The sequence below is a fragment of the Chiloscyllium plagiosum genome, unplaced genomic scaffold, assembly GCF_037043375.1.
Source record: "Chiloscyllium plagiosum isolate Xiang-an unplaced genomic scaffold, Cpla_swu_hap1 HiC_scaffold_5, whole genome shotgun sequence".
Classification (NCBI taxonomy): domain Eukaryota; kingdom Metazoa; phylum Chordata; class Chondrichthyes; order Orectolobiformes; family Hemiscylliidae; genus Chiloscyllium; species Chiloscyllium plagiosum.
Window position 1 is genome coordinate 35,296,859 of NW_028270143.1, and position 288,358 is coordinate 35,585,216.

The 288,358-nt window shown below is 40.3% G+C and overlaps 1 protein-coding gene across 6 annotated transcripts; it reads left to right on the top strand.

Moving 5' to 3' along the window:
* The first annotated feature begins 590 nt into the window (after positions 1-590).
* Positions 591-235,009, top strand: snx13 (sorting nexin 13). Of its 6 annotated transcripts, XM_087987099.1 has the most exons (28): positions 591-691; positions 39,586-39,698; positions 65,387-65,489; positions 66,324-66,413; positions 80,126-80,247; positions 86,492-86,610; positions 94,434-94,535; positions 96,380-96,468; positions 99,396-99,479; positions 100,086-100,224; positions 104,461-104,549; positions 127,624-127,723; positions 136,141-136,334; positions 141,378-141,482; positions 144,713-144,845; positions 162,921-162,958; positions 166,075-166,144; positions 167,847-168,022; positions 172,364-172,471; positions 172,958-173,068; positions 179,377-179,526; positions 183,515-183,580; positions 184,126-184,271; positions 185,387-185,455; positions 185,541-185,653; positions 186,882-186,972; positions 212,256-212,300; positions 234,791-235,009. In XM_087987099.1, the coding sequence occupies exons 1-27, from the start codon at positions 632-634 to the stop codon at positions 212,293-212,295; spliced, it is 2,820 nt and encodes a 939-aa protein (XP_087843225.1). In that variant the 5' UTR covers positions 591-631; the 3' UTR covers positions 212,296-212,300; positions 234,791-235,009. The 6 variants fall into 6 exon arrangements, with proteins under 6 accessions (XP_087843225.1, XP_087843226.1, XP_087843227.1 ...); XM_087987100.1 differs by lacking the exon at positions 212,256-212,300; XM_087987101.1 differs by lacking the exons at positions 212,256-212,300; positions 234,791-235,009 and adding an exon at positions 200,556-203,481.
* Positions 235,010-288,358: the final 53,349 nt, after the last annotated feature.

Sequence of the window (288,358 nt, forward strand, 5' to 3'; positions counted from 1 at the left end):
TGTGATGAGAGAGTTGGGATACTTGGACTATTTCTCTTGGAGTAAGAAAGGTTTAGACTGGATTTAAAAGAAGATTATAAAATTGTTGTGAGTCATAACAAAGTAAACAGAAGTCTGTTTCATTTGTTTGGGTCTTTATCAATTTATAATGAACAATAAAGGAGAGAAAGAAGAGGGCAAGTTTGTTTACATCATTTTTGGAGTTATGAGTGGAGGAAAGGTTGAGACAGCGCATTATGTTTTTTAGGAGCCACAGAATAAATATTTACAGTAGAGGAAAATATAGGGCTACGGAAGGAGAAAAGTGAGGTGTGATCAGTTTTGGATTGTTATAATGGCCATAGAGAGTATCTGTTAGAATTTATTTTAACCGAGAATAATTTTTGTCGTAATTCCTTCATAATAAATGCTTGTGTTTTTTTAAAATTTACTCTGCTGGGTAATGTTTAGCACATATGGGACATTGGTCAGTAACGTCATAATCACAAGTACTGTTAATCTGTCACATCATTGGATTGTAAAGTAAACCCAGCACTATATTAATAATCTCTTCTAATCATGTTATTTTTAAAAAAACTATAGCCTGAAAACTAGTTTGGATTCAACTGTTGTTTGGAGTTACTGAGCAGAGATGTTTGGACTAGTATCCATTTTCTATCATTTATTGGATCCTATCAAAGCACTGTTCAGGGTAAGTAGCCTCCATGTGCCACAGTGCTAAGTATCATGTATTATGGTACATTGGTTTAAAATATTGCTATGAACCTATTAGGTCTTTAAAGGAAACGCATGTTATAATCAAGCCAAATAAGTCTCACACTCACTGAGATCCTAAACCAGATTTTAATTTAGTGTTGTAGTAGAGGCAGCTTGCTATTTGCCAGTGGTCTTGCTGATTTATCATTAGAGATGGATGTCAGAACTCATAAGCAATTACCAGCTGATCAAAGCAGTACATAATATTTCTGAAGGGTAGGTCATGTTTGATTAATTTCTTTGAAATTTGAAGGTCATTCACCTGCTGAATAGATGGTGTTTAGGTGAGCTACTAGAAGGCAATTGATAAGTTTTCACCAAAACGAAAGCACACAGAAAGAGATCATCCCTTATTATTAATTTGATTGGAGGCAAAAGACTGAAAGTACAAGTAATGAAATGTTCTCTGATTAGTGAGGTATGTAGAATAGACCAAATGATGTTCTCACAATTCATCCTTGGACCTAAGTTTTTCAACATATATATTAATGGCTTCGTTAAAGGATTAGACAGTTATATATCCAAGTATGCTGATAACACTGAGTTGGGAAGAACAGTAAATTGTGTAGTTGGAAGCAGAAGATTATGATGGGATATAAACAGATTATGTGAGGATGTGCAACTATGGTAGATGGTGTACAATGTGATCTTATCAACTTCGGGATGAAAACGAATGTGAATATTTTCTTATTAGATGCAAGCTAGGAGTTTGCAGAACCAAAGAGATTTAGGTCTCCATGCGTCCCAATCAATAAAACCTAGATCAGAGGAACAAAAAGTAATGAAAATGGTTAATGGAATGTTAGTTCTGATCATGAGCTTAGAATACAAAACAAAGGAGCTGCAGCTTCTGTTCACAGAACATTGTTGATATACCATTCTAGAGTATTGTACAAGGTTTTGGGAACAAATTTCCTGAAAATAAAAAAAACAAGAAATATAAATTGGCCTTGAAATGTCTATTGTGCAGATTCACCAGAATGATTGCAGTGTTTAGAGGTTAACTTATGAATTCGTATAAATTTGCCTTCTCTTATGTGGGGGGGGGGGGGGGGGGGTGGAGGATTTGAAGGATGATCTAATCAATGCTTTCAAAAATAATGAAATGATTCAATAGAGTAACTGCAGATAAATGGTTTCATCAGATATTCTAACTGACAATGGGGTGGGGCGCATAAGGTTAAACTTCCTGCTTGGCTATTGAAGGAAGGACTACTGTAAGTCTCAGTATCAAAAGTATATGGTGAAAAAGTAAACGAATAGAATTGAGACTTGATCAACCACGAATTATTTGAATAGAGGGATAGGTTTTATTGGATTGAATGTCCTGCCTCTAATCTTAACAACGCACTTCACTTCTGAGATGTCAGGTTAATATTCGCCTTGGGTGTTGATTTTGTGTCAGTTGCACAGAGTCACTTTGTTATTTTTCCATATGAAATCATAAGATCCTGAATCATTCTGATGGTCGAATATCATTATCCTATCGATGGTAAACTGTCCATGATGTCTCTGGCGTTATTTGGGTTCAGTGCCATAAGACAGTATGTCTTAAAATGAAAGAGCACAAAGTAAGATCATAAATGACCCAAGGAAATTTCTCAAAGAAAGACCCTGCAGTTCTTCATTGCAAGGAAGAAAACCTGATACTATTTCAAGGAATGACAGGAGAGATTTCCCTGGTGTCCTGGCTGATCTTTATCTGCCAATCTCACTGAAGCATTATTTGATCATTATCCGACTGATGTTTGTAGGATCTTGCTCTATCCAGTTAAATTGCCACACTTTCTGTGTTACAATAGTGATTTCACTTTGTAAGTACTCCATTGAGTGTATAACATTGTGCAATATCCTGAAATCATTAAAGACCCTATATAAATTCAAGTTTTCATTTTCGTAGATATAGGGGCTTACTGAATACTGTAAAATATAAAGACATTTCCTTGTTTAAAGGCCCTTTCAGAATTGGCATTGCTGAAACAACATGCTATAACATTTATCAGCCTCAGTTGGAGGCTTATTTTCAGCTGTGTATTTTAGAAAGGATGTAAAGTCTGTAAAGACAGGACAAATTTATTAGCATAGTACTAGGGTTGAAAAATGTGATGCTGGAAAAACACAGCAGTCCAGGCAGCATCTGAGGAGCAGGAGAATCGACGTTTCGGGCATAAGCCCTTCTTCAGGAATGAGGCTGGTGTGCCAGGTGGGCTGAGATAAAAGGTGGTGGGGGAGGGGATTTGGGGGAGTGGCGCTGGGAATACGATAGGTGGAAGGAGGTGAGGGGGAGGGTGATAGGCTGGAGAGGGGGTGCGGGCGGAGAGGTCGAGCAGAAGATTGCAGGTCAAGAGGGCGGTACTGAATCCGGGGGTTGGGACTGAGATAAGGTGGGGGGAAGGGAAATGAGCAAGCTGGAGAAATCTACATTCATCCCGTGTGGTTGGAGAGTTCCTAGGCGGAAGATGAGGCGCTCTTCCTCCAGGCGCCGTGTGGTCAGGGTCTGGCAATGGAGGAGGCCAAGGACCTGTATGTTCTTGGCGGATTGGGAGGGGGAGTTAAAGTGTTCAGCCACGGGACGGTTGGGTTGGTTGGTGTAGGTGTCCCAGAGGTGTTCCCTGAAATGTTCCGCAAGTAGGCGGCCTGTCTCCCCAATGTAGAGACCACATCGGGTGCAACGGATACAGTAAATGATGTGTGTGGAGGTGCAGGTGAATTTGCGACGGGTATGGAAGGATCCATTGGGGCCTTGGAGAGAGATGAGGGGGGAGGTGTGGGTGCATATTTTGCACTTCTTGTGGTTGCAGGGCAAGGTGCCAGGCGTGGAGGTTGGGTTGATGGGGGGTGGGAGTGTTTTGCATCAGCCCCACCTCCTGCGGCTCCACACAAAGACCACCTTGCTGATCTTTGAGGGGCCCTATTCTCTCCCTAGTTACCCTTTTGTCCTTAATGTATTTGTAAAAACCCTTTGGATTCTCCTTTTCTATATTTGACAAAGCTATCTCACATATGCTGATTTTGATGCAGGTAGTGCTTCGGATTTGTGTTGCTTGTTAATTGGCATGGTCACAGTCTGCAGCCAGGGCTAAGTACCTTGTTGAGCTGCATGTCTCATCAGGAGTCCCAAAGCTGCCAGAGTAAGAACCAAATAAAGCTATCCTGCAATCCTTAAAGGGGAAGTGCATTCTGGCTGAAATAGGGGCCATTGGAATTCATTTACCATTTTAATCTGGGAAACATTTAAAACTCACTTGAATTGGAAACTGCAGGCCCTTACACTGCATTGGAAGCCTTGGCCAAGGGGAAGCAGAGGACGAGACATGTTGATCACCCATGGGACCAGAAAGACGCTCCAGAGAATTAATTAAAAGGCAATAAAAAGTAGTCACAGAGTTCAATAATGAGTGTCAAGCTGCATGCAGTACAACAGAGCATTCAATGACCACGAATGAATTATGGTCACTGAATGTGTCTTCAAATGTCATGTTCAACTAACTGCACCAACAGCTTCAGATAATGTTCAATACACCACATCATCATCATTCATCCTCTACAGTTAAGATTCATACCGATGTTCACCCTCGCAGACTGAGTCCTGCTGGAAGCCTCACCCACATCTTCAAGCTACTCAACCATGTCAGGCAGCATTACCTAAACAAAACTCACTCACACTAGCTGACACATTTCCATCTCTGTTGAAGCACGAGGCACTGCACAGTTAGAGGCAGCAGGAGGACAATCACAGCTGCATCCTCTACAACCACAGAGAAGGCCAGTGCTTGCCATCATTGATGCAAACATTGCTAAGGGTGTGATTAACTGTAGGGCTGAAATTTCGGAGAATTATAGTGTTCCCATCTGCAGCCCTTTTTCTGACATCCCACCTGATCTCATTGTACAAAAACTGTAGATGGTGCAAGAAAGAACATCTTAATTTACCCTCTACATAATGCCAAACTACTTCAAACTGGTGGTTCAACAGGAAGCCTGTGATGATGAAGGAACATCTTCTCTTAAGCTTTCACCTGTAGGCACCAGCTCAAACACCAGATAACGGAAATACTTTAGAGGACAGTTCTGAGATGGAATGGGCATGTGGTAAGATATCCGGCATATGTGTTATGAAACCAGGGCACAGAGTAAGGGTCAGGGGCCAGCTCCCAAAAAAAAAGTCACACGTACTGCTGCTGCTGCAGAAGACAATTATGAAGTGTGCACTTTGATGAGATAGCTTATAGAAGAATGATTATTGGTGTGCACAAGAAAATGCTTGGTGATTAGGAGAAGCCTTCAGAAAGTCTGTGAAGTAAATAAACAAGAAATTCACAAGTGGATATGGATAGGTCAGGTCAATAAGCCAAAATTTGACAATTTAATATGGATGAGTGTGACATTGTTCATTTTGGTCAGAAGAATGAACTTATTATTTAAATAGAGAAAAAAAAACCTTTAAAATGCTTCAATGTGTGCCTTTGTGCATGAATTGCAAATTGGTGGTATGCAGGTACAACAGGTAATGAGGAAAGTTAATAGAATTTTTGACATTTATTGCTGATGGAATAGAATATATAAGTAGGGAACAGTAGCTGCAACTTTACAAGGCACTGCTGAGATCACATCTGGAGTACTGCAAAGTTTTGGTCCTCCTACTTGAGGATGTAAAAGTGTTGGAGGGAGCTCAGAGATGGTTCACTTAGATGAATTTTAGAGATAAAAGACTTGAAGGGAGACTGAGCACTTTATGTCTGTACTCACTATACTTTATAGGAACGAGAGGAGATCTCATTGAGATACATAAGATGCCAGAAAGGATTGCCCAAAGCAGGTTTGAGCAGATTTTTCTCTTTGTGGCACAATCAAGAATGAGAGTTGATAATTGTAAGTTTAGGGATAGCAGATTTAAAAGGATGAGGAAGAATTACTTCTCTCAATGAATCTGGAATTCACTAGCTCAGAATACAGTGGAAGCCGGGAGACTGAATAAATTTGATAGGGATAGACAGATTTTTAATTAGTAATGGATTAAAGGGTAATGGAGAGCAAATAGAAAAGTAGAATGGAGGCAGAGATGAGATCAGCCATGATTGTATTAAATAGCAGAGCAGGTTTAAGGGGCTGGATTGCCTAATCTTGCTCCTGGTTCTTATGTTCAATGTCAAAATGCTTTGAGAAGTCTAGCAAAAACTCTATGCTGATGAAAACCTTTGAGCTCTGCGTTTCCAATATGGAGTAGGTAAACAGTTTTATTGGCACACTTGTGAACTGACCCCTATTGCAGGGTTTGATGGCCAACGTCTCAACTTCCATTACAGCACAAGCAGAAATCATTCCAAAATCTGGTTGCTGCAGGACCATAGCTGTTTGTGGGCAATCTATATGTCCATCTGCTGTCTTCCCCGCTTGGTGATGATGACCTTATGCTGAGTGCACTTTCATCCACCTCAGTACTACTTCTCCGTTTCCTACATTTCACTACATGCTATGGCTTCTGCTCATTCTGTCCGTCAAAGCTAAGACCTATAACTGCATTCATGCCCCAATTGCTTTATGCAGATGGTTTGAAGTCAACAGATTTTCACCACCTGCCCTACTAGTCCCTGTAAACTACTTTAAAGAACTCAAGAAAACACTAAAGAGTTGTACAATCATAGCAACAATCAGTATTGATTGATCAAATAACCTGAAAATTGACAATAATTTTAAAAAAATTAATAGTTAATAAAGATTGGTGAAGGATTCCTTCTTGCTAAATACATTTTTAACCATGCATGGTTAACTGAAACCTGATGCAGTGTTTGATGGCCAATATCTCAACTTCTATTACAGCACAAGCAGAAATCATTTCAAAATCTGGATGCTGCAGTGGAAGCTCAGACCTTAATCATGCAGGGTCAGCCTCTTACCATCAGATTCATAGATGAAAAGGTGGTATAAACAGGACTGCTAAGCTCCCAAATGCCATTGTTGGATCAAATCAGTTTTAGAAACCAATTGCAGTATTGATTGCTGGAAAAGCGCAGCAGGTCAGGCAGCATTCAAGGAGCAGGAGAATCGACGTTTCGGACATAAGCCTTTCTTCGGGCTTATGCCCGAAACGTCGATTCTCCTGTTTCTTGGATGCTGCCTGACCTGCTGCGCTTTTCCAGCAACACATTTTTCAGCTCTGATCTCCAGCATCTGCAGTCCTCACTTTCTCCTGTAGTATTGATTTACTGACTGAGTTTGCTTGCTGAGTTTGTGTTAATTACTTCACCAATATGGCATCCAGTGTAATGTGCATGAGAACAGCAAACATGCTGAAGGTGCTATTTTACAAGGCCCCTTGAATGTCCAATAAATGGCATCCATTTTGAGCATGTATTCTAACTGACTGAAAATAGTAAAATTATTGTTAACTGCTTAAAAGGATTAATTAATGTCATAAGACCATAACATATAGGAGCAGAAATTAGGCCATTCAGCCCATTGAGTCTTCTCCACCATTCAATCATGGCTGATAAGTTTCTCAACCCCATTCTCCTGCTTTCTTCTGTAACTTTTGATACCCTTGACAATAAGAATGTATCTATCCCAGTCTCAAATACACTCAATGACCTGGCATCCACAGCCTTCTGTGGCAATGAATTCCATAGATTCACCACTCTCTTATCCTTACTCCGTTGTAAAAGGGTCTTTACTTTACTCTAAGGATGTGCCCTTGGGTCCTAGTCTCTCCTACCAATGGAAACATTTTCCCAACATCCACTCTGTCCTAGGCCATTCAGTATTCTGTAAGTTTCAATTAAAATCCCCCTCATCCCTCTAAACTCATCGAGTCCTCAAACATTCCTCATATGGTGAGTTTTTTGTTCCTGGGACCATTATTGTGAACCTCCTTTGAACACGCTCCAGGGCCAGCACATCCTTCCTGAGATATGGGGCCCAAAACTGTGCACAATACTGCAAGTATCATGCTCGGTTTACTTTTGACTGGTGTACAATAATGATTTATTGGCTTGTATGTTGTTTTCTGAAGGTGCTGAATAAAATTTTATCGGTTTAGTAATTGTATGTTATGCTCCTGAGAGTGTAATCTGCTTAGTCAATACAGGAACAGATTAAAACAGCATGAAGGATTTGTATAATGAAACATGACATTACATTTTCAAGATTAATATCACAAACATTAGAACATGTTGCTCCATTTTTAACACTTCAACCTTGGTACATTCCTTACAAACAAGAGGTTGCAGACGTAAGGTCATTGTGAAGAAAAAGAGAAAGACATTTTAAAAATTCTGCATTACTCACCATTAACACTTTCAGGCATTCTTTTATTTTAGCAAATTAATTGTTTATTTAAAATATGGAATTTATACACTAACTTTTATCCAAATGAAAGAAATCTTACTTTAATAAATGAAATTTGTATAAGTTTTATTGGAAAAGTTACACAACAAATTACTTTGAATCGTTGCTAGGGTTTTAGCTTGTTTATACTACTATTTAAAGCTTATTCACAGGTTAGCAGATTCATTTAGATGCCTTAATGATAATGGCTGATATGGGAGATACAAAATTTCTGCTGAAGTTTGTTGAGGTTGAAGGTAGGCTGGATTTTCTGATGGTCAGTTAATCATTACTCCAGCATAAATCAGAGTTGCATACAATCTCCATCATAGCAAACCCCAAAGGGATTGCCTGGTAAACTGAAGATTCCATAGCACAGTTTCTCCATGCCTGAAACTCTGAAGGCTCCATTTGTATCAGAGAATTTAGTTTCAAGGAAATCAAGTAAAATAATTACTCAGGAAAAGTTAGTCTCTTTAATAATCCTGAGTAACTATTTAACTGACCCCATACTTTATCTCACATAGTTCTGCCTACATCTCCCCCAGATCTCTCCCAATTCCTAACCCAACACATTTGCCCACTTTGGGCTCAACATTCTCCTTGCCCCACTGCCCAACCCAACAACCTGTTCTCACATTCATGTGTTAAGGGCACCATCGCTTTCTACCACTCTGGACATGAACCTTCTTCATCCCCTGGGAGTTGAACCCCTTACTGTACTCTTTCCTTGTTTCGGACCTGAGCCTCCTTCACCTGCTCAACTGCCCTTCAACCCTGAACTCTGGGTCAACTGACTCCCCATGCCTCGTTTTGGACCTGATACACCTTCACATACACCAGCTTTGACCATCCCCTTCAACCCCAGGAGCCGAAAAACCCCTTCCCCTGCTCAGGGCCCAAGTTACCTCCACCTCCACCACCCTTGGAACCAGAACCCCCCAACCCTTTTGAGATCTTACCCCATGGCCAGACCTGACCTCCACCCCAGAACTCACGCAATAATGCCCCCCTCTGCCTGACTCAATTTCTCCCACCCACCCCAGCCTACCCAAAACTACGTCATTTATCTGGTCCTCTTGACACCTGCACTCTGGTATCCTACTCACCTTGCATCCTAATCCTGACACATTTGACATCCTACCTACCTGCCACACAGGCAAGAATAGTTTCCACTGGAGTTTAGATGAGTGAGGGGTGATTTTATTGAAGTGTATAAATCCTGAATAGTCTCAATAAAGTGTACGCTTTCTCTTGGGTGAATCCAGAACTGAGGACATTGTTTTAAAATCAGGAGTTTCCCTTTCAGGACAGAACTTTGGAACTTTCTGCATCAGAAGGTGGTGGAGGCCGTGTCTCACTGAATTATAACAGATTTGGATAAATTCTTTTTGAGCATAGAATCTTAAGGTTATCGGGGTAGATGAGAATGTGGAATTCAAAACACAAACAGACCAACGGTGATCTTACTGAATGGAGGAGCATAAAATATGCAAAATTGTTTGACTTCATTGATAACATGATAGACAACCACCTGATGAAGGAACAGCACTCCGAAAGCTTGTGCTTCCAAATAAACCTGGTGTTGTGTGATTTTTTAACTTTGTCCACCCAGCCCAACACCGTCATCTCCAAATCATAATATTTTGCTATTACTCTTAGGATTAATAAGCAGTGACATTCTACTTTCTTTCACTCAAAGAAAGTGCAATTGGCTCGTTCATTTTTGAATTGGCTGTAAGGATTGTGTATTTTTATTTGTATTTTTAATTGTGGACAGAAATGATAAAGGTGCAGTTCGAAAACCAAGGATTACTTCATGTTGTGAAAGCAAGTGACCTGACATCACGAACTCAGCTGCTTGCTTAAACACTAGTTAATGCATGGTTGTAGATGAACTGGAACTGAGAGTGGTAGACAGATGGAACTTCAGTTGGTGGAAGTAGCTGATTAACTGGTCCCTAATCCATAGCCATTGATCACATAGACCTTTTGTTTGCCAACAGTGGTTCTCAGGTAGCTGAACAGTCAGGGATGTGAACCAGGTACAGAGAAGCCATTAAACCACCATCAGCTCAGAAGCTCTCCCTGTTCTCTTTTCTGTGCCCGAAGTAAACCATTTTATTTGTCCTTAGCAGTTGCTGAGTTGCAACTTTTAACTGTTAAGTCACAGATCTTTTATAAGTGAAGCAGCAACCCTTACTCTCTGGTGAATTAGCTAACAATATTTCACACTGGTATTTCAAAAAAAAAATCAAAACAATAATTTTTACTCGAAAGAACTCCAAATGCAATCAGAAAACACTAGAAAATTTCAAACAATTCAGTTTCCAACAAAACAATATACACAATGCATACCACAAATACAATTATTTTACTCTGATCTTAAGTCGTCTTTGTCAGCCTTTTGTCTCAGATGATAATGGATTGTGCCTTGGTGGTCAACTCTATTATAGTCATAGAGATGTACAGCACAGAAACAGACCCTTTGGTCCACCTTGACCATGCCAATAAGCTTGGTTTGATTCAGACGTTTCACTCTGGCAAGGCAGTTTACTGCACAGAAGGGGTGGGAGTGTGGGGCACGCATTTTGGCAGTAAGAGCAGAAGTACGTCTCGATGGCTCTGCCTTCCTGAAGACTGTGCGATCAGGCGCTGAATGCTTTTGAGCAAGAATCCCTGCCTGCCCCACCCTTCATTCCCTAACACCATCCATCCCATTCCCCTCTGATGAAATTGCCTTCCCACCCCAGCTGTTGCAAGTATAGGCAGTTGTGAAGCAAATAAAGTTGAGGTTCAACTTGTGGATACGGATAGCACTAGATTCTAGTGAAGACATTATAGCTAAATTTCAGATGTTCCCTACTGGTCTGCAATCTCCTCCTTGAACACGCTTAGCAGATGTAACCTTCTGCCATGACTGCTTCTCTCCTCCTCCCACTTCTAGCAGCTAGTCCAGCTCATATGTCCTTTGCTCATCCTCCAAGCCATGCTCTATTCCAAGGGGAAGGCCTACCTGTGCACCCATGTTTGTGAGCAACTGGTTTGTGCAGAAGCCTTGAAGTCAACAAAAAGTGCTTCAGTACTTATCAATTGACTTTGTACAGGTGTGTGAAACTTGAAACAATCATGCAAAACATCAAAACACTTGTAGAATCAGAGCAACAACCAGTAAAATAAAAACAGCAATTAATTTATAAGTATCTGTTTAAAAGCAAACTTGTTCTCATTGCAGAATATGTATTCAGTTTTACAATACAGTGAGAGAATAATACAACCATAATACTGGCCTCCACCTATAACTGGAAAATTGCTTGAGGGCGAGAATTCACAGGGCGGGGAGTAAATGAGATGTCTGTTTGAGAGGGTGGGGAGAAAGTGAGATGCCCCTGAGGTGAGTGTTTGGGGTGGTAGGAAAATGAATTCAACAACAACAACAGTAAAGCTGTTAATCTACAGGTCTTTAAATAGAAAGCCCTATCTTCCTCTTAATGTAATTGTGAAAAGATTCAGGTCTTGTCTACTCTTAAACTGTGATTTAAATGGGCCTCAAAACTCCATGAGGAATTTGCTGGAGGGCTCTTGTGGCACAGCAGTAATGTTTGAGCCAAGAAGCCTGACTTCAAGTCCCACATGCACAGACATGTATAGTAATACCTCTGAACAATTTTTAAAAAATGAAGACAATTACTTTGTCACAGGTGATTTGATGATCGGAAAAGCAGTTCAATTGTCTTATCGATATTTAAATAAATGAGGACGATAGCTGGATCAGTGCTTGCAACCTCAAAGATTGGGCTGGCAACCACATTGGAGGTCGAACCCACATTTTAGGAAGCTCGGCAAATCTTCCAGCCTTGTTTTAAAATCCGCATGAATTTAATCTTTTCAATCTGAGTATGAGGCCCCTCTGCAATTCTTTGTAGTGAACCAGAGTTCCGATGCTTATAGTTTCTCTCCTCTGAGTCCTGGTAGTCACAATTTGACTGAGAAGTTTTGCAGATATCTTTAAAATATTTCCCCAAGGTAGAGCAACATAATTTAGATGACTTATAAAAGGTTAAATATGAGTTGGCACACCTTACATTAATTCCTAAAAGAAGCATAAGTGATTGGAAATGCTTATCACACAATGAGTGGTTACAGTTCAGAATGTTCCCCCAGAAAGTATAGTGGAGGCAGGTTAATTTGAGACATTCAAAAGCGAATTGGATGGTTGTTTATAAAGGAAGAATGTGCAGAGTTAATGAGGAGAGCCAGGAGAATGGCACTACGTGAGATAATTATTTTGTGAGTTGGCACAGACACGGTAGTTAGAATTGACCCCTTTCTGGACTGGAACAGTTCTGTGATTCCACACCAATCTTATTTCTCTGGAAGGAACATTCTGGGAAATTGTCAGTTGTTGTCTTCTGTGAACTATAAATGCTGATTTTTGCCTCCAAATGCAAACAAATTGCACATTCTTGCCAATACATTAATTTGACCCCCTCCCCCACCTTTAATCTCTAGCAATCAAACTACTTGGTAGGGGGCAGGGGGTCTCATGTAGCACAGTGTCACTGCCTGTGCGCCAGAATTCCTGGGTGTTGAGTCCTATATCTCAGAAGTCCCACATGCTCCAGAGATGTGTCATAACATCTCAGACTAGGTTGACTGCAAAATATCTCAAACTATCTCGCCTTACTGTCAGACAAACCAGTCACATGATGCCTTTCAAATTTTCCTTAATTTAACATGGTGTCCCAATACATAACTATCTTACTGACTTTAACAATTATCAAACGTCTTTCATGATTAGACACCTCTATTAAATCTGCTCCTAAATATCTTAGCTTTAAAAATAATCTCTGATCCTCTTATCTCTACATGTAACAGAAGTGAAAAATTAATTGACCATAATAAATCTTTGCATCAGGCAACAACTCAATTTCCTAGAATGTCCCTTCCAGTGCAATAAGAATAATGTGGAATTCACAGTACTATTTTGGGCGGCACGGTGGCACAGTGGTTAGCACTGCTGCCTCACAGCGCTGGAGATCCGGGTTCAATTCCCGCCTCAGGCGACTGACTGTGTGGAGTTTGCACGTTCTCCCTGTGTCTGCGTGGGTTTCCTCCGGGTGCTCCGGTTTCCTACCACAGTCCAAAGATATGCAGGTCAGGTGAATTGGCCATGCTAAATTGCCCGTAATGTTAGGTAAGGGGTAAATGTAGGGGTATGGGTGGGTTGCGCTTCGGCGGGTCGGTGTGGACTTGTTGGGCTGAAGGGCCTGTTTCCACACTGTAATGTAATCTAAAAATCTAATCTAATCTACAATGCAGAGGGGAGGGGAGTCAAACTATTGTGTCTGTGCCAGTTTAGATAAACATCTCACATAGTGGTATTCTCCTGGCTGTTCTCATTAACTCTGCACATTCTTCATTTGTAAACAATCATCAAATTTGCTTTTGAAAGTCCCAATTTAACCTGCCTCCACCACATTTTCCAGGAGAACATTCCAGACCGTAATCATTCAGTGTGAAAAATATTTCCAATCACCTTTGCTTCTTTTACCAATTACTTTAAGGAGTGATATCTCATGTTTCATCCCTTAAGAGTGGAAGCATTTTCTTCCTATTTACTCTGTTCAGATCTTCCATGAATTGAAATCTTTCTGTTTAATCTCCCCTCAGGCTTCTGTTCAAGTAAATCTGGCTCAATTTCTCCAATCAATCTTAACAACTGGAATTCCTCATCCTTTGAATCATTCTTTCACTTCTTCCATATTCTATCCAAGGTTCTCACTTTCTTCTTAATGTGCAGCATCCAGAACTAAACACAATTCTCTAACGGAAGTCAAACTAGGTTAACAAGTCTTAAATAAGGAGAAAGTGAGGACTGCAGACGCTGGACATCAGGATCAAGAAGTGTGGTGTTGGAAAAGCACAGCAGGTCAGGCAGCAGCAGGAGCGTTGATGTTTCGAGCCTAAGCTCTTCATCAGGTATGGTGGGGGTAGGGGATTGAGGGATGAATGGGAGATGGGTGGGGCTGGAGCAAAGGTAGCTAGGAATGTGATAGGTACATGAAGGTGGGGGCGTAATGGTAATGGTGATAGGTTGGAGCGGAGGGTGAAGCGGATAGGTGGGATGAAAGATGGGCAAGTAGGATAATTCAAGAGGGCAGTGCTGAGTTGGAGGGATGGATCTGGGATGTGAGGGGAGGGGAAGGGGAGAGGAGGAAACTGGTGAAATTGACATTGATTCAATGTGGCTGGAGGTTCCCAAGGTGGAAGGTGAGGTGTTCAACCTGACCATTCCCCCCGCAACTCCCTCGTTAGGTCCACGCCCCTCACCAACCCAGCCTCCACTCCTGGCATCTTCCCTTGCCATTGCAAGGGGTGTAAAACCTGCACCCACATCTTCCCCCTCATCTTCATCCAAGGCCCCAAAGGATCCTTCCACATCCAGCAGAGATTTTCCTGCACAGCCAAACAGCTCATCTACTGTGTCTGTTGCTCTTGATGTGGTCTCCTCTACATTGGAGAGACAGGACGCCAACTTGTGGAACATCTCAGAGAACATCACTGTGACACACGCACTAAACAACCTTACTGCCCTGTGGCCAACTACTTCAATTTCCCGTTTCACTCCACCAAGGACATGCAAGTCCTGGGCCTCCTCTACCGCCAAATACTAGCCACCTGACGACTGGAGGAAAAACACTTCATCTTCTGCCTTAGAACCCTCTCACCACATGGAATCAATGTCGATTTCACCAATTTCCTCATCGTCCCTCCCCCTACATTACCCAAGATCTAACCTTCCAACTTGGCATCGCCCTCTTGAACTGTCCATCTTCCTTCCCACCTATCTGCTCTGACCTATTACCATCACTCCTCACCTTCATCTAACGATCGCATTCCTAGCTACCTTATCCTCAACCTTATCCCCCTCCCATTTACCTGTCAGCCCCCATGCCACCCCCCCCCCCCCCCCCCCCCATATTCCTGATGAAGAGCTTATGCTCGAAACGTCAACTCTCCTGCTCCTTGGATGCTGCCTGACTGGCTGTGCTTTTCCAGTGCCACACTTTTTAAGTCTTAAATAAGTTCAACATTACCCCTTTGCTCTCAAGCTCTATACCCCCCAATTAAAAAAAACGTAATTTAAATGTTAACTGTTCTCTCATCATTTCTGCCCTTTAAATGATTAATCCATGTATACAGCTAAGCCCCTCTGATCTTGCACCTCCCTCAGAGTTGCACCCTTCATTGTACGTTGTCTCTTCATGTTCTTTCTACCAAAATGTACCTCCAAATTAAATCTTAACTATCACTAATGTTCCCAATCCACCAACTTTTGAAGTTCAACACTATCCTCCTTACAAGTTACAATGGTTCCAAGATTTAAATAATTCATAAACTTTGAAATTGTAACCTGTACATCAAGATCTAGATCATCGATATATATCAAGAATAAAAAGGTCTCAGTACTGACCCTTGGGGAACTTCACTGTTAACCTTCCCTGGTCATACAGTATGGAGACAGACCCTTCGGTTCAACTTGTCTCTGCCAACTAAGTTTCCCAAACTAGAATAATGCCTGTGTTTGGCCTATATCATCTAAGTCTTCCCTTTTCATGTGCTTACCTAAATGACATTACATGTTCTAACTGTACCTACATCTATCACTTCCTCTGGCAGTTCACTCCACATATGAACCATCCTCTTCACCCCTCAACTTCCCATGCTTCAGTGAAAAAGTCCCAGCCTAATCTTATAATTCAAACCCTCCAATCCCAGCAACATCCTTGTAAATCCTTTCTGAAGCCTTTCCAACATATTAATAGGCTTCTGATAGCAAGACAATCAGAACTGTACTCAGTATTCCAAAAGTGGCCTCGCCAATGTCCTGTACAACCGCAACATGACATCCCAACTCTTATACTCAATGATCTCAGCAATGAAGGCAAACGTGCTAAACACCTTCTTAACCATCTTCCAAAGAACATCCATTAACTGCTACTTTGTTTCATGTCACTCAGCCAATTTGGTATCATTTCCATGCTTTTAGCTATAACTTCACTCAAGTCTGTTTTGTGGCACTGAATCAAACATAATGTCAATTTTATCAACAGCATAGCCCTCATCAACTCTCTATTACCTTTTCAAAAAATTCAGTGAATTAATTAAACCTGATTTTCCCTTAATAACCAAATGATGACTCATTTTAATTGACCCCACTTCTACCACCCTTTAACTATTTGTATACCTGTAGAAGACTTTGGGATTTCTGTTTTTAAAATGTTAACTATCATGCTTTTCTCAAACTCCTGCTTTTTCACAATCCTTCTGAATCTTATGTATTCTGCAGGGTACTCATTGGTATTTTCTGCCTGAGATCTGTCAATGGAACACTTTTAATTTCAATTTCTTTGTCATTCGGGGAGCTCTGGATTTGTTAGCCCTCCCTTTCTCTTTTGAAGGAATGTACCTTGATTGTGCCCAAACATCCCTCCTTTGAAAATGTTCAGCTAATGTTTCTCCTTACATTTAACTCCAATTTATTTGTTGAAGATCCACTCATATCCCACAGTAGGTGGCTTTGCCCCGATTATTATTCCTACTCTGGAGTGTTCATCTTTCAATTTAGGAACGTACTTGTTATACGCTGTTAACCATGATATAATCATATTTTAAACCATAAAGCCAACAGCTCATCTGACAAGCTTTATGGTAGAAATTCATGTTGCAGCAAAGTCTAACCAATTATGTGATAATCGGTTGTTGACAGCTTTTGCAGCCTTCTACGTGAAGGCTGATTGGTTGATGCTACTAATCTTCATTCCAATCAGAAAAATAACATTTTTCTCTTGCTAAACACGAGCAAGCTGAGACATACAGTTGGAATAGCTGTGGGTTGGCAAATACATACGCGTTCTTTTGGGGCGCTTGTGGTGCAGTGCTAGCATCCCTCCCTCTGAACCAGAAGGCTCGACGAGAAAACCCACCTAATCCAGTGGAATCATAACCCATTTGAAAACAGGTGGATTAAGCATATCTGGGAACACTTCTTATCATGTCATTAGATCCCAATTACTTCAAAGGATTGAACTTTTAACGGAGGGAGAAAATGCAACTCTTTTTATCCAGGAACCCACGCAGATCTCCCAAAAGTACAATCGACCCTACCGTTACACCATTTCGCTCGCGCAACTCCGACTCTCCAGGCAGCGCGCACGCGCTTTCCGCAGCGCAGGTGGGCGGCCCTCAGCTGACGTCGCGTCCGCCACGAGGCGTCGGTCTTGGCCAATCAGCAACGGCGTCGCCGTGACAACAGTTTTTTTTAAATCTAACGTCAGCAGCGTTAAGATGGCGGTGGTGCGGCTGTTCCGGAAAGAGTAACGGTCAACGAGCAAGCAGAGCGAGATCGGCCCTGACAGTTCTAACTTCAGCATTACCTCTCCACAGTCACGACAGCCAGGCGCGAGGATGTGCTGTGCCGGCTGACAGCAGCTCGATGTGGGAAGGATGAGCCAAGAGGTGAGCGCCGTCTTTGCGGGGAGGGTGTTCTCGTGGGGTGGGGGGGAAACAGGGATCGGACGTTCGTGTCGGGCCCCTTGGGAGGATCGGGGTGGGTGGGGTGCTGGTAGTCGTCTGTTTCCGTCTTTCCCCCGCCCTCCCCGGGAGCTGGCCTGGGTGTTAATGCCCCCTTCCAAGCTCAGGCTTGGTGCATCTGTGGCCGGTGTGAGCGCGCGCCGCTGCCGCCGGCTGTTCCATTGTCTGCAGTCGCGCGCCACGCCCATTCTCCCCTCGGATTGGGGGGGTGTGGGGGCAAGATCGTCTAGTCCTGGGCATCTCTGATTTCCCCTTCCCTCTGCTGCATCCTATACGTGCTACCTCTGGGCCACTCCAACATCCCAACCCCCTCCCCACTGTCCTCTTATACTGTCAAAATCCCCAGTTGCATTAGAGCTGGGAGCAGCAAATCTGCCGTTTGCAGCCCACTGGAGTAAGCTTTTCTTCTGTACGTCCTAAAACACTTAAGTTGACAGGCGTTCGACGTCTTCTGTCTCTGCTCCTTCCCATGGTTTCGTGTCATTTTCATGTCTCGGTACAAAATCCCGAGTTTCTTTCCATTTTATCCTTTATCTGATGGATTTTGGGTTTATTTTGAAGGTCAGTTGAATGAAAGCTTGCCTGTATTTGTAGAGGAACCTATTGTTTCGATTTTTGAAATCAATGTTGACATTTGACATCTGACAGGGAACCTTGGTTTGGAAGTTGATCTTTGTGGTAAGAGTGGTAAACCTGTCTGCTGTTGATAGGCAATGGCGAAAGGGTAGAAAGGTATGCATGTGTGCCTATAACGTGCTTTTTAATGTTGTAATACACACCAAAGGAAAGAAGGTATGAGAGGAAATGTTAAAAAAAAACCTGATCAAAGAAGTAGGTTTCAAGGAGTATCTTAATGAAATACTGAGAGGTCTTGTGGTTTGGAGAAAGAACTTCTCGGTTTGAAGGCACTGCCACTACTTCAGATGAAGTGGTACGTGAACTGGTGGATGGAGTGAGAGGAGCAGGGTGTTTTCAGGACTGGAGGTACTTCAGGGTTCAAGTAAGACCATTGAGACCAAGGGTCAAAATTTTTTTTTTTTTGTTTTGTTGATTTAGAGTCAATGGACCTTGGTGAGCATAGGGGGCGAGGAAGCTGGACATTGTGCATGTTAGAAAATAAGCAAGTGTTGAGCTCAGGTTTTGATGATAGAAGGTGATGGGTCAAGGAATGTTGGATTGGTCAAGGAGCAAAACCAGGGATGAATTTTTTGCAACACATGGGTTGAAGGAGCGATGGAGATCTCTGTGCAACTGAGTTGAATGTAAACTCTTTATGGTGGAGTAAATGTGATTGGAAACCCAGCCCATCCATATTTGCTGTTGAATAGTTTTCACTTTTCGGTTTGTGTATTCTTTGTTCAACCGTATGTTGATGTGTGTGAAAGCTTGAAGTAACTGTACATGCTCAAATTTTTCTATTCCTGATGCTGTGAACCCCCCCTCCCCCAATACAATTAGGATAATTTCTAAATGATTGTGGCATTGTTGCAATTCTCAAGTTTGCTATTTATTTTCTAGTTGAAGGTCTTTCCAAACAGATCAAAAAATTATAATCGGACTCTATTATTTTTATACTCAACAGTGTGTTTGCTTTTATTCCCCATATTTGGCAATTTGTAAAGGATGATGTGCTATTTTTAAAAAAGAGTTGAAAAGAAAATTTGAAGAAACCACTGCCCTGTTTTTAAAAAAAAATGAGATGTAGGATAAGTTTGGCATCTATCAGAATTTTCTTTGAGATAATCCAGAAGCGGCTGATTGGCCTACACATATGATCTTATGGCAATTTTATATAATTACAAATGTTTTACTTCACTCTCTTTGGTGCCTTTTAATGTTGCACTGTAACTTTGGTTATGCTGCATCAATACAATCCAAATTTAAATGTTAAATTTAACATGGAGTTTTATTCCATTGTACTTTTATTTGCTGAAAGAATATTTTCTACTGTTGTTGTTTGAATGACCTTATGCTGATTTGCATTTTTTTTTGAAGAAAAGCTTAATTTTAGCTGAACTGAGAAAATAGTTGCAAAATGTTGTTGTGACGTATTTGTTTTGGTACACTGTGCTGTCAGCATTCTGTTGAGCAAATTTAACTCTATGTACTTCATTATGTGCATAATAGTTGAAGCATATAGGTAAACTTGTATTGTGCTTTTAATGAAGTTGTCCCAAGGCAATTAATAGGAGTGTTATCAAACAAAACTTGGCACTGTGCAGTATGAACTATTAGGGCAGGTGACCAAAAGCTTGCTCAACAAGGATGTTTTAAGCATTTCTTTAAAACAAGAAGAGATTAAGAGAGCTAATTCTAGAGTTTATCAAGGCTGACATTCTAACAATACAGGGTATGTCATTTAGGGCTGAGATGAGAACCTCTTTTTTTTTTCCACCCACAGAGTGGTGATCCTGTGAAATTTTATGCCCCAAAAAGTGGTTGAGGCCAACACATTGAATATTTTCAAGAAGAACTTTGATCCCTTTAGCCCTAATATCTAAGGGAATGGGAGAAACCTGATGAAATGTTTGATATACCACATTCCTATTGAATGATGGAGCAATCTTGAAGGAGTGAATGGCCCACTCGAGCATGATTTTAAAAAAAAGCATGCTCCTGTTTTCTATGTTTCTGTGTTTATCTTTGGCAGCTGAAGGCTAGAAAGAATACATAACAAGTTGCTGCACTTTAAATCTGGTCTCCTATGAAACAATTGTATTTTCTAATCAACTTGTTCTTCAATGTTATTATGCATCTCTGGAGCTGGGGGACTTGAACCCAGGCATTCTGGCATAAAGGCAGAGACTGTACCTCTGTGCCATAAGAACCCTCCAAGTTAAACATTTGGTCTGAGTCTGGGTGATTACATACAATTTAGGGATCAAAGATTAATGGTGCAGTTTAGCTGTGTTGTGAGCTGACCACTTTGGTTGTGACTTGGTTAAAAATCACACAACATCAGGTTATAGTCCAACAGGTTTAATTGGAAGCACACTAACTTTTGGAGTGCTGCTCCTTCATCAGGTGATCTCCAAATCTTGGTTGTGACTCTTCGTCAATGTTTATCATTGCCATTTTCAGTCCCATTCATCCGAATGTTTAACTTTGCTTTGATCAAAAGCTTTTTCAATTTGCTTTCTGTTATTGCCTCACTTCTACTTCTTGGGTAATGTCCTCCATACTAGTGATACCCTCAGCTCCCCACTGCTCTAACTCCATCATGACTCAGTTCTGAATTGCATGTTTTGTGTTCAAGACTTATTTCAGGGCTTTCAAGTTGTGTCCACTGGTTCTAAACTCCTAACCAGGGAGAACCTCTCAACTGCATTTATTCTATATACCTCTTAAGTATTTTGTATGCTTTAATGAGTTCACTACTCATTGTTCAAAAATTTAGATAATAATAGCTCAGTTTCCCATATGGGCCAGGAGCATGCAGGTGAGACTAGTTTAGTTTGCACGTGCAGGTTAGACCAAAGGGTCGTCTTCTGTGCTGTATAACTCTAACAACCCGCTATCCCATGAACAAATCTAATACACCTACAATGCACACTCTCCAATAACTTCCCTGCTGTAGTGGAACCAAAGCTATACACAGTGCTCCAGGTGTGGTCCAACCAAGTTCCTGTACAATTTGAAGCAAGCCTTCACTACTTATGTATTCTGATCCTGTTTTGATTTAAAGGTAACAGTCCATTAATCTTCCGAATAGATTGCTGCACTCTCACTTTTACATGTATTTTCTTGTTAGTTCCTTTAATATCTTCTTTGCTTTGCATCTATTTTTGCCTTGTTCTACATTTAAAACAGCTTGGGGTGCTTCACTGTATTACCAGATTGGAAATAAAGAATATTTTGTGTTGACATACAATTTCAAAATGTTAGTAGTTAAATGTTATTTTTGTATTTTGCTTGCAAACACACAGCCATTTTAATGTGTTATTTTGGACATTATTCCATAAGATGTGAACAATTTAAATAATATCTAGAGATAATGTCCTTAGCTTATACTAGTCAGTGTGTAGGGAGAATGGTAGTGTCTTTCAAACTTCACTTGAAAATCAAAACCTAGGAAAGCATGAGATATTAGGAGAACTGATGCTGACAAAAATGCCAGCCTCTTGGAGTTCATGATTTTTTTTATATATAAAAGAATTGACAGGACCAGAGTTCCATGTTTTGTGACCTCACTTGCTTAATATTCAGATAAATGATATTAATGTAACAATTTGCTTTCTCTTTTAAATGTGGAATCACTTGGGAGTTGTAATATCAGTTAAGGGAAATTGAGACATTGCAAGGGGTCAATGGTTTTAGTAAGCATCAAATTCATTGGCCTGAATTTTAAGGAAAGCAGGTGAGTGAATCTGTGAATTAGGGCACCATGCTATTAGCTATGTATCCATTGCTATCTACCCTTGCCCAACTGTGATTTTTACAGGAGTCTGGGAGGCATCCAGTGGATCATGTGCTTGTGGCCCATGTGAAGCTCTTAAGTGTGTAAGTATTTTCAATTAAGATCCCACCATTGCTTTTAATTAACAGGCAGTGGAAGAGGCCTATGCTCTTTGGGGCTGTTGGCCAATCGAATGAGTGGGATGAGGAAGGCATGCATCGTACCAAGCTCCTGGCACCAGTTGGAGACTCCTCCCTGTAATTTGATCATTCACCACTATGTCTGAAAAACTAGGATGCTGCAGACTATATTTAGGAGAAAGTGAGGACTGCAGATGCTGGAGATCAGAGCTGAAAAATGTGTTGCTGGAAAAGCGCAGCAGGTCAGGTAGCAGCCAAGGAGCAGGAGAATTAACGTTTCGGGCATGAGCAGTTGGGCAAGGATAGATAGCAGTGGATACATAGCTAATGGCATGGTGCCCTAATTCACAGATTCACTCATCTGCTTTCCTGAAGAAGGGTTTATGCCCGAAACATCGATTCTCCTGCTCCTTGGATGCTGCCTGACCTACTGCGCTTTTCCAGCAACACATTTTTCAGCTGCAGACTATACTTCCCTACCCACAGATTTATATTTGTGTGCAGGATGCCACCCTTCAGTGAATAAACCAGCCCATGCTATAAGGAAATGATGTTTTAAGATTTGAATAACTGGAGCTTTAGATTATGAACTTTTACTTGGATCAGTTGTTTGAAAATATCAAACAGGTTGCAGCATGTTGTGTGTATGGTGAGCTCAGTCCATAGGGTGTCATACTTTTAATCTGAGGATCCAGGTTCAGGTCCTTGTAAGGACAATGCTTTTGCGGGTTCTTTGGGTGCATGGTGGTGTCCTATCTCTGAGAGGAGACCTGCTTCAAAAGTATGGCATCTCTGAAAAGGTTGCTAAGAAAATATAAAAACAAACTTCTCTGCACTACACGATCTCCTTCATACCTAGTACTATTTGATGTTGTGACTTTAATAGTGTATACACACATTTAGTTTTCAGCTATGATTTGAGAGTCCTAGAGATGTACAGCATGGAAACAGACCCTTCGGTCCAACTTGTCCAAGCCGACCAGATATCCCAACCCAATCTAGTCCCACCTGCCAGCACCCAGCCCATATCCCTCCAAACCCTTCCTATTCATATACCCATCCAGATGCCTTTTAAATGCTGTAATTCTACCAGCCTCCACCACTTCCTCAGGCAGCTCATTCCATATACGTACCACCCTCTGTGTGAAAAAGTTGCCCCTTAGGTCCCTTTTATTATCATTCCCCTCTCACCCTAAATCTATGCCCTCTACTTCTCGACTCCCCCACCCCAGGAAAAGGCTTTGTCTATTTATTCTATCCATACCCCTCATGATTTTATAAACCTCTAAGGTCAGCCTCCAGCACTCCAGGGAAAACAGCCCCAGCCTATTCAGCCTCTCCCTATAGCTCAAATCCTCCAACCCTGGCAACATCCTTGTAAATCATTTCTGCACCTTTTCAGGTTTCACAACATCCTTCTGATAGGAAGGAGACCAGAATTGCTCACAATATTCCAACAGTGGCTAACCAATGTCCAGTACAGCTGCAACATGACCTCCCAACTTCTGTACTCAATACTCTGATCAATAAAGGAAAGCATACAAAACATCATCTTAAAGAGTTTGCTACTTGTTGTTTTGTAGAAGCTGTTTGTTTGCTGGCAATTTTCAGAAGTTCAGAATGGATGATGGTTAAATTAATTAAACAATTTCACTATAGAATCTCACAACACAGAAGAGGCCCTTCAGCCTATCAGGTTTGTGCCATGAAAAGAACTGACTACCTATACTAGTCCCACATTTCTGCACTAGGGCCATGGCCTTGAATGCTGTGACATTTCAAGTGCTCATCCAAGTACTTTTTCAAAGATTATGAGCTTGCCTGCCACAACCACGCTCCTAGGCAATGCATTCCAGACCCCTATTACTTGGCTGAAAAAGGTTTTCCGTTATTTCTCCTATTAAAGCTCCTGCTATTCTCTTTAAAATTGTGACCCCTTGTTATTGATCCTTCAGCTAAGGGGGAACAGCTGCTTTTCATTCACCCTCTCAAAGTCTCTCAAAATCGTATACACCACTACCAACATTCTTTGCTCCAAAGCTAATCCAGCCTCTATTCATAACTGAAATGGTCCATCCTAGGCAACATCCTGGTGGATCTCTCTTTTGTGTAACTTCTAATGCAATCGCATCCTTTCTGCAGTGCAGTGACCAGAACACAGTCCCAACATGATCATTAAATGCACAGGAGATATTTCAAGCTTTGTTTGGTGAATGAGGGATTTTACATGGGTTCCAACCCTTCAGTATGCTATCATGAGTGTAAAAGCCAGGGCTTTTACACTGAAACACATCATTTATCACTGATGGAAAAGGAGAATATTTATCCTTTCCAATAGTACCCAATGTTGACGGCTAAACTTATTTGGCAGAAACACCTCATCACCATATCTTACAAATGAATACTGAATTGCAACTTAGTTGATAGGGAGAATGGCAGTCTGCTCAAACATTAGTGCATTTTCAACGCTTGATCTTGGACCTTGATGTGTCAGTCTGCAATACTGTCGTTGACAACTGTTTCTTTGGAAGATCAGCAAACTTTAGGAAGACTAACAAGAATTTTTTGAGTATATGATCCTATTGCAATACTTGCACTTTCTTTGTGTGTCCTTGGGGTCTGCCAAAAGAATAGGGAGCTGCGTAATATGTGGTTGGGCTGAACCTTGATGAAAATTTAAACATTTGATTTGAGAACTGCTTTGCAAGAACACATTTCAGAAGCGGGATGATAGTGTCTTCCACTCCACAGTAAATACCATGTATTTCAAAATCTTTAAAGGCATATATAAAACAGTTTGATCTATTCTATTTTACCATCCTTTCTTTGGCTTAATCTTTAATTTCATTGTTAATCCAACTTTGCAACATTGTGTGGTCATGGTTCAGTGAGATACCATGTTAAAACAAAAGCAAAACAAAAATATGACCTATGAAGTCAGGTTTCAGGTCTGGGATAAAATTAGTAATAACATCAGCTGGAGTCACACATTGGTTTTCTTTGCAGTTTCTGGAATGTCAATGGTAAAAATTTCAACTGATCCCTCCAAAAAATTCACTAAAACAAGCACACAATGTTGCAAAGTTGGATTCGTGAAAGACTACGTCATTCCTCATTTTTCTCCCTCCTTTTGAATGTTACTTACTGTGATCCAGTATGTAACCATTTCTTCTGCATTAGATTATGGAAGGCCATGCTTTTTTGACAACCTAGCCTTTATCCCATGTAACAATTTTTATTCTTAAAGTTGTACATGCGTATTGAGCAATTTGCAAACTATGCAGCAAACAATAGAACCCATAAATGCCATTAAACATGTTAAGTTTCGAAAGATCAATTCACCCTTCCAGTTATATTACTAATCTTTGCATTGGCTCTGTTTTAGTGCTGCAAATTCTTCGGTCTTGAATTGGACCCTGGTGATCACATTAAAGAACAGCACTTTGAAGGATATAATTTCTTATCCGAACATCAATTTGTATGTGGCTAAGATTAACATAAGATTAGAAGTAAATGTAGTGGAAAGAGTATTGTGGGAACAAGGGTTGCGTTCCATGGGGTGCTGACATAAGCAGTGGAACTCAAAAAAATTATTTCAAGATTCTGCTAAGGTTCAGTTGGCAGTTATGAAAGCAAATACAATGTTAGTATTCATTTCGAGAGGGCTGGGACATGAGAGCAGTGATGTACTGCTGATGCTATATAAAACTCTGGTCAGATCGCATTTGGAACATTGTAAGCACTTTTGGGTCCTGTATCTAAGGAAGGATGTGCTGGTATGGAGGGGGTTCAGAGGAGACTTAGAAGAATGATCCTAGGGATCAAGGGCTTGTCATATGAGCTGTTGAGGACTCTGGATCTCTACTCAATGAAATTTAGCAGGATGAGGGAGTATCTGATTTAAACTTACAAAATACTGAGAGCCTATTGTAGATGTGGAGATGTTTCCACTAGCAACTTGGACTCTGAGTGAAGAGATGATCTTCTAGAACAGAGGTGAGGAATTTCTTCAACTAGAGATTGGCCATTCAGTGTATTTAAGACAGAGATTCTTGATTAGTAAGGGGCTCAAAGGTTATAGAGCATATGCAGGCGAATGGGTTGTGAAACATATCAGCCATGATTAAAAGGCAGAGCAGATTTGATAAGTTGAATTACTGAATTCTGCTCCTGTGTCTTATGGCCTTAACAATATTCTTTGGTAGCTCCATCTAAACCAGGAGCTTTGTGGAAAGATTAAATGGCATTGTCACAAGGAGTGGGAGGTACTAGGGCTTGGAAGGAAAAATGAAGAATCAGATATAGTCAGAGTGCAGTTATAACTTGTGCTACAGATAAGTAGGAAACTTTAAGTTTTAATGCAATTAAACCAGGAGGAAGGAATTTTTTTCATTGAGTCAGACATTACAATGGAAGGGTAAGTTAGAATTGCAAAAAGAAGCATTATTTGAGTAGGTGCTTGGATTATAAGGGGCACAATTCTTGTAATTTATTTTAGGTTGGAAGTTAGGACATGCCTACAAAATGGTTAGAATGGGGTATTGAATACACAAGTTTAAGTATACAGGAAACTTTGGTAACGTAGGAGGAAAACTCTGGATGCTTAAGGATGACACCACATAAATGAAGAGAAGGGACGTAATGTGAAGTAAGCTGGTAGTGGAGACTTTATAGATCAAATTGAGAAAAATTAGGACTGTGTCGTACTTGTGTAGAACAGTACTGTAATAATTGTGGTACTATTGACTATAAAAAGTAGATAGTATAAATGTAGAGGTTAGGCAACATGAAGCAAAGACAATATTTTTAATGGGCACTTTGACTTCCATATAATATAGGTATACTAGCATATTAATTTGTTTGTGTCCAAGGTAGTTTTTTTACTATAGTGGTGTAGAGCCAACAATGGAGCATACTGCATTAGCTTTGGTAAGGACCCAAATTGTGGATAGATATTTTTATTAACACTTAGAATATCATCAAGTTCAAATGATGGTTTGAAAGGGAGAAATGTGAAATGTTAAGGTTTTAGATTTAAGTAAGGCAGACTTCAGTGGAAAAGTTAAAGATTGTACACATAATATTGGGCGAGCGGTTAATAGGTAAGACAACACGTTTGGCAAATGTAATTCTATGTGATATGGAGCAAGTTTATGCTCATCAAAGGCACAAGAACTTTCGACCTCCCAAAAACTCATGTTAACTGAAGAATTAGAAAGGCAATATAAATCTAAAAGGAAAAGCATAAACAAATGCAGATAGTAGCAAAGTGAAGTAGTATCCTGACAAATAAGGACTATAGGAGGAATAGCAAAACTGACAAATACTGTTACAAAAAAGACTGTGAAAATAAACTTGCAAAAATGTCAAAATTAACAAAAACATTTACAATTATATTGAGTAAAACAAAATTGAAAATGAATTGTTTTGTGTTTTTATTACTGTTGTGTGTTTTCAATGGTGGATACATTGAATAAATTTAACCTGAGAACATTTACAGTTGAGGAAGTGGCTAGTAAGAAACTAATATTGAAATTGGAATGGATACTCCATCAACAGAAGCAAAACATCAATGCAGCAACTTGTATGTTGTAAAATAAAGATAAATTGAATTGTAGGGAACCCTCCCAAAACTTAATGTGAAGCTTTGAGATACTGCGGGAGATACACTTCTGTAGCCTGATTTGCCTACACCATAACCTACCTTTTAAAACAATGACAGTTGGTAAATGGGTGTAAATGTCCTTCATTTTTCAATTTGTTCATGCCTTGCAATGCCCTTATACTGTAAAAGGGATCAAAACATTGGGAGTTCCGACTAACCCATTGTCTCGGCATTCTTCCACCCCACCAAACTCATCTAGTCCTAACTCTACTTCATCCTCTTCCCTCTTGGTTCAGGCACTTCCCACCTACATCCGTGACATCAACCACGCCTTTCATCTCTTCAGTAACTTCCAGATCCTCTGCCCCCCTAGCTTTATCTTCATTATGGGCATGCAGTCCTATACATGTCCATACCCGACAAGGATGGCCTTCAGGCCCTCCGCTTCCTCCTCTCCAACAGACCCATCCAGTCCCCCTCCTCCAGTATGCTTCTCTGCCTTGCCAAACCAGCCCTCATCCTCAACAACTTGTCCTTTAACTCCTGCCATTTCCTTGAAATCCAGGTGGTGGCCTTCGGTGCCCAGGTGGGCCCCAGCTACTCCTGCCTATTTGTCAACTGTGTTGAACAATCCCTCTTCATAACCCACACAGACACTGTGCCCCATATCTTACGCTGTTACATTGATGGCTGCATCGATGCCTGCACCCAGGCTGAACTGGAACAGTTTATCAACTTTGCCCACAACTTCCACCCTGCCCTCAAATTCACTTGGTCCATTTCAGACACTTCCCTCCCCTTTCTTGACCTCTCCATTTTAATCTTCGGTGACAGTATTCAGATGGACGTTTACTACAAACACACAGACTCCCATAACTGCCTGTACTACACCTTCTCCCACCCCGTATCTTGCAAAATTTGATTTCATTCTCTCAATTTCTCCACCTCCACCGCATCTGCTCGGATGAGATATTCCACTCCCAAGCATCCCAGATGTCCACCTATTTTGAACAATGTACTTTTCCTCCCTCTGTCATCCAGACAGCCCTCCACCACAGCACCTACATTCCCTGTTCCACTGCTGTAAACCCGCCGCCTTCATACACAAGAAAGACAGAATCTCCCTTGTCCTCACCTACTACCCCACCAGTCACCACATCCACTGTATTATCCTTTAAACACTTCTGCCAACTCTAATTAGACCCCACTACCAAGCCATCTCCCCACCCCTCTCTGCCTTCTGCAAGGACCGTTCCCTTCGACACTCCTTGGTTTGTGCCACTCTCCCCACCAAACAACCCCACCCAAACCCCCAGATAACTTCCCCTCCAATTGGAAAAGATCCAAAATCTGCTGGTAAACCACCCCCCCCTCACCTCTATCCAGGTCCCCAAACAGTCCTTCCAGGTGAGACAAAGGTTCACCTGCCTCTCTTCCAACCTAGTTTACTGCATCAGGTGCTCACGATGTGGTCTTCTCTACATCGGGGAGACCAAACATAAACTTAGGGAATGGTTTGCCGAGCGTTGCAGCTGGGCCTGCAGGGGTTGACCAGACCATCCGGTCACCACCCATTTTAATTCCCCTTCCCAGTCTTTTTTTCGACATGACCATCCTTGGTCTCCTCCATTGCCACAAAAAACCAAACTGCAAATTGGAGGAACAACACCTCAACTTCTGCCTAGGCAGCATACAGCCCGGAGGACTGAACATGGAGTTCTCCAGTTTCAATTAACCTCCATTCCCAGCCGCTCCCCTCCCCCTCCCTTCCACTCCTCCCTGCCACCAACTGGATTCGTTCCTCCCATTGACCAACCAGGTTGTACCCTCTACCTGTCTTCACCTATCCCCACCACCACTCTGCCCCCCTTTATCTGCAGCTTCCCCTACACCCACTCCCAGCCTTGAAGAAGGGTTACGCCTGAAACATCGACTTCACCACCACCTGATGCTGTCTGGCTTGCTGTGTTCCTCCAGCCTCCTACTTTTCTAGTATCTGCAGTTTTTTTTGGTCTCTAGACCTGTCTCTCAACAAGTTTTTGTTTTTGTCCCATATATTCCTGAGCTGGAACACTGATTGATCCATTATATTAATGCTAATATGAACATGTCACCATCTGTCTAGCTAATTGTTCACTTCAGTTATGAACAAAGAACAATTTGGGTATTTTTTTCCACTGGAAAGTGAAGAAATATAGGCAATCTGGTTGAAATATTCAAAGTTATGACAGATTTGCCTTCTCAAAACAATCTCCACTGCTACTTGCTGAGTCAATAAGACAGCAGGGTTATTGGGTCAAAGAATGTGTCATTAGCAAAGGCACTACAGAAAAATCTGTGGCTCTTTAAAATGGAATTGAGCACCTTAACAGCATATGTGAAAAAAGTATGCAGTTATATTGACCACAAGTTATCAAAGCTACTGTTGCTGCACAGTTCCATTGATGGAAGTGGATTAAGCTTGAGTATGAGGTTGCAGGATTAAATGCCTTGTTGCCTTTTGTGTTGTTTCTTGAGATAGACTAAAACAGAGATGTCATTGACAAATAGAGATGGGACAGTGTGGGTGGAACCAAGTTAACCGAAAGAGCACACTAACTGAGGCAATAACCATTTTGCACTGGCATTTCTCATAGCCTTATAAATATTTAGCTACCTAACAGTCTGTGCTTTTACACTTTTGGTTGTGATCAAAAAGTGCTACTGTAGCATAACTGGTTTTCTCCTCAACTATTTCTTTAGCTGTGTGCCAACTGCCTTGTCATCTAAAAGCTATTTCAGTCTTGAGCAGCTGAGTAGCCAGCTATTAATCTCCTGATAAATATCAGCAACTGAAATGAATGCTGGGAAATTTTAATAGAATAAAACTAAGTGCTAGCCAGTAAATAAAACTGCTCAAAACTGATCCAGCCTTCAAGATTTAGGTTTAAATATTTTTTGTCACATTTTGGAAGGCGATAAAACAGTAACTTTTATTTTGCGGGAAATCACTTTTTTGTTTTACTGATAAAGCTAGCATTTCTTCCCATTCACAAATGCAGAAGATATTCACTAATCAATCATACTATCGAGGGTCTGAAATTGCATGTATGCAAGTTTAGGCCAGGAGGGACAATGGGCTTCTATGAGTGTTTTTCAGGATATCGCTGTCACTGACTTTAAGCCTATTAACTTACTCATTGAAATTAAATTCCATCATGATACAATTATAACCTGTTTTCAGAGCTTTAACCTTGGCCTCTGGATTGTAAGTCCAGTGATGTTACCACTACGTTATGATCTTCTTACTGTGAACCTTCTATGTTATCAGATTTATTTGAAAATAATTTGTTCTCATACATTTCAACATATCATTTATTTTGAATACATTATATACATTACAGAAAACCTGTTAAAATTATATGTTCTAGGAGTGCTTGGAGAAAAGCTGAATAAGAAACTAGCATAATGTAGCCTGTTGTTAAATAACTTAAGCAGGAATCATTTAACATGTTAGACTTTAAAATATTTTTCAGCATGTCGACTATTATTTAAACATAGATTCAGTTTTACAAAATGAGTAGCTGATGATTGGACAGAAGGTAAAAAAACAGAGAATGATTCAAGGTTAATCAGTAGGTGGACGTCAGAGTGTAAGACAATCAGCAAGTGTTATTACATATATTTAAAAAGGCTGTATTTGTTGACAACAGTGCATTCATGCCATGTGCCATTTTTAAATTGCGCTTGTGCAGAATCGTTAAGATAAAGTGTAAGCTCACAGTTGCGCATCATCAGGAGATTTTTGAGATCATCAATGGATCGTGATTGGGCATTGGACTCAACTGCTATTAGTGACTCTTCATGTTGGCTTTGGCCTAATGATAGTTCGGTTTATAGCCAACCAGAGCTATGACTGCTACAAGCACCTGCACCCTAGGCCAGGATGTCTGGAACCGTTCTGAGGAACAGTCATTAGACCCGAACTATTAACTCTGATTTATTTTCACAGATGCTGCCAGCCCTGCTGCTGAGCTTTTCCAGCAACTTCTGTTTTTGTGTCTGCAACACAGTTGGGGTGGCTGTGTAGAGAGTTAAAGAAGGAATGCGGGTTGATTGGACTTTTCTTCGTGAAGAAGATCCTCCTCAATTTCTGCGGGTTCCAAAATCTACTGACTTCAGGATTTCCCCAGCGGGGGTTATTTTGATGTGACCTTCTGGAGCATGAAACCATGCAAGCTCCTCCTGAAGTACTTGAAGAAAAAGATGGTGAGGGTCCCCTGTTCATCTTGTCAGCAGCACTGCTGTTTATCCTACCTGTGCAAAAGTGCTGGCTAGTTACCATCCACATGTATGATCCCAGTATCCTGCAGCAAATGTTCTGACCTTCCTGAAAAGGTACATGCAGTTGGAAGGCAACAGCGCTGGTATGATGCACTTGTTTGGGATCTGGACAAGTAAGTGTAGGACAAGGTGAGGGTGAAATAAAGGTGATTCAGAGGGCGGGAAAGGTTGGCGAGGAGAGAACGGAAGCCAGTGCAACAGCACAACCTCCACCGAGAAGTCACAGGCAATTGAGAAGAAAACAAACTAGTTCGGGGAGTGAACAAGGGTGGAGAACAACAGATAAAGGAAAATCCATCGGACCTGGCAAGCCCTCAGCAAGAGACAGCTGCATGAAGGACATACCTCCCACGATGAAGATATCCGGAGCGATGGCCACCAACAAAAAAAAAGACATTAGGAGCCCATCACAAAACTTTGAAATGGTGGACTTTGTGAGTGGCCCAGTGAAACATAATCCCTGTTCCTCGGGAGCCACATCACTGCTCTGGGCAACATGGAGGAGAACATGATGGCAGCTCTGTCCAATTCAGAACTGATATTCTTGGCTTAGTACTTGCTCCAATGACACTGGATCGGCGCAAAAACCCTAGAGAGGAACAGGACAGTTGACTCAGCCCTGAGGGTGCAACAGTTCACCATGGAGATGGAGGAGCTTGCACAGTGACAATACCATGGGTGAATGCGTATTGGACGCTTGATAATGTAAAACCATCTGAAATAGGTTTGAAAATTGCCAACATTAACGTGTGTAGCTTTAAAACCACTACATGATGTGTTTCCACACTGGCTCCTCACAAAGGGTGACACACACATCCAACAGGACAAATGTTAATTTACGAGATACCCTCCAAGAACTGTGAAAACACTTTTCATAGGACAAACAGGAAGAAAACTGACCATATGAATGTATGAAAATCAAATTGCCACTGCCAGATATGATCAGTACACACTCACTTTTGATAAAGAATAACATTAGAGCTGTACTCAGGTATGATATTCCTGGAAATGCATCCATGCAAGTTATTTGGATGGGACTGAAAAATATGAAATGGCTGATCACCTTTATTGGAATTGTACTATAGACCCCCTAATAGTCATAGAAAAATTTGAGAAACAAATTTGTAAGGAGATCTTTGTTATCTGTAAGACTAATAGTGAGGTTATAGTTGGGGATTTTAACTTTCCAAACACAGACTGGGACTGCCATAATGTTAAGATGGAGAGGAATTTGTTAAGCATGTACAAGAAAATTTTCTGATTTCAATATGTGGATGTACCTACTAGAGAAGGTGCAAAACTTGACCTACGCTTGGGAAATAAGGCCGGGCAGGTGATTGAGGTGTCAGTGGGGGAGCACTTTGGGGCCAGCGACCATAATTCTATTTGTTTTAAAATAGTTATGTAAAAGGATAGACCAGATCTAACAGTTGAAGTTCTAAATTGGAGAAAGGCCAATTTTGATGGTATTAGGCAAGAACTTTCAAAAGTTGATTGGGGGCAGATGTTCGCAGGTAAAGGGACAGCTGGAAAATGGGAAGCCTTCAGAAATGTGATAACGAGATTGCAGAGACAGTATATTCCTGTTAGGGTGAAAGGAAGGGTTGGTAGGTGTAGGGAATGTTGGATGACTAAAGAAATTGAGGGTTTGGTTAAGAAAAAGAAGGAAGCATATGTCAGGTATAGACAGGATAGATCGAGTGAATCCTGAGAGTATAAAATCAATAGGAGTATACCTGAGAGGGAAATCAGTGGGCATGAGATACCTTTGGCAAATAGCGTTAAGGAGAATCCAAGAGGTTTTTACAAATACAATAAGGACTAAAGGGTAACTCGGGAGAGAATAGGGCTCCTCAAAGATCAGCAAGGTGGCCTTTGTTTGGAGCCGTAGGAGATGGGGGAGATACTAAACCAGTATTTTGCATCAGTGTTAACTGTGGAAAAGGACATGGAAGATATAGAATATAGGGAAATAGATGGTGACATCTTGAAAAATGTCCATGTTACATTTGTGTTGGATTGTGCTTGAGGAAGTGCTGGATATCTTGAAATGCTTAAAGGTGGATAAATCTCCAGGACCCAATCAGGTATACCCTAGAACTCATGTGAAGCTTGGGAACTGATTGCTGGGCCCCTTGCTGAGATATTTGTATCATCGATAGTCATAGGTGAGGTGCCCCAAGACTGAAGGTTGGCTAACATGGTGCCACTATTTAAGAAAGGTGGTCAGGACAAATCAGGGAACTATAGATCAGTGAGCCTGACATCGGTGGTGGGCACATTGTTGGAGGGAATCCTGAGGGACAGGATGTACATGTATTTGGTAATGGAAGGACTGATTCGGTATAAAAGGAGTTCCTGATGAAGGGCTTTTGCCCAAAATGTTGATTTTCCTGCTCCTCAGATGCTGCCTGACCTGCTGTATTTTTCTAGTCACACCTTCTCCATTGATTAGGGATAGTCAACATGGCTTTGTGCATGGGAAATCATGTCTCACAAACCTGACTTTTTTTGAAGTAATAAAGAGGATTGATGAGGGCAGAGAGGTAGCTATGATCTATATGGACTTCAGTAAGGTGTTCGACGAGGTTCCCCATGGGAGACTGGTTAGCAAGGTTCAATCTCATGGAATACAGGGAGAACTCGCCATTGGGATACAGTACTGGCTTAAAAGTAGAAGACAGGGTGGTGGTGGAGGGTTGTTTTTTAGATTGGAGGCCTGTGACCAGTGGTGTGCCACAAGGATCGGTGCTGGGTTCGCTACTTTTGGTAATTTATTTAAATGATTTGGATGTGAGCTTAAGAGCTATAGTTAGTAAGTTTGCAGATGACACCAAAATTGGAGGTGTAGTGGACAGCGAGGAGGGTTACCTCAGAATACAATGAGATCTTGATCAGATGGGCCAATGCGCTGAGGAGTGGCAGATGGAGTTTAATTCAGATAAATGTGAGGTGCTGTATTTTGGAAGGCAAATCTTAGCAGGACTTTATACACTTAATGGTAAAGACCTAGGGAGTGTTGCTGAACAAAGAGACCTTGGAGTGCAGGTTCATAGCTCCTTGAAAGTAGAGCTGCAAGTAGAAAGGCATTTGTTATGCTTACCTTTATTGGTCAGTGTATTGAGTACAAGAGTTAGGAGGTCATGTTACAGCTGTACAGAACATTGGTTAGGCCACTTTTGCAATATTGCTTATAATTCTGGTCTCCTTCCTATCAGAAAGATGTTGTGAAACGTGAAAGGGTTCAGAAAAGATTTACAAGGATGTTGCCAGGGTTGGAGGATTTGAGCTTTTGGGAGAGGTTCAGTAGGCTGGGGCTGTTTTCCCTGGAGCGTTGGAGGCTGAGAGGTGACCTTTATAGGGGTTTATAAAATCATGATTTGATTAGATTAGATTCCCTACAGTGTGGAAACAGACCCTTCGGCCCAACAAGTCCACACCGACACTCCGAAGAGTGACCCACCCAAACCCTCTGACTAATGCACCTAACACTATGGGCAATTTAGCACAGCCAATTCACCTGACCTGCGCATTTTTGGACTGTGGGTGGAAACCAAAGCACATGGAGGAAACCCACGAGAATGTGCAAACTCCATACGGACAATTGCCCGAGGCTGAAATCGAACCTGGGACCCTGATGCTGTGAGGCACCAGTGCTAACCACTGAGCCACCGTGCCGCACATGAGGGGCATGGATAGGATAAATAGACAAAATCTTTTTTTCTGGGGTGTGAGAGTCCAGAACTAGAGGGTATAGGTTTAGGGTGAGAGGGAAAAGATATAAAAGGGAACTAAGGGGCACCTTTTTAATGCAGTGGGTGGTGTGTGTATGGAATGGACTGCGAGAGGAAGTGGTGGAGGCTGGTACAATTGAACATTTAAAAGGCATCTGGGTGGTTATATAAATAGGAAGGGTTTGAAGGGATATGGGCCAGGTGCTGGCAGGTGGGACTAGATTGGGTTGGGATATCTGGTCCGCATGGATGAGTTGAACTGAAAGGTCTTTTTCCTTGCTCTACATCTCTATGACTTTATTTCCAACTACACAGACAACAAATTCACCTGGGACAATGTAACCATCCTAGCACAGGCAAAACTGAGACCCGCGAGAGAATTCATGAAAACCTGGTACTCTAACCGGAACTCAATCAACAAACACATTGAACAGGACACCATATACAAACCACTCAGATACAGAACTGGAAGTACCAAAAAACAGAGATACACAAATAACAGGTGGGTCAGACTGCCAATACCATATTGAAGATGCACTGATGATGTCACCTAGTGAGGCGACAAAACATTTGCCGAAAACCAAACCAGCTCTGCGAATGAATCTACGACTTCTGAACCTATTCCTGCTGCAAGTGATGTCAAGGAGGACGTCACGTGGTGAAGTGCCAGCAACCCACACACTTCGCCTGAGGCCTCCAAGATAATATTTGATCCAGGGTTTGGTCCATGCAGTAGGATGAGACGTGTTCGCATTTATTCTTCCAGAAGGTGCACCTGGAGAGTTCTGTGATCAGCAGCCTGAAGGAAGAAGATGGGTCAGTAATGTCATATCAGCCTGACATCCTGAGGCTCAGCCAATCCTTTTATTCTGGACTATATGACACAAAACCCACAGGCAGCACGGTCTCTCAATCATTCCTGTCCTCTATCACTGTCGTCTTAAACAACAACATTCAGGAAAGACTGGACCAGCTGTTATCTCCAGGTGAGCTGATCAAAGCCCTTGAGTCCTTTGGAAAAGAATAAATCTTCCCTAAGTGATGGCTTATCAGCTGTGTTCTATTTGGCTCTGTGCAACTTGGTAGGTCAGGACCTGCTGGGGGTGTACGACAGTATGCTTCTGGTAGATAGCTTGTGTGAATCCATGAGGAAAGAAATCGTCACCCTCATGTACAAGAGGAAGGAACTTGGAACTTAGCGACCAATTCACTTTTGAATGTGGATTATAAAATCCTGTGTACAGTCATGCCAATTAGGTCAGGTCTTCTCTGGGATCAGTGATTCACCCCAACCACTCCTGTGCTGCACTGGGCAGGAAGATCCCTGAAAGCTTTGTGCTCTTCAGGGATACGATCGCCTACATGCAGGACAGGGAAATGGACATCTTCCTCATCAGCACTGGTATGTAACGCCACCCTCATTCTGATAGCCTCTTTGACCATCAGCTAAAACAGGCTGTGTAGAGACCCTTGGTATGCAAAAGCTAAGTGTCACTGTATACTAATGTTCTGTCTATCCCTGGTGTTACAAAGGATTGGCCTGGCCTTGTTGCTGCGGAACGCAAATAGTTTGATCATTCTGTATCATCTGTCTCTTGTGTAAAAATTTGTAAAGGAAAACACTTGACTACAAGTCCATCAGGCAATGGTCGGCACATAGCATCCTCTAATCTTGCGGGAGAAAGAGAGAGTTGAACATGTTGGGTGGTTCCCTGAGCAGACTGTCAAAGTAATTTGGCAGTATGCCTCATTGCCAGAACGTCCCAATTAGCACCATGATATTGCTTGGCTGATCCTGAGAAGGGCTCTGTATACCCGATCCCAGGACACTGCATGCTGCCATTGAAGCAATGCTGGGGTTTGAGAGAAGGAACTGTCACTCGTCTTCTGGAATGTGCCTTTGCAAAGAAGGTCTGAAGAACGATACTTTGGTTTTTGAAAAGGTTCTTCTTGAGCAGCTCTGTGATGCAGGGCTCGACTTTATGGTCTGTTCCCCTAGATTGAGGAATTTAGTGTAATTTCAATAATCAGCAAAGTACTGAGTGACTGATGGATCTGCAGGCTGACAAGTCCCTAGTTTCAAATGGATTTCATCCTAGAGTTTTAAAAGTGGTGGCTTCTGAGAGCATTGGTGGTGGTTTTCCAGAATCCAGCAAATTTTAGAAACATTCCAGCAGATTGGAAAGAAGCAAGCATCAATCCTTTCTTGAATAAAAGAGGGCACAACACAGGAAGCTATAGGCTAGTGAGCTTGACGCATGTCTGTCATAGGGACAATATTAAAGTTGATCTTGAAGGAGGCTTTTAAGGAACAGTACGTTTAACAAATGTATTGGAGTTTTTTGAGGAAGTGTCATTTGGTGATAATTAAGGGGACTCTGTAGATGTACTGTAATTGGATTTCCACAAATCATTTATCGAGGTACCATGTAAAATATTAATGCACAAAGAAGGACCTCATGGTGTAAGAGGTACCATAATGAGAATTTTGTTTTCTTACCGTTTGGAACTCTGTACCACTGGTGGTGGAATCAAAGGCAGTTTCTTGATAAGTAATGAGGTGGAAGATGAGATGGGGAAGTGGGACTATCGAGTAATCAATTCGTTCATAATTTTATTGACTGGCAGAGCAGGCTCTATGAGCTTTCCCCTACTGCTTAGCAACCTAACTTCATAAGATCAACTCATTTTATATTTATAAAAGGTGGGATTTCTTCATCATTATATCATGGCAAATATAAAGATTTAAGTTATGATAATTTAAATTTTGCCTTAATCATGTGTATATCCCAATCTTTTTACTTGGTGGTTTTTGTCTGAAAACTTTTCAGTGTTGGCTATTTATGCTGCTTGCTGAGATCTGTTCAGATGAAATTAGAATTCAATTAATCACAGAAAATGTGAAATCCACACCACTGGATTTTTGTAGGTGACGTTTCTCAAGGGCTGTGGTGAGCAACTTCGCTGCTAACTGCAGAATCCAAGTCAATGTTTGTGCAGCTTATTGTCAAAACAAATCTTGGAAAAGAATTTTCAAAATCCTTTTTCAACTTTTTTTTTCAGTCTGAGGTCTTTTATATGTAATGGTGCTGATAGGATCTGACTCTTTTTATTTGTGTGCTTTCTAATACCAAAGAAGGAGTCCAACACAGTTTGGCTTTAATTAGACAGTTGGGTATAATTCTGCTTATGGGAGCGATGTATGGTGGGCAATTAATATAAACCAGCACAGTGTCTTGGTTTAAGAGTAATTGCAAATCTTCTGTGCTATTTGAGGCAGAAAAAAGTTTATGGGTCGTGTAAACTACTTGTGGAAATTCATTTACAGTGTACCTAAATCTTGAACTTGAATTGAATTATACAGTGCTTTGACATATTGCATGATAATATCAAGGAATTTATTGAATTCCCCCACCCCACCCACCCGAGAGCCCATATTGTCAACATGTCTTTTACGTGCCTTCCGTAATGGCCCAGAGCATGTAACCAGAGGTGGTGCAAATTATTAAGAAAATATTGCTCTCTATTTTTAGTGTCTACATTTGTGCCTGATTTTAAACATTTGAGTGCATTGGTTTTACTTCCCACGGTTGGATTGTAATTTACTATTAAATTATATATGCTATAAATTACTCCAGTTTTTATCAAATATTGTTGGACATGCCTTTATGTTCTCTTTCCTCACACATGCTTTATTTGTTCTTGTTTCAGGCTGGTGTTTCCATATGGGGATGGGGAGGCCTTGGCGTCGTTCTTTTTGTAGTCACTTTTGGACCTTTTGCTATATTTTACTTTGCGTTCTATATCCTGTGCTTTCTTGGTGGGTAAGTATAATGTTTTATTACAACATTGTATCCTCTATTATCTCCGTAGATAAAAACGATGTTACTTGTGGATATCTGCTGTATTAACTATTTGAGTCTTTGGCTGTTCATCGAAAATGATGCATGGAAGTATTTAATTCTTGACTCATTTATGTCTGTGCTGCACAATCTTCTTTCAAATTGAGTATCTTGCTAGAAATTGTAATTGACTTTATTTTTGAATTTTAACAATGATTTAAAATCCAGCTGCGGTAGTAAAAATGTTTCTTCAGTTCAATGTTATAAAAATACTAGAGTAGCTGCTCACAAAAAGGAGTGGCAGTGGTGCAGTGATAATGTCACTGGACTAGTAATGCAAGAGTGCAGGCTTGAATCCCACCACAGTAGATATTGAAATTTAAATCCAGTGATATCTGGAATTGAAACCTAGTCGAATGACAATTGTGTAACCATTGTTAATTCGTTTGAAAAATAAATCTGGCTTTCTAACTTTTTTAGTGAGGGAAATCTGCTGTCTTGTTTGGTCTAGCTTGCATTTGACTCCAAATCCACCAAAATGTGACTGACTGACTGACTGACTAACTCTTCTCATATGGTCCTGATAGCCACACAGTTGTATCAAACCGCTATACCTTCTGAAGTAGTGCAGACTACTCTGTATTGACCTAAGCACTGGAAATGAAAATGGAAAATTTAACCCTGTTGCCGTAATGATTTCCTGTTGTGCAGTAGCTTTTATGCCAAAATTAGGAAACCTGTCAAAAGGAGAACTTTTGGAATGTACCTGTGGCAGGTTGTAAAGGAAACAACAAAAATGAGAAAGGCCAGTCTGCGATTCACAGAAATATCCATATGTCGCAGCAGTAGAAGTACATAAAAATAAGGTGTCAGTGTGGTGAAGCTGCCACATTGCACTCCTTACATATCAAACAGTGGAAGTCACTTGCACTGAACAGAACTGAGCAATCCCACAATCAGTACATCAAATTTATGCTCTCCAGTTCTGTCCATCTGGTTATAAATGATGGTGGATATTTCAACAGATAACAGAAGTCTTCACAAGTAACCCCATCCTTATTGATGACGGAGTCTAGCACATTAGTTCAAAAGAGAACACTGATCCAATTGCATCTCTCTTCTTCCTGAACTCCCCAGAATTACATGGCAGTCTTCAACCAATTTGATTCGTCAGAGTGACATCTAGAAATTTTGTTTTTTATTGTTTCATTACAATGATAACAAAAGTCAGCATTTGTTAGCCATTCATGATTGCCTTTAAACTGAATGGCTTGGTCAACAATTTCAGAGGGTAGTTAAAAACCTGTGTGGAGTCATATGCATGCCAAACCAACTAATTATGATAAATTTTCTTCTTTAAATTTAGTAGATTTGTGAATCAAATGTATGTTATCACAGTCAATTATAGTTTAGTGGTTGACCTTACTTAGACTAGCTTTATATTTCAGATTTGTTTGAATTTTAATTCAACGAGCTGCCACGGTGGGATTTAATCACTGTAATCACTAAACCAATGATTTAGTCACTGTATCTGGGTTTTTGGATTATTAGACCAGCGACATTAACACTATATCATCATCTTCTCTAGAAATGGCTGAAGGCACTGGACATTCTAAAGATTGAGTTCTGACAACATTCTAGCAATAGCATTGAAGACTCGTGTCCCAGAACGAGCTGTACCCATAGCCAAACGTTTGCAGTACAGCTACAACACTGGCATCTTCCTGACAATATAGAATATTAGCCAGGTTTGTCCTGCACACAGAAAGCAAGACAAATCCAACCTGGCTAGTTACCACCTTTACTAGTCCTCTTCATCAGCACAATGATGGAAAGCACCATTGTCACTTGCTGAGCAATAACCTATTCATTACTTATTTTGGATTCAGGCCAAACTAAGAAACAGTCATTTGGCCCAACAAGTCCATACTGACCCTCCAAAGAATATCCCACCCAGACCCTTTCCCCTAACCAACACACCTAGCCTACACATCCCTGAACACTGGACAATTTAGCCCATGTGGGTTCTACTTGGACCATTTGGTTCCTGACCTTGTTACAGCCTTTAGTTGAAAAATAAGCCAAGGCACTGAACAGCAGAGGTGAAATGATAGTGACTGCCTTTGCTCTTGTAGCAGTGTTCAATTGAGTCTGGCATCTGGGAATTCTCCTGAGATAGAAATTGACTCTCCCTACTGTTTGGATTCACAGCCATTACATTGGACAATGGATATGTTTGTTGAAGATTACTCATCTCAGTCCCAGACATCACTGCAGGAGTTTGACAGGGTATTGGCCTTGGTCTAACCTCTGTATGCTTCATCAGTGACTCTCCTTCCATCATAATAACAACAGGGAGACTTGCTGATGATTACACAAGTTTCAATGCTATTTGTGATTCAGCAGCTCAGCTCCATGCACAGTAACATCTAGACAGCATCCAGGCTTTGATTGGTGGTGTTGCTGTTACTTGCCTCTAACTGTCATGTTATGGCTATGCTAAACTAGAGGCAAAACTAAATGTTTTCTCTTGACTTTCAATGGCATTACCACTGCTGAATTGCTAAACATTTGTAATCTATCTGTTCAGAGATGTTCTTACATGCCTCTGGAACAGAAGGGACTTCAACCCAGGCCTCCTGACGCAGGGGTAGGGAGACTACCACTATATCATAAGAGGGCTCGAAACACTGGTACAGGCCAAATGGACCTGTTCAGAGATATTATGACACAACTTTGGACCAGATGGAACCTGAACCCAGGTTTCCTGATCTAGATGTAAGAGTGTTACTGCTGCACCACTTTGGTTTCTCTTTATAAAAATGTGAAGACTGAGAATTGCTTTGTATCATAGTTGAATAATTTTGGCACAGTTATGTGCTTATTAAATCAGCTTTTATTAAGCTGGTCAGGTTTTTGTTTAATAAAAAGATCGTGTATGCTTTTGCAGTTATAGGATTTCATTTCAAAGAAGATCTCCAGCTTTTTGGGGAAAGAATCATAAGAGTTCCTCATTTTATTTTGCACTCTTTTTTATGGATTAATTTAATTACCATTGCTTTTGGATACGTTTTGTGGGATCCTTTGCAGCCTAGAAAAGTTCTCCACTTCAATCAGTACATTGTGTGTAGTAATAGATTATATTTTTATGAAATTACATTTTGTCATAATCAGAGCATCTCTACAGTGTGGTCTGTTGAGTCCACGCCGACCGTCTGAAGAGCATCCCACCCTGACCCAAACCCCTACCTTATCCTGCATTTCCCACTGCAAATCCAATTAGTCTGCACATCCCAGGACATCTTTGTAACCTGCACATCTTTGGACTATGAGAATAAACTAGGACACCCAGAGTAATCTCACGCAGACACTGGAAGAATGTGCAAACTGGAATTGAACGTGGGTCCTTGGCTCTGTCAGGTAGCAGTGCTAACCACTGAGCCACCATGCCACATAATCTGTTTCAAGGTATAAGAAATACTTACAGATTTAATTTTTTTGGCTAGGCAATCATTCTAAGTAAAATGACTTGTGTAAATAAACTTGTGACCAGGAGTGAATTTGGGTTCATAATACAACATAATTTTCTGTTGGGTTTTGTTATACTTGAAAGGCTTTAAGGACAACCCAAATCTCAATGTAGTATAGCTACTTTGTTTACTTACATCATAGTAATGTGGTTCATTGCCGATGCTTAACCCCAAAAAGTTATTCCAACACTAACAAGGGGCAGTTTAGAGTGTGCATGTGGCACAGTCCAAAGTGTAACATAGAATAAGCAAGTTTAACTTTTGAACTTTCATTTTAATTTCAGAAAACATAGCTTCTTCATGTTGATCAGCACTGAAAGTTTGTGGTTTCTCAGTTTGCAATAATTCTCAACTTATTCAACTATTTTTATTGGCAGTCTTCTAAAGTTGTCCTTTACCTTAATCTTGGAAAATTTTTCAAAAGCTTGTTAAGCCTCCACCCCTGTTCTGGTTTACACTGAATGGCAATGTGTTTATTGTCTAACCAACCTGTTCAGACATGTTATGACACGCCTCTGGGGCAGGTGGGACTACCTGGTAGTTCAAGAACCCACTCTTGAACTACCATGTATTCCTTAGAAAATTGTATGCCAAATTTGTACCTCATTGTGTGTTAATGCAGCGAATAGGCAGTTTGTACAGGATCTTGGATCGCTGTTAATTTTATGAAAGCACATCTAACTCCACTCTATAGTTTTAACCCCCTCTCACACTAGGACCATGATAGAAATTAAGGGATTGCTGTTCTTGCTTTTGTTTAATTAGCTACCTTAATAGACAATTACTTAGTTTATATTTGAACAGTATTTATGATCATAAATTGCTTGTCAATTTTGTTTTAATCCTAAAAACAATAATATTGGTAAATGTTTCTTAGAAAAGATCTATTTCTAGATGTTAGAATTGAAAAGTTGCTATGTCATAGTAAACTACTACAAAACTTTGATTAGACTAAACTCTGAATGTTGTGAGAAGTCTTGGTGTTCAGGTGATGAACTCCTAGTCTTTGCATTCCACTCTTTTCATAAGCTATTGTTGAAAATTTGAAAGAAAATTTCCAATGATGTGTGTGGATAAGACCAGTGCTCTTTTTAACTTGGACTTGGACTTGGAAATGCAGGGCATAATATCAAAGTTTGCAACTAAAACCAAGTATAATTACAGCAGACTTCAGGAGCACAGAGACTGAAAAGTATCTTTCAGAAGAGGATTGGATAAATATTTGAAATGAAATTACAGGGCAATGGAAAAGAGCAGGAGCATAAGTCTAAATTATGAATGGCTCTTAAAAGCTGATACAGTCTAAATGGCATCCATTTATATAATGTATCAATTTATGATTCCATCTCAATGCAAGGATATGGAGACCTTGGCAAAGGTGCAAATAAATAGTTACAAGATAATACCAGAACTGACAGGTCGCAACATATTGGGAAAGATATAAGAGTCAGGATAAAGATAAAGCTGAAGAGTGATCTAATGGAGGCTGTAAAAACAAAAAGATGAATGTTGGTTGCAATTAAATTCATGCTATTGTACAGATAAATGTTTAGCCTTTCTTCCGAATTAAACTTAGAAGAAAGCCAACTGCTGTATCTATTTTTAAAAGTCACAGCACTTGAGGGGTTTAAAACACTACATGGTCAAAAAATACATCTTATTGCAGTCACCTGAAGGATGAGAAAAGGGGAAAATTACCCCACATCCTTCTCCTGTTTTTAGTGTGTCTGGTTGAAGGGAGCAGCTTCTGATGGAGCTAACCATCAGCATAGACCATTGGGAGAGAAGTCTACCTCTGTACTGTCGACTCAACGTAATTCAATATTTGTTGATTTCAGCTGCTGGAAATTAAGCTACAGTAATTTAATTTTGCTTTCATTAGTGTAAATGTCTGCATAATATGATCCGTTCATGCTGACAAAGGATCATGTGAAATGATTTACAATGTTTGCATGTATTGTATTCATTTTTATTAAGTCACAAGGTTTTATTATGGATTGTCCTCCAGGGTGGAGTTGATAACTTTACGTACAGTTGTAAAATTTGAAGGAAAAGTGAGAACCCATTCAACTGTTTAGAGATGGAAATTAAATTTGTTAATTCAATTTTTGAATGTTTCTTTCGCGAGGATGGCCAATGTTTATATTAATTGGTAATTGCTGTTGAGACATTAGTGATGGACTGTTACTTTGAAATATTGAGCAAGCTGCTATAGTATCAAAGTACTTCAAAAAATGAACTGTTCAGAGTTGGCCACTATATAGGTCAAGAGACATGTTTAGGATAGATTGGATAAAGCCAACTGATGTCAACCATTTTATACTTTTTGAAATGATAATCCAGCAATTTCAAGATTACTTCTGGTCTTTAATTTACTGTCAGATTTCAGATGATGTGGAGGTGCCGGTGTTGGAAGGGGGTGGACAGAGTTAAAAAATCACACAACAGATGATAGTCCAAGAGGTTTATTTGGAAGTACAAGCTTTGAGTGCTGCTTTTTTTTGTCAGGTAGCTACTGTCCACATAGCTTTGACCACCTCAGTCCATCACTGGCACCTCCACATCATGGCTATCATCGACACTACCAACTGCCAGCTCAAAGTGGAGAGTATCTCCAAGAAGATCGCACATATTTACACATACATCAAGTTTTTGCAGAAATGCAAGAAAGTAGAAAGGATCCCAAATGGACTACGGATCACGGACCTACTCCAGTTGACCTACAGCATAGACAATACTATTACACCTCTTGCAAACTCTTCAGTTATCTCATATACCAACTCTACCAGAGCGGCACGGTGGCTCAGTGGTTAGCACTGCAGCCTCACAGCGTCAGGGACCCAGGTTTGATTCCAGCCTTGGGCGACTGTCTGTGTGGAGATTGCACATTCTCCCCAAGTCTGCGTGGGTTTCCTCCGAGTGCTCCAGTTTCCTCCCACAGTCCAAAGATGTGCAGGTCAGGTGATTTGGTCATTCTAAATTGCCCATAGTGTTAGGTGCATTAGTCGGAGGGAAATAGGTCTGGGTGGGTTACTCTTTGGAGAGTTGGCGTGGACTTGTTGGGCTGAAGGGCCTGTTTCCACACTGTAGGGAATCTAATCTAATCTGAGTCTAATCTACAGCAGACTCTTGGAAATAGAACTAGTCTGACTCAAGGTTGAACAGATTCTGCATTAGTGGTTGAACAGACTCTAACCTCATACGTTCAAGGCATTGTCTAAGTTGAGATGTCACCTTTTTTAAGTTATCTCAGGAACGTGACTTGAAAAGGTTCTGGGATTTATGTATAAATGAGTCAAAACAAGCAACACATTCTAAAAGACGAAAGACTTAACAGCATTCTAGGTTTGTAAAATTTATCGCATCAGTTGTATGACACTTTGATCTTTTACTATAAATTCTGTGTCCTGTGATCTTGCCCCACTAGCTACCTGGTGAAGGAGCAGTGCTCTCAAATCTAGTACTTCCAAATAAACCTGTTGGACTGTAATCTGGTGTTGTGTGCTTTTTAAAAATGTTTTCAGATAGTAAACTGAATTCAAGTTTTCAAATTGCCTTGGTGGAATTTTAGGTTGTACTCATAGTTGTCCTTATTGAGGGAGGGGTCACATTTAATTTTTTTTTCCCATTCAAGGAGCCAATGAGTGGTCTAGAATGATCAACAATTTGGTACAACATTGAAGGTGAATTTCAAAATAAAAGTTGAGGTATGAAGAAAAAGCATAACTAACTTGAACTTAAAAAGAGTCAAAGCAATGAATTGAACTTCTGATTAAAAATAAATGATTACTTCGTAAAGATACAGCTTAAGAGGCAAATACCAGAGCTACCTAAAACCTACCTTGTCTTTTCAATTAAGTTGCAAAACTAAAGTGGAGGAAAGACGAGACTCCAGCCCTGATTACCAGGGAACACTGAGCTAGGGCAGCTAGCTCTATTTTAATGTCTACAAACCTTCCCTTCATCTCTGTTGCGCACTCTGAACTATGTTCGATGCATTCTTGTGGGTGTAGGCTTGGAAAGTAGTTTGCTTTTCAATCTAGGTTTTCTGCCTCGGAGCCTGCTTTGTGGACAGATGGATACATTTGTGGAGATGAGACAGGAGAAGGGGATTGGGATACACACTTAGTTCTTGGATAACGCGCATTCCGGCAGTGCTATTTTCTGTAATGTCACAGAAGAAATAGGAACAGTATTTTCAGATTGCTTACCTCTGTTCTCAATAGCGCAATTCCATTGTAGAACAGTTTGGCATTTAGTTTTGTGAATGCACCAATGTCTGCGCTGAAATCTGCATGCCATTCTACGCATGCACCGATGTCCGCACCAAAGTCTCCGTGCCATTCTGCACATGTGTGATGCTGGTGGTCAGCTTCATGATGCTTTGCGCATGCGCCATATCAGTGTCTTTGTGTTGCTCTGCTCATGCTCTGTCCTCAGCTGATATCGTGCAGCTTTGCCGGAGAGGTATTGCACGGAGAGAAGCTTTCTTGCATGTTTTAAATATCCTATGTTAAAGTTACTTTTGTTTCATTAATAAATATGACTTCCGTCTTTGTGCTATATTTTGTGTTAGACTTTTGGGTGATTATCGAGCGATCATGAGTGATTTTTCTTTTGCGGGTCTGCTCCTAACCGCACTTTTCCTATAAGTCCCATTATTTATATTAAGTGAGGTTTTGCTGGAATGCAGTTTTGGCGTTATAAGAGACTACTTGTGTGTGTACGCGCGCGCTGTCCGTCTGATTCACTTGGCTGCTTGCATAAGTACAAACCACCCAAATCCCTACCCTCTGGGTAAATGGAGTATCTCTGCATGGTGTCTCCCTATCCATCAGGATTCACCGTTTCTGCGAGCCACTTTACCTCCCGTGGGCTGTGTTTTGGACAAGCCAGCACTAGGTTATTGATCTAGTTTATTAGGCTAGGGACATGACAAACATTATATTATCTGTTTCAAAACAGAATTCAGGATTTCTTTCGTAGACCTGTTTTTCCTTCCAGGTTTGGATACATAGATAACAATTTCTACTTTTTAAAAAGAGAAAAGTTATATTCTACAGCTTCTCTAATTTTGAACAGGATTAAATTTCCAAGTAATAAAAAAGGACAAAATGAGTTAATTCTGTGATACATGCAAATTATTTCAACAATCTGATTTAGTCACAAGGAAAATTGATTTCATTGCAATAATCAGTTTGAATAACGAGTGTTGGGGAGAGACCAAATGACTGCAATTTGAGTATTAAATGTTTGGCTTGATTTTTCTCAAGTTACTTTGCTCAACTTTTAAAAGGGCTGCTAATCAATTTTTTTAAATCCTTCAAGTTTTCATAGAATCATAAAATTCTTACAGTGCCGAAGCAGGCCGTTCAAGTCCACACCTACCCTGAGAGCATCCCACCCAGACCGCCTCATGTAACCCTCCCCCCCCCCCCCCCCCCAATTCCTGTAACCTATGTTTGCACATCCCTGGACAATCAGCAATTTAGCATGACCAATTCACCTCGTATGCACATTTTTGGACTGAGGGAGAAAACTGGAGCACCTGCAAGAAACCCCTGCAGACTCTGGGAGAATGTGCTGAAAATGCTAATTTCTATTTTAAGGGGCATGATGTATAATCGTCTGTATTACTGCAACTGTATAACATTTTTTGTGACAACACCTAGTGCCTTGTATACAGTTTGGATTCCTTACACCTGAATGTACTCTAATTGAAGGCCGTATAGAATAGTTTCAGGATGCCAATTCCTGAGTTGAAGGAATTGTCTTATGGAAGGAAAATGAGTGAGCAACCAGGCTATCTAATGTACCGCTGGATATTACAGCCAGTTGCACCTGATGAACAAAGTAGATGCCACATTATCCCTGAACGTGTCCTTGGAATATCATATACAATGTCTATCTTATATCTTGATTTGTTGCATGCACATGTACCATGCAATGATGATTCAGTTTTGCTTATTGACTTATTTGCTTATTCTGGCATGTCTCAATCATACCTGCACTGCATGCTGTACCAATAGCATTGTATTTGTTGGGTGTAAGGTACATAAGGCTTTTAGTATTGGAGACACTTACTCTTAAACATTAGTGGCTCCCCTTTGGAGCTGGAAAGAGGCCAGAAACTAATTATCTTAACTCGTATCTGATTTGAGAATGGTGACTCAGGATGAAATAAAACCTTTTTTTGTGAAAATGTGTTGTCAGTGTATATTAGGATAAGATATGACTCTAGGAGTATTGCTGAGGTGGAGCTTGGATATGAGAATGTTCAGAGCAATTTTAGAATCATGAAAATGCCTGACATGAAGTTTGTAACTTCTGAAAACAAAGTGCTGGAAATGCTGAGCAGGTCATGCAGCATCAGTGGAGAAAGAGAGTTATTTTCAAGTCTATGATCTTTCATCAGAACCAATGCTTGGAGATAAGCAACAGAGTTTCTGTTCAAATTGTAATCTTTGTCATGACATAATAGTCAAAAGACAAAGATGATATTCAGCACATTTTAGTTTGTGAAAAACCCAGTGTCAGCACTCATTCTTTCATTACTCAGATTTACCATCTCTCTCCCCCTCTCTCCCTCTCCTCTCTATCGCATGCTCGCTGTCTGTAGTAATGCACATTCTTTCCTGATAAATGTTCACCTGATCTGCCTTGAGATGATACGATCAAACCTACTTCCACCATACTTTCAAGTGGGTTATTCCACTAGAAGTTATTATTTAAGCCTCTTTTTTAAAAAAAAACTTTTTACTTCCTCTTCCTCTTAGCCCAGTCCTTCTACTCAACTGAAGTACTGAAGTCCCTCAACCTTAATACCATTATGCAACTTCGTTCTTTCTTAAATAAGGAGATCAAAACTGCACAACTATAGCAAAAGTTGCCTGCTTTTACATTCTATTTCTCATTGGACTTGCCTTCCTAATCACTTGCTCTTCTGAATATATTAACATTTTGAGACCTTAAACACATTCAGATCATTCTGTTTTGCAGTGTTCTGCCATATTTTCACCATTGAAATAAAATGTTGTTTCCTACCCTTCCTAGAAAAAGTAGACCAGTTCACATTTTCACAAACGTACTCTCTAATTGCTAAGACTTTTGCCTTTTCACTTAACATGCTTGTGTCCCTTTGTAGGAGTGTGTCCTCTTCTTTACTTTCCTACTAATCTTTGGGGTTATCAGCACAGTTAGCTGCTATACATTCAGTCCCTTCATCCGAGTCATTCATATAGATTGTAAATAGTTCAGATGCCAGTTTATTTCCCAATGGCACTCTGCTCATTAGATCTTGAAATGCAAAGATGACCCATTTGGGCCTACTGTTTATGCACAATCCATTTTAATTTAAAATGGTTAGTTTTATATATATTTTTAAAAAACTGTTTGGATTTTCACACTCGTGACATACTAATGTTGGTCTATTTCGTTTTTGTGAATGTGTTTAATAATTAACTAGATCAGTTTTTTCTGAACTATGATTTTAAGCTAGAATGTGTCAGAGAGCAGATGACTAAAGGCTTCGTGGAAAGTTAATGAAGTTTGTTTATTTTGTGGAGTTTACTTGTTTTTGGATTTAGAATAATCAAAGATTGATTCTTAACTTAGAAAACACAGATGGAAAAGCTTTTCTCTGTTTGAAGGAGACCAGAACAAAATCATTTGGAAGATTAGTTACCCCTAGCAAAAGGAATATGTTGAGAGCAGTTAAGGGGATAAGTCAGTTCAGGATAAGGATTTCAGCTGTGAGAATCAACAAAAAAGACTTTGCAACTCATAGACTAGAACAACTAAGAAGCAGTTGAGTCAAAATACAGATGTAGCAAGGAAGGAAAATGTCTCTGAATTTTGAGTTATCCCAAAATGATAGTGTTAGGTAATGATAGGATTGTGTTTTGCTGAGGATTTGAAGTCTTTTAAACTGTTATATTAGATATAGCTTGATTCGTGTATTGCTTCTCTTATCTAATAAACTTTCATTGTTAAAACTAGATCTGCAGTCTTGTGAGTTTATGGCTTAGTAAAAGACCACCACATTAAATTAGAAAATAACAAAATATGATCTATCAAGTTGGATTGCATTTTGGTTGGATTTTTTTCAGTAGGAATCATGATACCATCCTAATATCTTAACCTAATGCCATGAGTTTTTGTGTAATAAAACCAAGAACTGTGGATAATGAAAGTTTACCAAAATAGTGGAGACAAAGGTCATGTTTAGAAAGATGTGATAAATCAAAGAATAGAGGTAAGGCCAAAGAAAATGTATTGAAATGAAAAATGTTAAACAGCCTATGACAGGAAGGAATGGAGAGTCTAAATCTAATTTAAATCTAAGGGTGAAATAACAGATAAGACAAGAATATATTTAAGAGAGTAAAAACACAAAACCTTCAGCTTCTATCTGAATGCATCATGATCCAAAACAAAATAGATGAACTGAAAGTGCAAATAGAAATTTGGTCATTGATATCAAAGATATGGCTGCAGGATGACATGGATCAGGACTTCTTTATTTTAGGATACAATACGTATCAGAATAAGCAGAAATGTAGAAAAGGTAGAGGGTGGCACTATAAATTAAAAATGGTGTAAGCATAATAAATATGGATGACCTAAATTCAGGAAACTAAGATGTTCAGAGATTGGGTAGGGATGAGAAATGATAAAAGAAAAAAGTCTGTGGAGTAGGCTACAAATTCCCAGCGTTAACTCTTTGTTAGAGTGGAGCATTTTTGAAAAAAAAAGTTATTTTAAAAGCATGGTAATAGTATGGAAGATTAAACTACATTTTGACCAGAAATATCAGATAGGCAAAGATAGCCTAGATAAAGAATTCATAGAATGTTTTCAAGATCATCTTCGAGCAGCATATTCTGGAAGTGGCTAGAGAGCAGGCTATATTAGATCTGTTGTGTGCGATAAAATCGGAGTAATAATGTAATTGTGTAGGTACTCCTAAGTAACAGTGACAATAATATAATTGAAGTTTGAGGGCGGGAGGAAAGCGTCAAAGACTGTTTTTTTAAAAAAGGGCTACCGTGCTGTCAAGAGTAGTCTGGCAGTCATTTCCGAGATGCCTTTGATGTAGGGGAGAGTAGCTAGGGTTTCTGGGTGTGTTTAGTTTGCTTGTTTGGGTTTGTTGTGAGAAATCGGCGGACTGTGTTCATTGGGTACCTGTTCTTTTTGAATACGCTATATAGGTGACATCTTGGAAAAGACTGCCAGATTACTCAGACCTCTTGGCATCATGGTAGCCCACAAACACACCAACACACTAAAACAGTAGCTAATGAACTTGGAAGACCCAATATAGACGACAAACAAAACTATAATGTCATTTACTAAATACCTTGCAAGAACTGTAACAAACATTACATGAGACAAGCAGCCACCAGGATACATGAACATCAACCAGCCACAAAAAAGACATGACCCACTCTCACTAGTATTCTTGCATGCAGATGAAGAAGGACACCACTTTGACTGGGACAACACATCCATCTTTGGACAAGCCAACAGAGAGAGACACGAGAATTCCTTGAAACGTGGCATTCCAACTAGACCTTTATCAACAAAAACACTGACTTGGATCCCATTTACCAACCTCTGAGAGAAAGAACAGGAAATTATGTCACCGACCCAAGGAAACCTAAATACATAAATTGAAAGCAGGTCACTAACAGCAGTGCTTCACTGGAGGCTCACTGATGATGTTACCTAGTATGGTGATGAAACGTCTGAAAATGAACCTTCCAGCTCAGTGAGCAAACTTACATCCAGAACTAAAACTCCTTTTTGGGCAACAGTACCCAACTATACCTTACTCAGTTAATAAACTCACCTTGTGTGGAATCTAGTGAAGAATCAATCCAAGGGCTAACTCTTCTTAAGCAAGATAGAAGATCCCTGGCGAGGAAAAGGGAACTGCTATTTTCCCCTCACCATCCATTAAACAGCTACTCCATTTCCATTTGTAGATAAGAATTCTGAAGACTGAAGCCAAAATTTCAGTTCCCTCTGCAAATATTATTCCTTCAGCTATCTCTGGCAACTGTTTTGTGTTGAACGAAAGAGTTCCGAACCTTTGGTATCGTGTTTGACCTTGAGATGAGCTCTCATCCACATCCTTGGCTATGATTAGCGCTGCCAGTTTCCACTTTATAAACTTGCTAATTTTTACCACTTGGTTGGCTCTCCTACCAATATTTTCACCTGCGCCATAGTTATCTCTTAGTAGACTTAACCATTCGAGGACATTTTTAGCTGGCTTTTCCACATTCGACCCTCTATAAAATTGATGTTATGTAAAACTCTACAAATCTTAAATCGCTAAATGCCATCGTCCATCATTGCTGTGCTCACTGACCTACATTTTGCCTACTTAAACAACGCTCAATTTAAAATTCTTGCTCTTGCTTTTAAATTCCTCTCTGTAATCTCTTTCAATATTATTGCCTTCCAAGATACCTGTGCTCACCTAATTGCTCCTGCTGAGCATTCCTTATTTATATTAGCTTCACTATTGTGGTCGTGCCTTAAGGTATTTGGTAACAAACACGAGAATTCCTGACTTTGTTGTATAGGAGGGAGAGTTAAAGTGCAATAGAGTAGGATTGATAGGGGACTGTGTAGTCAGGGCCACAGGCATTTCTGTGGCTGCAAAAGAGACTCCAGGATGGTGTGTTACCTCCCTAGTGCTAGAGTCAAGGATGTGCCTGAGTGGATGCACGTCATTCCCAAAAGGGAGGGCAAACAGCCAGTCATGGTATACGGTACTTGCAGCATCAGTAGGAGAAATGGCAAGGTCCACAGAGAGCTGAGGGTATTAGGTAGCAGGACCTTTTAGGGTTGTAATTTTGGGATTAATCCTTGTGCCATGTGCCAGGGAAGCAAAGAATAGGAAGATTAATATGCAGCTAAAAAACTGGTTTAGGAGGGAGGGCTTCAGACATGTGGATCATTGAGATGTTTTTCAGAGCTGGTGGGATGTATGCAAGAAGGACAGGTTGCACTTAAACTGAAGTGGCATCAATGTCCAGGCAGGGAGGTTTGCTTGTGTCACTTGGGAAGATTTCAACTTGTGTGGCAAGGCAGTGGGAACCAGAGCAATAGGTCAGCAAGTGAATAGCTGAGGAGGAGTTGAGACAAAGACCAGTAAGGCTAAGAGGAAGAACAGACAAGGAGAGGTTACTGAACATGGCGGGGTTAGCTGACTGAAGTGCATTTGTTTTAATGTGAGGAGTGTGACTGGTAAGGCAGATGAATGTAAAGTTTGGATTAATACTTAGTGAAGACTCTAACTGTGGAAGGTGCCGTATTAGACCTGGTATTGGGGAAGGAGCCTGGTCACGTGATTGATGTTTCAGTGGTGGAGATTTTGAGAATAGTGACCATAATTCTATAAGTTTTACATGTGGATAGGAAAGAGTAGTCCTCAGGTGAAACTACTAAATCGGGGGAAGGCTAACTATGACAATATTAGGCAGGAATTGGGGAATGCAGATTAGGGGTGGCTATTTGAGAATAAATCCATATCTGTCATGTGGGAATATCCTAAAGGCCAGTTGATGAGAGTTCAGAACCAGCATGTTCCTGTGAAAACGAATGATAAGGATGGGACTATTTGGGAATTTTGGATGACATGAGAAATTGGGAGCTTTCTCAAAGAAAAAGGAAACATACATAAGGTTTAGGAAACTGAAGACTGATAAACCAAAAGGAATATAAAGAAAGTAGAAAATGACTTTAACAAGGAGTTAGGAGGACTAAAAGGGGCCATGAAATGTCCTTGGCTCAACAGGATTAAGACAAGTCCCAAGATATATTGTATGTATATAAGGACAAAGAGGGTAGCTAGGGAAAGGGATAGGTCTGCACAAGGACAAAGGAGGGAAATAATGCATGAAGCTGGAAGAAGTGAGTGAGATCCTTTAAATAATAATTTGCCTTGGTATTCACTAAAGAGAAGGACATGGTGGATGGATCAGACCAACTGTCTGCAAATATATCAAGGGGATATCTTTAACCCTAACTTTTATCTTATTTAAAGACAAGTATAAGGTGCCGTGTTCTAGATGTAATTCAATTTGTCACACTACTCTGCTTTAGGCAAAGCACACTTTTAATCTTACCTGCAGTTAAAATGAAAACAAAAGGAATAAGAACGGTATAACTTTAAGTCCAACTCTGTTGGAAAACTTAACAGAATAATAGATTACTTAATTACTAAACAGTAACTGTTGCGAAATAGCAATACCCCTTAAACACATCCTTGGCAAATGCAAGTTCAGGAAGTAGATTGTGCTAGAGATGCCATTCTGGCAGCAGAGAGAACTCCAGCTTTTTGCTGTAATAGAGAGAGAGATACAACAGTTTCCACAGACAACTTCAAAAACCCAACAATTGCCAAAACGTAAACTATACCCTGGTTCTATGGGAGTCTGATTTCATCCATTCGTACTGCTTCTATTCTTCCAACTTAAAAAAAACTCAAGGCCTCACAAGCTGTTTACTTTATTTGCTAGAGGAGACAGGTAGAAACCTATGGCTCGCACCTTCTCTTTGGAAAGAAAAGGACAAAATATACCTCTTAAAGCCATAGTATTGTTACATGAGTCTATAGAGGAGTATGTTATGTTAGGGCATGCAAATTATATATAAAAATGAAGGTCATGTTGGGTGTTTTTGAAAACTTTGAGACTAGTCCCCAGGACCTAATGGGATCTATCCCAGAATGCTGAATTGTGTGAGGGAGGAAATTAATGGCATCTTGAATGAATCCTTTTTTCTCTTTAGTCACAGGAGACGTCCCAGAGCATTAGAGACTAACCAATGTTGTTCCTTTGTCTAAGAAAAGCAACAAGGATAATTTGGGAAATTATAGGATGGTGAACCTTACATCATTGTTAGAAATATTATTGGAGAAGATTCTTAGGGACATAATTTCCTCACATTTGGAAAAATATGGAGTTATTAATGACAACCAGCAAGGCTTTTGCGGAGGTGGTTGTGTCTCCCAAACTTGATCTGAATTTTTTGAGGAAGTCACAAAGATGATTGAGGGCAGGGCTGGTTTGTGGTCGACATGGACTTTAGCACGGCTTTTGACAAGTTCCCTTATGACGGTCTGATATGATGGGTGAGGTCACATGAGATTCGCAGTGAGCTAGTAAGATGCATACAGAACTGGCATGGAAGATTATTTTTCTGATTGGAGATCTGTGACCAGTGATGTTCTGCAGGGATCAATGCTGGGACCCCTGTTGTTTCTAGTAAATATAAATGATTTGGAGAAGAATGTAGGTGGCCTGTTTATAAAGGTTATGGATGACACAAAGATTGGAAAGAGCTACAAATAGTGAGGAGGAATGTCAGAAGAAACAGCAGGACATAGGTAGGCTAGAAACTTGGCTGGAGAAATTGCAGATGAAATGTAATCTAGACAAATGCAAACTGATGCATTTTGAAAGGTCGAATACAGGAGTGAAGTATTCTGTAAATGGCAGAACCCTTAGTATTAACATACAGTGGGATTTCAGCAAACGGGTCCACATTTCTCTGAAAGTGGCAACACAAGTGGACAAGGTGTTCAAGAAGGTCTATGCTATGCTTGCTTTCATCAGTTGGGGCAGAGAGTATAAAAGTTGGCAAGTTGCAGCTGTATAGAACTTTTAGGCCATATTTGGAATATTGTGTACAATTCTGGTTGTCATTCCACGAGAAGGATGTGGAGGCTTTGGAATGTACAGAAAAGGTTTACAAGGATGTTGCCTGGTTTGGAGGGTATTAACTATAAGCAGAGATTGGACAAACTTAGTTCATTTTCACTTGAATATCCGAGGCTGAGGGGTGACTTGGTAGAAGTTAACAAAATTATGAGGGGTGTGATTAGAATGGATAGTCCGAGTCTTTTTTTTTCCTCCCCCAAGGGAGCCATGTCAATTACTAGGGGACGTAGATTAACAGTTACAGGGGAAACGTTTAAAGAGATATGAGAGGCAGGTGTTTATACAGAGGGTGGCAAGTGCACTGCCACAAGAAGTAGTGGAAGTGGATACAATAATAACTTATAAGAGGCACCTTGACGGGTACATGAGTAGGCAGGGGATAGAGGGATGTCGACCGCAGGTTATTTGATTAGAAAGACATCATGTATTGACACAGGCTTCGTGGGCCATAGGACCAATTCCTGTTGTGACAGTGCAGTCACAACAGGAATTTTCTCTTGATGTTTCTGCTTCCTGGATTGGTGAAGTGCATGTAAGAATTGGTGTCTGAATTTGTCTTTTTGTCAAGGGGTGTGTTCGTGGGATTTACTGTATTTAGTTTAGATTTGATTCCCTACAGTACGGAAACAGGTCCTTTGGCCCAACAAGTCCACACCAACCCTCTGAAGAGTAACCCACCCAGACCCATTCCCCTACCCTACATTTACTAATGCACCTAACACTCTGGGCAATTTAGCGTGGCCAATTCACCTGACCTGCACATCTTTCGGTTGTGGGAGGAAACCAGAGCACCCGGAGGAAACCCATGCAAACACAGGGAGAATGTGCAAATTCCACACAGACAGTCGCCCGAGGTGGGAATCGAACCTGGGTCCCTGACACTGTGAGGCTGCAGTGCTAACTGCTGAGCCACGGTGTCGCCCATAATTGTATTGGAACAGTTAATATACTGTATCTATTATTTGCTTAAGTTTTTTTCCAATGGTTAAGTTATTTTAAATTCCTCTTTCTTTTGTTTATATTTTAACTATAATGTTTAAATAAATTGTGTTGCTGACTGTCAAGTAGTTTAACCAGTCACATCACATCAGCAACATGTACTTAACATCTTTTTTTTTGTTTTAAAGTTAGGGTCTAGGCTACCTTAAAATATATTGAGGGGTTCTGGTCTGGCCTATAGCAAATTGGGGGCTCTTGACAGGATCAAAATCTATGATTCCAAGTTGGGTTTTGGATTGTTGGACTCAAAAGCAGCAAGTGGTAGGTATGAGTATCTTTTGTTTCGGGTGTTGAATTCAGTTGGTTTCAACAGGATGTGCCTTGTGTAGTACCGGCTCTTTTGCTCACTAAGATTTTTCTAGAGGTAGAAGAAGTGATTTTGGGAGTTTTCCAAAAAGTGAGCAAGGTAAAGCTGTAATAATTGGCAGACAAGCAGGAGGTGGGGTTGCTGTTGTCTGAGAGAAAAGGGAAGTAGTTGCACCAATAGCGCAACATTTAAAATTGCTGGAAATGCCATCAGAATCTTTTGGAAATGGCTCGAATTCAATTGCTAATGAAACAGCTTGAACATGAAAAGAAAATGAAACAGTTTGAATTAAGATTAAAAGCAGAGGAAAAAAAAAGGAATGGAAGGCCTGAGCAGAAGGAAAGCAGAAGAAGAGTTTGAACTTCAGAAGTTGGCAGTTAAGAGAGGGAAGTCAATGTAAAAAGGGCAGAAGTGAAGGCAGAAGTTAGGCTTAATGAGAAGAATAGTCATGACAAGCAAACCGATCATAGCCAAAGGCTTGGTGGGGATCTGTTTAAGTATGTCCAAGCATTGCCTAAATTCAGTGAGAAGGGTGTAGAAACGTTTTTCATTTCATTTGAGAAACTGGCTAAACAAATGAAGTGGCTGTTGACCAATTGGATATTGTTGATCCAAACAAAGCTGGTAGGTGGAGCTAGTGAGGTATTTGCATCAAAAAAGGTATCTGTGGAGTATGAGGAGGTGAAGAAAGCCATCTTAAGTGCATATGCGCTAGTGCCAGAAGCCTACAAAGTTTTGGGTATCTAAGGAAAGACCTGGTCAAACACACATGAGTTTGAAAGCATCAAAGTAATTATGTTAGGTGGATAAGGGCATTGAAAATAGACCAAATGTATGATGCTCTTAGATGATTATTTTGGATTAGATTAAAAATTCACTTCCTGAAGTAGTGAGAACTTGCGGAAGAGCAGAGAGTTAAAATAGTAACATTAGTGGCTGAAATGGCAGATGATTATGATTTGGTTCATAAATCAAAGTTTAGCTTCCAAAATCAATTCAATCTGTGAGGGATAGAAATTGGAGAAAAGAGAAATCTTCCGGTGTTAAGGGAAAGGAGATCTCATTGAAGATAGTAAAGGTGGTGTACCATAGAGTAAAAGGGAAACCCCCGAGGGGGAAAGAGAAGTAAACAGGCTCCGGTGTTTTCACTGCCATAAAGTGGCCACATGAAGTCGCAATGTTGGTGGTTTGGTAAAAGCACTGGGAAGACCGAGATGGTAAACAGGATAAGCTAGTGAATTTTGTTGAAGTGGTAAAGAAAAATACAATGGAAGCTAAAACGCTGTAGTAGAATATATAACCAGGGTTGGTAGAGAATGAAGTGTCAGATCTTCTCACACCATTTATTTACAATGGGTAATGTTTACTTGCAAATGCCAGGAGGAGCAGGTGAAGAAAGTACAATTTTAAGAGATACGAGTGCATGTCAATCTTTGATATTGGGAGAGGAGAAGATATGTAATTCAGAAGTTGTATTGTTGGAAAAGAAATGGTCATCGAATGCATGGTGAGATGAGTAGTGCTCCATTATGTAAATTGAGTTTTGTGAAAAATGAATTGCTGGTAGGAGTTCTGGAGGATCTCTTGGCTCCAGGAATACAGTTTGTCCTTAGTAATGATCACAGGTGGGAATGCTGCCTACTGTGGTTGAAAAAGTAATGGAAAACGAGGCCACTGAGGTATTACAGGAAGTATGTCTTGGAATTTTTCCTGACTCTGATAAACCGATCACAAAGCTTCCATGTTGAAGCGGGAGGAGAAATCTAAGAGTGAAGATAAGTTGAAGTACAATTTATCACAGATCTTGTTGAGGGCTTATAGTCAAGACTATCTAAAGGACTGGGATAAAGGAATTCCATTAGTTTTACAATTAAGGATATACCAAATGAATCTACCAAATTCAGTCCATTTCAATTAGTTTTTGAGCATGAGGTGAGAGGACCACTGAAATTAATTAAGGAGAAATTGGTGAGTCGGAATTCAGAGACCGCATATTTGGACTGTGTGCCAAATTTGAGGGAAAGATTAAATAGAGCAGGTGAGTTAGTTTGACAGCATTTAAAAGTAGCAGAGCAGGTGATGAAACAGAAAGCAGACAAGAAATCAAAACTTCACAATTTTTTGCTAGTGGAGATAGTGTTACTTCCAGTGATAGGTGAACCTTTAAAAGCAAGATTTAGTGGACCTTATCAAATTGAAAGGAGATTGAGTAAGGTGAGGTATTTGATAAGATAGTCACATGACACATTCTGAGGTTTCTTTCAATCTGACAATGTTCATGGGAAGGAAATCAAAAGGAGAATGTATCACTGGTTACAATGCAGAGTGAAGAACCAAGTTCAGAGGATTCTGAATTGGGCATTCCTCAAATTAACTTTGGCAATCAGGAAGTTTTCAAAAATTGGGATAAATTATTGCGTCACCGTCCACGCAAACTCAAAATTAGCTGAAAGAGTTATTACTATCACACAGGCAGATTGGTGGAATAAGCTGGGAGGTACTAATCTAATTATACATAATGTAGGTATAGGAAATGCTGTTCCAGTTCAGCAACATTCTTATACATTTAACTCTCTAAACTTGGCACAGGTTCAAAAAGAGATTGACTGCATACTCAAAGACCACACAATCAAAGCGAGTTGCAGTGACTGGAGTTCACTCATCGTAAGATGCTGAAACCATATGATACCTGACGATCATGTTTGGACTATTGCAAAGTCAATGCAGTTACAAAGTTTGATTCATACCCTGGGACAAGCAACTTATGTTTCTAAGTTGGATTAATCAGAAGATGCTGGCAGGTACATTTATCCGAAAGAGCGAAGACAATTTCTGCTTTTGGCTTTCGTGACACCGAACTTCCACCCTTGAACCCTCCAATTGCAATTTCAAGGACCACAGTTTCCCCACCACGTGATCAACAATGCCTTCCAGCTCATCATCTTAATTTCCCACACCTCTGCTCTTGAACACAACCCCTCCAACTGCACTGGACCCTCTCAGACACCTCCTTCCCCTTCCTGGACCTCTCCGTCTTCATCTCCGCCAACCAACTCAATGCGGACATCTATTTCAACCCCACCTCCTCCTCGCACCCCTCCATGCCCGTAAAAACACAATCCCTTACTCCCAATTCCTCCACCTGTGCTGTTTCTGCTCAAGGAGGAGCAGTTCAACTGCAAGACATCTCAGATGGCATCCTACTTGAAGGACCACAATTTCCCCTCCCATGTGATTAACAATGATCTCCAGCACATCTTCTCTACTTCCCGCACCTCCACCCTTGAACCCCAGCCCTCCAACCGCAACAAAGAGAGAACCCTCACCTTGCACCCCACTAATGTCCGGAAACAGCGCATTATTCTCCGCCATTTGAGGCCTGCGACCTTTGATGAAGAAAGGCAGAAGCATTCGTTGGTGGGAGTATGTGGACTGAAATAAAATATAGTATTGAATTTTTGCAAGCTTAGAGTCAAGGTAATATTCATTTATTGTAATGTACCAGTAGGATAAAACTAAGGGTTTTAAAAATGAAGCCATCTTTGCATATTGACAAGTTTTTTTTTAAGGACGGAGGTGTAACAGTGCTGTCATTTTAAACGTTAATTTTGTCCTGGGTTTTTTTTTTGAGAGTTCTTAAGGTAGAGGTGCTGAACTAGATACTTGATGATGACTTAAGCAAACATCTCATGAGGCATTTAGAGTTTTAGCTCTGTCAGATCCAGATTTCTGGATTTTGTTTTTTTCAGGAACATTAGAAGCTGTTTCAGATCTCAAAAAGAGTTTGAAGCTTCATAGAATCCCTACAGTGTGGAAACAGCCCATTTGGCCTAACAAGCCCTCACTGGACCACCGAAGAGTATCCCATCCAGACACATTCCCCTAATCTATTACTCCTTATTTCAGCTAACTAAAACATCTAACCTACACATCCCTTACCACTATGGGTAATTTAGCATGGCTAGCCTAACCAGCACCTCTTTGTGACTGTGGGAGGAAACCGGAACACATGGAGGAAACCCACGAAGATGCTGGGAGAATGTGCAGACTCCACACAGACAGTTGTCCAAGAGTGGAATCGAACCTGGGTCTCTGGTGCTATGAGGCAGCAGTGCTTACTGCTGAGCCACCGTGCCACCCTCCAATGAACGTCTCTTGGCTGCTACACATTCTGAATTTTCTCTTGACGTTACTTCCTCCTGGATTGGAGAATTGCATATATAAATCGGTGTCTGAATTTGCCTTTTTGCAAAGGATTGTGTTTATGCAATGTTATTATATTGGAACAGTTAATTAATGATAGATACTGTATCTATTATTCAGTTAAGTTTTCCAACAGTAGTTATTTTAAATTCCTCTTTTATTTGTTTATATTTAAACTCTAACTTTTAAATAAATTGTGTTGCTTAATGGTGAGCAGTTTGACCAATTGCATTACTTCTGGAATACGCACTCCACATGTATCTTTAAAATAAAAAAAAGTTAGGATCCAGGCTGCCCTCTTAAAATATTTTGAGGGGGTCTGGTCTATCCATAACACTATGCTGTATTGTTCTTTGCTTTAGGATGCTTTATTACATTTTAAGGTGCAATATACATAGTTGCTTACAGAATAGTTGCTTACACCTTTAAGAAGTATAACTACTTAACTCATTTTCATGAGACTTGTAGACAGATGACATTGACATAACAGTATACCTCTATCTACCTTCAAATTCATATATGCCATTTATTGGAAGAAACTCAGGACACAGCACAGATCTTTTGAACACCGGGAAGTTGTTATTTGGATTTGTTGATTTTTTTTTAACAAAAGGTAGGTGCATTTAACTGTTGGGTGGGCTTGGTATCAGATTTTTTTGTTTTGAAGAAACCCTCAAATTATACCTTTCTTCTAACAATTGCACAAATTATGGATTAAGAAAATAGGCTTCTCAAACTTGGTGGTCAACTTAGGATGCTATAATAGGATCCATGGTTTGAGGTGTGTGTAGGATATTACACTCAAAAAGAATGGAACTGTGGGCATTGTCTTTCCCATATGTTGCATTGAGGATCTCTATGCTGCTGCAATGGGTGCCTTTCATGTGAAATAGATTTACCAAAAGATGCTACCAAGCCTAGTACCAGCTCTGGGATCAGACTCTCTGCCAAGGGAGCTAAGTAAAGGTTTTAGAAGCAGACGGGGATACAGGAGGACAAGACTGGACTGATGAACACACTTGCTGTCGACTTTCAAACATTTGCCAGAGTACATGTTTCTATATCACCTCTTTTTAATTGATACTTGCTGAAAAAATAACCCCAACAGACCAGGAGTGTTGGAAAAAAAGGTTGTGCCTCATTTGAGAAAGGGAGCATGACGAAATCTGGAAGAAAAAAACGTTGTTATCACACAGGGATAACAAGCAAGATCCAATCAGGTTTGCGAACTCTAAATTTGCAGGACAATAAAATTAAAACAGTCAACGATCCTCAAAATTGCTTATGTTCTTGACCAGACTTTAAGAATAACACATCAGGCACCAAGTTTTTAACTTAAACAGAAATGAACAATTTATTATTTGTACGATAAATTTAGTAGAATAAAGCTAAACAAATTAATCTAATCCAGGTCTTTGATTTGAATCCAGTCTTCTTTGACCATAACCGCTACGCTTTCTCTCAAACAGTTAAGGGATAAAGTAAAAAATTAATAAAACTTGTAACTGGCCAGTTCAATGACCATTTTAATGATATGTATCAGATCTTTATGAAATCCTTGAGCAATTCTTGTATTACATGCAAATGAGATTGTATCTGCTTGAAATTGGAAGTCACTGGTCAATGCAAACAGCTACCAGCAGGTCCTGGAGAAGGATTCACATCGAAACATTGACTTCTCCACCTCCTGATGCTGCCTGGCTTGCTATGTTCTTCCAGCCTCCTGTATGTCTACTTTGGATTCCAGCATCTGCAGTTTTCTTTGGCTCTGAGGAATATTTGCCTCTCTTATAAACTAGGATTCTTTTCTGAGAACATTCAATAATTCTTCAACAGAGTACTAAACTAGAAGGTAAACTCAACACTTTTCCCAGGCGAGAAGCTTCTGAGTACCGAGCCTTCAGCTCAAAATACCTAATCAAATCCAGTTCAATGTATGGTTTCTCTCTCTTTCTTTTCATGCATCCTCTTCATGTGTCCTCTGTAGTTAGGTAGCCATCAGTGGCATTGCCTTAATTAATCAGTGTACCTCTTAATGAGCTGCTCATCCTTGAACATAACAAATCATGGTGCTGAAATGTCTGCAGTGTTCTGAAAACAATAATTAACTTGCAGTTATCTTTCCAAGCCAATTTCCATGTGCAAACATCAGTTTTTTTTTAAGTTTGCTGTTCAAAATTCAATTCTAAACTTAAGTAATAGATCCAAACCCAAAAAATTAGAAAAAGAGAAAAGCAATGTGACTGCAGCTGTTAGTTATTTTTTTCAAAACGAATGCCCAGAATGAGCTATATTGGGCATGGTTGTCACTGGCATTTGGGTCAGAGGTAATATTTGTGGATTGTCCAGAGCTGAAAGCGTTGAAGAGAAGTGTACCACTTTCCTGAAGATAGGATCTGTGTAACTTGGTTTGAGGGGAACTTTGTTGTCGGTTGAGAATTTGTGGTTGAATTTTTGAAGAAAAGAAAATTGAATTGTATATGAAGAGGACCACATATTTTGGAAGTCTGTGACTGAAAGTGGTATCATAGAAACTCAATAAATCTGAGCAATCCATGTTTGTATCTGCAATTTAGTATGTAATTTATAATTATTGTGTGACTTGTTATTTCATGTTTAGTTTATATTGTTTTTGGCTAATAATTAAAGGCTATGAAAAGATGCAACCCTATCCACTGATTTTTCATTGCACTGTGATAAAATTGTTTCTTTTGATATCTTCATTGACTGTGATTCAACAATTCACTGATCCTTTTAACTTTATGTAAAAATTCTAAAAATGAATGGGTGCAAATGAAACTATAACTATGATTTAGATATTGTCATTTAAATTTTGTTCAAATGAAATTGGTGCTTGAGCACAACAGTTCTGAAAATGTATGTCCTATTTTTCAGGGGTCTTGCAGTTACACTGCTGTTTGGAAAAATAAATTCCGAGAAATATCTTGAAAGGTGTGAGCATTCTTTCCTTCCTGCAGCACCAACTGCTCTCCCCAGAGTAAGTGGACTGACTTAGACTAGGTTTGATGTTGCAGATGATTTAGCCTGTCGTTAGTTCACACACACTCAATCTGATGGCATGATATGCACTGAGATCTCACCTTGGAATTAAACATGAGATCAAGGCTATGAATGTTTTTCTTTAGTCCTGGACAGTTACCAGGGAAAGTTGAGAGCAGGGCTGAACAAAAGTTTGGAGTAGTGACCAAAAATGGTAGTTTTAGTCACACAAATACTTACATGAATAAATTTTCACTGAACAAGTTTTGGGTGCCTGATGAGTAGTCTGGCAATGTAAAGACAATGGAGGAAGTTGTGTGCATTGGAGGTTAGGACTGATTGTGTATCATCAATATTCATATGAAAACTGAAGAAGTTTTTGGATGATGATACTGATGGCCAACTTGTGGTTGAAAAATAGGCAGGAGCATTCTTGTATTTTAAATATAACTGTATATAAATGGAGAGATAAACCATTACAGGCAATACATTGATGAGTAAATAAAAATAGAACCAGAAACAGTGCAACCTCATTAGGTTTGATGAGAGAGGTATTAGAGGAGGAAGTGGCACTGAATTATGTCAAAGATGACAGACAGGCCAAGGAGGGATAGTTTACCTTTGTAGTCACTTGGATGTCATTTGTGACAGAGCCATTTCAGGATCACAGCTGGGAAGCCTTGAGTTGGGGAATTCAGCAGGGAGTTCTGGGAAAGGTGAGCAGTAATTTCTTGACAGAGTTTTAACCTTTACAAATGGCAGGGAAACAAATTTCTGTGATTTTTTTTGTTTAGTTGGTATTATGTTTTGATTCTCAAACTATTCTGTTCAGGCTTTAGAAGAAATGAAACGTGAAAGTAGACAAATAAAGATTGACAGGCGATTGACTGGTTCCAGTATAATTGATGAACCTCTACAGCAGGTGAGTAGCAAAGAAACAAAACATCCTTTTTGTTTATTGTTTGAGTATGACACTGCCTCATTATACTCCTTCATATACACCTCTATTGAACAATTAATTGCACTCTAAAGTGACAATTTTAACTTTAAACCTCAGGAAGCATAAAAACAAAACAAAAGTAACATTGTGCTCCTGTTGTAAAAAGTTTTTGGTTGAATGCAACAGGAGTAGCCTGTCAAATCAAAGTTTTCCTTTTCTAAATAAAAGCAAAACACCGTGGATGCTGGAAATCTGAAAGAAACACTTAATTCTGCAGAAACTCAGCAGTTCTGGCAGCATTTGTGGTGACGTTCTGTTAATGTTTTGAGTCCAGTATTTAACTGTTTCCCTCTCTCAAGTTGCTGCTTGACCTGCAAAAAAGTTCTACAGTTAGGTTTGTTTGAAGTTTTTCTTCTGCTGATTAAGGTCTATGTTTGACTACATTGAATCAATGTGCTGCACAAAGATTTCACACAATTTTAAAAATTATGTACATTTTTCTGAATGTGGACATTGCAAGCATTTATTGCCCATCCTTAGTTACCTTTATCACAAATAAAATTTTGGTGTTTCCTATTATTTGCCTGTGACCAATAAATTTATGTGAATGTATCTCTTCAATCCTTAGTGCTTGGCTGAATTTTAATAACTCAGCAGTAAGCTTTTGTGTATTTCAAGTAAAAGTTTATTTTATTTCACTCACCTTTGCTTGGAAGCTTGTCTAAATGTGATTTCTCACTCACGGACTTGACTTGCCGTCCCTACCTCTCTCTCTCAAAACTTTAGATTCTGGTGAAGATAGGCAAAAAATATAATTCTTTTTGCTATACCATTGCAGTCCTGCTGTTTCTCATTTGAGTTGCTGTTCAGCGATCGTGAAAACCTTGCAAAACCAGAGGTTTCTCAGTAACTGTGAAGATTCTAAAGTTGATTTTTCCAGAGTTGGATTTTTTTTTCAGTGAACTTAATGGTGGAGCAGGTTACAAGAAAGACTTTCTCTTCCTTTCAAGATATCACAGTTAGATCCTTTTGACTTCCAAGCTGACTGCAGTAGTTTGATGACTGGGTGAACTCTCTCGATTGCTAATATTGCTTACACCAGGGAGCAAAGATCGCTGCCTTATCATGTGACCTCATGAAGTGTCAAGTCACTGTCTAAATACTGTTGTGCTAATTCAACAAAGAATCTAGCACTGGCTCCCTCCGCCTGGCACTGCCCCACCCATTAAGGTATCAATTAACCGAAGAGGGAACAAGAAACTCTCCCTGCCCTGCTCTATTCCACCCCCACCCAACACCAACTCCTTTGTGCGCCCACACCCTCTCCCTCACTCCTCCTTACTTTACTTCCTCTCCTCTGCTCAGCCCCCCCATTCCTCATTCTCCCCCCCATTCCTCATTCTCCTCCCCCCCCATTCCTCATTCTCCACCCCCATTCTTCATTCTCCCCCCCATTCCTCATTCTCCCCCCCCATTCCTCATTCTCCCCCCCCATTCCTCATTCTCCCCCCCCCATTCCTCATTCTCCCCCCCCATTCCTCATTCTCCCCCCCCCATTCCTCATTCTCCCCCCCCATTCCTCATTCTCCCCCCCATTCCTCATTCTCCCCCCCATTCCTCATTCTCCCCCCCATTCCTCATTCTCCCCCCCATTCCTCATTCTCCCCCCCCATTCCTCATTCTCCCCCCCATTCCTCATTCTCCCCCCCATCCCTCATTCTCCCCCCCCATTCCTCATTCTCCCCCCCCATTCCTCATTCTCCCCCCATTCCTCATTCTCCCCCCCCCATTCCTCATTCTCCACCCCCATTCTTCATTCTCCACCCCCATTCTTCATTCTCCCCCCCCCCATTCCTCATTCTCCCCCCCATTCCTCATTCTCCCCCCCCATTCCTCATTCTCCCCCCCCCATTCCTCATTCTCCCCCCCCATTCCTCATTCTCCCCCCCCCCCATTCCTCATTCTCCCCCCCATTCCTCATTCTCCCCCCCATTCCTCATTCTCCCCTCCCATTCCTCATTCTCTCCCCCCCCATTCCTCATTCTCCCTGCCCCCCATTCCTCATTGTCCCCCCCCCCATTCCTCATTGTCCCCCCCCCATTCCTCATTGTCCCCCCCCATTCCTCATTGTCCCCCCCCATTCCTCATTGTCCCCCCCCCATTCCTCATTGTCCCCCCCATTCCTCATTGTCCCCCCCATTCCTCATTGTCCCCCGCATTCCTCATTGTCCCCCCCGTTCCTCATTGTCCCCCCGTTCCTCATTGTCCCCCCGTTCCTCATTGTCCCCCCGTTCCTCATTGTCCCCCCGTTCTTCATTCTCCCCCCCCATTCTTCATTCTCCCCCCCCATTCTTCATTCTCCCCCCCATTCCTCATTCTCCCCCCCCATTCCTCATTCTCCCCCCCCATTCCTCATTCTCCCCCCCCATTCCTCATTCTCCCCCCCCATTCCTCATTCTCCCCCCCCATTCCTCATTCTCCCCCCCATTCCTCATTCTCCCCCCCCATTCCTCATTCTCCCCCCCCATTCCTCATTCTCCCCCCCCCATTCCTCATTCTCCCCCCCCCATTCCTCATTCTCCCCCCCCATTCCTCATTCTCCCCCCCCCATTCCTCATTCTCTCCCCCCCATTCCTCATTCTCCCCCGCCCCCCCATTCCTCATTCTCCCCCGCCCCCCCATTCCTCATTCTCCCCCGCCCCCCCATTCCTCATTGTTCTCCCCCCCATTCCTCATTGTTCTCCCCCCCATTCCTCATTCTCCCCCCATTCCTCATTCTCCCCCCATTCCTCATTCTCCCCCCATTCCTCATTCTCCCCCCCATTCTTCATTCTCCCCCCCATTCCTCATTCTCCCCCCCATTCCTCATTCTCCCCCCCCATTCCTCATTCTCCCCCCCCATTCCTCATTCTCCCCCCCCATTCCTCATTCTCCCCCCCATTCCTCATTCTCCCCCCCATTCCTCATTCTCCCCCCCATTCCTCATTCCCCCCCCATTCCTCATTCCCCCCCCCATTCCTCATTCCCCCCCCCATTCCTCATTCTCCCCCCCCATTCCTCATTCTCCCCCCCATTCCTCATTCTCCCCCCCATTCCTCATTCTCCCCCCCCATTCCTCATTCTCCCCCCCATTCCTCATTCTCCCCCCCATTCCTCATTCTCCCCCCCCATTCCTCATTCTCCCCCCCCCATTCCTCATTCTCCCCCCCCATTCCTCATTCTCCCCCCCATTCCTCATTCTCCCCCCCATTCCTCATTCTCCCCCCCATTCCTCATTCTCCCCCCCCATTCCTCATTCTCCCCCCCCATTCCTCATTCTCCCCCCCCATTCCTCATTCTCCCCCATTCCTCATTCTCCCCCATTCCTCATTCTCCCCCCCATTCCTCATTCTCCCCCCCCATTCCTTATTCTCCCCCGCCCCCCCCATTCCTCATTCTCCCCCGCCCCCCCACATTCCTCATTCTCCCCCGCGCCCCCATTCCTCATTCTCCCCCCCCATTCCTCATTCTCCCCCACCCCCATTCCTCATTCTCCCCCCCCATTCCTCATTCTCCCCCCCCATTCCTCATTCTCCCCCCCCCATTCCTCATTCTCCCCCCCATTCCTCATTCTCCCCCCCCATTCCTCATTCTCCCCCCCCCCCCATTCCTCATTCTCCCCCCCCCATTCCTCATTCTCCCCCCCCATTCCTCATTCTCCCCCCCCATTCCTCATTCTCCCCCCCCCATTCCTCATTCTCCCCCCCCCATTCCTCATTCTCCCCCCCCATTCCTCATTCTCCCCCCCCCCATTCCTCATTCTCCCCCCCCCCCCATTCCTCATTCTCCCCCCCCCCCCATTCCTCATTCTCCCCCCCCCCATTCCTCATTCTCCCCCCCCCCCCCATTCCTCATTCTCCCCCCCCCCATTCCTCATTCTCCCCCCCCCATTCCTCATTCTCCCCCCCCCCATTCCTCATTCTCCCCCCCCCCCCATTCCTCATTTTCCCCCCCCCCCATTCCTCATTCTCCCCCCCCATTCCTCATTCTCCCCCCCCATTCCTCATTCTCCCCCCCCATTCCTCATTCTCCCCCCCCAATTCCTCATTCTCCCCCCAATTTGTCATTGCACCCACAATTCCTCGACCTCATCCCTGTCCACTCTCTGTCCCCATTCTCTCCCCTTCCCTGTTCTCCCTTCTCTTCCCTGTTTCCCACCGCACACCCCATCTCCTCCTTCATCACCCCTCCCGTGATCCCTCTTTCCTCCTCCACCCCCTCTGTATTCCTCCACCCCACTACTCTTATCCCACCACACCCCCAGACATTGTCCTTGCCTGATGTGTCTCAAAGGTACAGGTCATTCTGCTATAATGTGTGTTTCATTAACGTTAATTTGCTGTAACGTGATAGATGAATTGAGGACACTGTATCTAAAGCAAGAACTTTTTAAAAATGTGTATTGGCTGGGATGCAATTACTTTGCCAAAACTTTAAACACTGTTTCTAAAGTGCGATTTTTCTATAAAGCAGAGTTGTGTAAGAACGCAACCATCGTGTTATAGAAGAACCACCTGTATCTTTAAACCTCTAGCAATAACTTGCAAGGCTTTCAAATGGATGCCAGTATGATATAAGCTGCCTCTGGTATTGACAGTGCACCTTAAAGGAAGGTATTCTGTCCTGTGACAAACAAGTGCACTGAAGATGGAGAAATTACTGCTACAACTGGATGTACTGAAACGTTTGGCCTCCTTAACCTCATGGAAAATCAATGTTTCTGTAGGCTAAATTCATCAGGTCAGGTGATCACATAGTTGCGGTCCCTGATGGACCAGATAATGACCAATTACTTTTGTCTTCAAAATCCACTTTGCCTCTATATCTATCACAAATGCAACTGGCAATACTTTGTGGATCAATGTATTACACTCTGCAAACACCATAAGGCTGGTGACTGACGCATGTGTGCGTAAGCTGGAATTATGTTAATTGCCTGGCTTGAAGCAAGCCAGAATGAGCATTCACTCTCACCTCTGTGGCTAGTTTCCCATAAGTGCACAGTAACATCAATTACACAGATATAATAATTCAAATACTACCAGATTGACCAGAAGTTCTGTAACAGTATTTCATCAGTACTGAATGCAGTCACAAGATGACACTCCTGCAGGTCTGTGCCAGTTTAGTTCAGCCTTTGACGTTTTTAATTGTACTAGTTCAACATTTCAAAACTTTTTTGTTCCAGCAATTAGACTTAAAGGCTGACCTACAGGAGGCACTGGATACTCCATTCAAACTTTGTCTAATGATAGCAGCGAGGAGCCATATCAATAAACAACATGAGGCCATCTTAAGGTGTAATGGTAGATCCCCAACCCCTAGACTGGGAGGCCTGGGTTCAAGTCTCACCTGCTCTAGAGGTGTTTTATAGTAAGTTGATCAGAAAAATAGGTTAAATTAAAAAAAAATACAAAGAGCTATATGACCACCAGGTGATTCATTGAGCAAGCCATTGAAATGTTTAAGATGCACTTTGAGTGTCTATTTAGATTTGAAGGTGAGGGCTGTGCAGTCATAAGCGTGTGTTGCATCCTTCAACAACAACTTGTATTAAAATGCACAGTTAACATCACAAAATGCTTCATTTTGTTCCACGGGGATTTTATAACGCAAAATTTCATTCCATATTGTTTAAGGAGATTTTGGGGCTGATGGGCTACAAGGGGAAAATGGAGGAGAGACATACAGGTTTGGGAAGAAAATTCCAGAATTTAGTTCCTTGGAAGCAGAAGACTGGTGGAACAGTTCAGGTTGGCAATGCTTAAGGGACTAGAATAAAAAGTGCACATAGGCCTGGATTGTTTTGGACTGAATTATATTATTATGGAGTGCATTAGATGGAGAGATGGAGGCATGGAAAATTTTAAACTGGGATGGGCATTTTAAGTCAGAGCTTTGTTGAATATAGGTCCAACGTAGGTCAATGAGCAGGGTGATAAGGGAATAACACTTGGTGTAAGAGTGTTGGCAGTTGAATTTTGGATGACATTGAGTTCATGATGTGTAAAATGAGAGAGACCTGCCAGGAATGCATTGATTTGTTTTGGCTACATTTCATCTTGAACATAAGGTCTTAGCAAATCAGCACAGATGGGTGAAGTGAGAGGAACAAATATACTGGTCGTACTAATATGTATGTTGTAGGATATGTAATGGAGGTGTATCTTGGGGGAGACATAGGAAGTGAAAGAAGGTGTTTGGGGGTCAAATATGACAACAAAGTTGAGCAATCTCATTCAACCCCAGTTACTAGGGAAATGGAACAAAGAATATGAATTAGTCTCGCGATAACCAAAGACAATGACTTCAATTTTACCAATATCAAAATAGAGAATTTCCTTCTCATCCAGTATTACATATTAGACAGGAAGCTCGATAATTTCATGAAATTTGAAGGAGTTGAGAGAGACCATGGTGTGAGAGAGCTGAATGCATCAGTGTGCATGTTAAAAAGTGGCTGTTTTCAAATGTCTGGAGCAGCATGCAGAGGAGACATGGAAGAGCTTGGTGCAGGCAAAGATGGATGTTTGAGGACAAAGATAATGCTAGCAGGAATAGGAAATTAAGGAAATAATTCATATGATTCTCCACCAATAATTATAAAGAAACTAGGTGAGTGCAGTCCTTCCAGATTGGCAGTTCTGGAAAGGCATAAGATCACCCAGTTAGAAAGAATTGCAAATGGAGGACGACAAAGTGCTTATCACTAGTCTTCAAATAAAGAAAACAATTAATTTGGAGGAGCAAACCTGTTGCACCTGCAGACCAGCTGCATTGACTGTTGCTCAGGGTACTCCTCTCACTTGCAGGTTTAGCTAGTGGTGATGCACACAAGAACATCACAAATTATAATCCCTTGGTCTTCCCACCAGCACCAAACCTTGTTCCTCCCTTGGCAGTCCTTCAACCAATGTCTACCCGTAACCCAATTCGCAGATTGATAAGGCATGTGTGCTTAAACCCATTCATCAACAGGGTGGTATAGTGGCTCAGTAGTAAGCACTACTGCCTCACAGTGCAAGGGGTCCTGATTGAATTCCAACCTCAGGCGACTGTCTGCATGGAGTTTGCACATTCACCCCATGTCTGCATGGGTTTCCTCCAAGTTCTCTGTTTTCCTCTCACAGTGAAAAGAAAAACAGGCTAGGTGGGGGTGCATTTGGGTGGGCTGCTCTTGGGAGGATCTCTGTGGACCCCCTGGGCCAAATGACCTGTTTCCGTATGTAGGGATTCTATGAACATAGAAATGAAGCGCTGAATTCCATTTTGAATGTCATGAGCAGAAAGTGGAAGTGGTGCTGATTGATAAATTCTGAACCACCTGTGTGTGTTCTCTTGGTCTATTACAGTAGCTTTCTTTTACACTTCGACTATTTTGTATGTGGTGAAAACAGTATGTGTTTAACAGAAATAGAGACCAGGTTCTCAAATTCCTGCCAAGACTGCTGAGGCTTTTAACCTATGCCCCCTTGTTTCAGAGACCCTTGTATTCCCTGTACTGTAATTGTTCCATCTGCATCTGTACAGGCGCAGAATTCTACATTGGCAAAAGAGACAGCTTGTTTGGTATTGCCTCTGGTGGGGTATGGGACAAAAGGGTGAGAAGTGTTAGTGTTGCAAATAGAGTTCTCAGTTTTGTATTCCTCATTACCATTATTGCTCTGTTGAACCATACCATATTTCTGTTGTCACACTGCTACAGTTTGGAGTGCTGAAGATTGAGGGTAAGGAATCAACCATTTTGTTTAAGGTGACAGATCTGTGACATCTAAAGTCTGCACTGTTGTGCAAATGGGATGCATGGATTTGCATGAGAGATTTGTTTGGATTACCAGGAAGGCTTTTTGACATCAATCCATCAGTGACCAAGTTTCAAGTCTTCACTTTCAAGCCTTTCCACTGTTGTTGTGGGGGAACAGATCTGCCACTACCCCTCAAAATTCCTGATGCTCCTTTAGCATTCTAGTTCTCAACAGTGGTACTGAATGTTCATCTCTGCTTAACTGAGTACTGTGTGTGCAGGACATTATGTTCTTGAGCTTACCTGTGAAATGTGATTTACCGGGTGGAAAATCATATTTAAATTGAATTGATTCTTCCAAGATAAGTATTTTAGTGTGTGCTTGTGTGTCCTGTGATTGTGCCTCTTCTGAGGAATTAGCCTCGTACGTGACCAATATAGAACATAGAACATTACAGTGCAGTATTGGCTCTTCAATCTGCAATGATTTCACAGGTCAGCACGACAATCTGAAGCCCATCTAACCTACATTATTCCATTCCCATCCATTTAAATGCCCTTAAATTTGGCGAGTCTACTGCTGTTGCAAGTAGTGTGTTCCACGCCCCTACTACTGTCTGAGTAGAAAAAATTACCTCTGACATCTGTCCAATATCTAAAACCCTTCAATATAAAGCTTATGTTCCCTCGTGCTAGCCATTGCCATCCGAGGAAAAAGGCTCTCACTGTCCAACCTATCTAACCCTCGATTATCTTCTATGTCTCAATTAAGTCACCTCTCAACCTTCTTCTCTCTAATGAAACAGCCTCATGTCCCTCAGCCTTTCCTCGTAAGACCTTCCCTCCATACCAAGCAACGTCCTAGTAAATCACCTCTGAACCTTTTCCAAAGCTTCCACATCCGATAATGTAGTGACCAGAACTGTACGCAATACTCTAAGTGAGCCCGCACCAGAGTTTTATACAGCTGTAGCATGACCTCGTGGTTCCGAAACTCAATCATTCTACCGATAAAATTGAACACACCATATGCCACCTTAACAACCCTATCAACATGGGTGGCAACTTTCAAGGATCTGTGTACCTGGGCACCAAGATCTCTCTACTCATCTAAACTACCAAGATTCTTACCATTTACCTAATACTCTGTATCCCTCTTACTCCTTCCAAAATGAATCACCTCACACTTTTCTGCATTAAACTCCATTTGCCATCTCTCAACCCAGCTCTGCAGCTTATCTATGTCCCTCTTTAACTTGCAACATCCTTCAGCATTATCCACAACTCTACTGACCTTAGTTTCATCCGCAAATTTACTAACCTATCCTTCTATGCGCTCATCCAGGTCATTTATACAAACTGCAGTGGCCCCAAAACAGATCTTGTGGCACATCACTAGTAACTGAACTCCAGGATGAATGTTTCCCATCAACCACCACTCTCTGTCGTCGATCAGCGAGCCAATTTCCGATCCAAACCACTAAATCACCCTCAATCCCATGCCTCTGTATTTTATGCGATAGCCTACCATGGGGAACCTTATCGAACTCTATACTGAAATCCATATACGACACATCAACTGCTTTACCCTTATCCATCTGTTTGGTCACCTTCTCAAAGAACTTAATAAGGTTTGTGAGGCATGACCGACCCTTCACAAAACAGTGTTGACTATCCCTAATTGACTTATTCATTTCTGGATGACTATAAATCGTATCCCTCAAACCTTTCCAACAATTTACCCATGACTGAAGTAAGGCTCACTGGTCTATAATTGCCAGGGTTGTGTCTACTCCCCTCCTTGAACAAGGGAACAATATTTGCCATTCTCCAGTCTTCTGGCACTATTCCTGTAGACAGTGACGACATGAAGATCCAAGCCAAAGACTCAGCAATCTCCTCCCTGCCTTCCCAGAGAATCCTTGAATAAACCCTATCTGGCCCAGGGGCTTATCTATTTTCAAACTTTCCGGAACGGCTAACCTCTCGTCCTTGTGAACTTGAATCCCGTCCAGTCTAGTAGCCTGTATCTCAGTATTCTCCTTGACAACCAGTATTCATTTAGCGCTTCCCCTATCTCCTCTGACGCCAGGCACACTTTCCCACTACTATCCTTGATTGGCCCTAATCTTACTCGAGTCATTCTTTTATTCTTGATATACCTACAGAAAACCTTAGGATTTTCCTTACTCTGTTCTGCCAATTACTTCTCATGTCCCCTCCTGGCTCTTCTTAGCTCTCTCAATGGCAGTTGCTGTGACAATTAGCTTTGTTGAATTATTTTCTACAATTGAAAGCTGAATTATTTGTGTTAGCCCATTCCCAGTTCTCTAACCATGCACTTTGCACACTGTTTTATTCGACACAAAAAAAAGGCCTGGATGTGACAGGTTCCATATTCAACTGGATGCAGTTATTTGGTGATGGTTAATTGAACTTATGCATTGAATTGAGGTGAGTGACAGTGGCAGTTGAATAAATTGGGAAGATTTGAAGATAGAAAGTGAACCCTGGGGTCTATTGAAATTTGGGTCATGTTAAGGAGTACATTTGACAAGTCAAATATTAAGATTGGAACCGAGGTTGGCTTAAATCATAGGATATGGTCAGAACAACAAATTTGCACACTTCTCTTGAGCTAGTGAGGTCATTCAATTGCTTCAAGCAAGGCTGGGGCACAATACTCCAATTTGCTCAGTACTGTCTCTAGCCATCCTGATTTCAGGAGAACTGCTTCAGAGTTGGGGAAAAATATGTCCCTCTTGCACCTGACTACAGCCAAAGTAATTCCAATTTAAATTTAGTAACTGCCCTTGCTTTTTGCATCTATCATTCTTACAAGTTGATTGCATCACATGTAAAGGTGATGTCTGTCCATAATTCAGTGGTGGAAAAACCCATAAATCAAAACGTTTTGTCTCAGTAAAGTTAAATCAAATAATCTGACTCTGTAAGTGAAACCTCCAATGCTAACACTCACCCCCACAGCTTAAACATTGCCATTTTTCTTGGAAAATGTGTCTGTCGTTGTAATTGGTCTCTTTTTCATACTGCTTTTCCATTGTAAGGTGTGCAGCGTATTGCATAGTTCAATGTTTCATTATCTTGAAATGTCAATTTCAGTTCGAGGTTCCATTGATGACCTTAAACACAGGGATTGATATAAGTTAATTTAAATGATGGTTTCACAATGTGCTTTTTTTTGGAAGGGAAGTTTCAGTACAAATTAAGTTATAACTATAGAGTAAAAACCAAGATTTGGAGATACCCAGGTTTGGTATCCTCTGTGGAGAGAGAAAACGTTAGCATTTCAAGTCCAGTATAATTCTTCTTCAGACAAATATTGAAATGTTAACTCTGATTCTCCATCCACGGAAGCTACCATACCTCACTTTTTCAGCACTTTTTGTTTTGGATTTCCAGCATTCGTGGTATTTGACTTTTGTTATAACTCATTTACATGTGAAACACCATTGTCAGCACATAGTTGAGATGATGGAGATTTTACAAAGTGCTTTTGTCACTTTTGTCTTTAAAACATTAACAAGTTGGTGACAAGCTTTTTCTGGCATCAAGGAGCTGGGATTGAAGCTTTGATCGTCTAGCCATCATGGCAGTATGGTTACAGGAAATCCAAGCTGGAAGATAAATATCCAAGGGTATGTGACTATTCAAAATGGCTGGAAGGAAAGAGTGGTGAGGTAGCAATGTTGGTATGGGATGAAATAAGTATGATAGCCAGAAATTAACTTGGATTAGAACATACAGAATCCATATTGGTGAAGATAAGAAATAACCAATGGAAGAAGATGCTGTTAACAGTAATGTACAGGTACCCTAACAGTAGCTGCACAGTAGGACTGGCAGTAAATTGTGAAGTAATGAGGGCATTTGTTTAAAAAAAAACAGTAGGTGACTTTATTCATCTTAGATTGGCAGAGGTAACCATGAGGAAGAATTTATAATAATATACTTGGGATACTTTCTTAGAACAATATTTTTTGGATCTAATCAATTGTAGATCTAGTGATATGTAATGAAACAGATTTAATACATGATCTGAATAAAATACCCCCAGGGAAATAATGGCCATGATTAGGTAGAATTTCGTATTCTGTTTGAGAGAGAAAAACTTAGGTCAGAAACAAATCTCCTCGGCCTAAATAAGGGTAATTACAAAGGAACGTGGTCAGAGCTAGCTGGAGTGGTGGGAAGAGAGTTTAGCAGCAAAAGCAGTTGAGAAACACCTGACATACATTTAAGAAAATAGTGCACAGTGATATATCTCTGAGAGAATGAAAGATTATAAGGGAAGTTTAGAATGGTATCAAATTGGAGTAAAGACTACAATATGGCAAAGATTATTTGTCAAAGGATTGGGAAAACTTTTAAAAATCAATAGAAGGTTATAAGAAATTTAATAAAAAGGACGAAGAGAAACATTGAGGGTAAATTTGAAAGTAATATCAAGCTTATTTAAATTTTAAAAAAAGGAAAAGAAAGGCTCTTAAAGCACGAGGATAAGGAAAGAATCATGGGAACAGGGAAATAGCAGAAAAGTTGAATAAATACTTTGCATCAGTTTTCACAGTAAAGTACATTAATAGCAAAAATAATACAAAATTAAGAGACAAAGGGAAGGGTGGAAATAAATCCAGCAACGTTTTACAGAGAAAGTATTGGGAAAACTAATGAGAATAAAGGTTGCTAAGTCCTCAGGCCTGATGGATTGCATCTGAAGTTATTAAAGGAACTACTACCAGTGCAGCCACTATCTCTGTAGCTAATGTTCCAAGATTCCTTCGATGCTGGAAACGTTTTGGAGGATTGCAAAACTGCAGTGTGACATGCTTATTCAAAAAGAGCAGAGGAAAGCAAAATTATAACTATAGGCCAGTTAACGTTTGTTCTTGGGAAAATGTCAGCCTTTTATAAAGGATGTAATTTTGCAGCATTTAGAAATATATAAGATGACCAAGCACAGTCAGCATTGCCTCATGGAGGAGGGGGGGGGGGGGAATCATGCCTGACAAATTTATCATAATTCTTTTATCGAGGTAATGATAGAGGGATTATCCTCCAGAGGATTATGACACACTTCTGGAGCAGCTGAGACTTCAGCACAAGCCTCCTGACTCAAAGGTAGGAATACTACAACTGCACCACAGAAGAACCACTTCCTTATGGTAATGTTCTCGGCTCAACTGTCTTCAGCTGCATCATCAATGAGCTTCCTCAGTATAGTTGTTGTATGTTGGACAGGTTAGTTAGAAAATATCTTCAGTTATTTTAGACAACCTGTTAAGACATGTACGACACATTTCTGTAGCATGTGGGATTTGAGTCTAGGCCTTCTGGGCCAGAGGTAAGGACACTACCACTGAGATACAAAAGCCCTCCTTCTTCAGTCTCCTCTTGGTTCAGTTAGATATTGCCCATGAAACATAATTTGTGGCAACAAGTGCAAAGTAGAGTCTCTGATATTTCTTGAAATATTGGGCAGAATTGAAACTGTCAAAAGTGTAAGATTGTGAAAGACAATTAGGAGTACCAAATTTTTCATGAAGGTCTGAAGCACTCTTGTGAAATGATAGAAGTTTGGTTTTCCATGTCCATTTTGACGTGTACTTGCATAATAAAACTTCTGTGACATTTCTGTTATATTTTATGGATATTTTGTTATGTATAGATTTAGAAGTGTTGGTGCTAACAATGTTATTTGTTATCTGTGAAGTAGGAATGTTAATATCATTATGTATACTATTACATATAACAATGAATGAATGTGCACGGCACGCATTGTGAGAATTAGTATTAACAGTTAAATTGTTTTGCTTGAATTTGTTTCTAGCACCATCCAGTGAAGCCTTATAAGATGAATGGGCATAATCTATTTTTTTCTCATTTTCAGGTCATCCAGTTTGCACTAAGGGATTATATTCAGTACTGGTATTATACTCTAAGTGATGATGAATCGTTTTTACTCGAAGTCAGAAAAACTACACAAAATGCACTTGTTCAGTTTGCCACAAGGTAAATTGGATTTATTCTGTAGTAGAAAAGCAATTCATTTGATTTGAGGTACATGTGAAAAATAATGTTTTGCTTTGCAGAGTATTGTAGAATAGTGAACAGTTTTGTGTTTGAATTTTCAGTATTGAAGCACAGTAAATAGGCCATGAGTGACATGTTTCATTCTAAAATCGAGTACTAAGTTCATGTTCCTTCTTTTAATAAGTATCGATCCTTTCCCTGTGGCCACTTTAAATTAAAAAAAGCTTTCTGATAGAATCATTACAAAACAACAGGAGGCCATTTATCTCCATCAGATCCATACACTGTGTAGAGCAATCAAGTTAGTCCTATCCTCCCTTTCTATCCCTGGATCCTGCAAATGTATTTCCCCAAAAGCCCACTGAATTTGCTTTTGCAATCCTTGATTATCTCTGCTTCCACCATTGTTGCATCATAACAAGTTAATGTTTAGTTATTTGGTAGCACAGAACTTGAGAATTGATGATCAAGGGTCATGTTGTCAAAGTTTTTATCATGCATTCATCAGAACAAATTCACAAGAACATCAATTTAGAGAAAGACGAACAATTATACCATATGAGAAGATGGTGCTAATTGCTTGACAAATAGACTGATCAGTAGGTGATTTGCCATGGAAAATATACAAGTTAATGATTATTGGTATTTAACACCTAGGCTTTGCTTAAATTTTTCACGAGGCAGATTGATTCATATAGGTTCATAATGGCTTTCTCGTATCTTGTTGAGTTGAAGTAAGTGTCGTGCATGTCTGTGCCTTTTCTGTCTGCAAAGGATCATATCCTGTGTATTAATACAAGAAATTTCTACGACGATCCTAAATTGGTTATTGGCATCACTCTTCATACACTAAATTATACATCACATATTGTCTGATTTGCGAATTTACATCTAATATTGGATACTGTTGAGTTTTGCAAGTGTGGGCTGGTTGTGTATGATCAATATTTTATTTGTTCCAAACAGGCCATAGAATTCCTATGGTATGGAAAGAGGCCATTTGGTACATTGCGTCTCCATAGACCCTCCAAAGAGTATCCCATTCAGATCCAGCCTCTATCCCCATAACCCTGCATTTACTATGGTTAATCCACTTAGCCTGCATCTGAATTACTTGAACATGTGAACATACAAATTAGAGAGCAGGAGTAAGCATTTAACCACTTCCTGTAGTAGCAACCTTTACTGTTTTTTTTTTTGTGTAAAGTTTCTTTTCAGGTACATGTTAGATGTCCTGATAACTAATGAATTGCTCCTTTTGTCTTATTGTCCTACATTGTGTTCCAACTTGCATACAATCCACTTGCGAGCAGATTTCAGAATGGAACCCTTCACAATCCAAGGCCTGTCTTTATATTCATAGCCTCTAGCTATGCTGTTCCCACAATGCCATTTTTCCTATATCTAATTTATCAAAACCCCTTGGTCACCTGTCAGCCTTTTTGGCTCTCCCAAGAGTTGACCCAGCATGCAATCCTTTCCTAAAATGTAAACCCATGCATTTCTGGTAGCATTTCTCTGCACCTTTTAATGTTTCTCATCTCTTTTTCTCTCAGTCCTCTTTAAATCTATTTGAACAGGATTCAGCATAACTTCCCTATTTTCCAAAACTCTTTGAAATTAACATTGGTGTACTTTTTCTTTGTTGCCTTGCTAATCTGCTGTCCATCATTTAGTGATATATTTACACTCTGAAGCCTTTGTCCTTTTACCTAGACTTGCACCAAATGTGACCACCTTTTTCAACTAAAATATATCATGCATTTTTTAAAATTAAACTTTATTTGTCAATTACCCATTATGCAAGTTTATTAGTTTCCTCCTGTAATTTGTTGCAGTCTTCAGGGTTGACTGTTCTCCAAATTTAGCAATTATGTTTTTAATTCCAAAGTCAAAATTGTTAATGAACTAGACTACGGAGTAGACCATCAAGTAGAAACAAGACTAAGGAGTAGAACATCTGGCCCTTCGGGAATGCTCTACCATTCAATATGATCATAGCTGATCCAATACCTCAACATCATCCCACTTTCTTTCCACACTCCTTAATGCCTTTAATATCTCAAATGTATGCCCACACACACAATTCATCTCGACTGCCCTGAAGTTTCCTTGCATTTTCTGCACAACTCTTAATTCCACCTCATTTTGTGCCATCCGCACACTTTTGGGAATAGTGCATTTGGTTCCCTGTTTTAATTCATTTACATCTGTATAATTCATGAATCACAGGCCTAAGCAGTGACCCTTGTTATAAACCAGTAGTCACTTTCTACAACTTAAAGAAAGACTTATTTATTCCCATTCTCTCTTTCTAGTCTGTTAATCAATTCTCAATCCTTGTGAAAAATCATTTCTTTCAGCAACTTAGATTAATGTTTTGTGGACCCTGTGGCTTACCAGCTTTTATGAATGATGCTTTTATGAATGATACTTTTATTAACCTTCCCTGTTACTATTCTGTCCTTTTATTTGTTTTCCATTTTTGATTTAACTTTTACATTGTCTGCTTCCACCAACCTTTTGGGGTAGAACTTATCAGCTTAAAACAAATTTTGGAAGATAAATACTTTTCTTCACCTCTTCTCTGCCAATGATATTTAAGTCAGCATCTTCTGGTAACCAAATCAGCCGCTGGTGGTAATGAATTATTTGTAAATTTGTCAAAATTCGTCACAACCTAAAGCAACTTCATCAGAACAATTAGTTGGAACGTAGAACAGGCCCTTCCGCCCACAATGTTGTGCTAAACATGACGCCAAATTAAACTAATCCTTTCTGTCTGCCCTTGGTCCATACCTCTCTATTCTTTGCATATTCATGTGCTTATCTAAAGGTCCCTTAAATGCCCCTAACATATCTGCCTCCACCACCCCGTCTGTATGTTCCAGACTCTTATCACACTCTGTGTAAAAATAAAACTTGCCCCTCACATCTCCTTTGAACTCCCCCCTCCTCCCCACCTCTCCTCAAATGCATGTCCTTAGTATTAGACATTTCAACTGTTGGGGGAAAAAAGATTCTGACCATCAAATCCCTCTGTGCATGTCATAATTTTATAGACTTCTATCAAGTCTCCCCTCTGTCTCCACTGCTCCAGAGAAAACAACCTGAGTTTTTCTAGCCTCTTGTATAACTCATACCTTCTAATCCAGGGAGCATCCTGGTAAACCTGTTTTGCACCTCTCCAAAGCCCCCACAACCTTCCTGTAATGTGGTGACCAGAACTGAATGCAGTCTCTAAGTATGGCCTAACCAAAGTCTGAAAAAGCTGTAACATTACATCCTGACTCTTGTAGGAGAAAGTGAGGACTGCAGATGCTGGAGATCAGAGCTGAAAATGTGTTGCCGGAAAAGCGCAGCAGGTCAGGCAGCATCCAAGGAACAGGAGAATCGATGTTTCGGGCATAAGCCCTTCTTCAGGAATGAGGAAAGTGTGTCCTTGTAGAGGGAGGAAGAGAACTTCTTCAAGGAAGGCATCCTTGCAAGAGGATTCGCAGTAGGTTAAAATCTTCGAGAAGAAAGTGAAGACTGCAGATGCTGGAGATCAGAGCTAAAAATGTGTTGCTGGAAAAGCGCAGCAGGTCAGGCAGCATCCAAGGAACAGGAGAATTCCAGCAACACATTTTCAGCTCTGATCTCCAGCACTGCTGCGCTTTTCCTCACTTTCTCCTGGAAGATTTTAATCTAATGCGAATCCTCTTGCAAGGATGCCTTCCTTGAAGAAGATCTCTTCCTCCCTCTACAAGGACACACTTTCCTCATTCCTGAAGAAGGGCTTATGCCCGAAACGTCGATTCTCCTGTTCCTTGGATGCTGCCTGACCTGCTGCGCTTTTCCAGCAATAAATTTTCAGCTCATCCTGACTCTTGTACTCAGTTTCCCCTACCAATAAAAGCAAGCATGCCATTCGTCGTCTTTACCACCCTACCGACTTGTGTGGCTACTTTCAGGGAGCTATGGACCAGAACCCCAAGATCTCTCTGTACATCAGTGTTGTTCAGGGTCCTGCCATTAATTGTTTACCTTTCCTTAAATTTGATCTCCTGAAATGCAGCACCTCACAATTAGCTGCATTAAACTCCATCTGCCATTTTTCAGCCGATGTCTGCAACTGATTTATATCCTGCTATATCTTTTGACAGTTTTCGACACTATCCACAACTCCACTGATCTTTGTATTGTCTGCAAACTTTACTAAACCACCCATCCACATTTTCATTTATATCTCGAACATCAGAGGTCCCAGTATGGATCCCTGCAGGACACCAGTAGTCAAGGACCTCCAGCCGGAAAGACACTCTTCCACCACTACCCTCTGCCTTCTATGGGCAAGCCAATTCTGAATCCACGAACCAAGTCATCTTAATCTTATGGATGAGTCTACCATCTGGGACCTTATCGAAAGCCTTAATAAAAGCGATGTAGACAAAATCCACTGCTCTATCTTCATTAATAACCTTTGTTACCCCCTTGAAAAATTCAGTCAAGTTAGTAAGACATGACATGCCCCACACAAAGCCATGCTGACTATCCCTAATTAGGCCATGCTTTTCCAAATGTGTAGAAATCCTATCCTTAAGAATTTTCTCTAATAGCTTTCCAGCCAGTGATAAGAGTCTTACCATCTGTAGTTTCCTGGTTTATCCCTATTTCCCTTCTTCAGCAGAGGAACAATATTACCAACTCACCAGTCCTCTGGAACCTCTCCAGTCACTAACAAGGATACAAAAATCTACGTCAAGGCCCCAGCAGTCTCCTTTCTAGCCTCTGTCAATAACCTGTGGGCCCTGGGGACTTATTCACCCTAATGCTTTCATGAAACCTATCACCACTTCTTTCTTGATCTCAAAATGCCCTAGCATGTTAGCATGCTCCACACAAATCTCATTATCCTTCATATCCTTCTCCTGGGTGAATACTAATGCGAAGTACTAATTTAGGATCTCGCCCATGTCATCTGCTTCCAAGCGCAAGTTCCCTCCTTCATCCTTGAGTAGTGCAAACTTCATCCTAGCTGTCCACCTATTTTAATGTATGAATAGAATGTCTTGGGATTCTCTTACTTACCAAGGTTATTTCCTGACCCCTTCTTGCTCTCCTAATTCCTTGCTTGATTTCTTTCCTGCTTTGTTTACATTCCTCATAGTCCCTGTCTGATTTTAGCAAATAAACCTTACATGTACTATTTTTTTCCTTTGACTAAATTCACAACCTCCCTCGTTCTGCAAGGGACCCTTACCTTGCCATCTTTGTTCTTCCTTGTTACTGGAACATGCTGCCCTGAACTCTAATCAAGTCATTAAATAACTCCCACATGTCAAATGTGGATTTGCCTGATAACGGCTCTTCCCAATTGATACTCCTTAGCTCCTACTTAATATCCCCCAATTTAGTGTTTTCCCCCAAAGTCCTGACCTCATTCATCGCTATCTTAAAACTTAAGGAGCTGTGATCACCATTTCCAAAGTGTTCTATCACTGAAAAGTCAGTCACCTGGCTAGGTAAAAACAATGACTGCAGATGCTGGAAACCAGATTCTGGATTAGTGGTGCTGGAAGAGCACAGCAGTTCAGGCAGCATCCGAGGAGCAGTAAAAGGACATTAGTCAATAGAAGGTCCAGTACGATCCATCCTCTAGTTGGACTATCCACCTACTGTTCCAAGAAACCCTCTTGGATGCACTTAACAAATTCTGCCCAGTTTGAGCCTCTTGTTCTAAGGGAGTCCCAGTCAATATTGGGGAAGTTAAAAGTCACCCACTATGACATCTGATTTTTATTGCATCTTTCCATAATCTGCCTACATATTTGTTCCTCAGTGTCTCGGTTGTTAATGAGATTATATTATAACCCCCCCCCAATCAGAGTGATTATACCCATCTTATTTTTGAACTGTACCATATTGCCTCAGTGGATGAACCCTCCATTCCGTCCTGAGTGCAGATGTGACATTCTCCCTGGTTAATAACACAACTCTTCTGCCTCTTTACGTACCTCTCTATCTTGTTTAAAACAACAAAACTCTGGAACGTTGAGCGTCCAGTCCAGTCTCTATGTCAACCATGTTTCAGTAGAGGATTAGTCTGAGGAAAGTTAATACCATGAGAACTGGTAAATATAGGACAATAACATTTCTAGTTTCATTAAGGAAATCAGTTTTAGAAAATGTTCTTTATAATTTTATGGTTTTTGTTTCATTGTCTTTTGTTACTAATCAACAGGTCAAAGGAGGTAGACTGGCAACCATATTTTACTACACGGTTGGTAAATGATTTTGCTGCACATCTTCATGTATTCAGAAAAGCTCAACAAAGGATAGAAGACTCAAAGCAGAAGAAAGGTATGAAATAGTTATCAAGCCAACTGATTTTTGTTTTGGGGGGGCGGGATTAGTCTTTTCTATTCCTCTGTTATTTTGATATTGTGTTTCTATTTTTCCTTTTTGCAAAGATAACCTGGGTATGTGGATGTCTGGGCTCAAAAGCCATACCTACATTTCAGCTCCTTTTGAATAGGGCATGTATGATTTGCTTCTAGATTAACAGGCTAATATGTTAGCATGGATAGCGGATTGGCTAGCTGATGAGAAGGTTAGGAATAAATGTGGTGTTTTCAAATAGGCTCCAAGGATGAGATCTTGGTTATTTACAATCTGTTATAATGGCTTATGTGGAGAGACCAAGAGGAAAATTTCAAAGTTTGCTGACAATAGAAAACATGTAATGAATGGAAATTATAAAATTGGTGCTTTGGAACTGTAGCTTTAAATTTTAAGAGTAACTGATTTATTGTCACTTGTACCGGGGTACAGTGAAAAGATTTGATATTGAGCAGTACAGGCAGATCACAATAAGCAAAAATGTATGGATCAGAAGTTTTTAAAGAAAAACCTAGAGGCATATAGATTACATTACACAGGGCATGTGTTAGCATTAGTAGGATCAGCATTATTTGAGGCTAAAGAGTCCATTCATCAGTCTAATAATGGCCAGGAAGAGGCTATTCTTGAACCTCCTGGTGCTTGTGTTCAGACTTCTGCATTTTCTGCTTGATGGAAGAGGTTGGAGGAAATCATCTCTGGAATGCGATGGGTGTTTGGTATTGGCAGCCTTTCAGTGGCAGCAAGCCATGTAAATGGAGTCTGTGGATGGAAGGTTGGCTTCAGTGATGATCTGGGCTGTAAATACCATCTTCTGTAGTTTCTTATGGTACTGGGCAGAGCAGTTGCCATACCAGGCTGTTATGCACCCGGATAGTGTACCTTCAGTGGTGTATCTGTAGAAGTTGGTAAGGGTCTTTATGGACATACCTGAGGAAGAAGAGGCATTGTTATGCCTCCTTGACTGTCGCATTTACGTGGGAGGTCCAGGACAGGTTGTCGGTATTGTCACTCCGAGAAACTTGACACTGTCCACCTCTCAACACCAGTTCTGTTGATGTAGATGGGGGTGCATTCCTCTCCTCTCTTCCTGAAATCAATGATCAGTTCTTCAGTTTTGAGAGAGGTTGTTATCATTGTACCATGTCACCAAGCTCTCTACCTCCCGTCTGTATTTTGACTCATTGTTAGATATCCGTCCTGCTACGGTGGTATCATCAGCGAAGTTGCAGATGGCGCTTGTTAGGAATTTAGCAGCACAGTCACTGGTGTTCAGGGAATACAGTAGTGGGCTGAGGATGGATCCTCGGGGAGGGGCTCCAGTGTTGACTATTGTTGTGGAGGAGGTGCAGTTACCTGTCTTCATTGATTGTGATCTGTGGATCAGAAAGCTGAGAATTTGATTGCAGAGGGAGCTGAGACCAAGGTCTCAGTTTTGAGATCAGTGTGAAGGGGATAATGGTGTTGAAGGTGGAGCTGTAGTTGATGAGCAGGAGTTTGATGTAGGTATCCTTGTTTCCAGATGTTCCAAGGATGAGTACAGAGCTAGGAGTATGGCGTCTGCTGTTGACCTGTTATATTAGTAAGCAAATTGTAGGGGATCAAGACAGGCTGGGAAATTGGAGTGGATCTGGGCCATGACCAGCCTCTCGAAGCACCTCCATGATGAATGAAGTCAGAGCCACTGGGAGGTAGTCATTAAGGGACGTGCATTCTTAGGTATGGGATGATGGTGGTTGTCTTGAAGCAGGCGGGGACTTCGCTTGGAGGGAGAGGTTGAAGATGTTGGTGAATACCTTGGTGAGTTGGTCCACAGAGGATCTGAGTGCTCAGCTGGGAACACTGGCCAACTCCATCGCTTTGATTGCACTGACTCCCAGGAAGACCGATCTGACATCTGCAGTGGTGACTGAGGGAACAGGTGTGTCTGGAGCTGTTGGGGCAGACATCATGGTGCCGCTGGCATTCTGCTCAAACGGAAAGCATTGAGCACATCAGGGAGGGGTGTGTCTTGTTTGTTATCTTGTTCTGCATCATTTTGTATCCTGAAATGTTGTTCTGTTTGGTAGTTTTTGTCTGGTACTGCCTCTTGGCATCCCTGATGGCTTTGCGGAGATTATATCTGGATTTCCTGTATTGGTCTGGGACATCCAACTTGAATGCTTCCCGTTTGGTCTTCAGTAGGGAATGGATTTCCTGGTTCACCCAAGATTTTCAATTGGAGAACACTTGGATTAACTTTTTTGGTATGCAGTCCTCCATGCATTTGTGTATGAAGTCTATTTGCTAATGAGGGGGAGTCATATGACATCTTAAGTCTACCTGACACTAAGTCTCAATGTTTGATAAGAGCTCAAAGAAAGGCTTGGATTGCTTTACTGATGAAAAGAGCTTGAAATATTTATGCTCTGAGGCAGTGGCAGAATTCTGTACTTTTTCAGTGATCAATCTTTTAGTCTTGTGAAATCTTAGAAATATATTATAGATACTGGATTGTAAACAGTAGTACTCTAAGCTATACCTTCTAAGATGAAAGAAAATTTGGGATCAACAATAGCGAAGTAGTTGTTCTACCTGAATGCAATGCATTAACCTTGCATGTCTCCACGGTTAAGAAATCAAAGCAAGCTGTTTTGAAGTCAGGTGATTACTCTATCTATTCAATAAATCTCTCAGATAATTCTGCATTGTCAGCAAGTTGAAAAGACAGCTTAACTTTACAGCTACCATAGCCAGCTGTGGGAGGAAGACTATCTCATGTCGTAGAAATGCAGCCTGCAGCAATCTAGGAATGTAGGAGATTTGTCTAATTTTAGCTGTGGTCAGAACAATCAACAAAATGTAATTTACTATGATATCTGAAACTCCAATTTGTAACTTGATTTAAGTGGGGGTATGGGAGAACCCATTTTTAACTGGAAGCAACTGTAGACTGTTTGCTAAAAGGACTTTAAGTGATAGTGATAAGTAACAAAACTCCATATGCATGAGCGAGAAGTGTAAAATTTTCCCGGGAAAATTCACCCATGATGCTAAATACTTGGAGTCTGATTCAGCTAATTTTCTTCCTTAAAATTAGTATGACTTAAATTTTGATTTTTGTATCTGCCTTAAATACTCTATTTTGAGCTGATCCAGCCTGAAATCTACTCATGTACCCACAATCCCATGCTGGTTGACCATCAAGAGGGTTATGAGAGAAGATTCATTTTGGCAGTGCGCAGATTATAAATGTAAGCCAGCATTTTTAGTAGACAGTTTACATGTTAATTTGACTAATTTTTAAAATCTTGGCTCATCTTTGAATGGAGGATTTATGCGGTACAGATCCTAAAGGAGTTTCATTATCATTTGTCCAGAGACAGTGCAAGCAGATGCTGAGTATTGAGAATCAACTTCTGTTATCTTTGAAGTACATGTGGTAAGACTATTTAACTAAGCACTGACTCTGTCCTTGAACCCACTTGGATATCTTGCTACAGAAACAAATGAATACCCCCTTACTTTAGATTTTTCACCTTCAGTATTTTGGAGTTCTTTATTGATGAGACTCAACTTTCTCACTTCAAATTGCCTTCACCAACTCAAAATTCTACGTAGGAAGAGTAGGCCAGGAGAGTACAGAGTTCAGCGTAAATTTTACATCATGTGTAAGATAATTGAAGGAAATAGATGTAAAAGAAAATAAACTCAAGGTTCTTTAGCTGAATGCATGAAATACCTACAAATAGATAGATGATTTAGTATGCAAATAAAGGCAAATGGTTTAGATTTAATCACTGTTATAGAGACATAGTTGCCAGCTGACCAAAGTTGGAAAATGAATATTCTTTGTTACAGTGTTTTATAAGAACAGAATAGCAAAAAAAAGAGACACTCCTGAGAGTGAAGGATGACATGAAGACATTAGTGAGAGACGATTTGGCTTCACAAAATTCTGAAGTAGAATCTATATTGGTAGAAATTAGGAATGTTACAAAGAACAGTATTGTGTCTTTGAATTCGGAATGTTTTAGAAACCAATCAAGGGCCACCAAAAAGTTGATGAGGGAAAACTAAAAACAAAAATAGAAACTGAACAGAAATTAAATTGTAAGAACTTTAAGTATGAACAAAGGAAGAGAATAGATAACATAAACACTCTTCTTTTACATGTAGTGACTAGAGAAGTTTTCATGGGGAATGATGAAATCACAAAGGCATTGAATAAATATTTTGCCTTCTACTGAGAAGTCAGGCAGAATATGTACCTAGGAACTAAAAAGACATGAAGTTATTAAGATAATTGATTCCAGTGGAGAAAAGTTATTGGAGAAATCCAAGGGACTAAAATCTGATAAATCCAGAACATGATGGTCTACACCCTAGGATTCTAAAATCCATATTCTCTAAGATAGTGAATATGCTGACTATGACTTTCTAGAATTTAAGATTCATCAGTAATCCCTCCAATTTGGAGTTGTATGTAATACTGCCTATCATGAAAGGGGGGAGAGGAACAACTGGAAGCTACTGTTTTGTTCACTTAATATTAGTCAATTGAAAGATGCTGAAATGTATTATTAAAAAAGTTTTAACAATGCACTAAGTATGATTAGAGAAAATCAACTCTTTTTAGAAAGGGAAGCCCATTTGACTAAATTATTGGAGTCTAAGGATGTTGCAAGTGGGGACGCAGGAGAGGAAACAGGAGATGTGATACACTTGGATTTCCAAAAAGGAGCCACACAAAAGTTGATGGAGCTGGGAGGTAATATTAGCATGGATAGAAGGTTGATTAACAGACAGCAAGCAGACAATGGATATAATGGGGTGTTTCCAAGTTGGTAGATTGACCAGTGAAATGCTGTAGTGATCAGTGCTGTTACATCAGCTGTTACAATTGATGGTAATGACTTGATTGAGAGACATGGGGGCTCTTGTGATGAAATGGTAGTATTTCTACCTCTGAGTCAAGGGGATCAGGTTCAAGTACCACTTGCTCCAGAGGTGTGCAAAAACATCTCACAATAGATTGAATAGAAAATATCTAGATGAAGAGACAGATTTTATAATGGTACAAAGCTAGATGGAAAGCTACATGGAGGGAGACAACAAGCAAATACATATCCATTAAGTGGGCAGCAGGATGGCAGATGAACTAATATGCAGAATTGTGAAGCTATTGACTTTAGTTGTAAAAATAGAAATGAACATTTTTAAAGCATGCAAAACCTGTGAATTACTTTGCTTAGAGTTACAAATCATTGAAATTCTCTGGCCCAGACGGTTGTGAATGTGTCATTATTGAATATATTTGCGGCTTGGAGAGGTAGATATTTTGACCCGGAATTAAGTATGGAGAGTTGTGGAAAAGCAGTCCAGGATCAGCCATGTTCTTCTTAATCAATTGATTAAATCATGGGCTAACAGGTCTACTGCTCTTATTCCTTATGTTCTTTGATTCTTGCCCTTTCTGCCAATTGGACAGATCTCCCTACCTTCTCTAACTGAACTTCGTGACTTCAACATCTCTCTTTTATCTCCTTTCAGCGAGCAGCCTCTTCTCCAAAGAGAGCAATTATGTCATTAAAATGAATTTGCTATGGTAGATTTTCACCTGAACAATCTTAGAATGAGGGGGAAGCTGTATAATAGAATTACTGAATGTTATAGAATTGAAAGACTTATCTGATTATTGCCATCAGTTGGAGAAATAGCCTAGCTGCCACCTCTATGCATGATATCACAGGAAAATGACTGGTATGTTTCAGTTCACTTTATTTTGCTTTGTGGTTTTCTTAAATTTGTCTTTTCTATCCTTAACTAATTGTCAATTGTTTTAACTTGGCTCAAAGTAATTAAAATCTGACCATCATCATTTCTGATAGATGCTCTTCAGTTGAATGATACATTTAGAATAATCTTGTTAACAAACAATCCTCTTGATTTGTTATTGATTTCTTTGTGGGTAACCATGTTTGCCTCACTAGCATTTAATGCATAAGGCCATGCTCCCTACTTGTTGCAGTGGGAGGGGAGGAAGGAGATATGAGTTAATGTAATGCAGGAGTATAAATTCTAATGTAGCCAACCTCCCAGAGGAAAATTTTTGTAGGCATTAATGTTGGATACGCAATAGTTGTTATTGAGAGCAAACAATTGCAATTTGTTTGTCCCATGTCAGAAGACATATCAATGTTGGAGAATTCACACTTGTTACCTGAAAGAGAAAGATAATTGCTGTTTAATTGTTTGCCTATTTTGGAGCAAGAAGTGAGGAAAGGGAATGCTGCAAGTGTAGCTCGTTTATGTCTTTGCACGTATTTTGTTTTATTCACCCAAATCGTTGGCATAGGCATTTGCTATTTAGAAACATGAAAAAATACCTATATTTGTACCTAATACCTAAGTCAGTAGAAAACTGAGTGTTTTCTATTTTCCGATCTCATGTAAAAACCGGAAATGTCTAAATTTATAAACAAACAAGAAACTATCCACAGGTTGTGCAGCATCATGAAGAAGGAGATGCTTCTCTCTGTGTGTGTCTGTCTCTCTCGATCGGTCTGTCTCTTTCGATCGGTCTGTCTCTCTCGATCGGTCTGTCTCTCTCGATCGGTCTGTCTCTCTCGATGTCTCTATCTATCTATCTATCTATCGATCTGTGTCTCTCTCTGTGTCTCTCTCTGTGTCTCTCGATCTCTCTCGATCTATCTATCTCTCTATCTATCTATCGATCTCTCTTTCTCTCTATCTATCTATCGATCTCTCTCTCTCGCGATCTCTGTCTAAAACAATGCAACAGCATATAAAATAGTTATTGTTCCTCTTGAAATTCGAGAAAATCACCTCCAACTTCTAAAATATCTCAAAGGAGCAGCCTGTTACAGCCAGAAATTTTTCCTGTCCACCATCTTGCATTACCCAGAATCTGAACCATTTTCAATCAAAATTTGAAAGTTTGCAAGATGAAAACTGGGAACAGCAGAGATGCAGATATATCTGGGGATCTTTGTACACAGATCATGAAAATATAATTCCTCTGTTGCAAACCTTTCCAGTGTCCTATTGGAATTTAGCATATGTGGCCAGAGGATTTGAATAGAATGGGGAGAAATTTTGCTGCAGCTATACAAACACTAGATTAGACCATATCTGGAGTATTTTGTGCAATATGGACTCCATGTGGTATGTTGCCTTTGGAAGTGCAGCATAAATTCACCAGAATGTTAACTGGAACCCAAAGAATATATAAACTAAGTTTGTATTTCCTGAAATAGGTCATGTTAATTTAATTTTGTTTAGAATTTTGAAAGGAATTGATGCAGTATGTGGAGATTTTCTTTCTGGAATCATGGGTAGGGGATGCCACCTTAATAAAAGTTAGGAAGTAGTTCTTTGTGCAAAGGTTGATAGAAGTGAGGAAAATTCTCCCACAGAAAGCAAAAATGCTTGCTCACTGACTAACTTCCAATCTGAGATCTATAATTATTTTCTCAGACAAGGGTGTGAAAAGAGATGGAGCTTAAGCAGATAGGTAGAGTTGAAATATAGATCAATCATTATTTATCAGTGAATGGTGACCTGAATGGCAAAAGATGGTCTACTGTATATTTACAGACTTTATGATTTCGAAACTTTTATAATGCGTTAGAATATCTCTTTGTGTATTTCTTTGCAGTCATGTCTGTTACCTTTAACCAACTTTGCCAATTTAACTATCTGTTTTAAAATTAATTAAAAATAACTGCAAACATTTAATGAGTTTTAATATATCAATTGGAACAACAATCCTGTCATTTCAGATGCTTCAGAAGAATTTGTTGACACTTTTTTTGAAGTTGAAGTGGAAATGGAGAAAGAAGTCTGCCGTGACCTGATCTGTACTTCAGTTAAAGATGAAGAAGGTTTATTTTATTTTATTTTTTAACATTTCTACTATAATGGCTAAATATGGATAAAGAAGTGAGAAATTATTTCATATTTTAGCTTATTCAATTAATACAAACCTATCGTTTCTTTCTTACTTGCCTGTCTGAATCCCAGAGTCAGTCTATAACTTTCTTAAATAATTCCAAGTATTTTACCTTTAGTAAACTCTGAAAATCCATGTCATGTTATGCTCATTATTTATTTGTTAAAAAGACATTCTGATTAGAGTTTTGCCTTTTGAAATTGTGCCAGCCTGTCTTGCTGTAGCTGCTTTAAATCAAGTAGTATTAGGTTAGTTGTTCATATCTTATGCAATTTTGTGTTCTTCCATGATGTTCCTGTTGGTTACTTTTTAATGCAATTTGTTTGCAGTCTTTTTCTTGTAAATTCTCTTTTCTATTAGGGGTATCTTTTGTAGTAATCTCCGTATTTGGTACTAACTCAGGACATTGAGCTTGAGATACATTTCACCAAATCACTTTTTAACAGCTTTAGCAAACCATTCCTTGATTTATGTGATGTTAGATGTGGTTTTGATCAAACTTGGTGTGTAGAGTTTTTGTTTTACAGAATTATGAATTGTACATAGATCTTTTATAAAAGCAAATTGACTACTCCTGAAAGCAAGTAAAGCTATGCGGAGCTTTTAAACCCACTGGATTAAAATGGTGCAAGTTCCTAACAGTTTCAGCAGTGCATGACTGACCGAGGAGAAGGATAGTAGAATCCCTCCATTGTGGAAGCAGACTTTTCAGCCCCTCAGTACACACTGACCCATGCAGATTTGAGAAGAATGTGCAAACTCCAAACAGAAGTCTATGGGTAGAATTGAACCTTGGTCCCTGGTGTTGTGAGGCAGTCATGCTAACCACTGAGCCACCCCAGTGACATGAGCTATATTTAAAGTGTTCAGATCATACATTTCATATTACAAAATAGTCACTGAATTCTACAAAAATCTTTAAATTCCCCACCAGAAATCAAACCACTTCAGCATTCTATAAAATTGTAAAACTCAATGCTTAAATTTGACATTCTTTGAAGTCTTGAATTGAAAATTATTAAAATAGAGACTCATATTTTCTGACCTTTTCCAAACTGAAAGAGAGATCTTTGGCTATGTATTTTTAAACAAATCACTAAGCTAGGACTTTTACCTTTTAATTTTGAAAGGTTGCACACCACATGCTTTCATTTTATTTGAGGTAACTAGGTTACAGCTTATTTTTATGAATAATACTATTTGTGAATTCTTTTTTGACATATTTTAGTCTAAATGACCAATGCTGAGCCTTCATTTTGAACTGGAGGCATATTATATGGTTTTTGTTTGGAATCTGGTGTTATACAGCATCCATTTCTCTTGCATTTCCTTCAGCCTTGTGGGAAGCAATTTGAACTATTTTCCAGAAGGTGAAGACATACTTTTCCATTGTACTTCAGGGCAATGTTCCACATTCTTCCTTCTGTAAATTTAAGGTTGTCCCAAACACCTTGTTCTTAAGGCCAACAGATTGTAATGACTCATTGCTCTGTCTTTGTTGACCCACATTAGCTCCTTGTTAAATAACACCTTCATTTTAAAAATCTTGTCATTGTTCTCAATTCCCTCCACTGCCTTCACCCCGTCCTTGAGCCTTCACCCAGCTCTATAATGTCTTCCAGGTGCAATAAGACTCTTGGGTATTGGTGCTACCTATAGTTTTTCAATTTCATTGGATAAATAAAAAGTTATTGTTGAAGCAAGATGACCTGTTGGAGAATTTCGATATGTGTGTAAAAACAAATTGTTGATATCAAATTTTCTTCCTTTTTGTAGCATTCCTGAGGGATCTTTGTGAGATATTATTGTATTTGTTTCTACCTCCTGGAGACTTCCATAACAAAAACATGAGATACTTCCTGAGGGTGAGACTTTTAAACGTTGAGATTATTTTATACTTAATAAAAGTGATAATGAGCAGTAGTTAATCCAACAGCTACCTTTTGATATCTGATCTATCTGGAGAAAATGAAGCTGTTTATCTCAAGATATTGAATAAATAATGTAATAGTGAAGAAACAATAGTATGGTTGAGGGAATTGGTCACGAGGTAATACTGTGTGACAGTTTACATGTGGAAACTGGACCCATGTCTTCAAATCTTGCTACTTTAGGATGATATAAATTGGAAAAAGAAGGGCCTGTGACAGGCTTCCTGTGTAACTGTGGGCATTGAGAAGTAAAAGCATGGGAATATACTCTTCCAGCAATTTATTTATTCCCCACCCCTGCATACCTGATGTTGGATGAAGTGTGCATTGTGCAATTTGGAAGAGTTTATTAAAAAAAACACTGAACAGTGGTATAATAAGCTTTTTTCTTTTCAATAATCATGAGCCTCAATTGTGCTGATTTTTAAGTACAGTTCGTCCAAAATCAGCAAGACCTTGACCAATCAACATTCTATTTCAATTCAGTTTGCATTCAGTGCAACTCATGAAGATGTGGGTGTGCTGTACCTTTTTTAAGAGAGTTAAAAGTTAGCAGAGCTACCTGACAGTACCAAGTGTTCAGCACAAGTTATAATGAAATCTTTTGGTCCAGTAGCTAAGGGTAGCTGATTTCCTGGAAACAACAAAACAGATTCGAATTAGGCCAATCAGTTTAAATTATACCCCAAAACATACCAAATGACAATCAAGTTTGAATTTAGTATATTGACAATCATAAAAGCCAATGACACAATCCGATGCTTTGGGGATATAAGGCAGGGTAAAATTGAACAGTTGGGAGGAGAACTCCTAAACCATCACCATCACCATCTGCAGACTGCCTGGAGAATAGCTTTCTTCAAGGTACCTTTATTGATCAGTGACCTGTGAAACAGAAATCCCAAAGAAGAAGAAAAGAAGACCGATGAAGATGTCAAGAGAAGGTTTGACATCTGGCTGGTTTTGAAAATTTGAATTTTTGGTAAATCTTAATTAGGCGTTTTATCGGAATAGTATTATAGAAGGGAAAGTAGGTTAGAAGAAGGAGTTATAAATACTTGTTAGTTAATTGTTCTCTGTTATACTTTAAGAAATAAAGTTGTTAATTTTTACTTTAAGTAGTTCTTGGCCTCTCTACATTTTACAGATTACTGCAAAGGATAAATCTTTTCTGTTTCTGGATTGAAATTAAGCAGGGGGGTTTACCCTGTGTCATAACAGTAGTCCTTTATATTAGTTTTGAAAACATCATGAAGAAGCAGGTCCATCTGCAAAGCTGGCTCTCCCCAATTTAAATTCACTGCCATTTACAATTTCTGCTAATTATATTTATTTGCAAGCCTTCCAGAGGCATCCAAAAATTGAACTGGACCTTTTGGGTATAAAAACCTGTTAAAAGTTTTTTGAATGTTTGTTTTTTATAAACATGTGAAAAGAAGCAGCACTGTGGTTTAGTCATTAGCAATGCCTCCTAACAGTGCCAGTGACCCGGGTTCAATTCCACCCTCTGGTGACTGTCTGTCTATGTGGAGTTTGCACATTCTCCACATGTCAGTATAGGTTTCCTCCTACAGTCCAAAGATGTGCAGGTTATGTGGCTTGGCCATGTTAAATAGCCCATAGTGTGCAGGGATTGTAGGTTAATTGGATTAACCATGAGAAATTCAGGGTTACAAGGATAGGGTAGGGTGCGTCTGTGTGGGATGCTTTTTGGAGGATCGGTGAGGACGTTTTGATGGGCTGAATGACCTGCTTCCACATGGCGGTGATTCAATGAAACTGACCACTGTAACCCAAGTGGAGATTCTCGTCATTTAACATTGGACAAATTGAATGTTATTGTCCTTTTTTTCTGTTTTGAACCCATCTTCAGCTATAGTACTGAAACGTCATCAAATTCTTGCTCTTAAAAGTAACAAAGAATTTTTAAAAACAGTTTCTTCAGAAAGATATCCAATAGCATTGATTTTAATCAAGTTTGAATTTGGCAAATGCAAATGCATTTGAGATGAAACTGGATTGTGAATGGTAGCAGAATCTATGCACTTTTTGAAGTGAACACAGTCTTGGAGTCATGAATTGCACCTAAAGTGAGAACTCTATTCTGTTGTTCTTGTACACGGATAGTAGTTATTTCACAATTAATGCTATTGTGTCCAAAACATTAAAATGACTATTTTGTTTTAGATAGATGTGTACAAATAAACTTATGTTGCACATTTTCACTTTTTCATTGTGATGTTAAGTCAAATAATTATCTTAAGAGACTAAAACTGTTCAGCCTTTTTTAAATTGCTCAGTATCCTCAATTTCCTGTGTTCTTGAGTAATCTACATCTTCATATAGCAGGTGTAGTTTTTCAAGTGCAAGTCATTTATCTAAAACTGCTTCTGTGTGCTTTATCTATTGACGAGCACTCATCAATATAACAGACTGTTAAAGAGGGTATAGAATTGTGGTGATTAAAAATAAATGTGTTTATATCCAAAAATGACTGCAAGAATGTAATTCATTGTTTCAATTTAAATAAACTGAGCAAAGTTTTCAGAGTTTTTGGAATTTTGATCGAATTGATACCTGTTTTTAAGGTGCAGATGAATTTGAAGACAATTTTTAAGACAACTTCTGTATTATAATATATATAAACTTGACTCTTGAATATGTTTTCTGTTGATAGTTTGTTACTCACAGATAAATAATTTTGGTTTTATTATTGCACAGTTTGGCATAGAATTTTCAGTAGGCTAGCAAGAACTTAACTATGTGCGTATTTTATGAAGTGTATAGTTTCCAGGTGTACTGACACATTTTACTTATGACTTTTAAAATAATCCTTTTCAATAAGTTATTTTATTTTTCAGGAAACTTTGGCAAAAGGTATCCTTTTGCCGTTAATCAACCAACTCAGTGATCCTGACTACATTAATCAGTATATTATATGGTTGGTAAGTGACAAGCATGATATTAAGAATTTTGAATCTGTTGGAATCCTATTATGTTTGGTGAATTATGTACCATGAACGTATAGTTTTAATAGAGTTGCATTTGATTCAATGTGTACTTGTAATATATGAATCTATATGAGTGGAATAAATATAGGGAATGGATGGTTGTGTCTTCATTGTCATTTTTCTCCAATGATGGATAAAGTAATAATCAACTTGAAGGAGCTTAGAAGGGACATCAGGATCCAAATTTTCCTTTATGGGAGAGTAAAGCAATCAGACTTAATTAAATTCATGCAGTTACCATTTGCTTGGAGGTGCAAAACTGCTCTAATGATGACCTGGCAGCATTTTTCAATCCTTTGTTTTAGTCTTGGGGATTGATGCCTGTTTGAATAATTCCTGATGAAGGGCCAGGGAAAAAATTTTAAACAGTAAAACATATGTTTTAAAAATTTCAAAATGTATTTTTGGTAACAATTATAAATTAGGTTTGTTTGTTTTCTTCAATGACTTTTGGCTGTGCCTTCTCTTTTTGGATATTCAATACAATTAAACCTTATTTGATACAATTATTTTGTAAATGACTGAAAATCTTTATTTCAGATCCGCGATGCCAATTGTAATTATGAAGCCTTTTTGAATATTATCAAATTAAGTGACAAGGTCGTAGAACTAGAAGCAGTGAGGGATCGAGCAGCAGAAGAGCTGCAGTATCTTCGATCTTTAGATACTGCTGGTGATGGTAAATATCTGTTTCTTTGTGGTTTTGCTTGCCTCCTTGCATTCTGTTGTAGGCAATAAGTTATGCTGCCTTGATGAAAAGTAGACGAATTGTTGATGTAAGAGAGTAAATTTTCCTTTTTGGACTATGTTGAAATCGAAGTTGGACACTGCTATATAGATGAAACCAGGAGAGGTTATCACTTGAAAAAGTTAAATGGAGCACCACTTTTTGCTGTGACAGACTTGTTTGTTTTTGAATTAGTGAGGAAGATACTTTGACACAGAGGACCGAGTTCAATACAAGCCAAAGTGATGTAAACACTCATGAGATCTGTGAAAACCCTGAGAAATCTAACAAGGTCTTTGTCGACATGGAGAAAATGGATTATATTTTCCAACTGAATTCTAGGCATTGAATTGAGATGTTTTTGCCATGGAGGAGCAAGATGCCTATTAACAAGAGCTATTCCTTATTGTTATTCTCAATAATTGCAGATCTCACCTTATTAATATACAGCTTCATATCTTACTACTTGCCCTAAGGAAACTAGATGCTAAAACTTCCTGTCATGAAAGTGCATGGATGTCTGGTCACTCCAGCTCACTTCTTCCATTTCAAGACCTCTATTTTGGACACTTGACACCAGTATACCAGGGCATGCCTCATTGGCAGCAGCAGCATGTACACTATATCCATTGACCTTAACATCAGACATACCAACCACTCGGCATCATTGTGGCATATCTCTGATCCACGTGAACCACACTCCTGTATAGCAACGCTTCACCCCAAGTCAAACCAGCAACTATCATTGCAATGTTGTTGCAAGAGAACCTTGCTTACAGACTAGGCAAGATTATATCTCATGGACATTCGCTTATGCTTTTATCACTCTCTCGCTCACTCACCTTGAGCTGACCTGGTTGCTTCCAGCATTTCTACTGTGAGGAAAGCCTGCCAGATGACAGCTGTCTAGTTGAGTTTCATTTTGTTACAAAACTGTAAAAGCAGCACTGCCAGAGACACCCTGTGAACTGGAGAAATCTCGCCCCTTCTGTGTGGGTGAAAAGAGACAAAAACCAAGAGGAAAGAATTCTAAAAAGATCTAGTCCATTGTAAAAGTGAAAAACAACTATATCTTCAATGACCTGCTAACATCTGTAATACTAAAAGTAAGAATAAATGGCGAGAGCCAATTTAACCTACCCTTCTGATCTGAAGCTTTTGATCTACATAATTTTCTTCCCCTTCTACAGGCTTTCCACACATAATGTGTGTGAAATCATCTGTCTTCTGTATGGTTTAATTGCAAATGGGTATCTATGTATTTGGTGTTTTTAAACGGATGTAGTTTAAATTGTGAGAGAGTAGATTAGGAATTATTTTAATCTGTTAGTTGTTAAAATTAAGAATATTATGATAAATAATTATTCTCTGTTAATGACAAAACCTGGTATAAATTACTTTTCTCCTGAGTAGTAGTCAGTCAAATTGGTCACCATCTTTGTATTTATGACAGCTTGCTGAATACTTCCTGGTTATGTCATGACACTGAATGGATTGTGTGTTTTGTTCATGGGTAAATAAAGGGTTATCCATATGGGGCCAAAAATTGGTCAATGTGGTTACTAAAAAAAATGCTAAAAAAAATGAATTCCAGAAGACATATTACAAAAATTCAGGTATATAATAGAAGAGAAAATATAGAAAGAAAGTTGAGGATGGACAGTCAAGTAAGCTAATTTGATGTATCATTCATTGGAAAAACTTTCGAACTGAATTGTCCATGCATCAGTGCAATGGCATTTGTTAATGCCAAGGAGACACATGTTGTATGAATGTCTATGTTAGTCAAGAGAATAATGTATGATTTTCACTATCTTACTTATAGGAAGGACTTAGGTTTTGAGGCCAGAGTCATGTGCAGACATTGAGCAAAATAAATGTTGGTACAGAAGCAACACTGCAACCAGGAGGAATGGTGAACACATTCTCCTTCACCAATATGCGTTCATTTAATTTCCTGACCTTCTCATTCACAAAGAAATGGCAAAACAGTCTCTGCATCATTTTACTGTCCATATCTGCAACTAAGACCTTTTAACCTCTGTTTGTTGTGTCTGCTGCTTTTATTTTACAATTATGAGGAAATGCCTTCACCTTGATAACTGAGTTTGGACTGTTTATGCACCTTCCCCCATTGATGCTATTACTAATGCACTGTACAACTCCTGAAACCAAATCTGTGATTCTGACTGCCAAATCTATTATCTGGCTGCTAGGTTTCTGTCGAAGAAAATAGGTGTTCAAGAACTCATTACATCTCGTTGTTCATTTGTGAGTGTTGTAGGATTGATTGAATTATAATGATAGCTAAAAGGTTTAGCTGCTGATGTCCACTTCCTGACACATTATAGTAAATGTAACGTTGGGGATACTATTTTCTTGTCAACTGAAACCCATCCATGTTTGCTCAAATTACATCAGATTTATAGATCTTTCCCTCTGCAGGTTCACTCAATTGCATTAAAGAGAGTTTGAAGTCCTCTTTCAAGGATCTTTCCTTTTTGTCTTGGATTGTTGAAACCTCTTGCTGCTTCAAAGTCATTGGCTTCAATCTCAATCTGAAATTTCATTGTTTAACAACTTTGGAATTTCTACCAATAAGCAATCTGCTGCAAATGTCTCAAGTTTATATGTATCCGGCTGTAAACTGCATTATGACAGCCTTACTGTGTAATTTAGAGATAAAGATGGGCACATCAACACAGCCATCTGTATTTTGCAGGCAACAATACAATTTGCTGATGATTGTGTAGTGTTCACGCAATTGTAATTACTCAGAAACTAAAGTTTCAATACCTGGGTAACATTTAGGCTTGGACCTGTGACCACTACTATCTAGAAGAACATAGACATCAGCTGTATCATCCGCAGATGTAATCTCCAACCCCCATGTAGTTCCAACTTGTTATTATGTCATTGTTCTTTCATGTTGTTGACGCAAAATCTGACCTTCCTTCCCCACAGCTCATTGGACATGCCTACAACAAATGAACTGCAGCAAATAGCTGACCACTACCTCCTCAAGACAGTCCGGCATGGGCAATGAATGCTGGATTTTTCAGTGGTGATCATGTCCCAAAATGAATAAAGAATAGCGCAGGTTTTCTGGGACAAATCTTGCTTCTTGCACGTGCTTGATTTTAACAATCCCCAACAAGACCTGACTTTTTTTTACTTTAAAGACCAACTCTAATAAAGACTACTTTTAATGCAGCAATACTTAAGCAAAATCTACCCAGCTGGCCTTGATTAAATTGTGTTAGTCATGCTTAAAGTAATCAAGTGTTAATCTATTTTAGTGAAAATCCTATATTGATAAGATGACACACCATTTGTACACAACTTTTAAAGAAACAATGGGCAAGAGGAAGTAGCTACCGCAGGGATGATGAATAAAAACTATCAATAATTGATTGTCTTTGCTTGTGAAAACACAATTTCAAATTATTGAAAATTAAGCAATCTGCTCCTGGTCAGAAAATGTTGGAGAACAAAGTATGGCATAATGATGGATTTCTGTAGGATACTTTAAAGATTAACCATCTTGTTGAGTCATGAAATATGGTGAGGTTGGTACTAGGTCTGAACTTGGAAGAAGAAGCTTTTATTTCTTGTGCCTGTTACTACAAGTCTGGCTATGACAGCTTTCTGCTATAGTAGATCCTGTTTTTTTTCGCTGTACCAGTTGTTTCTATGGACCATGCACCAAGGCATTCTTTTCCCTCACCTTTGGCAAAATTGGTCTCAACATCGTAAACTCTGTGGTGTATCAATTAAAGTGTACAATTTCCAGAATTTTTTCCTGATCCCAAATAAAAATACCATATATTAAATAAACCTTGAGTCATTAGGTCAGCCTGTATTATCATACTTGCCTGAATACTTAATGAAGATTGTTGTTTGGACACGGGTTTGTCTCAAATAAAACTTTGCAAATCTGGGCTTTCCAGTGACAGCCACATCTGTGAAATTAAAATTAAATGAATTATTTTTGCCAATTCAGACCTTACGCAATCTGGCTTAAACTTTGCTAAGTTAGTCATTAACATTACAGTTTCTTTTGTGTATTATTTTAAACTTGTATTTCTGTATATGTTTTAGTTATTTTATGAAATATAACTTAAATGTATTAAATAAGTTTAGAATTTTGAGTTAACAGGTTTTGAATAACTGCTGCTTTAATTTCAGATATAAGCACTATAAAGAATCAGATGAACAGTTTACTGTTCGTGAAGAAAATCTGTGAAACGAGAGTTCAGAGATTAAACTCAGGAAAGGTAACTGGTTTAATTTCCATATTTATCAGTGAAATACTTTTGATTTTTTTTCTTGAAGCCAAAGTTCCTATCATTTTCAATTGAAGATTTTAAAGTATTAATTTAAAAATGAGAGAACAATATCAAATCCATTCATGTGGTTGAATTTTCTACACTTGCTTGCCCAACAATGCATGTTTGTGTAAAATTAAAATGAAAGAAAATTGTCTGTCTCAATTAAGGATTTTACAAGATTGGGTGCTTGTCCAATGCTGCCATAAAATGTACATATTGTTATTGATCCTGTATTCAAAAATGAAATAGTTAACACTCACGATGAGTATACATGTTCGTCATTTAATCATGCCAGATTATGCGCTCAAACTTCCTCCTTCCACCAACCCCTTCAAACCAAGCAATGATAGATATATTTGAAAAAGAAATAATGTTGAAAATCTTGCCAATATGGAATGTATTCAGAACGTGTTGAAAATGCATAGTCATTTAATTATGAAAAACAGGTTAGTTATAACGTTTCAGATGCAAGATGTTTCCTTAATCGAAATCGGGAGAGTTATATTTGATCATTTCAGTTAATACTTTTTAAAATGACCAAGAAATTCTCTGGGCTCTCTTCTGGTCTCCTGAAATATCTTAATTGAGTGTTTTTTTTTCCCTTTGGAACCTCCCGATACGGCATCCTTGAGGCTGAAAATAGACACTGTTGCCAATTGTCTAGCACTTGTGACGAGGCTTGAAGAGCTGTCACAGTATCATTGCTATAATTTTCTATCTTTTTCGCAAAGAGAATTGTACAAAATTCTTCAGAAGTATTAGTGTTCACAGCATGAACAGCTGAAACGTTTTCCCACATGTTCGCTAGTAGAGGCAAGGCATTCTGCTATTTTCAATCCTTTCACTCAAAACCTGTTCATTTTGAATCCAGTTCATATTTGTAACACTGAACAAGTTTTGTACCCACCTTATTATGTGCCTTTCAGTTCTTTATAATTTTGAATTGCTTCTAACAGCAACTCCACTCTCTCTTCTGAACTGACACTTTTAAAAAAAATCTTCTTTAAAACCTCAATGTTGAGTGTCTGCTTAAAGCTTTGAACACCTTTCCTGAAGTCACACTTCAATATTTTGACTTTAAATTGAACATCCTGCCACATTCTGTCTGTTCAATATTATACATCAAAATCTACATTACGTAATATCTTTTAAGGTAAGAAAACGTTATGAGGCATGCTGCTGAGATATTGCATCAAACAGATACTGAATCAAAGATATTGAGAGGGATGGTCAAAGTGTTTTTTAATCCTTAATGGATGTATCTGGAATGGAAAAAGGAATGAATGGAAGAAAGTGGGGTTTAGATGAATAAAGGCACAACTTCTGTAGGTGAAATGAAAGGAGCATGCTATATAAGAACAGATTAAATAGGGATAGGAGTAAAACGAGTGGATTATATGATCCTTGGTGTGCTCAATATGATCATGACTGATTTTCTTTGATGCATTTTCTTGAACGATTGAAATTCTAAATATCTCTGCTTTCAGTATATTCAAGGAGTTTTCATAGAATTCAAAAAAATTGCAAACCTTTACATGATTTTTTTTTCTCATCAGGCTTAACTGCTTGGCCCCTTATATTAAGACTTTGTCCATGCTAATAATTCTCCGGTGAGCTAATCTATTGATCTGATCTACGCTTATGGAGGGAGAACCAGAGTTAATTTCCAAGTTGAATATGACTTCTTTGGAACAAATGAGAGCTGGAAATTTCATGAGCTATTTGTTGTAAAGAGAGGTTTTGGGGCAAGTGGAACAAAGAAGAGTTCTGGGAAGTATAAAAACATGACAAAACTGAGAAATCAAAGGTATCTTAAAACCAAAAAGCGAAGGAAATGGTAATGGTTGAACAGAAGAGGGAAAGCATTGGTCCAGAATAGGTGTCATAGTAGAATACAGGTCAATTCTGACTCTCAGCAAAAATGTAAACTTCAGTTATCAAGGTCGATTGGGGAGGTTGTGACAGTTGCTCTTGGAGAGAAGATGACTAAGGGAAAATGTGATACTTGTCCTTAATGTCATGAGAGCCCTGTATAGAGTAAATGGGGCGAACCTGTTCCTACTTGTAAAAGGATCAAGAATAAGAGGGCACAGATGTAAAGTGATTTGTAGAATGAGCAAATGTGATGAGAGAACTTCTTTTTCACACGTCAAGTGGTTCAGGTCTGGAATGCATTACCTGGAGGCAGAGTCTATGAAGACGTTCAAGCATTGAATGGAGACTATGTGCAAAGATATGGGAAGCAGTTATGTAACTGGCACAAAGTCAGTGCTAGTTGGAGAGCCAGTGCAGATATGAGGGCTGAATGGGACCAGGAGAAATTGAGGACTCCTCAGATGCTGCCCGATCTGCTGTGCTTTTCCAGCATTACACTCTCGACTCTGAATGAGACCATCCTAGTTCTATGGTTTATGAAAACTAGGTAGAGATGCTGGAGAGATGAAGGCATCAAAATGGAGAGCAAAATTGGTGAACTGATTTTGCTGAACTCCATGTTGATTCTAGAAGGTTGTGAAAAGGAGTAGGACAAGCAATATTCCACATAATCTATAATAAGCTGGGCATTACGCCATGCAGGTACTCATAGCCATACTTCTTGTTTTGGAGGAAGTGAACAGAGTTGAAGGAGAAGCAGGCAGCAGGGATTGGTGATTATAGGGGGCTGTATGGTTTCTGTTCAAGGTTGAAGCAGAAATCATCTGAGGCATGGTAGGATGTAGAGGGATTGGATATCCTTCGTGAAGAAGAGGTGATCAGGGCCAGGAAATAGGCTAGAGTGGGTGAGGGCAACAGAGAAAGTAAGGCAGCTGACAGCATGCTAACAGTTCTTGACGTAAAAAAAAAAAGTCAGTGCAGGTAAGATGCTAAAAGAGGGATCCAGGTGGAAGGAGAGTATTGGTGAAAATGTCTGTTAATTCTTTGAGAAAGATGTCAGTATGGAGGTGAATGTGATAGCGGAATCAGTTGATGTGCTGAAAACTGATGGAGGTGGGATGGGATAGGGGAGTCCTTTGTATTGGAGAGCAGATGGTTAGACCATTTAGAGAATATATGTTGAGAGGAGGGATTAGAAAAACAATGGGGTCAGAGAAGAGAATTTGTCTAGTTTTGTGCATAAAGAGGTTTGGCATTGAACATGTGATAATAGATTACAACCTGAGGATAGGAGTTTAAATTTCAAATGTTAGGAGCTTAACTTAGTTTAGTGATGTATCAACATTTCTTGGTGAAGGATAAATTACAGATAGCAGATTTTTAAATGAGTTCAAGTTGTGGAGACAAACTAGGAGAGCATTCGAATAATTCAGCCTAGAGATCATAAAGGCATTATGATAATTACAATAACTAATAAACTAAGGTAAGGTGGAGGCAATCATCATAACAGAAAAAACATAAGAGTTTAGAAATTTGGCTTGGAGTTGAAATGGACATCAAACTTGAGGTATGGTTCATCAATGAAACTGTGTTGGGGATGTGGATAGAATCTGTGGTGAGTGTACAGTATTTGTGGTTGGATCATACATTACGTTAAATATATTTTGATGTACCATTGAGCTGCACTGTATCCGTTTATTTGATTTGTAAATATATTATATTCCCATATGCTATAATCTTCAGTATGATCAATACTTTGAACAGACATATTGAGTAACTTAGGGGGAAAAAAATTGACCTGGATCTTTCACTGGCCAATCATTATTTCAGAGTAAATAGAAAGGGAACCCTGCAGAATTCCCATCAGCACTTCAAAAGAATTGCCAGGAAATTGAGGATCCTCCTTAGCATTTCCTCTACATCTGGAACTCTCAAAGCATTCATTTAAATCTAACTGTTCTGATGAAAGAAAGTGAGTACTTTCTTGAGAACAGTTAGATCAAGTACATAGTTAGCTCCTGAGTAACTATATAGCTGATCCCATAATTAGCTAGCGACTGTCAGTGTGGAGTTTGCACATTCTCCCCGTGTCTGCGTGGGTTTCCTCTGGGTGCTCCATTTTACTCCCACATCCAAAGATATGCAGGTTAGGTGAATTGGCTATAGTGTCAAGTGCATTAGTCAGGGGTAAGTGTAGGGTGAGTTGCTCTTCGGAGGGTTGGTGTGGACTTGTTGGGCTAAAGGGCCTGTTTCCATGCTGGAAGGATTCTAATCTAATTCCAATTTAAACATCTCCCTCAGATCCTTACAACTCTCAGGATCTAACCTGACATTCTCTGAGAGCTGTCCCCTCCTCATTTTGCCTGTTTCAGGCCAGCTATCCCCACCCCATTCCCCATGAGCTGAATCCTTCCCCTCTGGTAACCAATTTACATGTACCTTCAAATTTCAGGCTATGCTGCTTACTCCTGTGAAAAGAATGTGGTTTGCACTTCTCAACAACTCTGCACTTCAAAAAATGTGTCATTGTGAAAGCTTGGCTCTGATTCTGAGGGAGCCCTGATCAAAATCTCCTGTCAGAAATGTAGAGTGACTTTTTTTTATATAGAAAAAAAGTGGCAATGTGTGTGAGGTTGCCATTCCTTGATGAATCTGGGGTTTTGCTGATTCTTTGCATTTGGCTCAACTTCCATTGCAATCTTTGTGATCTGAAGGTTATTGTTTCTTTTAATTTTTACACCAAGGCATTTTTCAGTTTTACTGTCTCCGATGTATTTTCTTGCTCCTGCTACAGAGAGTTAAAGGGAGGCTTTTGCTGCTTCCTCCAAACAATATACATTTGCAGGCCTTGACAAAATGGGAATAGTATTGAATATCTCACGATGCAGGGTGCAAAACTTTTAAAGGCTTCTGTCCCAGGGTATCTCCCTATGAAATAATATGCCTTCATTTTTATGTGGAAGTTGAAATCTGCATTAAAAGAATAAGTTAACTTATGATTGCCACCTGAAGGTCCGGTTTAATTTAAATGCAATAAGAAGCTATCAGATGTTTTCATATAAAGTATGACTTCAATACATTGCAGCTGATAGCGTACTGCTGATTGGATTGAGTATGAAAATTATTCATGACAATAAAACCTTCAACTGGGAATAACAGCCGCATTCAGGATTCCAAACTGGCTGGCCTCATGCTACCTCCCATTTGCACAGATTCTGGGCAAGGATTTTTTGCTTTGTGTAGACCACAGTATATGCTACTCTCCTATGTAGAATCATAAAATCCCTACCATGTGGAAGCATGGCTCAGTGTCCATAGAGTCCATGCTGAATGTTTGATGAGCATCCCACTCAGACCTAACCCCTACCCCTATCCCCACAACCCTACATGAGCTATGGCCAGTCCACCTAACCTATATATCCATGGGCACTAGGGGCGATTTAGCACGACCAGTCTATCTAACTTGCACATCTGTGGATTGTAGGAGGAAACCTGTGCATACGTGGGGAAAATGTGCAAACTTGACACAGACAGTCGCCCAATGCTAAAATTGAATACTAATCCCTGGCACTGTGAGTCAGCAGTGCTAACTATTGAGCCACTATCCTGCCATTGTGGGTTATGAAAATGGGATCATGAAAGTTAATATTTCTAATGAGGAAAATGGGAATAAAAAGGGAACGACAAGGCATTAGATCAAGGAAGCAATAAGGGTAATTCCAGATATTCACTACCACCTGAGAGAAGAAATTCCCTTATGTCTCAGTTTTAAATGAGTAATCCCTTATTCTGTAGCTATGTCCCCTGCTTCAAGATTCCCCCACAAGTGGAAGCATCTACTCTGTCAAATCACTTCAGATTCTTGTATATTTCTTCAAAAAATCACCCATCATTCTGCTTAACTGTAATGAATAAAGACCTAATCTGTCCAACCGTTATCAGTTAATTAAGCCTCTTCATCCCAGGAATTAGCCAGTTGAATCTCTTTTGAACTGCCTTTCATGCCAGTATATTCTTTTCAAATATGTGACCAAAACTGTACACAGTAATCCACATGCAGCCTTACCAACACCCTGCATTGTTACAAGACTTCCCTAGTTTTATATTCTAAGGCCAAAATTCCATGTGCCTTCTTAATTGCTTACTGCAGCTTAATCACTTGTCCTGTAGCACTTACTTCCTATTTGATTTCATTAATCCCCATTTTGGGATTACCTCTTCTGACATTATTCAAGCAATATTTTCATTGTTCAGTTGTGTGTAGGATACACTTACACCCACCCTATAAATTGGTTAATGTGACCAAACTATAAGTTTTTTTTCCCCAATAACTCTGTGAAAGAATCAATTTGTAGCTGCTCCTATGGCCCCATTCAATATGGTTGACACAACATGGGACCTTGACTTGTCTTCCCAGGTCAGTCCGGGCATATACCAGAATTGCTGACTGTTTTGCCATGCCTGTTCCAAATCATTGCCACCACCAGTATCTGCCTATCATTCCAAATGTGGCCTCTCTCTCATGGTATGCTCTCAACATTTTCATGAGGTTATGCTAAATGCAGTGTGGTGCTACCACCCTTTCCCCTCTTCTTCAAATGCCATTGGCAGCTTTTACCCTCCTTGTTCTTCCCATCACTTTTTCTTTCCTCTACCATATCCCTATTGTGAGATATTGTACTGTAGGTCCCCTCACTAACCCACTTACAAACGCTTTATATTTACTCATTCATAACTGCTTTACTAACTCATTCACAAGCGAACACTGAATTCCCATTTCATTCATTCATAACACTGATTCATTCATAAAAACACAGTTTTGTACTACATTTTACTATTGCAAGATAGACTAAAATTAAAACATTACTTCCAAACCCATTACTGCTTCTTCACACCTTTGATCCTTACCAGGCCTACTTCTACATCAAAAGCTACTTCTGAATAGGTGTCAGTATCATAAATTATACCATTCCCATCAAATTTCCACAAAACATTATAGTATTAATCAGCCCTTACCAACCTTCTCTCGGACCTGAAAGATTATACAACATCGAACAGTTTCCCCTTATATTTCCCAGTTAAAACCCTATGACTGGACTGCCATCCCTTTAAGAAACTAATTATTCAAACAGCACTCATATGCAATTGCATGAATAAATGAATGAATGAAACTCACACTGGCAAATAATAAACAAATCTCACAACCCAGCTGCAATAATCAGTTTAATATCCTTTATTCTTTTGTTAAATACAGGTATAATTTCTAATTTGTTTAGAGCATTTAGCCTAGTATTTTTACTAACATTTGCTAACTTAAAAGTCAAAAGGACTAACACCTCTTTAATTATGCAAGTGGACCAGATAGGTGGTCTTAATTCCATCAAAAGTAGCAACCTCGATTTAACTGATGTTTAACCCATCTCCTGTCTCTCCAGGACAGAAGTCCTTCAAACCTTTGTTTTATCTACAGTACACAATGTAACACCATAGTGATGGAATTTCAATATATGTAAGAACTGTATTTTATTGTTCCATCACTGCCTCAAGCTTGCGCTACTGTGGTTGCTGAATATAGAGGCTATTTTCACCACTCACCTATTTTGCTCATTATTTGAACACAATCCCACACTATGTAAGTGGACTATGTTCATCACTTCAAGCTCAAATGCTGTTGTTTTGGTTACCCAGTTGAACAGGATCTATTCCCTTCTGATGTGCTGTAACCTTTTATCACTACTGCCTCCAGTAGTCTAGCAGCTCCCACTAATTCCTTAATTGCTGTCTCATTCTGTATATATCTTCCTCCTGAGGTAACATCCCCTCCTCAATTCTATGTTACCATATAATGATGTAAAGCCACAACAGCTTACCTACTGTCTATGTAAGTGTTAGCCCATTGAGTGTAGTGTCACATTGTATGCTTATCTGTACACAACATTTCAATTTATTTTCAAAAGTTTTGTTTCTTCTTTCCACCACACCTGAAGACCTGGATGAGTCACTATCTGTGACGGTATTGACCACCCACATATTACCTTGATCGGTAATAATCTGTAGGAGAAATTGTCGTTAATGCTAATTCTTACAAGCAATTAGATCTAAATGTGTTAATGATCAAATAAAATGCATTTACACCTCTCTTTCCTTGCACTGCATCCAACTTTGGACAATTCCTAGAAATAAGAGGTATCCACAAGTTTCAAAACAAAGCATGTTTACTGTTTCTGTCTTTTCATGAATCTTGGAAATCATCTGCACAGTATTCTTAACCGAAATCAAACAATTCTATTTGATCCCAGGTGCCACATCTTTGAACATGCTTATCCTTTACATTTTAGGCCTTTAGATATTTCACAGCCCCAGATTTAAATAAACCAATGGGGGTTCCCTTTAAAATTGGCTTTTTTTTGTTATTTAATTAGTCCTTTGGTTGTTCTTGGTTTGGCCTCTGTCCAGGAGCATTGCCTTTGTTCTACGATTCATTTATTTCACCTCTCTGAATTACCTTTCCTGACCATAGAGCTTTTGCCTTCCTGTTCCACCAATCTCATCTTGCCAGACTCTAACATGAATAATTTATTTTGCATGCCTATAAATGAAATGTTGTTCATTGCAAGGAAAATGATTATAAAAGTAGGGTGTAACTTTTGTTTGAACCGTTGAACAGGGCATTGATTAGAGCATATCTGAAGCACTGAGTTCGGTTTAGTCATCTTACATATTTGAGAGATGGTTAACCTCATGTAAAGGTCACCTCTTTACTGACTTCGGGCCAAAATTTCCTTGTTTCTCACATGGTTAATTCATAGGTCAGTCTATACGTTTGGGAGAAAGTGAGGACTGGAGATCAGAGTTGAAAATGTGTTGCTGGAAAAGCGCAGCAGGTCAGGCAGCATACAAGGAGCAAGCGAATCGACGTTTCGGGCATGAGCCCTTCTTCAGGAATGAGGAAAGTATGTCAAGCAGGTTAAGATAAAAGGTAGGGAGGAGGGACTTGGGGGAGGGGCATTGGAAATGTGATAGGTGGAAGGAGGTTAAGGTGAGGGTGATAGGCCGGAGTGGGGGTGGGGTTAGAGAGGTCAGGAAGAAGATTTCAGGTTAGGAAGGTAGTGCTGAGTTTGAGGGTTGGGACTGAGACAAGGTGGGTGAGGGGAAATGAGGAAACTGGAGAAATCTGAGTTCATCCCTTGTGGGTGGAGGGTTCCTAGGCGGAAGATGAGGCGCTCTTCCTCCAGCCGTCGTGTTGCTATGGTCTGGCAATGGAGGAGTCCAAGGACCTGGAAGACCTTGGTGGAGTGGGAGGGGGAGTTGTAGTGTTGAGCCAAGGGGTGGAAACGTTCCGCAAGTAGGCGGCTTGTCGGCCTCCTCTATATTGGGGAGACAGGCCACCTACTTGTGGAATGTTTCAGAGAACACCTCTGGGACACCCGGACCAACCAACCCAACCATCCCGTGGCTCAACACTTCAACTCCTCCTCCCACTCCACCAAGGACATGCAGGTCCTTGGACTCCTCCATCGCCAGACCATAGCAACACGATGGCTGGAGGAAGAGCGCCTCATCTTCCGCTTAGGAACCCTGCAACCACAAGGGATGAACTCAGATTTCTCCAGGTTCCTCATTTCTCCAGTTTCCTCATTTCTCCTCCCCCCTCCTTGTCTCAGTCCCAACCCTCGAACTTAGCACCATCTTCCTAACCTGCAATCTTCTTCCTGACCTCTCCGCCCCCACCCCCACTCCGGCCTATCACCCTCACCTTAACTTCCTTCCACCTATCGCATTTCCAACGCCCCTCCCACAAGTCCCTCCTCCCTACCTTTTATCCTAGCCTGCTTGGCACACTTTCCTCATTCCTGAAGAAGGGCTCATGCCTGAAACGTCGATTCTCCTGCTCCTTGGATGCTGCCTGACCTGCTGTGCTCAGTCTATACGTTTGGCCAACACTTAGTACTTACCACCTGGTTGGAATTGAAATCGAACTCACTGTGGTATATACATGCTTAATAGAATTGTAGAATAACACATTATTTTCAACACATGTCCAGCTCTTTGTGTCTCCTTTTGTGCTAATTTTAGGAACGTGGTTGATGGGAACAGTATTCAAATTGGAAATTCAGTGATAACAGGCAGTGGGAAAGGGTGGATTTCAACTTGTTCAGAATGTTACATGTAAAAGTATGATCCCCCCTTTACTTTTGGACTAAAATTTACTTTTACACTGGAGACAGGTCATAGAGTCATAGAGATGTACAGCATGGAAACAGACCCTTCGGTCCAACCCGTCCATGCTGACCAGATATCCCAACCCAATCTAGTCCTACCCGCCAGCACCCGGCCCATATCCTTCCAAACCCTTCCTATTCATATACCCATCCAAATGCCTCTTAAATGTTGCAATTGTACCAGCCTCCACTACATCCTCTGGCAGCTTATTCCATACACTTACCACCCTCTGCGTGAAAACGTTGCACATTAGGTCTCTTTTATATCTTTCCCCTCTCACCTTAAACCTATGCCCTCTAGTTCTGGACTCCCTGACTCCAGGAAAAAGACTTTGTCTATTTATCCTATCCATGCCCCTCATGATTTTGTAAACCTCTATAAGGTCACCCCTCAGCCTCCGACGCTCCAGGGAAAACAGCCCCAACCTGATCTCCCTGTAGCTCAGATCCTCCAACCCTGGCAACATCCTTGTAAATCTTTTCTGAACCCTTTCAAGTTTCACAACATCTTTCCGATAGGAAGGAGACCAGAATTGCACGCAATATTCCAACAGTGGCCTAACCAATGTCCTGTACAGCCGCAACATGACCTCCCAACTCCTGTATTCAATACTCTGACCAATAAAGGAAAGCATACCAAACGCCGCCTTCACTATCCTATCTACCTGCAACTCCACTTTCCAGGAGCTATGAACCTGCACTCCAAGGTCTCTTTGTTCAGCAACACTCCCTAGGACCTCACCATTAAGTGTATAAGTCCTGCTAAGATTTACTTTCCCAAAATGCAGCACCTTGCATTTATCTGAATTAAACTCCATCTGCCACTTCTCAGCCCATTGATCCATCTGGTCCTGATCCTGTTGTAATCTGAGGTAACCCTCTTCGTTGTCCACTACACCTCTAATTTTGGTGTCATCTGCAAACTTACTAACTTGTACCTCTTATGCTCACATCCAAATCATTTATGTAAATGACAAAAAGTAGAGGACCCAGCACCGATCTTTGTGGCACTCCACTGGTCACGGGCCTCCAGACTGAAAAACAACCCTCCACCATCACCCTCTGTCTTCTACCTTTGAGCCAGTTCGGTATCCAAATGGCTAGTTCTCCCTGTATTCCATGAGATCTAACATTGCTAATCAGCCTCCTGTGGTGAACCTTGTCAAGTGCCTTACTGAAGTCCATATAGATCTCATCTACTGCTCTGCCCTCATCAATCTTCTTTGTTACTTCTTCAAAAAACTCAATCAAGTTTGTGAGACATGATTTCCCACGCACAAAGCCATGTTGACTATCCCTAATCAGTCCCTACCTTTCCAAATACATGTACATCCTGTCCTCAGGATTCCCTGCAATAACTTGCCCACCACCGAGGTCAGGCTCACCAGTCTATAGTTCCCTGGCTTGTCTTTACCGCCCTTCTTAAACAGTGGCACCACTGTTTAAGAGGTTTACTCGATTGTTCTATGAAATGAAGAGGTTATCTCTGACAGAAAGTTGAACTGATTCAGCTTATATCTATTAGGATTTAGAGATTTAAGTTGTGGTCTTATTCGAAGCTTATAAATTCCTGAGCGGACTTGACAAGGTAGGTGCAGAAAGCATATTCTCCTTTTGGAGGAGTTTACAACCAGGGGACTCCATTTAAAAATAACTCCTCCCATTTGACCTAGAGATGATGAGTTTTTTTCCTTGTAAGGATTCCATAAGACCATAATAAATAGGAATAGGAGTAATCCGTTCAGCCCCTCAAGCCTACTCTTCTATTCTTTAGGATCATAGCTGAGCTAATGTTCCTCACATCCATTTTCCTGCATTTTCCCCGGAACTCTTGATGCCTTTATTGATCAAAAATCTATCTATCTACCTTAGCCTTAAATACACACAAGGACTGTGCCCTGCAAGAAATTCCAATGAGTCTTAACCCTCCAAAAGAAGAAATTCCATCTCATCTCAGTGTTAAATTGGTACCCCTTTATGTTGAGACTGTGCCCTCTGATCCTTGACTCTGCCCTGAGAGAAACATTGTTTCCACATTTACCCTGTCAAGCCCAGAGTGCTAAATGCTGGAAAGAGATCACCTCACAATCTTATAAACTCCAGTGAGTCGAGTCAAAAACTGTTTCACCTTTGCTCATAAGACAATCCCGACATATCTTGGCTCATCCTAGTGAACCTTCTCTGAACTGCTTCCAATTAAATGGTATCTTTCCTTAAAGAAGACAAAAACTGATTATTGTACTCTGTGTGATTTCACCAACACCTTTATACAGTTGCAGTAATAGTTTTCTTTTGGTATATTCCAATCCCCTTGAAATAAGGACCAACATTCTGTGAGACTTAATGATTACTATTGGCATCTGAATGCTAGCTTTCCATTTCATACATAAGAACCCTTTGCGTTGCAGTTTTCTGCAGTTTTTCTCCAATTAAGTAATATTCTGTTCTTTAATTCTCCCTTCCCTAAAAGAACACATTCAGATTTTCCTACATTTTATTGAATTTGCCAACTTTTTGTCCACTCAAACTATCAATCTTTTTCTGAAAACTATTTGTATCTGTCTAGCAATTATGTTGTCTGCAAATTGGCTACAGTACAGTTGTTTCCTTCCTCTAAGTCATTAATATGCATTGTAAACACTTGCAGTCCCACATTGCTCCCTGTGGAATTCCACACATTACAGGTTGCCAACTTGAGCAAGAGTCCCTTATCCCCACTTGCTGTTTCCTTTCCCGTAGTCAATTCTCTGTAAATGCCAGTGTACTACCTCTAACACCAAGTTGAAGGCTGCGATCTTATGATTTAAACTTTTGTAACATATCTTGTCGAACACCTGCAAATCCAAATACAATGCATCTACTGTTTTCCTTCTGTCTACTATGATTTGGATTTCTTTGAACAACTCTAATAAATTTCCCTTTCATGAAACCATGCTGACTCTGCTTGATTAGATTATGATTTTTCAAATGCGTTGTTGTTATTTCTTTAATGGATTCCAACATTTTGCCAACAACAGATGTTGGGTTAATTGGACTGTAATTACCTGCTTTTTGTCTTCCTGCCTTTTTGAATAGGGGTATCACATTGGTAGTTTTCCAATCCTCTGATACCTCTCCAGAATCCAAAGAGTTTTGAAAGATTACTATCAATGCATCCACTTTCTCGGTAGCCATTACTTTTATGATCCAAAGATGCAAACCATTAGGGCATATCTGTCTTTAACCCTATTTTAATAATGGTAATGGTCCTTAATTCTTCCCTCCTATTCTTTAGGTATTAATGGGATGTTTGAACTATCTTCCACTCATTCTCTTGTCCAGAGTTCAATGGAGACAGTCATAGAAGATTTTTAAGACTGTGTTAGACCTATTATAGAGTCATAGAGATGTACAGCCTGGAAACAGACCCTTTGGTCCAACCCATCCATCTCAACCCAATCTTGTCCCACCTGCCAGCACCCGGCCTATAGCCCTCCAAACCCTTCCTATTCATAGAACATAGAACAATACAGCGCAGTACAGGCCCTTTGGCCCTCGATGTTGCGCCGATCCAAGCCCACCTAACCTATACTAACCCACTATCCTCCATATACCTATCCAATGCCCACTTAAATGCCCATAAAGAGGGAGAGTCCACCACTGCTACTGGCAGGGCATTCCATGAACTTACAACTCGCTGAGTGAAGAACCTACCCCTAACTTCAGTCCTATATCTACCCCCCCTTAATTTAAAGCTATGCCCCCTTGTAATACCCGACTCCAGACGCGGGAAAAGGTTCACACTGTCAACCCTATCTAACCCCCTAATCATCTTGTACACCTCAATCAAGTCACCCCTAAACCTTCTTTTCTCTAATGAAAACAGCCCTAAGTGTCTCAGTCTTTCCTCATACGATCTTCCTTCCATACCAGGCAACATCCTGGTAAATCTCCTCTGCACCCGTTCCAGTGCCTCCACATCCTTCCTATAGTATGGCGACCAAAACTGCACACAATATTCCAGATGCGGCCGCACCAGAGTCTTATACAACTGCATCATGACCTCAGGACTCCGGAACTCAATTCCTCTACCAATAAAAGCCAGTACGCCATATGCCTTCCTCACCGCACTATTTATCTGGGTGGCAACTTTCAGAGATCTGTGTACATGGACACCAAGATCCCTCTGCTCATCCACACTACCAAGTATCCGACCATTAGCCCAGTACCCCATCTTTTTGTTATTCTTCCCAAAGTGAATCACCTCACACTTAGCTACATTGAATTCCATTTGCCACCTTTCTGCCCAGCTCTGCAGCTTCTCTATATCCTGCTGTAACCTGCCACATCCTTCCTCACTGTCAACAACTCCTCCGACTTTCGTATCATCCGCAAACTTGCTCACCCAACCTTCTAACCCCTCTTCCAGGTCATTTATAAAAATGACAAACAGCAATGGTCCCAAAACAGATCCTTGCGGAACACCGCTAGTGACGGCACTCCGTGAAGAAACTTTGCCATCAACTACTACCCTCTGTCGTCTTCCATCCAGCCAATTCCTAATCCAAACCTCCAACTCACCCTCAATGCCATATCTCCGTATTTTCTGCAGTAGCCTACCATGGGGAACCTTATCAAACGCCTTACTAAAATCCATATATACCACATCTACCGCTTTCCCCTCATCAACCTCCTTCGTCACCTTTTCAAAGAATTCAATAAGGTTTGTGAGGCACGACCTGCCCTTCACAAAACCATGCTGACTATCCTTGATCACATTATTCCTATCCAGATGTGCATAAATCCTATCCCTTACAATTCTCTCTAAGACTTTGCCCACAACAGAAGTGAGACTCACCGGCCTATAGTTACTAGGGTTATCCCTACTCCCCTTTTTGAACAAGGGAACCACATTTGCTATCCTCCAGTCTTCTGGCACTACTCCTGTAGACAAAGAGGACATAAAAATCAAGGCCAATGGCTCTGCAATCTCCTCCCTGGCTTCCCAGAGAATCCTAGGATAAATGCCATCAGGCCCAGGGGACTTATCTATGTTCACCTTTTCCAGGATTTCCAACACCTCTTCTCTACATACCTCAAAGCCATCCATTCTACTTATTTGTGACTCAGTATTCACATCGACGACAATGCCCTGTTCCTGAGTAAATACTGAAGAAAAGTATTCATTCAGTGTCTCCCCAATCTCTTCCGCCTCCACACGCAACTTCCCACTACTATCCTTGACTGGACCTATTCCTACCCTAGTCATTCTTTTATTCCTAACATACCTATAGAAAGCCTTAGGGTTTTCCCTAATCCTACCGACTAAGGACCTTTCATGTCCCCTCCTTGCTGCTCTTAGCTCTCTCTTCAGGTCCTTCCTGGCTACCCTATACCTCTCAATCGCCACAATTGAACCTTCACGTCTCATCTTGAGATAGGCCGCCCTCTTCCATTTAACAAGGGATTCCAATTCCTTATTAAACCACGGCTCCCTCGCACGACCCTTTCCTCCCTGCCTGACAGGTACATAATTATCAAGGACACTCAATAGTTGCTCCTTGAACAAGCTCCACATATCATTTACACTCTTGCCTTGGAGTCTACTTTTCCAAGCCACACATCCTAAGTCATGCCTCACCGCATCATAATTTCCCTGACCCCAGCTATAACTCTTGCCCTGTAGTACACACTTATCCCTCTCCATCACGAGAGTAAAAATCACCGAATTATGGTCACTATCCCCAAAGTGCTCACCTACCTCTAATTCTAACACCTGGCCTGGTTCGTTACCCAGAACCAAATCCAGTATGGCCTCACCTCTTGTTGGCCTGTCTACATATTGTGTCAGGAAACTCTCCTGCACACATTGAACAAACACTGACCCATCTAACGAACTTGAGCTATAGCTTTCCCAATCAATATCAGGAAAGTTAAATATACCCATCCAAATGCCTCTTAAATGTTGCAATTGTACCAGCCTCCACCACTTCCTCTGGTAGCTCATTCCACAGGAGAAAGTGAGGTTTGCAGATGCTGGAGATCAGAGCTGAAAATGTGTTGCTGGAAAAGCGCAGCAGGTCAGGCAGCATCCAGGGAACAGGAGAATCGACGTTTCGGGCATAAGCCTTCCTGAAGAAGGGCTTATGCCCGAAACGTCGATTCTCCTGTTCCCTGGATGCTGCCTGACCTGCTGCGCTTTTCCAGCAACACATTTTCAGCTCTAGCTCATTCCACACAAATACCACCCTCTGAGTGAAGAGGTTGCCCCTTTGGTCTTTTTTATATCTTTGCCCTCTCACCCTAAACCTATGCCCTCTAGTTCTGGACTGTCCCACCCCAAGGAAAAGACTTTCTCTATTTATCCTATCCATGCCCCTTATAATTTTGTAAACCTTTATAAGGTCACCCCTCAGGCTTCGAAGCTCCAGGGAAAACAGCCCCAGCCTGTTCAGCCTCTCCCTCTAGCTCAAATCCTCCAACCCTGGCAACATCCTTGTAAATCTTTTCTGAACCCTTTCAAGTTTCACAACATCTTTCCGATAGGAAGGAGACTAGAATTGCATGCTATATTCCAACTGTGGCCTAACCAATGTCCTGTACAGCCGCAACATGACCTTCCAACTCCTGTACTCAATACTCTGACCAATAAAGGAAAGCATACCAAGTGCCTTCTTTACTACCCTATCTACCTGCGACTCCACTTTCAAGGAGCTATGAACCTGCACTCCAAGGTCTCTTTGTTCAGCAACACTCCCTAGGACCTTACCATTAAGTGTACAGGTCCTGCTAAGATTTACTTTCCCAAAATGCAGCACTTTGCATTTATCTAAATTAAACTCCAATGCTTAATGTAAATAGTGTGGATAGAAAAGTAGAGCTGAGGCCACAATCAGATCAGCTGTAATCTCCTTCAATTGTGAAGAAGATTCAAGGGACCAAATTCTGGTTCATGACTTGTAATGTCATTAGAATCAAGTGGTTTCAGTGTCTCATAAGGTTGCGTAACATCCAAATATTAAACAGTTACCTTGTAAACTTAACCGCATGAGTACAGGTAAACAGAGCTGCGATCTTGTCCACTTGTAACATTTCTTTGAATGTTAACTAATGTTAACTAACACAGTGGTGAAATCAGAAGTTGTTTCTCAACTGTCGTAATAATATGCACATTTACCTGTGTTGATAAGGTAGTTCATCAACTTAGCTTTTTGACAGACAGAACATACAATTGATATTAGGAAGTGAAGGAGATCTGTAATCCTGTTGAAGTACTGTATGACATGAGGGGATAAAGGGAAAGTAATTTCTGGCAATGGCAGATATCTTTGAAAATCACAATCAACTTGATGAAATGTTTGAATGCCAAAGTTTGAGAAGCTTAATGTGTAACATAATACCAAATTAATGTAAGAGACTGGGATTGCCATAGTGTTAAGGGTTTAGATGGAGAGGAACTTGTTAAGTGTGTACAAGAAAATTTTCTGATTCAATATGTGGATGTACCTACTAGAGAAGGTGCAAAACTTGACATACTCTTGGAAAATAAGGCAGGGCAGGTGACAGTGAGGAGTACTTTGGGGCCATCGACTATACTTAGTTTTATATTAGTTTTAAAATAATGATGGAAAAGGATAGACCAGATCTAAAAGTTGATGTTGTAAATTGGAGAAAGGCCAAGTTTGACGGTATTAGGCAAGAACTTTCAAAAGCTGACTGGGGGCAGAGGTTCGCAGGTAAAGGAATGGCTGGAAAATGCGAAGCCTTCAGAAATGAGGTAATGAGAGTCCAGAGAAAGTATATTCCTGTTAGGGTGAAAGGAAAGACTGGTAGGTATAGAGAATGCTGGATGACTTAAGAAATTGAGGGTTTGGTTAAGAAAAAGAAGGAAGCATATGTCAGGTATAGACAAGATGGATCGAGTGAATCCTTAAAAGAATATAAAGGCAGTAGGAGTATACTTAAGAGGGAAATCAGGAGGGCAAAAAGGGGACATAGCTTTGGCAAATAGAATTAAGGAGAATCCAAAAGGTTTTTACCAATACATTAAAGACGAAAGAGTAACTAGGGAGAGAATAGGGCCCTTCAAAGATCAGCAAGGTGGCCTTTGTGTGGGGCCGCAGGAGGTGGGGCAGATATTAAACAAGTATTTTGCATCAGTATTTACTGTGGAGAAGGACATGGAAGATATAGACTGTAGGGAAATAGATGGTGACATCTTGAAAAAGTGTCCATAATACAGGGGAGGAAGTGCTTGACATGGTCAGGTGTACCCTAGAACTCTGTGGGAAGGTAGGGAAGTGATTGCTGGGCCTCTTGCTGAGATATTTTTGTATCATTGATAGTCACTGGTGAGGTGGCAGAAGACTGGAGGTTGCCTAACGTGGTGCCACTGTTAAAGAAAGGAGGTAAGGACAAGCCAGGGAACTATAGACCAGTAAGCCTGACATGGTGGTGGGCAAGTTGTTGGAGGGGATCCTGAGGGACAGGATGTACATATATTTGGAAAGGCAAGGACTGATTAGGGATGGGTCAGCATGGCTTTAGGTGTGGGAAATCATGGCTCACAAACTTGATTGAGTTTTTTGAAGAAGTAACAAAGAGGATTGATGAGGGCAGAATGGTGGACGTGATCTATATGGACTTCAGTAAGGCATTCGACAAGGTTCCTCGTGGGAGACTGGTGAGCAATGTTAGCTCTCCTGGAATACAGGGAGAACTAGCCATTTGGCTACAGAACTGGCTCAAAGGTAGAAGACAGAGGGTGGTGGTGGAGGGCTGTTTTCAGACTGGAGGCCCGTGACCAGTGGAGTGCCACAAGGATCAGTGCTGGATCCACAACTTTTCGTCATTTATATATATGATTTGGATGTGAGCAAAAGAGATATAGTTAGTAAGTTTGGAGATGACACCAAAATTGGAGGTGTAGTGGACAGCGAAGAAGGTTACCTCTGAGTACAACGGGATCTTGATCAGATGGGCCAATGGGATGAGAAGTGATCGATGGAGTTTAATTGAGATAAATGTGAGGTGCGGAATTTGGGAAAGCTAATCTTATCAGGACTATTCCACTTAATGGTGAGGTCCTAGGGAGTGTTGCTGAACAAAGAGACCTTGGAATGCAGGTTCATAGCTCCTTGAAAGTGGAGTTGTAGGTAGATACAATAGTGAAGAAGGCGTTTGGTATGCTTTCCTTTATTGGTCAGAGTATTGAGTACAGGAGTTGGAAGGTCATGTTGCGGCTGTACAGGACATTGGTTAGGTACAGGACATTGGTTATTCCAACGCAATAACTGTTGGAATATTGCGTGCAATTCTGGTCTCCTTCCTGTCGGAAAGATGTTGTGAAACTTGAAAGGGTTCAGAAAGGATTTACAAGGATGTTGCCAGGGTTGGAGGATTTGAGCTACAGGGAGAGGCTGAACAGGTTGGGGCTGTTTTCCCCGGAGCGTCGGAGGCTGAGGGGTGACCTTATAGAGGCTTATAAAATCATGAGGGGCATGGATAGGATAAATAGAGAAAGTCTTTTCCTTGGGATGGGAGAGTCCAGAACTAGAGGACATAGGTTTAGGGTGAGAGGGCAAAGATATATAAAAGACCAAAGGGGCAACCTCTTCACTCAGAGGGTGGTATGTGTGTGGAATGAGCTGCCAGAGGAAGTGGTGGAGGCTGGTACAACAGCAGCATTTTAAGAGGCATCTGGATGGGTATATGAATAGGAAGGGTTTGGAGGGATATGGACCAGGTCCTGGCAGGTGGGCCTAAATTGGATTGGGATATCCAGTCGGCATGGATGAGTTGGACCGAAGGGTCACTTTCTGTGCTGTATATCTCTATGACTCTAAGTACTTTGTTAATTCAATTTATGTCCTATTGGTACATTTATATTATATATATATATTGAAAACAGCATTTTATTTTCAAATTTTTATGAAATATTCATTTTTTTCTGTCATCTATAAAACCTACCATCTGTGATGTAAGAGCCCTTTAGAATTGTTGTGGAATGTTGAATCTATGTAACAATATTACATATTGCTCTTGAGGCACTATTCATTGTTACACTGAAGCCATCTTACAGCAAACTGACTTTTATGTATCTGAAATGAAATAATTGATTCTGAACATGCGTAAAGCATCTGTGAATTATGTTATAAAAATAGAAAATGCTCTAAATAGAGATCAGACAGTGTCTGAAACTGAGGAGACAGTGAACATTTCAGGTCATTTTCAACAAAAATATAGGAGACAGGGATTTAGCAATTTGTCAAAACCAGAAACAAGGGAAAAGAGGTGAAGGGTAGGAAATAATAAAAGCAAGTGTGTATCCTCAGGTGGAAGGTGTGGTCAATTAAAGGACAAAAAGGGATACTATTGTGATATAAAAGTGGATGTTTCTTTACCTCTCTCATTGTCAGCTTGGAGCCTACTCTTCAAGCTTGTGAATTTCCCCTGCAGATTGTAATAATAAGAAAAATGATTTTGGAGCTAACGTAATTTTATTAAATCAATCTCTTATTCATTATTATTTAATGAGGCAATTTCCAAGACACTTTGTGTTAAACAAGACTACACGAGGAGTCTGTGCATCGTAGTCATCAGTTATGCCTTAATTATGGCTCCTGCACTCGGAATGTGCCTGAATTGGCATACAGTGTATTTGGTGGTCACAAGACAGAATTGTTAACACTTTTCAGAAAGAAATCATCCCATTATTTATAGTAGTGACAAACCAAAGGCAAGTGTTCACAAGGAGAGCTATTGAAACCATTTCCATTCTTCTTTCACTACCCACTTTCAAATAAGGACAAGTCAGATTCTACCCAGGTGATGAATGAATTTTGATAATTTACGGGCCAAAAAAATAAAAGCAAGAGTAAGTCAAAAACTCCTTGAACCCACAATATCATTCAATCAAGTTTGTGGTTGATATTTAACCTCACCTCATCTTCACACACTATCTCATAGAATATAGAACAATACAGCACAGAACAGCCCCTTCGGCCCACGATGTTGTGCCGAACATTTGTCCAACTTAAGCACCTATCCATGTACCTATCCAATTGCCGCTTAAAGGTCACCAATGATGCTGACTCTGCCACTCCCACAGGCAGCGCATTCCATTCCCCCACCACACTCTGGGTAAAGAACCTACCCCAGACATTCCCCCCTATACCTTCCACCCTTCATCTTAAATTTATGTCCCCTTGTAACATTCTGTTGTACCCGGGGAAAAAGTCTCTGACTGTCTACTCTATCTATTCCCCTGATCATCTTATAAACCTCTATCAAGTCACCCCTCATCCTTCACTGTTCCAATGAGAAAAGGCCTAGCACTCTCAACCTTTCCTCATACAACCTATTCTCCATTCCAGGCAACATCCTGGTAAATCTCCTCTGCACCCTCTCCAAAGCTTCCACATCTTTCCTAATGTGAGGCGACCAGAACTGCACACAGTACTCCAAATGTGGCCTTACCAAGGTCCTGTACAACTGCAACATCACCTCACGACTCTTGAATTCAATCCCTCTGCTAATGAATGCTAATACACCTTAGGCCTTCTTACAAGCTCTATCCATCTGAGTGGCAACTTTCAAAGAGCAATGAACATAGACCCCAAGATCCCTCTGCTCCTCCACCTTACTGAGAACCCTACCGTTAACCCTGTATTCCGCATTCTATTTGTCCTTCCAAAATGGACAACCTCACACTTGACAGGGTTGAACTCCATCTGCCACTCCTCAGCCCAGCTCTGCTTCATATCTAAGTCCCTTTGCAGCCAACAACAGCCCTCCTCACTATCCACAACTCCACCAATCTTCGTATCGTCTGCAAATTTACTGACCCACCCTTCAACTCCTTCTTCCAAGTCATTAATAAAAATTACAAATAGCAGAGGACCCAGAACTGATCCCTGCGGAACTCCACTTGTAACTGGGCTCCAGTCTGAATATTTACCATCTACCACCACTCTCTGACTTCGACCGGTTAGCCAGTTCTCTACCCAACTGGCCAAATTTCCCACTATCCCATGCCTCCTGACTTTCTGCATAAGCCTACCATGGGGAACCTCATCAAATGCCTTACTAAAATCCATATACACTACACTGCTCTACCGTCATCCCTGCTCTACCCTCATCCACATTTTTTATCTCAATATCACCTGATTCCTTTCGAGTCCAATAATCTATGGTTTTCATCTTTAATTAAACTCAACAGCAGAGTATGAAGAGCTTGTTCGAGTAGAGAATTTGAAAGGTTCCTAACCTTCCAAGTAAAAATAAAAATTCTGCTCATTTCAATTCAATGTTCCACCCCCAATCTTGAGACCATATGCCCCATCTCTCAACCCCTAAGTTTAAGACATACTAGCCCAAAAAAAGTTTTGAACCTTTCCAGAATGATGATATGTTTTGATGAGTTGATCTTTTATTCACAGAATATAATCAATCTTACTCCGTCTGTCATAGGAAAACGCTCTCATTTCAAGAATCAATATAGTGCGCCTTCATTGTTTTCTCTTTTTGAGAGCAGAGATACAGTATTTCACAGATTTACTCATATAATTATTTGATTTATTTTTCAACATGCAAATGTATTTGTACGTAGGCAGAAGTTTTACTTAAATAACAGCAATATAAAAATAAAAATATTTTTGTCTTTGAAACACTCTGGAATGTCTTGAGTACATGAAAGATACGATTTAAAAATTTAAGCTGTCACCTCAGCTCACACCAAACATTCCCCTGTTTTCTATCAGTGGTCTTTTTGGGTCACCTTACTTTACATGTAACATACTATGGGACTTTTGAGTTTATTGTTTTTCTAATCTAGTTTGTGCAACTGTTGCAAGATTTTGAGTGTGTGGCTGAGTCAACATTTCTCAAATGTTGCTGTGCGGCAAATTTTCAACTGTTAATTCACATCTTATTTTAATCTGCAGGAAGTAGATAGGCTCAAGCTTGCTGCGAACTTTGGAAAACTTTGCACGATACCCCTAGACAGTATTCTTATGAACAATGTTGCATTACAGTTTTTCATGGGTAAGTGCTTTCTTAAACACCTGCATTCAGCAATAATTAGGGGTATAAATATTAGATGTTTTTTTCTACATGATATCTTGGTTAAATAGTGTTTTGATTCTGAAGAATTTCTACAGTGGGAGTAGCATGAGGGTCACAGAGGTGTACAGCACAGAAACAGACCCTTCAGTCCAACTCATCCATGCTGACCAGATATAAGTACCTAATCTAGTCCCATTTGCCAGTATTTGGCCCATATCCTTCTAAACCCTTCCTATTCATAAGCCTATCCAGATGCATTTTAAATGCTGCGATTGTACCAGCTTCCACCACTTCCTCTGGCAGCTCATTCCATTCACACACCACCCTCTGCGTGAAAAAGTTGCCTCTTTAAGTACCGTTTAAAATGTCCGCTCTCACCCTAAACCTATGCCTTCTAGTTCTGGACTCCCCCACCCAGGGAAAAGACTTTGTCCATTTATACTCTCCATGCCCCTCATGATTTTATAAACCTCAGGTCACTCCTCAGTCTCCCTGCTCCGGGGAAAACAGCCCCAGCCTATGCGGCCTCTCCCTATAGCTCAAATCCTCCAACTCTGGCAACATCCTTGTAAAACCTTTCTGAACCCTTTCAAGTTTTACAACATCCTTCCCTTAGGAAGGAGACCAGAATTGCATGCAATATTCCAAAAGTGGTCTAACCAATGTCCTGTACAGCCGCAACCTGACCTCCCAACTCCTATACTTAATGCTCTGACCAATAAAGGAAAGCATACCAAACGTCGTCTTCACTATCCTATCTACCTGCGACTCCATTTTCATGGAACTATGAACCTACACTCCAAGGTCTCTTTGTTCAGGAACACTCCCTAAATTTTAAGTTTTCATGAAATTTATTAGGGATTATAATTTTTTTTCTTCATTACAAATATTATGATCCAAAATTGCATCATCATCTTAGAAAACAAAAATGTCCCCACAATCCAAAGATTGCTGAACTGCTCATGCTAAATAAAGAGAGAGACTGACTGACTGACTGACTGACAGACAGACGTGCTCTTTGAAGGGCTATTGCCTCGCCAGTGGACTGAATGCTTTCTTTCGACCTAGTAGGGATTCTATGGTGCTATACAATGTTAGTTGCCATCATGCACCATATGTCAGCTGCATTTAACAAAGTTACCCCAGCTCTGTGAAGTGACTGTCCACTATGTCCTTCAAGGCTGTATGCTTGTCTCATGCTTCTTTTAATTTTTGTGATAGCTGTGCTTGAGATTCAGCAAGAAGCCTCTGCGCATGTTTGCCCGTGCTTCAACACGTCTAGGAAGTTCCATTTTTGAATAGACCAAGATCACCGAAAATGTCACTTGAAAGTTTTTGTTTGCAGTTCACATGCTATAGCAGTACATAGTGTGAGGGATCTGTGCCCCATTGCAAATTGTTTAACCTTTTTGTAAGCAAAAAAATGTCCTTATCAAATACTTAATACACAGCATTCCTAGTGCTGATGGTTGGTTTGAACTAGACTTCAACATCTTGCAATAATATAGTGCCTTTAACTTAAGATGGATTGTGTGATGTGTTACTTATTTTAAAATTCCCAGCCTATATTTATTTGGCTGGTTTAGTTAAGCCTCTGCCTACATCCTGCTGTGTATAGTTACAGGCTGCTTCAATATTTGAGTTGCAGATGCTTTTGAGCACTGCAATCATCAGCAAGTATCCTGATCCTGACATTATTGTGGTGGAAGGAGCAGTTAAACCTGGTTATGCCTAGGACACAACCCTTTGGAGCACCTGCAATGATACCCTGAGACTGTGATGACTAGGCCCCAACATCCCAGCAATCTCTCTTTGTTAGGTATGATACTGCCCAAATGTGAGTTTTTCCTTCGATTCTGAGGTACTTGGAATACCTTTGAAAATGTTACTTGAAGCCTAAACAGTGAAGAACCAGTGGAAGTGATGGATTAGGATATTCAAAAAGCTTTTGATAATGTCCATAGAGAAAGTTTGTAAATAAAAGTATGGTGTATCGGATCAAAGGAAATATTTTCGCATGGATTGAAAATTGGTTCATGAGTAGAACACAAAATAGAAATAAACAAATGGTTCTCCGGATGGAAGGCTGCGACTAGCAGAATACTACAATGGTCAGGGTGAACTCCACAATTATTGACAATCTATGTGAAGGATTTGAATGTTGAAAACAATTGTAATATCTCAAAATTTGCTGGTGACTCCAAACTGAATGGGAACACAAATTGAGGTAGATATAAGCAGGCTTCAAGTGAACTTGGACAAGTTAAGAGATCTAGAACATGTCTGATGGAATATAATGCGACTAGATGTAAATTTTTCCTTTTAAAAGGATTTTTAAAAATATTTGGTAGAAAAAACTGAAACTTAGAATATTTTGAAAATAATCAGCAATTGTGAAGTGCTGGTGTCCAAAGGAGCTTCGAAGACCTTGTCAATGCACAACTAAATGTTAGCATGCAGAGGCAGCAAGCCATTAGGACAGCAAATGGTCTGTTGGTATTTGTTTTATGGGGGTATGAGTGTACAGGTCATTCAGCTATAACGTGTATTTCATTAACACGATTGATAAATAGGGAATGATGTTTCTAGAACGTGAACTTTTAAAACATGTCGCCTGTAGTGCAATTGCATCACCAACACTTCAAGTGCTATTTTTATTGCGTGAATTTTATATAGCGTGGGGTTGCATAAGAACGCAACCGTTGCATTATAGAAGAAATGACTGTATATGGAAGTAAAGGTGGCTTGCTGCAGTTGTATAGTGCCGTGATTAGACATAGCATAAGTATTGTGTCCTGTTTTAGTCGTCTCAGCCAAGGAAGGACACATTTGCCACTGAAGGAATTCAAGGGATGGTCATCAAATAATCTCTGGAATAGTGAAATTGTATTATGAGAATAGATTTGTATTCAGTGTAGTTTTTAAAATGAGAGGTGATCACATTGAAATTTGTACACTTTCATAAGGTTTGACAGGATTATAATCAATAGATTATGTCCCTGGCTGTTGACTCTAGAACCAAGGGATGTAATCTCAGAATAAGGGACAGGCCATTTAAGACTGAGGTGAGGGAGAATTTCTTACTTGCAAGATAGTGGATCTTTGGAATTGGCTGCTCCAGAGGGCTGTAGAATCTCCATCCCGCAGATTCGGGACAGAAGTCAATAGATTTCTCAAGTTGAATGATATCAAGGTATATCAAGGTAATGAGAGAAAACAGCTTTGAGTACACAATTAGCTCTGATCCAGAATGGTTGGGCAGACTGGATGGGCTGACGAGTTTACAGCCATTCATTTCCATAGGTGCAGTAAAACCTGATTCTTATTCTGAACTAACAAATCCTCCAATACTTTTGCTCTTCTACTCTGATTATTCCCCTCCTGTGCACCTGAGCCCCCTGTAATGTCATGGCCTTGGCTGGAGAATCAACACCTTTGCCAATATCCAAAAATGAAAATGGTTTGCGAGTGAGCTTCCTTTGAGACTCCTGCAATACTTGCCTGGTTTTCCTAGACTGCATGTATGCTCCTCTACTGATGTGGCCACTTTTTAAAAAAAATGTCATTCAGATAGTTCACTGCCTTGTGAGTGTACCACAATAACTTCAGCTATTGCTGAGTTCCAACATCTGGAGCTTGGGCTTCTGCAATTGTTCATGTTTCCCTGTGAGGCCATTTGTTTAGATCAAATGGTGCATCCATAATTTCTCAAATTTCACTTGGCCAAGCTGCCATGTTGTAGCATAACATAAATTATTTATTATGATTTAGAGGTGCCGGTGTTGGACTGGGGTGTACAAAGTTAAAAATCTCTCAACACCAGGTTATAGTCCGAACAGGTTTATTTGGAAGCACTAGCTTTTGAGGCACTGCCTCTTTATTGGGTGGTTGTGGAGGAGGACCAGAAGACACAGAATTTATAGCAAAAGGGTTACAGTGTCACGGAGTTGTAATGATACAATAAACAAACATCGATTAAGTCTTGCATTTTTTTTGGATGGGATATGCTGGTTTGGGCTCTTTAATATGTAAATTCAAAAGCTCCTTTTAAGTTACATTTTCAAAGTGGCATCGGTTTATCTAACAAAAGATGTTATCTTAGCTCAGACAATGTATTCAATATGTGAACTTAAAGTCTGTCCCAATGTTGAGTCAGTTTTATTTTAAAACTGGTGCTTTCAGAATCTGACGTGGATTTATGCAGTTTTTGAGCTAAAGAAAATGTAATTCTGCAACTACAGATCCACCCCATAAATTTATATGTGTGCATGTGCAGGGGAGAGACCGAATGGGTTGTATATGGGTGTGAGTGCATGTGAAAGAGTATGTGTAAGCTTGGTCAAGTATGTGTGTGTGTGTAATGGGGGAGAACCTGTGAGAGGGTGTATGCATGAGAGAGAGCTTGTTTATGAGAGAGGGTCTGAGTGAGGCAGTGAGATGGATGGGTGTGTGTGTGTGGCGCAGTGGAGTCACCTGTAGTGTGACATGAATCAAAGGTCCTGGTTGAGGCCATCCCCATCGGTATCAGACTTGGCTATCAGCCTCTGCTCAGCCACTTTCCGTTGTTGCTTGTCTCAAAGTCTGCTTTGGAGGATGGTCACCCGAAGGCCCGAGGCTGAATGTCTCAGACTGCTGAAGTGTTCTCCAACTAAGAGGGAACACTCCTGTCTGGTGATCATTGTACGGAGTCCATTCATTAGTTGTCAGTGTCTGCTCGGTCTTGCGAATGTACCAATTTCAGAACATTATTTTACCCAAAAACTGCATAAATCCATGTCAGATTCTGAAAATCTCACTTTAGGAATAAAACTGATTCAGCATTGACACAGATTTCAGTTCACACCTTTAATACATAAAGCATCACACCTCCTTCCGCCTCCAACCCCCTGCCTTCATCAAGCTCCTTCATTTACTAAATTTTCAGCTTCTCATTCAGCCCAAACTAAACTGAATCTGACTTACACTTTGTATTGAACTGTCAGGAACTCTAGAGCCAGCTATGCTGTTGCAGAAACCAAATGAATGTAGCTAATGTATTTCCTGCTGAAGGTTGGAGAAAACTTTGTCTAATGTTTGCTGTTAATACTTCATGGCAAATGCAGAACTACCAAATTTTTAGAAAGAGATTGACCCCTAAGATTCTCCTGCTCACCTCATTCCAAGCCATATTGCGTTGTAAAAAAATATTAAGCTGTGGAAATGCAAAGATGTTTGTGTTACCATGAATTAGTGTGCACAAGTACAGAAAGCAGTTGAACTTGTGAAATGTTCTTTAATACAAGGGGTTTCAAATAACAGAGTGATACTTAAGTTATGCAGAATTTGTTGAGACTTCACTGTGCAGAAGATCATAAAAAATAAGTTTGTCCTAGGAGTTGTATGATGCCCATTTATCAGAACAATGCCAAGCTATAAGAAGTACCATTTTGAAGACAAATTAAATTGTCTTGGTACATATTCCTTTTGAGTTTGAATGGTTAAGCACTATTCTAATTGAATTGGTTACATAACAGCAATAATGCTCATTTCACCCAGCCCAGACTACTTTAATTGTTCGGTAAAGGTACCTGATTGTTGTGGTTCTGTTCGCCGAGCTGGAAGTTTTTGTTGCAAACGTTTTGTCCCCTGGCTAGGCGACATCATCAGTGCTTGGGAGCCTCCTGCGAAGCGGTACTTTGATGTTTCCTCCGGTGTTTATAGTGGTCTGTCCCTGCCGCTTCCGGTTGTCAGTTTCAGCTGTCCGCTGTAGTGGTTGGTATATTGGGTCCAGGTCAATGTGTTTGTTGATGGAGTTTGTGGATGAAATATACCAATATACCAACCACTACAGCGGACAGCTGAAACTGACAACCGGAAGCGGCAGGGACAGACCACTATAAACACCGGAGGAAACATCAAAGAAGCGCTTCGCAGGAGGATCCCAAGCACTGATGATGTCGCCTAGCCAGGGGACGAAACGTTTGCAACAAAAACTTCCAGCTCGGCGAACAGAACCACAACAACGAGCACTCGAGCTACAAATCTTCGCACAAACTTTGAAAGGTACCTGAGTTTATTTGGTGGGCAGCACCTATCACTAGCAGAGGTTCGGAGTGCTTGATACATTGTAATGGCTAACAATTGTTTGTGGGAGCAAGACGAGTATTGGTGGAGAACAAAAGTACAGGAAGCTAAGGAGAGTCCACCAACATTATTACCTTGGGCTGATAGGAAGAATGGTGATGGCCTATTGGGTAGGGATGAGATGATGGAACCTGGTAAGCATGACAAAAGAGTGGGGTTATCATTTGGTACAACTTATTGCTCGAAATCTATTCTTTTGAGCTAAAAATGGAGATTTGTATGTCAATGTTTTGGAAAACCTGTCAGGCATCATCAATGTTGATTCTGGAGGTGCAGAGGATAGTAGTTTATACCTTGCAAAGTTTCTACACAGTTTGACTTAAAAAGGCATGTCACTGCACATAAACACTAGAAAGGAGCAGCCTTATTATTGCTATAGAATGGTATTGAATAAAATAAGATCATAGACACAAAGCAGGTTTAGTCCATTGGGCCCATCAAATCTGTTCTATCATTTGATCATGACTGTTAGGTTTCTCAAACATATCCTGCTGCCTTTTCCCCATAACCCTTTATCCCCATTCCAGTCAAGAATCTATCTTTGACTTAAATACACTCAGTGACTTGGCCTTCGTAGCATTCTCCAGCAATGAGTTCCATAGATTTAACCACCCTATGAAGAAATTCCTCCTCATTTCTGTTCAAAGGATTGTCCCTTCACTCTGAAGCTGTGCCCTCAGATCCTAGTCTCTCCTACTATTGGAAACATCTCCAAGTCCACTCTATTCAGGCCTCTTAGTATTCTGTGAGCTTTGATCAGATTCCAACCCCCTCCCCACACCCTATCCTTCTAAACTCCAAGTACAGACCAAGAGTACTCAACCACTCCTCATACAACAAGCCCTTCATTCCAGGAATCCTTCTTGTCAAAGTCATTTTTACTAGTTCCAACACGAGCCCATCCTTACTTAGGTACAGGGCACAAAACTGCTCACAATATTCCAAAATACGGTCTGACCAAGAGCTTTTTAGGTCTCACCAGTACATATTTGCTCTCAAATTCTAGCCCTCTGGAAATGAATGCAAACGTTGCATTTGCCTTTCTGACTGCTAACTAAACCTACATGTTAACCATAACAGAATCCTCTTACCTTATTTAACAGCCTCCTGTATGGCACCTTGTCAAAGGCTTTAGGAAATCCAAATAGATCACATTCACTCGATCTCCTTTTGTCTATTCGTTACCTCCTCAGAAAATGCTAACAGATTTGTCAGGCGTGGACCCCCCCCCATCCCCAACATACAATCGATGAAATCATGCTGACTCAGTCCCATTTCACCATATTAAAGTACTCCACAATCTCCTCTTTATTAATGAACTGTAAAATCTTACCTGCAACCAAGGTCAGGTGTTAGATCTCATGTTTTCCAATGAGAGTCGGAGTCCAGTGGTAGATTCCAGTACAACTTCGTTACAGCTTAGGTTTTCTTTTCAGTAAGACACATAAAAAATTAAAGCATACACGCCCCTCTTTTTGATACTATTGGTTAGTGGTGTCGGGTTATTCCTTTGTGATTGGCTCTCCAGTACAGCACCTTTAAAGAGATTGTCATGCTGGTCGTCCAGACCCAGTTGTGATGATTTCACAGACTTTAATGTTTGGAGGGTGGGGGCGGAAACACTTCTATTGCCTGAATCATTTTATTTTGGTGATTTTTCTTATATATGTGGATCATAACTACTATGGAATCTATATCTATGATTATCTGAAGAACCTTAACTAAAACCTACTCTTAATATTGTAATAGGTTGATTAAACAGTTGCTTCTCTTGAATTATTTAATGTAAAATGTTCTTATCTATGTAAGAAATTGCAGTTGTACATTCCATCCTAGCCAGTAACAGTCTTGCTATTGATCGATTTGCTGACACTACGTGAAGAAAATATTTTTCCCCAGGCTCACTTTCTACTGTCAGCCATGTTCTGCTGCAGGGTTAGTCTGGGGCAGTTGTTGGCCATTTTGTGCCACACTGCCATGGGCAGCCCTAACGTCAGTCCATAGTTTCCGGTCTGTTGCCTCCTCTCTCTTCTTAAACAGGGGTGTTACATTAGACACTTTCCAGTCTTCTGCAAGAAGCAAATATTGAGTTTTCCTACAGTGTTCAATTTAATTTGGATTTTACTTTTGTTTGTTTAACTTATAGAATTTATATTATTAGATGTAAAACTAATAAAACATTTACGAGAAATTATTTAATTGGGTCAACTTACTAAATGAAACTGATTAAATTGCCATAGACCATTAAAATGTGACTATTTTCCTGATTGCAGATTATATGCAGCAAACTGGGGGACAAGCACATCTCTTCTTCTGGTTAACCGTAGAAGGATATAGAGTTACTGCACAGCAGCAGCTTGACGTTTTGCGAAGTGCACAAAAGGATGGAAAAAGACAGAGCAATCAAACCAAAGGATTGCTGCGTGCTGCAGCTGTTGGTGTTTATGATCAGTATTTGTCAGAGAAGGTAAATTTATATTATTCTATTGGTTTAAAATAGACTCCTTGATATGCTTCCTAGTATCATTCTACATTTACTGGTCAGACTGTCTTATCATTTTAGTCAAATGGTTATGACTGGAATTCTACTTCCGAAACTTGAAAATATATTCTTGCTGGACACTTATGCAGCACTTTGATGTTGTCTTTTGATTGAAATCTTTACCTGGTTGCTGATTCCAATTTTCCATGTTTATGATTTCGAAAACAGAAGGGAATTCCTCTTGAATAGTTGGCCAATATATTTTATTCATTAATCAATCTTAAAAATAAGACACTTTATCATATCATTTATTTCCTTGTTGTCTGTGGGGCTGAATGTCTTGCTGTAAAATGCTCTTGTGAAGGAATGATGTTGTATTTCAAGTTTGAATGTTATCTTTACCTTCTGTTCCTTGTAATATTAGGTTAATCGAAGTGATAACCTCAATGAACTGTCTGAACTTGGACTAGCAACTTGTGACTGTCAAGTTAATTCTCCATCAGAACAATAAGGAGTCACCATAATTTAATAATTTATCCAGTGATTTTGAGGGCAAGGAAAATATTTTGACTTGTGTTTGCAACCCACTGAACAAAGAGTTCTTTCTGTTCATCTCAATGCTAAACTATCATCTCCCCGTCCTGAGGCTTGTGGCCCACCATTCCAGACTTTCCAGCCATAGCAGTTTCTTCCCAGCATTGACAGTATCACTGTCAAGCCCTTTTCGAACGTTTTATGTTCCACTGCAATCATTTCTCATTCACCCATGTTTATTCAGAAAATGCTCCACATAGTCACCTGAGGTTGGAATTGAACCTGGGTCCCTGGTGCTGTGAGCCAGCAGTACTAACCATTGAACCACTGTGCACATGGATCAACACAACTAATGATTTCTGAACAGTATTTAGGCTAATGAATGGCAGGTTTAAAACCGTGATGAGGAGAATTACTTTTCTGAAATGTTTGTGAATCTGTGGAATTCAGGACCACAGTGTGCACTGGATGCTCGATACCAAATAAATTTATTGAGGAGAAAATAGATTTTTAATTGGTAATGGGTTAAAGGGTCGTTGGGAGTGGGCAGGAAAGTTCAGTTAAGGCTGATTCAGCCATGATCGTATTAAACGGCAGAACAGGCACAAGGGGCTGAATTATGTTCTTATGTTCTTAAGAATCATCCCTGGGCTCTGCGCTGTCACCTGATTGAGTAATTAGAAATCTGTTCTTTGCTTGATCTTCAACATAAGCATGTTCCTGAGTATAGTCTTGCCAAGACCTAATTGTATAATTGAAGTAATGCCTCTGTGCGCTTGCTCTCAAAGCTCTTTGCTTGAAAATCTCACATACAATGAGTAATTGGAAAACAAATTGTATCTGCATGTTAGCTAACCTTCTGTGACTCGTGTATGAGGCATTCAGGTCATTCTGCATACTAACATTTACTAGTGTTTCCTTTTCAAAGCAAATGTTTTCCTTTTTTTTTAATCGAAGTAAATACTTCATATTTCTCTACATTCCATCTGCTGCATTATTGCTCACTCATTTAACTTCTTTACTTCTCTTAGCAGCATTGTGCACGTTTCCTTTATATATTCATTGATGGAGATTGAAGTCCAAATATTGATTCTTGTAGTATCCCACTAGTTGCAGCCTGTAACCTGGAAATGTCTTGTCAGAAATACTACCTTTTCTGAATTATAGTTATCTCAAATTTCACTGCTTTAACAGTCAACCAAATAATGAAACAAATCCAACAATGTATATGTCATAAAATACCGGGTAAAGGCAAATTACTGCGGAAGCTGGAATCTGAAACCAAAAGAGAAAACGCTGGAAAATCTCAGCAGGCCTGGCAGCATCTGTAAGGAGAGAAAAGAGCTGACGTTTCGAGTCTAACTGACCCTTTGTCAAAGCTGGACAAAGGGTCAGTTAGCCTTGAAATGTCAGCTCTTTTCTCTCCTTACAGATGCTGCCAGGCCTAGTGAGATTTTCCAGCATTTTCTCTTTTGGAATGTATATGTCATTGTCTTTTTGACTATTAGCCTAAACATCACTAAAAGTACTGCATCATCAAGACACTCCATCTGAATCTCTGTCTTCTAGTCAGTAATTCCATCCCATTTCAGGTTAAACCAGACTGTTGTTTGCAATCCAGTAACCTCTTTAATGCTGAAAACTTCCAAAACCATTTTCTCTATCACAGGACTGCCTATGCTCCCACAGTCATACAGTACAGAAATGAACGCTTCAGTCCAACACGTCCATGCCATCCAGCCTTCTCAAACTTAACTAGTCCCATTTGCCTGCGTTTGGCCCATATCCCCTCAACACTTCCTAGTCATGTATCTGTATAAATGACTTTTAAAAGTTGTAACTGTACCTGCATCTACCACTTCCTAGCAGCTCATTCAATTTACGCACCACCCTTTGTATGAAAAAGTTGCCCCATAGGTTCCTTTTAAATCTTTCTCCTTTCACCTTAAACCTATGCCCTCCAGTTTTGAACTCACTCTACCCTGGGGAAAATACCTTTTGTAATTCATCTTTCCTCATCCCTCATGATTTTATAAAACCTTGATAAGGTCATCCCTCAACCTCCTAGGCTCCAGGGGAAAAAGTCCAAGCCTGTCCAGCCTCTCCCCATAACTCAAATCCTCTAGTACAGGTGAATTTTGAATCTTTCGTGAAACCTTTCTAATTTAATAATATCCTTCCTTCACAAGGGAAACCAGAACACACTGAGTGGCCCCACAAATGCCCTGTGCAGCTACACGAGTGTTCCAACTCCTACACTCAAATGATTTGAATAGTGAAGGCAAACGTGCCAAACACCACTTCTAACAACCTGTTTGTCTGTAAAACTACTTTCAAGGAACTATATACCTGAACCCCTAGGTGTCTCTGTTCGACAGTACTCCCCAGGGCCCTGCTATTAACTGTGTAAGTCCTACCCTGATTTGTCTTACCTAAAATTCGGTTTACATCTTTAACTTGTATGCAAGGCCTATCATTTTCCATAACTGTTTTAAAACTAATGGAATTATTATCACACGTCCTAGACTGCTCCCCCACTAAAATCTCAGTCACTTTGCTCTGCCTTATTTTGCAAAGAAAAGTCAAGTTTTGCTCCTTCTCTAGTAGGTACATCTACATACTTAATAAAGAAATTTTTCTTGAACACACTTTAATGAATTCCTCCCCACCTAAGCTCTTGACACTATGCCAGTCCCAGTCTATATTTGGAAAGTTAAAATCCCCGACTATTACAACCCTATCATTCTTACCAATGTCTGAGATCTCGCCACATATTTGCTTCTCAATTTCCCATTTAGTACTGGGGGCCTATAGTACAATCTCATCAAAGTGATCATACACTTCTTACTTCTCAGTTCCACCCATGTAGCTTCACTGGACAATCCCCCAAGAATATCCTCTCTAAGTACAGTGGTGATAAGTCCCTTAATCAAATACACCACTCCCCTTCATCTTTTGCCTCCTTTTCTATTCTTCCTATGGCATCAATACCCTGGAACATTGAGCTTCCCATCCTGTCCCTCCCTCAGCCATGTTTCTGTAATAGCTAAGATATTCCAGTCATGTCCTTTGTTCATCTGCCTCACCTGTCAGGCCTCTTGCATTGAAATCAATGCAGTTTAATTTTCCAATTTTACTTTGTTCTCTGCCCTGCTCCTGCCTGCTTTTGTCTATTTAACTTACTCCCATTAACTTCTGAGTCATCCTCAACTTCTCTCTTTTTTTCACTACTGCTTAAGATTTCCCCCCCACTGTCCACAACCTCCCTTCCCTTGGTCCAGTTGCAGTTGAATCCCTGATTCAATCCTTTGTCACTTCAAGACTTCCTGTCTTGACTGGCAACTTCCTGTCCAGAAATCTCCATAAATAGAAGCTAATCAAAAATTATACTATCTATACCCTATCCTGTGCTATACTGCACAGGGTTCTGCTCGCTCATCACTAATATCATTCCTAACCAGTATTCACACCCAAATATTTTTGTCTTAAATACCTATTTCTAGTTCTTGATCTAAATTCCTTTATAATCTTGTTCTTTTCTATCTCTGAACCATCTCCATGCTTTTAGGTGCGTAGCTTTCTTCCCTTGAATTCACTGGCTGCATTCTTTATCACTCTATCTTCTGCCAATACAACCAAACTTTTGATGGCCATGCTGAATATTTCCTCTAAATCAAAACAAATTAGTATTTATTGTTAGAAGTTCCACTAAAAGCTGCAGCCTGTTTTCTCTAGAAATTAGAAGGTTAAGGGATGACCTGATCAAAATCTTCATGATCTTTAACAGGAAAAGAGAGTAGGTAAAGATAAACTATATTTCCATTTGTTGGGGAATCAAGAACTTGAGGGCAGAATGTGAGAATTAAGGCCAGATCGTTCAGCTGAGATGTTTGGACGCACTTCTACATACAAAGGAACTCTCTTCTACAAATGGCAGTATATATTGGATCAGTTGTTAATTTTAAATCTGAGATGTTTTTTGTTAAGCAAAGCTTTCTCTGTGACTGTAAAGCTATCAAGAGCTATAGGCCAAAGGCAGGTATATCTTCCAGTTAGGACTCCTCTCATTTTTTTAAACTCTAATGAATGCAGGCCTAATGGGCACAAAATCTCCCCATAAAATCCTTTCCTACCCAGGATCAACCTAGTGACCCTACAATGCCAGTATATCTTTACTTAGATAAGTGAACCCGAACTGTTCACAGTATTCCAGTTATGGTCTGACCAGTGCCTTGTATCATTTAAGCAAGACCTCCTTAACCATTACCCATTGTAAACTGAAAGGTGATATCTCTCTTTTTGGGAGATAGGATAATTTTTTTGGAGCAGTACTCTGTTGGAAAAAGGAACATGTCATGGTGAACAGATGATGACAAGTTAGGTCTGGTTCAATCATGTATTTGAAAAATCAATGTTATTAATGTTAATGCAGAAACAAACTATGTGGTGGTTCATAAATTGTTGAATTATCAATTTTTTTTCCTCCTTCACCAGGCATCTCCAAGAGTCCATGTGGATGATAATTTGGTTTCTAAATTGGCAGAAAAACTAAATTATGAGGATACCACACCAGAGATATTTGACGATATTCAACGAAAGGTAGGTTTGAAGAAAATCTTTCCCTTTGTTACTTGCCTTCCATCTTTGTCAGGTCTCTATATACTTGTGCTTGAAGATGAATTTTCCATTGCCACCTTAAAGGTTGCTCTGTGATTGAGTGAAGGAGGGTTATATTTACAGTAGAGCAAAGGTTTTAGCAATTTTACATTTTAATAAATTGCTCTATTACTTACCTCCATAAGAGTGGACTGAATGTTAGTTGGAGCTCTTTCAAACTGTAAGTTCTCTGAGTATTGAATGGTTTGTTGCCATTCGTGATTCTGCTTAGATTTGTCTTGTATCCTAACAGCAATGTTAAATGTACGTAAAAGCATAAAATTGCCAAGAAATATTAATTAATAAATTAAGCAAAAATGTGATATCAGCAAGTCCATTTCAATGTCGGCTCTTTACTTTGGATTTAAAAAGGATGGAATAAGTATTTTCCAATTTGAATAACACTAGAAATAATTCTGATCCAAAGATGATTGGGGTTCCATTGTATTTAGATCACTAAAATATCATACACCAGAACAGGAAACATCAAAAGGGCTAATATAATGCTGACTTTATTTCTAGAAGTAGAAGTTCCGCTAAAGTTGTGCAGGGGGTTGGTTTGACTGCATTTGAAGTTTAGGACATCACACCTTTGGAAGGATGCATTGACTTTGGAGATTGTGCAGTGTAGATTTGTCACAATATTTGAAATCTGAAGATTAAATTACAAGAAAAAACTACATAAACTAAGGCAGTAAAAACTGAAATAACTGCAGATGCTGCAAATCAGAAACAAAAACAGCAATTGTTCGAACAACTGCGCAGGTCTGGCAGCATCTGTGCAGAAAAAAGAGTTCATATTTCTGGCTCAATGAGTCTTCGTCGGAATCCCATTGGTTGTCTGTAAACTAAGGGAGTGATTTATTTTTTTCAAATTGGGTTGTGGATGATTTGATCAAAGTTTTGAAGGTATTAATACTAATGGGATAGATAAAGACACTTTTCACTGATTGGGGAGAGGGGAAAAAGGAGGAGGAGGAATGTAGAGGAAGCATATTCTTAAAAAGTCAGATCCAGACCTTTTGGGAATTAAGTTAGAAAGTGTTTTTCCATGAAAAAAAGTGGTTAAAGTTTGGAATTCTCTGCAAGTTAATTGTTAATTTTTAAACCTGAGATTGAGGGTACATTTGGTGAACAAAAATCCAAAAGGACCTAAACTAGAGGCAAGTCAATTATTTTGCAAGTCAACCTTGATCTTATTAAATGGCAAAACAGGGTTGAAGAGCCAAATGGACTACTTCTGCTACGTATCATAAAATTTAAATCTGATTTTTTGGCAATTTATAAATAGAAATTCAAACATGCCACTGAATAGTAAGGGTTATTTTGGACTTCAGAAACCAGTTTAGGGGTGTGGCTAGTTAAGAGCAATGACACTGACTCTTCACACTAGCATCATCTAGTTCACTGTATCCTTCTCTACTGAGAAGCAGTGGTCTCTACAAACATCCTTAACCAATAACTCTGCCCTAATCAAAGTAAGAGGGAAACCAGAAGTCTGCTTCTCTAAGCTATGGGTGTTATAATTAATCTTAAAAAAAAAAATGTTCTGGAAGCCTTTGCAGGTTACAGAACAATTAAAGATAAATAATAAATTAGAAGTGGTGCCCAAAACTCAATTCGCTTTGAAGTCAGGCCTCAAATATTGTAGTAAACGAAACCATCTTGGCTACAGAAATGTTTCAGACACAATGAAAACCCATTGATTACTGACTCAAAGGCCAAGGATCCAAACTTAAAATATATATTTTTAAAAAAGCAGTTTACATCACACTAGATTCAAAGGATCCTTCTCCTTTCTGTCATTGCACATTGAACACCCATTAGAAAATAACGACGTGTTGCATATAACATACGAGTTAGATTAGAATTTTTATTTTAGCTATATTGAGGGATAGAAGAAGTCCACAGAGGTAATTTGTTTGGATTTCCCTGTTGACCCAGGAGAAGTAGGATTAGTTGTTCAAACCACTGGAGAATATATGCTCTTCTGGACTCCAGAAATCTTGGGTCTTCCATTGCTTTCGGTTCTCTCCCCTTTGCATGCCATTCCTGCCAATCAAACTATCTTAATACTGGGAACTGTATGCGTTGGTATTCAATTCTGGCTTTCTCCCAGTCTGAATTCTGTTCCTTACACTGTCCAGACTGTGATTTACTCCAAGGAAACCAAGAAGCTGTGTGCAGATGAGGGCCAAATAAAATTGGTGAGGCTTCACATTGACATTGCTTGCCTACTCTCTATATTATGCTAAGAGCATCAATAGAATTTGTTCTATTTCCAGCCTTTTCAAGATGCTAAATTTGCGCATTATTCGTTTCTGTTCATTTTGTGGCTATCTGTGGAGTTTGACATATTAAGGAATCATGAGTGTGAAATTTATTAGTTCACATCTTCCCAACTCCAGACAGTCAGACGTGGGCCATACCATGATGGAACAGAACATCAGAAACTCTCTTTAGTTCCAGTGCAGTGATTACACTGGAATTGCCAAGGAAGCTTGAATTTCTGAAGGGCTATTAGCCAGTGTGTGGAATGTTCCAAAACTCTATTCAACTGAGTTGAAGATCTCAAAGGATTCTGATTCACTTCCATTGATCATTAATCAGGAAACTTTGTTATAAACTACAATACTGCAGTCACTCCAAATCCCTGTCCAGCCACAGCTGAGTAACATCCTCCCTCTCCTCCCAATAGCTGAGCAACCTTGCCATCTGACTGTCTACATATCTAATCCCTCACCTATCTGTCACGTAGCCCTCTCTCTCTCTTTTGCCACCTACACCCACCTGCATTTACCTATGTGGCTTCTCTCAGCTTGTCAAAGAAACTTTGCAAACTTCTGAACTTTATTTACTTACTGGAGTACAGTAGGAAGTGTTGTGAAAAGAGGGCATGGCTTCTGAGAAAATATATTCTTGAGTGTATGCATGGTTCACTACACTGCCTGAATTGGGAAGGATCCTGCATCATAAATTAGGCCTCAAAAGATGTGTGCAGATAAATGATTTTTCGTCTGATCTGGCTTTGAAATGGGGATTCTAGCCTTTATTGGCAAATTTTGGCCATTGATGTTTGCTTATTACATTGCATGTTAAATATTAAGATTTATGTACAAATGTAGGAAGTATTATGTCTTAGAAAACTAATATTTGTTTACTTTTTTATGAAGGTCTATGAAATTATGCTGAAGGATGAGCAATTCTACCCTTCTTTCAGGCAAAATCCGCTTTATGTGCGGATGTTAGCTGAGTTAGACATGTTGAAAGATCCAAGCATCAGAGGGTCAGATGATGGCGACTTGGGTATGTGAAAAATTTATAAATACAGATAATATTTTGTTGCAACTGTTAAATGTTACCGTAATATTAAATACAAAATTATCTACTGAGATCTTTTGCTACCGTATATGCTGTACTTCATATTGAATGTTTAAACTTTAATACCTGTTGCATGTATCTGAACCATCTTTACTAGAGCAAGGCACATGCAGATGCAAGTAAAAGATAAAATCTTAATTCTGGGAATTTATAAGCCTAAGACATCGAGGAGAATGTGTTTGTGTACCACAAGTTTGTTGACCTTGGTTTCTGATTGGTTTCCTTGAACAACTAGATACACTGAACCATTGGACTTTAGTGTGTAAGTTTAGAGTACTTCATTGTCTGTACTTTGTGTAGTTTAATCTAAGAGAGAAAGTGAGGGCTGCAGATGACAGATTTTAAAGCTTACAGTGCTAGTGCTTTCACAAAACAGGCTGGACTCACACTTCCCCCCCTTAACAGTAATATTCCATGTAATTTCTTTTTTTGCTATTTGTGTCTTATCTGTCCTTTAAAATTTGCTACATAATCAGACCTCAAATTTAATAGCGTTGATGTTGTCTGCTCGCTCCCTGTATGGTGGATTCCATTTGCTACAGGGCCACATTCTTTCACCATCTAGAGGAAACATTGGATAGGAGCACTTTCAGAGTGCTCAAAGTTGAGTTCAGAAAATGTGCTCTCTGTCAAGTTTAGAGGATTCGCCACAATCACTGCATATTCGCGGAGTGAGGGATGAAAGGATTTCATGAATACAATAGTTCTTTAAATCGGAGGACTGGATGCTAAGTCAATGAAAGGAAAGTGGCTGAATGAGATTCCCTTTGTGTAGCAGTGTTTGAGATGGGCTTATTCATTGTGCATAAGAGGGAGATGGCTGACCAAGAGAGCATTGTATTAGTTGAGTCTAACAAATACCAGTTAGTGCATATGAGAAGCACAGGTTATGCAGTTGTTTAATTTTATAAATCAAAAAATACTAGTTTCTTTAGTAGTTCCGTGTTCTGAAGTCTTTCATCCCTGGCACCTTCAGTCAATTTCCATTGCATCTTCGAAGACCTGATCAGCTACTAAATTGTAGTAGCGCTGAAAATGTGTTGCTGGAAAAGCGCAGCAGGTCAGGCAGCATCCAAGGAACAGGAGAATCGACGTTTTGGGCATAAGCTACTAAATTGTAGTACCCAGACTTAGCCACAATATTCCAACTGAAGCCAAACTAATGTTTGAGAAAGGCTCATTGGAACTTGAGTTTTGTACTCTAGACTCTTGCTAATAAAGCCAAGGAAACTATAAGTCTGATACAGACTTAGTTTCTTTTCTTGTCACCTTTGGTGACCTCACTCCATTCCGTTTAACATGCCATTTTGGATGAAGTTACCTTTTATTCTTTGTTTCTCTCCAGCCACAATCCCTAAACTCCACCACCGCCGACCACACTCACACCATTAAAAGTCCCAGTTTCTAAGTTTTTGTGTCATTCCCAGACAAAATTGATTTGGAGGAACAGTGGTTCTAGTGATAGACTTCAGCAAATACGTGCGTTTACAGCTACAAGTAAGACTGGCTTCAATGGAAGGGCAGGGTAATGTTTACAGTGTAATTCTTGTACACAAGAACAGGTGATGTGACTTGCAAACAATTATTCCGCTTCAGTTTTGCTTTCATTTAAGATGGAACTCTAGCATCATTTAGCATGTCAGGCAGCATTTCTGAAAAGAGAAATAACATCAATGCTGAATGTCATTTACTTTTTGTCAGAACTAGAAGACTTTAGAGATGTAATAGGTTTTGAGCAAGTACATGTGTGTGGAAAGAGGGAGGAGTGGAAAGTACTGATAAGGTCTGGTCAGTTGGAAAGCAGGAGTGATTAAATTATGAGAAACTATGAAGCAAGCAGAAGAATACCAAAGTAGCTACAAATTTGAAAACGTTAAGAGGGTATTGAAAAATGTATCGGTAGAATCGCCATAGCACCTGCCTTTCAAAAGATAAGATTATAATTATTATTTGAAATTGGTGTTACTATATGGAAACAGGCAATCAAAACAGCCTGCATACCTCTGTATTCATAACACAGTAAAATTAGAATATTTGAAAATCCTTAAAATTGATCCTAGTGGTTCCTAACCAGTCGTCTCGAATTATCATGATCAGATTTTGTGAATAACCAATATCACACCAGTTGCTTTAGCAGAGCAACATTAAACCACAAGGCAATCCGATCAACGTCTATGGTTTTAAACCCAATCCTCTTTAATTCTAGCCCCCACTCTCTCTCAAAGCCAAACTCAAGGGGAAAGAGGTACAGCTGGCTATTTCTCAGTTGATTTCTGACAACATCAGTGCATGCAACTATCTTCCAGTGGGCTCTGACGAATATTCATTTAATTTTTGTTACTGATATACTATTTGCCAAATTTTGAATAAGTTGATGAGGAGAGGACAACCAGGAATCAATCAAACCTCTGTCCTGTTGCTTTCATGGGCACAATACTTTTCATCCAAACACCGTTGAAATACCATTTCAAACTATGGCCTCTCCCTGCCAAACTGACTCTTTCCCAATGAAATTCCAGTTAACATTCAATAATGTCTTTTGCTTGAGCATAAGACTTCTCTGGAAGTCTCTATGGACTTTTTAAGGAGAAATTATCTGTAATTAACTTTCAGACTTGGCTTCAAAAACAAGTAACAGCTTGTTTGTTCTCTTCTTTTAAAAGAAAACACAAGCTGCTTACGATGTTACCTTTTAGCTTGCAGCCCAAATTTCACATCTCCAAAGCAAGAATGATAAAATAAAATAATGAAAAATCAGTGTGGTGAGGAATGCTAAAATAATCCATAGATTCGGTATGGTTGCAGGTGCAAGTATCACTCGTTACCTGCCAAAGAAAGAGGGCTGCACTGTACAACTTAGCTGGTGTGCAGCCACATGGTTGACAAAAAGTATTCTTCTGTTTTTGGTGATCGTCTATCCTTGATGTTCATTGTTCTGTTTTTGAAAGTTGTGCCTTCTGCTGACTTGGCCCTAAAATGCAGAATTTACTTTCAAAATACCTCTAACTTTATGACCCCTTTGAAGGTGCATCTTTTTTTTTAAAAAACTTTCTTCTATTAAGCAAATCTGTCCTAATATCTTTTGTGACTCAATATTAACAGTGACTTTATTACTTATGATTTTGACTACTTCAGAGCATTTTACCATATTAAATGTACAACATAAATGAAAGTTGTTATTCTAACACAAAGTCAATGACCTACAGTATTAATTTCTCTCTTTTCAGATTCTATCCCATCTACTAATTAGCCACAATACTTTTGTCTATGTAACTGAAGTGCCTCATCATTGCTAAAGTCATAGGGATGTGCAGCACGGAAACAGACCCTTTGGTCCAGCTCAGCCATGCCAACCAGATAGCCCAACTCAATCTCGTCCCACCTGCCAGCACCTGACCCATATCCCTCCAAACCCTTCCGATTTATATACCCATCCAGATGCCTTTTAAATGTTGCAATTGTACTAGCCTCCACCACTTCCTCTGGCAGCCCATTCCACATACGCCACCAACCTCTGCTTGCAATAGTTGCCTCTTAGGTCTCTTTTTTTTTATATTTCCCCCTCAGCCTAAACCAATGTCCTCTAGTTGTGGACTCTTCCCCTTTGTAAACATTAAAAACACACCGGAATACACACCGGATCATCAACTCCACACTCACAGGAATCCGATTCACGAGAGAGGAAGAAAAGGACAACCAACTCCCATTCCTAGACGTGAGGGTACAGAGAACACCAAACGGAGAATTCACCACTAAGGTACACAGGAAAGCCACACACACAGACCAAGTCCTGAACTATGAAAGCAACCACCCCAATACACACAAACGAAGTTGCATCAAGACACTGTTCAAAAGGGCCACAACACACTGCAGCACACCAGAACTGCAAAAAGAAGAAGAGGAACACCTATACAAGGTATTCGCAAAAAACTGATATCCTCGCAATTTCATCAACAGATGCCTAAGGGAGAGACAACAGAACGAGGACATGCCGCAACCCAAAGGACTAGCCACACTACCATAGATCAAGAACATCTCTGAAATGACAGCCAGACTACTGCGACCACTAGGACTCATAACAGCACACAAACCAACAGCCACTCTCAGACAACAACTCACCAAAACGAAGGACCCGATACCCAGCATGAGCAAAACTAACGTAGTGTACAAAATCCCATGCAAGGACTGCACAAAACACTATAATAGGACAAACAGGAAGACAGCTAATGATCCGCGTTCACGAACATCAACTAGCCACGAAACGACACGACCAGCTATCCCTAGTAGCCACACACGCAGACGACAAGCAACATGAATTTGACTGGGACAACACTACCATTATAGGGCAAGCGAAACAAAGAACACCCAGGGAATTCCTAGAAGCTTGGCACTCATCCACAAACTTCATCAACAAACACATAGACCTGGACCCAATATACCGGCCACTACAGCGGACAGCTGAAACTGACAACCGGAAGCGGCAGGGACAGGCCACTATAAATGCCGGAGGAAACACCACAGAAGCGCTTCACAGGAGGCTCCCAAGCACTGAGGATGTCACCTAGACAGGGGACGAAACGTTTGCAACAAAAACTTCCAGCTCGGCGAACAGAACCACAGCAACGAGCACCTGAGCTACAAATCTTCTCACAAACTTTGAACTATCCTATTTACCTGTGACTTTACTTCCAAGGAGCTATGAACGTGCACTTCAAGGTCTCTTTGATCATCAACACTACCGAGGACCTTACCATTAAGTGTAGAAGTCTTGCTAAGATTTGCTTTCCCAAAATGTAGCACCTTCTATTTATCTAAATTAAACTCCATCTGCCACTCCTCAGCCCATAGGCTCATCTGATCAAGATCCCGTTGTAATCCGAGGTAACCTTCTTCACTGTCCACGACACCTCCAATTTTGGTGTCACTGGCAAACTTATTAACTGTACCTCTTATGCTCATATCCAAATCATTTATATACATGACAAAAAATAGTGGACCTAGCACCGATCCTTGTGGCACTCCACTGGTCACAGGCCTCCAATCTGAAAAACCACCATCATCTATCTTCTACATTTTGAGCCAGTTCTATATCCAAATGGCTAGCTCTCCCTTTATTCCGTGAGATCTAACCTTGCTAACCAGTCTCCCATGGGGAACCTTGTCGAATGCCTTATTGAAGTCCACATAGATCATATCTACCACTCTGCCCTCATAAATCCTCTGTTACTTCTTCAAAACCTCAATCAAGTTTGTGAGACATGATTTCCCATGCACGAAGCCATGTTGACTATCCCTAATCAGTCCTTGCCTTTCCAAGTACATATACGTCCTGTCCCTCAGGATTTCCTCCAACAACTTGCCCACCACCGACGTCAGGCTCACTGGTCTATAGTTCCCTGGCATGTCCTTACCACTTTCTTAAACAGTGGCACCACATTAGCCAACCACCAGCCTTCCGGCACCTCACCTGTGACTATCGTGAAAGTACCATGAAAGTAGTTCCCTTCTACAAAGTGCAGTGCCCAGAATTGAGAATAATACTTGAGTAGAGGCCTAGTCAATATTTTAAAAATGTTTTGCATACCTTTCTTGTACTTTATGCTTTTGTCAATAAAGCCAAGGAATGCTTTGGTTTTTTTTCAAACCACCTTTTCAGTTTATGTAGTTTCTAGCATTTTTCTGTCTCTTTGTTTTATCCAGAATTGTCTGCAGACTCAATAACATTTCATACCTCAAGTCAATAGCCAATTCAACTTCCTATTAAAAACAACAATTCTCCCGAAGTAGATGAATCAGTACAACTCCACAGTGACACTGATGATAGCAAGAGGGCAGTATGTACTGAGTGAAGAACTTCAGTGTCTCTTCTCTGTCCTTTCCTGTGAAATATATCTTGAATGATAAGGTCATAAAGTGTATTCGGGACAATTTAATTTTTAAATATTTGTTCCTGCAATGTAGATGTCACTGGCTAGGCCAGCATTTATTGTTCTGGAGGAAGGTGATGCTATCTGAACATTTCAATGTCAATCTATGTTAAGTGCCAACCCTTGTGCCTTTTCTCTGTAACACTGTGTGTTTTTAAATAATTATCCAATGACCTCTTAAGTGCCTCAATTCAAGAGTCATGAACACAACTCAGTCCATCATGCAAACCAGCCTTCCATCCATTGAATCCATCTATACTTCTCACTACCTCCAGAAAGCAACTAACACAAACAAATACCCCTCCTAGCCTGGTTGTACTCTCTTCCACCCTCTTCTGTTCGGCAGAAGATATGAAAGTTTGAATGCACGTATGACTAGATTCAAGAGCAGCTTCTTCCCGGCTGCTATCCTACTTTTGAACAGACCTCTCAAATGTTAATTCTGAATTTGGAGATGCCAGTGTTGGACTGGGGTATGCAAAGTTAAAAATCACACAATACCAGGTTATAGTCCAACAGGTTTAATTGGAAGCACTAGCTTTCAGCGCTGCTCCTTCATCAGGTGGTTGTGGAGTACTCAATTGTAAGATACAGAATTTATAGCAAAAGTTTCCAGTGTGACGTAACTGAAATTATACATTGAAAAATACCTTGATTGTTTGCTAAGTCTTTCATCATTTTGTGTCTTACAATTGTGTACTCTACAACCACCTGATGAAGGAGCAGCACTCTGAAAGCTCGTGCTTCCAATTAAACCTGTTGGACTATAACCTGGTGTTGTGTGATTTTTAACATTAATTCTGTACACTTTCTGTGCCTTCTCTGTGGCTGTAACACCATATTCTGCACTCTGTTCTGCTACGCTGATGCATTTTGTATGATACAATCTCCTGTACAGCTTGGAAATCAATGCTTTTCATTGTGCCTCGGTACATGGGACAATAATAAATCAATCAGTCAATCAATCAACTGAACTTCCCACCACCACACTTCCAGGAAATACATTTTTGTGTGGAGAAAAAATCCTCTTCTTGCATTTGCTTTTTCAAAATATTTCAAACCTCAACTTCTGTTTCTCGATTTGTTTACATATAGGAACGATTTCTCCCTCTCTGTTCTGTTGATAACCTTCATTTTTGAAAAAGTCTGTCAAATCTCCCCTCAGCTCTCACTTTTCAAGGAAAACAGACCAACTCCTCTGATTTATCTTTAAAGCTAAAGCACATATTTTACGATCCTACCCTTTATCCTGTCTCTCCATATTCTTTGTACCAAAGTGCATCACCACACACTTTTCTGCATTGAGATTCATCTGCCACCTACTCACCCACTCCTCCAAACATGCCATAGCTCTCATCTACACTTTCCTCTTAAAAATTTATAATTCTCCCAAATTTTGCCTTGTCCAATATTTTGAAATTGTCCCCTGCACACCAGGATTTGGATTGTTTATACAGATCGGGAGAAGCAAGTGACCATTGGGAAGATTTGAGTAACGGTCTCAAGCTTCTTGAGTATTGTCAGAGGTGCACTCAGCCAGAAAGGTAATCAATAATCCATCTTCCCCGGTCTTCCCCCCCCCCCCCCCCAACGACTTGTGCCTTGTTAATGGCGAATGGACATTAGAAAAATGAAAGGTGAGGAACTCATTAACTCTTAACCTCTGACCTGCTCTTCTAGCCACAATATGAAATAAAGCTGGTCTAGTTGAGTTTCTGGTCATTGAAAGTCCAAAATGGTTGTTAGTGGGGGTTTAGATGATGGTAATGCTATTGAATGTCAAGGAGTGGTAGTTAGATTCTCACTTATAAATATATGAACAAGCTCCACCATTGAGTAAGATCATGATTCATTTAATTAAAATAGTTGGAAATGGTTATTGCCTGTCACTTGTGTGGTGCGAATCTAACTTGCCATTTATCAGCCCAAGCTACATGTTGTCTCGGTTTTGCTGTAGTTGGACACCGTCTTCTATTAGTTTCTCATGCCAGCTAGGGAGCAAGCTATTTTAGACTTGATAAAGTGCACTGAGATGGGATTAATGAATGACCTCATAGCAAAGGAGGCTGTCAGCAATAGTATTTATACCATGTTAGAACTTCATATTCAGTTTGAAGAGGTAGAAGTGAGTCTCAAACTAATTACCCTTGTAATTACTTTTATCTAAGTCGTTGAGAATAGAATGTTGATTAGAAAAATAGGACCATACAGAAAGAGAAACAGAAACAGACATTTAATGAGATGTCGCATAACACTCATCAAACTATAGAAATCTTCTTTCTAAATACAGCAAATTTTGTTTTAACTGGTACCTTATCAACCAGCACTCTTGATAAACCAGCAAAAATTGTACAATATCTACTGTGATGTCCAAGTATTTATGCTGTACATCAGAATGCCAGCAGAAAGCTAAGGACACAAACACAGCCAACTCATCAACACTGCTGTGGCAGTGGAGAAGATAAACTCAACCGAGCAACAGGAGAAGGAGATACTGACTGACGAAATCATGAGGCTGAGGACCAAGATGACCAGACAGCAGCCATGTTCATGGTTTGTGAATCGCCCTCCAGGTAATAAGGAGGTAAAGAAGATGGCAGCTACAGCCACACTGAATGACAGTACCTGAGGGTATCCTCCATCATGGAGGAGAGATAGCCATGCCACTGGAGAGGGGAGAGAGGTTGGAGATAGTTACAGTGCTGAGTGGGGTGCTCATAACCAAGTGCGTATGGTGCACGCATGATCCTTTTGGTGCTACGCTCAGTTTGCGTGTGTGGGGGATTGGGTGGGCCGAACCAACTGATTTCATCTCCGAAAAGCTTGACGTTTGCCTGGCTAAGTGCACGGACACTGAGGGGTCTTTGTCTCCCTGTATTTTCTTTGTTTTACATATCATCTGAACACAGTCAAGAACTCGATCAACTAATAAACAGAGTTGACTCAAGCAGTAAAGGAGGTGTTTGGAACTTTGCTTGGTCAGGGTTCACAACGGCAATGCGGACCACTTGATTCTTCGGAATATTTGATTAACTGCACACTCCATAGGTGCTGGTGAATAAAACATTTGCTATACAGTGTGTAAGGATGCATCATCCTATAACTAAAAGTTCAAATTGAAAGGAAAATCATACTGAGATTAGTGGAAAGCTAGAAAAGTGGACAGATTTTAGATTTTAGAAACCAGCAAAGAATAACTTTAAAATTGAGAGAGAGAAATTAGAGCATAAAAGCTGAGTAATGGCAAGAGTTTTGAAAACTATTTTAAAGAAGAAGAGTAATTAATGTGAACAGTGTCTCCTTAGATGCTGAGGCTGGAGAATTAAGATGGAGCAAGGGAAAAGTAGAAGCATTGCACATATATTTTGCATCAGTTTCTCTGTAGAAGACACTATGAAAAGCATATATGAAAATTGAAGGTAAAAGGGAGGGTGGAAGTTACAGCAATAATCATCTTTATTAGAAAGCTATTGGTGAAAAAAATGTTGACAAATCCCTGGACCTGATGACTTAGTCTTATGTCATAAGTGGCAGTGGAGACATTATCTCCTGTCTTCCAAAAATGCTCTATATTCTGGTAAGATCCTGGAGAAATGGAAAATTGCTAATGTAGTACCCTTTTTAAGAACAGAGGGAGAGAGAAAGCTGGAAACTATAGCTCAGTTAGTCCAATGTCTGTTAAATGGAAAATGTTATATAGCATAATTAAGGAGGTGACAAGGCAAGACGAAAATCTTAATGCAATTGGCCAGGGCCAATTTGTCAAAAGAAAATCATGTGACTTTTTTTCAGAGTTCTTCGAGGACAGCTTTGTGTTGTACTTGGATTTTCAAATGGCATTTGACAAGGCGCCACATCAAAGGTTGCAACATAAAATCAGGGCTTATGGTGCAGGATATATTAGCGAAGTAATCCTCTATCCATGATAATAAGATTGAGAGACTAGAGATAAATGATTCATTTTTGGGTTCTCAAGAGTTTACTCAGAGTGCAATTAGGATCAGTGCTGGGCCTTCAAGTATATAAAATCTGTTTGAATAATTGATGTGAAGGGACTAAATGTATGGTTAGTGCAGTCTCAAATGTAGGTAGGAAATTAAGTTATTAAGTGGACAATAAACTACAGAGAAAACCTGACACAAAGGAAAATGTCTGTGTTTTTTGAAGGTCAGTCATATCAGTTTCAGGTAATCTCTGCAGGGGTTCTTGACGCCCAACCATCTTCTCCTGATTCATCAGTGATTTTTCCCTCCATCGTAAGGTCAGAAATGGGGACGTTTGCTGATGACTGCAGAGCAAAGTAAAACCTGGAAGCTGTCCAGCTTTGGGTTGACAAGAGGCAAGCAACATTCATGCGTTTAAGTGAGTTTTGAGAAGATTTGTAGCTCAGGTTGAGGTTTAGGATGTAGGTTTGCTCGCTGATCTGAAGGGTTCATTATCCAAACATTTTGTTACCTTACATTTTCAGTGGACCTCATACGAAGCAATGCTGAAAATTCCTGATTTCTATTTATATGTTTTGGTTTCTTTGGGTCGATGATGTCATTTCCTGTGGTGAAGTCACTTACTGTTCCTTTTCTCAGGGAGTGGTAGATAGAGTCTAACTCGATGTGTTTGTTGATAGAGTTCCGGTTGGAATGCCATGCTTCTAGGAGAAAGTGAGGTCTGCAGATGCTGGAGATCAGAGATGGAAATGTGTTGCTGGAAAAGCGCAGCAGGTCAGGCAGCATCTAGGGAACAGGAGAATCGACGTTTCGGGCATTAGCCCTTCTTCAGGAATCTGAAGAAGGGCTAATGCCCGAAACGTCGATTCTCCTGTTCCCTAGATGCTGCCTGACCTGCTGCGCTTTTCCAGCAACACATTTCCATGCCATGCTTCTAGGAATTCTCGTGCGTATCTCTCTTTGGCATGTCCTAGAATGGATGCGTTGTCCCACTCTGTATGCAAGGATACTAGTGAGAGTGGGTCATGTCATTTTGTGCCTGGTTGATGTTCATGCATCCTGGTGGCTAGTTTTCTGCCTGTTTGTCCAATGTAGTGTTTGTTACAGTCCTTGCACGGAATTTTGTAAATATCATTAGTTTTGCTTGTTGTCTGTATAGGGTCTTTCAAGTTCATTAGCTGTTGTTTTAGTGTATTGGTGGGTTTGTGGGCTTGATGTCACCACAGGAAATGACATCACCAACCCAAAGAAACCCAAACCCAAAGAAGGCCACTGTTGGAATGTTGCGTGTAATTCTGGTCTCCTTCCTATCGGAAAGATGTTGTGAAACTTGACAGGGCTCAGAAAAGATGTACAAGGATGTTGCCAGGGTTGGAGGTTTTGAGCTATAGGGAGAGATTGAACAGGCTGGGGCTGTTTTCCCTGGAGCATGGGAGGCTGAGGGGCGACCTTATAGAGGTTTACAAAATTATAAGGGGCATGGATAGGGTAAATAGGCAAGGCCTTTTCCCTGGGGTCGGACAGTCCAGAACCAGAGGGCATAGGTTTAGGGTGTGAGGGGAAGGATATAAAAGGGACCTAAGGGGCAACTTTTTCACACAGTGGGTGGTACGTGTATGGAATGAGCTGCCAGAGGAAGTGGTGGATGCTGGTACAATTGCAACATTTAAGAGGCATTTGGATGGGTATATGAATCGGAAGGGTTTGGAGGGATATGGACCGGGTGCTGGCAGGTGGGACTAGATTGAGTTGCAAAATCTGGTCAGCATGGATGGGTTGGACTGAAGGGTCTGTTTGCATGCTGTATGTCTCTATGACTCTATATAAGAAGAAGACAGGAATTATCAACACTGTTTCAGAGGCCCACTGAAGATGTTACTTGGTAGGGTGACAAAACGTCTGGAAATGAACCTTCCAGCTCAGCGAGCAAACCTACATCTAGTTAGTAAGTTTGCAGTTGACACCAAAATTGGAGGTGTAGTGGACAGTGAAGAAGGTTACCTCAGATTACAACGGAAACTTGATCAGATGGGCCAGTGGGCTGAGAAGTGGTAGATGGAGTTTAATTTAGATAAATGTGAGGTACTGCATTTTAGGAAAGCAAATCTTAACAGGACTTATACACTTAATGGTAAGATCCTCGGGAGTGCTGATGAACAAAGAGACCTTGGAGTGCAGGTTCATAGCTCCTTGAAAGTGGAGTCACAGGTAGATAGGATAGTGAAGAAGGCATTTGGTATGCTTTCCTTTATTGGTCAGAGTATTGAGTACAGGAGTTGGGAGGTCATGTTGCGGCTGTACAGCACATTGGTTAGGCCACTGTTGGAATATTGTGTGCAATTCTGGTCTCCTTCCTATGGGAAAGATGTTGTGAAACTTAAAAGGGTTCAGAAAAGATTTACAAGGATGTTGCCAGGGTTGGTGGGTTCGTGGGCTACCATGATTGCCAGGGAGTTTGGGGCATCATGGTAGCCCACCAACACAGTAAAACAGCAGCTAATGAACTTGAAAGACCCTACACAGGCAATGAGCAAACTAATGTCATTTACAAAATATCGTGCAAGGACTGTAACAAGCACTGCATTGGACAAACAGGCATAAAGCTAGCCACCAGGATACATGAACACCAACTGGCCACAAAATGATATGACCCTCTCTCACTAGTATCCTCACATCCGGATGAGAAAGGACACCGCTTCGACTGGGACAACACATCCATTCTAGGATAAGCCAAACAAAGGCACACACGAGAATTCCTAGAAGCATGGCATTCCAACCGGAACTCTATCAACAAACACATGAGAAAAGGAACAGGAAATGACATCACCAACCCAAACATAGAAAGCAGGAATTTTCAGCATTGCTTTGTGTGAGGTCCACTGAAGATGTTACCTAGTAAGATAACGAAACGTCTGGAAATGAACCTTTCAGCTTAGTGAGCAAACCTACATCCAAGATACTTTTAAGTGCTAGGCATTGACCATTTTCAACAAGACAGCATCTAACTATTGTCCCTTGACATTCAGTGGTAGATAGTCACTGCATTCATCACTATCATATCCTAAGTTTGACTCGCAGTGTAAATACTGTGGCTGTAAGAACAGTTAATGGACGAGGAGTTCTGCAGTATGTAACTTACCTCTTGACACCCCAAAGCCCATCTACCATCTATACTTGCCTCAATGAGTGCAGGAAAAAGTGAGGTCTGCAGATGCTGGAGATCAGAGCTAAAATGTGTTGCTGGTAAAGCACAGCAGGTCAGGCAGCATCCAAGGAACAGGAGAATCGACGTTTCGGGCATAAGCCCTTCATCAGGAATGAGTGCAGCTCCACCAACATGAGAGAATCTTGATACCATCCAGGAGAATGACTGACTATGCGATTAGCACCACATCCACAAAGATACACTCCCTCCAACACTGATGCTCAGTAGCAGTAAGTGTGTATTATCTATAAGGTGGATATTAGAAATTCACCAAGGCTCCTTAGACAGTACCTTCTAAATACCTCACCATGATCATTGAGAACAAGGGCAACAGATACACAAGAACACCAACTACAGTTTCCTCACTAATCCATTCACTGTTCTGATTTGGAAACTTATCGCCATTCCTTCAGTGTCGATCAATCAAAATCATGGAATTCTCTCCCTACTGTCATCGAGCATCGACCTAAACCAAAAGGACTAAGTAATTGAAGAAGACAGCTCACTGTCACCTTCTTGAGGTCATCTTAGAATGGGTAATAAATGCTGAGCCAGCCAGTGACACGTAGATCCAAAAAAACTGCATCAGTCAGTAGATATTTGGCAGGTGGCGTGTAATGTGCAGAAATTTGAGGTTATATACTTTGCAAGAAGATTAAAAAGTAGTGTATTGTTTAAATTAATAGACTGCAGAACTCTACAGAGAGATCTGGGTGTCATGGTGTAGGTATTTCTCATGGGCCTGTTCAGACAGGTTATGTACATCTGGAGCAGGATACACTTGAACCTATGCATCCTGCTCTAAACGTAGAACTACTGCCACTGGGCTAATACCATCGGTCTCCTGGTGTATGAATGACAAAAGCTTCCATTTGATTAGGAAAGCAAATGGAATACAGAGGACCTCGATTATCCAAAGGACGCAGGCAGGGAGTATTTTGTTCGGTTAATCGAATGCTAAATAACATAGTTTAGCCAAGCATCGGGACTTTGCATCTTGCCAGATAATCCAAAATTCGGATAATCGAGTGCTAGATAATAGAGGTTCCTCTGTATTCCGTTTGCCGTCCAAATCAAATTAGATCCGAATTTTGGATTATCTGGCAAGATGCAAGGATCCGATACTTGGCTAAATTGTGTTATCCAACATTTGATTAACCGAATAAAATACTCCCCACCCATGTTATTCGGATAATTGAGATTCCTCTGTATTGGCTTTTATTGCAAGGGGAATCATGAATAAAAGTAGAAAAATTATGCTTCAATAATTCAGGGCTTTGGTGAGACCACTTCCAAAATACTGTGTACAGCTTTTATTTCCATATTTGAAAGATAGAATTGCATTCAAAGCAGTTCAGAGAAGGTTCAGTTGACTTATTTCCAGGGTGGAACTGTTATCTTAGGAAAGGTTGAGCAGTTTTGTCCTGTACCCACTGTAATTTTGGAGAACAAGAGGGAATCTGAAACATATAAAACCCTGAGTGTACCTTGAGGATGTTTCATCTTGTGACAGAGTCTAGAGCCAGGAGATTGTCTCAAATGGGAAACATCCAATTATTAACTGAGGTGAGAAGAATATTTTTTGAGGGCCGTCATCTGTGAAATTCTGTTTAAGAGAGCAGTGGAGATTAGGTTATTGAATATATTCAAGGCTGAGTTAGATTTTTGAGCGAGGAAGTCTTGAATTATATGTGCAAAGGCAGGAACGTTGAGTTAAGGCCATCATCTGATCTGTCATGATCTTATCAAATGGTGGTACAGACTCAAGAGGTCAAATGACCTTCTCCTCCTAAAGATGTGTTCTGTCATCTTTAGTAACAGTTCTGACTGAACTAGCAACGTTTTGTTTTACATCATTCACGGGATGGAGGTGTCACTGGCCAGGCCAACATTTTTATTACCCATGCCTAATTGCATTAAGTGTCAATCACATTGCTGTGGGTCTGGAGTCACACGTAGGCCAGACAAGGACATCAGTTTCCTTCCCTAAAGGACATTACTGAATGAGATGGGTTTTTCCTGATAATCAATAATGGTTTCATGGTCATCATTAGACTCCAAATTCCAGATGGCAGAAGTGAGGACTGCAGATGCTAGAAACCAGAGTTTAGATCAGAATGGTGCTGGAAAAGCACAGCAGGTTATGCAGCATCCGAAGAGCAGGAAAATCGACGTTTTGGGCAAAAGCCCTTTATCAGGAAGTTGAATTAAAATTTCACCACCTACTATGGCAAGATTCTCCAGAATATTAACAGGATTTTTGGATTACTAGTCTAGCAATAGTACCACTATGCCATCACTTGCCCTTAAGTTCTGAAGGGCACAGCTGCCTGAATGGGCTGATAAAGAAACAATCAACAGGAGAGAGAAAGCTACTTAAGCTTGTCTTCATGCATTTACCTGTAGTAGAGGCATCTGTCCATCATAATATTGGTAGGAATTACTGCAGTGCAGACACAAAGTTTAATTTTCATTAACATGTGTCCAGTTTTGACCCTGTGTTCTATTAGCTGCAGAACTAAATAATTTGTAACTTTAACTTGATGTATCCCTCATTGTATTGTTGCTATCGGACAAATCTGGTTAAATAAAGAAGGTAGAACATTTGGGCAAGAACAGCACCAGGCATATGTATACCAACTTGGTGAGGCTTCAGAACACGACTGCATGTAGTTGAACAGCAGCGGCAGTATTCATTAGATGGAGATAAGTGATTATATATCCAACAGATTGGGTTAAAACTCTGCATTTCTACCAATATCATGTTCTGACTGGTGATGGACAATTTAATAAACAGTAGAAAAGGAGGCATGACTAGTCCCATAGTGACTGTAACAAGAATCACAAAGGGTGCTCACTCTTTATAACTAACTGCAATTGTGTACCTTTAATCTTATTCTTGGAAATTTTGGCTTTGTCACTTTCAATACTATAGTATCACGACATTGATTAGGAGTAGTTAATTGAAATGTCATGTATCTGTGTGACATTTACATAAGATCCAAGCAAATCTTACTAATATTTGCCTAAGTTATAACATTTTAAAAATCATTTCAAGTATGAATCTGCATGCAGAAGATTGCAGTACAGTGCTCAAGTCAATATTTAGTTGTGAAGATATCTTGTAGGTGCTAGCAAGTCTGTAGATTATGAAGCTATTACCAGTTACTGCTTAGACATGTTTCTTGCATGCTAATTTGAATAATTGGTGGATCTAGTGCTTGTATAGTACACTCCAAACAAGCTTAATTGCACTTTGACAAATGAATAATTTTAGATGTTCAAATTTGAGCTTCATGGAATGGATTTAGAAGTTGTTTTTTCTGAATATTAGTTATGTAAACATTCATAGTTGAAAGTTCCCACAGTTGCTTTTAAGGAGACAATGAATACAATAAATGTGGGGAAATGGATAGACATTAAATGAGCTAAAACAGATTCCATTATTCTGTCACTTGGTTCAGCTGTTCAGAATAAGGCCTGTATGCTGTCAATTTAAGGACAGATAGGATTTTAAAATTAGAAATTGATGTTCCGTTGATTATCTAATTTACTATTAAACTCTGGTTATTATTAAAAGACTTTTCTTCTATACTGTTTTGATTATTTCCGGTGTTTATAATGGCCAACTATAGAGCTACTTTTGAGTTGAACACATTCCAGACCTGAGATCCAAGAAATTTTAAACAGAATCAAAGGAAATTTCAATCATCTATCAAATTAGAGTTGATGGGAGGTCAAGACATAGGTTGGCAAATTGCCAAAAATGTTGTTGCATTGTTTCCATGGTTGGTATTTTACAAAGCTTTCTATTTACCTCTAGTGATGAAGGAAAAGTACTGCAGGGAATTTTCCATTGTTTTATGCCCTCAGAGTGCATTGTTTTCATGTGAACAAAATTGACTTATCTTGCTATGGAATGTCACTACTTTTGTAGTGCCAGCCATTTTTAATGTTACTTTTCTAGATCTATTCTAATTTGAAGTAAAATTACTTTGAACGTGTAGCCTGATAAAGCCAGTAGGGTGAGGGAGATAATTTGGTCTTTGAGATTTTGGGGAAGATTTATAGCTCCAGTTGTGGATCAGGTTGTAGGTTTGCTCACTGAGCTGGTGGGTTTATTCTCGACCTTTGTCACCATGCTAGATGAGCCTCCAGTGAAGTGTTGGTGTTCTGTCCCACTTGCTATTTATGTGTCTTGGCTTGTTCGTCCAGAGGCTCACTGAAGGTGTTACCTAGTATGGTGACGAAACGTCTGAAAATGAACGTTCCAGCTCCGTGAGTAAACCTACACCCACATAAGCTGATTCTGCACTAAATATGTATTAGTATTGCGTTGTTAATTAGTATTAACCTTGAAGAATGATGTTTTTCACTGATGGCTGTGTCACATTTGTACATAATATACTTCTATAGAAACAGCTACATCATGTTGAATTTGAAATCCAGCATAAAGTTCAATCATTTGGCAAAGTTAACAGGTTTTTGAAACATTTATTGGTTCAGAAGTATATATAAAACAAGTTGAATGTGGAAAACATTTTCTTAACAGACCCAGTCACATACTAATTTCAGATAAAAGGAAAATAATAATCAAGGAAATTGCTTTCAGAACACCGTCTTGCATCATATTATAAATACCAGTGTTAAATAGACAATTTAATTATGAACCTAAAATCATAGATCAACTACTCTCTAGTGCACAGCTGCCCTGTTCTTGGCAAACTGCAGGTGCATGCATTTGTTTTACTAGGAATCCTCTGGGTATTGTAGCACGAATGTTGGCACTTTGCCACGAATTGGTCATTTTCCTTTGTTAGTGTTTAATTGTACTTTGAAATTTTTATTTCAAGTGCATGACCTACTGTCCTTCAGATTACTTCACAAGTCAATTTTTTTTACATTGAGTTTTTCTTTCCTCTAGAGTCTTTCAATGGTTCCCCAACTGGCAGTTTAAATTCGGTAAGTGTTACTGACTATTAGGTAATCTTGGTCACGTACTGATAATGTTTGTTTACATCATGAAATAAACTAATTTCAGTCTGTCAACCACAAACTTAAGCCATTTTTTTTTGCTATTTTTATGTTTTGATGCCTACTTACTGGGTTCTTAGATTTAGAGTACTTGTGCAGGTGTTTTAATATCTATAGATTAGCTTATTCTGGCTCAGTCCCATGTCTGGAAAGGATACCTACTTAAATAATACACTCTGTTGCTTCATTGTGACATAAAACAGTTCAAGCTATGAATAGTCGTTGGCTGTATGGAATGTCAGTGTGTTTCTGTAATTTAACCCATTCTATATCCCTTGCTGCTTAGCAGATGTCAAAACATATGCATTGTAATTAATTGATATTTACAATAAAATTATGGGAAGTATTAAATGGAAAGAAAATGTTTCAAAAAGATGTGATATTGGGGTTATTGGTTAATTCCTACTTGTTGGTGTGGAGCTTTGACAAACTAATCTCAATATATAATGTGGTACATATAAGTCTCAAAATTTGCATTGTGTAATTGCATCTTTGACCATTTTATTTTTGTTTCAAAATGTTTGAAAGAAAGATTAGATTTATAATCAAAAATCCAGATTATTAGACAGTAACTGTCCTGGCTGAAATGTTGAGTCTATATTGTCTTCATTAAATAGTGCAGTTTGTAAACTTGTGATAGACTATTTGATTTTAGTTGATCTAACACTCCTGTCAACTGATTTTGGATTTTCATGAAGTTACAAGGTGTGTAAATAGAAGTTAATGTTGCTGTCCTCCCCAATAAAGCTTTTATACTATGTTATTGCTCCTCTGGTATGTACTTAAGTCTAAAAGATGAGGCCTTAAATGCAAATGAAAGACAACCTGTTGAGATCGGCAGTGTCAAGTGCAGCTGAAGCAAGAGGTGTATATACCAGATCCTGCACTTGAATGTTAAAACTGCTCACTATTCCAGGATGATCCTGGAAGGCATAGATAACACTAGTCACTATTTCTCTGCAGTCATATTAGAAACTCTATAGAAGCTATTTTTTTCTCTTCCCACCACTGCCCCTCTTCCCTCCTCCTCCAACCCCCCTCCCCCAAAGCCCTTCTCTAATCAGCACAAAGAACCAATGACTTCCATCTAGTAGTGTCAACCATTGTGGCAATCAAAAAAAAATCCCAAAAATTGCAGCTGCTGGAAATAAAAAGCAAAAACAGAAATTGCTGGAAAATCTCAGCTCAGTTAACATTTTGGATCCAGTGACCTTTCTTCAAAGCTCATATTCTGAAGAAGGGTCACTAGAGCCAACACTGTAACTCTGCTTCCTCTCCACAGATGCTGCCAGACTTACTGAGTTTTTCCAGGAATTCTTCTGCTTGCATAGTAACCATCAGCTGCTTCTGCCACTCCCCTTCCTTCACCTAGTCCATTATTGTCAAACTTCAACCGCTGCCTCAACTTAGAATTTGCTTGTTTCTCTCCTATTTCCCCAACCTAACAGCTAAAATCACCTTCTCTGTGAATAATCCCCTGCTCCCACGACTCTAATCCCACCCAACTGCGTATCATCAGGATCCCTTCCTCGTCCCCTTGTTAACTGATACTCTTATTTGATCTCTTCAACTACTGTCCCTATCTTCTTAACATCTGCTGTTATCTGTTCCTGGAAATAAAATGCCTTCCATCTTGCCCATCCTTGAAAACTGTTGCTCCAGTGATTTCCACCCCTGTTATGGATTGGCTCATATTAAAGTGACAAGTGGTATATCACATGACTGCAAAGTATAAATTTCTTTTTTCTTACTTATCAACCTGTCTGAATCCTTTTCTAGTGCTTATCCATTGTCATCTAACTGGGTGGGACTGCACTTGTTTGGTTTCAAGTTTCCATCTAATTGAAGCCACAGTATCACATGCAATGACTTTATCTGCTCCTGCAAATTATCTGAGTTTTCCCTCAAGAATAATGCTTGGTCCCTTCCATTTTCATTTCTCTATGCTATCGTTTGGCCACATCATCAAAAACCATTCCATTATTTTTCACGTGAACTGCTACCACTCAGCTCTACCTCAGCACCACCACTTCTCTCAATTTCTGTAAAACGGCTGGACTATTAAAATTGTCAGATTACTTGCCCAACGTCCAGTAGTGGGTGTGCAGAAATTTCCTCCAATTAAATATTGGGTAATTTGAGGATACAGTCTTTCCTCTCTGCTGTGTACTGTTTCCTGACTATCAATTCCAGTCTTCTCCTTGGCAACTACTGAGCTTAAGCTAGACTGGTGACAGCCTCAATGTTGCATTGAACCCTGAGGTGAGGTTTTGATATATTGGCCTTGGAGGGAGCACCACATAGGTTTACAGGAATGATACCTGGACTTCAGGGGTTACATAATGAGGAGAGAGAATACAAAGTGGACCTGATTTCTCCAGAATTTATAATGTTGAGGGGTGATCAAATCGAAGTTTCCAAGATATTATCTGGAAAAAACAGGTCAGATGAACTATTTCCACCCAAGTTATAGAATTCCAATCTAAACATAAGACCCAGATCATTCAGGAGAAATAATAGGAAATTCTTCTACACACACACAGCGTGGTTGAGATTTGTAACTCTCTTCGACAAATGTAACTCTCTTTAACAAATCAGTTGTTAAATTTAAATCCAAGATAAATTTTTGTTAAAGCAAAGGTATTTAGAGATCAGGTCTCGAGGCAGATATATGGAGTTGGGCCACAGATCAGCTATGATCTCAATGAAAGGTGTACAGGCTCAAAGGGCTAAATGGCCTACTCCTGCTCCTATGTTCGTCTCCTCTCCCATCCTCCAATTATTTTCAGCACCACTAACTCCCACGCTCTCTGTTCATCTAATTCTGATTTGAGCATTCCCTGTTTTAATTGCTCTATCATTGGTTGAGAATTTGTTTGGTTGACCAAGCTTCAGGCCATCTGTCCGAATATCCTTGTATGGTTTGTGTCAAATTATTGTTTTATAATACATGTGTGAAATGCAGAGAGTGCATTTTGTTACATCAAAGACTTTAGATCAAAATACACATTGAGAAATGAAAGCATTATATTTTTATTTTGTAGTCTCTCGACGATCTTTCAAATGCCAGCTCTGAAGATTCTTTGCAACTGCAAGTATCTATTAGTGACACTGGTAAGTAATATTACAAATATCAATTTGAGTGAAAGCATAATTCTGTGAATAATTGTTTTCAGTATCTATGCCACCTAGCCACTGAGTTATTTCAGAAATATTGCAAATAATGGCAGATGCATTTGTTGCATGCATGAAGCTTTATGTCACAGAACAGCTGTTTCAATCAAAGTCATGTAAGCTGCTTTGATAACGAGGCTTACTTGCACTGAGGGAAGATCAGTGGTCTCAATATCTTATTTAGAAAAAAGGAAAAGTACCAAGCAATAGCGATATGTGTCTCTACCTATGATTTTCTCGTTGAATACACTTGAGGGATTAGTTGGTAAAAACAAATCATTCACTATAGTTGCCACAAGTCAGTAAAATTCTTCTGGAGCCACAAATTATTTCCTTGTCAAACCAGATCCCCTATTTAGCAGTCAGCAATATGTAATTTTAAAAGGGGAAAAAAAACTTTCCTTCCATGTTGGATGAATAGTAATAAGTGCATTAAGGAAAAATGCTTAATTTGTGCAGTAATCTGATTGACCTACCAAGTATGTACTGTTCTAAAAGATCTGTTCATTTTAATGTGGCAGTAATTAGATTAGACAATTCTCCCTGTTCCTAATTATCATTCCTGCTTTATATGTTTACATTTCTGTTCATTTTTCATGATCTGTTTTAATGTCTATCTACACATCTTTTACTATCTTTTCTGAGAGATGGATCTACTTAGTCTACAGTTGATTTGATTACTTGAATCTTTTTAAATCAAATTTTTCTAACAATTTTGTGAAGTGCAAAGACAGTGTACTGTGCCTGCATTAAAAGGGTGGACAGTATGATCAAAGGTCTACCTCTTCAGTATCAATATAAAATTTTAAAAAGGAAAGATTTTAAAGATCCCATCCTGAATCCCATATTAACCAAATGTACCTATTTTCTAAACTGTTATTTTACTATCGATTCAATTTTCAGTGTGATCTGATATCCGCAATCATAACACTGTTCACAAAATGCCATTACCAAAACCATATCTGTTTTCTGAAAAAAATACATAAATTTTTGTTTTATATGGCATCATACTTATTTTGGGGAAAAAAACACTTTGTTCAATATCTATGTACTAATTCAGTGAAATGAAAATTTCCTTTTTGAATAGAAGGATGTCCTGGGAATTTGAAATTGAAACGGTGTCTTGCCATCCCAGGTTAAAGATTGTACATCCAACAATTAAATAGATGTTTATTCAATCCTATCCTAGCCTAAATCACTTTGTCAGAGTGCAATCTCCCATTTCTCACATCAGCCAACCTGTACCTACTTTTAAGAAATTAAGAATTTTATATTTAGTTTAAGATCACATTCTGCTGTGGGTTCAAATTTGGAGAAACCAGACTGAAACTAACCAAATCAGTTATAAGATTTTTCCAACTAGCAAAATTTTAACCTAAAGAAAAGTAAACCTTGTTTTCCATTCCCAGATTGGTAGGTGAAAAGGACAGTGTGCTAAAGGACCCAGAATTGAAATGTTTGATATTGACTTCTCTGTAAAATAAAGACACGTCAAAAACATTTATTCTCTCATTCATTTGTCATTCCAGAATTACTTTCAAGCTATTGTCTGTCTTGTTTTCTCCTCACTCAATACGTTTCTGTCCCATTTTCATCCATGTTTGTTTCCCATTTTCCTCTCCTTTCTTTCATTGTGAACTAGTCCATGCTGACTATGAACCATATCCTGTGGCAGGAGTGTGTAATGACCATGGCAAGACATATGCTCTGTATGCAATCACTGTTCAGAGAAGAAATCCAGATGGTAGTGATGATGTGTGGAAGACCTATCGCCGCTATAGTGACTTCCATGACTTTCACATGCGGATAACTGAACAGGTAAAAGCGTATTTTGGAAATTGTTTTGTAGCAGTTTCTTATAATTTTCTTTTGGTTATAAGAGATTTTGGGACTGTACTATTTGCACTGCTACAATGAGAGCACTAATTATGTTTTGCAGAATTTTGTAACTCCAAAGCGTTTTTGTTTGTTCTGATGAATATTGCTGAATTATTTGAAACTTCAAAGGCAGTAGAGGAATTTTGAAAATACTATTTTATAAAATTGTCCAGCGGTTGCAGATGTGTAGAACATTTATATTGTCAAGCCATGGTTTTTTTTTCTTCTCGATCTCCTATTCCTCTCTCCACTAACCCACAAGCACAACCACCATTTAAAAAATTGTTCTGCAAAAAGAAAAAGTCCCAAAAAATAAACTTCTGCATGATGTTTGATACTTTTGAGGCATATCGATAGTCTGAATCATGAATTATAACTAGTCCCAAAATGGAAAAACTTGTGTATATTACCCCACTGGGATATTTGGGCAAGACCCTGAGACTGACTAATCAGACTACTTCCTCTTGGAAGCACGTTATCGTGCAGACATAGCACTTTCTAAAGGTTGAACTATCTGTTGTCACTTGAATTTTATGACAATACGGCTTTATAATTAAAGAACTTACTTTTGTGAAATCCTTTGACATTTGTGTCTTGCTGAATTGACTCTCGATTGAATTTCACGCATGGCTCTGCATATCATTTGTTTGGAATTTAGGAGTTGATGTGTACAAAAGAACATCACATTAATTTATTAGAAGTGCATGTAGACCACTTTTTAAGCAATGAGTGCTTTAACGTGGATTTTATTGCTGTCGCAAATGATCAATGTTAGCACAGTTGAACAACATTTACATAACCTGCATCTGTAAGTGCATAGATGGTGATTAACTTTCTAACTTAACCAATTGATTCTATATTCATGGCAACACCATGACTTTAGATTTCTGAATTATCCAATATTCGGTGCAACTCTGCAAGAAAAACCCATGATTTGTAATATTCATTTCACAGCTGCTTGTTCCAGCTTCCATCCTCTGATGACAGCTATTCAGTAATACTGCTTAGATGTATGATGTACAAAATTTGACAGTGCAGAATGATGATATCATTGCAACTTCCTTTATATCTTCCATGATCTCATCTTTTGGTGGGTACATACCAGCTGGACAGTAATTGAGTGAAATCCGTTTTGGTCGCTGAATACTGCTGGGTGGTATGAAGATACCTTGATTTCTACATGCGTACATTGAGTTGTACTACACAGAAAAAGACCCTTCGCTCCAGCCGGTCCACGCTGGCCATGTTCCCAACCGACCGTGTTCCCAAATTAAACTAATGCCATCTGCCTGCACTTGACCCATATCCCTCCAAACTTTTCCTATTCGTGAACTTATCCAAATATCTTTTAAATATTGTAACTGTACCTGCATGCACCACTTTCCCTGACAGCATTCCACACACGAACCATTCTGTGTACAAAAAAAGTTGCTCCTCATGTTCTTTTTAAATCTTTCTCCTCTCACCTTAACAATGTTCCTTCTCGATTTGAACTTTCCCACCATAGAGAAAAGATTCTTGTCATTCACCATATCTGTGACCCTCATGATTTTATAAATCTCCATAAGGTCACCCCTCAACCTCCGAAGCTCCAGTGAAAGAATTCTGGCCTTTCCAGTCTATTTTTATATCTAAAACCCTCATTCTTGGTAAATCTTTTCTCGACCCTCTCCAGTTAAATGAGATCTTCCTTTAACTGAGTGACCAGATCTACGCAGAGTACTCCAGAAGAGGCCTCACCAACATCTTCTGTAACCTCAACAAGACATTCCAAATTCTGGAAAGTCTGACCAATGCAGGCACACGTGCTACCTGCCTTTTCAACCTTCTTACCTGGGTCAGTGGGCTGACGATTGGCAGACGGCATTAAATTTGGATAAATCTGAGGTAAACAAGGACAGGACTGACACAACTAATGGTAGGGCCCTGGGTAGTATTTTAGAACAGAGACATTAAGGGGTTCAAATACATAATTGAAGGGCCTTCTTGTATTCTGACTGGTGTTATCATTGCCAACATGTACAAAAATATTAGCCTGCGCCAACTTTGGAATTGGATACCGAGGACCTGTATTTGTGGGAATCAGATTGAGATTCTGCAAGTATTTCTTGGAGGTCCCTGGACTAAGCCAGATGTTAAAAAAAATTAAGTGCCGTGGTTATCATAGGCTATGTGCAAAAATCAAATACTGTTGCATGTGGTTGTGAAAATGCTGCTGCTCTTGAAGACCCAGTCAGTGTTGTAGAAGTGGCTTTCATGCTGCTATGAAAACAGGATGTGCACAGAATTCCAAAGTTCCAGTGCAGAATTCTCCTGCAAAGCAGTGTGAGTACAGTATCAAGACCAATCTCAAGGGTAATAATCTTTAATAGAAACAAGGAATAGTTATCCCTTCTCAGTATCTAAAGACTTCTCTTGCCTGACAGTTCTTGAACCCCACTGATTCCCTTCTGTTCTCACAGCTTATTCAGCTTGGGAAACGATTGTGCTCAGCCACAGAATCTAGGGTTAAATTAAATTGACTTTTAATAATTAAATGCATACCCATCTGTGCCATAGGGGTTTCACTCGTGATAATAGGTGCACTCAAGTTAAATATGGATGTTGGAAGGTTCCTGCTAGTTGTGCCGGTACCTTTTGGTGTCTTAACCTGTCATGCATACAGAAACCCATAAACCTCAACCATTTAATGTTCAGCTTTTTTTCTCACACTACAGGTTTTTATGTTCATCAATGAGATGAATTCATAGAACCACAAGCGAGTATTTTTATTTTAAAATATTCTAGTATTTTTCAGTTTTCATATAGCAGATTACAGAACAAAGGATTTAACTTAAAATGTTCTTATGTGCATGGAATATAAAGAACAAATACTGGAATTAGTCAATTTGTCAGGTAGCATTTGTGGCAAGAACATTTTAATAATCAGATCTGTGTGACTACTGCACATTTAACATGGGGGTATTGCAAATGGACAAACAATTAAATTAGTATGTATATATTTTAGCAGAAATGTAGATCAAGGAAGTAAATTTGTAATTTCTAACAAACTGTTCTTGAATAACTTTATTGGGTCATTGATTATACATATTCCTGGCTTGTTATGCTTAACTTTAAAATTTATCTGTTAAAAGATTAATTTAGTTATTGAAATTGAGGTTATAAAAATACCAGGTCTATGTTAAAGGAAGCTGTTTAATTTTTTGTAAAGATCGAACTGCATTTTTGATGGTGTATTTCCTGCCAACCCATTTCAACATGAGGTCTGTGCTGTTAATGCCATCAGTGTGTGCCTGTTGTTGCTGCTTTTCCGTTCTTCACTCCTTTCACCCAAGGAGTGTGGCGGCAGGTAAGGCACCAAGGCTGTTTTTGAGTCTTCCTCCAAGTCACTGGTCACTTGTTTTGCCGTTCATTTTAGAGGTGCTACATTACATAATCTTAAAGAAACCATTACACTAGTACCATGGTATTACTTGGAGTGAGGTCACAAGCAGTACAGGCCTGAGTACCCCTGTAGTTGTGGTGACAGCAGACATGGACCTTTTTTCTGAATATGTGTTACTGTTAATTAAACAGCAATGTCCCTAACAATTTGTATTTAAATTGCTGAACAAGTTATGATTTTTTTAAAATGTAGTTTATGTTTGGAAGGTACTTTTTGATTTCCCTCCTTCGCACAACCCCACTCCCTTCCCCAACATTAGAAGCAGTCATGACTTCAGTTTGGTTTTGCAACAGTCTGCTTATGCATCAATTCTGCACTTGCATGACCTACTCAAAGTCTTATTTTAAGAGTATAATGTAGTGATCACTCCTCAGTCCAAGGATTTATAAAATTTTCACCATTAAACCTATGGTCACCAAGCATGAGAACTCAAAATTATGCTTGGGAAACAGCAAATGTTAAAGTATCACATGAAATGCACGAAACTTGGCAAGACTAAAAATTGAACAGCTGCCACTGAAAAGGACCAGTTGACAAAAGCTGTACCCTCTGCCCTATATTAATCTGGCTGCATTCTTACAATTTAGCACCTGGAAACAAGAATAACTGGATTAATACACATTATAACAGCTGTGGTTTAAATATACCATGTACAGTTCACTCTTGGAGTTAATTTTATATGCAAAATGTAGTTGAATTAACAGTTGATTTATTATGTAACATGTGAAAGTATAAACACCAGTCTAATTATTCAGATAGTACAAAATATTAGAAGACTGAATTTGATCTGCACCATATAAGATAGGAAATAAAATGTATTTATTTTCTTTATTTAGTTTGAAAATCTTTCAAATCTGCTCAAACTTCCTGGGAAAAAAACCTTTAATAACATGGATAAAGACTTCTTGGGAAAGCGGAAAAAAGACCTAAATACATACCTACAGGTAAATTCAAGCTTGTTGTCAAAGTTAGAAAAGTGCCATAATTTGGTGTTGCTGCTTTTAGATCAATGTTGTACCGTCTTGTGTCCAGTTAGCAAAATGATTGCAATGATCAATGATGTCCAACATGTGTTCAATAAAAACAGTCTTTGGAATTTAGAAACAAAAGTATGATTAAAAATGAAAAACAAGTCAGTATGTATAACTATTTAGCAAGAGACTTGAAAGTAATCTTAATACGAAGTTCAGATACAAATTTTGAAGATCACAAATATTAAACCATGAACACACCTAAACCGTCAACCAGTGCTTGCATTGGTCTCCTGCTCTGTTTAACTTTAGAAGTTATCCTGTTGTTACCACTTAAATGGTTTTTAATGTACCTTTCCAAGTGTTGGTTTATATTAAAGTAGTTAGGCAAAATAAATCTGATATTAAATGACTGCAGCATAGTTATTTTAAATTAAATTATTTTCTGTTTTAACTTAGTTGTTAATCAACCCTGAAATAATAAGAGCTTGTCCAGGTTTGATCCCATATGTGAATGAGTTTCTGGAGAACAAAGCCTATAGCAAGGGAAAGGGAGATTTTGCTCGCAAGGTAAGCCTGCCATCTATTGTTTAAAGTGTGTAATGTTCCTCATTAAAAATTGTAATTCACATTGTAGTTTGTTTCGATGAAGGATCTGATTTTTGTATTTCGATAAGTCTTCTAAAGTTTTGATATTCGACATGTGCAAAGTGTATGAGTGCACTTAAATATTTTGTTTTCTACAGTTTAAATAAAATGAATCAATTAATATATGTCTTGATTCCTGCATTAAGGTTTTGTATAAATTTCCAACTTGTGATCACAGTGAGCAGCATTTCTAATCAAAAATGCTGATGTGAAAAATTACCACTTTAATGTCAAAAGCTATTAATGTTTCAATCATGTTGGCCTCAAATCCATAGTGATGAGGAGAGAGGCTTTTTCCAGGAACCTATGCTCATGGAATCTACTGAAAAATGTCAGTACAGTAATTGCACTTGGTTTCTGGAATTTTGAGGTAGCCTTTTATTGGGAATAATCACCATCTGCCATTACATGAAAACTGACACCAAGGGACTGCACCAGGAATAAATACAAATGTTGTTAAACAGATAAACCTGGCAATTACAGATCAGTCAGCTTAACTTCAGTGGTAGGAAAACTTTTAGGAACAAATCAAAAGAGAAAATGCTGGAAAATCTCAGCATGCTGCCAGATCTGCTGAGATTTTCCAGCATTTTCTCTTTTGGTTTCAGATTCCAGCATCCGCAGTAATTTGTTTTTTTTTTAGGAACAAATATTTGGGCTAGTAGTTACATAGAAAGAAAATGGGTTAATCTGGAAGAGCCAGCATGCATTTGTTGACAAAAAATTGTTTCTAACCAACTTGCTGGAGTTTTTTGAAGAGCTAGTAGAGGATTGGTGAGGGTGATGATGTTGATATGGTGTGTGTGGATTTCCAAATGGTATTAAATGCAGTCAGTTCCACTATAACACGGTAGTTCCATACTCGTGCAGTCCCATGTAAGAAAATCACATTATAGCAGCACTATTTAAACTAATGGGACCAGAATTGCATTATAACCACTACACACTTTGAAAGTTTGAGTTTTAGAAATAGTGTCTCCAGTTTGTCAACCGCGTTATAGTGAATTAACAAAATGTGCGTTATATCAGAACGACCTGTACAGTACTAGATAATGGGCATGGGATGAAAGGTATAGCTCATGGAGAGAAAAGGGACAGTTGTATCAGAAATAGAGTGATAGTTAACAGGTATTTTCAGGCTTAAGCAAAATGTTTGAAGTGGAATTCTCCAGGGAATAGTATTAGAACCCTTGCATTTTCTGAAATATATTGATGGTACAGATCTTGGTGTGCAGAGGACAGGTTCAAAATTTACAGATGCTACAGTGTGTTGGAGCATTATGAACTATGAAATGGATAGTATAAAACTTAAAAGGACATTGGCACGCTTGTGGAGTGGACAGATGGGTGGCAGATGGAGTTCAGTGCTGAGAAGTGCAAGTTGATACATTTTGGTATCAAGAGGGGGAGACAGTACAAAATGAAGAACATTTTTCTAAAGGGCATTACAGGCATAAGTCATTAGAGGTGACAGAACAAAAAAAGAGTAGTTAAGAAAGGATTCTAGCCTTCATTAGTAGAGGCATAATGTTTAAGAATAGGGAGATTATGTCCAACTTGTGGAAGGCATTAGTTCGACCTCAGTTGAAATATTGTGTACAGTTCTGGCACCACACTGTAGAAAGGATGTGGACACATTGGAAAGTTTGCAGAAAAGGTTTACGCAACTGCAGGTGGTTCCAGGGTAAGAAACTTCAATTATAAGGACAGATTGGCAAAGTTGGGAGTGTTTTCAAAATCATGAGAGGTCTTGGCAGAGCAGATGGTGAGAAATTGTTGCTACTCTGAGGAGGATTCAGAACCAGAGGATACAGATTTAACATTTTTCAAAAGAAGCAAATATGAGATCAGAAATAGAGTTCACATAGTGAGTAGTTAAGTACTCAAAAACACTGCCTGGAAGTGTACCTGGCTGCATGTTCCATTGAGACATTCAGGAGAGCATTATATGATTTAAATGGAAACAGACAGTTGATGCTGATGCACTGGGCTAATGATCTCCTTCTGCAACATAATAATGCCGTGATTCTGCAATACTCCATACATTGAAAGCTCACATTAACCTTTCACAGTCAGAGCTAGGTTTTTTTTTTGGAGACTGCTTTAGAGTTGGTGAGATGAACCATACAAGCCTCTAACTGAACATTGCCCCCTCCCCATATCATCCAGGAGAAGAAGTGGTCTGCATTCTGGATGAAGACCCTAATTTTGAAGCACATACAATGTTTCAATATTAACAAAACTTGTATTTGACTACAAAAAATGAAATTAGAGGAGTGAGCAAGATTGTCCCCTACTAGTCTCCACAGGACAACTAAGTTTTAAATTTTCCAAATTGATGGGACAGCTGAACATCAAATTCATATACAATTTATATACAGATTAAATGCTTTCCAGTTGCCTGTTAAACTAAACACAAGCATTTGATAATATCAAGATTAGGCATGATCCTGGTGTAAATGCAACAAGGTTCTATCTTTGTACCTCAGTGGTTATACTGATACAACACCTGAGTTTTGGTGTAAATTATTATTAATCCACCTGTTTAGATATGTCATAACATACATTCATAGCAGGTGGGACTGGATCCTGAAACTTCTGACCCAGACATAGGGACAGTACCATAGTACCACAAGATTTTACAGGTTTGTGTTTATCATATTTAAATGCTGCCCATTTAAAATGGCTTTGTATTGTTTTATGGTGAATTTACATTATAAACATTGTATAGATAACATACATATAATTTGGAGTAAGGACTTGATGTGTCTCCTTAGTATTAAAAACTAGTTGGGCTCGAGATATCATTTGGGCATCACCTAAAGGCTTATTCTGCTTGGGTTTAAGATTGATCCAGAATGGCAACTTTTATATCCACCGTAAACGTTTAAAAATTAAGCAGTTAACTGGTACTTCCATTTGAGTAATGTTTAAAGAAAACTGAGTTCCATCAGCTTTTGAATAAAGTTAATGTGCTTGGACTTGAACAGTGTAACTGATTGTCTTCTGTTGTGCTCCGCAAGTAAATATCAGTTGTAGAATACTTTACGATCTAAGTCTTCAAGATGCCAACCTTGTTTTTTTTTAAATTCATTCATGGGATGAGAGCATGTCTGGCCAGGCCAGCATTTATTGCCCAGAGGGCAGTTTCTTAACCATACTGTCTGACTGGAGTCACATGTTGGCCAGACCAAATAAGCATGGCAGCTTCCCTCCCTAAAGGACATTAGTGAACCAGGTGGATGTTTTCAACAATCACAATGAATTCATTAGACTGTAAATTCCAGATTTTTTTAAATTGTTGAATTCAATTGCAAACTCAATTGGGGGCAGATGTTCGCAAGTAAAGGGACAGCTGGAAAATGGGAAGTCTTCAGAAATGAGATAACGAGAATCCAGCGAAAGTATATTCCTGTCAGAGTGAAAGGAAAGACTGGTAGGTATAGAGAATGCTGGATGACGAAGAAATTGAGGGTTTGGTTAAGAAAAAAGAAGAAAGCATATGTCAGGTATAGACGGGATAGATCGAGTGAATCCTTAGAAGAATATAAAGGCAGTAGGAGTATACTTAAGAGGGAAATCAGGAGGCCAAAAAGGGGACAAAAGATAGCTTTGGCAAGTAGAATTAAGGAGAATCCAAAGGGCTCTTATAAATACATTAAGGACAAAAGGGTAACTAGGGAGAGAATAGGGCCCCTCAAAGATCATAAGGAGGCCTTTGTGTGAAGCCGCAGAAAATGGGGGAGATACTAAATGAGTATTTTGCATCAGTATCTGCTGTGGAAAAGGATATGGAAGATATAGACTGTAGGAAAATAGATGGTGACATCTTGCAAAATGTCCAGATTACAGAGGAGGAAATGCTGGATGTCTTGAAACGGGTAAAGGTGGATAAATCCCCAGGACCTGATCAGGTGTACCCAAGAACTCTATAGGAAGTTAGAGAAGTGATTGCTGGGCCTCTTGCTGAGATATTTGTGTCATCGATTATCACAGGTGGGGTGCCGGAAGACTGGAGGTTGGCAAACGTGGTGCCACTGTTTAAAAAGGGTGGTAAGGACAAGCCAGGGAACCATAGACCAGTGAGCCTGACCTCGGTGGTGGGCAAGTTGTTGGAGGGACTACTGAGGGACAGGGTGTACATGTATTTGGAAAGGCAAGGACTGATTAGGGATTGTCAACTTTGTGCATGGGAAATCATGTCTCCCAAACTTGATTGAGTTTTTGAAGAAGTAACAAAGAGGATTGATAAGGGCAGAGCAGTAGATGTGATCTATGTGGACTTCAGTAAGGCGTTCGACAAGGTTCCCCATGGGAGGCTGATTAACAATGTTAGATCTCATGGAATACAGTGCGAACTAGCCATTTGGATACAGAACTGGCATAAAGGTAGAAGACAGAGGGTGATGGTGGAGGGTTGTTTTTCAGTCTGGAGGCCTGTGACCAGTGGAGTGCCACAAAGATCAGTGCTGGGTCCTCTACTTTTTGTCATTTACATAAATGACTTGGATGTGAGCATAAGAGCTACAGTTAGTAAGTTTGCAGATGACACCAAAATTGGAGATGTAGTGGACAGCGAAGTGGGTTACCCCAGATTACAACAGGATCTTGACCAGATGGGCCAATGGGCTGAGAAGTGGGAGATGGAATTTAATTCATATAAATGCAAGCTGCTGCATTTTGGGAAAGCGAATCTTAGCAGGACTTGTACACTTAATGGTAAGGTCCTAGGGACTGTTGCTGAACAAAGAGACCTTGGAGTGCAGGTTCATAGCTCCTTGAAAGTGGTGTCGCACATAGATAGGATAATGAAGAAGGTGTTTGGTATGCTTTCTTTTATTGGTCAGAGTATTGAGTACAGGAGTTGGTAGGTCATGTTGCGGCTGTACAGGACATTGGTTAGGCCGCTATTGGAATATTGTGTGCAATTCTGGTCTCTTTCCTATCAGAAGGATGTTGTGAAATTTGAAAGGGTTCAGAAAAGATTTACAATAATATTGCCAGGCTTGGAGGATTTGAGCTATTGGGAGAGGCTGAACAGACTGGGGCTGTTTTCCCTGGAGCGTCGGAGGCTGAGGGGTGACCTTATAGATGTTTACAAAATTATGAGGAGCATGGATAGGGTAAATAGGCAAAGTCTTTTCCCTGGGGTCGGGGAGTCCAGAACTAGAGGGCATAGGTTTAGGGTGAGAGGGGAAAGATATAAAAAAAACCTAAGGGGAAACTTTTTCACACAGAGAGTGGTACGGGTATAGAATGAGCTGCCAGAGGAAGTGGTGGAGGCTGGTACAATTGCAACATTTAAGAGGCATTTGGATGGGTCTATGAATAGGAAGGGTTTGGAGGGATATGGGCCGGGTGCTGGCAGGTGGGACTAGATTGGGTTGGGATATCTGGTCGGTTGAAAAGTGCTGGACTTGTTGATTGTGCTGTGCTTTAACTTCTGCTTCAGATTGTTAAATAGCTATCTTTGCTTGGATCTGTATTACATTTTTCCTTCTTGTACTGTAAAACCACGTTCCAGAAGGGGAAAATGTCAGTTTACCATCTCAATGTAATTTCTTTGAAATGTCATCAGAATACCAAGATTGCATAGTCTATTCAATAGACTGAAGAAGGGCTTATGCCTGAAACGTCGATTCTCCTGTTCCCTGGATGCTGCCTGACCTGCTGCGCTTTTCCAGCAACACATTTTCAGCTCTAGTCTATTCAATATACCGTTATAGTCCATATACAGTCAACAGCGCATAAAGTTAAAAGAAAAAAAAAATCCAATGGATTGCTTGTATACTGTTTTGATTCCCAGATTTGTTAAACTTTGTCAATGCCACAAATCTGTCCTCTTCTGTAGCTGCCAATCCACTGCCAATTGCTACCACTTAATATTAGTCTGGCCAAAAACAGATTCCAGAATTCTGGATATGTCCAGTTTAGAGAGAGATTGTTGCGTTTTGACCTGATATGTGTCTGAAATGCAGAGTCTCACTTCTAATTAGCATTGCCAAAAACTTTATGGAGAGGAAGATATAGGCTCAAAGAATTTTACAGTTAGAGATTTTCTACAATGTTACCTTCCTAATATTGATTGGTTAAAACTTAATATTTTCTGAAAGAAAAATGCCTTTCTAATCATCCAGAAATGCATTTCAATCTGTAGAGAGTTTATTTAATGAGTTATGCCTATTTGGCAGGTTCTAATACATGTACTGCATCTTGTTTGTGTTTTGCAGATGGACACGCTTGTAAATCCACTGCGTAACTCGATGAGAAATGTTTCAAATGTTGTAAAGTCAATTCCAGACAGTCTTGCAGAAGGAATGACAAAAGTATCAGACAATATGGATAAGTTGGGACATGAACTTAAGCATACGTTTTTGAAGGTATTCTAAAAACAAAAATTTGAATTTTTATAACACCTTAATATAACAACACATGCTGGTATATGGCATTATCAAACAAAACAAAATTAGATTAGAGTGGTGAAAGGTAGGCCTCAAGTGTCATAAAGGAGAAAAGATAATTAGAGATAGAGAGGCTAATAAGAAAAAAAATAGAGAAAAACAAGAGGTGACCATATGGCCCCTTAAGTATGTTCTGCCATTCAATATGAATATGGCTGACCATTTTCATCATCACTTTCTTGTAAACTCCCAAATCCCTTGATTCCCTGAAAGATAAATAATTTCTGGCCCAACCTCAAATATATTCACCAGATGAATGTTGGTCCTTATTTCAAGGTGGTTGGAGTATTAGTGTAGGGAACTCTTAGTGCAACTATAGAAGGTGCTAGTGAGACCACACCTGGAGTACTGAGCACAACCATCTATGGTTGGGGATTCCAGAGGTTCACAAAGAAATGTTTGAACTCTGTTCTTTATTCTGAGATCATGCCCCTGTTTTCTGAACTTGCCATCGAGGAGCAACAATCTCACTGTCTATCTTGTCAAGTGTCTTCAGAATCTTGTGCATCACAAATCAATTGCAGCACCCATAAGCACAATTTACTTGGCCTCTCATCTTAAGAGAATACCCTCATTCCAAGATCCTTTCTAATGAAGTGTCTTTGTATTGTCTCCAAGGCAAGTGTACCCTTTCATATATATGAAAACCAAATCTGTGTGCAGGGTTCCAGGTGTGTCATCACCAATGTCTTACACAATTGTAGCAATCTTTCCTTATTCCTGCACTCAAGTCCTCATTGCCAAAAGAAGCTATCTTCCTGTTTGCTTTCCTTATTGTTTACGTACCTACATGTTAATTTTGGATTCCTAGAATGAGTACACCTAAATCTTTCAAAAGAACTAGGAATGAGGTAGGCCAATATCCAGCTCCTCAAGCCTGCTTCGTCATTGAATAGGACCATATAGATCTGACATTCCTCATGTCCACTTTCCTGTGTTTTCCCTGTAATCTTTGAATCCTCTACTGCTCAAGAATCAATCTAAATGTACACAAAGATTCTGTCCCTTCAGCTCTTTAGGTCAAGGAGTTCCAAAGACACTCAACCCTCTGAGAGAGGAAGTTCCACCTCATCTCTGCCCTAAATGTATTCTAATACTGTGCTCTCTGGTCCTAGACTCTCCCATGAGAGGAACTATTCTCTCAATGTTCACCCAGTTATGCCCCTTAAGAATCTATATGTTTCAATCATTCTTCTTTACTCCACTGAACAGAATCCCAACCTGTTAAGCCTTTGCTCATAATACATTTCCTTCCAGACACTGGATCATCCGAGTGAACCTTCTCTGAACAGCCTTCACTGAAGGGAGCCAAACCTGGGCATAATACACCAGATGTGGTCTTACCAGCACATTGTACTGTTGCAGTGAAACTTACTTACTCTATACTCCTACTCCCATAAATAGGGCCAACATCCCTTTAGGCTTCTCGATGTACTTGTAACAAAAAAAAATCAAGTAATTAAGACAAACCTAAAATGGAAATGTACCAACATTAAATCAGAATATCGCTGATGGGAGTGATAATGCACCCCACCTCCTGCAGTGGCCACTAGTACCTGATGGTCTATTATGCCAGTGGACTCTGCGCACGCCCTCTCCATGGGCACCCTAGTATAGATGTAACCATGGAAGAAAGCCAAATAGTCAGGTGTTAGAAACCTCTACATGGCCTGCTGCCTGGACCAATTGATAGTCTTCTTGGCCAGGACCAGGTCCATGAGATGATCAAGTGTTCTGCCTGGCCCCTCCATACAGATTTCCCATAAATTAGGAGCATGGGCTGAATTATAACCAAAAGTCTAAAAACAGCTTTTGTAAAAAAAACAATAAATAGAGGTTGCAAACAAAAACTTTCAAAGTAAACATCGGAAACTGACTCTTCTAGGTCACAAAAAATATGTGTCCTCCCAAATATGAATATACTTAATTTTTTATTTGATGGAGCTGCAACGCTTTCTGTCCTAGATCATCTATGGAAAGGAGGAGGACCCCCCCTCATAAAGTATCCTTCACTGCAGGTCTCTGCTGACAGGTGGTAGAAAGTCTGGCCGGTGGACAGAGCCAAGGCAGTAGAGAGCATTCAGTAGCAGTCCATATAGGGAACCGCTTTGTGTGCCATTTTTGAAAGGCTCAAAAATAATTTACTCAGCTCAAGTTGAAGGGTGCAGAATCCCGAGGGGAGGGTTTGGTTTCTGATGCCATTTTCAAATTCTGAACGGCAAAGAAGCCGATTATACCTGGCAGTCTTCTATCCAAGTATTAACTCCACAAGAGCCTGCATAGCTTCCAAGATCAGGCATTTTCATACTAGTATGCTATTATACTAACGTACTAGTATAAAGTGTTTTTCTAATCTTACTAGCAAAGTGGATAATGTCATGCTTTTCACCTGCCACATTGTTGTCCAGTAACTTAAGCAGTCTCTCTCTCTCTTCATGTGACGTCATGTAGCACAGTGGGTAGCATCCTAGCCTTTGAGCCAGGGGCTTCATCTCAGGTCTCATCCTAACTCTCAATGGCCAAGGTGACCAAACATGTTAAATATCAACCTGTAAACTTTTTCAGTACATCCCAATCCCATGTGAGAGTGCAAATGATTCTTGGTCAATTGATGGAAAGGACCTCAGAGCCTCTACCATGTCTATCCAGCATTTTTCTGCAATAAAGTTTGGTGCCATATAAACTGGTTTATATTTCAGTGGTATGTTGGCATCTCTGGAGAGCTATCACATGCCTGTGTATCTATTTCAAAATTACTACTCAACAGCAAGTTATTTTCTTTCCAGAACTAATCTCATCAACTCTGGGGGTCTTCTCTCCATTGTTTTACAGCACGTAGTCACCATCCACAAACACCTCACTTTTATTTCCTTCCTGAGATTCTCAAACAGATTTTCCCCTATAGACCTGCTATTTCAGCCTGCTATCTGAAAATTTCCATCAATGCTGCTAGACCTACTGAGTATTTTCAGTATTTTACTTCAGATTTCTATTCTGTGTTATATTTTCCTTTTGCTCTATAGTTCCCTGTTCTTTTCCTCACTTTTTTCTTGAACATTTATATTTGCAAACTTCCAGTGCACTCAGACAATTCTGCAATCTAAAGAGCTTTAGAGAATTACAATCAGAACATACATTTTCCCTCTAGCCACCAGGTTTAGGGTGCTAGAGTTAGACTGTCAATGTGTAGGATTTTATCGGCTTTTTGTCCCTTTAGTTTCTCCAATATATTTTCTCTGCTGCTATTAATTACTTTATTAACTTTGTCACTCAAGTTGCCTCTCTTCCTTTCACTCCCTAACCCCCTGCTTTGCTGCTGCTCTATCTCCTGCTGTAAAGACAAATATTTGTTAAATTCCTCTGCCATTTCCTCAATGTCCATGATAATTCCTCCTGTCTCTGTCTGTAAGTTTTAGTCATGCAGTTTTCTTTATATTTATGACTAATTTACTCTGTTTTAAATGTTTTTATTAATGGTTTTGTCACATTTAGGTTTCTAAAACTCCTCTCAAACTTCATGTTTACTATTGTTTTTCATAACAAATTTAATACTTGCCTTTGTTTTCCTAGTAAGTTACTGATGGATCTTTCAGCTGAATTTCTCTCTTTAATTAATATAATTTTGTTGAAAACTTTTTGGAATGGGATTTGAAAACTTTCAGGCCAAAACTGAAGACCAAACAATATTTAAGCAATTTAAAATTAGGAATATAAAAGAAACCAGAACTGGAAAATTGTTAACATCTTAGTGGCAGACAGTTCTAAGAATGGAGCAGATTTCTTACATCAAACAATGCATGTTGGTGGAAAATATTGTCAGTTCAAAGATTTCTTTTTCTCAATTTCACACCTTTTTTGTGTTTGTATTGCAAATAATATTAACAGACTTGTCCAACGTTTGATGCAGGTTCCTCCACTGAAGCCAGAAGAAGATAGTGAACATGTTCGTGTTTCTGCCCAGTTGGATGATAATGTGAGTTACTTTTTTAAATGTTTGAGTGTTGGAAATCAGCAGATGCTGAGGTTTTTTTTTATTAACACTTGCTATTGCTTTTTCACTTTGAAATATATTGCTTTGTATTTGAGAGTGACTGATTTTTCTTTTTATTTCTGTTGCTAAAGTATTGCTTTTAATGTAGCTTTGCTGCTGAATAATCCACTCGGGTCCATTGAGTTCTGATAAGATTCCTTAATAGGTTTTGGATTTTGTTTTTGTTATTAAGATGGGAAAATTATGTCTTGAAGAATGTTTCTGTTCTTCTCTCCTAATGACTTGTTGCGATTAGTGTGTCCTGTGAAAACTTTATTCAGCCTTAGTGGGGTAGACAGCTTCTCAAGTAACACTTCTACATTCTAGGAAAATATGGATATTAAGAATTGAATGCTGTTGCCCATGTTAAAATTAGAGAACCATCAAATTTCCATTTTGGCTTTGCGTAGTGACTAAGTTAATTTTAATGCCAAAAGGCTTGTATATAATTTTTCATTTATAATTACATTTATTATTTCCTGATACAGGTTGATGACAACATTCCTCTCCGAGTTATGCTGCTTCTCATGGATGAAGTATTTGATTTAAAAGATAAAAATCACTGGTTAAGAAGAAATATCAAAAACTTACTTCAGCAGCTTATCCGAGCAACTTATGGGGACACAATCAACAGGTTTGATTAAAATAAGCTGTCCAAATTAATACATCTTTCATTATAAAATATGTTATAATCTTAAGTTTGCCATTAATTTAGTGTCTTGTGATATGAACTAAAACGGAAATGCAAATACGTTAGTTCCATTTGCAGAAAGTTGTATCCATTCTGAGCTGGGGTGCTGGAGTATCTTCCAGTAAAAGTATGTAACTGCTTTACAGCCAGAAATAACATTATCTGTACCAACCTGAAAACTTGCTCAAGATAGAGAAAATTTCAACTTGTTGATGATATTTACAACTTGTCACATTTGTGTGTCTCCCATCTTACTGAAAGAGGCTATCCAGGTATTGTTATGATCTCAGTAGAGACAGTAATATACTTAGTTTTAAGAGTCTGAAAATCCACAAGCATACTAAAAGTAGTAAGCCATAAGGTTTGAAATTTAAAACAAAATAATTCTACTACAACAGCAAACAAATTGCACTGTATCCTAAATAGTCAGTTACATTATATTAAAAGTGCAAAGAGCAAAGTTACACATTATTACTTAATTCTTTCAATTCTTGCTTTACTTATGCCTCTTTAAAAACTCAAATCCATTACTTAGAAGCTTGAAGATTAACCATTTGGCCTGATTGCTGATTCATAGATACGTATGTGAGTTGAGATTTCTACTTTCTTCCAGCAGGGTTGTCCTTTTCAGATCTACTCCATTCACCATTCCATGATTGTAGACATCTCAAATCAGAAAAGGCCTCGCTAGCATCTTGTTTATTGTCTCCTCATTCAAGAACTTCCTGCTGTTCATTTAGCCAACACAGAGAATTTCTCCTGATCTCGGGTTGACACTCGGCTTGTTCTGAAATTGCACTTGAAACCAAAGCACGTACACAATCTACTCTCCTCTTTAATAAATTTGTTGATTCTTTATCGAAAGTTTATTTTTGCGGTGACTTGATCACATATTCAAGTACTGGAAGCAAGGTGCTTTTCCAGAAATCAACTTAGTTCTTAAAGGGGCATCACAAGATGAACTTCATTTTGAGGGCAGTATTGAATAGATATTCTGAAATGTATCTTTGTGAACTTGTCAAGTTTTGCATTCAATTCTAATACTTTTTCACTTCTAGAAAAATTGTGGACCATGTTGATTGGATGACTTCGCCAGAGCAAGTTGCAGAAACTGTAAAACGATTCAGGTAACCAACTTAAAAAATAAAGTTATACATGCTTCATGAATTTATTTTTTGTTAGTTTAAAATAATTTGTAATTTTTGTTGACAGAGATTCATTCTGGCCTAATGGTATCTTAGCAGAAAGTGCACCACGCAGGGAAAAGGCTATAAGAATGCGCTCAAGGGTGGCAGCTAAGACTAAGATGCTGGTGATTATGCCAGGTAAGCAACATTCATTCTTAATTCTAAATATATCTTCTATTTGTGTTATTGTTTTATGATTCCGATTAAAATAAATGAGCATTTATTGGAACGTAACACTAGTTCATTCGCCAATAGAGATGTAATTGTTAGGCTACTAAATTCTGCTTAGTCCTCTACATCAAATGCGCAGTGGGATTTTTCTGTTTCTCATATCACCCCTTGAATTGAATTTATTGTCATGTGTACCAAGGCACAGTGGAAAGCTTTGCCTTGCGAGCAGTACAGGCAGCTCACATAGTTAAGTAGCATAGATAGTAAATAATAGGTAAACAGTAGCAAAAACAAAAACACAGGTATAGTCGACTGTTAAGAGTTTGTGAGACCATTTAGTATTCTAACTGGGTAGAAACTGTTACGAAACTGGCTGGTGCGTGTGTTCAGGTCTCTGTATCTTCTCTCCGATGGTAGAGGTTGTAGAAAAGCATTCCCAGGGTGAGAATGCTGGCAACCTTTCCTTGACAATGGGCCTGGTAGATAGATTCTATAGATGGGAGGTTGCCCTTTGTGATTGTCTGGGCCTAGTTCACCACTCTCAGTAACCGTCTCCTATCTTGAATGGTACAGTTGCCATACCAGGTAGTGATACATCCAGACAGCATGCTCTCAATGCCACACCGATATAAGTTAGTAAGGGTATTCGCTGTCATGCCAAATTTGCTCAGCTGCCTGAAGAAGAGGAGATGTTGTGTGGCTCTTTAAATGTAAGTGCCAAATTTGAAACGAAGCCATTAAACTCAGATGCTGTGTTGAGTATCCATAAATTTCATTGAAATATAACAATGAAAAGGAAACTTTTCCAAATTTCTGAAATGAATTAGAATCCAGAGATTAAGGATAGAGAACCAATCCACAATACTATTCAGTCATCAACCTCCATATCTGGGCAGAAAATGCACCACGCCAGGATTGCAGAGGATGGGAGATGCATCCTGCATCTGGTTTAGTAAAGGTGTAATGTAAAACTACTTCTGGACACTTTGTAGAAATAAAAGGAGAATGTCACCCAGCATCAATATTTCTTGATATGCAGTGAGATTGTTTTTCCCCCAAGTTCTAGTTTTAATTCAACATGTAATGGGTTGCAAGAGTGACATGTTTAAAAGATCTCGCTAATATAAATATTTAAAATTTTATCCTCTTGTACTACTTCTTTGAGACGACTTTAACTTTGGTGTGTTCTTTTCAGATGAACTAAAACATATCATTGGTGCTGAAACAACACGGAAAGGCATTTTACGAGTCTTTGAGATGTTCCAGTATAACCAGTTAAACCGAAGGTTGGTCTATGTGTTTCTAGAAGGCTTCCTTGAAACGCTTTTTCCCCAATACAAATTTCGTGAGCTCTTCATCAAATTGCATTCACGATCACAGCGGTTGCAAAAATACAAGCAGAAGTCTCAGTCAGTTCAAGTTGCTTCCTCTCAAAAGAGGTGACACTTCCAGCATGAAAACTGTGCCCTATGGATTGGGTCTTGTGCACCTGCCCTAGTTCAATCTATGTTACAGCAGTTTCTCTGGGGCTCTGAAACATACACAGCTGCAGTTATGATGCCATCTTTTTGTGCCAGCCTCTAGAGCCATGACTCATTGGCTTACTTCAGATGATGTTTGTCTGCTGTTTTTGAGTTTTTAATGCACTTTTCTCTCATAATATTCCTGTGTATCATAACTGTTTTATATTTATTATAATGTCTTCAAAGCTCATTGAGAAAATGTGATTAATTCATAATAGAAGAGCTGTAGATGCATGGTTGAACTGCATCTTGTAGCTGTCTCCTTGTGTCTAGTTAGCGTCAAATCAATTATGCAGCCACTGAATCATCTCTCAGACAGGTAATGGGAATAGCAGTATTGCTTAAGGATAGGTCAAAGCACAATTATGATTTTGCATTTGAATGAACTAGTGTTTATCCAGTTTGGAAAGCAAATGATGAATTCAGCACAAATCAACATTTTTGTTTGAGAAAATGTGATGGCTGATGGGCATCGGTTTTAAAAAGGACAGCATTAAAAGAGTACAAATATGTGTTCAATTATATGCCCCTAAAAAGCCTAAATGAATATCTAGGAACAGAATTCTAGGTATTTTAACTGATGTGGATTTGATCTGGTATCTCAAAACTTGATCACTGATCTGAGAGAACCACAAGAATAGGTTATATTCCACCCACTGCCTGCACATGTCAAAACAGCTGAATAAAGCAGTCTTTTTTAGTTGCATACATGTCTGTGCTTGGTCCATAAGTCAAGGAGTTACTGAGCCGTGTATTTTCATACAACCGTAAAGCCTCCAGAGATTATTGTAAATTTTAATGTACAGAGATTTTAATGTACTTTAAAGTTGGGTGTGTTCAAGATAACAAGTGAGTGCTCTGATTAGGATTGATCAGATTAATGTTGCCACTCTAGCAAATATAATTTGAAATTAGCCTTAAATGTCCCGTTTAAAAATAGTTTTCTCATTTTAACCCGACCGGATTGTTTCCAAATACTGGTTTTCACTTGTGTATGGTAAATATTTCAACAGAAATAAGTGCCCATTTCTGCAATCGTCAGAAAGCTATGATCTGTAAAATGTAATTTGCGTATTACCAAATCTTATTTCTAGCAAACATCTTTATGGAAATTAATTTAAATGGGCCCCATCCACATACTTTATACTGAGATTTTAATTTTGTGCAATATTTCTTTAGCATATGTGCGTTTAAATAAATTGTAAAATGAAAAATTTTAAATGTTTTGCAATGTATGTTTAACAGTCGTCTTAACCCAACAACGTGCATTCTGTTGTTGATGCATTAGTTTATTTAAGGACTTGTTTTAAAAGTCTAGTCACTCCTTGTAAACTCACTTGTCACGGATGAAATTTCCTCATCCGAGCACGGCTTGTAAACTACAGGGGGATCTTAAGAGCACATGGTAAATAGCTATTAATGAATTTGTGCATTTCATTGTACAGTGTCAACAGTGTGCCTAATTGTACTGTCAATTTTTCTTATTTCTGAAAGAACAAATGTCAATCAGAATGTCTTGGTGGTTTTTAATAGACTGAAGAGGAACTCTAAATTTTTGAGTTTGCATTATGCTATTAAAATGTTCAATAGAACACATGATGAAAAGTATCACACTAAATAAAGTATTAACTGAACTAAGACTTTTACTTGCGTTTCATTCATATCAAGTTCCCTGTACTTATGTAGGGAGAAGTTGAATGTTTGAGTGAGTCTCTGAAAGGACAGACTTGGAGTGCAGCAGATACTGTTTTGAATACATGCTGGCTGCTTAATGGCATGGCATCTTCAAGTTGCTGGGTGTGCTAAGCCTGAAAGTGGAGGTTGATGGAGATATGTCCCTTGTTGGCAGGCTGCAGCATGCCTCACTATGAGGTGAAGTGTGCTTGTTTACAGGGTTTGGTACTGATTCCTCTTCTGAGATCTAATAATCTTCTGTTTCCAGTGTTGGTCATTTCCACCAGAAGTCCTACACCCAGCTGCTAGTCATCACAATGGCTGTTTTTTAAAGAAGGCAAAGATGGATGCCAGAGGACCAGGGTTGATGCCAAACTCAGGAACAGTAACACCCAGCTTGAAGATAGGTCACAGCCACAGTGCCTCTCAGGAGGCCGAGAGACTTTTGGTCTCAGCTCCATTTCCTGGGGGTGAGTGGGGCTGTGAATGGCCCAGGACATGCTGGAGCCATGCTGGTTACTGAAGCAGGACCTGAGGGCTGCAGGAGTGGGAGGCTATTCTTCTGGTGGCTGTGAAGGTGATAATCTCTGAAAATCTATGAGAACGACTCCTTCCAGGGTGCAGTGGATGAACTGTGTGGGATCTCTCAGTCATGCACCCACGAATCCATCAGGATAGTGACTGATACTATCTGTTCAAGATCAGACTCGTCCATTTCCCATTGACAAGGTTGATGCTGCAGCTGGGCAGTAGGATTCAGAAACAACTTGGTTCCCCAAGTGCAGAATGTCATTGATTGTGCACATGGCACTGAGAGGGCACTGTTTCAACGCTGCAGAATTCATCAACAGGGAGGCGCTCGTTGGATTCATGAGTAGGTGATCTGTGCTCATTTCCTGGAGGTATGTGTTGACTATTCTGGCAGCTGCCACAATTCCTACATCCTGGAGCACTCATTTACCTGCTGAGTTTGAGGGTCCAGATGTCTTACAGATAGTTACTGGGGGACAAGAGCTACCTACTGTGATACCATTGCATAACCCCCGATGGATGTGTTGACCAGCGCAGTGATGGGATAGATGATAGGGGTTGTTTAATATATGGTTCTTCTGTTCAGATGGGTGGGGACAGTTTAAACTATATGTGCCACATTATCCTGCTGTACTGTACTCTGCACAATTGAAGCAGACAATGAGGCGATGTGTTGAATTTTGAGGAACTGGGGAAATGGGAGCTTCCAATTATGCATCTCTCCTTGTCCATGATGGAGCTCAGCTGCATCAGGCCTGACAAACCACACAGGGCATCTTTGACTAACAAAGAACAGAAATTGATAGAGAAACTCAGCAGGTCTGGCAGCACCTGTGAACATTGACATTTCAATTCCAGTGACTATTCTTTAGAACTCAAAACATTAACCTTATTTTCTCTTCATCCACCTTCATGGTTGGCAAGCCCAGTAACTTGAAGGTGCCGTGCCAGCTAAGCAGCCACGTGTTCTTCAAAACGAAGTGCCTGCTGTACTCCATGTCTCCTATCCTAGACTCTCTCAAACATTCAGCTTCTCACTGCAAAGATACAGGCTATTGTTACAGAAAGGTGATGAAGCGATGGTATGTGTTCACACAGCATCCTTGGAAGCTGCATGAATAATGGTTCACCTTTGGCCAGCATTGCCCTTTTGTAATGTTCTTGCTGTTAATTTGAACTTTGTGGAGATGCCCAAATTCAAGCATCACTGACATGGTGCCAATTGCTTTTAACTAGCACCAGATTCCTAAGTACCGTCACTCTGCAAGCATAACAAATAAATGAGAGGTCCTGCTTAGACCTGATGAGTTTCTGTAGCAATTTCCATTTTGTTTTTTTCCCCCCTCATATATCCAGCATCTTTAGTTTTACATTAGTTCTTTGGCACCCACATTTAGTAGGTGAGAGCTGGGTGCAACAGACCATCATGGACTGTTAAATATTTGTTGGTTACAATGCCACAGTTTTGTCTGTGTTCATATTTGCTTTCTGTAAACAAAATCTCATCTTTGGACCTATCCAATTGCTTGCATTTATACGATGTTCCCTATTGGGCAATGACAGGCTTTGGGCCGACAGTGTACATTGGAGATTTAGATGTGATGTAACCAGGATGGGTAAAGTGTGTGATTTGGTGATAATGCAGCAACAAGATTAAGAGAATGAGTTTATGTACAGAAAGGGGTACATGCCCTAGGCAGCATGGTTTTACAGCTACTGGGCCATGACATTACTGATAAGGGGCAATACCCAATTGAAAGGCTTCTGTGCACCAGGACATGTGTTGGTGAGATGGTAGTCTTTCACTGCCTATCTGCTGAATGGCAAGTTGTTCTGGAACAGTGCAAGTCAAGGTGCTTCTGGAGTTGGACATTAGGTACACCATATAGGAGCGGGGTAGATAGTTAACAAGACTAGTTTGATAAGACATGGTTTAGAAAAAATTGTTAGGCTTTCTGGCGCAAATCCTATTAAATAAAACTCAATACAACTCTGGCTTGGCCAAGAAAAAGTAAGATTCAGCCCATAACAACTAAAGAAGAGAAAACATCATGGATCAGCTGCATAAAATAAATAAATCCTTCTTGACTGCAAAGCGAAAGCAGTTCAAAAATAAAAGTAATAGATGCAATAAATCTCTTTTGCATGGACCTTATCAAATGTTTTTGCATCTAAATAAACCACTGCATTTTTTTAAAGAATTATAAGATTGATGAAGCCTTACTTATCCCTACTTATTCATGTTTCAATGCTTAATTATTTCATGCCATAAATACCTTGCTTATCCTTGCCTCTTGCTTTGAAGGGGGTCACCACTAATTCCTCTGAGGCAAATTCTCTTTCCAAACATTTGTTATTTTTGAAAGGTTATGGTCCAACATTCTTCTAATCCTGGTCTAGCTTCCAATTCCAATGAGTTTCTTCTCACCCTCATGTAGCAAAATGTAAATTACTTATTAATTGACTTAATTATTAAATTACTTAAGCTCTATCATTCTCTTGTATCTTGGATGGAAATTGGTTTCCTACATATACCCATTGCCTCTTCTTTCTGTCTTTACTATCTTAGTATAAAACACCTGTAGAAAACCTTTTTTTTTAGAAGGAAGTCTGATTGTTGATTACACACAGAAATAAAAGTAGTGATCTTCTAAAAAAAAAATACAGCATTTTAAAGATCCAGCTTATGGCGTGGGTGAGAAATATTACCTGAAAACTGATTGCGTATAAGGTGCAGTTTGAGCTAAAGAAACTGTATTAACATTTGGATTTTGAGTTAAAAGTTATCAGACCTTTATCTCAGTTGTTGAAATTTATACAGACAGTCTGTTTAAAGGGGCACCCATTATATAAATCAGAGTATGTTTGAAAATTTGTAGCCAAATTTCTTTAGTAATGTAGTCAAAGCATATTTGACTAGAACAGGGGAAAAAATTTTTTTTTAGTTTTCAGATAAGCTTTCAGGAGTCCAATTATTTTGAGCAAGTAAAGCAGCCAGTATTCTCAATATAGCTATGAAAAATGTAATACTGTTGGGAAGGTTATCAAACTTGCAGAATGATTGCAGTTGATGCTGTAGATTTTTCACTCTATCCATAAGCTGAATTCTTGTGTTGTTAAATATTGATGTCTATTCAATGGTTAACTATGTTGGCTGCTACTGAGTTTATCTGTGACAGCTTTTTTTTTGATGGAATGCAATTGGCAATGAAATTTCATTACACTGGGTCTCATTGTAACTAAGGCATTTAACCCTAGAACATTACATGAACTGTTCCCACAGTATTCTTTCTGACTGCAGTAATGCTGTCACTGTTACATCAGCACAGCCGACATTAGAAACAGCCACTTGTGTGAAATCAATCACTTGTATTAATCTGCAGTTTAATTAGATTAGGGTAATATGAACTGGTGGTTGACAGTTGCTGCAGTTTCTACCTTGATGGTCCCTCAAAACAGTGTTAAGGGGGACAATTGCAATTTTGGTAACAAAAGTGCTGAGTATATAATGACTCAAAAAGTAGCACTAAACTGGGATGATATGTTAAGTGCCTGAGTTAGCTCACTGTAAGGTGATATATTTTGCATATGCCTGCTTTGAACCAAGAGGAGTCTGACCTAGATGATGACCTGATTTTGTAATCTCGTACTTAATAACAATTCTCATGCTTTTCAAAATGCCTTGACAATTTATTGTCTTTTCATGCCTCGCCCTCAACTGAGGTTTACAGTAGTCCAGTCTCCAGTGAGTTTTTAATCCTCCTCTCTCACTTCTGAGAACCACCTTCATACAATAGTCAATTCAGCTATTTCTGAGACTGGTGGCAATGCCAGCTTTACATTTCTTGTAAACTGCTCATTGCATCTGTCAGATGAGAATTCTCCAGAGGTTCACACAATCAGCTGCTGCTTTTCTCTGTTATATCCTATGCCTGTTTATAAAACATAAGTTCATAGATTACAGTTTCTTTTTTAAAGCGAGCATTGAAAACATACATTTGTCTGCCAGATTAGACTAAATTCATTGAGTAAATTTATTTGATTTTCTAAGCAATGGATCATAATCAGATCAAACTGAGAAATTATTAATGCGTACATGAAAAATAACTGACTATTGCATTGGGTTTAACATGACTTCTTTCATTTCTTAGTTTCAAATAGGCATTCAAACTATATAAGATGATAAGTTATAGGAGCAAAATTAGGCCACTCAGCTCATTAAGTCTTTTGCTGTTTAGTTGTGATTGATATGTTTGTCATCCCCACTCTCCTGCCTTCTCCTGGGAACTCTTGATCCTCTTACTAATCAAGAATCTAACTGTCTCTGACTTAAATGCACTCAATGACTTAGCCTCTACAATCTTCTGCGGCAATGGGTTCCACAGATACACACTCTCCTCATCTTAGTTCGAAAGGCTTATCCCTTGTCTCAGAGGCTGTGCCTGAGAGAAGGTGAGGACTGTGGTGCTGAAAAAGCACAGCCAGTCAGGCAGCATTCGAAAACGGGAAAGTCGAAGTTTCGAGCATAACCTCTTCATCAGGAATCACTCTCCTGCTCCTTGGACACCGCCTGACTGGCTGTGCTTTTCCAGCACTGCACTTTTTGACTCTGAGGCTGTGCCCTCAGGTCCTAGTTTCTCCTTCTCATGGAAACATTTTTTCCAGGTCTACTCGATCTGAGCCTTTCAATATTCTCCCTCATCCTTCTAAACCCTGAGTACAGACCCAGAGTCCTGATTTACTGCTCATATGACAAGCCTTTCATTCCCAGGATCATTCTTGTTTACTTCCTCTGGACACCCCCCAAGGCCAGCTCATCCTTTCTTAGATATGGAACACAACTGTGCTCATGGTATTCCAAATGTGGTCTGACCAGAGTCTTCTATAGCCTCATCAGTATTTCTCTGCTCTTGTATTCTGGACCACTCAAAATGATTACTAACATTGTATTTGCTTTCCTAACTGGCAATTGAACCTTTATGTTAACTTTGAGTCCTAGTTCAGAATTGCCTTAAGTCTATTTGTGCTTCAGATTTCTAAAACTTTAGAAAATAATATATACCTCAATTTTTTTTTCTATCATATGGCAGTGACTGCCCCTTAGGGGTTCCTTCACCTTAGGCTCCCTAATCATGTCTGCCTTATTACACAACACCAATTTTGGAACTGCGTATTCCCAAGTGAGCTCTGCCAAAAAAATGTCTTCTAAACATTTCACAAATACCTTTTCTTGGGATCTGTTACTAGCCCAGTTTTCCCACTCTCTGAATGTCGAAGTCTCTGATGACTATTGTAATAATGCCTTTTCCATCTCCTAATTATTTTCTTCCCCACATCCTAACTACTGCTAGGGGACCTGTACATAACTCCAATCAACGTGTTTTTTTCCTTTGAGGGTACTCTACTCATACAGATTCTACACCTTCCATTCCTTTATCACTTCTTGCTATTGATTTAATTTTGTTTCTTACTAGCGTGGCAACCCTGCCCACTGTCCTCTTTTGTCTGTCCTTTCACTAGAATGCATATCCTTAGATATTTAATTCCCAGCTCTGATCCTCTTGCAGCCCCATCTCTGTGATCTCTACAACATCGTACCTTCCAATTTCAATCTGTGGTTTAAGCTCATTTACCTTGTCTTGTTTACTGCATGCATTTAAGTACAGCACCCTCATGCTTGCACTGGCTGCTCCCCTTTTCATAGTTGTCACCTTATCTGCTGTGTCTGAAGTTAGATTCCTCACTCTTTCCATACTCTGCTCTATTACTTGTTCTGGAAACTTTCATTGCCTATCTTGAGCCCACCTCCTTTAGCTAGTTTAAAGTAACATTCCATCTAGCCTTTCCATTAAGATCCTGGTCCCAATCGTACAGTTCCCTCCTGTACCAATACTGATGCCAGTGCCCCACAATGTTGAACCCCTCTTTCCCACATACTCTTTTAACCATATGTTCACTTCCCTAATTTTTTGTATCTCTGTCGATTTGCAATATTACACTAATGCAATTGGAGAAATACACCCTGGCAATGGACAATGGCCTTAATGTACAATGTCCATGCAAAGTAGAGATGGCTATTTATTCCAATTGCTTGATTAGCACCATATCTGCAAATTTCCATTCCCTCCACCACTATCACTGATATCAGCAGTGTATGCCATCTACAAGATGCACTGCAGAAATTCACCAGGGATTCTTAAACATCACCTTCCAAAACCACAACCACCACCATCTCCAAGGAGAAGGGTGGCAGGTAGTTTATGTGATGGCCCCTCATTTTCAGTAATTTGTATTTGACATAGACTTGTACGCAGCGAGTTGTTTATGATCTATAATGCATAATCTGAAAGGGTGATGGTATCATAATCAATCGTGACTTGAAGGGGATTCAAGGATGTAAAACGCAATGCTATGGTAAAAGAGGCAGTAGTTAGTCAAACAAATTGACTCTCTGAAAGAGATGGTAAAAGTGAGGGCTGCAGATGCTGGAGAGTCAGAGTCAAAAAGTGTGACGCTTGATGAAGGGCTCATGCCCAAAACATCAACTGTCCTGTTCCTCAGACACTGCCTGATCTGTTGTGCTTTTCTAGCACCACACTTTTTGTCTCTGAAAGAAATGGCCCAGTGATACAGAATTTAATAATTGCACAGTCATCTTGCTTGTCACAAAAGTGCAATGCAGTCCCAATACTAGCCAGTGTACCTGGACTTACAGTAGAAAAAGACAGCTGGAGTTCTCCACTTCTGAAAACTATCTTGAGGCTGAGTATGTGCAACATTTAAGGGTAGAATCACGATTGGATTGATTGTCTTGCACGATAAAAATTAATGCTGATGTTCACTGTCTGATTCTGTAAGCAAAGAATGGCCAGTTAAGCAGAAGTGCTGCTACACTAATGCAATAATTTCTTCCAAAAATATACTTCTCATAAAATTTTTAAGTACATTATGTGACAGTTAAAACTTGACATTATATAAAACTCAGTACCCTTCAACTTCTTTCATTTGCAGTGTGTGGCACTCTTAATTGTCATGAGGTATGTCAGTTCCAGGTTATCTTTTCAATACACATTTCATGTTAAACATACAGCCCTCAAAGGAATTTACACATAATCTGGCATTTCTGCACATGGTGCCATGAGGGCCTTACTCAGTGGCCTTTCCTCTTGTGCAACGGGCAAACTACCAGAAAAACCACCTTTCGAAAAGTGGTTGTGCATGTTTTCTTTACTGATTGATTATTGCAGTAGCCCTGATGACTTGAATGCGAGGTAGAGTGATACCAACAACATGGATTCTCAATCCCTTACAAGCAGGAGTAGTCCATGGAAATCTGTCTTGCTCCAAATGTTACTCTCAGCTAATTACCTACCGACAACTGACCTGCTGTACATGACCCTGACCCTAACCCTATCCCTATCCCTGACCTGCTGTATGTGATCCTAACCCTAACCATACAACTGATCTGCTGTACGTGACGCTAACCTTAACTTTAACCCTAACCTACAGCTGACCTGCTGTACATGATGCTGACACTTCATTGTAAAAGTAGAAAAAGAGATGTTAATTCCACAAACTGACATAATATATCCATAAATGGTTTTGAAAGCAGGTTGACAGCTTATTTAGCATTCTAGTGATTGAATTTATAGCAAACACTTGGCATTCATAGTAATCCATGGAATTATTTAAATTAATGCATTGTTTAAAATCTGGTTTTAGATTGAATCATCACTTTGCTGAACATCTCTGTTCAGTCAACCAGGATGACCTTGAATGCCCAGTCATGTGTCATCATAATTCTCTGTCTCACTGCCCTTCTGAGCTGTCTATCCATAACCTCCCAAATTATTCTAAAATAACTCAATAGAAGCTTGAGGAATAACATGCTTTCTGTTGATAAGGCAGCTTTCAGCTTTGTCTCAATCTTAAATTTAACAAGTTCAGATAATAACCATTATCATTGTTTTCATTTGGTTGGTAGTTATTGATAATGACTTTAGAATCATTTACAGTTCCTCAAGACCATCTTTTGCTTTTTCCATTAGAATCACCTTTTGCCTTTCACCATTAGCATTTTTGTCATTCAATCACTTTTCCCTCCAACCATATCATAGACCTTCTCATCAGCTTTTTCCTCCACTTCTGCCCTGTCCCTCCCACACTCTCACCTCTTTGCTTCCTCCATACTTGCTTGAAACTTGTTACAGTCATAAATAGAGAGAGACTGAAAGGGTTGAGTTCACAATTTCCTGGTACTGCCCAGCAAGCTGCCAAGTCTTACTTCCAGACAATTAACATTGAACCTGAATTGAGAGGTCGCAGGTACCCATTCAGAGACTGTGGCTGGTAGTTAGACTGGTTAAGTGCACCATTGAGGATTAAGTGAGTAGTGAGCTGGAATTTTCCAGGTAACAGATGTGCCCTCACAATGGCTGAAGACTGGATAATGAATTAGAGCAGCTTTTCAGTAAAAGATAGTTTTAAGGAAGTGGTCAGAGTGCATTTCACGCCTCATTGAATGTATCTGCATCTCAAATCTCCATAATCACATAGTGGCAATTATAAGAGGGCCACAGCACCCTCATGGAGGAGTGTGCCACTTCAAGACACCTGGGGTTGTTCCTCCATTTGCATCAATACTTCCCCCTTTCTAATGGATATTCCAATCTAATGGTACTGCAGGACTTCTGGTAGCATTTCTGGATTTGTCACCTGCATTTACAGCAAGATCAGGATACCAAAATGACCATTTGACCTGCTGTCTCTCTTTCACCATAAATGCTGAATGACTGTTTTCCAATTGGACTGTCAATTGCTTCTTCTATTCCAAACACAAAGCTGAAAGTACGTACTTTTTTTGTTTTCTTAGAACGAAGTTAAAACTTGTTTCTAAGTTCAAGTTAGTTAATTTTTTCTCTATCAGAAGTAATCTGAGATAAAAATCACCTCAGATTCTAAGGCTGAAGCAGGCACAATTAAAAATATAAAAACCGAAAAAAACAGCTGATGCTGGAAATCAGAAGGAAGGACAGAAACAAAGATAACCAATTCTGAGGAAGGTGCAAATTTCTGCAGATGCTAGAATCTGATCTGAAAACAAAAATTGCTAGAGACCACAGTGGCATCCATGGAGAGAAGGTAAGCTCTGATGAAGAGTCATCTAAACTCAAAACGTTAGCTTGCTTTCTCTCCATGGACGCTGTCTGACCTGCTGTGACCTCCAGCACTTTTTGTTTTCAGTTCTGAGGAAGAGTCAATAGATCCGAAACGTTACCTCTGATTTGTCACCACAGATGCTGCCAGACCTACTGAACTTTTCCAACAATTAAAAATATCATTGCCATAAGTACCAGCTGTAACATCTCACTCTCCCTTGTGAAAACCAAAGCACATAATATTCATTACGACAGATCTGTCTCTGACTATTCAGAAAAAGCACGTCCCCAATATGTGAGCATGACATAACTTGTTTCAATGGCAATACATCTCACTTATTTTTGTGACCAATTTGTAAATTTGCATTAATTTAAACTATTCTTGTTAAAATAGTTTAGTTGTCACTTTGAGTTACCAGAGATACACAAGTAGAATGTACAGCAGTTATCAATGGGAGAACTGAAGATTTTACTGTGAATAGCCTTTATAGAGGTTGGGATTAACACTTCAGTGGGGAGGATGGTTAACAACTTTGCAATCACTTTATTTTGACTGGGCAATGTACTTTTACAGAAATAATATGCTGAAAAACAAAGCAAAATAGAGATGGAACTTTCTCTAAAATCTATGAGGTCATGTAATGATTCCTGTGATTGTATTCTCTTACTTTCTGTTTCTGCCATTGAATCAAAACTTAAAGAGCAGAAAAAGGTCAGTCAGTTTAGTTCTATCCTGAAATTTTAGAAGAGCAACTTTAGCCAAGTCCTAGGCGCCCACGTTTTGCCTGAAACTCTTTCAGTTTATCATCCTTCAACCCTAGTCCAACGCCTAGTGGGCGGCACGGTGGCACAGTGGTTAGCACTGCTGCCTCACAGCGCCAGAGACCCGGGTTCAATTCCCGACTCAGGCGACTGACTGTGTGGAGTTTGCACATTCTCCCCGTGTCTGCGTGGGTTTCCTACGGGTGCTCCGGTTTCCTCCCACAGTCACAAAGATGTGCGGATCAGGTGAATTGGCCATGCTAAATTGCCCGTAGTGTTAGGTTAAAAGGGGTAAATGTAGGGGTATGGGTGGGTTGCGCTTCGGCGGGTCGGTGTGGACTTGTTGGGCCGAAGGGCCTATTTCCACACTGTAAGTAATCAAATCTAATCCTTTTCAATAATATTAATGGAATCCTTCCCTGCCAACTTCTCAAGTAGTGTTCCACTGCAGATCATGACGCCTAAGTGAAATAAGATTCTCATTTCTAGATTTCTTGCCAATGATTTTAATTCTGCGACCTCTGATTATTGACCATCTCACCAGTGGGATCAGTTTGTCACTATCTATCTGATTAAAATTTATCATGTAAACTATTACTAGATCACTTCTTAACTGTTCTCTATGGAACAAAGAAAATTCTGACTCACCAGACTTCTCAAACTTAAGTCCTTAGTTTTTGATATCATACTGATAAATCAGGTCTGTATTTTACAAAGCTCTGTATATTGTAGTCTCTACATCTGGTTGAAGATAATTCTGGGTATATATTGTCACGTTCCCCTAAGTTCCAGTTGCCTCAACTTAAAAAGGCTCCTGTGTAACTTTGGAATGACTTTGATTGGTCATTGTGTTCAAAACCTACATTGACAAAGCTTTTCTATTACCTTGTCAAATAATTAAACTAATTTGTATATAATTTAGTCTCAACATGTTTCTCCTGATTAACCCATCTTTCCAATGAAAGCTAATTTTGTCCACAGGCAGTTGTTTTCAATAACTTTCCACATCTTCCTATTCTTCTGGATGAATATTTAAGTTGGATATTCACTGTCGGTTGCATCTTGCGATAGTGTATGAATTTCTCTGAGTATAATTAGTAAATGTCAAATAAAGGTAAGTTAGGACAGGCGGGTGTCTTTCTCAAAGTAAATTCAATGTCTCTTAAGTTCCTCATGGCTCTATACACTTGCTAATCTGTTTATTCATGTTCTCAAATATAGATTAGATTAGATTACCTACAGTGTGGAAACAGGCCCTTCGGCCCAACACCGACCCTCCGAAGAGTAACCCACCTCCCTCTGACCAATGTATCTAACACTACGGGCAATTTAGCATGACCAATTCACCTAACCTGCACATCTTTGGACTGTGGGAGGAAACCGGAGCACCCGGAGAAAACCCACGCAGACACGGGGAGAATGTGCAAACTCCACACAGATAGTCACCCGAGGCTGGAATTGAACCTGGGACTGTGAGGCAGCAGTGCTAACCACTGAGCTGCCGTGCTACTCCAATATAGATCAAGAAAACTTCATTGATGCTACTATCTGGAATTAATTGATGGGATTAAGCATCCTGCCTTCCCAGAAAAGCAGGGCAACTACACAGTGTGTAAAGAAGATACCAACAATGAAATTATTTTAAACTATTTAAAATTTGTATGAAGGATGGAAATTTCCCATCTTGATTGTTAACTGATATTTTTTGGGGTGAGTAAAAAGTAATTGAGTTAAACAGCATGGAACCAGACTCTTTAGTCCAACGTGTCCATGCTGACCAGATATCCTAAATTAATCTAGTCCTATTTTCCAGCATTTGGCCCATATCCCTCTGAACTCTTCCTATTCACATACCCAAATAAATGTTGTAACTCTACCCATCTCCACCACTTCCTCTGGCAACCCGTTCCATACATGCACTACCCTCTGCATGAAAAGGTTGACCCTCAGATCCTTTATAAATCTTGCCCCCTCACCTTCAACCTATGCCCTCTAGTTTTAGACTTGCTTGCCCTAGGAAAAAAGACCTTAGCTATTCACCCTATTAATGCCCATCATGATTTCATAAACCTCAGCCTCCGACACTCCAGGGTAAAATGTCCCAATCTATTCAGCCTCTCCCTATTGCTCAAATCTTCCAATCCTGGCAACATCGTTGTAAATCTTTTCTGAACTCTCAAGTTTAACAACATCTTTCCTTTAACAGAGAGACCAGAATTAACTGTGGTATTCCAAAAGTGGCCTCACCAATGTCTGGTACAGCCGCAACAAAACATCCTAACTCCTACACTCAATGCACTGACCAATGAAGGCAAGTGTGCCAAATGTATTCTTCACCATCCTGTCTATATGCAACTCCATTTTCAAGGAACTAGGCACCTGCACCCCAAGGTCCGTTTGTTCACCAACACTACACAGGATTCTACCATTAAGTGTATAAGTCCTGCCCTGATTTGCCTTACCAAAGTGCAACATCTCATATTTATCTAACTTGAACTCCATCTAAAAGAAAATGCCCTCTGGAACTTGTCTTGCAATGACTGCTTTAAAACGATCCTCTCCAGTTCTGAAAGGCAAACTTTGATGACTATTATCGAAGCACACTCAGCAAACTTTGGTCACTCTGTTCTCCGCTTCCCCCACCCCTGAGCAGCACAGTGGATAATCAGACAGAGTGGCGGGTGACACCTGTTATCCCTATTATGGATTGTTTTTCTTCCCACAGCATTTTACACCTCTTAATTTAATTTGTGACTGGCCCCTGCACTCCTCCCAGCTGTCCAGAGAGAGTGAACATTCCAGCTGGTGTTATCAGGAGCTTAAAGGGGCTTAGAGACCGAGCCAAGAGAGTTACCAGTTTGACACAGAACACTAAATATTCTGCACTTTCAATGCTTTATCTCTTTGCATTTTTGTAACTCAATCTTTATGATCTAAAGTTAAATAAGCATATTTAAAATGCTTCCAAGAGGCAATTCCCATCCTGAAATTGTTGCCTTTGTATATTAACCCTTGGAATAGCTATAGTTGAAATTGTAGACCAAAATGAACTTTAAGATATAAAGCAAATTCTTCCTTTTATTCAGAAAATGCTAGGTATTTGAAATAATTTTCTAATTCTGGATATTATATGGAAGATCAACTCGTAAGAAACTACTTTTATATGAAGTGCTTCATGATGTCTATATTCAAATTTAATAACCTATGCCATTAACCACCTTATCTGACAAAATAATGGTCAAATAATCGGTATAGAATTGGTCCTTGAATGGTCATTTAGGTAAGATACCAAAAGGATTACTATTGTGTGTAGAACTATATCCATCATTAACTCATACTTTCTTAAACCAGAGGAGTTGGTGGGATTATGCCTTTTAGTCCCAAAAAGAAACTTTAAATAAAATTTGGCATTATTATGAAGAATTATGCCTCATTTATAAAGTTTAATATGTAGCAATATGTAAAGTATCGCTGCTACCTCTGAATATTTAATAGGTTATTAAATTTGAATATAGACATCATGAAGCACTTCATATAAAAGTAGTTTCTTACGAGTTGATCTTCCATATGATATCCAGAATTATGATATCCAGAATTTATATTTTAAAGTTCATTTTGGTCTACAATTTCAACTATAGCTATTCCAAAGGTTAATATTAAGAATTCATAAAGATTTTTGTGGTTATTATATATGATCACATTTAACATGCAGTAAATAGTTAAATTTAAATTAAATGGTTTTGTTTTTTGACATTTCTTATTGATACAATAATATCAACACCATTCTCAATGTTAACATTTTAAGGTTTATGTTTAATACTTAACGTAACATTTATATTATGACATTTTGACAACTGCCAAAACAATTAATGACCACTATCCTGACTTAGTGACTGTGTAAATATGCAGTGCTTTAAATAGCTTTATAAATCCTACTTAACTGACCCTGTCAACAGGCTTAGGTTACACTGAATAATGCCCGGAGCACTCCTGCACAAAATCTTCAAAACATAGAAGTGAAGCCTTTAGAATGGCATTCTGAAGAGTTTGTTTAATGAGTACATATTTTTTAAAATTAAAGTGTAACTAGACCAAATCACTATATGTATTAAAATTGTGTGTAATATTAAAAACAGTCTTATCTGTACATCAGTTTCTATATTGTTTAGATTATTACTGTCCCATGGTATTGTACAAATGTGAGGCTGGGTCATTAAGTATATTCATGGCTGAGAGAGACAGGTTTTTAAATCGATAAGGGCATCAAGGGTTAAGGAGAATAGATAGGAAAGTGGAGTTGAGGATTATCAGATCAACCATGACCTCATTAAATGGCGGAGAAGATTCAATGGACTGAATGGCCTACTTCTGCTCCTGTAGTGGAAATTAAACTCTCAAAAGATCCTAATTCACAGTCTGGCTAATAGTTCAATAAACATTAGAACTTTTCTTATTTTCTCAGTTCCCTATTTTGCTATGTATCAGACAGATGGAAACACACAGAAAAGTCTTGATTTTCATTAAAGATATTTGGAATAGGAAAGAGCAAAGCCACAATTGGTTACCCTACAGTAGCGGTGGCCCCTGATAAACCCTCCCCCCCCGCCCCCCTTGACTTTAACTGAGCAGACCCCAAGGACTAACCATGGCTCACTCTCTGACTGACTTGCATGGACAAATTGACCTGTAAATGACTGATCTTTGTACAGCATTCCGACCGAATTACTATGAAACCCTGACTGGTTGCAAAGGACCTGCAGGGCTGACCGAGCCCCACTGTCTAGCCTTCCACAATTTGAAGCCCCTCATTCTGACTGCACCAAGAACTGACTGACTGTGTCCAAGCCTTTCATCTGAGACTGACTATAGCAATAAGACCCTAAGTAACAACAGTCCCCCTTGACTCAACTGATGACTAGTGTCCTTAGATTTGGAGATATGGCCACTTGATTGAAGCACATTCAGTATAACTGCCAAATGAACTGCTGACACGTACTGTAGGTGTGACCATTGACTTAACACTGTGCCATACAGCAACATGTTCACCCCCTTGACTGATCACTGCTGACACAGGACAGGCTGCCTGGCTTTGGGTCAGCACTGAAAAGCAAGACAAGGTACTGTGCGTCTGTAAATTCTGAATGAGGCAGCGAAGCAAGGATACTGGGAACAAATAAGTAGGTGCAGTGTGAGAGTGTGAAGAGAGCAAGCAAGCACCCTTGGGATGCAGACTGGTCTAATCAATAAGCTGGATGCTTATCCATTCAGACAATGTGTCCTGGCAGCAGCACTACAATGGAAGGTGCTGGTACACTCCAAAATGTAGCATTGAATTGGAGAGCTGTATTCTAAGTGGATCGGACATGTGGTGAACCTGGTATGTGTCTGATGCCAATCTCTTTGGGCAAGGGTTGCCTGTGATCGCTGACCATGGAACATATTGAGCGAAGTTAGTGACCGCTGACGCAAGTTGGATGCCCAGAGGAGCACGTGGTGAACTGGAGCTGCCAGTTACCCCATTCTGACTTTCATTTTGGGAATTAATGGAGGAAGAAGAAATGATTAACCACAAAGTTAATTAGTAAAAATTACAAAACCAGAGACGTGTATAGGAGTATGAAAGGAGGGTCTGATGGTATAAAAGAGGAAGGAGCTAATGTAAACGTACTGCGAAGCCAAGAATAACTTTCAAGCATGGAAGTTTTGGGCATATGCCGCAGACGGTGTGCAAAGAAGGCTCACTGATCTAATTCCTGGGATGCAAGGATTGACTTCCAAGGAAAGATTAAACAAACTAAATAGACTGGGCCTATATTCTCTGGAGTTAAAAGAATACATAATGATCTTGTACAAACATACACAATTTTTACAGGGACTGACAGGGTAGATGCAGGATGGATACTTCCTCTAGCTGAATGCCTTGAACCAAGGATCCCAGTAAGGGCTAGGCCATTTGGCACTGGGATAAAGAGGAACTTCTTCAAAGTTGGTGAATTTTTGGTATTCTCTGCCCCAGCAAGCTGTGAAGGCTCAGTCATTGAGTATGTACAAGACTGAGAGATTTCTACATAGGAAAAGCATTAAGGGATATTGGTATAATAGAAGAGAATGATGTTGAAGCCAGAAATCAACCATGATCTTATGGAATGGTGGGGTGAGCTTGAAGGGCTGCAGCCCCTTCTCCTATTTCTTACGTTCTTACGAAGCTTGTGTCCTTAGCAGTCAAACCTTGTGCAGGCGAGACTAGAATCCCTATTATTTAAACGCTTCATTTCAGTTTATCAAACTCACTATTATACACTGGTCATAGGATGATATGGAAAAGAGAAAATGCTCGAGAAATTCAGCAGGTCTGGCTGCATCAGTGCAGAGAGAAAGAGAGTTCATGTTTTGAGTAAAAGTCATACCTGTTTAAAGTGAGCAAGAAGTTCTTAAAGGGAACAGCATTTAGGCTGGAATTGGCTGGGCAAGAGCTGCATAATAGGGACAACACTGGCTAATGGTGTAAAAGATCAGACAGTATGCTCCAAGGCTCTCAGACACAAAGGCCTTTGATGGCTGTAGGTGCTGGAGCAGAGAAGTGAGGTTCGCTCCCCACAGGGGCCAGGACACCATCCAAACATACTCTGAGAAAGTAAATAGATAGCATCATAGTTAGTGCAAATAATAAAAACCAGAGGACCCGGATGGAAAGCTCAAAAAATTAATGATCTTGCACGAATGGTCATTGCCAGTGACTTAGTCTTCAAATGGCATTCTGTTTTCATACAATTCATCACAGACTCACTTTACTCCCCTACCAACAGTATAAATCACAACTCAGACTTCACATTTACATCTTTACCTCATCCTCGTTCAAATTACACTACTACAAACCTCATAGGCAGGCCTTCCAGATTGCAAACTCTGCCAGAGTACATCAGATCACCCAAGAACATTGCAGCAATTTCACAAACCCTTTTCCCCTCATTTTGTTGGGCAAGGCCGTGCATAACTGAAGTCCTTACTCCAATGGAGGATATGGTGCTCGGTGCATAGGAAAACTAAACAGGAAAAGGCACTCCGTATAGGTGCAATGGTAATGCACAATAAGAATTGATTAAGCATGGAAAATTGAATGGTGTGATTTATAACGTTAGTTTGGAATGTTTATTTTGTGCTGGCTTTTATTTCAGCCTTGTCACACAGATGTGATTGACAACAACAAGAGGAGGTGAGGGAATAGAGAATTATAGTTTTGTCGACCTAACTCACTTTCAAATAAGTCTATCGCATATAGTACAGTCACAAAGGGAATGTATTTATTGCCTGTCCTCCTCCTCAGTTACTTGTCATACTGCTGATGGTTATGACTGTGTCATCTTAATGCTGACGCTGTGTGATATCCAGCAGACCATGACAATGCATTCTGACAAATGATGCTAAGCCCCTCCACAGCACAGGCAGTGGAAGTATTATTTAAGCACCCAATCCACTTTCCAATTACAATTTACAGGGCAGCATAGATTTCATGCAATCCATGGGGGTCTGCACTCTGAAGCAATAGCCATGCTGTCAGGGACTAGTCCATGTTGTCCGCACTTGTTTATCATGTTTCATTTTACAGATAGCACAGGACTGCCTCTGAATCAAGACATCATGACTGCTGCAGGATGCTGAACATCAACTGGATGCACACCAGCTGAATGTTGCGACAAGGGAATTATTTTGTCAGTTGTGTCCATAAAACAACATATATCAGTGACAGCCTATACCATGGGAAAGTCTGTGGTGTACTCGCTCTCCTTCTCCCTTCCAAGAAAGAATCAAATGTACACAACTCTCTTTACGCACTGGACCTCATTAATGGCTAACTGAGTTCATTGCAATATCTCCATCCTGACAGATAAAAGCTCATGGCCACAATCACTTTGGCAACTGTAGGTGATGCTGTCCCAGCACCGAGGCTGCAGTTCTGGCTGCAGATGGTAGCGATGTCACTGAACAACATCTTAGTGAAGAAGAGGCATCTATGTCCTGAGCCATGCTGAGAGTGAAGTCAATGGTTTTCACCTTGGGGGAGTTTGGGCTTCCTGCTGAGTGATTGCCTCACACTGTCCTCATCCCACTTTGAGCAATCTGTTTTGTCACAATAATGGGAAAGTATAGAGTATCAATTTCCGATTTCCATTTTTTGATTTTAGTACTCGACCCCTTTCAAGGACTGGAATGGTTTTGAAAAATGTCAAGACTCACGGAGGTAGTACACTGGAAATCAATTCCTACTATTCTGGGAATCATCACAAAAATTAAACATTTTAAAAAGAATTTTCCCCAATTTACTTGTCTTTTGAATTTAGGTTAACAGGAAGTACAGACCGGGTTTTTGTACCAAACAAAAATGTACTGTTCATTACAATTACTTCGGCTCTAGCTACAGATAAATAACTGGTGTATAATTCTACTAATTAAAACTCTAATCCTGTTATAAAATTTCCATTGCACACACACATAGATGGGGGAAAAATAAACATGGATATTATGGATGGAGGTAAAGATTGGGTAGACAGTCCAGTGGTTTCTGTTCACAGTGTTGCTGAGATGATTCATATGATTTTTCTGCTGGTCAGAATGCTGTTTCTTGGTCTTCCATTTCAAAAGGATTGCAGAGACACAGGGGACCAGTGCACACTTATATAAGATCTCTGACTTATTAAATAAAAGGCACAGCTTAACGGAGTTGCTGAGGAAAACACAACTGGTTTCCTTCAGGCTTAAAGTAGCTTCTACAAAGAATAAATTCAACCCCTGAGCTTGTGGAGGTTTGAAGGCTTCTCTGTATCTGGTTCACAGCCCCAAGCTGTTCAGTCACCTGAGAACCAGTTACAGAGTTTTCAGCAGGCACAAGATCTTTGACATTGATAACCAGTCACCGGTCCATAGACCAATCATCTACTCATACCAACCAAAGCTCTATTTGAACGTAACCCTCCAGCTCCACCTGGTCTCCAACCATGCATCAACTACTGCGAGACATACTATTGTGCAAACAGTGTTCACTTTCAATGACTTCAAAGCAATCCTCGACTTAAAAACAATTATATTCTCATTTCAGTCCACAATTAAAAATGCAGAAGCATAAAAAGATATCCTTTTTACAAAAGGAAAAGCACTGATTTAAAACGCCAACAGTAATGATTTGGTCAAGTTGAGCCAAGTTAATGACACCAATGTGAAATGAATAAGAAAAGTCTGAGTGAAATTAACATCTTATCACAGGCTCTGCACTTTAGTGAGGAGTGAAATGAAACTCCCTGTCTCCTATTTTTGATTGACATCTTTCTGAAAATGTCATTTATTGTGATGTAAAATGCTAGCAGATTATCTAGATTGAATAAAAAATAGCAAGGACACCAGACACGAAAATACTTAAATGTCCCATTTTTCAGGACAGCAGCTTATGCATAGAGAGGAAATAGAAAAAAGGATTTGGAAAGCCAGCGCTGAACAGGTTTGGAAGAGTCTCTCTCCATGTATTCCCTCTCTGCATCTCAAAAGGCAGGATTGATGGCAAAATAAATAGGAAAAAGATCCAGTCACTGAGAGCTTGAGGGTTTTACAAAAGTTGTCACTGCTGAGGATGCAGGAAGCAGGATTTTCAAAACTTCTGAAGTGCAGTTCTGAAGAACAGGCGTTGGATTTGAAACATTAAATCTGCTTTCTCTCCATTGATGCTGTCAGATCTGCTGTGTTTCTCCAGCAATTTTTGCTTTTATTTCATATTTTTGGCATGCACAGTTCTTTGTTTTATTTACAAAATGACTTTGTTTTATTTCAACTTTTTTTGGTTTAAGCATGATTTCTACAGGTAACGTTTTCAGTTTTGCTAGTGCAAAATAATAGAGGCACAGAAGAGTGGACTGTGTGCCTTTCACTGCAGCAATCCATAAAACAACTGAGGCTATTGTGGGGCAAGAGTTGTTGTCAAGGTTGTTTAAAACTTGCTGTCTTGCTTTTGAGCTGACAGTGCACTGGAAGGACTTTTGATCTATCACTGCTAACTACATGAATGTACCACGCTCATGATCTGTTTGCTGGTGGACTAGATGACCCTCTTGGGACCCTGTCTTCTGTTTTGAACATTGATATGGTAATACCAGTTTGAGAAAGAACAGATTGAAGTGACCTTTTCCTTATGACCTTCTTTGATCAGTCAAGGAATAATCTTAGAGTCAGTCACTTTGGCAAGTGTAACAGGCAATTTTCTTGCAGCCAGTGATCCCAGAAACCTCCCTGTCCACACCTGTTCATTTTAAGATGTTTTGGTTAAATTAACTCGAAAACAAAGTCCTAATTGAAATAACATTTGCCATGCTCAAATTACTGAAAACGTCTCAGTGGTTAATTCCCATTTAACTGTTCACATATATTAACATTTGGTAATATAACTAGCAAACAAAGCAAATTAATATTCTGGTGATACTTTAAAATACATTGTTTTATTCCACTAAAATGGAGCTGATTTAATTCACATTAAACATTTTAAAATAAACCATCTCCTTTCTGAATCAGAATGCTTCATACGTAGAGAAAAGGACACTTGTGGATGTTGGCAGACTGAGGGAAAATGTTGAAATAAAAAGAAATACCAGGAATAGCTGACAGTAAGCATGGTTAATGGTTTCGGTGGGGCCTTTCATGATTTGTCTTGTCAAAAAGCAAAAGCGGAGAAGTTACAAAACTTTAATTATACATCCCCACCACACCCCACCCTAATCATTGCTGCAAGCTTCAAATGTAAGAGGAAAATGAGAAAAAAATACTTCAAGAATGTAGCTGTCTTCTTATAACTGTCTTCACAGGTATAGTACAGCTTTACTGGCAGTGCAGGTTTTTGAGTTTCAGTCTGTTTTTTGCACATGTTGTAGGCAACTGAAGGTGCGCTCTGCACTGATTCTGTCCATCAGTATGGGAAATAATATGAATTACTCCCTGCAGGAAATGAGAATGTGGTGATAAGTAACAGGATCAGAAGTATTGAGCCATTAACAAGAACTGGTTTTGTTACATTTAAGTTTAATCTTGGAATTATCTTTCAGAGTAATTATTAGGCATTGTTATATTTAATTTTAATCTCATCAATCTCATAAATCTCACCATTTATTCAGCCCCAGAGTGAGTACTAAATATTTCATGAGCTTGGGTCTGATGTTTTCTCCTGCTGACACAGACAGTAGCTATTTAAGAAGAGGCACGTGTGTGTGGATAGTTCCATTGAAGTCCTGAACTCTCCTGTCCATTTGAAAGCAGGTGTTGCTCTGTACTGATCCTACTGCAATTGAAGAAATCCCAGTCATTTTTCAAAACTCTACACACAGCAGGAATTGAATTTGCTTGGATTCCAGCCATAATCAGATCACTCAAAGCCCAAGGAGGCGCCTGCTGTTTCATTCTGTGCAACATACCAAAGAAATCCAGTTGATTTCTGGCCGTCATTTTTGACAGGAATACATCAATTTATAGGTTCAAAAGCAAATCTGGGATTGTGCTTTGCAGTTTAATGTCTAACACTGATCGCTGTGCCAAACTAAACATTCATGATTAACATGTTAAAAATGAAACTCTCTTTTCAACCAACAATAGCTTCTGTTCATTTATACATAATACTACCCACGATCTTTTCTCATCGATAGGCATGGTGAATGGAGTATCAAATGGACAGGGGCACTCTGCAACTGGCAGCTGTACTGTGCTGAACTCAACATATACGCAGTTATTGCTGAGTGCGCCAAAAATAAATAGAATTTGGATTATGAATCGGAGATGCCGGTGTTGGACTGGGGTGTACAAAGTTAAAAATCACACAACACCAGGTTATAGTCCAACAGGTTTAATTGGAAGCACACTAGCTTTCGGAGCGACAATCACCTGATGAAGGAGCGTCGCTCCGAAAGCTAGTGTGCTTCCAATTAAACCTGTTGGACTATAACCTGGTGTTGTGTGATTTTTAACTTTGAATTATGAAGCCTTTCATGTTGTTGTTTACCTTTCCATAGAATCCCTACAGTGTGGAAACAGGCCCTTCAGCCCAACAAATCCACATCGACCCTCCGAAGAGTAACCCATTCAGACCCATTCCCCCTACCCAATATTTACCCCTGAGTAATGCATCTAACCTACTCATCCCTGAACACTATGGGCAATTTAGCATGGCCGATTCACCTAACCTGCACATCTTTGGATTGTGGGAGGAAACCGGAGCACCTGAAGGAAACCCATGCAGACACGGGGAGAATGTGCAAACTCCACATAGCCGCTTGAGGCTGGAATCCAACCCAGGTCCCTGGTGTTGTGAGGCAGCAGTGCTAATCACTGAGCCACCATCCCCTTTTTATTATGCTTGTATCTCTACACAGCACGTTACATAAAAAGGACTTTTGAAATCTCGTACCAATGTTAGGCAGACAGAAGAAGATTAGCTGGTCTATCAAACCTTATTCATATCATTGATTGTCACAGCATCACAACTAAAGACTTATTTCCTTATGGGGAAATGGCAGCAACTGGGTTCTTGAAGCTGGATTATACATGAGGGTGGGCTCACCACAGCTCACAGTAATTGTTTGGAGTGAATCCACTTCCACATGGTGGCCTTACCCATTTTTTCTGCCCAACTGAACTTTCATCGATCTGAGGCCAGATTTCTTCCTTCTCCAAGGTTGAACTGCAGGGAGAGGCTGAGTAGGCTGGGGCTACTTTCCCTGGAGCATCGGAGACTGAGGGATAACCTTTTCAAAGTTTATCAGATCATGAGGGGCATGGATGAGGGTGAATAGTCAAAATCTTTTCCACAGTGTAGGGGAGTCCAAAACTAAAGGGTATAGATTTAAGATGAGACGGAAAAGATTTAAAAAGGATTTAATGAGCACTTTTTTCACTCAGGGGATGGTCCGTGTATGGAATGAACTGCCAGACAAGGTGATGGAGGTGGGTACAATTACAACATTTGAAAGGAATCTGGATGGGTATATGAATAGGAAAGGGTTAGAGGGTTTTGGCTAAATGCTGGCAAATGGGACGAGATTAATGTAAATTATCTGGTCGGCATGGATGAGTTGGACCAAAGGATCTGTTTCCATGCTGTAGATTTCTATGACTATGAGTCTAAAAAGGTTTATCATAATGCACTATTTGGCATCCTGCATTATTTAAAAATGCAGTTCCATTCTATTCCTTATTGAAACCAAAGTATATTATGCTGAAATTGTACGAAGTTGCCAAATCAGTTTTGCCATTCAAATTTGGTAGTTTATGTGTTTGCATTACCAGAGTAATTGGGTGAAATGATGATGGGAAAAATGAGCCATCAGTTGGTCATTTAAATAAAACCAAATGCCTCACAATAACTTATCAGTATGGTTCTATTCGTCGAGCTGGGAATTTGTGTTGCAAACGTTTTGTCCCCTGTCTAGGTGACATCCTCAGTGCTTGGGAGCCTCCTGTGAAGTGCTTCAGTGATGTTTCCTCCGGCATTTATAGTGGTTTGTCTCTGCTGCTTCCGGTTGTCAGTTCCAGCTGTCTGCTGCAGTGGTCGGTATATTGGGTCCAGGTCGATGTGTTTGTTGATGGAGTTTGTGGATGAATGCCATGCCTCTAGGAATTCCCTGGCTGTTCTCTGTTTGGCTTGTCCTTTAATAGTAGTGTTGTCCCAGTCGAACTCATGTTGCTTGTCATCTGCATGTGTGGCTACTAAGGATAGCTGGTCGTGTCGTTTCGTGGCTAGTTGGTGTTCATGGATATGGATCGATAGCTGTCTTCCTGTTTGTCCTATGTAGTGTTTGTGCAGTCCTTGCATGGGATTTTGTGTACAATGTTGGTTTTGCTCATGCTGGGTATCGGGTCCTTTGTCCTGGTGAGTTGCTGTCGGAGAGTGGCTGTTGGTTTATGTGCTGTTATGAGTCCTAGTGGTCATTGTAGTCTGGCTGTCAGTTCAGAAATGTTCTTGATGTATGGTAAGGTGGTTAGTCCTTTGGTTGTGGCATGTCGTCATTCCATTGTCTTTCCCTTAGGCATCTGTTGATGAAATTGCAGGGGTAACCATTTTTGGCAAATACATTGTAGAGGTGTTCTTCTTCCTCTTTCTGCAGTTCTGATGTGCTGCAGTGTGTTGTGGCGCTTTTGAACAGTGTCTTGATGCAACTTCTTTTGTGTGTGTTGGGGTGGTTGCTTTCATAGTTCAGGACTTGGCCTGTGTGTGTGGCTTTCCTGTGTACCTTAGTGGTGAATTCTCCATTAGATGTTCTCTAGACCATCACGTCTAGGAATAGGAGGTGGTTGTCCTTTTCTTCCTCTCTAGTGAATCTGATTCCTCTGATTGTGGCGTTGATGATCCGGTGTGTGTTTTCTATTTCTGTGTTTTGAATGATTACAAAGGTGTAAACGCTACATAGGACAAACAGGAAGACAGCTAATGACCCATATCCATGAACACCAACTAGCCACAAACCGACATGACCAGCTATCCTTAGTAGCCACACACGCAGATGACAAGCAACATGAGTTCGACTGGGACAACACTACTATTATAGGACAAGCCAAACAGAGAACAGCCAGGGAATTCCTAGAGGCATGGCACTCATCCACAGATTCTATCAACAAACACATCGACCTGGACCCAATATACCGACCACTGCAGTGGACAGCTGGAAATGACAACCGGAAGTGGCAGAGACAAACCACTATAAATGCTGGAGGAAACATCACAGAAGTGCTTCACAGGAGGCTCCCAAGCACTGAGGATCTCACCTTGACAGGGGAAGAAATGTCTGCAACACAAATTCCCAGCTCGGTGAACAGAACCACAACAACAAGCACCCGAGCTACAAATCTTCTCACAAACTTTGAACTTATCAGTATGTAAGGAAGCTGGTGGCAACTGAAACATGTGTTTTTTTCTGGCAGAATTTGAAGTGCCAGATTAAATCCTGGGTTCCTAAATTGGAACTTATATATGTATACATGAGATCACATATGAGATCATGTTTGTAAGAATGACGTTTCATAAGTCAGACATTTGTAAATTGGGGACCGCATACTTAATTTTCTATCAACTGTTTTGAGATGTATGTTAGTCATGTAAAGAGCTACATCGGCGCAAACGTTTTTCACTGTTTTATATTGTGTTATGATATTCAGAAACAAATGATGTGTTCCTATTATTGAATCACAGACTAAAATTTAACAGATAATAATACTGAGTCCCACAAACTGACAAATAGGGTAATGAAAACAATTCAGGCCACTTTATTTACTCTTGTGTTCAGTTATCTGATAGTTCAGCAATTAAGTTCAGTAAGAAGTTGGTTCACATAAATTAGGCAGGCCTTAGTTTTAGCCTCAGGTCTGTATTCAAGCATTAAAGTCTCTCAGCAGGAGCGTTTAAAATTGACATTAATGCCCTGTGTAAGAAAAAGAAACCAATGCCAGTTCTGAGCAAAACTAATTATCCAAAATGGCAGCTGGATGCCCCCTGACATGCTGAACCACTCCAACATTTTCTGTTTTGCTTTCAAATCAAAAATCATTTTAAACATAAGTACGTAATGACATGAGGGAGAAGCAAACATGCATGTTGCCTTTGAGGGCATGCCATTCACAAAGAATTGTTGAGAGTGCTAATCTACTTTTTGAACAAGTGTTTCAAATGGAGTGCTTTAATCTCATTGAACAATTAATCTTGCACTAGGATCAGTAATTAAAAATTGCTTTTTGAGAAATGATTTTACTTTCAACTCTAAAAAAAGTAGCAGATTTGATGCAGTAAAATCTTTTCTTTAAAATAGTTTCAGTACAATATCTTTGATAAGAAACTTCAAGACAAAGTGATTTCCTTCTATTTTATTTGCGTTCGAGTTTTTATTGGTTTTAATGTTTTTACTAAAACTGGAACAATAAAAGAGACTTGAAACAAACCTTTAAGGATGATGTGACTTTGCATGACAAATATTCCACTTGCCTTATCAGTGAGGAAATCTCATAAGTGATTTGACAGATAACACAGCAGCTGCCAGTATGCATCTTCTGTAGCATTACAATTAAACCTAGTGTTGAAAAACATCTCACGGGTTGTCAGCTTTCTCTAAGTGTAATGCTTTCCCACAGTAAATAGTGACGGTGAGCTTTTCCAATTCAACAAGATCCTTGAATCTTCATTAATATTCTGTCGTTTAAGTGCTGCAGGCCGTTCTATTGCATATTAATGGTGGTATTAAGGATTCCTTTATTTTGCATAATTTTAAATGCACTGCAAAATGTTCACAGAAATTCAGTTGTGCTGTCAGAAGTCTTAGTTTATGCACCTGCTGGGAACTGATTCTGTAAATTACAATTATGTTATGATACAAAATCATAATTACCTATTTTTGAAATCATCTTATTCTTCTTCACTCTGCTATTGGAATTTAGAAAATCAGATAATTCCAGAATCAGTTCATTAAGTAAATGGAACTGTTCCTTCAAAATACAGTAAGAACACCCCTTCTAAACCAAAGCACAGTTTCAGTAATATATATGTCAGACATTTAGGAATGACAGCTGCAAACATGGTGTTAGTATTATGGCTCCATCTTTCAACCTCACTCTAAATTAATGTTGTACACTGTCAAAATGTATCATGTCATTCATTTTTGTTTAACCAAATTTTTAAAAAACACAATCCTTTGTAGAGTTACTGCAGTGACATTTGGCAAGAAAGATATCACCCTTGTTAGGCTCATTAAAAATATTGGGAGAAAGTGAGGATTGCAGATGCTGGAGATCGGAGTCAAAAAGTGTGGTGCTGGAAAAGCACAGCCTGTCAGGCAGCATCCGAGAGGCAGGACAGTTGACGTTTCGAGCAAAAGCTCTTCATCAGGAATGTGGGGGAGATCCAAGGGGACTGAGAGATAAATGGGAGGGGAGTGGGGCTGTGGGGAAGGTAGCTGGGAATGCAATAGGTACATGCAGGTTGGGGGGGTGATGGTGATAGGTCGGAGCAGAAGGTGAAGCAGATAGGTGGGAAAGAAGATGGTCAGGTAGGACAGATGAAGAGGGAGGTACCGAGTTGGAGTATTGAATCTGGGATCAGGTGGGGGGAGGGGAGATGAGGAAACTTGTGAAATCAGCATTGATTGGAGGGTCCCAAGGCAGAAAATGTGGTGTTCTTCCTCCAGGGGTCGGGTAGTTAAAATCTGGCAGTGGAGGAAGCCCAAGACTTGCATGTCCTTGGTGGAGTGAGAGGGGGAGTTGAAGTGGTCAGCCACAGGGCGGTGGGGTTGTTTAGTGCTGTGTCCCAAAGATGTTCTCTGAAACATTCTGCAAGTTGGCGTCCTGTCTCCCCAATGTATAGGAGACCACATTGGGAGTAACAGACTCAGTGGGTGAGGTGTGTGAAGGTGCAGGAATATCTCTGCTGAGTGTGGAAGGATCCCTTGGGGTCTTGGATGGAGGTGGAGGGGGGAGGTGTGGGCACAGATTTTACACTTCCTGCGGTGTCAAGGGAAGGTGCCGGAAATGGAGGGTGGATGTTTGGGTGGCGTAGACCTAACATAGGAATCGCGGAGGGAATGGTCTCTGCGAAATGCGGATAGGGGTGGGCAGGGAAATATATCTTTGGTGGTGGGGTCTGTTTGTGGGTAGCAGAAATGGCAGAGGATGATGCATTGTATCTGGAGGTTGGTGGGGTGGAAGGAGTGGACCGGGGGGTGGGGGTTTCTGTCCTTGTTACAATTGGGGTTCATGGGCAGAGGTATGGGAAGTGGAGGAGATGTGCTAGAGGGCATTGTTGACCACCTGGGAGGGAAAATTGTGGTGCTTGATGAAGGAGGCCATCTGGTGTGTTCTGTGGTGGAATTTGTCTACCTGGGTGTAGATGTGTTGGAGGAGGAGGAATTGAGAGTAAGGGATAGCATTTTTATAGGAGGCAGGGTGGGAGGAGGTGTAGTCCAGGTAGCTGTTGGAATCGGTGGGTTTGAAGTAGATGTGCATGTGAGTTGGTCACTGGAAATGGAGATGGAAAGGTCCAGGAAGGAGAGGGAAGTGTCCTTGATGGTCCAGGTGAACTTGATGTCAGGGTGGAAGGTGTTTGTGAAGTTGATGAACTGTTCAACTACCTCATGGGAGCATGAAGTGGTGCCGAAACAATCACCGATGTAGCGGAGGAACAGGTGGGGAATGGTGTCGGTGTAGCTGCAGAGGTAGGACTGTTCCACGTAACCAATGAAGAGGCAAGCATAACTGGGGCCCATGTGGGTGCCCATGGCTACCCTTTTTGTCTGGAGGAAGTGGGAGGATACAAAGGAGAAATTGTTGAGGGTAAGGATCAGTTCAGCCAATCGAATGACTGAGGCGGTAGTTGGGTCGGCGAGAAAGGAAGAAATGGAGGGCTTGGAGGCCTTCATCATGATGTATGGATGTGTATAGGGACTAGCAGAACACTTCAACTTCCTATCCCTCTCTGCCAAGGACATGCAAGTCCTGGGCATCCTCCATTGCCAGATTCTAGTCACCTGACCACCCCTCCATCACCAAACCATCATCTCTCAGACCATACAGAACCTCATCACCTCAGGAGATCTCCCACCCACAGCTTCCAACCTCATAGTCCGGGAACCCCGCACTACCCGGTTCTACCTCCTTCCCAAGATCCACAAGCCTGACCACCCTGGCCGACCCATTGTCTCAGCATGCTCCTGCCCCACTGAACTCATCTCTACCGACCTCGACACTGTCCTATCCCCCCTAGTCCAGGAACTCCCCACATACGTTCGAGACACCACCCACGCGCTCCACCTCCTCCAAGACTTCCGTTTCCCCGGCCCCCGACGCCTCATCTTCACCATGGATATCCAATCCCTCTACACCTCCATCTGCCATGACCAGAGCCTCCAAGCCCCCCGTTTTTTCCTCTCCAGGCATCCCCAATAGTACCCTTCCACCGACACTCTCATTCGTTTGGCCGAACTGGTCCTCACCCTTAACAATTTCTCCTTCGAATCCTCCCACTTCCTCCAGACCAAAGTGGTAGCCATGGGCACACGTATGGGCCCCACTATGCCTGTCTCTTTGTTGGCTATGTAGAACAATTGATCTTCCGTAATTACACCGGCACCACTCCCCACCTCTTCCTCTGCTACATTGATGACTGCATTGGTGCCACCTCGTGCTCCCATGAGGAGGTTGAGCAATTCATCAACTTCACCAACACATTCCACCCTGACCTTAAATTTACCTGGACCATCTCTGACACCTCTCTCCCCTTCCTGGACCTCTCCATCTCCATTAATGATGACCGACTTGACACTGACATTTTTTACAAACCCACCGACTCCCACAGCTACCTGGATTACACCTCTTCCCACCCTACCTCTTGCAAAAATGCCATCCCGTATTCCTAATTCCTCCGCCTCCACCGTATCTGCTCCCAGGAGGACCAGTTCCACCACAGAACACACCAGATGGCCTCCTTCTTTAGAGACCGCAATTTCCCTTCCCACGTGGTTAAAGATGCCCTCCAACGCATCTCGTCCACATACTGCACCTCCGCCCTCAAATCCCACCCCTCCAACCGTAACAAGGACAGAACGCCCGTGGTGCTCACCTTTCACCCTACCAACCTTCGCATAAACCAAATCATCCGCCAACATTTCTGCCACCTCCAAAAAGACCTCACCATCAGGGATATATTTCCCTCCCCACCCCTTTCCGCCTTCCGCAAAGACTGTTCCGTCCGTGACTACCTGGTCAGGTCCACGCCCCCCTACAACCCACCCTCCCATTCTGGCACCTTCCCCTGCCACCGCAGGAACTGTAAAACCTGCGCCCACACCTCCTCCCTCACCTCTATCCAAGGCCCAATAGGAGCCTTCCACATCCATCAAAGATTTGCCTGCACATCCACTAATATCATTTATTGTATCCGTTGTTCCCGATGCGGTCTCCTCTACATTGGGGAGACTAGGCGCCTTCTAGCAGAGCGCTTTAGGGAACATCTCCGGGACACCCGCACTAATCAACCACACCGCCCTGTGGCCCAATATTTCAACTCCCCCTCCCACTCTGCCGAAGACATGGAGGTCCTGGGCCTCCTTCACCACCGCTCCCTCACCACCAGACGCCTGGAGGAAGAACGCCTCATCTTCCGCCTCGGAACACTTTAACCCCAGGGCATCAATGTGGATTTCAACAGTTTCCTCATTTCCCCTTCCCCACCTCACCCTAGTTCCAAACTTCCAGCTCAGCACTGCCCTCATGACTTGTCCGGACTTGTCCTACCTGCCTATCTCCTTTTCCACCTATCCACTCCACCCTGACCTATCACCGTCATCCCCTCCCCCACTCACCTATTCTACTCTATGCTACTTTCTCCCCACCCCCACCCTCCTCTAGCTTATCTCTCCATGCTTCAGGCTCTCTGCCTTTATTCCTGATGAAGGGCTTTTGCCCAAAACGTCGATTTCACTGCTCCTTGGATGCTGCCTGAACTGCTATGCTCTTCCAGCACCACGAATCCAGAATCTGGAGGAAGAATGCCTCATCTTCCACCTTGGGACCCTCCAACCACATTGGATCAAGGCTGACTTCTCCAGTTTTGTCATCTCCTCTCCCCCCACCTTATCCAAGACCCAAACTTCCAATTCAGCACTGCACTCTTGAACTGTCCTATTTGTCCATCTTCTTTCCCACCTATCTGCTCCACCTTCCACTCCGACCTATCTCCATCAGCCCCCACCTCCATCTAGCTATTGCATTCCCAGCTACCTTTCTCCTAAGACCCACCCCCTCCCATTTATCTCTTAGCCCCCTTGGGCCTCCCCCACATTCCTGATGAAGAACCCATGCTCGAAATGTTAACTCTCCTGCACCTTGGATGCTGCCTGAAAGCACCACACTTTTTGACTTTAAAAATGTTGGTAATGTCAGTGTCATTTGATTCACTGTACATTGCAACACATGTTCTGAATGATAAAGTTTAGAATCATGCCTAATTCTTCCACCCAAACTATCTCACATCGGGTCCTCTTTACTCATCACCCTTGTTATTGATGACTGACGTTAGCTCTGAGTCCATCAGCACATTGATTTTAAAAGTTCTTACTTTGGTTTTCAAATGCCTTCATGTCTTCACCCTTCTCCAAGTCTGTGGCCACCTCCAGCCTTACACCCTTCCAAGATTTCTATGTTTCTCCAGTTCTGAATTCCGCCACATTCCCAATTTTGATTACTTTAGATTAGATTAGATTAGATTAGATTACAGTGTGGAAACAGGCCCTTCGGCCCAACAAGTCCACACCGACCCGCCGAAGCGAAACCCACCTATACCCCTACATTTACCCCTTACCTAACACTACGGGCAATTTAGTATGGCCAATTAACCTAACCTGCACATCTTTGGACTGTGGGAGGAAACCAGAGCACCCGGAGGAAACCCACGCAGACACGGGGAGAACGTGCAAACTCCACACAGTCAGTCGCCTGAGTCGGGAATTGAACCCGGGTCTCTGGCGCTGCGAGGCAGCAGTGCTAACCACTGTGCCACCGTGCCGCCCACTTCTCCATGAGCAGCTGAGTATTCAGTGCCTTAAACCCTAAACCCAAGAGTTCCCTTCTCAAACCTCTCCACCTTTTTCCCTCTTTTTTAAAGCAATCCTTACTGAGGCCTTTGATATTCCATCCAAATAGATCCTTAAATGGTTTGATGCCAAATTTTGTTTGTTAATCCTCCCACAAGGTGTCTCGTGATATTTTATTTTGATACCATATAATGAAGTGTGGATAAACAATTGATTTCCAAATAATTTTGATCAATAGAGGGGCTCCCCTTGGCCCATTCCTTCTTCCATTCCAATCCATCTTCATTTCCATTATCATCCAGTTCTTCCTATTATCTTCTTGAAATTTCACTCTACTTTCGATCCGTTTAAGCTTTACCTTTTTAAGAATCACCTCCAGTCCTTTTCACTGTACGAGCTGAATATCAGGTCTTGACCTTAGTTGATGCAGTTTTAATATCCCATTCTTTTAAATACTTTGAGGATTCAAATGTTTCATACTTCTTCCTGGTTCAGTCAACAGCTTTGTCAATTCTTGCAACTAAATGGCTCCACTATTAATCCTCCTTCATCTGTTGCTATTTTCTGAGCATAATGTCAAATGACATCTCTGTGCTTTATCCACTATTAAATACTCTCCAGGTTGTTCAGTTTCCTATTTCCTGCCAAACAGGTCTTTGCCAAGAAAGTCCACAGAGCTATTCAACTGACATATGTATGGTCAAATGCAACTTCTTCCAGTCAGTCTGACCTGCAGCTGAACTCATGCAACATGCCGAGCTGTTCCACAGAGCAATGGCTCTTGGAGTAGCTTGTATTCTGAGATGGGAAATGTATAACGCAGATCAGGACGACGACAAACAGACCACTTCTCTTTTAAATTGTGGCTTGGTGCAGAGGTGCCAATTGCTTCTTCTATGCTGTAGCTTTCCCTCTACCCAGAAAGTGACCTATTTCAAAAAGCATGGATTGTCCTGAGACTATCGGGTTTCCAAAGGGTGACCAGTAGTAGAGATAAAGTGCAGGTGTGACATCCTTACCAATGGCTTATCTCCAAAGGCACAATATGCTGCACAGGTGTCAATGGGGCAGATAACTGATGCATTTGAACCTTGCCTCAAACTTTGCTCCTAGTTCTTTTTGTTGTAGATTTGGTTCATTGGCGAATCAAGTAAAACAACTAATGCCCCATACTCTCAACATAAAAGTCATGGGATCACATAGTCTGCTCTTATCCAAGTTCATGAAGTGGAAACCTTTCTAATTTTATGATTTGGAGATGCCGGTGTTGGACTGGGGTGTACAAAGTTAAAAATCACACAACACCAGGTTATAGTCCAACAGGTTTAATTGGAAGCACTAGCTTTCGGAGCGACGCTCCTTCATCAGGTGATCATGGAGGGCTTGATTGTAACACAGAATTTATAGCAAAAATTTACAGTGTGATGTAACTGAAATTATACATTGAAAAATTAATTGTCTGTTAAGCCTTTCATCTGTTAGAATACAGTGATAGTTTCACTTCTTTCATGTGTAAATCACAAAACCTTTTTTTAAAAGTTGCGTTCTCGGGTGAGCTGTTAACAATGGTGATAGCTAGACAATATGTTGAAGGTGTTGGCCCCCTGTGTTCTCTGTCTATGCCATGATGTTTAGATTGATTCTAATCTAAAAAGTGAGATAACGGAGTTTTACATAAATTCATGCAGTTTTTGAGCTCAGAGTTCTACATGAATGCATGCAGTTTTTGAGTAAAGTACAATGTAACTCTGCAAGTACAAATTCACCCCACAAAATATATGTGTGCATGTGGGTCTTTGTCTATGTGTGTGTGTCTGCCTGGGGTGGGGGTTGTGAGTGTGAGAAAGTGTGTGTGTGTGTAGTGAGTGCAGAGTGTCTTAAGTCTGTGAGGGGGTGCATGTGTGAGTGTGGGAGTGTGTGTGTCTGTAAGGGTGTGTGTGGGTGTCTGTGTGCGCGTCTGTGTGTATGTGTGTCCGTGTGTATGTGAGAGTGTGTATGTGTAGGAATATCTGTGTGTGTGTGTGTGTGTGTGTATAGTGCAATGGTGGTCACCTGTAGTGTGACATGAACCCAAGGTCCCGGTTGAGGCCCTCCCTATGTGTACCGAACTTAGCTATCAGCCTCTGCTCGGCCACTTTTCTCTGCTGCCTGTCTTGAAGTCCACCTTGGAGGATGGTCACCCAAAGGTCCGAGGCTGAATGTCCTGGACCACTGAAGTGTTCCCCAACTGGAAGGGAACACTCCTGTCTGTTGATTGTTGTACGGTGCCCAATCATCCATTGTCGTAGCCTTTGCTCAGTTTCCCCAATGTACCATGCCTCCGGGCATCCTTGCCTGCAACGTATAAGATAGACAACGTTGGCTGAGTCACATGAGTACTTGCCATGTACAAGGTGGGAGGTGTCCCCATGCGCAATAGTGGTATCTATGTCCACAATCTAACATGTCTTGCAGCGTCCACCGTGACAGGGTTGTATGGAGTTATCCTGAGAGCCGGGCAGTTTGCTATGAACAATGATCTGTTTGAGGTTTGGCAGTTGTTTAAAGGCAAGTAGTGGAGGTGTGGGGGAGGTCTTGGTGAGGTCCTCATCCTCATTGATAATGTGTTACAGGTCACAAAGAACATGACGTAATTTTTCAGCCCCTGGGAAAAACTGAACAACGAAGGGTACCCTGTCGATTGCAGCACATGTCTGTCTCCTGAGGAGGTCATTACGGTTCCTTGCTGTGGCACATCGGACTTTCTAATTTTAAACATTGACATTCAAATGTCTCCAAAATGTACTTAACAAGCCAGTTTTATCAAACTGATATAGTATATTAGCCATTTTGGTCTTCAAAAAACAAGGTTTAATCAACATTTCAAAATAGGAACTAACTGCTTGTATACCAAATTTATGTTAATATTAGCATGCTACCTCAGTGATTATTCCTGGTCACATTGGCAAAACCTCAGCTACTCATCATTCTGCTGTTCAGACCACCTCTAGTTACATTTCCTTTATTTTCTTCTCCCTGACATCTTTCTTTAACGTGGCACTTTAACTAAGCCTCTTGTCAATTTAATTCCTGTTGCTTTCCATTCTTTTTGTTGCTTGTTTTGTTCTTTCACCCACTATCTTCCATTTCACTTGCTTAAAACCTATTCCATCTATATGTTTGCCCTGCCCTGATTAAAGAAATGGTATTTCTTTCTCTTGTCACTGATGCTTCCACATCTGCTGACATGTTCGAGCAGTTTGTCTCCTTACTTAATCAAAACATTTGATGACTTTGGTTTATTAACAGATATAGGAAAGATATCTGACATATTAGATATGAACTAAAAGGAAGTGAGACATGCCAATTATCAGGGATGGCTTGCTTTCCTTTGAGCATGCTATCTTGCAAATGTGTTTTTCTAACAAAAGAAAATAACTTTTAAAAATAAATGCATTTGCAATTCATATCTTTATTGACACATGAACTATTACCATGACATGGCTTCTGAATATTTCAGTGGATGTGTTTAAATATATAAAAAGAATGTATTACCACCAAAATTAAATTGTTTCTCTTTTACAATTGTACAGATTTTTTGGAAATATTGCAGAATTGTTCACAGGTAAATTTACTTGAATATAAGGTACACCAAAAAATCCTTTTTAATATTATACTTGGAATATACTTAAGATGTAAAAAGCAATTCAGAAAAGTCTGACTTTTCCTCATGTTAATTTGACATACATCAGAATTCATATCTGACAAGACATTTCAATAACCTTGATTCTCATGCACATTTTGTTTTCAATAAAATCACCATCACTATAGTCCCAGATAGTTTTGAGGAAGGAAAAGAAAGACTTGCATTTAGATGGCACCTTTCTTTCCTCAGAATATCCCAAAACGCTTTACAGCACATGAACACTGCTGAAGTATAATCACCATTATAGGAAATCAGCAGCTATATCATGTAGGTCAATTTACAATTGTCACTGTCCTTTTACCAATACTTAATGAGCTTAATAGTTATCACATACATTTCAAAAGTGCAGGGAGGAATTAGTATGTGTGAATACGTGGAAATCACATTCAACAGTCATATGAAAGAGTGCCATACATAATTTCAACTTTCAAATGTTAAGAATAATGGAACTTTTGTTTGACTAATACATAGAATTGTAGAATCCTGACAGTGCAGAAAAAAGGCCATTTGGCCCATCAAGTCTGCACTGACCCTCTGAAGTAGACAGACAGGGGGCTGGAAGAACACAGCCAAGCCAGGGAGCATCAGGAGATGGAAAAGTCAACGTTTTGGGTATAACCCTTCTTCAGGACTGGGTGTGTGTGTAGGGGGAGCTGCAGGTAAAGGGGGTGGCGGGGGCAGGGTGGTAATGTGGGGATAGGTGAAAAAGGGTAGAGGGTATAACCTGGTTGGTCAATGGGAGAAATGAATCTGGTTGTTGGGAGGGATGATTGGAGGGAGGGGTATGGGCTGGAAAAGGAGTTGGGGGATGGGAAGGGAGGTTATTTGAAAGTGAAGAACTCAATGTTTGAGTCCTCTGGGCTGTAGGCAGTCCAGGCGGAAATGACATGTTGTTCCTCCAATTTGTACTGTGGTTCGTTGTGGCAATGGAGGATGCCAAGGACGGTTATGTTGAAAAGGGAGTGAGAAGAGGAATTAAAATGGATGGTGACTGGGAGGTCCGGTTGGCCCCTCCGGGCCTGGCTGAGATGCTCAGCAGCATCCCACACAGACCCCCATAACCCATTTACAATAGCTAATCCATTTTGACTGTGCATCTCTGGACACTAAGGGTAATTTAGCATGGCCAATCCACCTAACCTGCACAACTTTGGACTGTGAGAGGAAACTGGAGCACTCAGTGAAAACCCACGCAGACACAGGGAGCACATACAAACTCCACACAGATAGGCACCAGAGTATAATCAAATCCAAGTGCCTGGCACTGTGATGCACTGATGCTAAACTCTGAGCCACTGTGCCATCCCCCCCAAAATATCACACCCAGAAAAGTGATTTTGAGAATGAAGTTGCAAGCAGATTATGAAGGACATTAATAGAATTAATTTTGTCTTCAGCAAAATAAGGAAGCAAGTTTAGTCCAAGATGGAATTGCTTATTACGGCTATTTCAAAGGTTTGTTGCTGGAAAAGCGCAGCAGATCAGGCAGCATCCAAGGAGCAAGAGAATCGACGTTTCGGGCATGAGCCCTTCTTCAGGAATGAGGAAAGCGTGCCAAGCAGGCTAAGATAAAAGGTAGGGAGGAGGGACTTGGGGGAGGGGCGTTGGAAATGCGATAGGTGGAAGGAGGTTAAGGTGAGGGTGATAAGGTGAGGGTGATAGGCCAGAGTGGGGGTGGGGGCGGAGAGGTCAGGAAGAAGATTGCAGATTAGGAAGGTGGTGCTGAGTTCGAGGGTTGGGACTGAGACAAGGTGAGGGGAGGGGAAATGAGGAAACTGGAGAAATCTGAGTTCATCCCTTGTGGTTGGAGGGTTCCAAGGTGGAAGATGAGGCGCTCTTCCTCCAGCCGTCGTGTTGCTATGGTCTGGCGAAGCAGGAGTCCAAGGACCTGAATGTCCTTGGTGGAGTGGGAGGGGGAGTTGAAGTGTTGAGCCACGGAGTGGTTGGGTCGGTTGGTCCGGGTGTCCCAGAGGTGTTCTCTGAAACGTTCCGCAAGTAGGCCTGTCTCCCACAAGACATGCAGGTCCTTGGACTCCTCCATCGCCAGACCATAGCAACACGACGGCTGGAGGAAGAGCGCCTCATCTTCCGCCTAGTAACCCTCCAACCACAAGGGATGAACTCAGATTTCTCCAGTTTCCTCATTTCCCCTCCCCCCACCTTGTCTCAGTCCCAACCCTCGAACTCAGCACCCCCTTCCTAACCTGCAATCTTCTTCCTGACCTCTCTGCCCCCATCCCCACTCTGACCTATCACCCTCACCTTAACCTCCTTCCACCTATCGCATTTCCAACGCCCCTCCCCCAGTCCCTCCTCCCTACCTTTTATCTTAGTCTGCTTGGCACACTTTCCTCATTCCTGAAGAAGGGCTCATGCCCGAAACGTCGATTCTCCTGCTCCTTGGATGCTGCCTGACCTGCTGTGCTTTTCCAGCAACACATTTTCAACTCTGATCTCCAGCATCTGCAACCCTCACTTTCTCCTATGTCATAGGTTTGCTAACATAACCTAGACTGTGTCGGATTTTGTATAATGGCGTAAATCTGATTAATCTGTTGTGAATGTGGGACAGTTATATCACCCCAAACCGCAGGATCCTAAGACTTAATCTTCTGCATTGTCAATGGTTACATCAAAGAATCCTGACAGTTAAGTTAATGATAAAGCCTTTGAATCATCTCCACATTAAAAGTTACTTTGTCAAACCAATTAACAAATACAGCAGTAATGGTTCAGGAGTTTTGAAATTGTTCATAGCAATGTATAGGTACAGCCAGCCCTGCTCTGCACACTTTGAACTCTTGTCTTGCGAGAGGAGAGAATATCATTTCTTTTGGTTTTGTTGAATTTACTTCGTCATTTCAATGTCAGGATATTTCAGAGGATTTCAAATGTCTTACGTAGAACATAGAACATTACAGCGCAGTACAGGCCCTTCGGACCTTGATGTTGTGCCGACATGGGGAACCAATCTGAAGCCCATCTAACCTATACTATTCCATTCTTGTCCATATGCCTATCCAATGACCATTTAAATGCCTTTACTGTTAGTGAGTCTACTACTGTTGCAGGCAGGGCGTTCCACGTCCCTACTACTCTCTGAATAAAGAAACTACCTCTGATATCTGTCCTATATCTATCACCCCACAATTTAAAGCTATGTCCCCTCATGCTAGCCATCACCATCTGAGGAAAAAGGCTCTCACTGCCAACCTATCGAACCCTCTGGTTATCTTATGTGTCTCAATTAATTCACCTCTCAACCTTCTTCTCTCTAACAAAAACAGCCTCAAGTCCTTCAGCCTTTCCTCGTAAGACTTTCCCTCCAGAACAGGCAACATCCTAGTAAATCTCCTCTGAACCCTTTCGAAAGCTTTCACATCCTTCTTATTATGCAGTGACCAGAACTGCATGCAATACTCCAAGTGCGGCCGCACCATAGTTTTGTACAGCTATAGCATGATCTCATGGTTCCGGAACTCGATCCCTCTATTAATAAAAGCTAAAACACTGTATGCCTTCTTAACAACTCCAACCTGGGTGGCAATTTTCAAGGATCTATGTACCTGGACACCAAGATGTCTCTGCTCATCTACACTACCAAGAATCTTACCAGTAGCCCATTCCTGTTAGTCTTTTCAAAGTGAATCACCTCACACTTTTCCACATTAAATTCCATTTGCCCCTCTCAGCCTAGCTCTGCAGCTTATCTATGTCTCTCTGCAACCTACAACATCCTTCATCACTATCCACAACTCTACCGACTTTGGCATCCGCAAATTTACTAACCCATCCTTCTATGCCCTCATCCAGATCATATATAAAAATGACTAACAGCAGTGGCCCCAAAACAGATACTTGTGGTGCACCACTTGTAACTGAACTCCAGGATAAATTTTTCCCATCAACCACCACCCTCTGACTGTTTTGCATTAGTAAAAATGTGCAAGGAGGTCACTGAATTGCCCTGAAAGAGAAGGTAGGCTTTTAATATGTTGTAATTACCTTTGGAATTCATTTTTGTTCTGACAGGTGAAATGGGGAACATTAATTGCCCAATGATAATATTTTCCTGCTATAAGTGGGAGAGACTCTCATTAGAATCACAGAATCATTGAAGCAAGCCATTTGATCTGACATGACTGTAACAGATCTCTTTAGAATTATCCAAATAATCCAATTCTATTACTCTTTTCTCAAAGCCCTGTCATGCTTTCCTCTTCAAATCTTTACTCAAACCTCTTATCAATTGTATGACTGAATCTACTTCCTAGATAGATTCATAGACCCATTGAGTCATAAGGCACGGAAACAGATTTTTCGGTCCAACTTGTCCATGCCGACCAAGATTCCCAAACTAATCTAGTCCCACTTGCCCTGTTTGGCCCATATCCCTGTAAATCTTTCCTACTCATGTATGTATCCAAATGTCTTTTAAATGTTGTAACTGTGCCTGCATATACCACTTCCTCTGGCCGCTCATTCCACAAATGAATTACCCTCTATGTGAAAAAGTTGCCCCTAGTGACCCTTATAAATATTTCTCCTTTCAGTTTAAAAATATCCCCGCCAGGTTTGAACTCCCACACTATTGGAAAAAGACCTTTGTGACTCACCTTACCTATGGCCCTCATGATTTTATAAAGCTCTGCAATCCAATTTAGTAATATCCTTCCTGAAGCAGGGCCACGCCAAATCAATGCATAAAGAAAATGTTTTCTTGTTTAGTCTCTGGTTTCTTTGTCAATCAGCTTAAGTTTGTTTCTTCATTATTGACCAGTTTACCCTGAAAACCAATGCTTCACCGGGGACACTCACTGATGATGTTACCTAGTCATGGTGACGAAACGTCTGAAAACAAACCTTCCAGCTCAGCAAGTTAACTTACATCCATATCATCAACCTGAGATACAAATCTTCTCAAAAATCACTAACATGTTTTATTTGTTTACTCTGTCAAAACTGTACATGATTTTGAATGCATCCCTCAAATCTCTACTCAATATTCTCTGCTCTAAGAAAAAAAACTAGCCTTTCCAATCTCTCCACATAAACGTTATCTTTCATCCCCATCTCATTCGATGAAATCTCCTTCTCCACCCTCTCCATGCTTTTGAGATGTACCCAGTAGTGAACACAATGCCAAAGTTGAACCTCAATTACATTTTTATAAATGTTTAGCACACCTTTGTACTTATTTAAAAAAAAACTTTATGCCTCTATTAAAACCAAACATCATGAATATAAATAATAAAAAAGAACATGCTGGGAAAAATAATATTCAGATCTAGTGGCATCTGTGGAAATAGAACCAGAAATAATAATATTTTGAGTTGAATATGACTCCTCTTTGGAATTGATGAAATGTAATTATGCTCCTGTAAGGTGAGGAGGGGGAAGTTGAACAAAAGTTAGAGAATGGGAGAAATTCAATCATGAAAATGAAAAGGTTTGTAATGGTTATATTCTAGTGAAGATACAAAACATTGATCAAGAGCTAACAAAAGTGTCAGAAAAGTGAATAGCACTAACTGCAGCAAACATTGCTGCCTCACAACACCAGAAACCCGGGTTCAATTCCCACCTCAGGCAACTGTCTGTATGGAGTTTGCACATTCTCCCCATGTCTGCGTGGGTTTCCTCCGGGTGCTCCAGTTTCCTCCCACAGTCCAAAAATGTGCAGGTTAGGTGAATTGGCCATGCTAAATTGCCCGTAGTGTTAGGTAAAGGGGTAAATGTAAGGGAATGAGTCTGGGTGGGTTGCTCTTCAGAGGGTCGGTGTGGACTTGTTGGGCCAAAGGGCCTGTTTCCACACTGTAAGTAATCTAATCAAACACATGGAAACATGATATAGAATTATAACTGGAAATTATTAAATCTGTTTTTATAGACACAGTTGCCCGGTGGCCTCATTAGTTTGTCTGAGCTTCAAGACTCACTAATAGATCAGTTCAGCAAGTGTTTTTACACAGGCTGAAGCGGAGTGTTATATCTGAATGCAATCTTTATAAATGTAAAATATTATTGATATTGATGTAGAGTCATAGATTCATAGAGTCATACAACAGGGAAACAGACCCTTCAGTCCAATATATCCATGCTGACCAAACATCCCAAAACAGACTATTCCCATTTGCTTCAGCTTGGTCCATATCCCTCTAAACCTTTCCTGTCCATATACCTGTCGAAATATATTTTAAATGTTGTAATTGTACTCACGTTTACCTCTAGTGGCTTATTCTATACATGCACCACCATCTATGTGAAAAAGTTGCCCTTCAGGTCCACTTTAAATCCCCTCCCCACCTCACCTTAAACCTCTCCCCCCTAGTTTTACACTCCCCTACCCTTAGAAAAAATACCTTAATCAATCCCCTTATCTATGCCCCTCATGATTTTACAAACTTCTATAAGGTAATCCAACAGACTCTGACACTCCAGGCAAAATGTCCTAGCCTAGTCACCTCTCCTTATAACTCAAAGCCTGCAACATGCTTGTAAATTTTTTCTCCACCCTTTCTCATTTAACAACATCCTCCCTATAGCACGGAGGCCAGAATTGTACACACTATTCCAAAAGTGGCCTCGTCAGCCACTTACAGTCTTATACATCCGCAACATGACATCCCAACTTCTATACTCAATGCTCTGGCCAATGAAGGCAAGCATATGAACAAGATTAAGAAGCATGAAGTAGCTAAAGCTTTTGTTGTTGAAGCTATGAATAGCTCCATCTGATACAATTTTAGGAATACAAGAACACATTTTTCAAAGATGACTTATGAATGCCATTTCTTCTCAAGAGCATTTCTAGACCTGCCATTGTTATTATACAGTTCCTTTGTTCTAATAAATAGTCCATAATGAGTGATTGGGTAAGGAGGATGCAGGAGCATGAAAGAGGCATATGAGGAAGCATGAGTAAGAGATTTTGAATTTATCTCATACGACTCCTGAAACAGATTGTGGATCATCAATCCTGTTAGGGACCTTGAACTGTGAGTGCTGGGGAAGCTGGCTAACAGCAAACATCCTGGGCTGATATGTTTAATGGTATGAATATGTAAGTATCAAGAGGAGTACCCACATGAGCAATTTAGGCCTATACACACTAAAGTTTAAAAGGATGAGAGGAAATCTAACTGAGGTATATAAGATGCGACAGGAAATTGACAAAATGCAGATATTGCCACGTTATGGGACAATATAGAACCAGAGGTCACAGTTTTTGCAAAGGGCTAGTATATTTAAAACAGAGACAAGGAGGAATTACTTCACTCAAAGGGTCATGAATCTTTGGAATTCACTACCCCAGAGGACAATGGATACCAAATAAATTTAAGGAGGAGGTGTTGAGATTTTTAATTACTACTGGGTCGAAGGGTTATAGGGAGTGGGCAGGAAAGTGGAGTTGAGGTCCAGATAAGATCAGCCAAGATCATATTAAATGATTAGAGGGGATGAATTGACTAATTTTGCCCCTAGACCTTAAGTTCTTATAATTTGCTGCTGCACCACAGTCTGTTCCTTGAATTAACAGCTTGTCAGTCCATAATGTATGGTTTGATCTTGGAATAGATCCATGAAGCTCCAGCATTTGAGTCTAAAACATCTATTTATTTAGTACTCCTGCAAACCACAAGACGTAGCACGTTCTACCAGTCATTGTTAATGGAATATAAGAGCAATGTCCAAGCTCATTACATTACTGAATTGTTGTGTTTTTTTTAACCCCCACACTACCACCTAAGTGCGGTAGTGCTTATTTTATCCCCAGCACCCATGGTGTGTGTGTGCAGGTGTGAAATTGTTGTGTTTATGTAGTTGAGAGCACATTAAGAAAGCTGATTGAGTCATCAGCTAGCTTCCCATGGGTATACAATAAAACTGTGGAACTAAAAAGCTTCTCGAGCTACAAGAAGCTGGATGGGATCCTGGAAAAGTGAGATTTTTTCCTCTCTGAGATAAAGTAAAGAAACAGGTTTTGCCCAATGTGAGTTGAAGCTGTGACAAAGTGGATTGAATCTGCAGGACAAGTGTGAATTAGTTCTATCAATTAAGTCTCAAGTAGCATGAAAGTTAGGAGTACAGCAGGATCATGACCTAAACTAGTGATCTGTGAGGTTTGTACAATGTAGGAAATCATGGATCTGCAAAGAAGCCAAGAGTGTAAATTCAAGAATTATCAAGGGAGTTGTGTTGCTAGTTGGCTATACTCTGCAACATATGTAGAAAGGAAAGTTTGTGAAAGTCACTTTCCAGTGGAAAACAGAAATACTTTTTGTTGGACACCTACTTTCAAGGCTGAAAAATGTGAGATGTTTCCCTGTCATTCCTTAATTTCTGCTGCCAGCAAGCACAGTAGTGAGCCTAATGGCCCTGACCTCTGGGAAGCAGAGGCCTGCTTATTGAAGTGGTCTGAATACCTGGACAGTATAAAAATTGTAGCAATTGACAACTTGAATAGAGTCAAATCTGGCTTGTAAATCCATGTGGTTGTGCAAATTTTGAAACTAAGTAATTATTAGATGCAAACAGTATTTGCATTGAATGTAAACTTTGATTCATTTCCACAATACAGAGTGATATTATTTCTGGGGTCACACATTACTGCCAGTATGATATAGCTTCCATGTATATTATTCCATTTAATATTTGTCATGAAGACTGGATTTTTCTTGAGACGAGTCTAGAGATTTATTAATAACACTAACAATTTGCACTTCTATAAAATTTCAGACTTGCATATGGTCTGAGTTTTTGCTTACTCATAATACTGCTCCATCACATGACTACATGTGGTAGGCTGATGGATGACACTGTGTTGACTCCATTACACTGCACTGTGAAACTGAGGAGAGGATCTTTATGTTGGAACATCACATGCTGTGACGTCACTGTCTTAAAGGCACATTCCCTGTGTGCATCACTATGCAATAATATATGAAATTGTAATCTGGAGTAACACTGCTTATTCATCTTATTTGTTATGAATCAAACTTTCTTAGACTTGAGAAAGCTGAGAAAAGAAAAGTCTGAGGTTCAGATCACAAGTCACGGTACAAGTTTATTTTGCTAGGCAACAGTGAGGAACTCTGTCTTCTTTCTTTAATATTAACTCTGCTTTCTCTCCACTGATGCTGCCAGATCTGCTGAGTTTTACCAGTAATTTCTGTTTTTGTTTCAGATTTTAGCAACAGCAGTCCTTTGCTTTATTTTCATGTTTAATTCACTGTCACATCTCTTGAAGGTATACCCACCTTGAAGAAGCTCTACGTCTCTCTTTGACAGGATTTCTGTTCTAGCCTTTCTACTTGTTCACCATCATTACATTCGTTCTCCCTCCAAGGGTTTGACAAGGTATTTGCCAAAACTCACTTCCACAGCCACATTTCACTCCTCTGAGGAAGGGTCACTGGACTCAAACCATTGACTCTGTTTTCTCTCCACAGATACTGCCAGATCCATTGAGCTTTCCATCAATTTCTGTTGATGGACAGTACCAATTCTCTACAGAAAAGACTGATATAAAATATCTGTTCAATTCAACTGCCTATTGCTTATTTTGTGTTTCTAATTTCCTAAATGCACTTTGTTCAGAACCAACACTCACTTTGTTAACTCTCCCTTTTTAAAAGATCTGTAGAAACTCATGCAGTCAGTTTCTTGTATTTCCTGCCAATTTTCTCTCATTCTATTTTTTCCTCATACCTACAGGCTGGCTAATCTGCTGAGGTCCACCACTGATTTTAACCGTTTCACTTAAATCCATTCTGACAAACAGATCAAAGTTTGAATCATTCACTTTGCGATTTCTCCAGCCACCAGCTGTAATGTTGCAATCCAATTGATTTATTCCAGTTAAGTAGGCTGTAAATGAATTTAATAGCTTAGCCTCCCACTTTGAATATGGTGAACGCGTTCCCATTTCATGAGCCCCCGCTCAGTCTAATACAGCGTTGTTTTCCTTGCATTGTTGTTCAGTCTTGCTGGAATTGGTGTAAGTATGTAATCTGTGGAAAGCCAATGCCTCGAGTTTAACACCAACTCCAAGTGTGTTGACTTCTCATTTGTGATAATGATAGCACGATAATTTTCAACATTCACTGTGCTGATTAGAGCCACTAACTATTAACATTCCAGGGAGTTCTGTTTTAATTCCAAATCTCCATCATTTTCCTCAGGTGTGAATCCATTGGGAAAAATTGACAGGAATAGTTCCAGGAATGAGGAACTTCTGTTGAGTGGATAAATTGGAAAAGTTGAGACAATTTTACTCCTTCAGGAAGAGAAGCTGAGAGGAGCTTTGATCGATGTATCCAAAACCATGAAAATCTGTTCCCACACCTGAAGGAGTAAGGCTCTGAAATCTTGTGTTTTCAAATAAACCTGTTAGACTATAATCCAGTGTCATGTGATTTTTGACCTACTGGTAGAAGTATCAAGAGTGAGAGGGCACTGACTTATAATAATTCGTATTGTAAATGGAGACAAGAGGATAAACATTTTCATACAATGAGAAATAAAGATCTAGAGTATGTTTCCTGACAGTTTGAGGCTAGTTCACTTGAGCATCCGAGAGGGAATTGGATCATTATCTGAAAAGGTCTGTAGGGTTACAGGGAAAAGACAGAGCAATGACACTTCATGCATTTCCTATTCAGTGAACTAGCATAGCCATGGCAGACCTAATGGCTTGCTATGCTGTTACCAATGTTATAAATTCATTAAAAAATTTACACTTTCAAGTATCATCCTGAATTTCTTCTGAGATGTGCCTCTATGTCCTTGTTAAAATGACAATTTATGTTGAAAACATGTAATCCTCAATACTTCCAACAAGGTCATGTTGCATCAGTAAAAACACACGCAAGGAATTCTGCTTCTTTCAATGATCTTTGCTTGCCTTTTATCATTGATCTATGGCTTTAAATTATTCAGGAGAATTCCAAGGCCAGTCACAACACTGCTTAATATAAATGGGAATGACTAGATTTTAAAGTTTTAAGATATTAATGTGTCTTGCTCCTGTCTGTGAACACTGACTTTGGACATAAACAGTGAACACGCTGCTAAGATTCAGCAGTTTGTTCAGGCAAAAGTAGGTTTAGGTTTGAAACTTTGTCAAGATAAATTCATACAATACCGATGATTGCTGTCATAAAATTACATAAGATATACATTTAAAAATCAGGGAGCAAGAGTCTAATGATAATTCAACCATTGTAGATTGTTGGAGTAACCCATCTGGTTTAAGGAAGAAAATCTACCGTCCTCATCTGGTCTGGCCTACATGTAACTCCAGGTTCACAGCAATATGGTTTACTCTGAACTGCAGTCTGCAATGGCCAAGCAAGTCATTCAGTTGTAACATAAGAACATAAGAACTAGGAGCAGGAGTAGTCTGTCCGGCCCTTCAAGCCTGCTCCTCCACTCAATAAGATCATGGCTAATCTTTTCATTCACTCAGCCTCACTTACCTACGTTTTCACCATATCCCGTAATTCCTTTATTTTTCAAAAAGTATCGACCTTTGCTTTAAAAGAGATTACTGAAGTAGCGTCTACTACTCCCCTGGGCAAGGAATTCCATAGATTACCAACCCTCTGGGTGAAGATGTTCCTTCTCAGTTCAGTTCAAAACCTACTTCCTCTAATCTTGAGGCCACGCCCTCTTGTTCTAGTCTCACCTACCAATGGAAGCATCCTATCTATTTCTATTTTATCAATTCCCTTCATAATTTTATATGTTCCTATAAAATTCCCCCCTCATTCTTCTAAATTCCAATGAATATAATCCCAATCTACTCAATCTCTCCTCATAGCTAACCCCCTCAACTCCAGATTCAACCTAGTGAACCTCCTCTGCATGCCCTCCAGTGCCAGTACATCCTTTCTCAAGTAAGGAGACCAAAACTGCACAGAGTACTCCAGGTGTGGCCTCACCAGGACCTTGTACAGCTGTTACTTTACCTCTCTGCTTTTGAACTCAACCCCTTTCACAATGAAGGACAAAATTCAATTTGCCTTCCTAATTACTTGTTTTACCTACAGATCAACCTTCTGCGTTTCTTGCACAAGGACACCCAGGTCCCTCTGCAAATCAGCATGCTGCAACTTCTTACTTTTCAAGTAGTAATCTATTTTGCTGTTACTCCTAACAAAATGTATGACTTTACATAATAATTAAGTCTCAAAAAAGATTTGGAACAATAGTATCATCTAAGGAATTGAAAAAGCCAATGGCAAAATCAGACCTGCTGAATGTGCAATGTCCTCCTTACTAAAATCTGGGGGCAAATGTCAAAATTGGGAGAGTTGTCTCACAGACTATCGACATATTCATATCTTACAGATAATGCCCCAGACACCATCACCACCATCACTGGATATGCCCTGTCCTATCGGTAGGATGGACCCAGCAGAGGTGGCAACACAACAGCATACAGTGAGAAGGGAGTCGCCTGAGAATCCTCAACATTGACTCCAGACTCCATGAAGTCTCATGGCTTCAGGTTAAACATGGGCAACAAAGTCTCCTGCTGATTACCAGATACCATCTTCCCTTGATTGATGAAACAGTGCTCTGCCATGTTAAACAACACTTGGAGGAAGTACTGAGAGTGGCAAGAGCACAGAATGCACTCTGTGTAGGAGATTTCAATGTCCACCACCAAGAGTGGCTCGGCAGCAGACCGAGGTGGTCAGGTCCTCACGGACATAGCTGCTAGACCAAGTCTGTGGCAGATGGTGAGGAAACCCACAGGAAGGAAAAACATACTCGATTGTATCCTCAGCAATCTGCCAGCTACAGATATTTCAGCCCATGACAGTATCAGTAAGAATGACCAGTACACAGTCCTCGTGGAGACGAAGTCCTGCCTTCACACTGAGACGAAGTCCTGCCTTCACACCATGTTGTGTGACACTACACATCACGCTGCTAAATGGGACAGAACTTGGACAGATCAAGTAACTCAAGATTGGGCATCTATGGGGTTCTGTGGGCCATCAACATCAGTAGAATTGTAGTCCAACAAAGTCTGCAGCCTTATTGCCGAGCTTCTGCTCCACTCAGTCATTACCATCAAGCCAGGGGATCAATCCTGGTTCAATTGGCCTTCTTCAGTGGTCCCCAGCATCACATATACCAGTCTTCAGCCAATTTGATTCACTCCATGTGATATCAAGAAATGGTTGGTGACATTAAATATTGCAAAGACTATGAGCCCTAACAACATTTCAGCAATAGTACTAACGGCTTATGCTCCAGAATTTGCCATACCCCTTACCAAGCTGTTTTTGTACAGTTATGACACTGGCAGCTACTTGATAATGTGGAAAATTACCCAGGTATGTCCTGTACATAAAAACAGGACAAATCCAACCCAGGCAATTACTGGCCCATCAGTCTACTCTGATCATCAGTAAAGTGATGGAAAGTGTCATCGACAGTGCTATCAAGCAGCACCTGCTCAGCAACAACCTACTCAGTGACACCCAGTTTGTGTTCCACCGGGGTCACTCAGCTCCTAATCTTATTAAAACCTTGGTTCAAACATGGACAAGAGCTGAATTCCAGAGGTCAGGTGAGAGTGACAGCCCTTGATATCAAGGCTGCATTCGACTGAGTATGACATCAAGGAGCCCTGGCAAAACTGGAATCAGTAGGTATCGGTGGTGGGGGCACGGGGGTGGGGGGTGGGGGGGGGGGGGGGGCGGTGGCGTGGGGAGGCGGTAAAATCTCCATTGGTTGGAGTCATACCTGCCACATAGGAAGATGTGCAGTTGTTAGAAGTCTGTCACCGCAGTACCAGGACATCTCAGGATAGTGTCCAACGCCCAACCATCTTCGGCTGCTTCAGCAAAACCTTCCCTATATCATAAGGTCAGATGTGGTATGTTCGCCAATGATTACGCAACGTTTAGCACCATTCATGACTTGTCAGATACTGAAGCTGTCCACATTCAAATGCAGCCTGACCTGCACCATGTCCAGGCCTGGGCTGTAAAGTGACAAAGAACATTCATGCAACACAAACACCAGGCAATGACCATCTCCAATAAATGACAATATAACCACTGCCTCTTGGCATTCAAAAGTGTTACCATCACAGAATCTCACACTATCAACATCCTGGGGGTTACCATTCACCAGAAACTGAACTAGACTCATCCTATAAACACAATGGCTACAGTAGCAGGTCAGAATCTAAGAATAACGAATTAATTCATTATCCTGACTTGGTAATATATTGCCATTCCTTCACTGCTGTTGGGTCAATATCCTGAAACTCCCTCCCTATCGGCATTGTGGGTGTACTTGCAGCATGTAGTCTATGAAGGCAGCACACTACCACCTTCTCAAGGACAATAAAGGCTGATCTAGCCAGTGACACACACATTCCTTTAGTAAATGAAAAGAAATATCCAGTTTATTATCGATCAATATCCCTGTGGATTCTTTCTTTCATTTTTGTGGGGTTAGGAATTGGTGCTACTGTGTTGGAACAGCCAAACCTTTAGTATCATACGTACATTCATAAATTAATTGCACACTGTCTGCACATTCCAGTCCCACATGCTATATCTCTATACGAAGATCTGTTTTAAACTCTTAACTGTCATAAATACATCAGCAGTTTCTTATCCAAAGGGAGGGAAAGATTGTAACCAGAATTGAAAAGCGTCTTGCATTTCCATGATCAGATAGACAGAACAACACTGCCCTCTGTTGACCATTTGATGACAGCATTATTCACATCTGACAGAAAATCAAATAATGCTTTTATTCATAGAAAGTTGTGTCTTCTGACGAGATTTTTTTTCTCGTGTGAATTTTATTCTACGGTTTTCAATATAATATTTTTAACAGTTTTACAGACTGATATCGTTGCATGGGCATGTCAGCTCACTAAGCTGTATCAGCTGTTGGTCATGAAGAAGATTGCTGCCACTATCCTATTTTAAATGGAGTTACAGGGACTGTTTATTACAATGTGGTAGAGGAAAACCACTTCTTGGTCTAACTAGAAGAGTCTATTGCAGTTAACAAGATGCAGTTTATTGTATCGAGAGTGTGGTGCTCGAAAAGCATAGCAGGTCAGGCAGCATTCGAGGGGCAGGAAAATCGACGTTCGGGCAAAAGCCCTGATTGACATATTGTTGCAGTAACTTCGAGGAGGATCAGATGCTGGGTTTTCACTCTCTTGGATCCTAAGCTGTTCTGTCCACAAGTCCATAAGGCATTGTCATAGTGGGTGGTAACTGTGGAGCTCTTCAGAACCCTTTCAAACCCATATTCAACAGATACTTTCAGCTTAACAATTCTGGCAGCATCTGTGGAGAGAAATCAGAGTTAATGTGTTGGGTCGAGTGACCCGTCCTCAGAACTGAGTTCTGAGGAAGGGTCACGCGATCTGAAACATTAATTCGGATTTCTCTCTACAGCTGCTGCCAGACCTGCTGAGCTTTTCTAGCAATTTCTGTTTTTGTTCCTGATTCACAACATCTGCAGAAGTTTTTCAGGTTTTTTAAAGATACTTTCAGCTGACCGCCTAGGACTTGCAGGATTGGAATATCTTCCAAATGGGAAAGTTATGGAGTTTGGTATAATTCTAAACCCACAGATATAAGTCACATAAGACAACCCTCAGCATAAAAAACAGGGCCAGGCTTTGCAGAGGAGGTAAAATTCAGATATTAAGTAAAATACTATATCACAGCAAGAGTAATTCAACATTGTCTGACTGCGAACAAGGGACAATAATACAGGTAGGTATCATTTACCTACTATTGCCTGATTCCTCACCTAACACCATCATGTTAGAATCTGGTCACTGTTGCTATGGTAAGTTCCTGTTGGCAATGGAAATGGATAACTTAAACCTTGGTGCATCTTAGGGATCAAATGCTGTTGTCATGTTATCTCCAAGCAGCAGGAGAGATATTTTTGAACTGTGTGAACTGATCATGGTGTCTGGATTTTTTTTCCCATGGAACAGGACTGCATTGTTTCCCTGATCATATTTGTCTAGACTGAGTGGAATATACCAAGCTTTCCTACATCCTGAACAGCATGAACAGTAGGAAATGTTTGATGTGGTTGTGATATGTTTGATATGAATCATTATAAATGGGGACAAACTCCAAGGAACTTTATTGCAGGCTGGAAGAAGAGGGGAGATTGATCATCCTGTCTCCAGCCTACAATTGACACCGGATGAACCAACCCTGTTGGAGGTTGTAAGGAAGTGACCTTAATATATTATAGTAAGCTTGTTCTGGAGTTGGGGACTCAGTATTCACAACGGACAGTCAGGAACAATGAACCTTGCAAACCTACAATTCTGACCAGAAAGATGTCTGTGTGGAGGATTGTAACTTTTCAGCCAAATCCCAGGCATACTGGGGCTGAGAAGTGAAGTAATTTACAGGGAACTAACCAAATCCAGGAGGACTGGAGTTGGCTTACGTTAGGGTTGAGGAGAAACCTGAGTGGGGTTTTGTCTGTTGTTCTCCAGCAAAGGCTTTTCCCCCTCTGGGTCGTGGTGACTTTGCATATTTTTTGATGGGAACTAGTGTTAAATTGTGGTAGGATTTGAATTGGACAACTAATCAAGATATTGTTTCATTTGGACAAGGTAAGAGCTTTTGCATCAAGTCATCATGACTTTTGTTAAAATCACAACAAGTCAGACCCAGTGTACGTGCAAGGTTTTCTTTATAAAGATCCAATAGTATAAGGACCATTGTAAAATTGGAGCAGGAATCACTTACAACTTTTAGGAAATTATATGGAAATTAAAACTCTGAAACAGCACAGCACAGCACAGCACATTTATATTAGTCTTTATACTTACATTATCTAGCCTTATCAGCATTTCCTTTTCTCAATTTCTACTTTGTGCACTGATATAACTGCCCCCTAAATGCAGCTTTGTAACTGATCTCAGCAATCCCTTGCAGTAGCAGGTTCTGTGCTCTCAATGCTCTCTGAGTGAAAACGGTTGTCCTGGATTCCTTATTGGATATATTAATGACTAGTGATTTATTAGGTTGGTGAGTGCGACCAGGATTGATTTGACCATTTACTTTCCTCTCTTTTGGGAAAACATCAGACAGAAACATTGAAAATGTTAAGAGCAGTAAAGCTGCCCCCTTTGTAGTCTGAACTTCACCCTTTCAGGATATTCCTCAAACTCTTCTTATGAATAATATTGACGTTTACTCAGTGTCATTTCCTGATTGGAGTAAATCTCAGTACGCAAAATTATTTTACCAGCTAAAATACAACTCTCAAGTCTTTTAAGAGTCATAGAAATAATTCCCATTAAAAATCCTCTTGAGATGGTTGCTGGAAGTAAATCAAGACAAATGTAAAATTCTATTTTCTCTGCTCCACAGTTACTAAGAAGCATTCCTACAGTATGATGAAACAGCAAAGGGATATTTTAACACTGCAATAACTACATGAGAAATTCTCTGGAGATGCTGGAGAGGAGCAGATAAATGGAGACCAGAAATCCAAACAGAGATTCAACACTCTTAAAAGAATACAAAAGCCTCCTCATCCAAAACAGATGAGAGCTTCCTTTGAATGATTAAATATGTGTAAATTGTATAAAATGCAAGTTTTCTTGTTCAAGAAAGACTGGACTATGTCCTGAGAATAGTCTGAAAAAGTTCCAATGCAATTATATTTTTATACTAGCTCAGATATTGATCTCTAGTTTTACTGTATAGTTTTATTATATTTTTAAAACTTATTTTGACAATGTTTTAGTAACTTTTACTGTTTTCTGTAATTTTCTTTGTTGAAGTAATTCATTTTTATGTGAAATCTAAAACATCCTGCTACTTCTCGAGAACATTAACCATAACGGAAGTTTTATTAAGGTTTCAGCAGAACAAGAAGTGCTTAGCAAACTGAGAATGGGGAAAAGGAAATACAATCTTTTTTTTTTGGTGATCAAGGAGCATCAAGGTATTTAAAAAGGCCCACAGCAGTTAGCAAGTCAACTTAATATTTCACTGTTGAAGTGGTACGAGATGAAAGGCATGCCAGGGAGATCAGCATGCAGCATAATGGATTATCTGCACCTGCATTTATGTCAACCCATGCTGCAGACATAGGCATTTCTGTCTGCACCCAGTTAAAGGGGACTATCCCTTTCTGAACAGCTGGAGAAAGAACAATGACAATAGTTTAAACATCAGCAACGTCTTTCAAGTGAGTGTGGGAGAGGCCAGGGTCAGCTAGCCAGCAGCTGTAAGGGCCGCCAGATGTTAACATGGATCTCTGGAGGTTATTCTGTCTGAAAAAAATGGACACAAAGAGACAAACAACTGGGCACAGAGGGTAGGGAGTTCCATAGGCAGTGGTGCAGGTTTTACAGAGGGGGCATGTAGTCAATACAGCCTTCCGCAGACAATAATGCAGAGAAGGTTCAACATCCTCTTAATGACCTTAAGACCGTAAGAAATAGGATCAAGAGTAGGCCATTCGGCCCCTCGAGTCTGCTCTGCCATTCAATAGCAATGATAGCCGAGGTAAGTCAAATCCCTGGTAATAATACATATAGTTTACCATAAATATGGCTTTACTCCTCTTTAGCTATTTTACTCCTGTATAGCCATTTTACTACTCTGTGATACCTTCTGAGTATCATCTACTTTATCCTTTCAAAAGAAATAAAAAATACTTCAGCAGCCTTTTCATTAAATTTATTCAGCCCCCCAATGAGACTAGAATTGGACTCTGATCAGAGTCCCCATCTATGTTGCAGAACACCCACTCACCTCTTGCTACCAGATCAGGCTCCCCAACTCTGCCCTTCAGCTGCTACCAGACCTGATACCCACTAAATCCCTCTCCGCCACTAGACATGAACCTTATCTGCAACAACCACAGTGCCAGCTTCCCCACTTCATCACTGGAACCAATGCGACCTGCATTCCCAGATCAAACATTCCTCCCACTGCTCCAGATCTGATAGTCTTGGTATCTTGCACCCTCCTCAGTCTATTCTAATTCTCCATCATTTATCTAGCTCCCTTTTTCACCTTATGCACTGGAACTCTACTCATCTACTCTTTACCCACTCAGCAAACTACTTACCTGGTATTCTACCTCTCCAGTGATCTAACCTCCAGCAACCTGCCAACTTGACATGCTATCTCCTAATTGCTCGACACAGCACCTGCCTGGCACCCTACTCACTTGGCACGTCACCTGCTTTCCCCCTACCCACCAACCCACCTGGTTACCCTACCCTCCAGGCACTCTAGCCTCATGCTTACCTGACGTACTGACACTTTCTCACGAGCTGTCAAAATGCAGGTGATTACTACTTCTTAGAAAATATGACCCAAAGTGCTAGCGAAACCCAACCAATCCAGCAGCGTTTGTGGAGAGAGTAACAGAGTTAACATTTTAGTTTCAATATATTCAATATATCTTCTCCTGTGCCGGCTAGAAATCTGAAATAAACACCAACCAATGTTGGAATGATTAAGCTAGTCAGTTAGCATCTGTGGAGAAAGAGAGTTTTCACCAGAGCAGGAATCCGTTAAAGATGACAGCATTTAAACAGATGGAAAGCCAAGCAAATGCGATGGGAAGAGCATGCTAAGAACAACAGGGACAGAATAGGATGGTATGCACAGATGGTTAAATGACTAAAGTGATGATGGAGCAAGGCCAAATGAAGTGGGGATGAGAGAAGTATAAAAGCAATCTTCTCTTGAAGACAGATTTAAAAGGTACATGAAAAGAAATGTGAGATAATGCATACCATTGATGTACCCAGGACACAAGTCAACATAATGTTAATGTGTGAAAATGCAATTTTCTGCTGACATTGAACTTTGAACTTGATGCTTTTCATGTTAAAGGCAATACAATCAATGTTTTAAGTGATAGTAATATTGCCCAGTGTCAAGGAAGAGTACCGCATGTCTATGCATTTGGTGGATTGGTCACATTTAAATAAAAAGAGCATCAATTTTCTCAGGCTATGCCATATCCAATAACTTCATAAATGGCAGTGGCCCGAAAGGAATAATTTTAATATCTAGACGTAATACAGTCTTTTGTCATTTCCCAGATAGGAGAAAAATCATTGAAGGCTCACTGCTGATTACAGACATGTTAGGTCCAAACATCTGTTTTTTCACTTATTGCAAACTTATGCCAAATAAAGCAGATACAGATGAGTACCAGGTAGGGATATGACAGGCTAATTATTTGTCAGCAGACTTTTCCATTTCTATGCCTACAGTTTTCTGGAACAGAGTGTATGTTAACTGCAAGATAGACTTGATTTTAAGTTTTATATTCTCAAACATTAATACTTTTTTTGCTGATGTAGCACATTCGATTGGATTGAAGAGTCGGTTCATACTGGTCATAGATATTTGTGTTAGGTGTCTGTATAAGTATTTCATTTTGCAGGGATCCTACACATTGTCAAGTTTCATATTCATACCTTAACAATTGTGCAAATATTTTGATCTGAACATTTTTCCATGTCTTCTTGTTACACCCTATGAACCAATAGCTAGTATTTTCAAATTTAGTGCCAGCTTCTCTTTGTGAATTCTTTTGCACACTCTCATGAGTGGTGCAAAGCAAGAATGCAACCATTAGCACAAAAATGCTTACTGTGATACGCTACTCAGTAATTTAGGTACAAGGTCAGAAGAAGGCCAAAGCAAGATGGAGTATCTCCTAAACTTAATGGAAATGTCTATAACCGTATCTTCGTCAGTGGCGGGAAGAAATAAGCTTAGTTTATGATTTCCACTCCAGTGTAATAGCTTCCCAAAAACTATTTCAGAAACATACTGTTCATTTGTAATTTTTCCTTTGTGTGTATGATTGTAAGTTGGAAAAGTTAAATGAATTCCATTCCTAGAAGTATCATAGCTTTGATGATAATTGATCAATGCATGGTTATGCATTTTGGTCAATGCTTTTTCCTTCTTCTTTGAAATGTGGGCATTGCTGGAAAGACCAGGATTTGTTATTCATTTCTAATAACAAGGTGGTGGTGAGCTATCTTCTGGAACTGGTCCACCTGCAAAACCTGTAAAGGAAGTGTTCTAGATAATTCCCCCACTGATGATGAAGGAAGAGTGAAATAGTTTCAGGTCTGGATGGTGCATGGTTTGGAGGGAACCTTGCTGATAGTGGTATTGCCATGCATCTGGTGTCCTTGTCCTCAAAGGTGGCATAGGCCATAGGTTTGAAAGGTTTTGTTGAAGAACTATTAGTGCATTGTTATATGCAGCATGTAGATGGTACACACTGCTGTGATTGTGCAAGGTGTTGAGTCCTGTTTAAGGTAGTGGATAAGGTTGAAATCATAAAATCTGCTTTGTCTTGGCTAATGATAATCTTCTTGAGTGCTGTTGGAACTACACTCACTCCAGGTAGAAAATATTGCAATATTCTCCTGATTACTGCTTTATAGATGGTGGACAGGCTTCGAGGAAGACAAGAGTTTAGTTACTTTCATTAGCATTCTCAGTTCCTCACCTTCTTTCATTACCATAGTATTTTCATGATTGGTCCACTTCAGTATCAATTGTAGACCCCAGGATGTTGCTAGAGATGGTAAAGCCATTGAATATCAGGATTGATATTTAGATTCTCTCTTGTGGAAGATGAAGATTGCCTGGCAGTTAGGTGGCGTGAATATACTTGCCTTTTTTAACCCAAGTATAGTGCATGTCTTCCTATAAATGGGCACAGACTGCTCCAATATCCAAGGAGCTGCGTTAGTGATACTGAAAATTGTGCAATCATCAGTGAGCATCCCCACTTCTGATCTGATTTGTGTTATGGACTAGGCCAGACCACTCAAAACATTCTTAAGCAGGCAGCCCCAGACCATAACTTTGCAATTTGTTTCAGTAAGTGTACAGTGAAAATTACCCAGAGTGAGATAGCTAGGTTGACTACTAGATTTTAAAAAAGACAAAAGCTTATTCACTAAATTACATAATGAAACACTAAGAACAGAATAAAGAACCCCTACTGAGCTCAGGCTATCCAAACTAGACTTAATTATGCTGGTCCAAATGTACACAACAGTCCCAATAAGCAAACTCCCTTTAAAACCAGTATCAATGGAAAACATGCTTACAGGTTGAAGTTGAAGGGCAGAAAAGAGAGAGAGAGAGAGTTTCCACACAGCTCCCTGTTGAACTTCCAACCAGTTCAAGACTGAACTAAACTGCTCAGCTCAGTTAGAGAGCTGACCACTCTCCTTTCATTATATACAGGTCACTTCTAAAACATGACCACTTTGGCCTGAAGTGTCATCTGTTTACATATAAACAAAAGATCTCTCAAAATCTTTTTCATCTCTGTACCAAACCAAACTGATTGGAGCTTGGCCCGGTTTATTGCCCCTTTAAAAAAATCAAGGACACAGTCTTCTTGAGCCAAGGAACAGCTTTTAGGAAGAAAAGGACTAGCTTTGTGACAATTGGATGAAAAGTCATTGAAGATTATTGTGCCTGGGATACCACCCTGAATAACTCCTGCAGTGACTGCAGAGTAAAAAGTTAACTCTTGAAGGTAATAATCTCAAGACCACATGATAACCAGGTAGATAGAATGGTGTGCAGGAGCACTAGCTTAGACCTCATGCAATGGAAAATATATGATTAGCTTTGTGCAAATAAGTAATTGTTTTAAAAACTAAGTCCAAGAGTTTAACTATGTCATTATGTTAGAGTAAGCCCCCGCAAACAGCATCTGGGAGACAGGCCGACCACAACAGTGTTGTCCTGGAGCTGAGATGATTGGTTTCTAATAACCACAACCACCTTCCTTGTACTGACTGTGACTGAAGACAGTGGTGGGATTTCCCCTTGGTTTCCAATCACTTCAGTTTTGCTAGAGTTCTTGATTTCATACTCAATTAATGTTGCTTGATATCAAGGATAGTCACATTCACCTCACCTCTTGAATTCATCTCTTTTGTCTGTGTTTGGATCAAGGCTGTCATGAGGCCTGGAGCTGAGTGATGTTAGTGGAGCTCATACTGAGTGTCAGGGAGCTAGTCATTGTTGAAAAAATTCCACTTAATAACACTGTCAATGACACCTTCCATCACTTTACTGATGATTGAGAATAGATTGGAGTTGCATTTTGCCAGATTATGTTTATATTGCTTTTAGTGGACAGGACATAACTGGGTAGTCTTCTGCATTGCAGGGTAGATGTCAGTGTTATCGTCTTACTGGAACAGCTTGGTCAGGGGTACAGCTAGTTCTGGAGTACATGTTTTCACTACACAGCCTCTACTTTCCATCACCCTCTTGACCAGGACCTCCAGGGCCCTGTGGGAGAATTGCAACAATATCTGCCCTTTCTCTGACACTTTCAGATTCCATCCTTGACCAAGTAAGGCAGCTTCAGTCAATGCTCATCCAAGTACACAGTGATATTTTATATATGGCACAGACCCCAGGGAGGCGGGTCATTTGGCAGATATCCGGTGAATGTTGAGTTGTTTTGGGAATGGTGCATGGTAATTTGAGGACAGATTATAAGGTAAGGAATGCCGTAGAGGCAGAGAAGGTACTTGATGGAGTGCATTTGGTAAGATACAGTGAGAAATTTCACTGGGTCTGATGGTGAGATCTCTCAAAAAATCTCAGTGCAATTCATATGTAGCCAAAATAAGTATTACTCAATTATTTCAGTCTATATTACAGTTCAGAAATTCCAATTTGTTTGAAATTTAAAATTAGAACAATCTGATGACAGGAGAACATTTAGATCAGAACTCATTTCCATTGCTTTCCAACCCTTTCTAGAAGCTGTTTCTGTTCAATTACTCCTTTGTGATGGTGAGCACTGATAGCAGCATTGTATGCAGAATTTGCTGTGAAACTATAAATGGTCAAGGAGCTCACTTGTTCCCATTACCCTCTTCATACCTTTATTACTTCACACTCCCAAAAACTAATGGTTAAAAATATTTTAAGTAAGAATTCTAACCAACAATGTATGAAATGAGATGCCCCATTCCAACAAAACGTGAACAATATATTTTTCAATTCTATGTATCAGTTCTATTTGGTATTCCAACTATCTTTCTGCTTTCCTTTTGGAAGTTGTGAAATTGTTGTTGATCTCCAGCTTATAATGTTTGTTATTAACTTCACTGATTGCAAGCTAAAATGTCCCTATTATCAGGGGTTGGTTAGCTCAATTGACTGGACTGTTGGTTTGCAGCGCAGAGTGATGTCAACAGTGTGGGTTTAATTTCTGAGTTTACCATGAAGGGCTCTCCTTCTCAAACTCCCCCTGCATGTGAGGTGTGGTGACCCTCAGATTAAACAAGCACCAGTCATCTCTGTCTAATGAGAGAGCAGCCCTATGGTCTGATCAGACTGTAATAACTTTATCCATTACTTCCATATCAATCAACAACTATTGGAGTATTTTATTAACCATAGGTTTGCCACATTTTATATGCATAATTATCCCTTCCAAGTTATTGACACCATTTTAATTCCTTCCATGATGAATTGCTGCACTTGTTTCCTTCTTTGTACAATTCTGGTCCAACATCCGCCAAGAAAGCTTGACTTTAAGACTTCAAATCCCTTGAGTTTGTAACAATTATTAGTGCACAAAGGCCTCTTTAATAAAACAGACGTTGCTAGTTTGAGCCAAGTCGTTGCGTACTCAACGACGGTATGAACAAACTATGTGGTTAATTAGGTGTTCTTTTTTTTATTGCTACAAAGGAAATTGCACGTTCCAAAACTATGAACCTTTCAGTTTTGATGGCAAGTGGTAAATTAAAACGAAAGTGATTTGTCCATGGGAGTTCTTTTTCTAAGAAAGGACAAGATGATTCAAGAAACATATAGGCCTAAATTTTCTGATTGGTCAAAAAGACATAGACACTGATCTTTGGAGGAATTATCCATTTGCATATCCAGGCCAATATCTTAGCTGGAACTGAGCCTTCCAGACAAAGACTAACTTCAGCCAGCTGTGAAGCAGATCGGTATTGAAACCATGCCGTTTTATCATGCTGTATTTCTGGTTTTATAGCTTCCAAAGCCTCTTCGCTAGTCACTGAAGGAGGACAAGTGTTTGAAGTTGGGTGGTGAGCATGAGGGAGCTGTGAGGTAGGGTGGCAGCTGGCTGAGAGTTTTGGCTATGGCTTGGTAGGTTGGCAGGGGTAGGACGGCAGGGGGTAGGACATCATTTAAGTGAGGAGAAGGATACCAAAAGGGTCAGCGTTAGGTCAGCATGTCGATGACGGATAAGGTGCCAGATGGATGAGGAAGGAAACTGCCAGGTGGGTGAGGGAGGAAAGTGTCAGCTAGATGAAGGGGTAGGGTGACTTGTGGGTGAGAGGTGAGATGGCAGTTAAATGGATGATGCCAGGTATATGAATGAGACGGTGGCAGGTGGGTGAGGAGTAGGGCAGCAGATGTGTAAAGATGTATGGTGGCAGATGGGTGAGGGGATCAACTGGCAAGTGACTGAGTGCTTAGGATAAGTTAATGAGAAGTTGGGTTGGGGTATGGGATTGGGGAACTGTTGGTTCGGTCCAGTCATATGTGTTGTCTCGGAGATTGGTGGTTTAGGGGTTGGGTCAAATTATGTTTAATGAAGGTTACTGGGGTTTCAGTCGAGGGGGTGTAGGTTATAGGGCTAAGGAGTGGGTCTGCTATCTGTCAGTGGTTGAGGCAGTGGTGATTTGGGGAAGGTTAGTTTAATGGTTATCTAGAATTTAGAGCAAGTTTTAATTTCTCTAATGTTTCAAAGAACAAAGGACAAAGAAAATTACAGCACAGGAACAGGCCCTTCAGCCCTCCAAGCCTGCGCCAATCCATATCCTCTATCTAAATCTATTTGCCTATTTTCTGAGGATCTGTATCCCTCTGTTCCCTGCCCATTCATGTATCTTAAATGACTCATTGGAGCTAACTCTTTTGGAACTCCCATCCCAATGGTCCCGATATATAACTCCTCTCTGGTTCTCAAAAGTCTAACTTCCAATAGCAAGATCCTGGCTATAATGTCCAACTCCATTTTTAAATTATTGTTTCTGCCTCCCTTTTCACTAAGCATAATTTTTAGTTTAGATTTTGCATATTTTAATTATGTTTTGAACTTAAACCTTGTATTCTTGAATACTTCATATTCTAGTATCCTTTTGCTCAAACATTTGCCCTGAATTGCTTTCTGCATTGCAAATTTTTAGTTGTTCATTGAATTGATTTTGTCCTTGCACTGTTTACATGCTGGGTGTAAAATATAGTTATGATGTGGTACAGATATTGCTTTGTTTGATAAAATAAGTTATATGTCCTTGCCTATTTGTATAAATTCACTGGACATTAAACTGAGAAAAAGAACTGGGTAATAATACTGATTTGAAAAGAAAATTCCCAGAGGCAAAAATAGTGTGCTGACATAGTACTGCCAATGTTCAGATTTTATAAGCAACAGATTCAGAAAAAGTAACACTTCCGCACTGTGCTCACTGAAGCATTTTACTGTAGAAAACTTAGAACGTTTATGTTAAAGGAAGTAAATTCTTCTTCTTTTATGGCATTCTTAGACTGCAAATAAGAAATAGGAAAATAGAAAAAAAATGAAAACATTTTAGGACCTAGGATTTTACAACTGCTAAAAAAAATTCAGTAATCTCTGTGATGTGGAACGCTCCTTTGTTAACATTAAATTTTTTTCTAACACAGAATCAAGGGGTACCATGAAGCAGTGTAAGTGACCAATCATATTGAAGAATTCTCATAGACAGTAAACTCGGAAGTAAAATACACGGATTATCCTTTAATTTTTAACAAAATAAATTTTACTGAGAGTGAAGTAATGATTAAGACCCACATTCAAATTAAAATACCATAAACTTAAAAATAAATATTGGCCTGGGTTTTGTGGTCAGTAGTAAAGCAAATGCACATGCCATCAACCTTGAAGAAAGCTGCCCCCTTAGATCTCGCATTTTCTATGGTGTAGTTTTCAATTCCTAGGCAGCAGTTTAAATCTGATGACAAGCTCACAGCTTTGTCTTTGAATTTAACACCAGAAATGCAAACAGGCAATGAGCCAAACACTGAATCAAAACCAGCAAACCTGGGTGTTCAAAGCTCTTAACCACCATTTCTAATTTAAAATTTCAGCTTGCAAAATAAATAATTGCAATCAAAATGATGGAGAAGTTAATATAAAGATGATCACCTTAAAGAGAAAATTTTAACGGACTTTATTTGTCATTACAGATGAATTGGCACTTCTGCATATATTAAATTAACTTTATAAGGCCACAAGGGTACTTAGCAGTAATTATGAGGTTCGTATGCTGTTAAAAATCCCTGATGTGGAGGAGATGGTGTTGGACTGGGGTGGACAAAGTTAAAAATCACACAACACCAGGTTATAGTCCAATGGGTTTATTTGGAAACACAAGCATTCGATGCATTGTTCCTTTACCTGATGAAGGAGCAGCGCTCCGAAGGCTAGTGCTTCCAAATAAACCTGTTGGATTATAACCTGGTGTTGTGTGATTTTTAACATTAAAAATCCAGTTACACTTAATTTAATATGCTGTTATGCTGTTATGAGAATAATAGCATAATTGATGCCAAGTAATTGCAGTCTGGGTGGAGGGGTGACATCAGCACTACACATTTTGAAGTGGCGTAGAATTATTGGTAACAACTTTAGGTTATCCATATTATTCTGTGCATGTGTAAACTTTCAAAGTTACTGTCATTATTTGTGAATTAATGAAATAATGCTGACAATTTTCCATCATTACTCCTGCAAAATCATAAAGAACTATGGAAATTATATGATAAGGAAACGATACACTTTTCACAATTATAACATCATATTTCCAAAGCCCAGACATACTGTCCTCCAGTAAATTCCATTAAAGTCAGGTTATATCTCATTACCAAGCCATTATTTGTAACTTTCTTTCTTTGGGGAGAGGTTTTACAGCAACATTACAGCTTTAAAAGAGAAGGTCAGTAATTTCTAAAGATTATCGCTCAGCTGAGACCACAGCAGCACAAGCTGTGGAAAAGTTAGGAATCACTAACAGCAAGTTCTATGTTTAATTGCTCAAATTGCGATCGCTTTCACAGGGCAATGATAGGAAACATTGATAGTTTTGTCGTCATTACAGTTGCAAATCTGGGCCAATACATTGTACCAAAATACTATGAACAGGAAAAGGCCAGTCAGCCCTTGAGCCTGTTCTGCCACTGAAATAGATTATGATCGATCTGCACCTTAAATCCACTTACAAGGCTTTAGTTCATACCTCCTCTTGAAAACTTCAACTCTTCCCCAGCATCCACAATTTTCTGGACAGTCAAAGATATAGATTTCTACTGTATTTGCTGTAAATTCCATAAAGTCAGGTTATATCTCATTCCCAAGCCATCATTTGTAACTTTCTTTCTTTGGGGAGAGGTTTGACAGCAACATTATGGCATTAAAAGAGGTCAGTAATTTCTAAAGATTATCGATCAGCCGTAAAATATTCTTTCTAAATGTTCTAATAAATTGTCTGTCACTAATTTTACCATTTGCTGAACCTTTGGCACGTAATGTTAACCCTGTTATATAGTCAGGTCAAATTATAACAAGACTTAATCTGTTAATATGACATCAAATATGGACTGTTGAGTTTTGAATTCCACCATTCAATTTATCACCCTGGATATGTAACAACTAAAATACTTTGAAAGAACAACCAAAAATAATGATGACTGCAGGTTTTCCAGTTTCCATGAAACCAACATGGATTAAACAGGAACGTAGACTGAAACTAGCATTTCCAATAAAGGCAATAAACCAAGCAAGAAAGCTCCCTAGAAAAGCATGAAAAGACTCTAATCCTCTATTTTGATTTACACCATTAGGAGGATCTTCAAATGTTGGAGAGGGATCATTGCCTACAAATAACAACTCTAATAACATTCACAGACACAGAACACATATGCAGGCTTATACTTCAAGGAACAGATTCTGACCTATAGAAAAGATGAAATGAAGGGTGTAGAAGTGAATATGGGCTGAGAACGTTTGTTTTTTTCTGTCTCCCTTCCTTGGGGAGAAGATGTGCCTGGTGAAAATATTAATTAGAAAGACACATCAGGACTCCAAAAAATTCAAAGGGTAGTTCTATATTCCTTTATCCAAAGATGTGTAGGTTAAGGGTTGTTTTTCACACTGGAGGCCTGTGACCAGTGGAGTGCCACAAGGATCATTGCTGGGTCCACTACTTTTCATCATTTATATAAATGATTTGGATGTGAGCATAAGAGTTTTAGTTAGTAAGTTTGCAGATGACACCAAAATTGGAGGAGTAGTGGACAGTGAAGAAGGTTACCTCAGATTATAATAGGATCTTGATCAAATGGGCCAATGGGCGGAGAGGTGGCAGATGGAGTTTAATTCAGATAAATTCGAGGTGCCACATTTTGGGAAAGCAAATCTTAGCAGGATTTATACACTTAATGGTAAGGTCCTAGGGAGTGTTGCTGAACAAAGAGACCTTGGAGTGCAGGTTCATAGCTCCTTGAAAGTCGAGTCAAGGTAGATAGGATAGTGAAGAAGGCGTTTGGTATGCTTTCCTTTATCAGTCAGGGTATTGAGAGGTCATATTGCGGCTGTACAGGACATTGGTTAGGCCACTGTTGGAATATTGCGTGCAATTCTGGTCTCCTTCCTATCGGAAAGATGTTGTGAAACTTGAAAGGGTTCAGAAAAGATTTACAAGGATGTTGTCAGGGTTGGAGGATTTGAGCTATAGGGAGCGGCTGAACAGGCTGGGGCTGTTTTCCCTGGAGCGTCGTAGGCTGAGGGGTGACCTTATAGAGGTTTACAAAATTATGAGGGACATGGATAGGGTAAATAGATCAGGTCTTTTCCCTGGGGTCGGGGTGTCCAGAACTAGAGGCATTGGTTTAGGATGAGAGGGGAAAAATATAAAAGAGACCTAAGGGGCAACTTTATCACGCAGAGGGTGGTACATGTATGGAATGAGGTGCTAGAGGCAGTGGTGGAGGCTGGTACAATTGCAACGTTTAAAAGGCATTTGGATGGGTATATGAATAGGAAGGGTTTGGAGGGATATGGGCCGGGTGCTGGCAGGTAGGACTAGATTGGTTTGGGATATCTGGTCGGCATGGACGGGTTGGATTGAAGGGTCTATTTCTGTGCTGTACATCTCTATGACTCTAAGTGAATTATCCATGTTAAATTGCCCATCGTGTCCAGCGATATGTAAATTAGATGGATTAGTCATGGGAAATTCAAGGTTACAGGGATAGAATAAGGTGATTGGGTCTGGGTGGGATGCTGTTCAAAGGGTCGGTATGAACTCAATGGGCTGACTGGCCTGCTTCCACACTGGAGAGATTCTATGATTCTACGATTTATCCCCCATTACCTAGTGGTTCACAGGTAATAAATTTGTCTTTTTTTCACTCAAGGAAGCCTTGTAATTTGCTCTTGATTATCTCTGAAGTACCTGAGGCATTTAATAAGGTTCCACACTGGAGAACATTCACAAGAATGAGAACACATGGAATTTGAGATAAACTTTGAAATTGGTTTGCAATTGGCTGTGGAGTAGAAGACAAAGAGAAGGGAGATGAAGATTTCTCTTCTATTTGGCAAGTCAAGAAATGACTGGTTTTCCCAGGAAAAAAATGCCTTTTCTTTTTCAATAATCTTTTAATTACTTAGATGAACAAATAAGGCACTGTATATCCAGGTTAGCTGCTAACACTAAGTTGGGAAAGCATTACAGATGGAATCAGGTTGTTGATAAAGAACATTGATAAATGCTGGAATTGAAATAACTTTGGCAAATTGAAATCCTACACGGATAAATGTAAATTCTGTGAATCTAAGAAAGTTACATCAGAAGGATTTTAAATGGTGAGATGCCTGAAAATAGTGAAAAAACACACAAAAAAAGAAGTGAATGGAACATGAGTTATTATCACAAAGGGGCTGCAAAGTATAAGTTGGAAATTCTGCTATAGTTATAGAACTCTTGTTAGACTGCACAGTGACTACTATCTTCAACTTTAAAAATCACACAACACCAGGTTATAGTCCAACAGGTTTAATTGGAAGCACACTAGCTTTCGGAGCGCGCTCCATCATCAGGTGATCATGGAGGGCTCAATCGTAACACAGAATTTATAGCAAAAATTTACAGTGTGATGTAGCTGAAATTATACATTGAAAAATTGATTGTCTGTTAAGCCTTTCATCTGTTAGAATACAGTGATAGTTTCACTTCATTCATGTGTAAATCACAAAACCTTATTTTTAAAAAAGGTTGCATTCTCAGGTTAGCTGTTAACAATGGTGATAGCTAGACAATATGTTGAAGGTGTTGGCCCACTGGGTTCTCTGTCTATGACCTGATGCTTAGATTGATTCTCATCTAAAAAGTGAGATAACGGATTTTTACATAAATTCATGCAGTTTTTGAGCTCAGAGTTCTACATGAATGCATGCAGTTTTTGAGCAAAGTACAATGTAACTCTGAACTAAATGAGGGATTGAATATTATTAAATGAACAATCTACTTCACTTCCTCTGGTGAGGGAGTGTAAAATGAAGAACGTAATCTTAAACTTAGAGCTTTGACATATATTCCTGGTTGATAGAACATGATACAGCCAAAAGCCTGGACTTGAACAACCACAACAAGTTTTTCTTTGTAATTCCAGCCTGTGGAATCTGCCTGATTCTCCTTGACCTAAAATTTACTAAAGCTGCCTTGGTGTCATCCTCAATAACACATTGCCTTGTTGTCATTAGCAGACGCTCTCAGTTTATTTTTGGAGTAAAACTGTACTCGGGTGTGGAGGCGAGTGATTCTAGAAAAAACTGCAATGTCAGCATGTAAATACTGACTGATAACACTGGCAATAATCAAAGAGAGCTCAGAAGAGCCAGGAGGAGACATGAAAGTTGTTGGTGGATAGGATCAAGGTTAATCCTAAGGCTTTCCATAGGTATGTCAGGAATAAAAGAATGACGAGAGTTAAATTAGGGCCAATCAAGGATAATAGTGGGAAGTTGTGTGTGGAGTCTGAGGAGATAGGGGAAGTACTAAATAAATATTTTTCGACAGTGTTCACTATAGAAAATGAAAATGTTGGCTAGGAAGATTCAAAGATACTAGCATCTAGAAGAGATTGAGGTTCACAAGGAAGAGGTATTAGAAATACTGCAGAGTGTGAAAATAGACAAGTCCCCTGGGCCAGATGGGATCTATCCTAAGATCCTCTGGGAAGCAAGGGAAGAGATTGCTGAGCCTTTGGCATTGATCTTCAAATCATCATCGTCTCCGGGAATAGTGCCTGAGGACTGGAGGATAGCAAATGTAGTTCCCTTGTTCAAAAAGGGTAGTAGAGATAACCCTGGTAATTACAGACCAGTGAGTCTCCTTTCAGTTGTTGGTAAAGTGTTGGAAAAGGTTATAAGAGATAGGATTTATAACCATCTAGAAAAGAATAATCTGATCAGGGACAGTCAGCACAGTTTTGTGAAGGGTAGGTCGTGCCTAACGAATGTTATTGACTTTTTTGACAAAATAACCAAACAGGTAGATGAGAGTTAACCGGTTGATGTGGTGTATATGGATTTCAGCAAGGCGTTCGATAAGGTTCCCCACAGTCGGCTATTATACAAAATGTGGAGGAATGGGATTGTGGGAGACATAGCAGTTTGGATCAGTAATTGGCTTGCTGAAAGAAAACAGAGGGTTGTAGTTGATGGAACATGGTCATCTTGCTGTCCAGTTACTAGCAGCGTACTGCAAGGGTCGGTGTTGGGTCCACTGTTGTTCGTCATTTTTATAAATGACCTGGATGAGGGCTTAGAAGGGTGGGTTAGTAAATTTGCCGACGACACTAAGGTCAGTGGAGTTGTGGATAGTGACGAAAGATGTAGTAGGTTACAGAGAGACATAGATAGGATGCAGAGCTGGGCTGAGAGGTGGCAAATGGAATTTGATGGAGATAAATGTGAGGTGACACACTTTGGACGGAGTAATCAGAATGCAAAGTACTGGGCTAATGGTAAGATTCTTGGGAGTGCAGATGAGCAGAGAGATCTCGGTGTCCATGTACACAGATCCCTGAAAGTTGCCACCCAGATTGGCAGGGTTGTTAAGAAGGCATACAGTGTTTTGGCCTTTATTAATAGAGGGATTGAGTTCTGGCACCAGGAGGTTACGCTGCAGCTGTACAAAGCTCTGGTACAGCCACACTTGGAGTATTGTGTACAGTTCTGGTCACCGCATTATAAGAAGGATGTGGAAGGTTTGGAAAGGGTGCAGAGGAGACTTACTAGGGTGTTGCCTGGTATGGAAGGAATGTCTTATGAGGAAAGGCTGAGGGCCTTGAGGCTGTTCTCATTAGAGAGAAGAAGGTTGAGAGGTGACTTAATAGAGACAAGATAATCAGAGGGTTAGATAGGGTGACAGGGAGTGCCTTTTTCCAAGTATGGGGATGGCAAACATGAGGGGACACAACTTTAAAGTGAGGGGAGATAGGTATAAGACAGATGTCAGAGGTAGTATCTTTACTCAGAGAGTAGTAAGGGTATGGAATGCTTTGCCTGCAATGGTAGTAGATTTGCCAAGTTTAAGTGCATTTAAGTCATCATTGGACAGGCATATGGACGTACATGGAATAGTGTAGATGGGATGGGCTTCAGATTAGTATGACAGGGAGGCGCAACATTAAGGGCCGAAGGGCCTGTACTGTGCTGTAATGTTCTATGTTCTACATTCTATGTTCTATGTTCCTTCAGCATGCTGATGGATAGGCATTGTAGACTGATGGGTTGGTAATTGGTTAGCATGCTTTTTATATTTATGAGATATGCCTGGACAATTTTCCACTTCTCTCCATTAGCTATTAAATTGTCCACAATCATTTGCAAGTGACTGTAGTAAGACTGCAGAACTTTAAACGGATCAGTTGCTTATGAGATCATATTTTATCAAATATATCTACCAAAACAGCTTACAATTGGCTCTCTGTGATATGAAGAGAAAGTGAGGTCTGCAGATGCTGGAGATCAGAGCTGGAAATGTGTTGCTGGAAAGGCGCAGCAGGTCAGGCAGCATCCAGGGAACAGGAGAATCGACGTTTCGGGCATAAGCGACATTTCCTGAAGAAGGGCTTATGCCCGAAACGTCGATTCTCCTGTTCTCTGTGATATGACCAACAAATACCTTATAGTATTAACCTACTTAAATGGAATAATCTTTTCGTATTAACCTACTTATTTTAAACAGGTTAATGACATCTTTAACTAGCAGATGTAGGAATTTTGTCTGCACAAGTTAAATGATTTGTTATTAAGCATCAAATATCAATCTCAGCTAATATGCTAAAAGGGAAAATCATATGTGGACCCCATAGGCATAGGCTTCTTGTTATACGTTTGGGTTTGGCTTGATAACCTGACAGACCTGTATCAACATTCTTTGAACTAAATAAACATGAATACTCCTTATTTGCAAGAGAGAATTGCTGTGACATGAGAAAACAAGACTGAACCTTTATCTTGACAGCTATTTACTGGATCTGCTTTCTCATATAAACTGTTTTGGCTGAAGGATTGGTCAGCATTGCTGAAGTATCTGAGAATCTTCTGGTACCTACAGTTGATTAAGCCACACCATTACCTTAAGAGAGGCACATTCTGTGCCGAGGGTCCATTTTTGTGTGTTTTATTATGACTTTACAAGATGATTCCATTTTGTACATTGTTTAAAATACATTCATTGCTGGAATTTTCTATTTATTCACTCACAGCATGTGGTCTTTCAATTTTTAGAATTAATGGTTTGAAGATCAACAGTAGGAAATGTAAAATCCACAAGCTGATGTTACTGCTGGTTTCAATAGTAGTAAACAGGAAAATCTCAATGAGTCCGTAAATGTATGTCTTGCCAGTGTGATTTGGCTGATTGTTATCACATGTTTGTGTTAATTTTTTTCTCATCTAAATTTCTGTCATTACATTTGCAATTTTACAAATGAATTCCATGATATGGTCACTGGATACCATCTGCATAACGGTTCTGTTATCTTACTTTTGTTAAATTATTATTACCATTTGTTTGTGGTGGTACAGAATGTGTATCAGTCTCTTACTACACAGCTTTCTCGGATTTCCTTCTATAGATTATGCTGTGCTTTGCAGCAACATTCTTTTATCCATATCCGTGTTATTTTCAGTTTCAGGTATGTTGGATTTCATTCCCATTCTTAAAACTGAAAAGATAGAGTTGAAAGTGGCTGTTATAATCCTTTGCCCCTCTCTGCCGAATAATATACTGTGAGGTTCCTTTTCTCTTGAATGAGATATGAGTGTCACTGGCAAGGCTAGAATTTGTTACCCATCCTTAATTGCTCTTGAAATGAGTCATTTGTTACTTAATTTCAGAGGTCAGTTATTAGTCAACCACTTTAATGTGGGTATGGTGACTTCAAAGAAAACCTGTTGGACTATAATCTGGTGTCAAGATTAGAGTGGTGCTGGAAAAGCACAATGATTCCTGATGAAGGGCTTTTGCCTGAAACGTCGATTTTCCTGCTCCTCAAATACTGCCTGACCTGCTGTGCTTTTCCAGCACCACTCTAATCTTGACTCTAATCTCCAGCATCTGCAGTACCCACTTCTGCCTAGTTGATTATAATCTGGTGTCGTGTGACCTCTGACCTTGTCCACCCCAGTCCAAAACCAGCACCTCCACATCACAGATAAAGACTGATTTCCTTCCTTAAAGGATATTAGTTAACCGGGTGTTTCTTTTTAACAGGCAATATGGTAGCCATTAGACTAGCTTATTGACTTCAGATTTTATTGAATACAGATTTCACCATTTGCTGGTTACCTGAGTCTCTGGAATACTCATTCAATAACATTAGCACTATGCCATCAACTCCCATTGAGCTGCATTGTTAAGTCAGTCTTTTGGTTACATTTGGCAGGATGGAGGCACTCGAGGGAATTTGATATGGGTTAAGTGCTTTGTTTGCTACTTCACAAAAAATGAAATAGCTATTATTGCGAGTGGAGTCATTGTTGGTTGGATTGTTCCTGTTACAATCCTTTTCATTTGTTACCATTACTATTTAAGAATGCTGCACATTTCAGTTATTTTATTTGTATTTCATTCAGTTGATTTAAGGAATGCTTTTTCTCTGAATCAAACAGTGAAACACAAAGTGGTAATGATACCTTTACTCTAATAACAATTACTGTGCATGTGAGCATGGAGCTTTCTCACAGTAATGTCAGACTGCATGGAAGTGGGATTTGATATGGTGAAGTTCCAGGGATGTCTTTTTTCACCAAACCTTGGACATACTAATGTTCAATACAGCCAGTAGATTCACTCACCACAATGGAGACTTGATCTTATTACATGGTAGCAACAGTGACCAAATCCAGGAAACTAGAGGCAATAGGCAAAGAGTGCCTACATTGATGTCCGGTGATATGGAATGTTTTGGATCAAGATCAAGGCCAGCCCAGCAATATGAGCACAGAAGAGTGGGTCAGCAGCTCAGTAGCTGTACAGTGCAGTGGGCAAAGGACTTTAATATCAACCTTATCATTGGATCAGTCTGTCATCCAATGTAGATCACACCATGGAAAATGAGCTCCAACTCGGGTGAGCAATGAATTCTCTCCTAACCCACCTTTTGGGTGATACAGGGACCCATTTAGGCTACCAATGTCAGAGGCACCACAGGATATTAGTATTGAAAAAGTGCTGTGGAGGCTACAGAGGAAAGTCACAGAAAATCCACCAACTGCCATTTTGTAAACTTTCCAAGTTGGCACCAAGTAGGTCCACAAGTAAGCTCTGTCCACTCTGTCAAAATGTGGAAGTGTTGGTGTTGGACTGGGGTGGACACTTCACCTAATGAATGTGCAGTGCTCTGAAAGCTTGTGATTTCAAATAAATGGGTTGGACTATAACCTGGGGTTGTGTGACTTCTGACTTTGTCCTACACTGGTTGCAGCCACAGCGTTCCTTTCTCATTAAAAAAAAAGTCTATATCAAGACAATATAAAGTAATTGCTGTTAAAAATGAACCCCACAGTGAATGACCTTTCTTGGGGAAGTCAGAGACCAGGTTATTCAATACTGGGAGTGCTATGGTTGCCAACAATGGCCACCAACATATCTTAAATTAGGCATGGGCTGGAGTTACTGGCCACTACTTAAGCAAGACAGTCTGTATAGCCCTCAACCTCATCCTTAATTAAACAAAACTATTAGAAGAACCAGAAAGTGAATTTAAGCAAGGATTCTCAAAATTCTTTCAAGGTCTGCAGAGCCTGAACACAGTGTGTTACATGACATTGAAATCAGATCTCAAACCCATTTGATTGAACACACCCAGGAAGGTCACAAACCAACTTAAATGCAAGGTACAAATTGAGATTCAGGCCCTGGTTGAAAAGGGGAATTATTCTGAAATTCACACAGCTGACTACTTGGCACTCTACTATTGTGGTAGTCCGTAAACTGAATGGACCCGTTAGAATTTGTGTTGACATTTGAATAAGGCACTACAGTGAGAGATACATACAATAGGTTCTGTAGATGAGCTTCGGCAGAACATACAAACAACACAATCTCCACCAAACTGGATGTGAACAATAGCTATTGGAAACTGCCCCTATTTGAGGATTGCAAACTGCCAGCCACATTCTGAACTTCATGAGGACATTATTGTTTTAACCCTTTGGCATCTCATCTGCGTCTGAGATTTTCCAGCATGCCATGACTAACATTACTGTTGCATTTTCATCAATGGTCTCACTAAAGCAGAACATGATAGGTTAATCACATAACCCAAATGAATGACCCTGTCAGGCAACCTTTTAAGCAATTCAGAGACCGGGCATCAACATCACTCATTTGAACTAATCAAAGACCTACTCATTACATCCAACGTCCTTACACATTATGCCCTTGACTTTTCAACCATAATAGCAACAGTTATATCAACCACCTTTTATCATGTCAATGGTAGGGAAGCTATTGGAGAAAATTCTCAAGGAGCGAATTAAAACCCACTTGGAAAATCATGGGATAATGAGGGATAGTCAGCATGGCTTTGTCAGAGAGAGGTCAAGCCTAACAAATTCATTAGAATTTTTCGAAATTGTAATCAAATGGATGAGGGAAATTCAACTGATGTAGCTTATATGAATTTTAGCAAAGCTTCAGACAAGGTTCGACATGGGAGATTGATTGGGAAGGTTAAAGCAAATGGAATTGAGGGAAACTTGGTGAGATGGATCAGAAATTGGTCTAGTAACAGGACACAAAGGGTAGTGATAGAAGGCTGTTTGCGTTACTGGAGTCCGGCGTCCAGTGGTATACCACAAGGATCAATACTGAACTCTTATTGTTTGTTATATACATAAATGATATAAATGAAAATATGGGGGGAATGTTAAACAAATTTGCAGATGACGCCAAGATTGGTAGATTGGTTAAAAACGAAGGAGATGGTTGCAGGTTAAAGGAAGCTATACATGGATTGGTTAGAGGGGCAAACCAGTGGTAGATGGTATTTAACACTGATAAGTGTGAGGTGATACCCGTTAGAAGAAGAAACAAGATGAAGGAGTATTTAGTGAATGGCAAGACACTGGATAGCTTAGAGAAACAGAGGGATCATGGAGTAATTATCCACAGATTCCTGCAGATGGCAAAGCATGTAAATAGGATAGTTAAGAAAGCATATGAGACACTTGCTTTCATCAGTGACATAGAGTATAAGAGCAAGAGGGTAATGTTAGACTTGTACAGAGTGTTGAGATTAGAGTGTGCTGGAAAAGCACAGCAGGCCAGGCATCTGAGGAGCAGGAAAATCGACGTTTCAGGCAGGAGCCCTTCATCAGGAATGAGGCTGGAAGTCTTGGGGTTGGAGAGATAAATGGGAAGGGGTGGGACTGGGGAGAAGGTAGCTAGGAGTGCAATAGGTGGATGGAGGAAGGTGTAAAGGTGATAGGTCGGAGTGGAGGGTGGAGCAGATAGGTGGGAAGAAAGATTGGCAGGTAGGACAGGTCATGAGGATGGTGCTGAGCTGGAAGGTTGGAACTGGGATAAGGTTGGTGGAGGGGGAATGAAGAAACTGGTGAAGTCCACATTGATGCCCTGGGGTTGAAGTGTTCCGAGGCAGAAGATGAGGTGTTCTTCCTCCAGGCGTCAGGTGGTGAGGGAGTGTTGATGGAGGAGGCCCAGGACCTGCATGTCCTTGGCAGAGTGGGAGGGGGAGTTGAAATGTTCGGCCGCAGGGCAGTGGGGTTGATTGGTGCGGGTGGTCCGGAGATGTTCCCTGAAGCGCTCTGCGAGAAGGTATCCAGTCTCCCCAGTGTAAAGGAGACTGCATCGGGAGCAACGGCTGCAATAAATGACATGTATGGAAGTGCAGGTGAAACTTTGATGGATGTGGACACTTTGTTGGACACAAAGGGATTCACAAAAATTTTGGTTATAGAATATGTGGAAGCGAAACCCCAGACTCCTGTGACTCTTTCAATGATACTCATCTACAAGGGAGGAGGAACAACAAAATAAAAAAAAAAACAAAAGGACTGTGGATGTTGGAAATCAGAAACAAAAACAGAAATTGCTGGAAAACCTCAGCAGGTCTGGCAGCATCTATGGAGAGAAATCAGAGTTGACGTTTCATGTGCGATGATCCTTCCTCAGAACTGAGAGTAGCCAGGAAAAGGGTGGGTTTTTATGTATAAGATAGGCTAGGAAGAGGGCCTAAGGAGTAAACGATAGGTGGAGATAGAACCCGAAGAGAGAGAAGAACATTTGAACAAACAAAGGAGTGGATAATGATCACTTAGGAGAATGAATAGTTATTAATGGCGACTATTAGTGGCTAACAATGGGCTATGTATAGTAGCAGTCTGTGTGATAAGAAGGCCTGGAGTATGGGGGTTGGGGTAAGGACGTGAGAGAAGGTGTGCTCAATATTTCCAGGCAGAAAATGAGGTGCTGTTCTTCCAGCTTGCGCTGAGCTTCGCTGGAGCACTGCAGCATGCCTGACTCAGAGAACAAGGTAGTGTGTGGAAGTGGTAGGCAGCTGAAACTCATGGTCTTTTTTGCAGACAGAACATAACTGTTTGTGAAGCAGTCACCCAGATTATGCTTCATTTCCCCAAAGTCCAGGAGACCACATCGTGAGCAGCAAAGACAGTAGACTAGATTGTGTGAAATGCAGGTAAAGCGCTGCTTCACCTGGAAGGTGTGTTTCAGCTTTGGATACTGAGGAGGGAGGAAGTAAACGGGTAGGTGTTACACGTTCTGTGGTTGGAGGGGACGGTGCCATGGAGCTGTGGTGGGGTGCTGGGAGTGAAGGAGGAGTGGACCAAAGTGTCTGGAGGGAATGGTCCTTGTGGAAGGCTGACAAGGGGAGAGGAAGGGAATCTGCGTCTTCTGGTGGCATCCAGCTGGAGTTGGCGGGAATGGCTGCTAATCATCCTCTGGATGTGGATGCTGGTGGGATGGTAGGTAAGGACAGGGAGGGGAAGAGAGGGGGTTGAGGGCTAAAGTGTGTGAGATGGGTCAGACCTGGCTGAGAACCTACTGTGCTTGGGAATCATCAGTCGAGGAGGAAGGTGGACATTTCGGAGGCCCTCTTGTTGAAGTTGACATAATCAGAATAGGTGCAATGGAGAACAACGGTAAAGAAATAGCAACACATTTATTTAAGACTTTGAGGTCCTCACTATCTTAAACAGTCACGACTTGCCTGTCGCAGAAGAAGTTGCAATAATATTTTTGGGCTCAACTGTGTGATGAAGAATGTACATAGATTCACATTCTTTGCCTTGATGGCTGGTCAGTGTATGTTCATAGTAACCCTGCCTTGAAGCAGGATTATGACCAGCATTGTCACACCAGTAATTTCAATGACCTTGTGATGAGAGGTTGGTGGTCATACAAGCTCAAGGTTTGGATATCAGTTAAAAATCCACAGGCGACATCTGGATGTTTCCAAGCATCGGGTCAGGGCACATTAATGTAAATAATACTTAGCATCTCACATTCCCTCGAGAACAAGGTCTCCAATTGCAATATTACTCCTATCCACAGACAGGAGTAGAAATGACCTTTTCTCTCCTTGTTCTTTCGACTAGGCCATGCTCTGTTAGAGGTGAAGGGGATGGTTTTACTCACCGTGATCAATTATTTTATCAAATGGATTGACATTCAGCACTTCAATTAATCTATCTATCTGAAAGGGCATAATAATCTCTTTTAAGACTATATTTTCCAAAGATGGAACCCCAGATGTCATCGTATCTGATAAAGAGACATGATATACCAAGGCATATGTCCTATCTTTTGGAATCTCATTAGGATTTCTTCAGGTTAAATGCACATCAAAGAACCCACACCCCTGGACTTCACCACAATCACCCCAAATCAGTGATCCTGAGAAAGCATAAATCTTTTCATTTAACCACTACCCCTCTAGGACATTTCTTAATGGCTCCATCATACCAACTTATAACGAAAGTGAGCGAAATTCCCTCTCTTTGCCATGCACTAACAACCAGTATGGCACATGAACAAGCAGCAGAAAGAAGAACCTTTTTGGGGAGATCAAGGTCTCACCTTCAAACAGACACACAGTTCATAAGGGCTGCTCCTGTTAGAAACAGAAGATGGATATGATCAAAGAAACAGGAGCACCTAGATTCTGCCAAAAAAAAGTCAATCGCAAGGTATCCTGCATTTGCTGATCCTCACAAGCAAACTGTAGCTATACAGTGATAAACAACAGACAATGACTGAGGATTCTCAGATGAGCAGTTTTGCAGACATTGACCCATATCCTAGAAACGCCAAAAAAGCTCCATAAACATTCAAGAAAGTTGGTAAATACGGCCTGCAGGATTTCCCTGTCAAGTACAAAGGCTTTGTTGAGGTTTGGGGTAAGATGGAAGCTGTGTTAATGGCCAAGAGGGGGGTAGAGACTTAGTGATGAAAGAGTTAACTGTAAAGTCACTCCAATGTTAACAGTTGAGCATGTGTTTCATGGTGGAATCAGCTCACATAGGACTAGGGTGCAAGTGCATAAGATTCCAGAGATGTTCTCACATACGATCCATTGTATATAATTACATTTATTAAAGCTTGCTAGTCTTCTCTCTGCTGGCTGTAGATGCAGCCTGACAACAAAACATTGTTTCTAGAATGAAAATTTCATTAATTTTCATTGAATTGTGCTCCAATCTATAACTGCATGGTATAGCATATATCTTAATTTACCACAGCCACTCAGCCAGATAAAAATGACTATTTCAACGAACAGTGAAAATAAGCATTACAGAAGCACGGCAGATATTCCAGAAAATGAGATGCCAGCCTAATGACGTAACATCATCACCAACAAGAAAAAACATTTAACCACCTTCCCTCCACATTCAACGACGCTGCCATCATTGAAGACCCGACCATCAACATCCGGGATAGAGGAGTGGGGGCCTTGACAAGTTACTAAGGTGCTTTTTTTTTCTTTCATGGGATGTGGATGTCACTGGCAAGACCAGTATTTAATGTTCATCCCTAATTGCCCTAGGACTGAATGACTTGTGAGGCCTTTTCATACAATGTATCCACATTGGTATTGGCTGCAGTAAAGTAATGCAGACTAATTTCCTGCTGGGTGGAGAATAATGAATTAGAATTGATGAAGGCAGAGCAGTAGACGTTATCTATATGGACTTCAGTAAGGCTTTCAACAAGGTTCCCCATGGGAGATTGGTTAACAAGATTAGATCTCATGGAATACAGGGAGCACTAGTCATTTAGATACAGAACTGGCACAAAGGTAGAAGACAGAGGGTGGTAGTGGTGGGTTGTTTTTCAGACTGGAGGCCTGTGACCAGTGGAGTGCCACAAGGATCGTGCTGGGTCCTCTATTTTTTGTCATTTATATAAATGATTTGGATGTGAGCATAAGAGGTACAGTTAGTAAGTTTGCAGTTGACAGCAAAATTGGAGATGTAGTGGACAGCGAAGAAGGTTACCTTGAACTACAATGGGATCTTGAGCAGATGAGCCAATGGGCTGAGGAGTGGCAGATGGAGTTTAATTCAGATAAATGTGAGGTGCTGCATTTTTGGAAAACAAATCTAAGCAGGACTTATACATTTAATGGTAAGGTCTTAGGGAGTGTTGCTGAACAAAGAGACCTTGGAGTGCAGGTTCATAGCTCCTTGAAAGTAGAGTTGCAGGTGGATAGGATAGTGAAGAAGGCGTTTGGTATGCTTTCCTTTATTGGTCAGAACATTGAGTATAGGAGTTGGGAGGTCATGTTGTGACTGTGCAGGACATTGGTTAGGCCACTTTTGGAATATTGCGTGCAATTCTGGTCTCCATCCCTCCTATCAGTAGGATGTTGCAACGTGAAAGGATTCAGAAAAGACTTACAAAGATGTTGCCAGGGTTGGAGGATTTGAGCTATTGGGAGGGGCTATTTTTCCTGGAGCGTCGGAGGCTGAGGGATGATCTTATAGAGGTTTATAAAATCATGAGGGGCATGGATAGGATAGATAGACAAGGTCTTTTCCCTGGGGTGAGGGAGACCAGAACTAGAGGACATAGGTTTAGGGTGAGAGGGGAAAGATATAAAAGAGACCTAAGGGGCAACTTTTTCACGCAGAGGGTGGTACGTGTTTGGAATGGGCTGCCAGAGGAAGTGGTGGAGGCTGGTACAATTGCAACATTTAAAACGCATCTAGATAGGTATATGAATAGGAAGGGTTTGGAGGGATATTGGCCGGGTGCTGGCAGGTGGGTAGATTTGGTTGGGACATCTGTTCAACATGGACGAGTTGGACTAAAGGGTCTGTTTCCATGCTGTACGTCTCTATGACTGTACGATTGGGTTTTTCCTTACACAGACCCAAGATCATTGTCATGATTAGCTTTAAATTCCAGATTTATCCGTTGAATTAAAATTCCATGAGCTGTCGAGGTGGGACGTGAACACGGTCATGTGCAAGTTCCTCTCTAATCCACACACAATCCTGATTTGGAAATATATCTTCTTGTCATTGTCACCGGGTCCAGTTCCTGGACTTCCCTCCCTTACATCCCTGTGGTTCAAGAGGTGTAAGATTAAGCAAAAATCTCCAATATTAAAATATCTGAGCATATCCCTGCACGTTCAAAGAAAAAGGAACAGCTGGACTGAGTTCTGCAGGAAATACACAACATGGCCAGGAGAATGGTAATTGCTGTCTGGGACTATTGTTCAGCCTGGAATCTCAATGTACACATCCTCTCTAAAACAACGATCAACCAAAACCAACAGACCCCAGCCCGACAGAGATACTGGACATATAATCTCGATCAAAACCCATTCACACATACTCTAACCATTGGAAAGCCAGTTAAGTTCAGAAGAGAGCATCAAGAGCACAATGTAAACTCCAGATTTGAACGGAGATAACAGAATTCACTGTCAGCAAAATTGCCTGCCTCGATCTTACCCGAGGGTGACCCGTTTCCAATAACAAGCTTCTGCAGAAACAACTTCCCCACAGGCTTCCACCCCCAACAAGCAGCCGGGGAACCAATAACCACAGAGACCAAACCAAGAATCGAGAAATGAGAAGCCAGACCAAGGGCCTCACTGGAACCAAAGACATCCGGGGGGGAGGGGAGGTCAGCCAAGAGCTTCCGAACATGAGACTTTCCAAACTGAGAACGTTGATGACAAGAATCTCAACAACTGACCACGAGCGTCAGAACTAAAACCTGACAACTCAAAGCAACAATCAACTCGACCAATACCACACGTCCTCAGACCCAACCTGAGAGAAAAGCTGGGCCCACCAAACCAGCAGAAAGTAAAGAAAACCAGGCACTTACCCAATAGATCCAATACACACCTCACCGCATCTGCAAACTCTACCCAAACCGAAAAGAACTGCACAGTCCAAAGTCTTCATCCATGCTCTGGACACGGCATGCCAGAACAGCCAGGCGGACTGAGTGTTGAGAATTAACAGCATCTTGAGTGGTGAGCATTAACCCTGAAGTCCCAAATTTCTGAACTAGCTGGCAGAGAGGGAAACACAGAGATCTTTTTGCCCTTGTCTACTGCTTCTTCACTTATATTCCCTAAATAAGTCCAGTGTCCAGAACCAGGGGTCTGAGAATGACTCATAGAGTTATTGTGTCATAGAGATATCCAGCACGGAAACAGACCCTTTGTCCATGCTGACTAAATATCCTAGATTAATCTAATCCCATTTGCTAGCACTTGGCCCATATCTCTCTACCCTTCCAATTCAAATACCCATCCAGATGTGTTTTAAATGCTGTACTTGTACCAGCTTCCAACACTTCCTCTGGCAGCTCATTCCATACATGCACCATCCTCTGTGTGAAAAAGTTGCCCCTTTTATCCCTTTTAAATCCTTACCCTCTCACCTGAAACCTATGTCCTCCAGTTCTGGACTCCCTCACCCTAGGGAAAAGACTTTGTCTATTTACCCTATCCAAGCCCCTTGTGATTTTATAAACCTCTTTCAGGTCACCTCTCAGCCTCCGATGCTCCAGGGAAAACAACCCTAGCCTATTCAACCCCACCCTATGGCTCAAATGCTCCAACCCTGGCAACACTCTTGTAAATCTTTTCTGAACCTTTTCAATTTTGACAACATCCTTCCTATAGAATGGAGAACTATACTTGAACAACTTAAAGATCAGGAAAATAACTGACTGCAAACCAGAACCCTGCAGAGGCAGCAATCCACCAGCTTCTTAAGGGAAATTAAGTATGGGCAAGAAATGTTAGCCTAGCCAATGATGCCCCCATCCTGTGAATGATTCAAAAGATGTCTAGAGAGCATTAGATTGGGTTACTAGTCCAGTGATAATGCCACTGTGCCATTGTCAATTACAATAGCAGAGGAAATTTTAGCATGTCGTTTTAACAATAAGGTTAAGCCTGAGACTGGAAATTCTATGGCAAGTAACTCACCTGGAGACGTCAAAGGCCTCTCCATCCTGTAAAAGGCACATGGCAGAGTTGGTTGGAATATTTCTCACTCATGAGTGCAGCTTCAAAAACACTTAAGTCGCTCAGCAACTCATCTTTCATGTCAATTATTTCCTCTCTCCACCCTAGTCTAACGTAGTTGCAGTGCCTATCATCTATTAGATGTGCTGTAGTAACTTGGCAAGGTTTCCCAAACCTTCAAACTTCAAAGAATAAGGGCAGAAGATAGAGGAGAATAGTTCCCTACAGACCTCTTCAAATCACTGACTATATAGGACAAAGGGGTACTTGATAGAGGAAGCCCTGAACCATTTTTGTTTCTTGTGGAATGTGGGCATCACTGGCTGGTTAGCATTTATTGCCTGTCCCTAGTTGCCCTTGAGAAGGTGATGGTGAGCTGTCTTCTTGAACTGCTGCAGTCCACCTGCTATGGGTTGACCCACAATGCCATTTGGGAGGAAATTCCAGGTATTTGATCCATTGAGAATGAAGGAACAGCGATATTATTCTGAGTCAGGATGATCAGTGGCTTGCAGGGGGACTTGCAGGTTGTGGTGTTCACATATATCTTCTGCCCTTGTACTTCTAGATAGAAATGATCATGGTTTTGGAAGATCTTTGGTGAATTTTTGCAGTGCATCTTGTAGACAGTATACATTGCTGCTACTGATCAAAGGTAGTGGAGTGAATGGATGCTTGTGGATGCAGTGCCAAACATGTGGGCTGTTTTGCCCTGGATGATGTCAAGTTTCTTGAATGTTGTTAGAGCTGCACTCATCCAGGCAAGTGGGGAGTGTTCCATGACACTCCTGACTTGGGTCTTGTAGATGATAGAAAGGTTTAAGAGAATCAAAAGGTGAGTTACTCACTGTAATATCCATAGCCTCTGACCTGCTCTTGTAAACACTGTGTTTATTTGGAGAGTCCAGTTGACTCTTTGATCAATGGCAACCCCTAGCATGTTGATAATGGGGAATTCAGTGATGGTAACACCATTGAGTGTCAAGTGGAGCTAGTTAAAATGTCTCTTGTTGGTGGTCGTTATTGCCTGGCATTTGTGTGATGCAAATTTTACTTGCCATTTGTCTGCCAAAATGTTGCATTTGAACATAGACTGCTTCAGTATCTGAGGAATCGCAAATGGTGCTGAACATGATACAATCATCGGTGAACATCTCCATTTCTGTCCTAATGATGGCGGGGAGATCATTGATGAAGCAGCTAATCATGGTTGGGCCTAGGACACTACCCTGTGGATTCCCTCCAGAGATGCCCTGGAGCTGAGATGACTGACATCCAACAACCACACCACCTACTATTGCACCAGATATGACTCCAACCAGCAACAAGTTTGTCCCCAATTTCTATTGATTCCAGTTTTGTTAGGGCTGCTTGATGCCATACTCAGTTAAAAGCAGCCTGGATGTCAAGGGCTGTCACTCTCACCTCACCTCTGGAATTCAGCTCTTTTGACCATGTTTGAATCAAGGCTGGAATGAGATCAGGAGCTGAGCAGCCCTGGCAGAATCCAAACTGGGCATCACTGAGCAGGTTACTGCTGAGCAGGTGCTGCCTGATAGCACTGTTGTTGACACCTTCCATCATTTGACTGATGATCGAGAGTAGACTGATGGGGCAGTAATTGGCTGGAGTGGATTTGTCTTGCTTTTTGTGTACAGGACATACCTGGGTAATTTTTCACATTTTCAGGTAGATGCCAGCGTTCTAACTGATCTGGAAGAACTTTGATAGCACAGTGGCAAGTTCTGGAGCACTAACCTTCATTGCTATTGCCAGAATATTGTCAGGGCACATAGCCTTTGCAGCATACAGTGTCTTCAACCATTTCTTTATAACACGTAGAGTGAATTGGATTGGCTACATCCTGGTATTTTTGAAAGATGGGAGGTCGTGATGGATCATCCAGTCTGCACTTCTCGCTGAAGGTTACTGCAAACGCTTCAGCCTTACCTTTAGCATTGATGGGCTTGGATCTTCCACCATTGATGATGGGGATAATTGTGGAGACTCTTCTTCCAGTGAGTTGTTTAATTGTCCACCAACATTCACAACTTGATGGGGCAAGACGCCATAGCTTAGATCTGATCTGTTGGTTGTGTAATCACTTAACTCTGTCTATCACTTGCTGCTTATGCTGGTTAGCAAGCAAGTGGTCCTGTCTGCTTGCTTCACCAGGTTGACACTTCACTCTTCAGTATGCCTACAGACTGTGGTGTGGTCATTCTTTCTGATCCTGTCATGGACAGATGCATCTGCAGATTGGTCAGGATGAGGTCAAGTTTGTTTTTTCCCTCTAGTTGATTTCCTCAGCATCTGCCCCTGACCGAGTCTTGCAGCTATGAACTTAGGATCTGGTCAGCTCTAGCAGTAGTGTTGCTGCTAAGCCACACGGGGTGGTGGACGTTGAAATTCTCCACCCAGAGTACTCTTTGTGTGGCTGTTCTATCCTCAGTGCTTTCTCGAAATGCTGTACAACATGGAGGAGTAAAGATTCATCAACTGAGGGAGGGCAGTACGTAGTAATCAGCAGGAGGTTTCCTGTTCAATTTGAACCTGAAGCCATGAGATTTCATGGGATCCAGAGGCAATGTTGAGGACTCCCAGGGCAACTCGCTCCCGACTGTAAGGCACTGTGGTGCCACCTCTGCTGGGTCTGTCCTGCTGGTGGGATAGGACATATCCAAGGATGGTGATGGTGATGGTGATGGTGATGACTGGGACATTGTCTGTAAGGCATGATCCCATGTTTATGACTGTGTCAGGCTGTTGCTTGACGAGTGTTTGGAATACATCTTATGGAAAAGTACAATGATCCTTAGCATCTGTTGTGTTGAATCTAACAACCCACTATCTTAGAAAGTTCTAATATGTTAGCATCAACAATGTGTTATTATTCCATATATTTTCAGTCACTAAAATACATATGACTCCTGTGCACCAACAACATGTTTTGGAGCTGATGACTTGGTATCACTGGATCTAACAATTTCCTTCTGAGGCAGGAACAGTAATTGATGTAACTGAGGCAGAATAAATGGTCTTTTTGATTGATTGAATACAGGTCTGGAAATTCAACTTGGGGTCACTTAAGAAGCCAAAGTTGCAACTTGAGTGGTTCAGCATAGAGAAAAGAGTGAGGACTGCAGATGCTGGAGATCAGAGCTGAAAAATGTTTTGCTGGAAAAGCGCAGTAGGTCAGGCAGCATCCAAGGAGCAGGAAGGGCTTATGCCCAAAATGTCGATTCGCCTGCTCCTTGGATGCTGCCTGACCTGCTGTGCTTTTCCAGCAACACATTTTTCAGCTCTGGTTCAGCATAGAGAAGAAGGATGGGTAAAGATAGGTAGTTTGTGGTGAGATTGCCATGTGAGCAAGCTGCCAGGCAATTCCTGGTGGGCATTCCTATAGCATGATATTGGGGGGTGGGGGTGGGAAGTAGTGTGGAAGTCTAGATTAGAGTGGTGCTGGAAAAGCACAGCAGGTCAGGCAGCATCCAAGGAGAAGGAAAATCGACGTTTCGGGCAAAAGCCCTTCATCAGGACTGAAGGCAGGGAGAGGGGGTGGGTGGAGAGATAAAAGGGAGGGGGTGGGTGTGGGGAGAAGGTAGCACAGAGTACAATAGGTGGATAGGGGTGGGGATGAAGTTGATAGGTCAGAGAGGAGGGTGGAGGAAGATAGCAAAGAGTACAATGGGTGGATGGGGGTGGGGATGAAAGTGATAGGTCAGACAGGAGGGTGGAATAGGTAGGTGGGAAGGAAGGTTGGCAGGTAAGATAGGTCATGAGCTGGAAGGTTGGAGGGGAGGGGAGGGGAAATGAGGAAACTGGTGAAGTCCACATTGATGCCCTGGGGTTGAAGTGTTCCGAGGCGGAAGATGAGGCGTTCTTTCTCCAGGCGTTGGGTGGTGAGGGAGCAGTGGTGGAGGAGGCCCAGGATCTGCATGTTCTCAGCAGAGTGGGAGGGGGAGTTGAAATGTTGGGCCATGGGGTGGTGGAGTTGATTGGTGCGGGTGTCCCAGAGATGTTCCCTAAAGCACTCTGCGAGAAGGCGCCTGATCTCCCCAATGTAGAGGAGACTGCATCGGGAGCAACGGATACAATAAATGACATTGGTGGATGTGCAGGTGAAACTTTGATGAATATGGAAGGCTCCTTTGGGGCCTTGGATGGTGGTGAGGGAGGAGGTATGGGTGCAGGTTTTGCAATTCCTGCGGTGGCAGGGGAAGGTGCCAGGAGGGGACGGTGGGTTGTTGGGGGGGTGCATGGACCTGACCAGGTAGTCACAGAGGGAATGATCTTTGCGGAAGGTGGAAAGGTGTGAGGAGGGAAATATATCTCTGGTGGTGAGGTCCGTTTGAAGGTGGCGGAAATGTCGGCAGCTGACGTGATTTATGCGGAGGTTGGTAGGGTGGAGGGTGAGGACCGGGGGCTCTGTCCTTGTTACGGTTGGAGGGATGGGGTTTGAGGGCGGAGGTGCGGGACGTGGATGAGATGCATCTTCAACCACGTGGGCAGGGAAATTACGTTCTTTAAAGAAGGAGGCCATCTGGTGTGTTCTGTGATGGAATTGGTTCTCCTGGGAGCAGATACAGCGGAGGCGGAGGAATTGAGAATATGGGATAGCATTTTTGCAGGATGTTGGGTGGGAAGAGGTGTAATCCAGGTATCTGTGGGAGTTAGTGGGTTTGTAAAAATGTCAGAGTCAAGTCAGTCACCATTGATGGCAATGGAGAGGTCCAGAAAGAGGAGGGAGGTGTCAGAGATGGTCCAGGTCAATTTAAGGTTGGGGTGGAATGTGTTGGTGAAGTTGATGAACTGCTCAACCTCCTTGCAGGAGCATGAAGTGTCGCCGGTGCAGTCATCAATGTAGCGGAGGAAGAGATGGGGAGTGATGCTGGTATAATTACGGAAGATGGAGCTGACAAAGAGACAGGCATAGCTGGGGCCCATACGGGTGCCCATGGCTACCCCTTTGGTCTGGAGGAAGTGGGAGGATACGAAGGAGACATTGTTAAGGCTGAGGACCAGTTCAGCCAAACGAATGAGAGTGTCAGTGGAAGGGTACTGTTGGGGGCGTTGGGAGAGGAAGAAACGGAGGGCTTGGAGGCCCTGGTCATGGCGGATGGAGGTGTAGAGGAATTGGTTGTCCATGGTGAAGATGAGGCATTGGGGGCCGGGGAAATGAGAGTCTTGGAGGAGGTGGAGGGTGGGGGTGGTGACTCGAACGTATGTGGGGAGTTCCTGGACTGGGTGGATAGGACAGTATCGAGGTAAGTAGAGATGAGTTCGGTGGGGAAGGAGCAGGCTGAGATAATGAATTGGCCAGGGTGGTCAGGCTTGTGGATCTTGGGAAGGAGATAGAACCGGGCAGTGCGATGTTCCTGAACTATGAGGTTGGAAGCTGTGGGTGGGAGATCTCCTGAGGTGATGAGGTTGTGTATGGTCTGGGAGATGATGGTTTGGTGATGGAGGGTGGGGTCATGGTCAAGGGGGCGGTAGGAGGAGGTGTCTTCGAGTTGGCGTCTGGCTTCAGTGGTGTAGAGATCAGTGCGCCAAACTACCACTGCACCCTTTATATCCGCTGGTTTGATGGTGAGGTTGGGATTGGAGCAGAGGGATTGGAGGGCTATGCATTGTGAGGGTGAGAGGTTGGAGCGGGGGAGGGGGGTAGACAGGTTGAGGTGGTTAATGTCACAGCGGCAGTTGGAAATGAAGAGATTGAGGAGGGGTAATAGGCCAGCATGGGGTGCCCAGGTGGATGGAGTGTGTGGAAGTCTGAGCTTAATGGACACCCAATAGAGGCAGGAACGTTGAATATTTCAGGTTGTTACATAGATTATTGATTGACAAAGGAGTCAAGGTACAGTTGAGTAAGCATTCAGATTAGTCTTGATCTTTTCAAATGGCAGAGTAGGTTCAGATGCTGTGTGGCCTACACTTGCTCCAAATAAGAATGGATATATGTTCGTATGTCAGGAAAGGAGCCATACAAAAGCAGTTCCTTCCCTCTACACCTATAGTTTCTCACCAGGCCTCCTTGACTAGGCTCAGAGGTCACAAAGGCCCAAGATTAGATCATGGTTGGCCTTGAGAGATGCAGAGTCATTGATGGAGGTGCTTTGGCATTGATTAAATCAGTAAACGTCAAACCACAGAAGAACAATTTCACTGACTGAACAAGGAAAAGGTTGGATGGGGATGTTGCAGTCAAAGTTTCAAATAAATACAGATATGTCAAAGAGAATCGGAGGCTGAGTGCAACCTGGTAACCCTCATTCAAATGTCTTATAGCTCACTTTTAGCCATGGCCCAACCCAATCAATCAATCAATAATTAATAACGTATTGGACTACTTTACCAAAACAATAGAACATCAATCGCAGAAACTTTATAGTATTCTAGTCAGACCATATGCTGAATACCATGTCTATTTCTAGTAGCTGAGAAACAAGAAGGCAGTTGATTGTTGGGAACAATGCAATGAAAGTGACAAGATTAATATGCTGTGTCAAAATGTTGATTTGTGAGAAAACAGCCTAGCAAGTAGACTTCTGAAAGATTATTGTCTAGTGGTTGGAGGTTATTAAAGGTGTATAACAAAAACTAAACGGGAATATTGCTTTCAATTTAACTATGGGAATGTTGCAGGGTGACATGCAATCAAGCTAAATAAGACTCATTTTCAAATCAGTAAATTAATCATCGTTCTCAAAGGACCCCCGACATCACTATTTGTGAGAGAGATTTTGAGTTTACATAGCTTGAAAGGCATAACTCACATTAAGTATGGGCCAAGGCAAGGAGGCAGGTCTTCATGAACTACCACAGACAGCATGGGCAACACGGTGGCTCAGTGGTTAGCACTGCTGCCTCACAGCGCCAGGGTCCCGGGTTTGATTCCAGCTTTGGGTCACAGTCTGTGTAGAGTTTGCATATTCTCCCTGTGTCTGCGTGGGTTTCTTTTAGGTGCACTGGTTTCCTCCCACAGTCCAAAGATGTGCAGGTTAGGTGAATTGGCCATGCTAAATTGCCCATAGTGTTCAGAGATGTGTAGATTAGGGTTAAATGTAGAGGAATGGATCTGGGTGGGTCACTCTTCAGAGGGTCGGTGTAGACTTGTTGTGTTGAAGGGCCTGTTTCCACTCTGCAGGGATTCTATGGACATTATGGTATTTGAACTCAAATTATTGGCATCATTCAACACCCGACTATAGCCAACTGAGTTAATCATACCCCATACTTTTAAGATAACTAACAAAAAAAACTTTATATAAAAAGTAATTAATATAGAACATAGAAGAATACAGCGCAGTACAGGCCCTTTGGCCCTCGATGTTGCGCCGATCCAAGCCCACCTAACCTACACTAGCCCACTATCCTCCATATGCCTATCCAATGCCCGTTTAAATGCCCATAAAGAGGAAGAGTCCACCACTGCTACCGGCAGGGCATTCCATGAACTCACGACTCACTGAGTAAAGAATCTACCTCTAACATCTGTCCTCTACCTATCACCCCTTAATTTAAAGCTATGCCCCCTCGTAATAGCTGACTCCATACGTGGAAAAAGGTTCTCATGGTCAACCCTATTTTAACGCCTAATCATCTTGTAAATATATGGAATAAATTCTGCTTGGGTTGTTGAGAAATCATGTCAAACTTTATTGAATACAGCACTGGGTGAAGAGCAAGGGGGCTATGATCTTTTGCAAGTTGGAATTGCAATGGGCTGAAAGGTCTTCCTCATCCAATGTCATCACAGTGGCATCTACTATGAGTAAACTGCTTCGATTACATCTGCATTTCTGCATGTTGTTGATTCTCTTTGCTTTGTTGCTCCTCCAAACAATTTCTTGGCATAACATTAGAAAATGTAAAATGCCAGAGGTGGAAAGGAAACAAACGCTTATATAAACAACGTCGCAAAACATGGAAGGTTTTATGCATGTGTGAGGAGTTTATTTAGGCTTTTGCAAGCTTGTTCATGTTCCATTCTGTTATAATTTACAGTTATGAGAACATAATAATAATAATACATTTAATTTGAACAATAATACTTTCATTTAACAAGCTTGTTTGCTCTTGCAGATTTATAAAATCAGTGTCAAGAGCTAACTTCGATTTCTAGCTTTGAGATTTTATTTGCTGGCTTACATCTTTGGCAAGATTTCAGTACCTTAGGCCCTGAAGTGATCTGGAACAAAAATAATTGCCTCCAAATGTTGAAGCTGTATTCACTTCTTTATGAACTTTCTTAAACAGGTATTTATCACTTAGAAAAAAGGACATTTATTTTAGCTTTTATATGAAGGAGTATGTTGTTTTCTGTCCTAATCCTTAAATGACTTTCAGAAGAGAAGTGGGTAATATTAGGTTATCAGCTGGAAATGAATGCTGGTGAACTTCACATTTCAGACAGCGTGATTAAAGTGTTAACTATTTCAGGGCTGAAACGTAGACTCTATTTTGAGAGCATTGCATGTTTATTTCAACTGCCTGATCTGGTAATGATTCAACACAAAGAATAATTTTTCTGTGTGTGAGCCAAGCAGAAACAACAGGCCTCTCCCATTAATTTAGTGAACCAGGCTAAATCACATCCATTGCATTCATCCTCACATTGATTTTTGTTGTCCAATATCCAAGACTCAATGACAAATCTCTTTAAAGCTCATTCCACTTAAATTGTTGATGACTTTGTCATAACTGCTGTTCAGACTTATATACTGCTGATACTGCCCAACTAATCTGCCATTCTGGCTATCTCTAAGTTACTCTGATTCAACTGTTGTTCTAACTTTTCCAATGGTCTGCATTTACAACTTTAATGTAAACCTCAGCATCTTCAGCTTTATGGATCTTGAACTTCTTCAGATTTCCTCACTGGATTTGAGCATCACTCTTCCTCCACACAAACCCAGTTTTAGTGACTTTTCTCAGTGACATTGTTTATTATCTAGCACATCGCAGTATCTGAATTCCTAAAACTTCAGGGGAGTTTTCAACATTTTCTGCCTTCCAGAGTTCACTTTGTACTCTCTGACCTCTAGCATCCAACAGGTTGCTTCCAAACTGCTGGCAGCAAAATTGTGAACTGGTTCCTGAGTGTCAAGCTAACAGGAAACTCCATCAGTCATGTCCTGGACTCCATCACATGGATTTCCTTATCCATTTGTAACTCATTTCTTGCAGCTCCTAAAGTTGCAATACAATTTGTTGCAGTATAGGTACAAAATTGGTCAAGAGATCAAAATACAGAAAGTGGTGAATGTTGTGTAAGGGCTTTAGGACTCTAGAGCAACTTTGTGATGATGCCACAGAGATGTTCTTCATTGGGTATAAATACCACTGTGAGGATGGGGTTAGTTAGATAGAGAGAAACATGTATGTTCAATAACATAATGGCAAGATTAAAGTCAGGTATACCTCTGATAACCCTGTATTTTAATATTTAGAGTTAATGTGTAATAATCAGTTCTTATAAATTTCTTGATCTTGCCTTCTCCTTGACTGGATGTCCTAAATCCAAACTCTTGGGTATGGGCATAAAACCAAATGACAAAAGATAGTGGCAGCAATGGATACACTGCCTAGAAAATTGTTGCAACAATCAGGAAGTAGACCTGAAATAATTTGAAAAAAAAACTGAAAAAAATACTTACTTTTTTCAAAAGAGTTATCAGTACAGCTTTAAGACTAGCTAGCAGCCCGAAGAGTCATCAGGCTGAATAGCAGCTGTGAAGGAAACTCTTGGAGATAAACTACCAAAAACAGTTAAAATTCCCAATAACAGCCAGTAATAAGGGAAACAAACTTCCAAGAAAATGAAAATAAAAGCAACGAATGTAGTAACAACCCACTAATAGCCAAAGGAATACATTTGCATCATGTATCTACCTAAAGAGGTCAATGATTTGATTCCTGAGAGGGAAGAAAAACTATGTTACGTAGCAAAGTTAAGGCTCCTGGCAGTGATTTATCAATTTCTGGATGAATTACTTAGTGACAAAGTTAACAACAAGCAAGTTAAGATGATTTTTCAGAAACAAGCTTAAAGTATACTGATTGAAAACAAATTGGTTTATGAAAATTTTCTTTTTCAGTGCTCCAACAATGAAATATCTATATTTTTCATTGTATTAGCATTTTGGGCAAGAAACACAAGTTTATTCAGCAGTTTAAAGTTCCATTAATCTTAATCATGAAAAGCAGCTTGGATTGATGGCCTTCGGACAGCATTCTATCTACAAGTCATTTAAAAATCTTTCAGTCATCTTAGAAAAGATCATCTTCATTCATTTATATGAAGACACCATACAGATACCACAGAATGGGACAAATCAAAGACCAATGAAGGCCCAACACGTGGCTTATAATAGCAGCTAAAATGTTTGAAAGGAAACTTGAAAGAGACATAAAAGACAATATAGTTATAGAAAGAGAAAGTGGCTGATTAAGAATACTATTGGGCCACTGAAGGCTGACATGTGGATATTGTCAATGAGCACAGGGAAATGGAAGACATACTGAACAATTATTTTACTTCAGTATTCGCAGCAGGAAAGGATCAACTGATCACCTTGAAAAATTTCAGTTGATCAGGGAGAGTCAGCATAGATTCATGAAAAATAGGTCAGACATGAGTTTTTTTGGAGAAGTACCAAAGGTGGTGAGGTAAGTCAATTCATATAGACTTCCAGAAGGCTTTTGATAAAGTCCCACACAAGAGTCTGTTAGCTAAGGTGGAAGCTCATGGAGCTGAGGACAAATTACTCACATGAGTATGAAATTGGTTGAGTGTCAGGAAGCAGAGTTGGATTAAAAAGTAAGTACTCAAATTGGCAGGACGTGACTAATGGCTTCCTGCAGGGATCTGTGTTGGAGCCTCAATTATTCACAACATTGATTACCAACTTGACTAATGGTATAAAAAGTCAAATACCCAAATTTGCTGATGACCATTGTAGACTATTGATGACAGCATAAAATAACAATAGGGTATTGTAGGATTAGGTAAATGAGCAAAGTTGTGAAAGATGGATTTTAATATAAGCAAGTGTGAGATTATCCATTTCGGACTGATAAAGGGTCAATCAGAGTATTTTTTTAGAGGGCACAAAGTTAAATGCATTGAATGTCCAATGAGTTTTAGGTTTCAGGTGCACAGCACTTTAAAATGTCATGAAGAGGGGCAGAAAATACTCAAGCTGCCTAATGGAATACTAATCTTTATATCTAAATGGTTGGAGTATAAGGATGCAGACTTTGTGCTGCAGTTATACAAAACCCTGGTTAGACTCCATTCAGAATACTGTGAGCAGCTCTGAGCACCACACCTTAGGAAGGATGCTTTGGCCCTGGAGGGAGATACTGAGACTTCAGGGTTGAAGTTATGAGGTGAGATTAGACAAATTAGGGCTTTATTCTCTAAAATTTAGAAGGTTAAGGGGTGATCTGAATGCGATCTTCAGGGTGTTAACAAGGAAAGACAGAGTTGATAAAGATAAACTATTTTCACAAGTGGAAGATTCTAGAACCAAGAGGCATAGTCTAAGAATTAGCACCAGGCCATTCAGGAGATAAGTTAGAAAGCACTTTGACATGCAAAGTGGAGTGAAGGCTTGGCAGTGTTTTCCTCAAATTGCAGCTGATTCGAATTCCAATGCTAAATTTACACCTGAGATAGACAATTTTTTATTAAGGTACCAAGAGATGTGGTCCTAAGGCAGGCATATGGTGTTAGGCTCCACAGCAGTCATGATCTTAATGAATGACAGAGCAGGGTTCAGGGAATGAATGGCCTACTCCCATTTGTATGTTCCTATATTAATAAAGGAAAACCAGATGTTACATTGAAAATTGCATTTAGAACAACAGAAGAATTAACAGCTTTCAGGTTCACACTATACCAACAATCTTTTCAACAGAAGTGCAACAACTTCAGTCAACTGAGAATGCACAAGACAACAAAATGAGTGAAGTACAAGGTCAAATGCTTGCAATCATTATCTAAATCAAGAAACTAATCAAAAATATTTATGCGCCAATCAACAATCAGGCATTGCATCAAAATCCATCATTATCCTTTTCATCAGAAAACAAAACAAGCTATCAAATTCATTTGTTAGATCAATAAATTGCCAAATATGGAATGCACAATTCCTAAGATTTCAAGTCCTAAGATATTGGATACTAAATTAAATGCAGATTATATTAGTATAATTCTTTAACATCATCTGATCCAAACATTAATGACAGAGAAAAAGAAACAACTTAACCTTTGATTATATTCCTGCAGTTACTTCAATTTAAGACTCTTCAGCAAGCACTGCTGATTTAATAGAAGCCAACGTTAAAAATTAAAGATCGATAATGTTGCCTCATGTGCTTCTATATCTTGTCATAGGACAAGCTGACCCACTTATTGACACAAGTGAATCAATTCAAAGATTTGGGACAAATGGGAGATATGGAAAATAAATTGTAATAAATATTATAAAAAATATTCTTGGTAACCCATTTGAGAAGAAATATAAAGGTTCATCAGTGTTTAAAGAAAGTTCTTGAGAAGGTGTGATATAATAAGGGCTTTAAGACCCTGAAAGCAACTTTGTAATGATGCCATAGAATGGTGTATCATTGGTCATAAATATCACTTTTGTATGGGAGAAATTAGTTAGATAACTATAGAGAAGCAGATGGAGAAAATAGCCTCTCAATAATGTAACAGTGAGATTAGAACTTTCAGTATTCTGATAATCATGTTTTGTGGTATGCAGGCTCAATATGTAACAAACATGCTATAAAGAGGCCCAAGCCTGAAAACAGTTATTAACTTTAGCTTCTTCTTGAGCTGTCTGGCTTGATTCCAAACTTAAAGATTTGAACAGAAAACAATATGATAATGCAATGATGAATACAAAAGCAAACTGTTGTATATGTTGGAAATATGCACTAATATAAAACTGAGATGTGCATTCAGACCAATCTAAATCAAACTGGGTGGGAAGATGCTTTGGATCAAAAAGCATGTCATAGGCATATTGACACCTAACAACCCCAGCGAGTGAGAGCGGTTGTGGGGCTTTGGTCTTCTCCAGGGATTCCTGTGTCCCACCTATACTGCATCCCCATTGATATCATAACTCAGATGTGCTCAAAGCAGCTTTAACCATATTTTGTAAAAAACAGTGCAACAATTTTCCATCATAAATCCCTGCCTTTCTTCCATACTTGATTTCTTTTATCATGTTTTACTTGATTAATGTTACATTTTGAGACACTACATGCTATTACTTGGTAAATAAGACTATAAGACAGATGAGCAGAAATTAGACCATTTAGTCCATCGAGTCTGCTCTCCCATTCAATCATAGTTGATAAATTTCTCAATCCCATTCTCCCCATAACCCTTGATCCCCTTAATACTCAAGAACCCATCCATCTCAGTCTTAAATATACTCAATGACCTGGCCCCCACAGCCTTCTGTGGCAATGAATTCCAGAGATTTACCACACTCTGGCTGAAGAAGTTTCTCCTTATCTCTGTTCTAAAAGGTCTTCCCTTTACTCCAAGGCTGTGCCCTCGGGTCCTAGTCTCTGCTACCAATGGAAACATCTTCCCAATATCTACTTTGTCCAGGCCATTCAGTATTCTGTATGTTTCAATTAAATTCCCCCCTCATCCTTCTAAACTCCATTGAGTAAAGACCCAGAGTCCTGGAACATTCCTCATATGTTAAGTCTTTCATTCCTGGGACCATTCTCACGAACCTCCTCTGAACATACTCCAGGGCCAGTGCATCTTCCTGAGGTATGGGGCCCAAAACTGCACACAATATCCAAATGTGACTTGACCAGAGCCTTATAGTACATCCCTGCTTTTATATTCGAGCCCTCTCAAAATAAATACTATCATTGCATTTGTCTTCCTAACTACTGACTCAACCTGCAAGTTTACTTTGAAAGCATCCTGGACTAGAACTCCCAAGTCTCGTTGCACTACAGACTTCTAATTTTTTTCCCTGTTTAGAAAATAGTCCATCCCTCTATTTTTCCTATCAAAGTGCATGACCTCACACTTTCCCACATTGTACTCCATCTGCCACTTCTTTGCCCACTCTCCTAACCTGTCCAAAACCTTCTGCAGCCTCCCCACCTCCTCAATGCTACCTGTCCCTCTACTTAGCTTTGTATTGTCGGCAAACCTAGCCAGAACACTTTCAGTTCCTTCATCTAGATCATTAATGTATAAAGTGAAATGTTGTGGTCCCAACAGTGAGCCTTGTGGAACATCACTTGTCACTGGCTGCCATCTTGAGAAGAACCCTTTTATCCCCACTCTCTGCTTTCTGTCAGATAGCCAAGCTTCTATCCATGCTAGCACCTTGCATCTAACACCATGGGGCCTTGTCTTACTCAGTAACCGCCTATGTGTCACCTTGTCAAAGGCCTTCGTGAAGTCCAGGTAGATCACATCAATTGGCTCTTCTTGATCTAACCTGCTCATAATTTCCTCAAAGAATTCTAGCAGATTTGTCAGGCATGACCTTCCCTTGATGAAACCATGCTGACTTTGCCCAATTTGCCACATATACATCCAAGTATTCAGAAATCTCATCCTTCACAATGGATTCCAGCAACTTATCCATGACTAAGGTTAGGCTCATCAGTCTATAATTTTTTGTCTTTTGCCTTACTCCCTGTTTAAACATAGATGTCATGTTGGTGATTTTCCAGTTCTCTGGGACCCTGGTGGGCGGCACGGTAGCACAGTGGTTAGCACTGCTGCCTCGCAGCGCCAGAGACCCGGGTTCAATTCCCGACTCAGGCGACTGACTGTGTGGAGTTTGCACGTTCTCCCCGTGTCTGCGTGGGTTTCCTCCGGGTGCTCCGGTTTCCTCCCACAGTCCAAAGATGTGCAGGTCAGGTGAATTGGCCATGCTAAATTGCCCGTAGTGTTAGGTATAGGGGTAAATGTAGGGGTATGGGTGGGTTGCGCTTCGGCGGGTCGGTGTGGACTTGTTGGGCCGAAGGGCCTGTTTCCATACTGTAATGTAATCTAATCTAATCTAATCTAATCTAATCTAATCTCCCTGATTCTAGCGATTCCTGAAAGATCACCACTAACGCCTCCACTATCTCTTCAGCTATCTCCCTTAGAACTCTGGGATATAGACCATCTAGTTGAGGTGATTTATCCTCCTTCAGACCTTTCAGTTTTTCTAGTACCTTCTTCTTGTTGATGGCCATTATACTCAGCTCTGCTCCCAAAATGAAAGTGACAGGCCAGAAAATCATGATAAAAAGGTAAGATATTGACAGGGAGCAACAGAGCACAAGACAAACTTATCTGCAAACAAGAGATTATAAAGTGTCCCTGAAGAAATCTTCATCGCTTTTATCCTTATCCCTTTTTATAATTATCCTGGTTGTGATCGTGACCCAGATTATGACATTGTCGGTAGAACAGAGGTATGGTTGTGAAAATGAATGGGAAGAAAAGAGCTATCCTTAATATGTTATGCATATGCTATAGTATTATCATCTGTTTAAATGAGCCACTGAATACTCTTCTTAATGGACAAGATCAAAAATGAAAACACTTCTTCAACAAGATCAGAAAATATATCAGGTAAATAGAATTACCAGGAAATCTCCATGTTGCTTCAAGGAGGAAGAAATTCTACCATGGTCAATCATGAATTATTTAATATTTTTACAAATAAATAGTGCAGACATTAGGTGGAATTTTGAGTCCACTCCCTATTTTCTAGCAGTAGGGTCACTTAATCAGGTGGGATTCCTTCTTTCATTGAACCCTATTTCTACATTTTAATTAAAATACCCCCAACACCAAATTCCCTTCAGCCTCAGCAAAAATAGACCTGTGCATTTATCCAGCTGCTGAAATTACACCTAACCCATACATGACTTTATCCAAGACTGGTCTCTTTTTGCTCAGGAGGTGGGCTTGCCATGTATTTTGTAAGTCCCACTGGAATCTGTGAGAACTGTGGATGTGAAGGTGAGTTGGTTAGAAAGTCTGCCTTGCTTTTGGAACATGCAAGAAAGAGGGATGACCTTATTGAAACATACAGATTCTTAGAAGACTATTGACAGGGTAAATGCAGAAGTGGTTGTTTTCTCTTGTGGGGCAGTCTAGGATCAGAGAGTAAAGGGTGACATGCTGAAGATGAGAAGGAATTTCTTCTCTCAGAGGGTTGTAAATTTGTGGAATTCTTCACTACTGTTGAGGCTAAGTCATTAAATATATTCAAGGCTGAGATAGACAGGTTTTTAATCAGTAAGGGGAATCAAATGTTATGGGGAAAAGGCAGAAAAGTGGAGTGAAGAATTATCAGATCCGGCATGACTTCAGTGATTGGCAAAGCAGACTCGATGGGTTAAATGGCTTACCTCTGCTCCTCTTTTATGGTTTTGTGGTACTTCAAGGCTGCAGCCAAACCTCTAACATGTTTTAAAAGTCCTCTCTCACCCTTACCCTTATCCTCATCAAGTTGCTCATGTCAACTTATGCCCCCTAAGATTCCCAAGTCACTCTATGAACCCTCAATCCTACATGATACCTCAAAGAGCCCAAGTATTCTGAATATTTGATCAGCTAGTGTACATTATTTACAGTTGGCAAGAATCTTACAATTCCAATGGGAACTTTAAAAAAAAATTGGGGAGAAAGTCAAACAAAAACCTGAATTCAAACAGATTATCACTGACAGTTGCAAAAAAAAAACCTACTTTATTACAAAGGAAAATGTAATCCTTAAATAATTATTAGGTTTGTAAATAAAAAAAGGAACCACTTAATAGCACATGTTGTTATTACAGCTTATTAAAAGCTTCCAGCTGCATTGCCTGAAACTGCAACAGAACAGAGTGTTCCATTTCCAATTCAAAGTCTGTCAGGTTTGGACAGGTGCAATGCAGACTTTTTCTTCCACTTTCAACATCAGGATTTTCTAATAGCCAAGGCTAAGCATTGATTTGAATCTCCATTTTGTAATGCATTACAGCACTTCCTTCAATGGAAAATACACTGTAGGACAACACATGCAATAGAAGGGCTAGTTTAACCCTTACATAACAGGAACAGATGATGAACTACCATGTTAAAAATATAGGTACTGTAATACATACAGCACTTATACAATCGTAGTCAATGGAAGGGCTATTTTTGCTTTGCATGACAGATATGTATGATGAATCAATGCATTAAAAATCTACATTAGAATGCAACATTCAATAACAGCATTTCAAAGTATGAAAACATAATATACATTTCTCAGTGAATGTTTTTCATTTGCCCAAGCATGGTGAATTTGTTTAAACCTTATCCACAACCTGCTCAAATCAGATACCACTATCCATCTTGAATAAGTTCCTCCCATCGAGAATGATTCTCAAGGTACCACAATTGTGAAGAACTCTCTCCTTCATTGTGTCTCTAACGTATTACATACTATAACTTACAATTAGCTATACATATCTCCTAACTCTACTCTTAGTACTCCCTGACACTGGAAGTAACCCAGAGATTGAGGTCTTACTTTTTAACTTCCTTGCTAATTCCTTAAA

What these genes read in the sequence shown, in the direction of transcription:
- snx13 (XM_087987096.1), top strand. Translation starts at nt 632, where the DNA reads ATGTTTGGACTAGTATCCATTTTCTATCATTTATTGGATCCTATCAAA. An exon ending in AGAGATTAAACTCAGGAAAG is followed by an intron (nt 104,550 to 127,623) that starts GTAACTGGTTTA and finishes TTTAATCTGCAG; the next exon opens with GAAGTAGATAGGCTCAAGCT. An exon ending in TGCATTACAGTTTTTCATGG is followed by an intron (nt 127,724 to 136,140) that starts GTAAGTGCTTTC and finishes TCCTGATTGCAG; the next exon opens with ATTATATGCAGCAAACTGGG.